Raw genomic sequence first — 285,863 nt, forward strand, 5'->3', positions numbered from 1 at the left:
TCCTCCTAAAAGATAGTTCCCCCAGGGTTATCCCGGACGTCGTCAAGATATTCAAGGAAAGGGGCGACGGTCTGAAGTTCACATTTGAATTACCGCAGTCAGGCTCCATCCAGTTCCCAGACCTGAGGATTGGTTGCCATGCGAGTGGGGTGTGCTGGGAGTATCGCCCTAGGACGGAAAAGCCCCTCCTCGATCAGAGTTCAAGTCATTCGAAATAGGTAAAGTCCGGCCTTGCTAGTTCTTGCCTAAAAGCCTCCTTCTCAAAATCTTGCTGCCACAAGGTTGAAACAAGCTTCCTGGCACAAATACGCCGGCTTAAGGAAGCAAGTTTTCCTGATGAGACTCTGGCTAGAGTCACGGAAAGGATCTTGGCCAGGACTGGTAGGCCCGAGGTCATCGTGAAAGAGGATGCGACGAAAAAATGATTGGTATTAATTACCTATGTCCACGGCATTTCACATCGCGTAAAGAAAGTGGGGGCGAGGTACGGGGTGAACGTTGTTTACACTGCGAAGAATAAGCTTGCTGGTGTGTGCACTGCTGTGCGCAAAAATCTTGAGCATGGTGGTTTCCCCGGGACAGGTAAATGTACGACAGCCCACAGAAAAAGGATCACAGATTGTGACACAGGTGTTGTATATCGCATTCCGCTGTCCTGTGGTAGAAATTACATCGGCCAGACCTGTTGCTGTATCAATGAGCGTTTAGCGGTACACCGGAGATCACTGAAAATTGCTGTCTTCCAACCTCTCCTTGCAGTGCAGGGGTTGCAAAGACTGCTTTCCCCACCTAGATAGGACAAATATCTTGTTCAGACACAGCGATAAGGTTTGCCGGGAGATGATAGAAGCTTACTTTATTAAAAAAGGAGACGCATGTGCCGCATCACCGTCGGTCAGCCTGCAGGAAAAGAAGGTTCTTTTTCTGCGCAGTTTCTTGAGTACGAGCAGAGAGTACGGGGGGTTGGTCTGATGCGATTGCATTTGTTATCATGTTGTTTTCTTATTTCACGCAGGAATGATGTGTCATAGGTTTCCTTTACAAACGTGGTAGTTGTTGTGTTTCGAGTTTGTGTTTTCTAACGGCTTTAAAGCTTCCCTTTCGTGAATAAAAATTTCAGTTGATAGTCTGCGCTTGTGTTGTGTCTCCTCGTTCGCTGTGGTCCTCATTTTTTTGCGCTGCTAAGTATGAAGTTGGGAGATGCAACCGAAGCTGAAGAGATTGTGCCACAAAGAGGAGCTATGGAGGCTTCGAACAAAGCGGACATCTGTGATGCCATGACCCTCGAAATGTACGCAGATATAGATTTCCTACTACACGATCTATGGCACTCGCCATTGCTTTATCCACCGCCGCGTTCCTGACCACAAAACGGAGCTTTGCCAGCTTTGTCTTCCCTCTGCTTTTATTGCGAAAGCAATACTGCTTGCACTTTTCTGCCATCGATGGAGGTTCATCCTTCGCTCCGGCGCAGCTGCGGCGCGCTACCACGTGACCGCATGACGTCACGACATGAGGAGAGCTGGGGGCCCAACTCGTCTCATCGATGGAGGCTCATCCTTCGCTCCGGCGCAGCTGCCTAGTGAGGGCGCTCGCTAGACTGGGATAAAACGGGACTGCGGCTGTGCTCCTCGCAGTGCTGTGCTCTGTCGGAGGATGCGTACAAGGCGAGGCTGGAACGGTGTGCCGCGGCCAAGCGACGCCGCCGTGCCGAGGAAACAGACGAAGAAAGGAAACAACGGTTGGCGAAGCAACGTGCGCATGCTGGAGAATGGCGAGCGCGCCGGCTTGCTGCGAGTGCATCTACAAGTTCAGAGTCAAGTTTAAACGAGGGTAGTTTCATGGACGCTCTTAATGCCGAAGAAGAATCTGAGTAGTGCGCAGCGATATAATCACAAGAGCAGAAAACGCCGTGCGGAAGAAACGCCGGAACAGAAAGAAGAGCGGCTTCCTAAAAGAAGAGTGCTGTATACAGCCAAGAATAAAGAGCAGAGCATTGTGGTGATTCGAGACGGTGACATCGTGGCTCAGCGACGTGAAGAACAAGAGATAAGAGTTTGCGAGTTCCAGTCTGTTCCGCGTGAATTCGAGAAACAAAACTACCAGCACAACCAAGCGCAGCCAGGTGTTATTGCTTTCGCAATCAGCCAGGCTTAACCAAGCTAAGCCTTCAGCCAATTTTTTCTCCTTTGTCGGCGCTGGCCGCTGGGGCATCAAACCCCAGCTGTCTGGCTGGGGCATCAAACCCCAGCTGTCTGACTTACTTTTTTTTCCCGCTTACTGAATATCTCTTCCTCAAAGTGGTGGTGTTTCAAGCGCTCGATAAGCTATGAGTCATAATTTGCGACAGTCCGTATAAGGACTGTGGCGAGCGTCGCTCTTAGATCCGACACATTGGGATCAGTGTAATCTCAGCCTACCGTGCTGCATTCCATCTCGTGGCGATACCGCGGGCCACGGGAGCAGCCCTCTCCTGCCGTCTCATGGTGCAAACGCACTCGGCGGGGAAAAAGATCGCTGCAGCCAAGTTCCCTTTCTACCGGGCTCTCCACTGCAGGACCAGATCAGTACCCTCTCATTCTGGGGTCGGCTGCGTGCGAACGCGAACGTGACCCGCGTCCTCTGGGTCCTCTGCGCGCTCACCGTACAGACAACTTGGGCTACGCAAATGAGAATGTGTACCGTCATATATTAGGAATGTATGCATTACGAGCGTCTCCTCTATTTGTACAATTCCAGCGGCATCGCCCGCTTCGCAACGGGAGCCGTGGGCACGCTTCATGTCAGTTAGTGTCCGCGCTGCGGCGCTATTCAGATAGTACCACTGCTTGCGTCATGCTTGCACATGGGCGCGTGATGGCGGTAGCTCTTTTCTGCTCCTACACTACGCGTCTGTCAAATTCTTCCTTCATACCCCATCTTGTGTAGCCCTCGCTTCATCCGCGACGCGGTTCTTTTTGCAACGGCGATTTGCTGGAACAGCAGTTTTGCTCTCCGTTTGCACAGGTGGACTGAGGCGTTCGCTCTGCTTATCAATTGAGGATCGCGGCTGGCATGCTTGAGGCGCTTCTTGAGGTGTTTGCGCCGCTAATTGCTGTTCCTTGCCAGACGTATAGTGCGTTGTAAGTTCTTACGTTCGTTCGTTTCTTGGCAGCATATGGTTAACGAAAATTGTTTTGCGCGGATAAATGGCATGATCCGCGAAGCTGAGGAGTTGTGCTCGCGGCAGCAGTAAAATGGCGCCGGTTAATTATGCGCAGTACGGCTGCTGCATTCAGTTTTTTATTAAGTCTCGGAGATTTTAAGCTCATTGATGTGAAGCTGAGGAACTTCGCTTCACACACCCTAAGAAAGAAGGGGACGTTTACGTGCATTTATTTAAATGTATTTACACCTATTTATAGGAATAGTACATATACTATACTTTTCATATATCCTCGGCTATATACGCTACAGGGCTGTACTTATAGACATTTAACTTCATAAAAGTTTTGTCTTTTTACTTGCATTCCTACATATGTCTAGAGTCACAAGAAATTTGCATAGCAGCGCCACTTTTGCGCGCGTGAGAAGGACAGAGCATCTCTCGCGCGAGCTCTACACAAGAAGAAACCAAACAAAACACACCTAACGCCCGTGTGGAGACGCCAGTTCGTACGCCCTCATGTGTTTGATCGCCCTCTAATGCGGCGGGGAGAGACAACGCCGGTAGAAGAGACGTTGCCTTGCGGTTCGGCCTTTACGGTGACTGCATGTGGAAACGTGATGAAGCGATCTTGATTCCAGTTTTATCTTGCCTCGTTTTCTTTACGTGCATTTTTACGTTTTCCATCAATTTATTAGCGCCTGGCTGTGCACGGCGCAACAGCTGATGGTGCTGCGCCGTCCATTTGAGAATGTTGTTCACTTTTCGCTTCTTAAAACAATCGTACCTGCAGGCTGCCACCGACAGAGCAAAATCCTTACCTAGTTGTCGTAACAAGGTAGCTTATCCTACTATAAGTAGAGCTACTACTTGAAAGCTATTTTCCTTACTTAGCATAACTGAGCATACTGAGCATAAGCCAAAATATCATAACTTATTACTGACAGTGTTAGCCATCTGATTTCATATTTCCGACAAGTGGTTTCAGTGCCTCTTCCGGAATGTTTCATTCGAACACGCCCCTACAGCTTTTCGTCGCAGCGCCAACGCCGCTGCGCCGCACTCTCTGTGGCTCATTTAAAACCAGCGCCCGCACCGGTTTTACGATGAGCAGCGACACGGTGAGCAGCACCACGAACGCCGCGCCCTATGAAGCGTCCATACCTGTCAGGCAGCCTGATCATCATGAGTAGAGTGACTGTATATCCTACCAAAGGTAGCAGAGTTGGGCGTCTGTTTTCAAAACGCCGCTTGCGACTCCATTGGTAGAGTTCCACCATATGGTGTCCAAGCAACCATGTGGTGCGGAGAAGGCGACGCTCGGCACCATGCTCGGCACACTTTTGGTAATTCCTGACGCCGCCGTTGCAGCAAACTGGATTTACAGCGGGCCAGGAGGAGGAGGAGGATATAGAAGAGGAAAGGCAGGGAGGTTAACCGAAATAATAATCGGTTTGCTACCCTACACGGGGGGAAGGGGGTGAGGGGATAAAAAAAGAAAGAGAAAGGAGAGTAACAGAAAATTGAAGTCACTCTAAAACGTCACTGTTCGTTAAAGTCACAGCCTATCGTGCAGGCCAGAAGTTCTCAAGAAGCGGAGCAGTGCCTTGCAGGCCTTCTCCGCCGACGACCGCCGCGGCCAGGGGCCGAGAATCTTCATTTCCGTGAAAGGGCGTGTATCTAGGCGCTCCAGCGCACGGCTGAGAGACTGCCTTTCGGTGGTGTAGGCAGGGCAGTCACAAAGAATGTGGGTTATGGTCTCGTCTTGCCCGCAGATGGAACATGCAGGACTATCAGCCATACCGATTAAGAATGAGTAGTGATTGGTGAACGCTACACCAAGCCAGAGGTGACACAGCAAAGTTTCTTCTCGTCGTGGTAGGCCTGATGGTAGCCGGAGCTTCAGGTCTGGGTCCAAGGATTGTAAACGGGAATTGCAAAATTGGCCGGAATTCCACGCGGCAAGCGTGATGTCCCGCGCAAGTGCGCGAAGCCTGCTCGCTGCATCCGATCTCGAAATGGGGATCGATACAAAATCGCCGTCGTCGTGCGCAGTTCGCGCGACCTCATCCGCGCGGTGATTACCTGCTATGCCGCTGTGCCCCGGTATCCATTGGTAAATAATGTCATGCCCTTTGTTGATGGCAGAGTGATGTAGCTGTCGAATTTCTACGACCAGTTGTTCATGGGCTCCACGGCGAAGAGCAGCTTGTAAGGCTTGGAGGGCAGCTTTCGAATCGGTGAAAATAGACCACCGCTGAGGGCGCTGCTGACTGATGCATTCAATGGCGACACGAAGAGCGGTGAGTTCTGCACCCGTCGAAGAAGTGCGGTGACCTGTCCTAACTCTAATTTCTGTAGTGCTTGCGGGTATGACGACGGAGCCAGAAGAAGATATAGGGTTCACTGAGCCGTCGGTGTAAACGTGCACCCGGTTTGCATGGTGCTCATGTAAATATTCAAGGGTGACTTGTTGTAGTTCTGTCGGCGATAAGTCTATCTTTTTCCTGATGCCATGTATCGAAAGAAGCACACGGGGATTGTGCAGGCTCCAAAGTGGCGAGGACGGTCTAGAGGCAGGTGTAAACTGGGACGGCAGAATGGCGGGATGTGCGTCAATGACGTCTGTAAACGATGTGCGCGGCCTGGTAATAGGAAGACTGGCAAGATGGTGAGAGGGAACCCGGGAAATGTGCCGGAAATGTGCCCTCAGTGCGTCAACTGTTAAGTAGGTAGGGATTGGATGCTCCTGGGCGATAAGTACAGATGCGGCCGTAGAGGCACATTTTGGCAATCCTAGGCAAGTCCGGAGAGCTTGAGCTTGAGCGCTCTGCAGACTTCGTATGTTTGTTTTTCGAATATTTCCAAGTACAGGGAGGCTGTAGCGAAGAAATCCCATGAATAAGGCGTTGTAGAGCTGCATCATCGACCGCACCGACGCTCCCCACGACTTTCCCCCAAGAAAGGCGAGAACGTGAGAAATCGCTGTCAGTCTCTTTTTCATGTATGAGACATGAGGGGTCCATGATAGATTTCGGTCGATGATTACTCCCAGAAACCGATGGCTCTTTACGTAGGGTATTGCTGTGCCGTTTATGCATACGGTATAAGGAGACATGTTCTTTCGTGTAAAGGCAACCAGTGAGCACTTCTCGGTTGAAATCTGTAGGCCTTGCTGGCGAAGGTAGGCAGCAAGAATACTTGACGCCTTTTGAAGTCTCGCTCGAACTTGTGGGCGCGTAACTCCAGATGCCCAGATACAGATGTCATCCGCATATATTGAGAGTTGCGCCGACTGTGGTAGTATATCGACAAGCCCGACAAGTGTAAGGTTGAACAGCGTTGGGCTGAGCACTCCACCCTGCGGGACTCCACGGGAAGTGAAATGAGAAGATGTTGGGCCTTCCTCTGTCTGCACAAAGAGAGATCTGTTGGATAAATAACTACGTATCCAGCAGAATACGCGGCCACCAAGCTCGGCAGTTTCCAGAGCGTCCAAAATAGCCTGGTGGGTTACATTGTCGTATGCGCCCTTTACATCCAGGAACAACGCCGCGGTCAAGCGCTTCAAATGTTTTTGGCGCTGGACGGATGACACTAGGTCGACCACGCTGTCGATTGAAGAGCGTCCACGTCGAAACCCGGACATTATATCCGGATATATGCGGTAGCGCTCCAGGTACCACTCAATGCGTGTAAGTACCATCCTTTCCAGTACTTTGCCAACACAACTAGCCAGCGCAATTGGACGGTATGATGTCAGGTCAAGAGGCGATTTCCCTGGTTTCAGGAGCGGAACTAGACGACTGGACTTCCAATCGTCTGGGACTGTGCCCTCATTCCAAGATTTGTTGTAATGCTCCAGAAGGACACGCCTAGCTTCTTGTCCAAGGTTTCCAAGTGCAGTGTATGGCACACCGTCGGGTCCCGGCGATGATGATCGTCTGCAACAAGCCAGCGCAGAATCAAGTTCCTCCACGGAGAAGGGAAGGTCCATCCGAGAATCCCGAGAAGCAGGAACATCGCTGCAATGCAGCGTCGCAGATGGGGAAGATGGTCCCGCTACCCTAGCGCAGAAATCCTCAGCTACCTCGACCTCGCCACGTTGTTGGAAGAGTGAAAGAGACTTGAAAGGGTGGAGCTGGTGTGGGGATGTTCGAAGGCCACGAACTACATTCCAGATGCGTGACAACGGTTTCCGTGGATCAAGCGTTTCACAGAATGACCTCCAACGTTGTGCCTGTACTGCTTGAATTCTGCGCTGAATTTTCTTTTGCATGCGCCTCGCATCTCTGAGGTCAAGGCTCGACTTTGTGCGTCGGTACCTACGCTCGGCCCTACGCCGCAGTGATCGTAGGCGCTGCAATTCCATATCGAATTCCGTGTACTTTTTAATTGGGGTGAATATCCGTGTCGCGTTCTCCATGGCCTCCTTAACTTTCCCTTCAAAACTTGCGGATGAACCTTCTCTTGATGCATCTTCCATAAGTGCTTGAAACACTGACCAATCGATGCGTCGCATGCGTGTGGCAGAGGTGCATGTGGAAAGGCCAGTAATGGTCAGATATGTAGGGATATGGTCACTGCCGCGGGTTTCAATATCCGAAAACCACCGTACATCGCTGATAAGGCATCGAGAAACGAACGCCAAGTCAAGGCAGCTGCTGTAGGTTGTCCCTCGAATATAAGTTGGGGAGCCGTCATTTAAACACTGAAGATCATGGTCAGAAGCGAAGGACACAAGTTTCCGTCCCCTAATGTTCATTCTAACGCCTCCCCACATGGTGTGGTGAGCGTTAAAGTCACCCATGACGATCCAAGGGCCGGGTGTAAGCGCGATCAGGTCACTCAGTCGTGCGGCGTCAAATCGACTTGATGGAGACAAATACGCACCCACAAGCGTAAACGTGAGATTACGCCTCTTCACTGTTAGACAAACGTACTGGTTGTCGTTATTAGGGCGAACCAAGTTTACGCTGTTTACGCTCGCTGCTGTTCACGTGCGTAGCTCTCGCGTTTCTTTTTTTGCTGAAAGTTGCATTCAGGTTTCTTTTCCGAAAGCAGGCTGGCTCCGCGCTTTATCGTGTATGCTGTTTAAACGCTAAAAGAGAGTTCTGCGCTGCGTAATTATCCTTGTTGGCATAAAACCCGAATGGAAAACAATTCTTAGGCGAGCGAGAACATGTTTAGGCATCTGGATTTTTTACTTCAGATGCTAAAGTTCATCCAGTTTCGAGTGAACTATATTCTGGATCTTATCTGTCCTTTAGTTCCGGCTCATAAATTTTTGTAGGAGTTTCGGATTCTATAAAGAGGACTCTAAACAGGTTCTTTAACTCAGGTCCGGCGGATAAATGTTGCCCCAAAGATGAACGAATGCTGCATTTGTACGGCGTATTTATAATACTGAGTCTGCTCTTAAGTTATCCGGCAAATAGTTCGGGGAAGGCGACTGTGGGAATCGCCGTCTGTCACAGCTCAAGGCGCGCGCTAGAAAGAACAGCGCTCTTTCTTGACTACATTTTTTTGACTCGGTTACGCAGTCAGCTGTTTCTATGCTCTTTGTTTGCGATCAAGCGAAAAAGTGGTTTACAAACGTCGAAAAGCGCCCACGGTCGATCGGTGAAGCGCTCACCATGACGCCTGCAGAAACAGAGTGCGGCTTCGCCGCATAACTTCGGCTTCTTGACAGGCAAGATGGCGGATCTACGCGCTACTCTGCTACCTTTGGTAGCATATACAGTGACTCTACCTTTGGCAGTGACTCTAATCATGAGAGATGCAGGACGCCGCCTCACGAAGAAAGAGGAAAAGTTTCAAAAATTGTCTTCGTCCGCTTTCCGTCGTCAGGCGCCACTAAGATGGTACTTTCCCGCAGTGAAGTAGAGCTGGCGCGAAGGCTAGCCGATGGGGAGGAGTGGGAGAGGAGGAAAGGAGAGGTTGTTAGATGGTCGGATCGGCCGTACTCTGCAGGCATTGTAAAAATAGAGGAGGCGCTGGCATTGCAAAAGAATTTTAAGTTTTTATTCTTCTGGAGAGGTATCAGTTCTGAATCATGGTTCTGAATGCCTTTTTGACGGGAGCCGCTAAGGAGAGACCACCCTGAGTTGTCATAATACCGGGTGGTTGAGAGAAACCTTGAAAAATTCCTGAAAATATTGGGTTGAGTATAGCAAAAAAATATGTGTTGGACTACAGACTCTCTGCCGGCGGGCACATTATGCTGCAAAGCCCCTCTGATTAGCTAGGTAATTAACAAAAACCCGTTAATTAATTTTTTTAGTGATTGTAGCTGGCTAAATCGTACATTGAATCTTTAGTTGGCCCCTCTTTCCTGCACAGCAAATAAGTCTGGAGTTACTGTATTCAGTAAGCTAACTAAATCTGTTGAAGCGGAAAGAATTGACCGGCACTTCCACTCTAACATCTTCAGAGACGATATTTTGCCGAAAATGCCGCAGTGGCGACCACCTGATCCAAAATACTGCATTAGGGTGTAGACTTAAGGAGATTCTTCTTTGCCTTCCTCAGAAAGCAATTCAACAGGAAAATGGCGCAAAAGACGTGGACAAAAGAGACAAACACGACAGGACCAGCGCGAACTTACAACTGAATTTTATTTCGCACCAAACCCGCCTTTATGTAGGCCAACACGCCCTAACATCCGTGTAATCACGCACAGGCAGTAGAAAAGATCACTGTAAGATATCTAACACATGAAGCGCGATAGCAACCACGTAACATACTATCATGGCTAAAAAAACCCAACAAAAAACCCAACAAAAGTATAGCAAACAACACTAAAACGGTCATGGCCAAGCAACTCTTAAACACCAAAAACGATACACTCTCATGACTGATACGAGATGACCAACAAGAAACGTGGAAAAAAGGTGAAGAATGAAGCGTTAAGACCAAAGCAGTGTCAAAGGTAAAAAAAGATTGAAATGGATGAAGAGTGCAAACCTTAAAATTGGCCTACATAAAGGCGGGTTTGGTGCGAAATAAAATTCAGTTGTAAGTTGGCGCTGGTCCTGTCGTGTTTGTCTCTTTTGTCCACGTCTTTTGCGCCATTTTCCTGTTGAATCATGAACCAACTAGCCCAAACTAGAGTTCTTCTTCAGAGAGCAAGGCGGCCCAGCAACACCTAAGGGAGACCCACTGCACTTTTGAGCTCGCATGTCAGCCACCATGTCAATGCACTCCACAGATGATACTTCTGCCGCACTGTGATTTGGAGATCCGGCTGGAGGAATAGACAAAGGCTCTGACTGAGTCTGACATAGTGGACTGGTAGCCACGAGCACAGAAGTTTGGGGAGATGCAACTAAAGCTGAAGAGATTCTGCCACAAAGAGGAGGTATGGAGGCTTGCAACAGAGTAGACATCTGAGATGCCATGACCCGCGAACTGTACGCAGATAGATTCTCTATTACACGATCTATGGCACTCGCCATTGCGTTACTCACCGCCGCGTTCGTGAGCACAAAAGTTAGCTTTGTCATTGTAAACGAGACGAGCAGCAGGGAAGAAAAGCCGTTTTAGTCCATCACGCAGCTGTATTTAAGGACGCGTGCGATAAGCGGTCTGCGCAGGATACATGCGCAGATGTCAGTTTTACAGGCATGTCATTTTGCTCTGTCACATCTTCTTTTCTTTGGAAAGAAAAGAAAGCAAAAACAAAACGAAAACATGGAAGAAAGAAATGAAAGGAAAACTATGAACTTCTACAAACCAGGCTTGCTTTGCTACGTTTTACGTTCTGGTAGTGGATAACGCTGCGGTTCTCGGCGTATGCGATCACTTCTTCGTAGAGCGCCATGAACTGTGCTCATAGGCGGGCTACTTGAAGAGACATGCTCTGGAGGCTCTGCTAGGGATGCAGGGGCATGCACCACGGCTTCTGTGGTCCTCAGATGCTCTCTCGTGCGGCGTAACTGTTCTCCGCTGTCTGTAGCCCCGACGTAGGATCGCGTCAGTCCTGCTGGACCGATCACTGTGGCAGAAGCCCATGTTCTGCTGTGTGTGTCGTACACAGACACCCGGTTGCCACTGTGAAGGTCTGGTAGATTGCGTGTCGTTTTGTTGTAGTAGCAACGCTCTTTGTGCCTTATTTCTTGTAGTCGCTGTCGAACGCCGTCGGCGGGGATCGTCTTCGGCTCCAGGTGACAGTTGAGAACCGGAAGTCGTGTTCTGGTGTGACGTCCCATTAGCCTTTGAGCTGGGGATTGCAGACGTTCGTCCCTCGGAGTGTTCCTCCATTCCAACAACGCACTGTAAAATTCAAGGGAGGAAAACGGGCATTTGTTGAGCAGTTTTTTAGCTTCTTGAATGGCGCGTTCTGCCAACCCGTTGCCCCGAGGGTAGTATGGGCTAGACGTGATGTGGTTGATGTTGAACCGACTCGTAAAAGATTGGAAGTTTGCACTGCTGAAGGGAGGGCCATTATCACTACACAACTTGGCTGGGATGCAATGCGTCGCGAATATTTCTGCACTTGCATCAATTACAGCAGCAGCGGATGTCCGATTAAGATTGCGAATCTCGAAGAAAAACGAGTAAGCGTCTACAAGTATGAGGTACTCATTGCCTTCGTGCTGGAAAATGTCGGCACCGACAATTTGCCATGGCAAATTTGGTAACTTATGGCTAAGCATGAGCAGTTTTGCATTTCTCTTTTTGCACTTGTCACAAATGGTGCATGACTTCGCTACAACAGCAATGTCCGCGTTCATGTTTGGCCTGTACATTATCTGTCTGGCTCTCGCCTTCATTTTATCTTAGCCACAATGTGCAGTGTGCAGCAGGCCAAGAATTTCTCTGCGCATGGCTGGAGGAATGACAAGCTTGTTGCTTCCGAGAAGCAGCCCATGCTCCCCATGCAGCTCGTCGCGGTAGCTCCAGTAGGCCTTTAAGGCATCCGGCAGTTCTTGCTTGCGTTGTGGCCACTCTGTGCTTGCAGAACGGCATAGCTCGGTCATGAGGGCGTCGTTATTGGTCCCACGCTTGAAGTTCAGGAGCTGTTGATCTGAAATAGGTAGCGTAGAAACAACGTTGACCTGAAATTGCTCCGTTTCGTCCACCAGCTCCGTTTTACACGGAAAGCGCGACAGGGCGTCGGCCAAAGCGAGTTCTTTTCCCTGTGTGTAGATCACCCTGATTGGGAATTTTTGAAGCACCAGCCTCATGCGTTGAAAGCGGAGAGGGCAGCCGCAAAGCGGCTTCTTGAAAATTGATTCAAGTGGCTTATTGTCGGATTCTACTGTTATCACTGGTTACCCGAGTATGTAGTCCCTGAACTTCATACAGCCATGAACAATGGCTAGTGCCTCTTTTTCAATTTGTGCGTACCGCTGCTGCACGTCAGTTAAGGAGCGGGACAAATAGGCTATGGGATGGTTGTCTTGTAATATCACGGCATCAAAACCGTACTGGCTCGCGTCCACAGACAACTTTACAGGCATTGATTGGTCAAAGTGAGCCAGGACTGGCGCTGTGACAAGGCAATCTCTCAACCTTTGGAAACTGCTTTCTTGTACTTCTTTCGACGTCCATGCGACGTCTTTTTTTCAGTAGCTCCCGAAGAGGCGCAAATGTAACAGACAGATTCGGGATGGACCGCGATACGAAGTTAATCATAGCAAGAAATACTTGCAGCTGGTTACGGTTCTCTGGTGCTGGCACTTGCATGATGTCTTGCACTCTGTCAGGGTACAAGGAAAGTCCATCTGCGGTGAGGATGTGTCCCATGTAGCGTACTCTAGCCTGCAAAAATTGGCACTTCTTTTTATTGAGCTTTAGGTTGTGTTGTCAGCAGCTTTCAAGCAAAGCGGCGAGGTTCCTCTCGTGTTCCTTCCTTGAGGTCCCCCAGACTAGTATATCATCCATCACGACAGCTACGCCTACCAACCCTCCAACCACCTCGTGCATTGCGCGTTGGAAAACCTCTGGTGCCGATGTGATGCCGAATGACATCCGCAGAAACCTGTACCTTCCGAAGGGAGTGCTCATGGTGCAAACACGCGAACTTTCTTCATCAAGGGTTTTTTGCCAAAACCCTGACGCCGCATCGAGGGTGGAAAAAGATCTGGCACCTTGCAGCCGCGGTAGTACGTCTTCCAAAGTAGGCATGTGGTAGTGTTCTCTGAGAATCGCCTTGTTTAAATCTGAAGGGTCCAAGCTTATGCGCACCTTTCCATTTTTCTGCACTACAACCATATAACTGGACCAAGAGCACGGCTCTGTCACTTTTGCAATGACGCCGTCGTGTTCCATCTCATCTAGTTTCGCTTTCACAGGCTCTTGCAGGGCAACAGCAATTCTTCTTGCTGGTTTTACGGCTGCTCGTGCTTCGGGCTTCAGCTGCAGGCTTTAGGTGATACCCTTAAGTTGTCCTAGGCCTTGAAAGACGTCTTCAAATTCATTTACGAAGTCCCGAGAGTATTCTGCGTCGACCGCATTTATGCGTTGTATCAGGCCCAATCGCTCAGCAGCATCTGCGTTCAACGTAACTGGAACATTTTGAAGAACAACGAAGAATGTTTCTTCTGTATTTTGCGCCTTATTAGAGACGAGAACATTTATCTTCGCGATAGCCTTTTTTTTGTGGCCTAAAAACGCACGTAATGAAGCCGAGCAATTTTGCGCTGGCGCTGTTGCTACCTTCGGAAAATCTTGAGAAAAAAACACAGCGCAGGGACAGGGACACAAGAAAAGAAAACGACGGGACAGGCGCTGCCTGTCTTTTCTTGTGTCCCTGTTCCTGCGCAGTGTTTTTTTCTCAAATGTACCAACTAGCTCAACTCGCCGTTTTTCCGCAAGATCGTTTCTGGCATGACACACCAGTTGGCTCCGGTGTCTATCCTACATTTCACTGCGACACCGGTAAAATTTACCGTTGGTGACCAGTGCTCGTCGCTGGTTACTGCACGAACTTCCAACGTTTGAAGAAAATATTCTTCGTCCTCGGCGATTTCTACTTGCCGTATACGCCGTCCTTCTGGCGGCGCTTTCGAGCGGGATGTGCGGCACACACTCGCAAAATGATTTCGGCCGCTACATTTGTTGCAAAGCCTTCCTAATGCGGGACACCTTCCGGTTTTGTGGTGTTGTAAGCCACATCTTGAACATAAGGTGGTCTTTGCTTTTACCGCGTCTATGCTTCTTTCTGGCGCTGACGATGGGACGGTTGCTGCTTGGATCTGCGCGAACTGCTCTTTACCCTGTTCCTTAGCACGACAGATTTCTACTGTTTTGTTATAGGAAGGATTTTCCGAGATGAGGCTTTGCTGCAGTTCCTTGTCTCTCATACCGAGGTTTATTCAGCTGCGTAGAAGCCTGTCCTCAAGTTCTCCAAATTCGCATGGCCTCGCGATAGTCCTGAGCTCTGTGAGCCAATCGTTGAATGACTCGCCATCCCGCTGGTTCCTGGAACCAAACCGGAACTCGTTGAACGTGAGGTTTGTGGCCGGTTTTTAATACTCTTCAAACTTCAGGATCAAAAACTTCAAATCCTTTTATGCGAAGCATATTGCTAGAGCTACTACTTACGCCGTCGGACCCCTAGCCGTGACACCACGTGACACCGTGACGTCACACCACGTGACATCGGATGAGAGAGCCGGCCTCCACCTCGCGCCGTCGCCGTGGGACCTCTAGCCGTCACGCCACGTGACACCGTGACGTCACACCACGTGACATCGGATGAGAGAGCCGGCCTCCACCTCGCGCCGTCGCCGTGGGACCCCTAGCCGTCACACCCGCGCATTCCCGCGCATTTCGAACGCGCGTTCACACTCGGTGTAGGTGAAACGCTCGCTCCACCGGGCAGGCAGACGCGGCTTCCGTGGCAATCCAGGCGCTCACCCAACGCGCGTCTCGGGGTTAGTCGGCGTTCCGCTCTAGCCATGCCGTTGTCTTCCCCCACGACGAAGGCTTCTAGTGGTTGTATTAAAATGACCAAGTATTCAACCAAGGAAAGCAATGTATTAACAAGCCTAGCCACTAATATGCTTCGCATTTCAGGCTTAGCCAAGCTGAGCCTCAGCAATTTTTTATGCTCCTCTTTTCAATCTTGAAGGTACGGAATGTACGCCTTGTCTCTTCGCCAATAGCCATAAAAAAAGTAGCCACCTGAACATCTTCGGGCTGTTCGTTCAGCTTCGTCGCGGTTGGAAAAAGTTCGAACTCATATTTCCAGACAGTCCAGTTGTCGAAAACGTCGCCTGTAGCGCCTGCAGCGTCGAGAGGCCTTGGCGGAGGGAGCAGCGTCGAACTCATCGTTGTGGCTGTGTTCTGGAAGACCAGCTGTATCGAACTGGGGCCTCAGGGGCACACGCCGGTCATTAACGTGACGACTTGCTTCACATGCTACAGCTCGCTGCACGGCAGAAACGAACTGCCGGAGCCACATCTGACACCATGTAAACGAGACGAGCAGCAGGGAAGAAAAGTCTTTTCATTCCATCACGCAGCTGTATTTAAGGACGCGTGCGATAAGCGGTCTGCGCAGGATACATGTGCAGTTGTCAGTTTTACAGGCATGACATTTTGCTATGTCACAGTCATCTTCGTCTTCCCTCTGCTTTTCCTCCTTCGTCAGTGCTGGCCGCTGGGGCATCAAACCCCAACTGTCTGTCTTCCACTATTTTTTCCCGCTTGCTAAATATCTGTTCCTCAATGTCGCGGGGTTTCAAGCACTCGATAAGCTATGAAACGTAGCTTGCGGCAGTCCGTAGTGTGACGAGCGTCGCTCTTAGAGAGGACAAACTTAGATGAGTGTAATTTTAGCCTATCGTGCTGCATTCTATCTCGCGGCGATACCGCGGGCTGCAGGAGCGGCCGTCCCTTGCCTCTCGTGGTGCAAGCGCACTCGCCGCGGAAAAAAATTGCGGCAGCCAAGTTCCCTGTCTACCGAGCCCTGCACTGCAGGACCAGATCAGTAGGCCTGTCATTCTGCTGTCGGCTGCGAAAATGTTGGTGACCCGCGTCCTCTGGGTCCTCTGCGCGCTCATCGTACAGACAACTTGGGCCCAGGCAAATGAGTATGTATACCGTCACATATTAGGAGTGTATGCATTCCAAAAGAATTTTAAATTTTTATCCTTGTGCGGAGATATCAGTTATGAGTCATGGTATTGCCTTTTTATCGAGAGCCGCTAAGGAGAGCCCACCCTGAGTAATCATAATACCGGATGTTTCAGAGAAACCTTCAAAAATCCTACAAATATTGTGTTCAATATAGCAAAAAATAAGTGTAGGATTGCACTCTCTGTTTCGGCGGACAGATTGTGCTGCAAAACCCCTCTAATTATCCAGGTAATTAACAAACACCAATTAACTAACGTTTTAGTTATCGGAGATCGGTGGTCAGTCCCAATTTGGAGATTGATGCCATGACCAAGACGATGTCATATTGGTGTTTGAAACGAAGAAAAACTCAATGTATAGAGTCCTGCAGCACGAAGAAATTCGACGTTTTTTAACGCACGCGACAGAAACTGAGCGCACGAGGAGCGCCTGAAGTACGGCGTAAGCCACGCGTCCGCTGGTGACGTGTGGTAAAGAATGCAGCGCCCAATTCGAAACGCGTGTGCTTATTTTCCTCTCTAGAGAACTTCGGCGAGCAGCTTAGACCGCGGGCGGCGTTATCGACTACTTCGTCGCTTGGAGTAAGAAAAATTAGTCATGGACTGCTACGCGGCCGTCGGTTTTGGGAACATTGATGAGCGCACCTGGCGCTCTGTCCTTCTGGTTAAATCTGGAAAGAGTTTTTGTAATCTCTTTTTTTATTTTTGTCCTTAGCTTCATGAAATGCATAAAGGTGCTTTTCTCTGGCAGTGTCCATATTACTGTCTAATGTTAGATAGCGCCGGTATATTAACATGCATTTTTATTTGTGTCAATCGTCTATTTCTTTTATGCCGTATTGGCTTGACTGCTACAATAAATGAGAAGGACTTCGTAGCTGAAAAGATTCTAACTGAAAGCATTGCAGTTTCAGGACTAAGGTGCTCCGTACCGGCTGGCTCAATGCGGTTGCCGTGTGCTGGATCAGACACGTCCGTTGCTGTATGAAGTGCTGGTATTTAATTAGAAAGTCTTGTCCGCAGATGTTTAGCACTTTCTAGTTGTATAACAGTAAGGAATGAATAAAATTTGTAACTTTTATGGATTTAGTTGGCTGCAGCCCCACTCGGACACTCCAGGAAAGAACTAGTTTATGGATGAAAAGAAGCCGTTTTCACATCACGTGTTCTAAATGTTTTCCCTCCATTTCGATGCACAGTAGAATGCAATCTTTGATGGAATTCACAGTAGAAATGAGCATCTCAGGGGGAATATTTTCAAATGATATCTTGATACGCTCCTTCACGTCTTCGGGGTTCGCTGGCTTCGTATTTAAAACTTCGTTCTTAACGTAGCTCCAGATGAAAGTACCCAATGGTGACCAATCAGGCAATCTTGATGGCCACGTTGTTGTTTTCTCCCCGCCCAAGCCATTCATTGGGAAAGGTGCTCTCCAGGAATTGCACCACGGAACGAAAAAAATGTGGCGGGGTTCCGTCATGCTGAAACATTTTTTTCCAACCGGCCTGTGGTAGCTGTGAGACAAATTCAGAGACGGCGCCTTTTAGGACGCAGTCTGTGTACTTTTTCCCAGTGAGGTTTCCGTCGATGAAGTAAGGACCGACAATACGGCCGTCATAAATGCCACACCAAACGTTTTCTGACCATCTTTCTTGGTGCTTGTGCCAGTGTAGCCAATGTGAGCTCTGGTCGCTACAGTAATGCGCGTTGTGGAAATTGAAATTGATGTTCCTGCAAAATTCCTCGTCTTCATCACATTTAATAAGGCACCAGTTGCAAAAATCAAGCCATTTCTGAAAGACATTTGGTGTCAATTCCTGGTGAAGACACTCATGATAGGGCTTGTAGCTGTGTCTTGATAGTGACCTCCAAATTGATACCGGGCTGGCTCCGTACTCGTAGTCGATTTCCCTGACACTTGCTTCTGTCCTGACAGAAACGTACGCGGGGACATCAATAACAAAATCGTCAGCTGCGCTCCCTGGTCTCTCCCTTCTGAGAACATGAACTGATCAAGTAAACTTAAATGGATTAAATATCGATTCGAACGTGGGACGAAACGACACACGATGACCAGGATGTTGGGCAGCATACAGTGTAGACGCCAGCTCCGTGACCATTTTCACGCTTACATGAGCGATCACCTTCTCGGCAGTGTAGTAACGGGGTTGCGCTGGGGCGGTCATTCCCACAATTCACAGAATCCTGTGTGACGTTTTAATCCCAGGCTGCACTTCCAAACATTCGAGTGGTTTGAAACACTGGAACTGCAATGGCCTTGTAACTCGCGCACCTTCAGGGCAAGCACCTGAGATCCGACAGACTGCGCTCTATTAGGAAAATGAAGCTAACACACGCTACCACAACCACAAGAACTGCCCGATAGCACAGCCACTGCCGCACAAGCTCTCGTTGCGACGCTGACAAAGCTTTTCTTTTTCGGACGTGGTTCCTGATGCCCAGCGTTATACGAAGACAGATGATCAACCTAGTTATCAAATTAATTCATGATGGCGCACAAAAAGGAGCCCGTCGGGCAGCCATAGCAGAAGTGGCGTGAACGCACGCGCACACATAAAAAAAAAAACGCTGCAGATGCGTTTTTTGAGAGCGATGAGGGCTCTCAAAATCGACGTTCCCGTAACTGACCGTGACTATAATTTTCCTTACTCCGAGAGACGAAGCAGTCGATAACGCCGGTCGCGGTCTAAACTAAGTGCCGAAGTTCTCTAGCGAGGAAAGTTAGCACACGCGCTTCGAATTGGGTGCTGCATTCATTAGGACACATCACCAGCGGACGCGTCGCTTACGCCATACTTCCGGCGTTCCTCGAGCACTCAGTTTCGTTTGTGTGAGGGAAAAAGCGTCGGATTAATTCGCGCTGCAGGGCTATAGAAACTGTGTTTTCCTTCGTTTCAAAAACTGATATGACGTCGTCTTGTTTACGGCATCAGATCTCCAGTTGGGACTAACCACCCGGCTACGGTAATTAAAAAGTTAATTAGTGAGATTTTGTTAACTACCTGGATAATTAGAGGCGTATAACTGAACCCCTTTGTAGTTGTAGTGGTAGAAACCCACAAGCCAAGGAAAGTCAAGTGCCAAAAGATACGAAAGAAAAAAGTAGAAAGAAGAAAAGAAGCGGGAGAAAAAGGCGGGACTCCGCTATGGGAAAAGAAATGCAAAGAAGAGAAACAAGAGGAGAAAAAAAGCGTAAGGAAAGAATGAACAGAAGAAAAAACGAAGAATTAGAAGAGAGGAAAGAGGGAAAGGGGAAGAAAACAAAAGGCGCAAAAAAATTGCTAGAAAATGGAGTCACACGACGGCTTTGGCCGAATTCTTAACTAAGCCACAGCCCATCTTAGCCCGATTTTTCAGAAACAACTTTCATTCTCACAGTCGCAGTAGTTTTAGAGTCCTGTCCTAGAAGAAAAAGGTAAACGACAGCTACCACAACCGGTACTAGTCGCCCGGCAACAGCGCGTGCCACTGCACTCGACGAGTCTTCACACGCAAGTCTCTGCGGCGGTGTTGAGTACAGTTATAAATGAAGTGGGCGCAAAACTTAGGCAAGTACCGAGAAGAAACACATACGGCATCTGACATGCACTTCATTTATTTCACGCAAAACCATCTTGATCGACAGCACGCTCTTCTGTTCTGTACAGTACTGCCCGATGGCAACGCATTGTGTCCTGCTTCCGAAACGGTAATGCCTGAATATTGATTCACCTTTTGCTCGACCTGTATTGCTGCTGGGAGCATTGCTGAGATTCCTCTCGAGAAGCTTAACACCTTCATCAGTACCCCGGCACTTTGCGTTGGAGGCCAAGCGGCGTCTCTTCACTGCACGAACAAGAAAGCAAGCACAAACCGCCAAGAATGCGTCTTTTCATTTCTTAACGTCTTCGCTTCTCCAAAATGCAGTCTGTTCATTCCTTTACGTGCGCGCTGCCTCGCGCCAGAGGGAGTCAAAAATTGAACCACGAACAGTAGAGGAAACCCCATTTCTTCCTGTATTGGACATATTGCGTAGGAGTAGGCCTTATAGTGCTACAAGATGTTAGCCGAGGAAAAGAGTTACTGAACAGAAGGTACAGGCAAATAGTTATTGTGACTGTGCTCCTCGCCCCGAATTTCGTCCACCCCATTTCCATCATCCGTCCTTCTCAGCGCAGTGCAGCCATACATAACACCTCTCTGGCTAACATCCCTGCCTTCCTTCTACCCTTTTATCTCTCTTTATCATTGATGGTACCTGTACGAATGATTTCGCTCTAAATGCCTTATTCTTCGAGTGATTCAGTGTGTCCACATTTTGTTTCACCATCACCAGCCTCACTACTCCCACTGCATGCCAAAGGCCTTTCGATGTTTCTCCAGTTAGACCTGTTTTTTGCTAGGTGCGGCCACTGTATCCCGCAAACTTTATGATCTCATCCGCCCACCTAACTTTCGGCAGCCCTCTTATACGCTTGCCTTCTATTGGAATACACTCCGTTACCCTTAATGACAAGCGGTTACCTTGCCTTCGCATTATATGCCCTCCCCAAGCCCATTTCTTCCTCTTGATTTCGACCAGGATGTCATTATCCCGCGCTCGTGTCCTCGCCACACTGCCTGCTGCCGGTCCCTACACGTTACACCTACCATTTTTCTTTTCATAGCTCGCTGCGTTGCCCTTAACTTAAGCTGAACACTTTTCGTTAGCCTTCACATTTCCGCCCCTTAGGTGAGTACCCGTAAGATACAGCTGTTGCATGCTTTTCTCTTGAGGGATATTGGTAAACTGCCATTCATGATCTGGGCGAACCTGCCACATGCGGCGCTCCGCCCCATTCTTGTTGTAGTTATTACCCTCCCATGATCCGTATCAGCGGTCACTAGCTGTTGTAATTACATGTAGTCTCTTACCATTTCCAGCCCCTCGCTAGCATGAAATTGTAAACTGCTGCTTCCTTGCGAGATTTTTGAACATTTTCCTTTGGTTTTTGCATGTTAATTTTAAGACTACCGTTCTGCTCAGCCTGTCTAACTCATTGATCATAGTTTGCCGCTGATGTCCTGAGCGACTTAACAAGGCAATGTGATCAACGAATCGCGGATTACTTAGGTGTTCATTAACTCTTATCCCCAACTGTACCTAGTCTAGGCCTCGGAATACCTCCTGTAAACAGGCGGTGAATAGCATTGGTGAGATCATGTCGCCGTGCCCGACACCATATTTTATTAGAATTTTGTTTATTTTAAGCAATTTCTGCTTTCTAACCCATTCGACTGCAAAGAAAAAGCATGAATTTACCGTGCTTGCAACTGGCCCCCGTGTTTGCGCTAGGAATGATCGCTTCCAGATGTGGTAGTGTTGCTGTATTAAGGAACATGATGCTAATAAACACGACATTTTCTGTGCGCCTCAAAGTCGCTAAATGAACGTAAACTATTTGCAACTTGTGTCGTTATGTTCAGTGAGTAAAACACACTCCATTATACGAACAAAACACGCGTGTGTCGACTGCGGAAAAACTGCCTGCTGCCAGTTGTGCTCAATTTCAATACAAAAAACTAAGAAAATTGAAATTTTGAAAGAAAGAAAATTGAAATTTTGAAAAACTGAAATTGGAAAATTGAGAAGATAGCGATATCTGAAAGTTCGAAACGCTGCCAAACTCATGTCACCTTTGTCTGATTAAAAACTATGCGATTTTGAGTAGGACCGATGCCTACAATGGTGGCGTGGGAAATAGCAGGCTAATCTTTTGATCGCTTTCTCTGCACTTCCTCCGGTGTGATGCCTGGCACATACTCGTCAGAAACGAAAAGGGCCGGGGAATTCCGTGTGAAATTTCGTAGGTAATCCCGGTGTACTGGAGGGGACCTAGAGCCAAACTTGCGATGTAGGGCAAAAACGAGCCACGTCTGATCTTTATTGTGTCGATGCTTTTGCCGGCCTTGCATTGCTGCGGTGAAAGCACAGGCCAGCTGCCGACATTCCTCGGCATTATTCACCACTTCCGAAAGAGGCTGGCGCTCGGAATCGTCGAGAGTGTAAGGTAAAATTATGTCTATTGTGAAGGAGGGCTCACGCCCATACAGAAGGAAGAACGGGAAAAAATCTTTTGGTTGACTGAGCCGCGGTGTTGTAGGCGTATGTCACAAAAGGAAGGACAGCGTCCAAGTTTGTCTGATCCGGTTTGACGTCCTATCAGCGTCAAATGAAATGCAAACCGCGGAAAGCTTGCCCAAAGGTCCCACTGACGGATCAGCCTGTCCACAGGAAACACAGGCGCTCCCATCCGGTTTGCGATACTTTTGCTTCGGTTTTCTTTGACGTTCGCCCACGCGGCCCAGAGCCGCTTCCGCCAGCGGAACCGCGCTGCGCAAGTTTCTAAACGTAGAAAGAATGATTGCGGCGCTCGAGTGGCGAAAGGTGAAAAAGAACGTCAAAGAAAACAAGCCGGATGGGCACGCCTTTGTTTCCTGTCGACAGGCTCATGCGTAAGTGGGATCTTTGACCAGGATTTCAGCGGCTCGCATTTCATTTCACACTGATAGTACGTGGTGAGTATGGTTCCGAGAGTGCGATTAAAGCGCTGGGTCAGCCCGTGAGTTGAGAAGTGGTAGGCAGAGGCAGCCCGATGAACGATGCGACGTTCCACAATTAGTGCTTCAAGGACGTAGGAAAGAAATACTCGTCCTCTGTCACTGAGCAGCTCCCGTGGTTCACTGTGGCGAAGAACATAATTTTTGAGGAGCAAGAGCGCAACATCGCGGGTGGTAGCCGCGGGAAGAGTGGTCGTCTCAGCATACCCAAGATTAAAATACCCCCCCCCCCCCCCCCCCCCCAGAACAAGGCAATCGTCGTTGATAGTTTCAAGAAAATTAGATGAAGAAAGCAGCGGCTGCAACGAACGACCAGGAGGCCTATAAAATGACCGAAAAACCATTGTTTTTCCATTCGCCAACCGTATTCTACAAAATATCAATTCAGTTTTATTATCAAACAATTACAGCTGAACGCATGGGATACTGTCGTGAGCATGTGTAATCACCCCTCCGCCATGTGCACAGCGGTCTCTACGAAAACATTGGTATGTGGTGGGAAATACCTCAGTACTGAGGACGGTCGAGTCAAGCCAAGATTGTGTGCCTAGGATAATCGTCGCTTGAACGGTATCAAGACGAAAATGAAAGTCATCCACTTTATTTTTTATACTGCGGCAGTTGATCAACAAAACGCTGACGGGGCAAGTCACGGCATGCGCTATATTTCGTCACATCTCCCGCACAGCTTCGGCTTCACTATCCCATTGAAAGCGCCTGCTGGCTGTGTGAAGCGTATCGTATTTCAGGACCGTTTTCACTCCGCCTTCCTTATTTTGCTTGGAGTAAAGCCATAGTTTCTTTCGCATATCTGGGACAGTACGAGAAAAGTCTTCGGATACTACAACGCTCTATCCCTTCAGCTTGTACATTCATGGACAAAATATTTGCAAGATGCCGGAGCGGCGTTTTGAAGCTGCCTCTGCGCAACTAGGCGGCGCAGTGGCCGCGTCCAGGTTGCGCTGGCCGATGACTAGGCGCATGCGCGTCCTATATTCTTCCGCTTGCCTGTCTGATAGCTCATTTCAAGTGAGCAGCAGCGTTTATTGAGCTTGGCCGCGTATGGTCACTTTTCGCTGCTCACGCTCGTCAGCAGCCTTATGGCCGCCTTACTCGGCGCGCGTCCCGGCGACTGTGGTGACAGTGCGCATTCACGGCGGCCGTCGCATTTATGGCGTGTTTTTTTAGGAGAGAAATGAAGCACTGTGTACTTTTGTTCCTTTCGCTAATCATTCTACAATTCCTAGAAATTCTACAAAGAGATGCTGCGGCGTTTCGCAAGCGTGACTGCTGTTGAAGACGGCTTCTCCGAAAGTGGCTTCCGCGATGGACACCTGGATTGCTTTCTTGTTTTATGTCCACATTTTTCTTTAGTAGCAATAAATTGGTTTCCTAACAGTACTGTCGTTTCTTTACACTTTCATGATAGTCACGAAGTGGTTGCGTTGCGCAGTAAAGCTCGCCGTTGATGGACATGGACAGAATCTCTTCCTCAAGAAGCGTTTTTGATACAGCGGGCTGTTTGCAAAATCCCGGCCTCGTTTGCAGGCAAGTAGTTCGCAGATGCATCGTTTAACGGAAGTCCATGAGGGAGAACTGTCTTGAAAATGATCGTCGGAAATACCTGCGTGAGCAGTAGGAAGCTTGTAAGGTTCACTGCCATCTCACCGGCTCCGCGCTCTTTCAATGTGTTGCGCTAATCTTGCAATGGATTTCACGTTTACAACTACTCTCGACGACGAGGTGGACTACATATTTATTTTTCATTTTTGGTGACAACTGTTTCGTTGTTCTACAGAGAGTGCGCTGATTGTGAGCAGCGCAAATGATGCCTCATTCCAGATGATATGAGGCTTGTTTGCTGTTTACGACTCAAAAGCAAGCAATAACAAGAACGAGACTCAGAAAGGGGCCATCACAAATGCTGACTATCTACGACCCTCAAACGGAGTCAAAACCACGCTTCAATGTTAAATCAGTCATGTCACTTTCGCCAAAGGGTGACACCCATATGTGGGAACTGACAGCTCACAGAAAAGCATAATCAGTGACCGTCAACTAACATAATAAATGCCTATCTGTTCCTTCAAAATCCAGCAGTAATACTGCTCTAAAAAGCAATGTTCTTTCATTATAACTGGGATAGACAACTTGCTTACATACTGGTACAGCTGGCCAAATCTTTAGCTGGCGTGCGCAACGGCCGCTTTTTCTGCGTTCCTGCGCTTTATGACGAAGCAAACTTGCGGAAAGCTCAATAGTACGCACATGCTTACCAAGCCTGTGCTTAGGTTTGATATTTTCGCAAGTTTACTCCGTTATAAGCTGCAGTAGCACGGAAAACGCGGCCGTCGGGTACGCCAGCTAAAGATTTGGCGGGCGGTGCATATAGATTGTCGATGTCCACTTCCTCAACCGCAGCGTCAAACCATTATTTGACAGTGCGTGCATGAAGGAGTAAAACACAATTCCTGCATGATGGTCGTGCTGCTAACCACGTTGTAATTGTGCTCTTAAAATCAGTCGTTATCTCAGCCGCTAGTCTGGCCCTCAAATTCACTACAGCCGCACAAGGGGACTGCGCAGGAAACCTACTGCGAACGGTAAATTGGTTCTTGTTTTCGAGGCAACTATCAGGTCGTTACATGTTGTTTATGAGCAGCCTGTTGACCTTTTTCTATGGTATTAGGAGTTTACGCAAATGGCACTAGTGAGCATATTTCATTGTCAACATCAGCTGGTAAAAGCTCCGTGAGGATACCGCTGAAGAGACACGCCGGGTCACTTTTCTTTTTCATTCCGCGCTGACGTTGTCCGCAGTGAGTGCATGGTCGCCGGTCCCAATGCGCTGCGGCTGGGATCCAAGGAGACTTTGGAGGTCATGGTGAGCGGCCACAAACAGAAAGTGCCCATCTCTCTTGAGAGGCACCGACCGGGAAGCGGCGTCTTCTTCGAGACGACACTTGACGTGGCTCCAGGTGGGTGGAAGCAGCAAGTTGACCTCGTTGTACACAGAGGAAAAAGCGGTTGCTCTTACGCCTCTGATTGAGCAAGACACACTCAAGTGATTCTCAAGTGCTTTAAAATGGAGCAAAAACAGAAATATTGCGCCTTTAAACACTGATTACCGTGGCGATCATAACATTGCACTATCTTATCAATCAATCGATCACTCACTCACTCACTCACTCACTCAATCAATCAATCAATCAATCAATCAATCAATCAATCAATCAATCAATCAATCAATCAATCAATCAATCAATCAATCAATCAATCAATCTATCAATCATTCCACGAGTCAATTAGCCAACCAATCAGCATTTTCCTTCAGGTAAATTATTCAAGATTTGCGAGAGTGCATTCTTAACTCCCATCACCCGAGAAGAAGTTATTGAGACGGTCCAGTCAGTAAAAAATAGTAGCAGCTGTGACGTAGATGGCCTTTAGACTCAGCCAGTGAAGCATGTATTAGACATAATCGCGTCACACTTAGAATACATTATCAATCTAATTTTCTCGTCAGGCATCTTCCCAAAGGGGCTGCAAACCGCTAAAGTGTCTCTAATATTCAAGGGTGGAGACAAAAATAATTTTGGAAATTACAGGCCGATATCTATACTTCCATTCTTTTCGAAATGTATAGAGAAATTAATACATGATCGGATGACTGGTTTTATTAACAAACATGATCTCATAACAGCCTTTCAGTGTGGTTTTAGGAAAGAGAAATCTACTGAATCAGCCCTCCTAGCTCAAAAAGAAATAATTTTGGATTCATTTGACGAACAGTTATATACTGTAGGCGTCTGTATTGACTTTTCAAAAGCCTTCGATCAATTAAGCCACGCTACGCTACTTTCAAAACTTTAATATTACGGATTCCGCGACGTTTTCTCGCAACTACTTCAAACGTATCTTAACCACCGCCAGCAACAGGTAACCATCAATGGCTATACTTCAAACCTAAAACCTGTTTGCGCAGGCGTCCCGCAAGGCAGTATACTGGGACCTTTACTATTTAACCTGTACTCCAATGATATAATTAACATTGACAAAACTGCCACATATATTATTTATGCAGACGACGCGAGCATTTTTTTTACTGGATCCACAGTACCTGAACTACAAGAAAGGGCTAACAAGATGCCTGATGAACGACTCACTTGGAGCACATCTTCTTCTTTGAAAATTAATGCGACAAAAACGAAGGCTATTATATTCCGCTCTAAAAACAAACCTCTTGATTTTAATCCTGTTCCAACACTCGATTCCAACACATTACAAATTGTCTCTTCCATAAAAAATCTGGATGTTATATTTCATAAGAACATGCTCTGGAATAATCATATCAATCATCTCATTGGTAAACTCTCTAGAGTAGTAGGCATCGTCTCCAGGGTTCGCTTCTTATTGCCTCAGTGCTTAAGGTGCTACTATATAATTCATTGTTTTACTCCAATCTAATATACTGGCATTTGGTATGGGGCACGACAACGTTCTCAAACATAATAAAATTGAAAAATCTGCAAAAAAAAAGTTCTTCGCTACTGCCAACGTAGCTTACGATGCCCACACGGCTCCGCTTTTTTCCTCACTAAGAATAACACCTGTCAATCAACTTTACAACACGGTATTAATTTGTGGTTATAAAACACATCGAAAAAACAAGAAACCATTTTTAGACATTCTAGCTCGCTTAACCCCCAAAGACAAACCGTACACTACGCGAGCTAATGATGAAGGTACATGCCTCGCTCCCGTACTAATTATGGTTGCCAAATGCTTCGAGTTCTGGTTCCCCAAATGCTTAATAGCACATATAACTCCTGTGGTGCTTAAATGATCGTCTTAACGGATTTGAATGGAAGCTGTTGCTGTTTTTGTGTTGTTGTTCTGGCCATTAAAAAGCTTGTATAGTGGTCCTATGCAAGTATTAACCTTTGCTGCACGCAGATTCCACACGATGTTTTTTACTGTTTATTTGTAACTCACCCCACTGATGTACCCACCTCTGCCCTGTACAGGGGGGCACATTCCCCGTCAAGCCTCTTTTTGGCTTTTTGTATGTGCCCACCCAAAATCACGATGTTAAAATAAAGCTTGATTTGATTTGACCTAATGGAACAGTGCCGTCCGCTGCCTCCGAGGCGTACTCTACGAAAGGGACTGATAGTAGCTGGCCTGTTTTGACAGACCGCTGTACTCAAGTAACATTGGCATGGTTTTTCACAGTATATAAGAGCAAGTAGTGCAATGCGGATAGAAGAAGCTCAGATGCTGCGCAGGGGAGAGCTATTGGTCTGTAACTCAGTGTTAACGTTTGCGCCGTTTAGCTGAGTAAGCGTACTAAGTGAGCCACAGGTAATTACAGCAGCAATGTTACCAGAACCTTAGCTTCACTTAGTTCTTCAGCCTGTAGATATGCTCAAGAAGACTGCTGTGTATCGCAGGCACTGTGGAGATCGCGGAAGTGTCGGTCGGGTCCGCGGATTTACCCTTGTGGCAACTGTCACAAGAAGACGTGATGGTGAACCTGAAAGTGGCTTGTGGAGGGCTGTGGACGCGTGAGGTGCTACTGCCGGTCAGTGCAGCTTCGGCCGACCTCCACTTCCTGCAGACCGACAAACCAATTTACCACCCGGGCTCAAATGGTAAGTCTAAGCTCAGAGCCCATGGTCGTTTAAGACCCGCCTGTTACAGAAGTGTTCAACTGCAAGTCAGAACACGTTCGACAGAGATTTTCAGAAGCTAAATAATGGTAATTGAAGTTATCGCCCATTTCGCCCTCTCTGGTACAAAGAAACAAATATTATTGTTTTCTTTAAACCAAACAGAGGTAGAGGGAAATTTTTAGACTTAATTCATCTATAAAAGCATTGCTTGATAGATTTGAGTACTTTAGAAGTAACTGAGAGCTTTGCCAAAGGACAGATTTAGTCGTAAACAACTGTAAAATCGCTCATTCCACCTTCTGTATATGCAGGCAGACAAGCCATATGGTATATTTTTTAAACGAATGCATGCCACAGATCACTCTGATTCATTGCTCTCAGATTTGTTTTCCTGTGTAGCGCTTTCACCGTGTTTTGTATTCTTTACAAACAAAAGCGGCGATGATATCATTACATTTTGGCAGGCGAAAGTTATCTACGACGATTCAAAACCCATAGATAACTTATAAATATATTTGAAATAGCCAGGCGTATTTACGACATTTGGCATGCCAAGTACATAAATCACCATGGGCGGAAACTCCACGTGTCAAATGAAAGTGGACGTGGGAAGCTAGAAGAATTTAATTATTAAAGGGAAAATAATGTCCATGCTGGCGTTCCTGGTCTGCCTCTGATGATTGTAATTTGCAAGTGAGTACTGCCAAAATGACACGTAAAACACTCTCCTTTTCTTATATTACTATTTTATCAACCTCTGACAGCGCGTGCCCTGGCAGTAGTATTGATGCTACTTTTCTGCAGCAACGCTCAGCACCTTTTCAAATCGTTTGGAAGCAGCGCAACCACTTCAGAGTCGCGCTACATGTTCACTGGTTGCATAATCGTCTACACCCATGTCAGGACTGCCAGAACGGCTCATCCTTTAGTTCGTTTATGACAATCACTGTTTCGTGTCTGGTCCGATAAGCCTTTGAAGGGCAATGCTAAACGCGACCAGTAGGAATGTGCGCATGGTCTTGTTTCAAGCCCTAGTCCACTTAAAGTGGCGGAAGCGTACTCATCGGTGCGCCTTTAAAAGCTCTGGAGAGGAGTATGAAGGATTCTACATTGCAAGCAGGTTCTTAACGATGCTGTCAGATACCATCTTTCTTGAGCGTATAGTATTACTTCCCACGTGAATTCGGGTGAGCGACTCAGAATGGTCAGCAGTTACGGCCTCACAAAGTGACGCAATCGCAGCTGTAAAGAAGTGAGAAGCCTGACCCGCAGTAGCTGAATCACAAGAAGTACCGGTGTAGCTGTTCACATGGATGCCGATTTGGACTTTTCTATTCTTTTCTCTTCGATGCAGTAAGCATCCGGATGATTGCCCTGAATGCATCCTTGGCACCATCCTCTTCACCGTTCAGGCTTGAAGTAAAGGTGCGTATTATTGTTGCTCTTCCATCCCTTTAATAGTCTAGTCTACTTTTGGGGTGCACAGAGTGTCGGTGAGCACGTGGAAGGTGTTGCGGGAATGCGTGCAGAAAACTAACCTTGCCTGTTGCCACGCTTCCGCCAGAATCTCTATACGTCTTAATGAAGTGCGAGCGACAAGTATACACATGTGCTGGCGATAAAAAACGAAATGTGATGGGCACAGCGCCTACGCGCTCCGCTGTTTGCATTTCTTTTTATCGTGACAGTGCTGCATCACTTTGTGATGTGACAAGTTTAAACAACGGGCAAGTTGTCATTAAATGTAAGCGCATGGTGAACGCTTCCATATTTTCACGATTAATTCTGTAATCAAATTTAACTTTGGAATGACTGCGTTGCAGTTCGTCAGTCCGGTGCTCTACCAACAGAGCTACAGCGATGGTTGTCCAATGGTCTGCTTTCGAGGGCATTTATGTGCAGCGTAAGCTAACCTTGAGAGTGTTCATCAGCGCCACCATCGTCCACAGCGGCGGACATAGTACGTCCTGTATTAATGCGACTGCCACGTAGGAACGTGGTCGAACGGTGAGAGCGGAAGCTGTGCGAGAACCCTCATACGCTTCCTGTGGCGTCAAAGATGCCAGGTTCGATACCCTCGTTAAAGTATTAAGCACACAAGTGCAAGGAAGAGAGGCGCTCGTTATAACATACTTGACGACAGTCTGTAGCCACCGAAACCGAGGAGCATAGGGGTATTTATTTTTTTTTAATTTGTAGTTTTTCATCAATGGGAAATTAATAAAAGCAGAAGGAAAAAGAACCTTATGCCGCCGGTTGGATTCGAACCCTTGGTAGAGCACCGCTACAGCATCAAACGCAAGATTCTGAGATGGTCGGTTTGGAACCCACCGGTGGCATGTGGTTATTTTTTCTTATGCTTTTATTATTCCCCGATTGATGAAAAACTACAAATAAAAAAGACACCCCTTTGCTCTCTGGTTTTGGTGGTTGTTGGCTTCCATCATGTATGCCCTAACGAGCATCTATCTTCCATTGGCTTGTGGGATGCCTGATCGCGAAGTGTCTCGAAAAATTCATCCGAAGAAACTACAAACCCAAAAAACTCTCCGCCTGGACCTACTTTTTGAAGTTTCAAAGAAAGAGCACACTTAGACCCTCCCCAAACAGCAGCACTTAACCGATCTACACGGACCATAACTCCACACCGCAGTACAAGCACCATCTACTGTGTGATATCTGAGCGTGACCTGATCCGGAAAACCGAGTTAAACCTCCTCGAAGTCTTCTTGACCAAGGTGTAATCGCCATTCAACTAATCACAATAAGGTGAAACTGTGAGCGAAGATATAACGACGCCACACATTATCCTCACGTTTAACCGGACACAACTCCCAGAATCGGCAAACGCGGAATTCATTATTGTAAAGTCTGGCCGTATCTTTCGAACACATGCAGATGATGTCTCAAGTGTGAAACGTACGGGCGCGGCTCAACTACCTATCGCTGGTGTTAAGCTAGACGCCTACGGCGCCAGTAGCTTCTTTCCCCCTCTCGCCGATTGCTACCGTGTCCGTCGGATGTCTGGACGGGTCGAGAATGGAGACAGCGCGTAGCACGCTTCGGGCGCTCTCCAAGGCCGCGGGAAACGGGGAGCAGACCGCGAACAGCCTTGTCAGGGCTGCAGAGGGTAGCGACCGTTTCTCATTGAAGAGAGATGAGCTGTCAAGTGGGGGTGGGGGACAATAAGGTCGGCGCCTTCAGAAACCACCCGACTGTCGCGTTAAGCGGTGGAGTCGACTTTGCTGGCGCCTCGGAAGGTGCGAATGTTTCAGGAAAAGTGCGCGGTCCGCCAGTGTCGGGCTCTGGCGAGCACTGGGCTCCGCCCACTTGTATGTACAGTGCCATCGCGGCAGTATTGGTTGAAACTGGGCGAGAGCAGATTTGATAAAGCTCCGCCCAATTATCGAAGGTGTTAAAACCCGCTGCGAACAACGAGCAATGGGAGCGCGCCGAGTCTCAGTCTCGACCGCTTTTCTACAGCCCTTCTTTTAAAAGCCTTTTTTTAAACCACCTTTTTCTCTAAGTTCTTGTATTCGGTCCCATCTTCAATAAACAAGTTTTGCTTCCCAAGAAGTTTTGAGTTGCTGCCCAACCGGCAACTTGTCACTGGACGAGCATACGAAGACGTGAAGTGCTATACTATCATCGGCCAACGGAAGAAATTTAACTGGTGCCTGACTAGGACGACCAGTGTTGCAGGTTAACTAGTGACCCAACAAGGAGGATCAGTGTTTCAACTTAACTGGTGCCATGACCAGGATGATGACCAGTGCTTGAAGTTAACTGCTGGAAACACCTGTGCAAAGTGCGGCACACCCGATCACCCCACCGAAAACTACAGTGCCACATTGACAGAATGCCCCAGCTGTCACAGGCCGCACGCTGACTCCTCAAGAAATTGCTAAATTTTCAAGATTGAGAAGGGAATCATCATCTGAGAGTAACTAAAAAGATCACATTTGCTGAAGCCAGGAAGAAGCTTTCCCTCGTCTCCTCAAGATAACATGTTGACGAAGCGCACTGGGGTGCCGGGCGGCATCTAGTCTCGCTGGGCACGCCACACAGCTTTGCTGATGCATGCCTATTTCAGCCCTTCACCAAGCAGCGACCGACAACACCAATCTTCGGCCTCCATAGGTCAACATCTCACAGACCTCTGTGACAAGAAAGACCAGCGACAGGGAGCCTGTCCTTCGTGACAGACCCCTAATCGACTCTGTGACCTCATCGGAGGCGATGGATGCGACTTCAATCTCCGCAGCATCAGAGATGTTCAAGGAGTTGCCCAAAAAGTGAAGAAGTTTACTGAACTGCCACAAGCAAACATATTCCTCTCAAGCTGCCTGACAAAGGCGGCGATTTCTAATTATCTTCCTTTTCTCTTCCTCATGAACAACCATGACGGCGGAGACCACCATCCAGTGGAACTGCTGAGGGCTACTTAAGAACCGAGATTACTTTCACTACCAATTGCTTACTCAATACCAGCCAAACATATTTTGCCTACAGGAAACATTTTAACACAGCACACACAAATTTACAAAAAAATGATGTTGTTTTGCGGAATTACAGAGAAGGCAATGCTCACTCTTCGGCGGGTATAGCCAGTGTGGCCCAGAAACCAACTCCCTCTCAAAGCGTTCCGCTGGTTATCGATTTAAAGGCAGTGTCAATACAAGTCCTAATTTGGGGGAAAACAGTAACTGTATGCTCTCTTTACACTCTACCCAAACAGCGTCTATTTAGCGAGGGATTTAAGAAACTCATTGCCGAGCTTCCGGAGCCCTTCCTGTTGGTTGGAGATTTTAATGTACATCATCCAAAAAAGTAATGTTGAAGAACTGGTTCCAGCGGCCAGCTAATCGAAAGATTCCTATTGTCGTCTAGATGCTTTATATTTATCAAAAAAGAGCCAACATGCTTCAACAAAGCACACAGCTCATACATGAAAATATACCTTGCTATAGGCTCTCCATTGCTCTAGGCAGCCACAGAGTTGGCTATCATTAATAATCTATATAGGAGTGGCCACTTTCCTATTTTATTGAAACATATAGGAGAAATAAATTAAATGATAAATTACCCCAGGAAGTTCAAACAGGAGACGGCTGACTGGAAGATCTTCAGGGAACTGCCAGATTTGTCCTTCAACAATTTCACACTTAGGCTTTGATGAACTGCAACTCTACATTACACTGCAGGTCATCGGTGTTGCAGAGAAATGTATTCCACAGACATCTGGCCAAAAAGAAAGCAAACGTAGGCCATGGTGGAATTCAAAATGCAAGGAAGCTCGTGAGAACCAAAATAATGCATGGTCGAAATTTCTCAGCTATTCTGCATTCGACAACTTAATTCGACAACTTACATTTGACTACGGCAGGCGCATCAGTCGTGAGTCGAAATGGGAAAGTTGGAAATCCTTTTGTCCTCGGTGACTTATGCAGACTCTCATAAAGTGTTCCACATAATAATAGCCGTTTAAGGCCGTAGTGCACACCCAACACCTCTTGTCAGCAATGCTGGTGACTTACTTGGACATCAATGAGGAGCATCAGGGCATCATTTTCAATATTTATTTACCTCTGCGCGCTGCACAGATTCCTTCATCAAGCACAAAATATCTGGGGAACGAAAACCTATCTTAAAGGCATCAATTTCGATGGAGGCGATAATCGAGAGGTCCCTGTGCTGTGGTATGTCCGTGGTGGTGGTCGAAATTTCTGGAGCTCTTCGCAACGGCGTCCCTCATAGCCTGAATCGCTTTTTGACGTTAAGCCCCATAAACCAAACTAAATCAAAAAGTCATCCGCACGAGGGTACACTACCCTCTTATGCTGCAGGAATGGAAGGCGGCGCTAGAAACATGTGGTAAATAAGCAGCCGCCCCTGACAAAATCACGTATAGCATTATTAAACCCCCGCATGAAGACACGCTTTTCTTCTCTTTATTTTTAACAAGATATGATTCTATGGACGTCTGCCAAAAGGATGAAAATCGGCAATTGTTGTACCGATATTGAAAATGGGAAAGAACGCACTCTTGTGGTAACCTGAAATGTTACCCTAACTTGTTGCTTGCGAAAATTCTGAAAAAAAATGATAAATCTCCGTCTTATGTATTATCTTGAGCTCAATGACCTTCTTGATCAATTGCAAGCCGAATTCATTTCTGGCCTCTCAACTGCTGACCAGCTTCTTGTATTCGGGTCATATGATCGGGATGCTTTTGTCGATAAACAGCGTTGTCTATGTTTTTTGACCTGGAGAAGCATATGGCAGAATATTGCGCTATAGAATCCTGCGTCGTCTGCCTTCTCTTGGAGTTTTTGGGTACATGCTAAATACCACACAAAGCTACCTGCCCGAACGGAGCTGAAGTTTTCGCGTTGGAAACACCTTGTGAAAACAATTCACCCAATAGAATGGTATCCTGCAAGGAGGTGTACTCAATTAGACACTTTTCATTGTTAAAACGATCTAATATGTCCAGATAAGCTTCAAGCCCTGTATTTTAGTAATTTGTGAACGGCACATCCATCTTGCGGGGAAGGAAAACTTTTTAGCTCAGCTGATGCTGATGGGTTTAAATTTAACTGCGAAAAAACTCTCTGCATACTCTTTTCTAAGCAACAACACATTAGGCCTCACCCCAACACACGCTGAATGGTCAGAGCCTTGCAGTTTGAAAATATCACAAATTCCTCGGTGTTGTATTTGATGAAAAGCTTTCCTTCATCGCACATATCAAACAGCTGCCACACCAATGTATGAAAGCAATGAACCTGCTAAAATCCTTCCTCATCAGTCATGGAGTATGGACTGTGACTGCATCTTGGGCCTTCAGTATGGTGTAGTCCTGTCACGCATTGGCTATGGCTCGGTAGTGCACGAGTCAGCATCAAGGGGCCCTAAAGCTTGCCCAGTGAACCACCGTCTCGCCACCGGTGCTTTTGGAACTAGCCTAAATGCTAGCCTTTATGCTTAGGCGGACCGACGACAAGAGTTAAAAGCGCCGCCGCGGTGGCTCAGTGGCTATGGTGCTCGGCTGCTGTCCCGAAAGACGCGGGTTCGATCCCGGCCGCGGCGGCTGGAATTTCTTTGGAGGAGAAATTCTAGAGGCCGTGTACTGTACGATGTCAGTGCACATTAAAGAACCCCAGGTGGTCGAAATTTCCGGAGCCCTCCACTACGGCGTCTCTCATAGCCTTAGTCGCTTTGGGATGTTAAACCCCATAAACCAACCAACCGACAAGAGTTAAAAGACATAAATTACATTACAAGAATATTATCCCATCTGGCGCACCCATTTGACCGAGTTGGCATTGACCTGTATGGACCACTTCCCTACACTGCTGCAGGAAACCGCTGGGTCATCATCGCTGTAGACCACCTGACACGGTACGCCGAAACAGCCGCCCTCCCAGCTGCTACGGCGCGGGATGTTGCAGCCTTCCTTTTGCACCATTTCATACTTCGGCACGGAGCCCCGTGTGAACTGTTGAGCGACCGTGGGCGGGTGTTTCTGTCAGACGTAGTTTCATCTCTTCTGCAGCAATGCAACATGCAACTTCTGCAGCAATGCAACGACTACTGCCTATCATCCCCAGACGAACGGCTTGACAGAACATTTCAATCGAACATTAGGTGAGATGTTGTCAATGTACGTGGGGGCAGACCACTCTAACTGGGACGTCGTCCTCCCCTTCGTCACATATGCCTACAACACCGCTACGCAGAGCACTACTGGTTTCTCACCATTCTTCCTTCTATACGGCCGTGAACCATCCTCGCCGCTCGACACTATTCTTCCGTACCATCCTGACTCGTCGGAATCCACAACCGTATCTGAAGCCTCCAGACACGCTGAAGAGTGCCGCCAGCTCGCCCGGTCAGTCACGTCTGACGACCAAGGGCGCCAGAAATACCGTTTCGGTTGTCGCCATCACGAACCCCTCCCTCCAACCCATTGCCACCCTTCACATAACCCCTACTGCCACTTCGGAGGAGGCCGAAGAGGATGCCATTGCCCTGGCCATCACCCGCACGGAGGCCCGATATATATTGTCAGATTCCAAAACTGCCATACTAAATTTTGCTCGCGGGAGAGTTCACGTCCCTGCATTTCGCATACTGGACTCCCTCGCCGCGCACCCGCCCCGCCATGTGGAGCTGATATGGGTGCCTGCCCACTCCGGGAATCCCGGAAACGAGGCCGCCAACGCTTTAGCCCGAGCTTCTCTCAACCGGGCACCGGCGGCCTCCGACCTGGGGTTCTCGCGTGAGCGCATGCACTCATTCAGTGAAATGACGCAGGCCTACAAAGCCGAGCGTCGGCTCTACCCCCCTCCTCATCCTTCCCTCGACAATTACCATCAGACACTTTGGAGGCGGCTCCAAACACGCACTTTGCCCTCCCCTTATATACGCTCGCGATATCACCCAGTCCACACGAACCCTTCCTGTACCCTCTGCCGCCACCCCAAAGCCACTCTCGACCATATTCTTTTCCTCTGCCCGGCGGATCCTCCCCCGCGGGGCCTGGAGCACCTTACCACTTGGGAGGCTTGGGAGACCCTACTGCGCTCCGAGGACCCGGCCAAGCAAGCCATCGCCACCGGCCGGGCTGCCAGCGTCATGAGCCTCCGGGACATGAACGTTTGAGTGCTGTGGGGCCGTGCGGGGGCCCAAGGACCGACGTGTCCAAAACTCCCTTGTTATACAAATAAAGTTTTCATCATCATCATCACCACTCCCATGGCACAGACACTTTTCAGCCGCAATCCCTTATTTGGCTCCGTGTGCCTTCTGCTGCTCCAGGTCTCTCTACCAAGTTGCTGCCAAACTACCACGGACCCTACCGTGTCCATGAGCGCACTTCTCCCGTCACTTACATCGTTGAGCCCGTGACGCCATCACCCGACCTCCGACGACGTGGGCGCGAGACCGTTCACGTTTCGCGTTTGAAGCCGTATTACGACCCCCGCGTCCTGTTGACACCCTAAATCACCAGCACGGCTCTTTTTCTCCTGGGGGCAAATGTAAAGAGGAAGACGCTTGGCAGACGGAGCAACAGAACCGATGCGCGGCGCGAGGCGAGAAGAAGACGATCGGCAACTGAAGCAGCAGAACCGACGCGCGGCAAAAGCATCAACTGTTCCGGGACCGGACCTGCCCTTGCCCGCTATAACCGGCCTTAACAACCAGTCATCTCTTGCCAATAAAGGCCGGTACAAGCTAAAGATTTTTCTTCACGTAAATAATAAACTGTGGGAGCAAGAAGTGTGGAAAATAGATCATTTTTGAGAATCGTTGAACAATGCCGAGTTGCTGGTAGAAGCAGCAACTGTAATACGAGAAAATTTCTTGCCACAACCGCCGCTCAGCTGCCGCAGCCCGGCCGTTGCGGTCCGGCTTGCCGCCTGGCGTCCGCTATATAGCTCCGCTGCCGAGCGCACCGCAACAATGACCATATTTTTTGTTGTGAGACGACGCTGTTGACATTAAAGCGATGCCAAAAGCAGGCATTTTATTATAACCCAGGCTACTTCCGAAGCGCTGTCCACCGCGGCTTCGATGCGAAACAGGCCTAGCGACGACCAGGGCAGCCAGAGAGCAGTGCAGTTCGTCGCCCGGCGCGCCCGCGTCCAGCGCCGTTGCCCAAAGCGCGCTACGCGGGCAGGCATGCTTTGTCGCCGCCCGAGTATAGCCGGCAGTCTTTCTGATAACATCGCTATTTTGTCTTTTCTGGAGCGAACTTCAGTAGCCAAGCAGCGCGCAGGCGCTCGTCTGCGGTGGCAAAGTGTTACACCGGATGTGGGCCGGGCATGAGTCTAGCGGCGCAAAGATGCTTGCTGCTCCGTGTCCCTGCTTGCAGTAGGCGCCAGTTCGCAAGCGGCGACTGGTGCGGCGCGCCGGCCACGTTTTCGCACATGTGTCAGCTTGACAGCTAGCAGACCCCATTCTGAGCAGACGACGGTGCCACCATTCGAATCATTATGCGTGCTGTAACCTCGGTCAACTATGGCTAAACAGGTCTCGCTAAGCCTCCATGTTGTGTTGAAGACAGAAGCCTCTGATTGGATTCTTAAAATGGCGTTTGCTGTGAGTTGAGGGGGACGCGCGCTGGGAAACCGAAATTTAGTTTTTTTCTCTATTCAATCAACCCAGACGATGTAACGAACCAAGGTATACTGTAGAATGAAGGGTCAGAATTCCAAATACATACGTCGTTCAAAATTTTCGGAAAACATTTCACGACCCCTTTAAGTGTGACGGGTGCCAGGACCCCGTAGCATACCTGGAAATGAGTAAGCTGATGGGATCGTATGGTCAGTACGGAAAATTCGAGATCACTGCGGTAACCCGCTTTGGAGGAGGAGCAGGTAGAAGAGGAAAGGCAGGGATGTTAACCGGAAGAATAATCGGTTTCGCATAGGAGAAATGCAAAAGCAATGAGGCCTCCTCATCTCAAGTTGCGTTTTGTTTTTAATTCGTTCCTAATTACATAATTCATTCAAATTCATTCTTTTTTCTCCACTCAAGTTCAGAATTATTTCACAGTTAATTCACTTGTATTTATCTTTAATTCACCTTACTGTAGCATTTATTAACTTTTAAATCACATTAATTCACCTTAATTCATAATTAAATCCCCTTTATACGCAACTAATGCATCTTAATTCGCCTAGATCGCTCTCGACACTTTCTATAATTATTAATTATTGAGTGGATTTAGTTTAACTGCACGAAGCAAGAGAGATTTGCAATACATTATTGATTCAAATATGCAAGGCGGTAGGTGCATTCACGATACTGAGCATTGCCAATGCTCAGGGCCTGGCGTCTTGAGACGCCTGGCTTGTCTGTGGCTTGTCTGGGCCCACGGGGGCCCGCAATTCAGAGCCCCGTTTGTGCTACTGGGGTATGCATTTGTTATTGCATACAGGTCCACCTCGGGAATGGAATTTTTATTCCTTCGGCAACGTGCGCAGCAGTTATGGTGGCACCCAAAGATTCGCGTTTCTGTAAAGACGCAGCCTTTGGACGACTCCACAACTCCTGGAAAGGGGCGTTACAGGGCAAGCTTGCCATCGGAACCTGAAGTCAGAAGCCTCCTCAGTGGGCAGAAAGCCCACTGCTACAAGCCATTGGCCGTAAGTTGCATGTCACAGTGCTCAATGCATTATGCTGTGTGTCAGTGCGCAATTAAATGATAAGCTGGGGGCATTATGTACTACCAATCATATTTTCTTTTCTGCAGGTGCTTTTGACTACTTCATTGGCCAGCACCCTGTAGAGACCCCAGCGCCGGTAGATCGTCGCAAAGAGTTATATTATTACCTTAATGAGCTGGTTCAAGACATGCGGAAAAAATAAACATCTTTTGGAGTTTTTGATGCATTATAATATTCACCAAGCTACCAATACTTTGGTAAAAGGTGGGAGCAAATAACACAATGGCACATCGACTGCAATGCGAGTTGCTGATAATCGCAGATTACCAGTTTCTGAGGCTCTGTATATTTCAGCATTTGGCATGTACACTTATGGCCCCAGTTTTTGGGCAGATTTAGTCCAAGTGGGATATATTTGAAGCATTTTATTCTGCCTTTGTCCTGTGATACAGGGCCCTCCTGTATAATACGGGCTTAGCCTGTTTAATACAGGACTGTCCTGTATTCCGGTATGAATTTTAAACCGGAACCGCATACCGGGTTATTGTACAGGATTTGCGATACTGGAGTATCCTGTACAAAACAGGAGAGTCCTGTATTATACAGGACTGTCCTGTTTTATACAGGACTGTCCTGTTTTATACAGGATATTCCAGTAATCCGGTATCGCAAATCCTGTACAATAACCCGGTATACGGTTCCGGTTTAAAATTCATACCGGATTTTTCAGTAGGGCTTGACTGGGGTTTAATGAGTTTCAGGAGTTCTGCTGGTCGCCTGAAGGCTACTTTCATTGCTGATAGTCTCAGCATGTTTCCACATAACGCGCCTCATCAGCGGCTAGAAGTGGCCTGTAATGCTTGTCTTGAGTATGGCATAGGGTGCGAGAAAACCCGAGATACCAGACTGGCGACTGGTCGTGTGATGCCTGCAGAATTTTGCGTGCACGACAAAGAGTTAAGCAGGTATTTTTGAGCAAAGTTTTCTTCTCGGGGATGCCATTCTGTACGCAGAACAAGGACAATCGCCTCTCGACCGAGGCTGTGGCCTTCCCTTCGGAGTAGTCGATGTTGCGCTGGAGTTCGGGGTCTGAGCGTTGCTGCTCTGCGGAAGTCCGGGAACTAATAGGTTCAAGAGAGGCTTCGTCATCGTGTGGCGGCGCATCTACAGGGGCTCGTGACAGGCAATCGGCATCAGAGTGCATGCCTCCGGATTGGTAAACGATGGCGCCGTCAAGCTTTTGGTTTCGTAAGTGCCATCGAGAGAGATGGCCAGACGGGGCCTACATGTTGGCGAGCCATCACAGCGCGTGATGATCAGTTTCAAAAATTTGTTTCAAAAATCTTTAGAAAGTTGGGATTTACCTCTTGAGTGGAAAACCGCCAATGCCATTAAAATATATGAAAGCGGTGATAAAAATAAAACACATAACTATCGCCCCATATCTCTGACGAGCGTGTCTTGCGAAACACTCGAGCATTTCGTATATACTCAGTTGATTAGCCATCTGCAAAACAATAACTTTTTCTGTCCGACACAACATGGATTTAGATCCGGTTTCTCGTCTGTAACCCAAATCGTAGAATTCACCCATGACATTTCCGTTTCCTTAAATTTTACTGGTCAGATAGATTGTGTTTTTTAGACTTTCGAAAAGCGTTCAATTTAGTTGCTCAGAACCTATTACTGCAGAAGCTCTCACATTTAAATATTCCTACTGCACTCCTAACCTGGATAAAGGCATATCTTATCGGAAGAAAACAATGCGTAGTTTACGACGGAATCAGTTCTGAAAATGTGGGCATGACTTCAGGTGTTCCACAGGGATCGGTTTTAGGCCCTCTTCTTTTAGTAATATCTGTAAATGATCTCACTACCAACATTTCAAGTTAAATCAGACTTTATGCAGACGATTGCTGTATCTACGGCATTTCTTCGGAAGCAGATGCCGCTACTTTACAAGATGACCTCAACTCCGTGCTCTCATGGTGCGAAAAATGGAATATGGCGCTAAATCTCTCCAAATGTAATCTACGAAGAAGCAAAAAATTTTTTGGAAATTGTTTGGAAATGTACGAAGAAGCAAAAATTTTCCAAACAGACTATTTTCTTGCCAGCTCAGACAAATCTGCTGTTCCAACTTACGGAGACTTTTTCTCGGCTGACCCCTCATGGAACACTCATGTCAATTATATAACGGCTAAAGCCAGCCGCAAAATAAACTTCCTCCGACGGAACTTTAGGGATGCGCCAATTCCTCTCAAGGAGACATTATTCATGTCCAACGTACGCCCTGCTCTTGGATACGCTTGAACTGCTTGGTACACGCATACAAAACAAAATATTGATGAACTGGAGCGCGTCCAAAAACGGGCTACTAGGTTGGTCTCTGGCGATTTTAGTTTCCAAAAAAAAAAAGCTCTTCTGGTTTGCGCGACAAGTTGGGGTGGCCGGCACTTGAAAAAAGGAGAAAATATTTGAGACTCTCTTTCTTTTATAATGTGCTTAATCGCAAAACTGGCATTCCATAAGAGAACTACATACTCGAGCCAAGTTATATTTCTGCCCGCACCGAACACCCACTAAAAGGGCGCGAGTAGAATCCCCGAATTATCACATTCAAATATAATTTCTTCCCAATAACAATACATTTTTGGAACAGTCTGCCTGCCCAAATTGCTGCTTCTCCTACCACATCTTTTTACAACGGTTTGCAAAACCACTTGTTAATATGATTGTATTAAGTTAAAATGACTGTTAGTATCACTGATAATATGAGTGTAGTAATAGCTCTTATCCTGGTGCATTGTGTTCTAGTTTTCTGTTGCTAAAACGGTGCTGTATTTGAATGTCATTTTATACGCGCCTGTCATGGGCTTGTTTTTCTCTCTGCAACGTGCTTTTCATTTTTGCCTTTCCTTCCATAGTCCATGGGTTTTCTCAGTATATTGCATCATTTGCCTCAATTACTGTATTTCATCTGTAGCTTTTCTGATGTTTCCCCCCTACAACAATGCCCCAGTGGGGGCGCTGTAGGTATTTTGTATAAATAAATATAAATAAAATAGATTACCGTCAAGCATCTTTTATATGAAAACGAAATGAAAGTTAAAAGACGGCTGAAGTATATCTGTTTGTAAAGGAGTATTTTGCTCATTTGGCTACTTGTATTGCTTGTGTTCGCCCATGCTCAACCTCTTTGCACCAGAAAAGCCCGACTGGTGTATGATTACCTGAATCACGGTTATTTTGCTGGTCCATATTTGTTCTGTCCAGTGTTACGTTATGCTCATTGGAAGTTTCTCTTCATAGAATTTGTATAAATTTTAACCGTGTTTTAACTACCTTTTCGTTTCCTGTACTCATGTTTCGCTGCTTTATATTGCTACCGATGTAGTCCGATCGGCCCCATCTCAACATTTTGCCGAGGCCGGGAACAGATTTCCCGCCGCGAGCGCCAATGGTCGACCCCTCGCCCGAGTTCCAACGTTTCTGTCCTTGACCTTCTCTTTACGTCTCAGCGTCAATCCAGTTACGCGCGACCGCGGAACGACACCCTGCCTCTGACGGAAACCTAACTCCACCTCCGCAACGCTCTCGCCGCTCGCCTTCTCCCAAACTAGCGCGTGCGGCCGATGGAGGTGTGGTCGCTTGCCGTGTCATCAATATTACCAATTCCTCTGCTAATCATTATGTTAAAGAGCCACCATAACTTTTAGTGGACGGTATTGGCGTCATGGCCCTAGTGGACACTGGTGCTAAAGTGTCGGTGGTTAGTCCAGCTTTCAAGAACCGTCTCGGTCGTAAAATAATGTTCGCTTGAGGTAGTGCTGTGATAATCCGCGGCGTAGGGGGAGAATCATTTTTTTCGACTGGTATTTGTTTTGTAAATGTAGTGATCGCTGGCCACGTCTTCCGAACTGAATTCACGATGCTCCCTTGTTTTACACGCGACATCATCCTAGGTATTGACATTTTACACCAGTGAGGCGCCTCTCTCGACTTCCGCAGCGGCTGCATATTATTAAGTCCTGGCCTTCGGTGAGCTCTCCTCGAAGACCCGCCGCTGGATGCCCAAGCGTTTTCTTTCTCCGCAGACACCGTTGTTCCAGCGATGTCTGCCATATTCGTTCCCGTTGTGTCCACGAGCACGGTTTCTGATGCCTCCACTGCTGTGGTGGAACCTGGTTTCTTTAACTGCTCAAAGAAAAGTGTGCTGGTACCCCGCAGCCTCGTCCGTGTGACCAAGGGCCATGCCACTCTTTGGAGTGTCAATCATTCCAACGAATCTGCCGCATTGACATGTGGTTTAAAACTTGCCGGCTTTGAAGAACGGCTTTCTGTGCCAGCTGCCGCGCTCACTGACGTTTCCCGTTCAACTAGACACCACGACCTCACCGTGTTTTAACTCCTAGCCATGGTCAACAAATCCCTACCCACCAGCGACAGCCAGGTATTCGTGGCCGTTCTTTGGAAGCATGCCGACGTGTTTGATTTCGGTCCCGAGCAATCATCGCCGATTCCAGCTTCCTGTACCGGTCGCATGATTAATACTGGATCTGCACAACCAATTCTACAGAAACAATACCGCTCGCTCTCCGAACGCCAGATAATCGATGAACAAGTGCGTGGCTTATTGCAGAGTCATTATTCAGGAATCTCCAATCATGTGGGCCACTCAAGTGATCCTTGTCAAAAATAGAGATAGCACATGGCGATTTTGTGTCAACTATCGATAGCTTAAACTGTCACAAAGAAGGATGTTTGCCCACTACCATGTGTTGTTGATGCCATCGACTGCCTCTCAGCTTCCTAATTTTCATCCGTTGATTTACGATCCGGATGCTGGCAGATTCCGATGCACCTAAAAGACAAAGAGAAGATGGCGTTCGTGACACCTGACGGGTTGTATGAATTCAATGTAATGCCGTTCGGCCTTTGCAACGCTCCTGCCACTTTTGAACGATTTATTGATACGCTTTTACGTGGCCTGAAGAGGCAAGTTTCCATGTGTTATCTGGACGATGTTATTTTTGAAAGTACCTTCGCCGAACACAGCCGCTTAGCCATTTTCCTGGACTGCACAGAACGGGCCTCGTGCTGAACCTGCCCGGTGACATCGTGTGGTTGTCGACGCCTCTCCGCAGGCGGGATTTATCCCAAAAGCTGCTGTCCCAATACACAGACCCTTTCATCAAGCTAGCTCGCCTCAATGACCTGAACTGTGTGGTCTCTCCCCAATCTACGTAAGGACGCCTTTCTAAGAAAACCCAATACCTGCATGTCGCACGGCTAAAGCGCTTCAACTCTCGGGATTCAGATGGGTTTACGTGCCCAGAGGGCTTCGTCTGCGAACGTGAAAGTGTCACGCGCTACCCGTGGACCCTGAAGGAACAGCGAAGTGCGCACACAGAAAAAGAGGAAGTTCAGTATCTCGCCGCGGACGCAGAAGGCTCGGGCCGGCCAGCCTATACAAATAGCTTTTGTAAGTAGAACCTGTAACAATATTAATGTTAGTTACTGTATATGGTTTTGCTGCCTGCTAGGCACCTGCAGCACAAGCCATCAATGGCTTTGGCAGGCATGAATATACGTACTGTTTTTAGATAGCAACAATGTTTTGTTATTATTATTATTGTTATTGTTATTATTATTTGGTTTGTTTCGAAGAAAGTTGAAGGTAAAAAAACGAAATCATGACCAGTGTTGGTTACAACCAGATGTGTTCGCAGCTATACATGAGAAAGATACTCTATGGCAGTGATGTACACGGTATCCGAAAAAGGTGACATTAAGAATTGCTTTTAGAGTTGTAAGATATACAGCCACGGTACTTTCTCGATTACCACGAAGAAAACAGTAGCAGAAGCAGTTTTACGATTCCAGAAATTACTCAGCTAAATCGTGGCAGCTGGTAAATGAACTGCGTGATTAAAAGCCTCGTGACACGCGAGGGATTGTTGAGCGAAATTTTAGCCGTCTAATCAAGAACCTTGCTGATCGATTTAACCTGCATTTCTCATCATTGCACAGCCTTCAGTCCTCGAGTGTTTCTTCATCGGCGCGCATGCGTAATGTCGCTGTCTCTCAGTCTGCTTTTCTGCCAGAAATGAGCGAAGCTGATATGCGGGAAATTTTGAGGACATTCAAAACAAGAATGTCCGCTGGCGTCGAGGCCATTTGTATGGAGGATAGGGTTAGAAGTTTCTGGGTCCTATAAGATGTGCTTCTTTGTACGATTAGCACCATCACTGCGACGTGCAAAGTCCCCGTCTCTATGAAACGTGCAAGAGTGATCCCTGCGCCGAAAAACGGTGATTCGTCAGAAATTAAAATCTACCGTCTGATATCTTTGTTGTCTTGCATAGCGCAAATTTTAGGAAAAAATCGCGTGTCCAGAGTTATGCATAGTTTCCTGGATATACATGAATCGATTCCAGCCAGTCAGTACAGATTCGTGACAGGAAAGAGCACGCTGAGCCTTCTGAAAGACGTCTCGAACCCTTTGCACTCTACTCTTGAACTTAATCAGGTTGCCTGTGGTCTGTTCTTAGATATGTTCATATCACTTGGTTCGATATAGCATCAATACTACTTCATAAATTACATAATTATGGTTTCCGTGGCCATTTCCATGAATTTTTGAAGAGCTACTTGTTTCATCGTTCCCAACTTGTTTGTATCGGAAAAAAGAAGAGCTCCCCCGTACAACTAAACTGTGGTGTTCCGCAGGGGTCTGTCCTGCCCCCTTTGTTGTTCAATATTTTTGTCATTGACTTGAAAAAATTCATTAGTTTATGTAACGTGTATCAATATGCAGATGACTCACTTGTATTTCTCGCCGTATAGACTATTATGGCTGTGTTGAGCTGCTCCAAAAAGACGCAATTATCACATTAGACTGCTATTATTCAAACCTAATCGGTATAAATAACGCAAAGACCCATCTAGTATGTTTTAGAAGCCCTCTGAAGATTCTCAGCTTAGGTGCTCATCTAAGGCTACATTCCTCTAACAGCTGTTGCTGTCAATGTTCGCTGGTTCCCTATGAAGAAATTGTAAAGTACGGGGGCATTAATCTAGTTCGTGACTTAAGTTGGCACTCTCGCCAATCTTATGTTTGTGAACTACTGAGAACTGTGTCATAACTTTTATACAATGTCAAATTATACATTCCTGCCTCAGCGGGAAGGGTGATACTTCACTCATTAGGCTACTCAGTGTTTAGATTGTATTTGCTGTTTTTTTAACTGTGCGCAATTTTGGAAAACGCACATTAATAATTTGTTAAAGATTGTGTTAAAAGTATAGCGTATAACACAGCTTTTTGTAAAGATTATTTGTTGGGTACCTTTAGGTTCCCTAAATATAGCAATGCGTTTCTTTAGTATGCCATCCTCGGACATATGTGTACTGGCGAATTCAGAGTTCCACGCTGATCTACTCGTTGCCTCCGTACTGCCTCTATCTATGAAGTACCCATTACCATGACTAAATACGGAGAAAGCCAGTGCCGCTTTTATGCCCCCGCATATTTTATAGACTGCCTAATTAGATACCAGTTTTGAAGAATAAGAGGGTAGTAAAGAAAGCCCTCTTAAACTACAATGTCTCCGAAGTTTGATGTTAACCAAAGGGGGGGGGGGGGGGAACGTTACAGATGTTTTCTTCTTGTACTCTTCTTGTGTTCGTTGGGTACAAAGCTTTCATTACCCTCTCTTTTTTAGGTTTTAGTCAGCTATCACAAGCGAACCACTTGCTCGTTTCCTGTTCTCCAATCAGTTTATTGTGTCTCCTTGATACATTGTTTCTTTTGCTTTTACATTTTCAATTTCAAACGATGTTTCTGTACAGGTAAATAAGTGATTTTCCGCGTTCTGTCATGTTTTGTTCAACAAGCAACTGATGGCTTTGGCACGCTCCGAAATAAGCAGTGCTGCCTGACGAAAAATAAATTGCTATTATCATTATTATGCGCAATATGTGCAATAAAAGATATTATTATAATTATTATTATTATTATTCTTTCGAGAGTTGTCCTGCACGCCGGTAATCCCTGGCTTACGTTGGTACGCGTGAAAGCTGTGCGCTGCTAGCTACCTTCCAACGGAAAAGTTGCCTGCTCCGCCCCTGCTCGTCACTTTCGTCACTACTAGCTGGCTTCATTCAGCGGGGCACCTGCAAAAGTTAGCAGCTGTAGCGGTGCTGCGGCGGGACTTTGGTAACGGCAACTGCTTCGCCCGGTGTGCGCACCCACCCCTTCATTCTTTCGAGAGTTGTCGTGCACGCCGGTAATCCTTGGCTTACGTTGGTGCGCGTGAAAGCTGTGCGCTGCTAGCTACCTTCCAACGGAAACGTTGCCTGCTCCGTCCCTGCTGGTCATTTTCGTCACTACTAGCTGGCTTCATTCAGCGGGGCACCTGCACTAGTTGGCAGCTGTAGCGGTGCCGGCGGCGGGACTTCGGTAACGGCAACCTCTTCCGCCCAGTGAGCACCCACCGCCTAACGAACACTGTTCCTCTGCATGTGTTTGTGAGAGATATTGTTTTTCGATTCCTTTGTTAATTTCCTTTTTCGTGCCACCGACTGCTGAGTGTTATTTCTGAACTTAGCTGCGTTGATATGGGTGACAGCGAGGAATGTATCGTCTGTCAGAAGACATTGCCGGATGACGGCTGTTTTATGAGATGCATGGAGTGTAAAGAGCCGTATCATTTGGGACAGAACTGCTCAGGTATCGCTCCGAATACGTTCAATACGATGGGCCCGCAAAAAAGAGACGTTTGGGTGTGCAAAACCTGCCCTACTAGCAAAAAACTCAGTGGCTCGAATTCGCAGCAGCTGACACAAGCAGCGGACAGCTCTGACCTACTTGCGGCACTTATGACAGAGATTAAAGACATTAAACGAAATGTCGAATCCATGCCAGAGCTTCATGTAAAAGTGGATTCTTTGCTTCTGCTAAAAGCAGAATTCACTAAGCTTTGTACGACGGTTCATGAGGTGGAAGAATCGGTAAGCTTCCTTTCTGCCAAGTATGACGCAGTGGCCGAACAACTTAAAGCCGATAAGGAAGAAGCCTCGGCTCGTAATGAAGAAATATGCCAACTGCAGGAAAAGATGCACGCTCAGGAATCTTTGATTCAGCGACTGCAGAATGGGCTTAACGATTCCGAGCAGCATAGCAGGAACGCTAACATGGAAATTCATGGCTTGGAGATGGAAAGAGGTGAAAATTTGATGAAGTTCCTTGACGAGCTGGCTGACAAACTTGAACTGAAAGAACCTTGTAATCGGGAAGTGGTGGCTGTCCACCGTCTTCCAAGCAAGAAATCATCGCCTCCGATCTTGTTGCGATTCTCTTCTGTTGCTGTTAGAGAACGCTGGTTCGCTGCCAGGGGCAAGCTCCAGAGCCTTTCTGATCCGGAATCATCGGACCAGCTTTACTTCAATGAAAATTTGACAGAGGGCAGCAGGAGGTTCTCTTGGCTAGCAAGAACCAAAGGAAAGTAAGAACACTACAAATTTGTTTGGGTTAGAGGCGGCAAAATCTTCGCAAAGATAGACGAAACCGCAGCTCTCATTCAAGTTACTTGTGACTCTGACATCGCTGAGATAAAATGAATCACGGGTCCTTCACAAATCCACTCGAGTTTACAGACTTTGCTGCTTTTAAGGCAAACCTTGGCCGAAATGCAGGTCAGGAATTCACGTTGGTAAACTTCAATATTCGTAGTCTTTGCAAGTATTGGGAAGAATTCAAGATGTTAGCAGAGGAATCGGTAGGTTTTGTTGACATATTTGTTGTCACCGAGGTAAATTCACCTGAATCCTGTTTACATTTGTTCGCCGTGAATTGTTACCGTGCTAGTTTTGCCACACGCGCGGTGCGCCGTGGTGGAGGCATTGCTGTCTTTGTGAACCAAAAATACGAAGTTTCTGTTGTCGACATCTCGTTTGCACATACGGAATGTTTAGCCTTAACGATAGATCTATTGCATGCGTCCTTTACATTATTGGCTCTGTATAGACCACCATGTGCTAGCATAACACGATTTGTCACTGAACTCGAAGAGATACTTCTGAAGCACAAAGCAGATGACTTTTTCTGTGTGGCAGGGGACCTGTACATTGATATTTTATGCCCAAATAAGATTCCTGTTTCCTATTACCTGTTCTCTCTGTCGGCTTTTGGAATAGAAAACATGATCAATGCCCCTACGCGTAAAGATCTCATGAACGGTCGACTGGTGAGGTCTTGCCTTGATCACATTGCTGTTCATGCACTGCATCACACCTTGTCCGCATGTATTATTTCACAGCGGTTAGCAGATCATTATTTCACTGCCTGTCGTTTTTTTCCGAAATATAAGCCGCCTGGAACCGCTGCATCGAACAGCAGGGATGCTAATATGCTTACTGTCACAATTATAGATGAAAGAAAATTGTATATGCTGATAGGGTCCTTTCGCTGGGCACGCTTAACTGAAGGCGAACCGGTGGAGATAGTATACACGAAGTTGTGTAATAAACTTGACCAGCTGAAAGAAACGTGTACTCGGAAACTAGTGCGTAAAAAAAGGCGTAATCGCAACTGGTTAAACCACTAAATTATGCGGGTAATCGCAAATCGTGATTGGCTTTGGAAACGCTATAAACGTGTTCCTAAAAGTAATGACCTTCGTTCTGAATACAGAACCGCCAGGAACAGGGTTGTGGCCCTTATTCGATCCGCACGACGGCTGTACTTTCAGCAGCAGTTCCAAAGATCCTATAAAAATCCTGCAAAAATGTGGTCTCTGATTAAACAACTTCAGGGAAATGATGGGAACCTGTCTTGTTCGGAAGTTTTGGTAGACGAACTTGGGTCGAAAGGTGATTTGAGTAAGTATTTCATGCTAACGGCTGAAATGGCAGCAGCACGGAGAGGCTTGAAATGTACACTAAAAAATTCTTTATCAGCTTCCGCATATCTTCCAAGGCTATCAAAGGACGATCTTGCCAGGCTAGTGTTTAGCTTCCGACGAAACAAGCCCGCCGGAATAGATGGTATATCGGCTGCGCTGGTACAACGGAATTTTCACGCTCTTTCGGACATACTGCTCTTCTTGATTAACGGGTTTCTGGAAAACGCCGTAATACCTGAAGATTTGAAAACAGCTATCGTAAGGCCGCTGTTCAAGCGAGGAGAAAAGAACGCTATCGATAACTACAGACCGATTTATATCCTGCCAATTTTATCGCACATTCTAGAGAAATTCTTATTTGAATGTATGACTTCCTTCTTAGACAAATTCGATGTCATTTCAAGCCGTCAATATGGGTTCATTAAGGGAAGAGGTACTACTTTATTGCTTGAGGAATTTGCTGATGAGTTGTATGCTGCTTTCGATGAAAACACGTTTAGCTGTGCTCTTTTTCTAGACGTTAAGAAAGCGTTTGATACGGTTAATCATGCTTTTTATTAGAAAAACTGCACCTTCTGGGCTTTCGAGGTCCTTTCTATGCTATTCTAAAGAATTTCTTATGCGGACGTGCACAAGTGGTCAGAATTAACAGCCAAATGGAGCACAGTGCAAAGCTCCCTGTAAAAGCGGGTGTACCACAGGGATCCATTCTATCTCCATTGCTCTTTAATATATTTACAAATGATCTGAGCTCAGTAACATGCAAGTGCTTAATTTTTCAGTACGCAGACGACACAGTTCTGCTCACGAAGCATATTAACTACGAGACGGCAGTGAATGTGTTGCAGGAAAACATTAATTATGTAATGAAATGGTTTTCCAAGAATGGAATTTCGGTGAACATAAACAAAACCAAAATGATATGTTTCAGAAATCCTTTAAAGACGCTACTTATAGACAGACAAGTATTCTTGCATGATCATGATTTCCTTCCCTGTTGTTGCAAGCCAATAGAATATGTAAACTCGATCAAATATCTCGGTGTTGTTTTTGACAGCAGCTTATCTTGGCATGACCATTTGGCATATCTGTGTGCTAAGCTACGGAAGGTAACATGGTTAGTCTTCAATATGAAGTCTTTGGCGCCAATGTCAGTGAAAAAAACTATAATTCATGCACTTGCGTACAGTGTTCTCAGATACGGCTTAACTGCATTTGCGCCATGTCCTTCACGCTGGCATTGCTGTATTGATAGTATATTAAAAAACATGTTGAAGAGCATTGTGTACAATTGTCACATGCCATCCGGAACGGACGTCTTTAAGTTCCTAGGTCTTCCGTCATTTTATTCTCTTTTTGTGCAGACAGTTGTTCACCGGCATTTTTGGAATTCAGACTTTTTAATTATTAATACGCTTAAACGGAAGTTGAGGAAAACATTTCGTTATTGTGTACCACAGAGTGTAACTAGATTCGGGAAAGCAAGCCGCTGTGCTTATGTACCTGAAATCTTTAATGAATTACCGGATAAAATTTTTGCTGTAACTTCTATGCGTGACCTAAAGATGCATCTGAAAGCCCTGCGTTGATCTTTGTATTCTTCTGTTAGAGTGAAGTTATGCTTAAAATATTCGTTATTTAATTTTTTTTACGTATACTCTTGGTTTAGAGTTGAATTTCTGAATACTTATGTTGTTAACCTGTGTTTTCCAATATTTTTTTTTGCTTTCGCTTGGGTGTAACGAGAAGCGTTGCTATATCTATTGCCTTTTTTGTACTCCTGGCCGTAACTGCCGGGCCCAGTCACTCAAGCCTCTTGGTAACTTTGACGGGCCTGAACCATATTGTATCATCTACAAAGTGGCAATGAACATTATTATTATTATTATTATTATTATTATTATTATTATTATTATTATTATTATTATTATTATTATTATTATTATTATTATTATTATTATTATTATTATTATTATTATTATTATTATGGCAGCCGGCGGCTATCTTTCGGACTGTGCACTAAGCCTCTGTTCTTTACCGCGGCAGGTGAGCTTCGCACATCCTCTCTTTTCTGCATGTATTTGCCGCCGACTGCACCAAAGCTGATTGTGTTTGATCTGTGTCTTGGGATAGTAGAAAAACTGTAACATGAATAACAACGGCTGTTGTGCTTCGTGCTTAAAACCGCTTCCAAAAGATGGGCGTGTGATGACTTGCATCAGTTGCAGCACCTGTTATCATGTTGGTAAAACTTGCTCAGGAATTGCCGACAGCACCTTTTTGTCAATGGGTCCATCGAAACGCGACAAATGGAAATGTAGGCGTTGCCAGACAAGCAGGGGTATTCGGACAAGAAACACTGACAGCATTCAGAGTGATTCTGGATCTGAAGATCATTTGAGGGCTGTCGATGGCGCAGTCCCCCCTCCCTCTTCTGAAGAAGTGATAGCCACTCTGGCTTCATTAAAACACAGCATAGATTTGCTTCTGCCCCTGCATGAAAAAGTAGACAGGCTTGTAGCGCTCCAGCCTAACATTGAAGAAGTGCTAGCCTTCAAAGAAAAATTTCAAGCATTTCAATGTTCCCTGGAGTTCTTCTCCTCGCAGTACGACGACCTATTGGAGCAACTCAGTGCTACAGAAACAGAATCGAAGAAACTGCGGGTCGATGTTGAGATTCTCGAGACGACAGTGGCAAGTCAGAGCCAGGAAATAAAACAAGTGCGCTCGGAGCTGAATGCTTTAGAGCAGTACAGCCGGGAATCAAATCTGGAAGTCCATGGCCTTCCTGTCGAGGAGAATGAAAATTTGCGAGTAACCTTCGCCTGCCTTTCCAAGAAACTTGAACTGAAGGATTTCCAGCCAAGTGACATATTGCAGTTCTCCGCTTGCCTGTGAAGGGCGACAGAGTTGCCCCAGTATTAATTAAATTTCCGTCCGCATCTATGAGGGACAACTGGCTTTCGGCGCGAGGAAAACTGCGCCCGCTCTTTGAAAAGGGTTATGCACAGTTTCCTGGATTCACATCAAACGATTGCAGACAGTCAGTACGGATTTGTGGCAGGAAAGGGCACACTGAGCCTGCTGGAAGACGTCTCGGACCTGTTGCACTCTACTCTTGAACTGAATCTGGTGGCCTGTGGTCAGTTCTTAGATGTGTCCAAAGCATTCGATTCAATAGCCCATCAAATAGTGCTTCAAAAATTGCATATTTATGGTCTCCGTGGCCATTTCCATGACTTTTTGAAGTGTTGCTTGTGTCATCGTACTCAACTTGTTTGTATAGGAAAAAAGAGGAGCTCCCCCGTAGAACTTAGGTGTGGTGTTCCATAGGGGTCTATTCTATCACCTTTGTTATTCAATATTTTTGTCAATGACTTGAAACAAAGCATTACTTCATCTAACTTGTACCAATATGCAGACGACACACTTCTTATTTCTCGCCACATAGACTATTACGCCTGTGTTGAGCTGCTCCAAAAAGATGCGACTGCCGTATTAGACTGGTATGACTCAAACCTAATCAGTATAAATAACACAAAGACCCAACTAGTATGTTTTAGAAGCCCTCTGATGACTCTCAACTTAGATGCTCCTCTAAGGCTACATACCTCTACCTGCTGTTCCTGTCAATGTTCGCCGGTTCCCTATGATGAAATGGTAAAGTACATGGGTATTTATCTAGACTGTGACTTAAGTTTAAACCATGATGTTTAAACCATGTATGTTTAAACCATGATCCTGTGGAGATAGTGGATTCTGTCAAAATCCTTGGTGTCGTGTTTTCAAAACACTTGACTTGGAATGATCATGTGGATTATATCAGATCCAAAATATCTTCAGCTGTCGGAGTTATGTCGCGCCTGCGCACCATTCTTTCTGTCAAAATTAGGCTGTTGCTGTATAACTCCTTAATTCTATCTCTCTTACAATACTGCATTACCGTTTGGGGTACCACTGGTATCAAGAACATGACCAAGTTACATCTTGTCCAAAAAAGAGCTGTGAGATGCATTGCTGGTGTTCCGTATTGTTTCCCTACGAGTGACCTCTTTTTAAAATATGAAATCCTGCCAGTCTTAGCTTTACACGAACACAGACTTTTAATGAGTTTCAAAAGTGCTTCGCGGAGCAATGAAAATTATGTTGGTAATTTGGCAGAACTTGCAAAAAACACCCATATTCCACAAACCAGAAATAAAGAAATGTGGCTAGTTCCTACACCTAGAGCATATTACTCACAGCAATCTATCTCGTATACGCTGCCAGTGCTATTAAATAACTTAAACAAAGAAATGTTTGACCCTTTCCAGCATTCAAATACCGTTATTAAGAAATTTTTTCTGAACAAGTTTGTGTCATGACGCTGCATGTATTTTTATGTTGGTACTTTTTGCTTTTTTTTTCAAGGTGTGTTATTTTCTTTTGTGATATAATGTATAGCGCAGAATTTATTGCCGCTTGTCTGTTGCAATGCCAGCGTGAAAAAAGGGGGCAGGACCTCTGTCAAGCTTTCGAGCTTTTAGTCCTGTCTCCTTCTCTAATATAGAGAAAATAAAAGGCTGATTGATTGATTAAGTTGGCGCTCACACCTATCTTATGTTTGTAAACAGCTGAGAAGTGTGTCTTGCCTTTTCTACAATGTCAAATTATACACGCCTGTCTCGATTAGAAGGGTGATACTTCACTCATTAGGCTACTAAGTGTTGCGATATGGTATTTGCTGTTTTTTTAACTGTGCGGAATTTTGGAAAACGCGGGTAAATAATTTGTTAAAGAGTGCGTTAAAAAGTGTACCGAACAACACTTCTGTGCCTAAGGAAGATTTGTTTCTTAGATTTAGTTTCCCAAAATTTAACAATGTCTTTCTTCAGTATGCTGCCGTCAGACATATGTGGACTGACGAATTCAAAGTTGCACGGTCATCTGGTCATAACCTTCGTTCTGTCTCCACCTATAAAGTACCCATTACTAGAACTAAATACGGAGAAAGCCAGCGCTGCTTTTATGTCCCCGCAATATTCAATAGTCTGCCTAATGAAATAAAGGCTTTGAAGAATAAGAAGGCAATAAAGAAAGCCCTCATAACCTAAACTTTCTCGGGATAGTGATGCGTACAAAAGGTGGGGATAAAGGAAGAAGCGCTCCAGATGTGTTTTCTTGTGTTCTTAGGGTATAACGCTCTCATTACCTTCTTTTTTTTCTCGGTTTTAGTGGGTAACCCGTAGCAAACCACTTGATCATTTCCTGTTGTTAATGACTTTATTGTGTTTCCTTGAAGTGTTTTTTCTTTTCCTTTTACATTGTCAATTTGAAATGTTTTTCCTGAGCGGGTAAAAAAGAGATTTGCCGCCTGCTGCCGGGTTTTGCCCAACTTCACTTCACTTCACTTTAACACCTTAAAGACCCTCGTTAGAGGGTATTACATAAGGGGTGGGGCACACAGAAATGAAAAACAGAATGACTAACAAATAAGTTGAAAGTTATACAAATATAAGATTATCACTGATGGCTTTGGCTTTGGCCAACAAGCCACTGATGGCTTTGGCATGCCCGGAAATGTATTGTATTGCCTGACGGGAAATAAAATTATTATTATTATTATTATTATCGAGTAATCGGCTCCTCTTTCGACTACACGTGTAACATTACTGCCGTCGATAACCACTTCCAAGCCAAATGTCCTGGATTTCGCGTTGCACGTCGTCCTCGGCCTCGGGTCATGGCTTCATCTCGTATGTGATGGGTAAAGTGTGTCGTCGGGGCTTCTTTGGGTGTCGGCGTCAATCAGAAGACCGATCGCATTGAGATCGAGCTATTGTTTGTGTGCGGTGTCGGCGTTTTGGCTGCTGCGTCTTCCTGCGGCTTGCTCGGTTAAGGATCCTCGTCGTTTCGCTGCTCAGCAACTTCACCTCCAAAAGTTCTTTTTCACTTTCCCCTGCGGGGAATCTGGGACCTTCTGCAAACAGCCGCTGTGTAGCTGCGGCCCGGCGAGACAGAACGTCGTGTGGACGGCGATGGTGAGTTGCACAGACGGCTCTATGACCCGTACTCCTATCGGTGTAGGTGCTCGTCGATCTCCCGAGGTCGTTGGCCGGGGTGGAGTATCGCTAGAGAAGTGACGCAGGCCCATTCTTCTGTAGGGGTAATGCCGAAGAATATGGCCGGGTTCACTGTATGGGAGCAGAGTGGGCAGCGCTGACCGGGGATTCTCTAAAAATCTGCTTTTCTACGCTGAGCTTGCAACATACCTGGGCGGGAGGGAGATTTGGCTCTTTGAGGTGGTGCATAGGGCAGAGAATGGCAGGACTCCTTTGGCAGAGCACCGCGCCGGCTTAAGGCATGGCCTGAGGTACTTCCCGTCAGTGTCGAGGTGCGAAGTGCCTGTTGCACTTCTTCCCGAACCACATCCATGAAAGTGGCCACTCGTGGCGCTGGGGAAGATGTCTGTAGTCGTCGCTATTCATCGCTGAAGATTCGATCAGCGGTTATGGTGCTCGGCTGCTGACCCGAAATACGCGGGTTCGATCCCGGCCGCGGCGGCTGGAATTTCTTTGGAGGAGAAATTTTAGAGGCCCGTGTACTGTGCGATGTCAGTGCACGTTAAAGAACCCCAGGAGGTCGAAATTCCCGGAGCCCTTCACTACGGCGTCTCTCATAGCCTCAGTCGCTTTGGGACGTTAAACCCCATAAACCAAACCAAAACATCATCGCTGAAGATTTCTTGCGTAACCTCCTCCTGGTGGTGACAGTCATCGCCAGTAGTCGCTGGTGGTGACAGTCTTGTCCAGGTGAATTGCAGACTTTTGACAGGCTGTTTAATAGCTGAGTCCTGCCGTCCAAAGATTTCTCGACCACGGATGGTTCTTGAGTAAATTCCTCTATGGTCCTGGGCGGCCGGCGAAGAGTTGACCTTTGGTGCCACGTATTGAAAGTTTCGCTATATTTTCCTCGGTAATGTCGAGGTCCGCACGACGAAGAGGCGCTTCATTTCTTTGATGTTACCAAAGACAGACTGCTTCGGCAGCTGGTTCCTGGGCTCGATGAGTCATTCGGTTCTTTCCTTGTGAATGCCTTCAAAAACTTCTTCTTCAATACCCCCCCCCCCCCCCCCCCCCCATGTCAATAGGAAACGCTCGTGGTTTTCATAGCGCGTACGTGATGAGCCCTCCTGTGAGAAGATATGCCTGATTCTTGTCGTATCATCTGAATCGATGAACGACTGCACGCGCTGAAAGTAGTCCTACCATTCTTCGGCATCTTTGCCTGGGGAGCCGTTTAAACAACGATTAGTAACATTAACGCAATTTTCCTTCTACAGAAAAAAGCTCTTCGTAATATTGGTAATGTATCGTACTACCATCCGACAGAAGAATTGTTTGTGAGGTATAAAATAATAAAAGCAAAACATTATCTAGAATATCGCTTACTGCACACTTTCTTTTATGCAAATAATGCCCTTCAAACGTTTTTAAAGAACACCGCAAGTTTACGTAAACAAAAAAGCGATGGTCGTACTCGCAGTTGTGACAGATGGTTTGTACCACACCGCCGCACCGATTATCTCTGTCAGTCCCTACAGTACCTGCTTCCATTTCTTCTGAACGATTATGAAAAGAAGGATGTATATTTCGAGACCTACAGTAAAAAACAAATGCGACAGTATTTTGTAACCCACTAAACAACCTGTGTAAAATAACCATGCTAACTTTGTATTGTATGTCAATTCCGCTATGTTTTGTGATGTTCAGCAAGAATTGAGGCCGTACGCCGATCACCTGAAATTCTCATTAACAACGATTGTTTTGTTAATAATTGTACTGTATAGTTGTTCTAATGATTGTAGGAAGATGTGTACTTACACTGTAATTTAGTTTGTAACCACTGCTGCTTTGTATGGGCCCCCAGGCACCTTTCAAGCTGTCGTAGAACAGGTTTTACGCCTGGGGGCCTTCAACCTCGAGTTGAAAATAAATGAACTGAACTGAACTGAAGTCGGCGGCATTCCCGGCTGCTGCAGGATGACCGGGGTCGGCGTCTGTGGCAGACTCGTAGTGGACGTTTCAGCATCTTCTCGGTGTTGGGTGCGCTCTGGCAGCGGCCCGGCTGAGGTAACTCCCCTTGCAAACCCCGGTTGTCTCGGTGGACTGGCGAGACGTCCTCTGGTAAGAAACGCAAAGGGCCTGTAGTCACGGCTTGCAGTGCGTGTCCGACACGTGAACTCTAACGAGCACCTCCACCAAATATCACGCAGCTATGAGGGCAGTCCGGCAGTCAGGAAGACAGCGAAAAAATTGCAAATTAAACTCTTTATTGAGCTGATTTTCGCCCATTAAAAACTGCATGACTCGGCGGCAGCGTTGCAACAAGTGAACCTGGAGGTCAGAGACCAGAATGCCTGCCGCTGTCGTCCGTGCTCAATTTAAAGCCGCGTACGAGGCACGGCATGCAAAGTAAGTACAATAGCCTGTAGCAACTTAGAACCGGCTCCTCCTGAGCGTGATCAATCGAGTTAAATCTGGTAACAACTCGCATAACAAACAAACCGATAAAGCCGCGTGCCTGGAGCCTTGAAGAATGAAAAAAACAACCAATAAAATTTTTTACATCAGCATCTATACGAAGGTAAAAAAGGTTATAATTCCGCAGAATACAATTTTTCAAAAGGCAGTGGGGAGGAACTTGTCACGGTAACATGTTGAAGATTCAGCGAGTATACAAACACAGGCCCGAAAGGGACCACCTGTGTCCCGGTCCGTGATCTATTGGTCCTTCTCCATTGTTTTGTCCTTGTGCATTTCTCTCACTGGAAATTCATTCCAGCTGTGTTCTGATTATTTGAATCTATGCGGTAAATTCAACAATACCTGTATGCTTGAGCCGTGGAAAATTGCATGGGCGTTGCTTCTGTGCAGGTGTTCGAGTCTATGCAAGCCAAGCACACAGGTCACGGACGCTATGCCGGCAAAGGGGTGCTAGATACGCTCGCTAACTCGGGGATTGCGATCCTTGCATCTCAAGGCATCTACGTCACGGGAGGCAAGCTGTCAATTCATTGAATATTTATCCGTCGACAAACGAGTCCTGATTGCAGTGAGAAACTGTGCATTTTGTTGCACCATTTTTACAACGTTGTACGTTCTTAGTACACTTATCTAGTTTAAAAAAACTGTGCTTATATACTGTACATATATCCTTCGCAAAACCATACCACAGCCTAAGCCAACGGGGGCGGGAGTGGCTACGGGGCGCACCAGCGGCGCTGATATTTGCGTAACACGCTGACTATTCGTCAGCATGTCCACGGTGACGACAATGATTTATTGCGTGGGTGCTTTTTATCATACCACAGATTTACCCATTGATGCACCTGAGTGGTGTGCTGCCAAGAGGCCTTCATGTAAAACACAAAAATCAGTTTCCGTTTTGCTCACTGGATCAAGAAAATGCTTCGGTCCTGCTCTACCTCTGCTCCGGCAATGATCCATATTATGACCGTTAAAATAACATTTCTCTTGGGCTAGATGCCAAATTTTTATTTGAGAAAGCGTTTCTAGCGCTACCAATACCAACACAAAACGTACATGCGAACGCACTGTACAAGCCTCTCTCTGCAGTAACATTGCAGTAACAGCAGCGTGGACTTGGAATATGGCATTTTTTTTTGCTCTTTTTCACCACCCACTTCGTATATACGACATTCAGAGAAGGAATTTAACTCATACTTGTTGTACATGCATATGCGGTGTTCATGCTAACCGTCTTTTATTGCCTCCGCCTGGACTCTAAGCTCCTGCGTACCCTTTTCCTTTTTCTGTGCCAGACCGGCACGAACGTACCTGCTAAGTGGAGTTTCTTTTGAACGCACTTTGTACATTTTGCATTTGCGCGCACGTAGTGAAGAAGCTCGAAGGCGAGACACTCCGCGACTGCTGCTCTCGGGGCACGTGGAGCGAGCCCCGTCATCAGTTCCTGTACAGTTCCTCGGAGCACGGTAAGGCCCTGCACAGCTCCCCGGATGCCGGTAGCGTCCTCTACTCGGAACAACTTTTCAGAGGTGCGTTACTTCCCGTCAAGCTTGACCACCCTGTCCTTGGCGCTTTCTTATGCCCTATATGTGCTCCGGTGATTTGGTAACTTCACCGCAGCATATGGTGAAGACATACTCGCCTCACAGATTTAGGCCATGTTTTGAAGAGTAATTCAAATGCAGACGCATCATAAGTACGCTCGAGTTACCCTACTTCGGGAACTTTTCACCTTGCAGCCAGAGGATCGACGGACGTGCAATAAGATGGGAAGACGTAAGGTACACGCTTTATATAGCGTTACGAAATTTTTAACGCATAATCATTATATGGCTCATCGGCAACAAAACCCGGCATGCGTTGTCGCCCAGCAGCAATCGTCCCCAAAATCCCAGATCCCACGGGATTTTTGTTCAAAATTCCGTGGTCTGACTTGACGTCATAATAGACGATAAGATAAAGTGGCGTGCAGGAACCCGGTTACGCGGTCAGCCAAAAATAATTCAGTCAAAGGTGCGCAGATTTTAACCAAACACTTTCCGACTGGGATGGTTGCACGTCACCCATAGGCCAAAAAACCGCATTGCTTCTTGGAAAATAAAGTGGACCTTGTTTATGGGTTTCCTCACGACTGTATGGTAATCAGTAGGAATGTAAGTAGAGTATAATCAGTAGGAGTGTAATGCAAGAATATTTGAGGAACTTCGCAAAAGAATTCATGATGAAAAAAGCTTTCGCATTCAAAGCACACAAGTAGTCTTCAGTGCCCTCAGTAATTTTGTTTTTTGTTATTGGGGTCTGCGAAAATAAAGGCAGTGGATGAAAAGAAGAATATGCTGTGTTGTTCAAGCGGGTGCGGTGCTCCTCCCGCTTACTGCCTCTGCGCGTTTTCAGTGTTCATGACCTATAATGAATAGAAATAGCTGAGTTCGCAGTATAGCTCTTGTCATGTTATCCCTGTTGAGAAACTGGCCGGCCGCAAAACAACGAAATGTCAGGTGAGGGTGCGCATGCAGCGTGTGTCCTCGTTCATTGCTTCTTTTATTTTCAGGCTATCAGGCCTCTGCGAGGTGGAGCAATGAATACTCTGATGTGTTAACAGAAAACCCCCCGCTCTTTTGGGAGCCTGAAGAGCGACGGAACTTTCAGGAGTCATGGTTATTCGATGAGCTCATCATTGGGTGAGTAGGAATATTCGTGCCTACAATTCACCCCGCTACAGCATCAATTCAAATTGTCTAGCCGTTACAAACCTTGTTGTCTCGTGAACATCTCGGCTCTGACTTGTCGTGACCCCTGTCTGTTTCGCTGATGTAATAATAATAATAATAATAATATTGTTACAAGCAGGAGTTTATTAAGGCCAGTATGGGAAGCTGGAACCAGCGTGGTCTACATTGAGAGCACGAGAATCATCTACCTCATTCTCTTTATCATCTGCATAGTCGGCGATGCCGGCCACGCAAAGAGGTGCCTCCTCTTCATGGGCGTCACACTTCCTCTGAGACAGCCGAAGCCCGCAAGGCGAGTTAAAAAGCGCCCGCAAATGGTCGGGCTCCCAACGGGCGACGTGAGCCCCCTCAGTTCGCGCAGAACGACGGGCGCTTGCCGAGAGGCGCGCTATGCAGTAATTGTGCTCGCAAAGTTGGAATATAAAGTCCATCGTAATGGCACAGCAGCTTCTGGGACAATCCGCGTCTTTTGATATGACGCCACGACGAGACCAAATCGCCATGGCTGTAAGTGACGTATCTACGCTGGGCGTCTTAGCACGCTTTAGATCGATCTTTGGAGGCGCGAACACGAAGGCGGGCAAGGCGCTGGGCTTCTTCGGCGCGGCAGAGTGTCTCAGCAACAGAAGGGTCTTCATGAGGCTTGCCAGAAAATGCTGTTATGGTGTCTAGGATATAGCGTGGGGGGCGTGCATAGAGCAAAAGGGGTTGAAACCAGTAGTGTGATGGCGTGCGGTATGGAACGCCTAAGTGATGACCGGCAGGACGCTGTCCCCGTTCTTGTGCTTGGAGTCAACATACGCTGGCAGCATGTTAGTGATCGTCGGGTTCTTGGGCGCTGTTAGCCCATTTGTTTGTGGATGGTACGGCGATCAGTCTCGAAAATCAGAAGCGCAGGAACGGAGGAGCTGCTCCATGGCGTCGGCAGTGAACTTCCGACCGGAGTCACTGATGATATCGTGCAGGTCCATGGCGGAGAACAATGAACAATAAAAAAGGCGCTTCATGTCTTCCAAGAATGAGGCCACTGTCTAATTAGGGTGATCGAGGCGTGACTGTAGAAGCAGCTGCGTTCTTTCTTTTCTGACGATGCTTAAGAATGCCTTGAACTCCCGCCCGAGTGATTCCCACCTCGCTAGAAAAGCTTCGTTTTTTTGCAAGCAAATTTTTGCTGGGTCTTCTAAGGCGAACAAAACGTGCCTCACTTTCATGTGGTCATCCATACTATTGAATACGACGACACGCTCAAGCTGATCCAACCGTTCTTCAGAATCCTCGCCCTGCAAACCATTGAACGGGGGCGGAAGTCGGAGCGGGTGCAAAGTTTGGTTTATTGGTTTATTGGGGTTTAACGTTCCGGACCTACTAAGGCTATGAGGGACGCCGTAGTGAAGGGCTCCGAAAATTTCGAGAACCTGGGGTTCTTTAACGTGCACTGATATCGCACAGTAGACGGGCCTCTAGAATTTCGCCTTCATCGAAATTCAGCCGCCGCAGCCGGGATCGAACCTGCGTCTTTCGGGTCAGCAGCCGAGCGCCGTAACCACTGAGCCACCGCGGCGGGTTAGCTGGTGCAAAGTAATAGAGGCTGGTGTCGTAGCCATGGTCGACGTCGGGGCTGAGGAGTCCTTTCTTCGGGTGCGACCCGGTTGTAGTCCGCATTCAAGTGAACGCCTGTGGCGACGACGGCTGTTTTGCTGGTAGTCTTCGGTAGGACTTATTCTGTGGCTATCTTGTGATTTGCTTCTTCGGAACGGTGCGGGATGCTCTGGTGGCTCCAAAGCGGTGACGGCGAAAAGGGGAAAGCCCGCACCTCCATCAGATATTTAGTTTTGGTAACGGCAGTCCGGCGAGCAGGAGGCAGCGAAAACGCTTCCAAACAAAACTGTTTAATGGTCAGACCTACGCCCTCAAAGAACTGAATGACTCGGCAGAGTCGAAGGCAACTAGCAAGCTGGGCGGTCGTCATACATAATGCCTGGTGTTCTTAGCAGCGCTCAATTTAAAGCTTGCGTGGAACCTTCGAGATATGGAACGAAAAGCAACTACAACAATCTGGAAAAATGTGGAAGCAGTTGCGCGTGGCCACGAGCAAGCGAGATAAGTCTGGCTGCATCTCACAAACAAAATAATAACGCCGCCTTCCCGCGGCTTTCAGCTTAAACGAACGAACAGTACACAGATGCGCGGGACTATGATCTAAGCATGACGTCGCCAAACGGCTATTCAAAATTTTTTTTCTAGGGTAGACGGCGGCTGAGATAAAACTCTAAGACGCCAAAACCGATAAAAAATTTAATACAACGGCTTTTGTTAGACTTCGAGCACTGATATTGAAGTCTCGTACACGGCAGACTTGATCCATAATAATACCAATACATTATTACCATCATATTTTATTACAAATCTCAACAGGCCCATCTAAGCCACAAGCGATTTGTAGTAATTGGCCCGGCAAGTTGGCGTGGCAAACACAGGTTTGTATTGTATTTAAAATACACTAAACAAAATCGAAGTAACATAGAAAGCGTTCCCTGTTTCTGACAGGTAAAGTGAAAGAAAAGAGACTCACAACAATTAATGTAAAAGAAAAAAAAACCCGACAATTAAATTCTGTGGAAAAGGTCCTTATGAAACACACCTGTCAATGAAAACCAGGCGTGAAGGTACAAACCAAACGAAGTAGATTTTTAACGTGGCTATAGATGGGGCAGAAACAATTCCATCCTGCAAGTCATTTTAAACTTTCGGCACATACGCGCAACGTCTTGCCTCGCCTTATCTGGTGCTTGATCGTGGAACAGAAAAACGGGAGGCGTAACGCACCATACGCTGCGAAATATGCTCAGCTTCAAAATCATACTGCCAAAAATGTCGTAGTACCACTCTATAGGTGAAAAGTTTATAAAAATGGGGAAATCTAAGCTTTTTCCAAATGTATCTGACGAGACCAATGACGAATTGTACGCTACACTCTTAAGAATAGTTTTCCAAAGCGAATCAACACGGTTACGCCAAAGAAGCGGATAAAAATCAAATGCTGTAATGCCATAACGAAGTATGCCGTAAGCAAGGGCATGCACAACCATTTTCTTCACTGGAAAGGGAGATATACTGCTACAGTGATAAAGCAACCAATAAAGATTCCTAAGTCGAATACAAACATGTCCCAAATGAGTTTCCCAACATATGCTAGGTTAAAAGATCATACTCATGTATTTTATTGAGGGTACGTACTCTACTGGATAGAGGGCAGCAACATGGTGAACAGCGACTCCAATGCATAAAAACTGGACAGTCAATCACCGTACTCTTCAAAGGATTTCTAGAGCAGATAAGTTTAGTCTTTGAGGAGTTCACTTTAAGCAAATTCAGTGTAAACCATTCCATAGCTTTATTTACCTCATTTAGCAACATTGTGATTGCTGTGTTGTAGCATAAATGACTAGAAAGAACAACAGTGTCATCAGCGTATTGGATGACCCTGCAATGGGACACAGTACAAGCAAAATTATTGAGAAATATTTTAAAAAGCAGCGGAGACAAAACCGAACCTTGCAGAACACCAGTGTGTATGGGCACTCTGTTACTGAAACATTCTTTAAGGACACTATTTATGGTAGGTCGTATAGATAGTTTGTTAGCACATCATGAAATGAACCACGAAAACTTAATGTGATTTATATAATAGAATATCATGGTTAGAATATCACGGTAGAATATCATGGCATCAAAGTCACGATACATGTCACGAATGAGACAGGCGTTCGATGCCCCGACTGGGAGCCACAGCCTCCGGTTTTCTGCGTATAATCCGCATCTAATCAGTTGTATGAGACTTCTACTGAAATGTTGGCAGGTCCTCGTACGAGGACGTCGCCAGCGTGTTCGGACATTGGTAGAAACGGGGAATAATACAGCTTTGTTTAGCTTGCACAAACTGCCGACATGCCTGGCGGAGAACAACATTACACGCCTCATCAGCGATTCCTTTGAGGATGTGGCGCGCCTTGTCGGTCTAGGGCATGGCGCTGTCCACTTTCCGGCACAGAGCTATGATGTCATGGATGTACGGGAGGTATGACTATGTGGACAACTGAGCTCGAGAAATTATTTATTTATTTGTGACGCTGAGTGTGCCGCGCGGCATAAAACGTGGTGTTAGTGACGAAAGCTAGAATACGTTACAAAAACGCATGAAGCATGGTTTGCGCGTAAAAAGTCACATAAGCTCCGGGCGTAAATGTTTTTCGTTATCCACACGTGCAAAGTAGAGTCGTTGTTTGCAGACAGGCCTGCCTCTTGAAGAACTCGAGCGCGCACCAATGAAGTTCCTGGACATGTCCAGAAGCAATATTGTTTTTAAGCGCCACTCTTGCATCCAGTAGTCTTGCTAAATTAGCTCCGGAGCTTCTGTTCACGGACATGCCAGGAGGTCAGACTTTCTTGATGCGTCTTGAACTAGACGCGCCACGTATCCGCCAGGTAATAGATTACTGTAGCAAGCGTGAGGGTAGCGCCCCGGCGATGGTGCTTACTGAGGCCCTCGGATATGGCCAGCCAGTCTTCGACGTCGAGTGATCGGTGCCGCAAAAGGTGTTTGGTCGTGAGGTTACACTTTGAAGACGGTCAGAGCAGGTGTGGTCGCTATGGCCAGAGGTGTGTCTGACGGTATAGTGATAGATCACGAGCGCTTCCAAAGTGCTCATGAAACGTTCTTCCTCTAACCTCTATGAAACAAATTAAGGCCGCTGGTTTAAAATTGTGCACGGCCCAATGCAGAGTATGCTCGGTGAACAAACGAAAAGCACACAATGGGACTCGACTGTGGTATTAAATATGCAAATGTGCTTTCGTTTTAGTTTTTTTTTATCGAACGTTGTGCGCGAGGTAGCTATGGGCTGATCAGCAGTTAAAAAGTCCATCAAAACGAAACGGTGACTAGACTCAAGATAGACAAAGTAAGCTAGAGAAGAAGCGTTTCACAGCAGCTGGCATTCTTTTTGGAGGGCTGAAATTTGCTCTTTAACATAGCAATGATTGGATTAACTAGGAGACTGAAAAACATCAAAGATGTCGAACATTCAGTTTATGCGGACGACATCACAGTGTGGACGACAAAAGGATCGACGGGAAACAAGCAAGAAATATTGCAAAGAGCGGCGGATGAGATCGGTCAATTTGCTTTCTTTAGCGGCATGCAGTGCTCCCCAGAAAAATCAGAATTTATTAGACTTCACAAAAATAAAGAGGACAGGGGAACGATAGAATTAGAGATAGATGGACAACCCGTAAGGAGGACAAATAAGCTTCGCATCTTGGGAATGTGGCTGCAGGAGAAAGGCAAACGGGACCATACCATCCAGCTCTTGGAACACTCCACGAAACAGATATGCAGGATGTTAAGCCGGATTACGAACAAGAGGAAAGGGGTGAAGGAGCGAGATGCGTTACGGATCACTTCTGCGCTCATCATACCGAGGATGACGTACGCGCTTCCGTACCTACAACCTAACAAAGGGGAAAAGAACAAAATGGAAACATGCATCAGAAGGGCGTATAAGCAAGCTTTAGGCGTCATGACCTGCGCCTCGACAGAGAAGCTGATGAACATGGGGGTGTATGGCACGTATGAGGAGCACAGCGAAACCATGCTCAGATTTCAAATGGAAAGACTTAAAAGAACAGCCGCTGGCCGTGCACTACTGGTCAAGCTAGGATACCCGGCAGAAGACGAGGGCGAAGACAAGACAGACATTGACAGCCAAATTAGGAGCACTTTCTTGGTTAAACCAGTGCCCAGAAACATGGACCCCAAGAACCACGAAGGAAGACGGGCGGCGAGATCATTGGAGTTGGACAGGTTCCTAAAGAAAAAACAGATGGTTCTGTATGTTGACGCGTCCAAGTACAGAACGAAGGAAAACGCTAGGGCGGTAGCAGTAGTGAACGCCAATGGGAATATAGTTACTGGTGCATCAGTGCGCACAAGGACAACACAAGCAGCGGAAGAGATCGCCATAGCTCTAGCCCTGACTGAAGCCAATCGGCAGGGACTGAGTTACTGGATAGCGACGGATTCTCAGGCTGCAGCAAGGGCATACAGAGATGGAAGGATCGGCCGAAAAGCCGCGAATATCCTCTTCGAACAAAAACAACACAGACATGGATCAAACAACACAAGCATTCAACACACCATCATTTGGGTCCCTGACACTGGGGTTGAGGGAAATCTCATGGCAGACACCGTTGTCCGAGGGTTCACGAACCGGAGGGCGGGTTTGCCGGTCGAACCCTTCAGCACGCCAGAATCTTACGGGGAGGCAATGAAGGCGTTGTTGGGAGCGCGCAAGAAGTACTCGGCTCCGGCGGATATCCTCGACAGAGAGCAGGCCACCACGCTCAGACGACTACAAACAGACACCTACCCAAGCAGAGCCATGTATCACAAAATGTGGCCGAACAGATACGCGAAAGAGTGCGTGTGGTGTGGGGGCTACGCCACAACGTACCACGCCACCTGGGGCTGCGAAAAAAGCCCTTTACTACCAAAGGTAAATAGCCCTAGTCTAGAGCAGTGGGAGGCCCTCCTGGCTGACTCCGACCCGAGCACACAGCTTATGCTGGTGACGAGGGCCAAGGCAGCGGCGGAGGCCAATGGGATCCTGGACTAGGGAATACCGACCACTGAAGCTCCACATCTATCTATCCCCATCCCCCTACTCCCTAACTCTTCCTTTTGAAAAAAAAAAATAAATGTTTTCACTACTACTACTACTCCTCCGTGTGCCGTGACATGACACCACAAACTCTAAAAAGCGCGCCCATTCCTTTCTAAAACTATAGGCTTCGGTTGAAATTAGTTCTTTTCAATGTGGGTTATTTTAACTGAGCAATTCTAAAAATTATAGCACGCAGGAATTGCTTGGAATGAAAGAAGCCATGAAAAGGCAGCTAAGATTTCACACGACGTTAGCCGCTCTGGAAGTATTAATTCATATTTAAATCATGATAACGATTCTGCCCTCATAACTTCTTATGCGAAGACCATTTGACGATTTAAGTATGCAAACGCGTGTCGGAAGTGCATCTGATTTAGGTCAGGCACGTTGCCTTACTTCGGAGTTTGATAGTCGTGTTTTAAATCCGCAGTATTAACATTGGCGCGAAGATGGTGTTTAGGCATTGTGTTTTCTGTAGTGCTCTACATCATGCGTGTCATTGGAATTCCAGTGAAGGAGGAGAGGCGACCTTAAAGGTGGCTTTGCCGGACTCCATCACCACGTGGGAGCTGAGCGCCGTCAGCGTATCGCCATCAGGCGGCATATGCGTGCTCGAACCGCAAGAGGTTAGGGTCTTCAAGGAGCTCTTCATCGAAGTGAACCTTCCTCATTCCGTCATCCGGAATGAACAGGTCGCGGTACCGACCACGATGTACAACTACCACCGTAAGGAGAAAGTGGTACGATTATATTTTGTGGCTTCTGTTTTGTGGTTTTCTGCGCTGCGTGATCACTGCATATTAGTAATATATATCGGAGTGTGGCCAATATTATGATGACTCAAGTAATGGGTGACAAGAGTTTTGTACAAACTATCCAAGCATGTAATAGTTTTTTTCCTTTGTCATTGTAATTTTTACCGCACACTATAGACCATATTTTGATGATGAAGTGGAACATAAGCCAGCAGAGAAATTATAATATTTTCTTGAGTTCCTCGGTTTCATTATGGACGAGCTTCAACAGTCACAGAGTTTTCGTTGAAATTAGCGGTATAATGGTAGGCCTTTCACTAAGGTGACTCTGGGGACTGTTAGGTGACATACCGGAGGGGACCGAGAAACCGTGGCGCAGGCTTTGTGTCGTCGCCTTTATTCATACATATTTACTAGCACGTGATGTAGTCGCACCGAGACATACGCGTGATCACACTTGGCCTTAGCTGCGAATTTGTTCTTCATCATTGCCATCTATGGAGCTTGTGGTAGCGCTTCGCGCTTGCCAACATTGTTGTCACCTTGTCGTTTTCAGGCTCACACATCATATTGAATGAAAGCAGGCCTGCGCCGCTCCACCCATTAGTGACTTACGAGCCCTCTTACACCACACCGCTTATGCAACTCTTGAACTTAGCTACTTTAAATGAGAAGGAGCAGGCACGCTTTCCTTTAGGGCTGCCGGCATTGGCTCTGTAAACAACGGTGAGGGTGCACGCAGGTTAGGGTGGCTATTGTTGGAACGAGGGACTTGTGCTCGGGTGCCAAGAAACGTCGGCCCGCGTCAGTGCGCCAGCTGGTCGTGCCTGTAGGACAAGGCCGCACGGTGGTATTTCCCGTGGTGCCCCTGGCTGCCGAAAAGAGGGAGGTCCACGTGGTCGCCAGCAGCTACGAGTCAGAGAGGGACTCAGTCAAAGTGGAGCTCAGAGTGGAGGTGAGGTGTGGGACAAAGAGAAGTCGATCTAATTCTTGCTTTTATAAATCTGTTCCATTCGCTCTTTGTAGACATGTCGCTGTTTGTATGGCAAGAAAACGCGCAATTTTTAGTGAGCAATTCAAGTTTTAAAATTTTTTCAGCACTTGATTTAAATGTTTCAGGTGAAGATAGATAAATGATTCATGCTGAAAGTTTGAAAGTCAATTACGGCGAAGCATAGACTCAGACATCCGCCGCCAAAGATCTGTATTTCTTGAGCGCAGTTTGATGGAGAAAACTGCATATCGTAACCATACTTGTGTTCAACTTTCTGACTTTCTTTAAGCGTTGACTGATTCATTTTCAGTTAAGTGGTCGCTTTGTCATTAAAATACGATGTTCAATAATATACAGGCAACCTTACTTTTGTCCGCAGTATTTTAAGCATTTACTGAGTTGGTGTAAGGTCTTTCCTAGCAGTAGAGAGTATAATTGTCGTGTTCCGCAAAGTTGCGGAGGGGCTGAGGTTCACGCATGAGCTTCCTGCCAATAACTGCTTGCACTTCCTGGATATATGTATTTCTCATAGTGATTCACAAGTGTGCTGGACGTGTCTACCCCGTTCTAAAAAAAGAAATTTTGCCGTATAATCCGCCTTATTCGAAGTTAGTCAAAAGAAGCATTGTGCCGAACTCCATGCGTGGTGCTGTCTACAAGTCTAGCCCTCACTTAATTCCTGACAGACGCAGCGAGCAAGTGGCACGGTTGAGAAAATCGGGCTGTCATACTGTCCGTAGCAGAATGCCTCGTTCAAGAGGTATATAAGAGGGTTTACCCTGAGGACACTGAAAAGAGCTTGCCGAACAACCGAAGAGTGGCCGCTCCTTACATAGACGGCATGTCTCACCGACTCAAAACAGTATTGGAAAGAAACGGCGTCGCGGTGGTATTGACAGCACCGATTAAGTTGGCCAGGCTATGCAGAGTCGTCAACGACGGCCAGGAGGAGAATGACTGCACCAAGAAGCATCGATGAAACCCTGGAATGTCAGAAGGGCGATGTGCACAACATTCCTTTCTTCTGCGGCAAACGCTACGTAGGACAAGCAGGCCGTTGCCTAAATGAAAGACTGCAAGAGCACCAACTGAAGGTTTCAGCCGCTGCGGTAGATGGCCACTTAGCCGAACATTACAAAGAATGTCGAACATTACAAAACCTGCGCGTACTCCAAAATTGAAAGAAACCGCTGCCATAGAGGAAATGAGCACAAAGGGGGCGGGGGGGGGGGGGGCAGGGAAATACTAGACGCCCTTTACATTAAACAGGATGGGAACGAAAGCGCGAGCAGGCCCTCCGTCACGCTGAGCAATAAAGAAACAAACTTTCTAGAACAGTACGCAGCCCCTCATAGGGTATGAACTTCCACTACTTTTGCTCCCAACCGGTCAGCTGGCGTTTAATATCTTCTTTGTTCCACTTAGCCTTCGTTATGGTTATGGCGGGTAGAAATACCCCGGCCTCCAAGCGCAATATTCTTGTCTGCCTTCGGGCTCCACCTTAGTATTTGCGGCAGCAGTCGTTTCTATGTTTGTATGCCCTTTTCACTTTTGTTGTTTTCACATTCGTTGCACGGGTTGGGTGGCTTGAGTTGGTTTTGGTTACATGTTTCTTGGTTCGATCGATTTTATGTGAAATCTCTGGTTTACCCTGGCCTGCCAATACACAGGTCTTTTTTAGCCTTTATCTTGCTTTTTACACGCTTCGTTCACCATCACACTTGCGTCTTCGTTGTTTTTGTACTCGCCTTTCATTTTTTTCCTTCCAGTTTAGATCGTATGTAATCATCTTTCATGAATTCTTCACCTCTGCATTCCAGTTTATCGCTTTTAGTAACGCCCGTGACTTATTGTAACACGTGGCTTTTTAGGTTTCATTATCACATTCTGACGGGACTGCAACTGCAGGCGGCACCAGCGGCGCAAGTAAAGGAGAATGGAAGATAAAATCCTGTATACATACGTGCTTTCCGAAGTAAAATTTCAGTTGCAAGTCTAGCGTTTGTCCTGTCTGTATTATTTCCGTGTGCGTCTCCCTTGTGCGCTAGCCACTATGTCGAATTATAGCAGCCAACTAGCCCAATTAAGAGCCTTGACTTTCCTAGCCGTCGGTCCCAACCACACTCAGAAATTCAGAGCGTGCTTCAATATGAAGTTGCTTATTAAGGTCATTTTTTTCGTATATTGCTAGATTCCACTATAAAAACCAATATCTCTATATCCACTGTTATCCATTCGGCAGCTTTGCATTTCCACTGCGAAGGCACAAATCTGGTGGTTCTTACCCGAGCAAAATTGTCTAACGTTAGCCTACTTATCTTTGCGAGACCAGCTTGGATCGCCAAATTCGACCTGTGACAGCACCTGCCATGTTACGCCGTGCTGTCGCACTGTATGTGCATGTTGTAAACATTCTCTGAGACTTTTTTGGTACCAACGTTTTGCTATCGTCAAAAACGTTTCCTTTGGTTTTCTATGCCAGCCTTCACTATACTCTGTTCGAGCACGAGACAGCTTTAAAGGGGCCATGACATGGTTGTTTTTCATACCGCAGTATTGTACTTCAGCAAACTAATACAAGAGCATATGATTCAATTTCCAATAATTGGGTGCCCAGGAGCGCTGTATATTGCGAAAAATCCGATGGATATTCAGATCGGTAAACTCCTCCCACCGGCAGGGACAACGGTATTGAATGCTCTGGTGACGTCACAAGGTCACACACGGAGCAATGTCATCTGGTATCGTTGCTGCAGTGCCGGCAGCGACGTCTCTTCTCTACTATACTTTCGCGGGCGAACGAAGTGGCAGTAGTCCCTCGAATATGAGTGACTGGTGCCGCAGAAACGATAGCCATGGCGTAGTTTTTCTTCAGTATAGGTAGGGTCTGGTCACACTAGGCCATTGCGATGCCAATCGAAGGAAGATGGGCTGGTCGGTATGCAGATGCCATCGCTGACGCACCGGTAGGCACGCTAGATCGACGACGACGCTAGCACGACCAACGGCCACGCATCGTAGTAATGTAAACAGGGAGCTTAATTAGATGGTACGACATTCTATAAACTTCAATATTTTAAAGCTTATCGGGCATCATGCTAGACACGGTGGCATAAGCGACGTGTGTGCACCAGCGAAGATGTGCTGTCATTCGGTGCCCGCGCAAAGAAACGAACGGCCAGGCAAGCGACACGGACAAAAAACATCGCACGACGCTGCCGCTCGCCGCCGTTGCCCGGGCTGGCGCAGCCGAGCGAAAGCTTCACGCCCGATGAGGCGGTGGCTTGGAAAGCTGGGCTTGTGTGTACAGCCGGCCATATCTCCAGCTGGCGTGCAAGACGGCCGCTTTTTCTGCGCTCCTGCGCTTTTGCGACAAAGCAAACTTGCGAAAAGCTCAATAATAATCACGGGCTTCGTGAGCCTGTGCTTAGATTTGATATTATCGCAAGTTTGCTCCGTCATAAGCTGCAGGACCAAGGAAAACGCGGTCGTGAAGAACGCCAGCTAAAGGTTTGGCCGGCTGTACCTTATCCGCGTCGAAAAAGCGAAACGAGCTGCTGCATTTCGTATTTTCACGCTTGAATACTAATCGGAGGTGAACTTTTCCCAGATTCTTAAATTTCGGTGGACGGCGCGGACCGCCAGCACCTTTTGTGACGAGCTCTACAAAATCTGCAGGATTCGTACGTGCGATTTCGGCAATTGCGGAGAGGGAATTCGCAAGTTTTAGGGATTGAAAACAGCCATCGAGCGTAGTTTTTGATAGAGTGACCTCAAAGCGACGACTACCTACCTTCCAGGACGCACGTAAAATAATGAAGAAGTGTCGATGCGACCCTGTGTGCACAGCATGTACAGAAGGCAGCCGGCAGCAGTCCTCGGCGTCCACTGCAGAGAAAATGTTGGACGTTTTCTTTAATGCAACTGGTATCGAACGTATTTTTCGGTAGAGTAGTAGGGCGAGTGTTATGTTAGTGCGTAAAAGAGTAAAACTACAATTTGTTAGAAATACTTGATAATATTGTGACGAACTAGAAGACGACGAAGCGGGCAGTGGCGCGGGCAGGAGTTCTCGTGCTAGGCCCGCAGCCATTAAATCATACCATCGCCATCCAACATGTAGTCCTGTCTTCATCGGCTTGCTGCCACGTAACAATATTTAAGATAAGGAGAGCCCAACTTATATTTCATGTCAAGCAAACAAGAAATACTGTTTGTGCACACCTATGTAAACAACTCCAGCGTGGGGCTGCAGGTGTAATCGTCGCATTCCTGAGGGATTTTGCGCACGCACAGCAAATGCTAAGAAATGTACTATTCTCTTGAAGCACTCATGTAGACTGCAGTGACTATTCGTCGGTGCGGGCATTGAAACAATCGAGTCGCTTTAGGTTTTGACGGCAGCTTGATTCTTCAAAAGGGTTCTTAAATTTCGGTGGACGGCGCGGACCGCCAGCCCCTTTTGTGACGAGCTCTACAAAATCTGCAGGATTCGTACGTGCGATTTCGGCAACTTCCCCACATATGCAGTGGGGAAGTTGTCACATTTGACCCTTTTCTCTGCTCCTTTCGTGCCTCAAGCTTACTGTAGTGGCATCTTGTGATAATTTGAGTTTGATTACCGAGCCGACGAATAGCGGGCAAGAAGGTAGTAGCCAGCGACAGAATGTCACGCTCTTTACGGGCCCCAAGGGCGAAGGTATGCACGGCTCGTGCCGCTGTTTACATACGGAAGCACTTGGTTTCTCAAAAGAGGCCACGCTCATAACACACGAATAACGTGTTTTTAAGTGTAAATAATGAAGAAGGTGGGCATCGATTTCTCTTTCTTCAACAGAGGGAAAATGGGTGCCACGAGCAAGTCCGCTTTCCAAAGGGTCACTAATCTCACGTGCTAAGCTGTAGGCTTCCGCACAAATACACCCACAATGCATTTTATTTCGCTAAGATAACAAGAAAAAATCTTTCGAGCGACCGCGGTCCACGGTGTGTATGCAAGCACCTCAACGCAGCCAGCAGCGCGCAGCTGATGACGCGGGGCTGATATTCCCTTGTGACGTCAGCGATCAGGGGTTGCGATACCAGCAAGCAGTTCGCAAAATAAACGATTAAGTTGGGCGAAAGTCATTACAGCGGCAACAACGCCGTCGAATAGAGGAGCACGTCTCATGGGACGATTTTCGTAGAATGCTCGGTACGGTGAACGCTCCAACAGGGTTAGACGAGCTCATTAGTCAGATCAGCGATGCCAAGAAGAAAGCTACAACGAAGCTCTCAGTCAAGTTTGATGCCCCAAAGCCAGATTCCCACCTTTTGAATTTGTGGAATCGTAGGCTTCGGGCTCTCAAGGCGTATCGCCGATCAGGCCGGACCCCCCATCGGAGGCGTGCTCTCACTCGCATCAGTCAAGAAGTTGAGAAGTATACTCTGCAGCTCGCTCTCCAAGACTGGCAGCTGCTGTGCCACTCACTCAATGGAGCAGCTAATTTATCGAAGGCCTGGCACATATTTCGAGCAATCCTTGGACGCAAGAAGCCAATTTCCCCTGCCCAATGCATGGCCTTGAAATTGAATGTCTCCCCGGCGAAGTTAGCTGTACAAGCAGGGAAGGTATTTTTTCCCCAACCTGAAAATGCAGATGTCTTGAGTGCGGACCCCGTATCAGGCACATCAAACGATTACGACGTTCCCTTCACATTAGACGAACTGGAGGCAGCTCTGTATGACTCCAATCACAATAGCGCCCCAGGGCCGGATGATATACGCTACTCAACACTTCTGAACCTTCCCAAGTCACATAAAGTTGCCTCTTGAAAGAGATGAACAAGTACTGGGCGAACGGTGATCTTCCTCTTGCCTGGAAGAAGTCAGTGGTAATACCAATTCCAAAACCTGGCAAGCCAAGTCGAACATTACAAGACCTCAGGCCAATATCGCTGACGTCCAACCTCTGTAAGGTCATGGAACGTATGGCTCTAAGAAGACTTGAATGGTACTTAGACAAGTACAACGTCCTGTCTCCTATGCAAGTAGGTTTTTTCGTCGAGGGCTCTGTGCCCAAGACATTCTCAGAAGGCTTTATAACGACGTTCTCGCATACCCTAGCAGCGCACAGCTCCGAGTGGTTGTTGGGGTAGACGTCAAAAAGGCGTTTGATTCCGTGCCCCACTCGACCATACTTCGCCGGCTACAGGAAGTGGGGATAGGCGGCAACCTCTGCCGCTTCGTGAAAGCCTTTCTTGCACGCGCACTGTAATCCAGCACACTTACAGCATTAACACGGTTCCGATTGCTCCAACAACATCCTACAAGTACCTTGGTTTGCATCTGACATCGACACTATCTTGGGTAACTCACGTCCAAACGATATGTTCCGATGCCTCTCGTGTCCTAGGTTATCTCCGGCGAAACCTGAAATCAGCATCTCCAGACGTTAAAAAACTGGCTTATCAAACATTCGTCCGCCCCAAACTTGAATTCGCATCATCTATCTGGCATCCATCCCAAGCATACCTTTCCGCCGAAATCGAGGCCATCCAAAATCGCGCCGTCAGGTTTATCACCTCTGAATATTCCAAAGAAGTTAGTATCACTGCACTCAAATGCTCTCTTTCCCTCCCATCACTTGAATCACGCCGCATAATTTCACGTCTTTGCCTGCTTCATAACTTCTTCCATCATCCAGCTTCAAGACACCCACTTCTAAAATCCCCGATAAGAACTTCAAGTCGCCTCAGCCATAGCCACCCCATAGCCGGTATCAAGACCCGTACATTAGCAATGAATAGTTCATTTTTTCCCAATGCAATAACACTCTGGAATGCCCTACCTAACGACATAGTTTTATGCAACGATTCAAAATCTTTTCGTACAGAACTGGCCCGTCATCTTCAGAATAAGTGAATTCCTTGTCATTTTTTAACACGTGTTGATCACTGACTTTCATCTGTGCTCGCTACCGCAAGCGAAATTTTTTCTTTTGTATGCTTTCACTGAACATGTAAACCCTTTATCTTTTTTCTTTATTTTTTTTTCTCTTTAGCTTTGAAGTTTGTTGTGTGTGTTCATTGTGCGTGTGTTTTTTATGCTTCTTTTATATGAATTGTAGCCCCCTCCTTATGTAATGCCCTTGGGCCTTTAAGGATGAAATAAATGAAATGAAATGAAATGAAAAGAACTTTCTCAGTAATGGTTGGAGATACTCAGGGTGAATGGCAACATAACCAAACAGGTGTCCCCCAAGGCGCTGTCATATCACCGGCTCTTTTTAACATTGCTATGTCAGGTCTCCCGCCAATGCTGTCGTTGATACCCGGTCTTAATTTTGCCGTGTATGCGGACGATATAACGTTGTGGACTAATTCAGGGTCCCCTGCAGAGCAAGAACTAGCCCTACAAACAGGCCTTAATGCCGTCCATGAATACATCAAGAAGTGTGGAATGGAAACCGCTCCCGAAAAAACCGAGTATGTGGTTGTCTTAAATGGTTCGCGGGTACGAGCCGAGGCCGAACGCAAACTTATCTCTCTTCATTTAGGGCACTCAGTAATCTGCCGGAAACAAACAATCCGTATACTCGGCATGCTTACTGACGAGGATGGAGGAGCCAAAAGCTGGCTTCATAACACGATGCATAGCTGTCATCAGGCTTTACACCTTATGCGCCGCGTCTCTGCGCGTGGATGGGGAATCAAGGAGGTGGGGCTCCGTCAGATTACCCTGGCACTCATAACATCAAAAATCCTGTACGGATATTCGTACATGCGGCTTAACGCAACCCAACGCCTTCAGCTTGAACGAATCAATCGCAAGGCGATGCGCCTGGTTACTGGTCTGCCGCAGTACTGCCCAGTAGTGAACCTACACGCATGCAGCAAAATCAATGCCCTACAGGATCTGGCAGAGCAGCAATCGCTAGCCCAGCGAGTCCGTCTCTCCACAACGGCGGCTGGCCGACAGGTCCTGCGGGCATTAGGCTACAACGTTGACAACTTAGAGCCACTTTCGTCCGCTGCCCCGCCATGGGAATTGATCGACTTAGTAGATGGTATGCCATTACCAAAGAATATGAGTTCGGCTAATCCTCAAAGGCGCAAAGCTGCCGCCAAACGGCACGAGAAGACATCATACAAGTTAGCCCAGGAAGGAGCCATCCAACTACACACAGACGCCGCTCAGTTTCAACATTGCGCCGCTATAGCTTGTCACGATTCCGTGTCAGATACCTCTGTAGTTCAACGGCTTTCCGAGGAACACACCGTCACCAATCTCGAACTCATGGCCATACGACTTGCCATTACTCGAATCGTAGAAAGACAAGATCTGGCTCCTTGCACCTACCATGTTTACACAGATTCACAAGCAGCGTACACCGCCTGCCGCTCAGGGGGAGGTGACTATGCCGTTCTCAACACTATTCGAACAGAAGCCCGTCGCCTGCGAGAGGAGGGCTACACTGTCGTTATCAAATGGATTCCTGCACACGAAGGAATCACTGGAAACGAAAAGGCACACCAGGCAGCGCGCGCAGCAGCTCTTTCCGCACCTTTGCCTGGATCCACATTCGATTCCGCTTCTTGGCCCCCTGATGACGTTGCGCACCCGTCGTCGCCCCATATGGATAGGGCGGAGACATGGCATCGCGCACAACGCTATCGTCGCAGCATACTCCAGCACTTGGCCAACCCTGAGCAACTATATCGCCGTCCACATAGCGCATTAAGGAGAGTGGAGGCAGTGCTCCTTCGCCGAGCCCAGACCGGCCAGCTTCTATCACCAGCGAAATTGCACCTCATAAACCCGCGCTCATACCCGACTCCTCAGTGCCCGACGTGCCCTGCCAGAGGCACGGCCGAACATCTCCTGTGGAGCTGCCCTACCTTTGACGCAGTACGGGAAAGAGCACTCAAGTCCCTGGGCGGGCTTCGACCTGGAACCCTGCAGGAATGGGTCGATCCGCCATCGCACATCGGGCCATCAGACGCACTCCGGCTCTGGCGAACTTTTCTTTCCTACTTCAAGGAAGATGAAGGGCCAGGCCATCACTTCGCGGAGCCGACCTCGGGACGACACTACCTCGAGGAAGAAGCGGACACCGGTCCCCAACCCGCACTCCGACCTTCACCCCCACCCCCATCCTCACCCCCACCCCAACCTCCATGAAGCACCTTTGTTCTGCCGCAAGGTATCGGCCTACTAAATGCAGAAATAAAGACGTTTAAAAAAAGACGATTAAGTTTGTTTTAAATATATCTACCGCACATTATCAACTGAACCTTAAAGAAATGTAATTTAACGTGTTAGGAATTAAATGAAATAAGCAGGGTATGCGCGGAAATGGGCTGTCATACCTTTTAAAAGGAAGATCTTGCTACGCATTAGAAGAATAGACCATCATCCTCAGTATCTCCACGCCAGTACCCTACCATATTCCGCAATTGCCTCAAAACTAAAATTGATGTCCAAGAATCCCGGACCTGGTGATGAAGCTGTTGCACATTAGGCCGCCATATTTACCAGGAGCTTGAGTTAAAAACATAAATTACATGCAGAGTTACCTGAAAAGCTTGACCGCTTTATATAAACCTGTGCCTGCAGGATATCGTTTGCGCTCTAGGCACGGAGAAGGCTTTCGGCCGTGTGGAATTTCATGCTTGTTGTCATGCTTGTTCATAGTGGCCAAGAGCGAAAGGTTTCTGAACTTTTCATCTTTTTTTCTAGCTGCCCGGTCGGCGCAAAAGCGAAACCTTCATCGTCAGCCTTGGCCCTCATAACATGCAGAAGCAGAGAACCAACAATGTGACAACTTCTATGCATGAATTCACAGGTGAGAGATATAATATCATACCCCAAGGTTCTTTGCAGCTCCGGTTGATGGCGAGTTCAAAACAAAGGCAATCATGCGCACAGTTGAAAGAGATGCCCCCTCCCCCCCCAAAAAAAAAAACTAAAGCTAAAAGCAACCGGACATGTCTCATTAATTAAGATGGTATTTTATATAGAAGGAAAGACCCAAAAAGATCTTGACTGACTTCGAACAGCTCTTCTTAATAATACTTTAGTGTTCCGTAGCTACGTTATTGTACTAGCATCTGACATGACTTAGTGGTCAAAGCGACGTTGTAGTGGGATGGTCTGTGGGTTTGTCTTGTAAACTTTCCCAAGCAGCGCAAGTTACCCCTCCGCAATCGGGATGCCTGACCATACGGAATTGTAAATCTGTTTGAGATTTTGTATTCATCTATAAAAGATGGAGATGAAAGCGCACTAAATACTTGAAATTGCCTTCAGGGTACAATCACTGAGCCTTTTACAAGTTTTCGAACGGTATGCGCGATTCAGAAGAGTAGAATGTGCGGTGAAGATCATCTTTATTTTTGTGCCCTTCAACAAATCGTGTTGTCGAGAATGTGAGAATAATTAGACAGTATCAACGAAGATCGCCGATACACAACTGACGAAATTTTAGAAACTACAAGTTCAAGTTGAAACGCATATTAGCGCATTTTCGCCATGGGTTTCAACAGTTTTACACTCATTTGACTGTGTGTCAAGAGTTAAGAAAAAAGACTGAAAGTGCTCCAAACTTTCTTTCTAAGGTTATCGTGGTCACAAAACGTAGTACTTTACATGGGACCCTGCGAGTTATCAAGCGGCCAGCCAAGGAAAGAAAGCCGGATAATTCACCGTAACGATAGCAACAAAAGCACAATTATCCTCTTCCTAACTACGTCCGCTATAGGGCAAAGGCCTCTATCATCATCATCATCACCGCCACCACCATCGCTACCAGCCTCACTACGGTCACTGCAGGGTAAAAGCCTCTCCTATGTCTCTCCAATTAACACTGTCCTTTGCCTGCTGCGGCCACTACATCCCCGCAAACTCCTTTCTGCCGACCCCTGCTACGCTTGCCTCCTCTTGGAATCCACTCTGTCACCCATAAAGACCAGTGGTTATGTTACCTTCGCATTACATGCCCTGCCCAAGCCCATTTCTTCCTCTAAATTTCGAATAAGATATCATTAACCTGCGTTTGTTCTCTCACCCATTCCGTCCGCTTTCGATTTCATAACGTGACACCTATCGTTTCTCTTTCCATAGCTCGCTTTGTTGACCTAATTTAGACCGAACACTTTTCATAAGACTCCATGTTTCAGCCTCACTGGTGGGCACCGAGAAGATATAGCTGTTCTATACTTTTCTCTTTGATGATATTGGTGAGTGCCATTCATGATATGAGAGAACCTGCCATATGCACCCCATTCTTATTCTTCTGCAGTTCATCTCCTGAGTGACTTAGCCAGGCAATGCCATCAGCGAATAAAATTTTACCTGGGCATCGTTCGTTAACTCTTATCCCCAACTGTTCCCCATTCAGACCTCGGAATACCTTCTGTAAACGGCCGGTGAATGGCAGGCATTGAATAACCCCCTCATATAAGTCCTATAAAAACCCTGTCTATTGCCAGCGGTGGCCATTTTAGCCCTGGAAACTTCCCAGTCTTATATGGTCGTCCGACCCTCTGAAGCCCCCTTCTACGCTCACCCCCTCTTGAAATCACCGTTATCGTGATTTCACGTTACGTGCCTTGATACCGTTAATTCGATCTTGATTCCTTTTAAGTTCTGCTCTCTTCCTGTCCCTTAGCGTTACACCAATCATTTTCCTTTCCATGGTTACTGGGCCTTTTCCAGCTCAACCTCAACCCTTTTATTTGCCTCCATCTGCCCCAATGGCTAATCCCGGCAAATTAGAGCTGTTAAACACTTTCCCCTTTACGGGACATTGATTGACTCTTATTCATCTTTGTAGTCTTATTATCGCGCTGGTTATTTCAAGTTCGCGATCCGGATCTGCGCTGGCTCCCTGCCCTGACTTGATATGCTCCCTGATAACTTTCAGTGATTCCCTGCCTATTTTAAACTATTGTGGCTCTCCGAGACTAATGCGCATATCTCTAGATTTCATGCTATCACAGACAAGAAGACCACGAAGCGGGCTGTGATGCTGGCAGGAGTGTTCGCGCTAGGCCGGCAACCATTAAATACATCATCGTCATCTGTCATCACGTCTAGTTTATCATCTTGCCGTCTTGTATCAATATTAATTTTAGACAGCGTTCTGCTTTGCCCACGAGGGTCTTCGGTCATGCCTTGAAGGTGAGTTACTTAAGAAAGGAATTTCGGATCGAGTCAGAGATAATTACGCTATTATCCATTACCATTTTTCCCCAACGCATCCCTGTCCCGTTCTCTGACTACCTCTGAAAGCAAACCATGCAAGATCAGTTGTGAGAGCGGCGCTCATATATAGTTTTCTTTTGTGCTTGGGGAATCCTTAAGCGAGAATTCGTTCCTCGTTAACATATAGTGCATCAAGAACATTACTAGGAGGTTTTGAGGCGACTGAGAGAGAACGTGCGAAGAGAATGGCCAAATTGTGGAAATCGGATGTTAGGCTTCTCTACCGCACTCAGACAGCTCTGTGTAACTCGGTATTTGGCTTCTTTGCGAAAAAATGTCTTCCTCCTCCGTCTTTTCAGCGGAAGTCTCTCCGTGCGATAAGGGCAAGAACTGTGCCTAGTTTTGAGTTTTATTTCTTTGCAAAACAGAAAGAGGAAGACGGCACAAAAGGCCAGTAGGCGTGACGAGGACCCGGCACCCATAATAGGGGCAGCTGTGTACAACATATGCATGAATTTCAAAAATGGTGATGAGATTATGTACACAAAAATAGGAAGCAAGCACACCAATAAAAATATTCAGAGGAGAACACAATACACGAAAAACTATAATGAAGTGATGGCAACATTTATATCAAACTTATGAGGAACGACTGCGCAGGAAACACGAAGCAAATACTGGATAATCAGCTGACATCCAGAGCTGTAACTGAACAGATAAAAAAGAAGGTAAAATGGAGATAATGAATAATGGCAATTGTACGCCGACAAAAAAACGTTACTGAGTGGTAAGGTTAGATAAAGGTTACTATCAATCAAATGAGCTTGTTTTTTTTCCCTTCAAAACAATTAAAAGAGGTTATACTCAGTTTCACAGCTTAATATATTAAGAGTGACTTGTATCTGATACTTCAAACTCTGTTTACCATAGTTTGTACGGATTCTTGGAATAGGTTTTTTTCGTTATGCGGAAGGGGCATATCATCGCAGCGGTATGATTTAGGGTGTCATATAATCGATTCTTGTGTATATACTGCACTAAGCAAAAGTTGTAAATCAGCTTAGGTCATAGCAAACTATTTTTTTAAAGCGCAAGGGTTGGAAAATTTTTCGGCATCCCATAATATCCTTCAACTGCCCGCAGTGCTCCTTTTTGAAGCAAGTGAAGTTTTTAACGTAGCCACTTGTTGTGGTTCCTCAGTCTAAAATGTAGAATGAACGCCTTAATATAAAAGAGCATACTATATAGTAATATTAAGTCATGCAGATATTAAAGGTGCAGTCTAAATGAGTCCTCCCACAGTTTTACTTATATCTGTAGTTAGTTTAGAGATGTGAACGTTACATGAAAGCATTTTGTTGAACGAGACGCCAGGAGTTTTTTAGCACTAACGAGACTTATTTTTATATTCCCATATTCTTATATTGACAGACTGAGACATAGATGCATTTATGCCTTTGAAGATAATATAGTTCTTGTCAGTTTTAAACTTCAGTTACTATCCTGTAGGCACATATGAAATTTCCTTATATAAGAGATTAGACTTGTTTCTAACTACGTATGGAGCAGGCAGTAACTAAAATGTTTGTGTCATCCGAGTGCATAATTAAACTTGGAGATCCATGTATTTTACAGACATCATTAACATATGGGATGAACAATTGTGACCCTAATATTTACCCGTGAGGTACTCCTTGTCTGCGAATACTGGGAGTGGAGGGCACGTTATTCACTGCACACATTGAGTTCTACTGCTTAAATAATTACGTATCAAATTCAAAAGAATACCATGGATGCCATAGGTTTCTGCTTTTTGCAACAAAACTTAACGTTGAACACAGTAGAAGGCTTTACGAAAGTCTAGAAGGAGTCCAAGCTTATATCTTCGCTGTTTTAAATTTTTAATGACTTTCTCCTTTACCGTTAATAAAACTTGCTCTGCAGACTTGGTTTTCATGAGCTTCGCGCATGATAGCCTTAGCCGCTTATGCATCATTAAACCCAATACAACACATCACTTGTCTTTCATAAAGTTGTATTGGGAACTATCAATAATGTTATATTTTTCTGAGAAGCCTACTAGTCTACTCTTAATGATGGCATGAAAAACAAGTTTAGGAAAAATTCATAAAACAGTTATATCTCGATAATTAGACATTTAATTTCTGTCGCCCCCTTCGCCTACCATAGTGGCTCAGCTATTTTTACTTATCAGGAATGCATCTGTAGCCGCTTAGGTTTATTATGCAGTATGCATGCAATGCGCTAAGCGCTATACACTTTACTGACAACTGACATGACACACAACGCGCGAACAGGAGACTGTTTTTTTAGGGATGGTTTACCATTTTTGTACTGGAACGACATGCGTCGCGCAGTTCAAACCATTTTCATGTACTGCAAAAACGCTGAAAATGCTATCAAGAGAAAGGAGGGAACGGTTTCTTTTGGTCGTGTATTATTTTATCGTCTTTCATTCGTTTATCTTTGTCCTGTGCGATTTGTTACAGTTCAGAACTATGACATTAACAGTGTTGCACGTGTCCTGACTATATAGAGGTGGGAAGCCTTCATCACCAAAAAGCACTTGTCAATTTTGACATAGGTGTCGTGTCATTTGTTTAGTGGTCGTCAGTAAAGCATGTAGCGCTCTGCATGTAATGCCATTCCGTGAGATTTCCCTTTATTCGTAGTAGTGAAGCAAACATTACTAAAAACAGTTTAACCTCCCTGCAAGCGGCACCTGAGACAATGCTTGCGCTGTTTCAAAGATACTCCAAACAGTGGGAAAAGATTAAGAAATGTGTTGTGTATAGTGGCGCGTCTTCTTTATGTGATACAGTGTTTTTTTGAGCGCAATCCAAATTACTCTGCAGTTTTAGGTTTGGTTTGGTTTGTGGGGTTTAACGTCCCAAAGCGACTAAGGCTATGAGAGACGCCGTAGTGGAGGGCTCCGGAAATTTCGACCACCTGGGGTTCTTTAACGTGCACTGACATCGCACAGTACACGGGCCTCTAGAATTTCTCCTCCAAAGAAATTCTAGCCGCCGCGGCCGGGATCGAACCCGCGTCTTTTGGGTCAGCAGCCGAGCACCATAGCCACTGAGCCACCGCGGCGGCTCTGCAGTTTTAAGTAGAACTGTCTTCGTCCCCGGAAGTTCTGAAGTTCAAGAATGAATGTTGGGTGAAGAAACGAGCGTTCGATTAGAAATGTTAGCAGCGTTATTTCAGAAATATTGTTACTTCTAGCTGCTACTCAATCAGTTAGGGCTGCTTGCAGAGCACAAAATAAGCCTTTTAAAATACAAGACAATAAAATTACCTAAGGTTGGCACACTCATGAGTGAAACTGGTACAGCAATATGACTCTGTGTTCGTTGGAACCGGAAAATTTCCTGACAAAGGCAGGAAACTTTAGGGGATTGTGACCGCCGGCTGTTAAGGGAGCAGTTACTTACAAATTATAGGGACAGAGATTAGGATGAGTTACGAATGTGATGAATTCAACTTTCGGGGGCTTTTAGTCACTGGTATGACTGTAATAAAACAGTCTTTGAAGCAAGTAAATCATCTACAGTGCGAACTCGTATCTTTTTTTCCGCGCTTGCTATCAAGGTGGCTAAAAGTACAAAGAAAGTAATGTGTTTGTTAAACGTGACCGAGTGAAATCTGCCAATCTGTGGTACAAATTAGGGGCATGCCGCGAAACTGAGACACTCCTTTGACTCTGCCCTTGTAAAAAAAAATATTGTTTGCAGAAACCTTTTCACCTGCCGGCAGGCACCTGATAAACATCCGGCGGCCTCGTAAATCCTTCCCGGAAGTGGTGCCAGGCTCCGAAAGCTGCGAGATCGACATTGCCGGTGAGGCTTCATCGCATCATTGGCTCGACAGCTCAGGCTGCGTTGCATCCTAATGACGGAGATTTACAAACAAGGTTTCAGTCAGCGCCAGTAAAAAGCCCGACATAGCAGACCGCCTAACTTCCTTAATGACTTTAGGGTTTTATAAGAAATCTCGTTGCCCTGCAATCGGCGCTGTCAATATGATGATGATTATGACAGTATGCCGTCGGTGCATGCTGTGTTGACTCTTTATTTCACAGCGTGCGTGCACTCCTATTCCCGCGTGGTCCCGATGCGGCTCTGACGGGCTGGATTGGTGTTTTTTGTTGCTGCTTCTAATTTTTGTTCGGCGCTTATCGTTCCGGTAAAAGCTTCATGCCTTTTCCCATGGTGGTAGATTTGACTATGCTTTGTATTTTTTTTTTTAAATAGGGGACTCTACACCTTCATTGACATAAAGGGGCTTGAGGACTTGAGAAACTCCTGGGACGTGGTTCGCACTATAGGAGAAGCATAGGCTCCCTAGACTGGGCGCATTGCCCATTGCGAGTAAACCTTGTTCTTTCCACTTAGCACAGTGATCTTCATACGTCTCGCTAGGTACTCACGTGGCAAATTCGTTATCGGACCTGGAAAACTACCAAGGACAGTCTGTAATAGCAGTGCATCGCATGATGCCATCGTTAGAATCTCTTATGGGGAGACAAAATACATATCCATTCACATTTTTCATCATGTTCATCCTCATCAGCCTCACTACACCAACTGCAAGAGAATGGCTTCTCCCACATCTCTCCAGCCACGACCACGTTTATCTCGCAAACTTTATCGCACATGCGCACCTAACTTTATGCCACCCTCTGCAAGGACCGCCTACTCTCGGACGAAGTCTACTCCGTTACCCTTAACGACCGTCATTTATCTTGCAATCTCATTGCAAACCCCGTAGAAGCCAATTTCTTCTTCAATTCGATTACGGCGACATTAACCTGCGCTTGTTCCCTGCTCCCACTTCTGCTCTCTTCCTGTCTCTTAACGTTACGCCAATCATTTTCCTATCCATAGCTCGCTTCCTAGTCCTCAATTTAAGTTCAACCCTATTCGTTAGCCTCCACATTTCTGCCCAGAGTACCGGTAAGATACAATATATATTTTTTAATTCCCTCAAAAAACATTGTTAGTATATACAGTATTGGCCATTCTCTACTGTACATTCATAGATTGCTGGGACTCCTTATACCACTCCTAGCGCAGTGGTGCAGCGATTAAGCGATACAGCTCGGAGATTTCAGGTGCTGCCTTGGATGGGGCTTGTGCGACCCAGGCTGCTGCTCCCGATCAACCTCTCGCTACCAACGATTGCTTTAACCGTGGTATATCAGTGGTGCGGGCAAAGTCCAAATTTTCTTGTTCTTTTATAATGTCTCAAACTACATTATATGCGGCCTGTCGCGGTGGACAGTTTGCTCGAAATCCGGTGGGCAGATTGTGATTACGTCGTAAGGTAACGTAACTTATGCCCCACCTAGGTTTCCGCAGCGGCCGGTTGCTCCGGTTGCGAGGCTTGAAGCGGTCGCCAATGCCAACTCCGGCAACGCCAACGTTGCCAGTGCCGACGCCGGACAGTACCCCAACATGGGGGTACTATCGCTTTCACGTTAAAAAATGATCTGAGTAAAAAAAAGCACTGTATCTTACCTCTACCTCTATCTAACCGCTACTTACCTAAGAGGAGATGCTACTCCAAAGAAAAAAAAACTGACAGCCTTGCACTTGCGAGAATAAGCCTCGGCCTATCTTCGCCAAGCGGTCGCTATTGCGTGCGGAGAAGCTGGCATGCATGGTAGGTGCGAAAAGATGGGCAACTTGATTGGCAACTTTCGGTTTCTCCGTCGACCACGATTCATTCAAACGTATTATTTACTAACTGCTTTCGCGAATATCGCTTTCAGTTTTCTATACAAGGCAGGCGAATGTAAAAAAAATCCGGAATAATATAAAACAGAAAACAGGAAATAAAAAAAACGCGGTTTTTCGACCCACATCTCCCCGTTTACGCTATTCCGTCGTACCCTTGAAGCGGAGTGTCCCCTCGAGTTGTTTTTACTCCTACCGCGCTCTTCCGAAGCAGCAGTTTAGTTCCAAGTTCGAACATTTGTCCACAGTGCTTTCAGCAAGCATGCCCTAATTTGCGAAAGTACACATGTTGCGACATCATGAGAATGTTTTTTTTTTCGCCAGTGCCTCCGAATAGCGTGCAAATCAGCACTAATTAGCAGTGCATAAAAGTCTAATTCTGCTAAGGTTTTCAACTGTAAAATTTCTGGAACCGGAGCTGGCTGTGGTCAGTTCAGCTTTTACAAGACGCCAATAGTTCGCACTTTAAGGCCGATGACAGTGGCAGAATAGGAAGGTCACTAATTCGGTTGGTGGTAGCAATATGGTATTACAGTGCATGTGGGAATACCAAAGTCATTTTTAGGCAATTGCTGCGTCAATGTACTCTTCATATTTGTGTCCAGCCAAAGGCATAACCAATAATAAATGGGTTGAGTTCTCTTTATTTCACCATCGAGATTCAGTGGCTGCCAAGAGAACCGAGAAAGTTGGTTCTCCTTATCCCCAAATTTTGGCACAAACCAACCACTAACTATAGCCTTCAAATGCCAGAATTTCCTTAAATCGAAGCAGACCAGAATTGTTTTTACTTAATGAGAAGATTCGTTCTTTGGCTTGAGTGAAGAATTAAAATTTACATTGTTCCCGCAAGCATCGTGACTGTTGGGCAATAGGAGTTCAGCGCACCTTGGACGCTCTTGAGCACAGAATCACATAGACAGGAGCGTTGATTCAAGCCTGCCACAATGCACGCAACAAAAGCCGACGATGCCCGGAGGCCCCACGTGCTCAGCGTTTTCCTCTGCCCAAGCCTTCACTTCTTTCCCTGGACAGAGCTTATTTGTGCATGCTCCCCTCTTTTACTACAGCCCTCGCAGACACGATAATGTCCATGCGCCACCTGTGGCCATTACTGCTAAACGAGACGCAGCGACTGGAAGCAGGAGAGGCGGATGTTCACTAATAGAGCCTCTTATTATGGAGCCACTGCATCTAACCGCGGACTACAAATCTCTACCACGATGAATCAATAGTGGTGTGCGCGGTCTTCTGCCTTTTATTTCTTCGTGCTTTTCAGACACGTGGTGCACTCGGTGCCTTGGAAAAGCTGAGCTCTATAATTTCGTTTGTGTCCGTGTTGGTGCGCCGTAGGCGTCGACGTGGACGATTCTTTGGAAGCATCGGTGAAAGACCCACAAAATCTACTGCGGATGCCAGCGGGCAGCGGTGAAGAGACCATGAGCGTCCTGGCTACAACGCTGTGTGCCTACGAATATCTAAAGGCCGCGGGCCGGGTAACCCCCGTCGAAGAGGACAAGGCTGTGGGATTCATCCGAATCGGTATGTGTAATTACACGCGTACCGAGACATGCTGTCTGAAGTGGAGCTACGTACGGGTGCTGCGTGCAGAAAAGAGCACACGGTCACTGGCCTCCTGGCATGGTAGTAGCTGTACCAGCTCTCATTATTGGTTTTCGAGGCGGGCTTGGCACGTAATTGTAATGGCGGTGATATGCGAGTACCTGAAGTAGAATTCCCGCCGTTTGCGATTTCCAGCTGAACCTGTGGAGCCGTCGCAAGAGAGACGCTCTCCCTACGGCTTAAAAATAAGTTGGGACGGGGCGCGTACCAAACGGGCTGACTTAAGAATAGCGGAAAGGAGCTGATCGCAGGGATTAACACCTCATTTGTAATGGCGGAGACAGCGATGGCGTGAAATTATACTATGCATTGCTTAATCTTACTATATGTGAGGCAGGCTTTGGTTGCTATGATCACCCGCCGTAGCTCAGTTGGTAGAGCACCGGACGCGTAATTCGGAGGTCGAGGATTCGGTTCCCACCGGCGGCATGTGGTGGGAACCACATGCCGCATGTGTGGCATGTGTGGCATGTGTGGGAACCACAGTTTCTTCTGCCTTTCTAATCAATCAGCTTTAAGCGATAACATATTCAGTAATGTTCTAAATTGACAACACCACGAAATAAATATAAATAAATTAAAAATCCCCTGTGTCCCTTAGTTTCTGTGGCTGTTGCCTTCTCTCATATTTATACCGAGCCCCTCATTCCCGTTCCCTTGTTTGCTTAATTGCTTAGCGAGGGCCTCGATTATGGCAGCCTTGACGCCATAGGAAGCATAAGAGGGTTCTCACACAGCTTCCACCCTCGTTGTTCGATGACGTTCCACGTATCACCAGCGGTAACTCAGGACGTACTACGTCCGCCTCTTATGAACGTGGGTGGCGCTGACGAACACTCTCAAGGTCAGGTCGCTTGTAAACATAAATACCCCCGAAAGCAGATTTGACATCCGCCGCCTTAGCTCGGTTGGTAGAGCACCGGGCCCGTAATTCTGAGGTCGTGGGTTCGGTCCCCACCGGCGGCATGTGGTTGTTTTTTCTTGTGCTTTTCCAATCAATTAGCTTTAAGCGATAACCTATTCAGTAATATCCAAAGTTGATCAACACCACGAAATAAATATAAATCAATTAAAAATCCCCTCTGTCCCTTGGTTTCTGTGGCTGTTGGCTTCTCTCATATATATATATGTATACAGGGTGTCCCAGCTAACTTGGACCAAGATTTGAAAAAAGACTAAGCGTGCTTCAGAACTGAAATCGTGTAGATATTAGGGTTTATCTAAAGTTACAGTACCATTTTTTTGCTCCTCTAAATTTGAATAATTAGTCGAGATAAATAAATTAACTTTTTAAATATGGCTTGAAACGTTCAGGCGTCAATAGGAAAGTTGTGGAGCTCCACAAATATTGCGCAACCCAGGCGCTTCCAACGAGATAGACTTAGCGTGGCTATTTTATTCGGTAAAAACGAAAGGCCGTGGAGCTTAAAAAATACCACGTGACAGCGCACTCCATGCGCTCGAATGCGCCGCGATTACAGCGCTCTCATCCGTGCTTTGTAAAAAACATGGCTCGCTTCGCGCCTTTCGGGCTGCCCAAGAGAGAGCTTCTCGTTGTGCTTGGTTCCAAGGTAAGCGCCAGTGGGTACGGGCGGCAGTTGATAGAAAGCCCAGCTCCCGTTTCTGCAGCGATAGTTGCACTCTCACGTTAGCAGAATGCATGCGCAGGAACGATGACATTCTCATGAGTTTGAAAACAAGATCCCAACAAGCAATGACGCATATAACAAGCCTGATAACGTCGTGTGAATTACGCTGAAAAACAGGAGCCGCGCTTTCTTTCAATTGCCGCCCGAACCTACTGGCGCTGATCTTGGATCCAAGCACAACGTGAAGACCTGTCTTGGGCAGCACGAAAGGTACGAAGCGAGTGATGTTTTTTTACAAAGCACGGATGAGAGCGCTGTAATCGCGGCGCATCCAGGGCTTCCGTTTTTCCAAATAAAAACGGCCACGCTATGTCTGTCTCGTTGGAAGCGCGTGGACTGTACAATATTTGTGGCGCTCCACAACTTTCCTGTTGACGCCTAAACGTTTCAATCTATATTTAAGAAGTTATTTTCTATCTTGACTATTCGAATTGGAGGGCAGAATAAATAGTACTGTAACTTCAGGTAAACCATAACAACATCCACGCAAATTCAGTTCGGAAGAACGCTTAGTTTTTTATAAATCTTGGTCCGAGTGTGTGTGTGTGTGTGTGTGTGTGTGTGTGTGTGTGTCTGTGTCTGTGTCTGTGTGTGTGTGTGTGTGTGTGTTTGCGCGCGCTTGTGTGCGTGCGTGCGTGTGTGTGTGTGTGTGTGTCTGTGTCTGTGTCTGTGTGTGTGTGTGTTTGCGCGCGCTTGTATGCGTGCGTGCGTGTGTGTGTGTGTGTGTGTGTGTGTGTGTGTGTCTGTGTCTGTGTGTGACATCGGCAGCAGGTCAGCGCGAAACAATGGTAAACAATGGCCATAGAGTAATAGCACACCTAATTTGGGTTTGGAGAAACTACGCAAATTCACCATCACTTTATCTTTTCACTCTTTATTATTTTCACCGGACTTCTGGCCTCCAATAGCAGTAGACACTCATTTTGTAGCAGTTACGCAATGCCCAAGGTGAAAGAAAATTTTAGACTTTCTACGGAAAGGCTGTAAAAATTGTCAATTTTAAACTGTGTTTCATTTTCTTGGGTCGGCGTTCTGTTAACGTGCCAAAAGGTTTGTTTACGGAAGGCCTTTACCTGAGGGGCATGCCATTTCAATTCTTTTTTGACGTTAAAAAAATATTACTATCCTCTTACAGAGCATGTGACCTAAATTCTCTGATTTTGTGCGTGACAAAAAATCCTTCCGCACTAGGTTATTGGCGCATCTTATCCTGGTGGAGAGACGACGGCTCGTTCGCAGTTGAGCCAACCAAGCCCCCTAGCCTCTGGTGAGTCTACTCAGATCCTATTTTTCTACGTTTATGAGACCTCAGCTGGACTAGCGAGGACGGAGGTGAACGAAGAAAGCCAGCGGGGCTTGAATCGCATCGCAGCGCCTTCTAGCCACGCAGTACATGAAGGCAAAAGCGACGCGCAGCTGCGCCGGTGGGGAACAAGGAATTTAAAGACAATTTCTGGAGTGAAGGGAGCACCCGTGAAGTGAAGTCTGTGCGACGCCATCTTGTTGGGGGCAGAAAGCAAACCAGTTGCAGCAGCGCGCGCCCAGTGCATGCACGAAGAAATGGTCGTCACACTCGCGCGTGGTATGTAATCCGACCAGAACAAGCGTAGTGGGGTCGTCCGTGGCTTCATCATCATCATCATCATCATCAGCCTGACTACACCCACTGCAGGGCAAAGGCCTCTCCCATGTCTCTCCAATTAACCCTGTCCTTTGTCAGTTGCCGCCACTGTATCGCCGCAAACTTCTTAACCTCATCCGCCCACCTACGGTTGTACAAACAGTGTCAACAAACCGTTTCAAGACGACGCCAGAAGTCACATTCACAACTAAGTTCCGCATGTTAAGGGGCTTTCCGAGCTAGCCGAACATTGCGGCACGTACAGTCTTTGTCAAAAGTAACCAGGCTACATGGTTTGCTACTAGCTTGTATAGTGGAGCCCTTGTGGCTCTCCTAAAAATCAAAAGGTTTTGGAAGGTAAGAAGACCCCCAGTCCTCACCTTTAACGACTATTTCAGCTTCAGGGAAGCTGTAAGGGCTTCACTGTACGAGCTAGAAGCAAACCCTGCAGCCTAGTTACTTTTGACAAAGACTGTACGTGCACATCTGTAACAGTTAATGTCGTATTGCTAGGTTTCCGAGGGATCCTGAGGCGCGAAGACTCTGGGAGCGAGCTGTTTGTCAAGATGGTTGTCAAGCAAAAGACGAAGACCGCTCGTGTTCGATCCATTTTACTCCAGGATGCTTCAACCGGATAGAAACTACAACGCGGCTGCGCCGAGGCGCAGTACCACCTGTGTTTCGTGCATTCTCGTATCGACTACAGGCGCCAGTAAGCATGATAAATGCTCAAGACCGTTTCTCCTTGCGTTAAAACATAAAGGGCTGACGGGGCCGAGCGCAGTTATTATCCTAATGGGACTCAAACTTGTCTGGGTGATGCATATTCAACATCAGTAAACTTCTCTCTCGACTCTTTCTGTTTCGTTTGCAAATCCTGATAGCAATTCAGTGTCGTTAGCCTATATGTTCAGGGTCATCGCATATTTTCTCCACGGTGCTGTGCTGAGGCCAAAGGGCCTTAGAGCGCTGGTGTTTCCGAGAAGTTGACACGCAAGCAGTACAGTCCTAGACATAAGTTAGGGGATTGGTAGGGAAAAGAATTATTTCTGCATTCGCTCGCTAGTCAGTCAGCTGATAATTTTCCTTTCTATCGAGCACGCATGTCCCCTCGTGCAACAGTGTTTTTCATTGCCCTGCTTTGCCTAATTGAAGTGAATATTTTTTTATTGCGCGAACCCGCATCCCGATAGATAGGATAGGATAGGATAACTTTATTTGGCTCTAGCACAAGTGTTTTTTTTTATGTGGTCAGATGAGTCCATCCGCAACGGTCGGTTGCCCCTATTCCAGGGCTCCGCTGGATGCTGCCGTCAGCTGAGCTCGCCGTATCAAACCGATCTGGTCATCGCGGCAGTCGCTGGAAAACTTTTTCGCCTGACTGTAGGAAAGATTTCTTCAGAGGCACATATTGCATTGTATTATGTTACTGACCGATTTCCAAACATACTTCAGAAGCAGTGTATGGACTACAAGGAGACTGTAGGTTTCAAAATGTGTTTTCTGGTGGCATAATAGTAATTTTGTTTATGTAGTCATCGCCATTGCCAACAAGATACTTCTCAACGACACCCTGTTACCCCTGTCCTTATCATTAAATCAGCTTGGTCACAGATTTGCATTGCCTTGCACTAGAATAAAAGTAAATTTCATGATGCAGACTATACAGAAAAGGCCACGAGTGAAGTCCCGAGACTTTCCATGCAATGAGGACGTTGGAGCACCGGCAACACCTCATCATGATGAGGCTGCCTTACCTCCGCCTAGAAAGGAATTGTATGAGAATAGGCGACACGCCTCTGAAGAAGAAATGGCAAAGCTAAAGAAAACGATCGAGGTTTTGCAACAAAGCAAATGAAGGTTGCAAAAAAGAAATGAGACAGCCCAGGAAATTATAAGCACAATCAAGGGAAGAAAACGTCTGTCTGATGAGGGCCCTGAAGTACTTAGTTCAGCATTCTCGAGTGACATGTAACAACTGCTGTACCGGGAGGAGGGGAATAGAAAGGGAAATTCAATATTTTCTGATAGACTCTCCAACAGGCTTTGAAAAAGCTGAACTCACAAAGCAGTGCATTGAGGAATTGGCTTTTGTATGGGTTGAGGTGATCTCTCTGACATTTGATGGTGCATCAAGCAATTTTAGCATGGCTGCAAATTTGTCTGCGGAGCTTCGCCTTGGTGGTGAGCACTTTTCCATATGCTTCGAAAGCCCAAATGATTCTTCCAAAAAAGCGTATATCATGTTGGACGATTGCCATACGAGCAAGCTTATCAGAAATTCTTCAGCAACTGTGAGCCATCTTGTCGATGGTGACAGCGAGTTCGTGATGCGGCAGTTTGTGAAGCGTTTGTGAACGGGCAGCTTGTGAAGTGCGTGATGCCATGCAGCGTGATGGAGGCCTCAGGTTGTCCAATAAGCTTACAAATATACACGTCGAGTGTGCGAAACAAAAAATGAAGGTCCGGCTAGCCCTCCAAGCATTGAGTGCTTCGGTAGCTTACGCTCTGGACGTTTACGAGCATGCAGGTATTAAAGCTTCCACAGTTCAGAGGTGCCGCTGTACTGGCCAGAATTTTGAGGTTGTTAGACCATTTGTTGGATATCCTGAATTCTAGGAACCCCTTGGGGAAATCTTACAAGGAACCTTTGCGAACCCAAAATGAAGATTGCTGAAAGACATTTTTTCCGATGCTGGAGCGACATAAGCGCTCTCAATGAGCCAGCAGGACGGCCTGTTGTAGAAGGTGTTATGGAAGCAGGATTTGTGGGCTTTCTAAATTCATGCAAAGCACCGTGAACATTTTTGATGAGCTTGTTCATAGAGACCCTTTCAAGTATTTACTGACTCATAAGATGAGCCAAGATCATGCCGAGACATTTTTTGGCTGTATCAGAGGTCAGGCGGCTTCAATAATAATCCGACAGCAGCTCAATTTATGGCTTCCTACAAGCGTCTTGTGGGGACGGTGCTGAAATCCTCTGAATCTGGAAACTGTTCACAAGACGTTGTATCTGTCTTTGGAGCATCTGCTATTGCATCTAAAGAGGGTGCAACTACAGCTGTCGCCGTGATGCGAAGGCGCCCCTTACTGCATGCTGAGGACCATGATTACACGCATCGAGTTGACTACCCAGAAAGCCTATCTCCATTTGTTAGTTTTGTGGCACATTACATTTCAGTGTTCGTCGTTGGAAAGATTCGTGCAAAAAGCACCTGTGGTTAATGTGTTACAGCTGTTTAAGCTTAACAACAGCCAGCGCTGGTGAAACAAAAAAAAAGCCGAGGTGGGCTTGCATTACCCTCAGCGGATGTGATCTCATTTTGTGAAATGGCAGAGAATGGGCTGAGTCTGTTGCAAGCAGAATCTGAAAGTATTGAAGCGAAAGCCTTAATGCCGCATCGTTGTCGACAGGAGGTTGTCAGCAGAGAAGTCGCGCTTTTTCTAGTCAGAAAAGAAAAAAAAATCTTTGTGCATGATGCGATTCCATCCAGCATCCTTTCGTTCCGCAGCCGAGCGTGCTAATGGCTGCGCTACTTGCTTTTTATTTTCATGCTATTTATTTACATGGTTTTCTACAGAAAGGATATATATACATATGTCTGTGTATACACCCCCCAAAAAAAGGCTATTTACATAGAACCTAGGTAGGCGCTACATGGCACAAACATGATAGTAAACATATTAGAACTAAAAGGCCAGTGAGGATATACACTGTATCAGGAGAGGAAACCAATCCGGTAAAAAGTCAAATTCTTTGTAAATGTCCGTTACCTGCAGCAACTTTCGGCTAAAATGAATTCTGGGAGAAACGACAGGTTCAACGTTGCGGTCTTGCATGCGCGTTTTCCAAAGGCTATGAAGTCCAATGAGCAGAATCATATCATGAGGTTTCGAGTCAGGTTGGGAAACAACAAGGTAGCGCACACTGTAAGAATTTAGGAGGAAATCTTTCTGTAGCGTCCTCTGCAACGCACCCCAAAACAAAATCGCGTCTTTGCAGTCTATATTGTTTCAGGAAGTTGCACAAGCGACAGTTGCGCTACTTGCTGCCACCACATATGTTGTTCTCCTTGCCTAAGACGCTAGAGAGTGTTTGCAGAAAAGCGTCGTATCAGACGGATGCTTCCCAAACGCCCTGCAGTGACTCCAGCATTTAAGATTTACAAACAATTGTGTACGTAATTAATTTATCAACCACACATCAGTAACACGAGCCCCAACACCGCGCTAAACCTTTCGCCTCACCGCGCTTTAGGTCAACAAAGTGCCCTCCTGAGATAATTCATTTGAAAACAAAGCACCTAGTAGTGGAAGTGTAGAGCAGATCTCGCCAGAAAAAAATTGGTTTTCTCATTTGAATTAGCATGTCGTGGACTGCGATCCATTGGGCAATGACGTCTGCAAGCTTTGCAAAGATGTGGAGGAGCTCTATATTAGAATCAGAATTCATCACTAAAAAGAGGAATAGGCGTATTACGAAGGACCAAGTGTGGTTATTCGTTTCAAGGCTAATCGTATCTAAGCACCAGTGAAAATTTTGGTGCGCAGCATCACAGTCGTGACCTTCACAGCGACAAGCGCCACTGTTTTTAGTTGCAAAGAATGTGTGTGTAACGAAGACGTGTCATTCTGGTGTGTAGCTTCATGCAAGCCATGCGTAAATATTGGTAAATAATGCATTTTGAACCCGCAAATCTCTACTCTTTGCTCTCCAACACAGTACTTCGTGAAGTCAGCCACTTTCGGGCCGCCGCGGTGGCTCAGTGGTTATGGCGGTATGCTGCTGACCCCAAACACGTGGGTATGATCCCGGCCGCGGCGGTCGAATTTCGATGTAGGCGAAATTCTAGAGGCCCGTGTACTGTGCGATGTCAGTGAACGTTAAAAAACTCTAGGTGGTCAAAATTTCCGGAGCCTTTCACTGCACCGTCTCTCATAGTCTGAGTCGCTTTGGGTCGTTAAACTCCATAAACCAAACTAAGTCAGCCACTTTCTTTAAGTTGCGAATTGCGAGTGTATTGTATCAGTTTGCCACCTTCACTCACAGGTGTGTCTCCTTTCAGCCAACAAACGCTATAAATGTGCCAAAATAAAAGCGATTTATTCTTAGTATTCATGTTGCTAACAGTGTTGTGTAACCACACCAGAATTAAAGTTGGTCCTTGGAGCCTTTTCTGTTCGAACTCTATGAACTGAAGAACATCTGTTTCTTTTGAGCTTAACAAAGTTTCCTGTACCAGTGCGTCAGACAGGTGTATTGTTTGCTACAGCATGTTTTTTTTTTATCCTCTTGAAGCTGTGGTTCTCATTTTGCCGTTCCAAAATACTGCATTAACTGGTGAGGTTTTTTGCATGCATTACTATTTATCTTGCACCCGCCACAGTGGCTGAGTGGTTACGGCGCTCGGCTGCCGACCCGAAAGACGCGGGTTCGACCCCGGCCGCGGCGGCCGAATTTCTATGAAAGCGAGACTCTAGAGGCTCGTGTGCTGTGCGATGTCAGTGCACGTTAAAGAACCCCAGGTGGTCGAAATTTCCGGAGCCCTTCACTACGGCGTCCCTCATAGCCTGAGTTGCTTCGGGACGTTAAACCTTAATAAACCAAACCTAACTATTTATCTTGCTTCGATTTTTTCTTCGTCGGACAACTTGAATGACTGTTCAATTTCTACATTTTAACACAGTGCATTAAAGGAGATGAATAAACGCGAATTACTGGGCCAACTATTTTCGACTTTAAACCAACATAAGTGGGCCTTGACTCAGGGATTCAGCTGCTGACCTCCAGGTCATGGACTCTTTTCCGCTAGCGGCAGCTGCAAACTGGTGCCGCTAAAATAAAAGTACGCGCCAGTACACTGGAATCTTTGAAAATTGAAGAAACCTAGGTGATGAAAATCAATCCGAAGACCTCCAATATGGCTCGTCTGATAGCCCACAGTGTGGCTTAAAAACTTGAAAAATCCGTTAAATATTTAGAAAACACTCCCAAGGTCGCCGAACAGAGCTGCTAAGCGCTGGGGAGGCCGCTACTTTCCCCTCGCTAGATGGCCGTCGCCGGCTTCACCCGAGCCCATTGGCCGGCATAGGTGAATTCCACTCCAGCAGTTTTCTTATACCACCTTAATGAGGACCAGCCCTCCGAGTTCGGAGAACGTCGTCACAGCGAACAGGAACGCGCTGGCGGAGTCTTTTGCAAGAGCACTCCACTGCTCGGGTTTTTAGGTCGCGCCAAGCTGCCGTTTTGCTTCCCCAGAAACGCTTTTCTCGCGCAGCAGTTTCGTTCATATCAATGCGGAAGCATCTCCAGGCGAAGTCGGCGGTGTCGTTCCACCAAAAATTATGCGCAAAACGTGTGCTTATTACGTTTCGGCAGCAGTTGTGACGTTCACAGAAGAGGTAGCGTCAAATGAGGGGTCGTAATCGAAAGAGGATGATGTGAGAATGCTGCGAACAAATTATGTCGATAGGATGATTAGTTAATTAAATGGAGCCAGAAATGTCGACAAAAAGACGAAATAGCGCGGGCGTCGATATATTGAGTGGACATGAAAACAGGCGTGGACGGCAAAATAGTGCAAAAATAGGCAAAGTAGTATAAAAATTTGAAATGACTTTAAGTAGGATTGATAAGTGATAATTAATCAAACAAAAATTTATTGACATAGAATAATTAGTTAATTAGTGATCAGCAAAAAACGGACAGTTGAATAAGCTGGACGGCGATATACTAAGCGGACGGAGGAGCAACCAGCGCGCCAAATTGGAAAAACCAAAATGGTTGATTGAGATAAAAGAAGGTATAATGTATCAGGCTTGTGTGATAGCCTGATGACTGTGCACGTGCCATGCGCAGTGGGTCCGCCGCGCTATGGAAACCTATAAATACGATGGCCATCAATAAACATGCGTTCTTCTTGTTCTGGCCGTCATGCTGTCGAGTGCCTACCATACGATCTGATCCAAAAAATTACGAGGAACTTTAGCGGCTAAAGTGCTGAAAGGCGAAAGCCTGAGTGCTGCATTCTGCTACACGATTGTTCACTTCACATTTTGTTGGTGTATTAATTAACTGCTAATTAATTACGCTTAAGCTTCGCCTTTAGGAGTGGAACGCGACAGCGTGTTGTAGCGCTGCCACGGAGTCCACTGAACGCCACCACCCGTTCGGCGCGATGCCTTGCCCTTTGAACGCAACGCTTTTTAAGGAAAGTAAATGGCGCAGTAATTCTCTGTCGTCTCGGTGGTCACCTGAGCCGCACTGTACAGGAAGGGAGGAAGTGGAGGGAAAGAAGAAAGAGGGGCCGTAATGAAGGAAATAGAAATTGTATTTGAGGAACGGAAATTACGCATTAACTGTCTCGCATATATGAGTAGCGCTAGTCGAAAATGGTATTTGACGAAAGAAAGTTGCGCAGTAACTGTCTCACATATTTCGGTGGACACCCGTCAAAATTCGCGCGTGGTGACATCACGACAATTTGGACCAATCTGAAACGCGGACAAATACGCCTTGCTCGTCAATAAATTGTTTTTTGAGGAAAGGAAACGTATCTGTCTCGCATATCTCGGTGCACACCTGAACCTCGCCGTAACGGTAAGGGAGGAAGATGGGAGTGAACGAAGACATCGCATTCACTAGGCGCACCTTTGTTCATTCCAAACCATCGAGCTGGCATAGCTGAGTGGTAGTGTGCTCGACTCGCACTCCGGAGACCGGGGTTCGATTCCCAAGCTCGGCCAATTTCTTAATCGGTTTTATTCATTTATCTGGCCTGACTAGAAAGGTTAATTGGACTAATTGGTTAAGTAAGCAATTAAGTAAACTCAAACTTACTTGGAGCATCACTATACGATCCCTTTAATTGGTTGCATGCTTAGTAGCCAAAGTACAATTGGCCCCGTTTGAAATTCGTGCACTGTGACGTTACGACCGTTTCGACCAACTGAAAAGCGTGATATTTCTTGTCGACAGCTCCTGCTTACAACGATGAGGCATTAAAGGCTTCCGCCTTAATAACCAGCGTAAATGAATCTATCTTTAATTAAAGTATAAGGTAATTGGCCTAATTCAGTAGTTCAATGAACAAAGAAAATGATAGAGGCGACGAGTGCCGAGGAAGCGTCAATGCTTTCGTATTCTCCCAGTGCGGGTCGCCGCTGTGATCTCTAATTTTTAGGATGTGCGAAACGCCTGTACTGCGGCCTAGCGCAAGCTGTCATGGGCCTTTTTTATTTTTCAATGACTTTTTACCTTTGTTTTCTCAGTAGCATAAGCAGTGGGCTTGCGTGCGCAGCGACTCCGAAGGTAGGCAGTTTAAGCTTAGCGTTTTTAAGGCCAGCGGGGCAGAGCGGGTGAGCAAGTACACCAGCGGGGAGACGCGCGAGAAAAGAGTATCAGCCGGGCGGATCGCCCGTCTTCTGGAGCGGAATCGAGTCGCTTGCTCTGCTGCTCCGACCTATCGGTCACAATTCGAGTTAGAGTAAAAAGAATTTCAATAAATAAATAAATGTGTTATTTTGTACATCGTACATGTGCTACCATGTTAGCCTTATTTTTCTGCGTATATGCATGTATGCACCTGTAAGTATTGCGCTGTGTAGGTACGATTTAGTTTTCTGTTAGTTCTTGTGAATTATGTTCTGTTTTGATACTTATATACCCAGTGTTTGCCTCTTGTTGCTGAAATCCTTTTTGATACTGTAACCCCCCTCAGGCAATGCCCGTTCGGGCCTGTGAGGTTCAATAAATAAATAAATAAATAAATAAATAAATAAATAAATAAATAAATAAATTAAGCCTTCTAATAATGCGCTCAAACTGTTTAGTGAAGATATATTCTGTGTTTTTAGTTAATTATTTGGCGAGTGTTGCGCTTTAGATATACAAAAGAGGCTGTCATCTTGAATACCCAAACACGCCCGCGCGCTGCGTATCGCTGGAGAGGGCTTCAAAGCGGGCGTAAGTAAAGTCACTGGAACTGTGAAAGTACCGCAGCTGTTTTCTCTTTGCCGCCGCGCCGCCTATTGGCCAGTGGCGATCAGGTGATTAGGCGCCGCCATAGATGGTCCACTCGCTCTAGGAGCCGACGGGGCACAGTGCTTCCGAGGTGGTTGGACGGCGTGTTTTACGAAGTAGCATGGTCAGTATCGCGTCTGTGTGCGTTCGGTATAATTATGTGCGTTCAGCATGTTCAATATCACGTCTGTGTTCTTCGCCTAGCAGACGACGCGCTCGCAGCGCTGGACCACCTCTGGCAACAACACCCCAATGTTGCCCGCGCGCCGCCCGCTGGCTGCGGTACTTTCAGAGTTCCAGTGACTTTAGGCGTAAGCTTCGCTTCGTAAAAACGCTGGCCGGCCCAGGGACTTGCGCATGCGCAGTGGCGTGTGAGCTCGCCCGCTCCTCTCCGCTGGCCATAAAAAACGCTCAGCTAAAACCAGGGTGTCGAACCGGAATTTTTTCGGGTTCGGTTCAGGTTCGGGTTCACGCTTTTCGGGTTCAATTGCGGGTTGGGCTCCAGATCGACATTTCGTTCCGGTTCGAACCGGTTCGCATCTTACCGAACCGGTTCAAACGGGTTCAAACGGGTTCAGGACAAAAAAAATAGAACGTGGATGGTTTGTAGTCAACATTGTTATGCTGTTTGTTTCCTTTTTCTTGCACATCGATATATAAAATAAAAAAATGCAAAAAATTCATTAAATCGACCTTTTCTCACTTTACACACTATATTTATTGTCCGCGGTGGAGGCGAATATGCATGAGCCGCAAAATGAAATGAACTCGAAATTAATGAAAATCGGCTATGTGCAAGCATATTCTGTCTGATGAGGTATAAGGCGAAAAGCCGGTGGATTTTTTATCTACAATACCCTCCAGCTTGGGCACTTCGGAGACCCCGTCGCGCGAGAACTTGATCTTCCTAAAGCTCGAGTCAGTCGGGAATTTCTCGCACGCAATGCACTTATGCGGACGCCGACGTGACCGCCACACGCGGCCTCTAACTTTCTGCGAACCATTGGTAAACGAAGCTGTCATGTATAGGCACCTATATACAGAGAGACACCTTACCGCCGCCCCGAAACCGACTTGCCAGTCACCCCCCCCCCCCCCCCCCCCTACTACATTGTTCGAGAATATGAGAGAACCCCTTCACCGCCCATTCCCCATTCAACCAAAGCCTTGTGGGAGCACTAGCTGTCCTTAAAATCCACATATTACCAAACACATTTTGTTTGAATGATCTCATCGATATCGCCTTTGTGACTCGCGTTATACATATCTCGAGCTCCTATAGCTCAGCATCTTCAAAAGCACAGCTAATCGTGGTTTCCCGCCAGTGCAGTGAGAAATTACGGCTTTGGCTTCTTAAAATGACGTCGACCTCTTCTGATAAAAACAGTATGATAAAAGAAGTGCACTCCGATGGGTTGAGGACGCTTCGTTTCTGCATGGACGCAAGTTGTCAACACCTTCGTTGCGATGTTGCGTTGCAACATTCTTGCAAGTGCCGCATTCTGCGAGAAAGAAGGTACACTTGTACCGCACAGAATTTTTGTAACTTTTCTGGGGTTCTGTCAAAAGGACCTGCTCCTCTACAGATTTTTTTGCGCCCGTGGTGAATCTGTCGCGCATCATTTGCCCAACAACTTGTTTCAGGCCGTTTGTTTTCAGAACTACTAACAACCCCTTTCTGGCAGCTGTGCTTAGCAGAAGACTCAGTGCCCATCTGTGTTTTCTGGAACGTGGTCGTGTGAGAACTTTGTGCTGAACTATTCGGTTTTCTCAGTCTTCGATATTTTAGCATACCTGTACGACCTCTCCACTAGGCACATGACAAAGGTTGTGATCGTTAATTACTTCCTCTACCCATATATCTGCTACTTTACCTAGCATTTCTTGTCACCAGTGTATTAAAGCGAATTCAGCGCATGTAGTCGAGCCCACTTATAACGACCGCAGAAAAACGGACGCTCGCTTATTACGAAAGGATGCGGTGCTACCGTCAAAATAGGCAAAAGGGCAATGGAAATTCATCGCAGATACATTGAACAACTTTGGCCGCAACAATCGGTTACAGCGAAGAAAGAGGTGCTGTAAACTACCCCCGACGTTGAAGCGCTAGTGCTTCTAATAAGCGCAGAAATTAAAGAGCGCCTCTGAACCTTCACGACACTGCCCTGGCATTTCACCAGATTTCAACCATATTTCAGCGATATTTAAACGACATATCACATTTCAACCAAAAAATACAAAACAGGCGGCACTGCCGTGCGCAGCGCTAACCGGAAAGTCCGGTGTCCGGTAATACCGTAAATGGTAACGTAAACAAGGTACGATATGCTATAACTCTGTGCTGAGGCAGTAATTAAGTGCCTGCCAGGCCCGCGTCGATGGCCTACGAGGGAAATCACTGCCTACGAGTTCGTCGGCTGGGCAAAGCATCCCGAGTGGAAGAAGGCATCGTCGAAAACGAAGCTACTGATAATGGTCGCGGATCAACTAACAGCAGAGATTGGAGAATTTTGAAAACCTTGCTGGTCATGCTGGTCACGTGGTATGCACAGCCCGCCCTGTCGGCTGCATTTTTTCCCCTCCTACCACGCGCAGTCAACGTCATACAGCGGACAGTGCAACTGATGCACTCAGTGCCACGAGCGCTGCGCTACTTTCGTCGCTGCATGACCCCACGAATGACAGAAGCAGCTCGAACGCACACGTGACCAGACGCATGTAGATTTGTGGCAAGGCTTCGTTCACCCATGGCTGGCCAGATGTTTCCTCGGATAACTACGTTCCTGCGGACTGCAATACCGCAGAAGCACGTGCTCTGACGAAGACGTTGAACCCTAGGTGTATTAGCACTCCCAAACCGCCAGGAATCTTGTGCGGCCGACCTGCCACCAGCTGTCGTAGACACTTTTACCACGATTAGTTATAAACCGTCCCTTAGTTTGACAGTTGGCAGCAAGGGTGCCGACGAGGAATAAATGACCGCCCTAGATAGCCTGGACGGAGCCGCGGCAGGCTCTTATTTCCACAAGTAGGCCCGCATAACACAGATTTATCAGAAATAAACGCCACTTTTAATGGCCTTAGTATTTTTAGCTGTTATAGAGAGAGTCCGCTTACTACAAACATCGGATATAACGAACGGAGTCCGCCTGACCCTCAAGATTGTTATAATGGCTCGACTGTAGTTTAAATCGGCGTCGAAAACCTTTTTCCATGCTTCAAACATGGGCGTTACGCGTTAGGCAGTACCTTCGTGGCATGGAGGCGTTTGTGCCATGGTAAGGGAATTGCTACCTGTGCGAGCAACCAGAAATAAGTGAACAATTATTTTTTTTTCGTGATGCTGTGTTTTTTTGGGACATACTTCAGCTCTCTTAAAAAGACACTGAGATCATGCACTTCACTACAACATTTCTGTCTGCGATGAAAGACTGAGGAATTCCGTGCGAACTCTTCGTGTTCATAGGTCTACTTAGCGTGTGGAAAACCTGCATAATGCCACCGCGTTCAACGATGTCACTGTTCAATGAACAGTGCTCTTTAACGCAGTAGGAATATGTTGCGAAAGTTAAACCTCCTGACTGGTTCGGGAATTTTTGTGTGCGGGCAGAGTAAGAGAGTCATGGTGGCGTGATGCCTTATGCCTAGATCGCTGCATTCGATGAGAATAAACAAGGCACGAGGAGGGTCAGAAAGGTTCCAATATTCCATGCAGCAACGATAAAAAGAAGCATTAGAGATGGTGAAGTAGTCTAACCCATCTCTAAACAGAGCTTTTCTGTTGCGCCGCCAGTGGTACGAATCCAACTGTGAGTATCCGTACTCGTTTAGTTTTAGTTCTTTTTACTGCGTTAGCAGTATAGCCTCCTTACCCAAAAATAACCGCGCTCTGTGTGCGTGCCTGCAGCCTCCACCCTCGGTGCACACTGAGGTGGGCGCACATCCGGGCACTCACTGATAAAAATGCATCTCAACAACTTTCTTTCGGGCCCCCCATCACCCACCTGCCCGATGTAACCGGGGTGGATTGTTGTGAATGCTCAACATATGCCGTCGCCCAAGCGTTCTACAAAAAACCACAAACAAGCGTAAACCCCCCGTCTCAGACACCAAGAACCTGAAGTATGACACGAAAAGTAGATAAAAGCCGCCAAACAGAGAATTCAAGATCCAGCAGTCCGAGAACAGTGTGATGAACCCACCCGCTAGCGACTGGCAACAATTTTTTTTATAAGCATAACACTTTAGCCAATCGGCGTAGCGAAATCATTTCAGCGCAGTTACATTTCTTTGCAGTAAGTAGCACCTTTCTCGGCGTATCACTATCACGTGCCAGCGAACGCGTGTATTTCGCCATTGCCCCTTTGTACAATCGGTATTAAATTTTGTCCTTATATCTCTACCACTGCCAAGATCCCGAGCTTTCCTTGCTTTCTTTTCGTCGTGTGCAAAAAAGACTATTCGGATTCTAAAAAAAAGAAGTTGCACCAATTCAGACATCCTTTATTTGGTACTATTTATTTATTTATTTATTTCGGATACTTTCCAGGCCCGAAGGCATTACAGAAAGTAGTGGTAAGATACATAAAATGAACAGTGCATGTTAAACAATATTATTTACAAAACGGCAGAAAATACAGTTGTCTTGAAATTGCAGATGTCAGAAATGGCAGCGATGGAGGGAGGAAGGTCGTTCCAGTCTGCGCTCGTTTTGGGAATGAATGAATTATGACACATTTTTGTTCTGGAAAATGGAACAGCAACTTTAAACATGTGGTCAGAACGGGACGATATGTATGATGGTCGAGCAAAAAGATGATCCTTTAATACAGGGTTGTGATGATACATTCTATGGAAAAGACAGAGTCGAAAACATTTGCGGCGTGAGGAAAGGTCTGGCAGGGTAAGGGTGTTTTTCATGGAAGTAATGCTTGCGTGACGAGAATAGTTAGATAAGATGAAACGTGCTGCACGATTTTGAATGGATTCAAGTGTGTTGATTAATGTGATTTGACTGGGATCCCATACTGCGCAAGCATATTCTAGCTTCGGCCGCACTAATGTTTTGTAAAGTGTTAGTTTTATTGGTAGAAGCGCTGCAGAGAAATTTCGACCTAAATATCCAAGAACCCGGTTAGCGTTATTAGTGATATGCTCAACGTGCATATGCCATGATAGGTTACGTGAAATATGAACACCTAGGTATCTGTATGACTTGACGGATTCAAGGGAAGTGCCACGAAGAAAGTAAGTGCGCGTGTTGTCAGTGATGTTAGTGCGACGCGATACATGCATTGTTTTACATTTGCTAGCATTTAGTTGCATGAGCCATTTATCGCACCAGTTAGATATGCTTGTAAGGTCTTCTTGAAGCTTAATAGAGTCAGTGTGGTCAGTTATTGTGCGATAAATGAACGCAATCATCTGCGAAAACCCTGATAGATGAATGGGAAATGCATTTAGGTAGGTCGTTAATGTAGATAACGAAGAGAAGAGGTCCCAGTACCGATCCCTGCGGTGTGCCCGATGTTACAGAAATGTGAGAAGATGAGCAGTCGTTAGCAGAAACGTACTGAGTTCGATTAGAAAGAAAGCTTTTAATCCAGTTCAGTACATGCGGATCAATGTTAAGCATGCTAAGTTTAAAAATTAGGAGATCGTGTGAAACAGTGTCGAAAGCTTTCGCAAAGTCCAAAAACACACAGTCTACATCGAAGCTCATGTCACCATAGGTAAATAGGTCATTAGTAAAACATATAAGTTGTGTTTCACATGAGAACGTCTTTCTAAAACCGTGTTGTTCAGCCGCAAAGAAGGAACTAGACTCAAGGAAAGTGATGAGATGCGAATATATAACGTGCTCCAAAAGTTTACATGGGATACTTGTGAGTGATATGGGACGGTAGTTATTCGGGGAATGGGTGTTACCTGATTTAGGGACCGGAACAACCTTGCCAACCCTCCAATCGCTTGGGAGTACTGAGGAACCTAGAGACTGTGAAAAAAGCATCGAAAGCATAATGGACGAATACGGTTGAGTAATTTTGAGCATTTTACAATTGATTGAATCTTCGCCCGATGAAGAAGATATTTTCATGTTATCAATCAACTTTGCTATGCCCACAAAGTCTATAGTAATGGAATTCATTGGCAAGTAAGAGCAATTAGGTAGAGACGGAAGAGTAATAGGAGCACTTTTGAGGAAAACAGAACAAAATACATCATTCAAAACGGAACAGCAGTGGTTCGGAGGGATCGGGACATTGTCAGAACGGGCTTGTTGGATTACTTTGCTTTCTTTGCCTCCAACAATACTCCAGAATTTGCGTGGATTAGATTGTAGAAGCGATAGGAGGGTGTTGTCAAAAAAATTCTTTTTTGTATTTTTGATTGCGATAGCGTATTCTGCGTGAATGTGATGGTACGCAGCCCAGCGTTCAGGAAGGTTAGTTGCTTTGGCGCGACGAAAAATACGCTTCTATTTGTTACGCAGGCGGCGTAGGGTTGCAGTAAACCATGGTGAGGCAGAATGCGAAAGAACCTTTCTTTTAGGCACATGACGATCTATTAGTGGAAGCATTCTGTGTTTGTACAATAACCAGTTCTCTTCAACGGTACGTTTAGAAAAGTTTAGTGTGTACTCAGTAATGAATGACTCTAGTTCAGCTTTGATGGATGTGGTATCGGCGGCATTGTAGTCACATATAGTTTTAACGACTTTCGTGGCACGAACTTTTTTCTTAATTGCGAAGTGGAGAAGCGAGTGATCACTGACTCCTTTAATATACGTTGGAATTGAGACCAAATCAGGTGCTGTGGTAAAAAAGTGGTCTACAGTGTTAGAGGAACTGCTGGTAGTGCGTGTGGGTTCATGAATCAGCTGTGTTAGATTGAAAACAGCGCAGATGTCTAAAAAATGGATGCATTCGGAGGATGGCTGCTTGAGAGAACACCAGTTTTCCACACTATATTTGGGAAATTGAAATCATCTAATAAGAACAAATGCGATTTTTGGTATCGGACAATTAATTTGTTAAGGACATCATGAAGATCAGCGCAGAAAGTAGCTGGTGAAGATGGGGACTTATAACATGCACAAAAGATAAGATCGCCTGTTGGAAAAGCTACATGAGTGCAAACTATTTCTAACGGTGAATCAATGGGGATAGCGAAGGAATTGATAACAGCATTCACGGCGATGAGTACGCCTCCACCTGCACGGATATCGCGATCGAATCTGTAAAAGTTATATGTTTTTTCACAGTCTAATATTTCACTATTTTTTATTTTTGCTGAGAGCCACGTTTCGGTAAGAAGAACTATATCAGCTGAGCATGCGTCGATATGAGATGACAGCGATGTGCGTTTGTTGGTTATACTTCGAACATTCGTGAAAATAAGAGATATGCAGTTTTTTTCGCTTTGGACAAGATATAGTTATGCTGAATTTGAATTTAATGAGGGTGAAACCGGTGGTGTGTTGCCTGTTTTGGGTCGAGTCGCGCTCCTTGCTGGTCCGATCTCGCATACTTCGTCTGTGGTTGTGCTATACACGTAGCACTTATTACCTACGATTAGTTTGTTATGTCGTAAAGAATATAACTGACCGCTAGCCTTTCCAAAGTCATTTAATGCTTTCCTCGATCGACGGGTAGCTTAGCAAAAATCTTCGCCGATTGACACACCCTCTCCTTTAAACTTCGATTTTTGGGAAAGTATGCAGTCTCTCATTTTGAAAGACGCAAACTTGGCAATAACAGGCCGTGTCTTGCCGACATTAAATGTGCCTTATCTATGGGCTCTATGAATTGCGACTTCCGACGAATTCATGTTGAGGCACTTAGAAAGAAAGTGGTGTATCTGGGCTTCTGATTGTACCCACGTTTCTGACAAGTTGTCCGAGATTCCATAAAAAATCAAGTTATCGCGTCTTGATTGATCCTCGAGATCGTCTAGTCTTGACGCGAGCACAGCATTTTCATTTGAAATTGCTTCTTGAACTACGCAAGCAATATCTGTTCCTGAAGGCGTATTTTCAAGACACTCAACCGCGGCTTCCACGGCAGCCACTCTATTGGAGAGGTGGGAAACAGTCTCAGTAAGGGCTTCATGGTTGACCTTAAGTTCCGCTATGGCATTCATCATTTCAGTATGACGCGCGTCAAATTTGGACGACGAAGCAGCTATGGCGGCCATAACTTCACTGTGCTGACGGTCAGCGTCTCCAGGACCTGGGTTTAACTCCACGTCACCGGAAAGTAATAGCAACACAGCAGCAGATACACAATCGTTCAGAGTGGCAACCAGCACTTGTGGGCAAGGGAATAGCAGCAAACAGACATTGTTTGTACGTTTGCAAAGCAGAGATTCAGACTGACTAACCTGCACAAGAAAGCAGAACGGAGTTCTTAGCAGCAACCGCATGGTAGCTGCTCTCCCGTGCCCACTGGAAGCGCCTTGGAAAGACCAGTTGCTTAAATCTGGCCGCTGCAGTGCTGCCGCTGGTGGCAGTGTCGATGTCCCACTAGGTACGGGCGTGAAGGTGACGTTTTCGGTGATCAGATATCGAAGGCGGTTGTTGGCTTCGGGGGGTGGTAGATGCAGCAGGGAATCCGATGCAGATGTGGACGCAACACACGTGTCAGACGGTGAAAGCCATGAGCCGAGAACAGCAAACTGCACAAGAAAGCAGAACGGAGTTCTTAGCAGCAACCGCATGGTAGCTGCTCTCCCGTGCCCACTGGAAGCGCCTTGGAAATACCAGTTGCTTAAATCTGGCCGCTGCAGTGCTGCCGCTGGTGGCAGTGTCGATGTCCCACTAGGTACGGGCGTGAAGGTGACGTTTTCGGTGATCAGATATCGAAGGCTGTTGTTGGCTTCGGGGGGTGGTAGATGCAGCAGGGAATCCGATGCAGATGTGGACGCAACACACGTGTCAGACGGTGAAAGCCATGAGCCGAGAACAGCAAACTGCACAAGAAAGCAGAACGGAGTTCTTAGCAGCAACCGCATGGTAGCTGCTCTCCCGTGCCCACTCTTAGTAGTAACACCTACACCTAGTAACAGTAATAGTAGTAACCACTCGTGTTTAACGTGTCGGGTACACACGGGGGCTTTATAATGGACGCTGTAGTGGAAGTCTCAAGATTAAGATAGACTAGCTGGGGTTTCGGAGCGAGAGCTCCACTACACAATGTTTCGCCAAGGTCATCGGGTGTTGCACTTCAACCTCCAGCAGGAGGAGCGCCGGAGGTGTGGCTATTAGTGGCTATGGCGTAAAAGCACGTGACTCGCAGCAGCTGCAGACGCCATGCCGCTGCTCGGACCATGGTCCCGCGGTGTGCCGATCGCCTCTTCGCCAGGTATGGTCATGTGATTAGGCGCGTAACTTGGCGTTCGCGTAAGGAGGCGACGCCGCTCTCGCATGCAGTTTCGCCATGGATAAGAGTGTGGCTGATAGCGTGCCTGAAACGCCTGCGAGGCGTTGCACGCGTTTAACAAAGCGTAGCCAAGTGTACTGGAGCTTTCGCTCTGTCTGACTAGATTTAGAAGAGTTAAACCACTGGATTTTTTTTTTTTGAACTGGCGAAAGCGCACGCGCATTTTTGCATTTCGCCTCCATCGAAATGCGGCCCTTGAGGCCAGGATCGAACTCGCAAACTTGGAATCAGCAGCCGAGTTCCACAGCCACTGAGGCATTCTTTTTTTCTTTATTGCACCACTGACCCTTCGTGGGGGGTTTTATTTAGTACCTGTTATCTGAGACAACGAACGCTTTCAGATGTAAGTTTTTCACTGCACACTGCGGTTGCTCAGTGTTTAGGGCGCTCGGCTGCTTATTCGGTGTACCCGGGTACGAACTCGGGTGCGTTTCGTTGCAGGCGAAACGCAAGAGGCGCCCGTGGGCTGGTGTAAAGGAGGCTATGGCTGTGCGGTGTCAGTGCACGTTAAAGATCTCTAGTTGGTCGAAATTATTCCCGAGCCCTCCACTGCGGCATCGGTGTCTCTCTTTCTACTTTCACTCCCACCTTCCTCCCTTCCCTATTGGCGCGGTTGAGGGGTCCATCGAGAAGTGAGACTGTTACTGAGACATTTACTTTCTTCAAAAATCACCCCGACAACATTGTTGGGTCGTTTGTTTCATATATTTGTGGTAAATGACAAAAAGAAAGGGAAGGTATCCTCAATCGGTGCCTAAAGGACTGTGCACAACAAATTTTATTGCGGGTTTTCTCCTTTCAAATGGTGCCCTAGATATCTGAAAACATGGATCACCGTGTGGTGTTCGCCTATAGCCGCCGAATAATTTAGAAAGGAACTTGTTCTCCCATGATGTTTCGGTTTCATCAGCCGAACGATGGCTGTGACGTGTAGTTGAACTTTATGTCACGTGAGGCGTGGAAAAACTGATACAAACACTGATACGTTGTTTTTTCTCACTACTGCACAGAAACCAGCCTGCTTCAAAGGCTAGAATTACAATAAACGACGCATTAGCAGTTATATTGCTGATTTTTTCGTGCCTCACGTAGTCTAAATTCAAGTACACGTCACAGGTATCGTTCTGTTGATGGAACCAAAACAGCGTCAAGAAGAAATTAACATATAAAATATTTATTTGTCGCAGGCGAATACCACGGGGTGCTCCATGTATACCAATGTCCAAAGCATCGTTTCAAAGAAGGAAACATCCAAGCAAAAATTTGGTGTTTATGAGGCCTGTTAGAAAAGTATCTGTCCTTTGGCCGAAGAAATAAAACTGGCGTAACTGGAGCGTTAATAACTTAATCGCCCTCAAAGTAGTCTCCTTGGGAGTCCGCACATTTCTCCCAGCGGTGCTGCTATTGCTGGAAGTATTCCGAAAAGTCCCCTTTCGGAAAGGAGTTTAGCTCAGGTGTCGCTGCAGCCATAATGTCCTCTCTTGTCTGAAATCGAGCTCGTTTTAATGGCCTCTTGTTTTTGGGAAACAGCAAGAAGTCGCAGGGGGCCATATCAGGAGAGTAAAGCGTCTGTTGAACTACAGGAGTCTGATTTTTCGCACGAAAAGACTGAATCAAGTGCGAGGATTGTGCAGGAGCCTTCTCAGGATGGATGCACCAATTTCCTGTTGACCTCAACTTCGGTCTCCTGCGCCGCACAGCACCACTTAGGCGACGGAGGACATCCCTGTAGTACTCTTTGGGCATTGTTTGACCCTGAGGTGTGCATACACGTGGTGTGCCACACAGAGGGAGTCAAAGAAAGCAGTCAGCATGAGTTTGACATTGCGGCGCACTTGGCGGGCCTTCTATGGTCTTGGTGACGTGGAATGCTTCCACTGTGACGACTGGGATTTGGTTTCCAGGTCCTACCCGTACACTCAAGACTCGTCACCAGTGATTATGGTGTTGAATGGTACGGCAAAACAGCGCTGACGGACGGGACGGAAGAAGATGAGACAAACACATCTTCTTCCGTCCCGTCCGTCAGCGTGTTTTGCCGTACCATTCAACATGAACCAGCCAGCCCGACTCAGCCCTCTCCTTGATTATGGTGTCGATGAAGTCGGGGTCACTGTTTGTGGAATCCAGTATGCCCTGTGAGACTTCAACACGAAGCTGCTATTGCTCTACCGTGAGCAGCTTCGCCACGAATTTTGCTGCAACTCTCTCCAAGGCTAAATCTTCGGTGATAATGGAATGTGCAGAAAAATTGCTGATGTCCACCTCTTCCGCAATTTCTCGGATAGTCACACGATGTCCCGCATCACCACAGCGTTCACTTCGGCAATGACCTGGTCATTTCGGCATGTTGATGGCCGACCGGAGCGTGGCTCTCTCTCCATCGATTTGCGGCCGTCTTTAAACCGATTGTACCACTGCTTAATCTGTGTGCTGCTCATAGCATCGTCACCGAAAGCCGTCTGCGTATTTTGAATGGTTTCCACTTGGCTGCCGCCTAGTTTCTGGCAAAATTTGAGGGAGTTGCCGCTCCTGTCGCTCCGCCATTTTCCTTGCAATAAAAAAACCGACGAGAGCATTGCGCACTGCCTCACTCAGACGATGCGTCCCAGCGACTGACGTTATGGGCAGGCGGGAAAAAATTCGTGCATGCTCACGAAGCTTCAAGGTCGGCTGATGCAAGCGCGCTAGTTCATATACATCGTGTTCGCAAAAAAAAATAAAGTCGGATACTTTTCTAACAGACCACGTATAGTGCTTTATCGAGTTAAAGCAGTGCTAACAATTTGATTAAAACCATACGCATACATTTAATGAGAGCAGCAGTAACTCAAGATTTTACATAAACATACCGTACGAAGCTTCATAATTGGCGCTAGTACATTACAAAAGCATCAATTAGGTTTCTTCTCAGACACCAGACAGTACGAGGAAGTCGCAATAGCTCTCGCTGCCGCCGATCCAAAATCGAGAACGGTTATCACAGACTCTCGCCGGGCCTGTGAACATTATCCTGCAGGCGAAATATCACCTCTTGCCTCCCAAATTCTAAGACGCGCTCCCGCCGATCCAACTCGCACAAAAGTGATCTCGGCTCCTGGCCACTGGTCTACGAGGCAATGAGGCCGCTGATGCGGCCGCCCGAGCGCTCACACACCGGGCTCCTCATCCTAGCTCTCCTGGCTCAGAAGCTCATAAACCCCTTCTGCGGTTCCGCGAAATCCTAATTCATTATTACGACAGCCACCGTCTCTACCCGGCACCTGCCAAGGGGCTGAGTAATGCGGAGGAGCGAACTCTGCGGCGCCTGGAGACAGGAACTCTTCTCTGTCCTGCCATAGCAAAACACTTCGATCCGAACACAGATGGGCGCTGCCCGCTCTGTGGAGAGATCTGCGATATCTTTCACATGGTGTGGGCATGTACTCAGAATCCTTACCTTCCCCCACCCCCACCCGAGAGGCATGGGAGACTGCCCTCCTCAACTGCTCCACACTGGAGTCCCAAAGGACTCTAGTAAAGCGGGCGCGAGACGGGGCCTCATCGTGCGGTGTCCCGGACTAAGGATACCGACCATGCAGCAGGGTTTTTTGACCCTCAAACTTTTATTGAATATTAAAGTTTTTCACCACCACCACCAGACTTTATTCAGTTTTGTTGTCGCTCATTCGTGGGGCCATTTTCGCACTTTCCAACGCTGACAGCTTCGGATGGGTAAACCTACGTGCTAGACCATCTCATTTTGTCTGAAAAAAGAGGTATGCAGGGTTTGCAAAAAGTTGTGCGGAACCGAGTCCCGAACCGGTTCGGAACGGTTCCTTTGAATCGTTCCGGTTCGGGTTCAGTTCCAAGATGGCGAAAAATATGTGGGTTCGGTTCGGCTCCTGTTCTGGGTGAAAATGCGGGTTCGGTTCCGGTTTCGGGTTCGGTTCCGGTTCGACACCCTGGCTAAATCTGACTGGCGACGAATGCGCTGCGCAGAACGTTACGCTACAAACCATAGCGTTCGTGCGTTACGGGCACGTTACGGGATGCGTTGATAACACAGCGGTGCCCTGCTCGACCGCTACGGATAAAGCGTGAAAGCGCTGCGTTCTCGAGCTGACACGGTTCGCTTTTTTTATGAAGGAATGCATTTAACGGCTAGACTTTCAACTGATGTTGCGCATCACGGTTCAGTCCACCGAGGCTAAACGGGACATCCATGGAGACCTTGTGGGTCTCAGAGGAGTTTCGAAAATTCTCGTGGGCTGTTGTTGTGTTAGTTCAAATATGGTCAAATGAAGCAGTACTATCTGCGAACGGTTTGTTTTTTTTAAGCATGAAATGCTTTTAGCTCCCGTTGTCGGCAGTGGGGTGACGTCACGCCGAGATCGAGAGCCAACATCCGGGCACTGAATTCCACTCATCCGGGCACTGAATTCCACTTATCCGGGCACTGAATTCCACTCATCCGGGCACTGAAACGAGAACATCCGGGCACTGTACGAGATTTAATGAGATTTAACGAGACACTCTAAGCCCTCCTATAGGACCGGCATACAAGCGCCGGTAGCTTCGCGCCGAACGGGTGGTGGCGTTCCTCCCTTCCTTTACGGTGCGGTTCGGGTGTCCACCGAGATGGCAGAAAATTACTGCGCCATTTCCTTTCCTCAAAAAGCGTCGCGTTCGATGGAGATCGCGCCGAACGGGTGGTGGCGTTTCGTGGACTGCCTGGCAGCGCTACAACACGCTGTCGCGTTCCACTCCTAAAGGCGAAGCTTAAGCGTCATTAATTAACAGTTAATTATTATTTTGCCATTAATCAGAAATTACTCACCAATTAGTAATTTGTCATTACTTCGTCATCAATTATGTGTGACGTAATCCAGTGGTGACGTCACCAGTGTCACATAGGCAAAGTGGTGCGGAAAACGCTTTCGCCTCTACGCACTTTAGACAGTTTCGAACGCGCTGCATATACATTCTTGTCAGGCCTGCGTCTCGTCATGTCCGCGTACGCTTCTGCATCGTTCTGCATTTCATGCTTACCCTACTCTGGGTTACGGGGGAGGCACAGATTTTTTTCATCTACTGCGTACAATAACAGCACAGCGAAGGCGCAAGATTGTTCGTCTGGGAGAGTTTTCTAGCATGTGCGCCCTGGCGCCAAATATTGCCGCCGCCGCATGACGAAGATCACTTGGAGATTGTACTCCGCAAAATTTTCAAGAGAGCCCTCGACCTCCCGATGTCCACTTCCAACGCGCGACTCCTCGCGTTGGGGGTGGTGAACACCTATCGAGAACTCCGCGAGGCGCATCTCGTTAACCAATACACGCGTCTCGCCCAGACCGTGTCCGCTCGCCGCCTCTTGGACCGGTTACTTATCAGACATGATCACCATACCATGGAACGGGTTCGAGTGCCAGAACTGTGGAGAAGCGCCCTCTACGTTCGACCCCTTCCGACTAAGATGAACAAGGAAGACCATAATGGCCGGCGCCAGGCGCGGGCGAATGCCCTGCACCGCCACTATGGCTCAAAGAAACACGTCTTCTACGTCGACATTGCAGGCCCCTACCGCTCCAGGGGGGAATGGTACTCGGCTGCAGTCATACACGAGGGAAAACAGGTGGACGGCCTCTCGTTCAGAGCGCCCAACTCAACGCATGCGGAGGAGGTGGTGATCGCCCTCGCAGCCTCCCATTCCGACTCTAAATTCATCCTCACAGACTCTCGCGGAGCCTGTCTTAACTTTGAGTTCGGTTGGATCACTCCACTCGCTCAACAAATTTTACACCGCAGTGCTCGCGACGGCGATCCAACTCATCGCTCAATCATATGGGTCCCCGGCCACCAAGGCATGCCAGGTAACGAAGCCGCCCATGAGGCAGCCCGCGCACTCACTCACCGGGCACCAGGCGTCCCTTGGGAGGAGCTTAACCCAGATCACAGCCCTCTCCTTTCTTTTAAAGAAATTACTGAGCACTATCGTGCCGAACACCGGCGATACCTAATTCCTATGAATGGACTACGTAAAGCTGGCGAACGAATTCTCCTCAGGCTCTTTACAAACACCCTGCTGTGCCCGGCGGTTCTCAAGCACTTTAATCCTTCTTTTGACGGCCGCTGCTCATTCTGTGGGGATGTGGCCGACACCTTCCACATGGTTTGGGCATGCAGAAAAAATCCTTCTCTCCCCCCAATCCCCCCTTCCCCTACCCGAGAGGACTGGGAGGCGGCCCTGCTCAGCTGCCAGGAACTATCGGCCCAACAGGCCCTGGTTTGGCGGACTTGTGTAGCGGTCTCGACCAACGGGATCCCGGAATGAGGGACTCCGCCTAGTATTGTAAGGGGTGAGACCTATTAGGGGCCTCTCCCCGAGCACCTCTCTGTAAATAACTAAATAAATGCTCTTCACCACCACCACCACCACCGCCGCCACGCGGTACACAGCCGTTCACAAAAGAATCGCTGGGGTCGCGCCAGATAGCACTGGTCCGGGCACCCTCTCTTTTCTGAGAGGACCAATAAAAGGGTAAAAGGGTATATCCTTTCCCTTACGGCCCAGTTCAGGTGCCCACCGAGATGTCAGGCAGATACTTCGCCATTTCCTTTCCTCAAAAACCAATTTCGATTTCATTATACGAATGAGCGCGTGTGCACTGGGTGGCGCATGTTGAAAAGTAAGTCGCCTCAAAAACTGTACTTCGTTTACGGCAACTGATCATGGGTCAGGACGCATGCATTCCTGCAGTGGAATAATCTAGGCGTAGCACGGATTAGAGAGCTAATTTTTTCGCACACTATCGCTCACGCGGAGAGGTATATGTGACAACTACGCCCCTTGCTCTGAAAATTTGGCGATTTTCAAGCGCTGAGGCCTAACTAACGGTGTGTTTTCCTCGTAACAAGGACACCTGGTTATGCAGTTCTAAAGCTTTTTGTCAGTTGTTGCATTTTCTTCTGTTTGCAATTTTATTTTTTTGTTGTTGGAAGAAAGAAAGGCTCGCATGGCACACACCCTTGTTATCAATAATAAGCGTAAGGACACTGGAGAGCGTTGCGGGGAAGGCTGTCGCCTCATCTCACTTTAGATCACCAAAGTGTTCCCTTGAAATTTTTTCAATGCGAGCGCTTATTTTTTCCACCTCGTAGGGCGCAACCAGACCAAAGTTAACGCCAATAATCATATCAGATGCCGCAGCTTGAGCACGCCAAGGGCGTAGAACTGGTTCAACTAAACGTGTGCCTTTGTTCAGTCTTATGGTCTGCATTCTCCAGGTAGTCTATATATAGATGTACTGTCCCCAAGTTATGTCGCAGCTAGAGACCCTAGCGCATACACTCCGTATTGCAAAACACAGTGCCGCTGGGCTCCAGCGTCCCTGCGCCACACCTGATTATGGGCACAGTATGGCGCTGCAGACTGAGGCGCGACACTGGTTGCCCTGGTTTAAAAACACCTGCCTGGATTAAAAAATTCAGAAACATAAAGCTTTTGGCACCTACTAAAAAAGCATTTACAGAATAAAAATTACGAAGAAAAAAGTGATACTCGCAGGATTCGAAGCGAGTACCTTCCCACTGTCAGCCACGACGCGCTACCCTCGACGCCACATCTATTTTTCTTTCTCTATTGCCATACTACGACAAAACACTACAAAAACTGCAGGGACATTCGCCAATTCTTCAGCAACCTGCCAGATCTTCGTGGCAGGCATTGTCAGGTTTAAATTTCTCTCACAGTCTAAAATTTTTAGCCTGCGTAGCCAATCGGGTACACATGATTGTGATTTCAACACTACCCAACATCTATATACATTTTTTTGAAAATACATGCGGGTTGGTCGCACGTCCGGATCGCAATAATAAGCCACCAGTCTGGAGCGTTATATGCTTTTGAGGCCCTAGAGCATTATTTCGTCGAACGGGGAGCCACTTCATTTTTAATGGACAAATATCTGACGCCCCCCGGATGAAGCGGAAACGTTTTGTTAATGGTTCATCGCAAAACATTCCAAAAATACTTCCGCTGCCAACAGTGAATAAACATGGAGTGAATAAACATAGTCGATTGCTTCGGGCAACTTGCAGATTAGGCAATACGAACCCGACGGTAACAATAAACCCCTCCCTTCTAAAAACTTTTTACCTGGTAATAACTTGTAGAAGAAAGTTTTGGTTCCTGGCTCCACTTGCACTCTTTTTTCTCTATTCAAAACGTCACCATCGCCGCCTACCTCGTACAAGGTCTGTAAATTGGTATCTGATACAACAAGAAAACACAGATCTACATGTAGCTTTGTCCTGCTTCACTTCACTTGAATATTCTTTCGAGAAAAGCGCTACATGAAATTTAACTTCGTCAACAACTTCTCTCAATTAGCGTAAAGTTTTCTCCGGAATACTCTTTTTTTCCCACAACAAAATCAGGCAAACCGTGGCTCTACCTTATTTGGCACAAAGTTCTCAAAAGAGAATCACGAATATCTCGCAAGAAGAAAAATGTGTTGACAAGCGGGCGTAGCTAGAATTATATGTACCAGCCCGAGAACACCATTTTAACACTTTTGAACAAGTTCGTCCGTCTGTATCGTTCCCAGTCGTTGAGCAAACAAAAACAGCTAAACTGCGATATACTGTAGATTTGGCAGGGAAGAGTGCAGCAGTTGCATGACGTACCAGAGCTTGGTGACAAAGAACAAGTTGCCCCCCATCCATATAGCAAAAGAACAAATGTGCCCCCCTTCCATATAGCTGCTTTTTCTTGTACTTCGTTCACTTGTTCTTTCCTGTATGCATCATTGTCACGGTGACAATTTAGTGGAACTCTTAATTGCGGTGGCTGTTCCCCAGGACGCCTTTGTAGAACTTTCGGAGGTCGACGGCCAACCCCAATGTCAAATTCCCTGGCACTTTGCCCTGTTCACTTCACAACTGACGAAAGCACATTTTTTTTTTATGCCAGGTCTTGATGTATATTTCAGTGCCGCCTGCACAAGTCATGAAGTAAAGTTGCACCGCCTCTGAATAGTTACCGCTGTAGTGCAGTTAGCCGGCTCTCGGCATTTGCCGCTGACGTTCTGAAATGCTGCATGCACAGTGGTATGCATGCAAATATTCTACAATGACAATTTTCACAGCGCTGGTTGTTTCGTCGTGCTCCTGTACCGCGCACGGAACTGTCGTTACACGCGGCGCTCCGGCACACACCTTGCTGGAATATTACGCGACGTAGCTTCACAACCTGCCTGACGAGCAGGGAAGATCCAACACATCAGGAAGCATTGGGCGACTGATGGCTCGGCGGTTGATACCTAGCGCTAGAAAAAGTGCAAAACTGAAGAAGCACGCAGGAAATCAGACACTCGCGCTGTGTGCTTTTTTTTTCTTTTTAAACACATATTCATCGCTTGGCAGCCGATTTTTTTGTTGTTTCATTTTTTTCCTTTCGCTGGTGGGGAAAGAGAGCAGGAGTATGCTTGCTATTTCTTAGTCCTCGTTTGGTTTGGTTTGGTTTATGGGGTTTAACGTCCCAAAGCGACTGAGGCTATGAGAGACGCCGTAGTGGAGGGCTCCGGAAATTTCGACCACCTGGGGTTCTTTAACGTGCACTGACATCGCACAGTACACAGGCCTCGAATTTCTCCTCCAAAGAAATTCAACCGCCGCGGCCGGGATCGAACCCGCGTCTTTCGGGCCAGCAGCTGAGCACCATAGCCACTGAGCCACCGCGGCGGCTAGTCCTCGTTTAAAGCCTAGGATGAAGAGAGCTGTGCATAATTTGGTGGTCCCCACAATATTACAGTGTCTTAAAGCATGTATGTCTGAAGTTTACGACGATGCCCTACAGTTCCCGTTTAAGCTTTGCCTTGCCGCTGTGGCGCAATGGTTACGGCGCTCGGCTGCTGACCTGAAAGACGCTGGTTCGATCCCGGCCGCGGCGGATGTATTTCGATAGAGGCGAAATTCTAGAGGCCCGTGTACTGTGCGGTGTCAGTGCACGTTAAAAAACCCCAGGTGGTCTAAATTTCCGGAGCCGTTCACTACGGCGCCCCTCATAGCCTGAGTCGGTTTGGGACGTTAGACCCCAATAAACCAATAAACCAAACCCATCCGTTTCAGCTTTCCGTGGCAAGTTGTTCCTCAACGACTGATTTGAGGGTCATCGCTGCGTCGATTGCCGTCTTTATGTCGAAAGTTTAATGAAAAAACTTTCCTAGTTGAAAACAGCAGTAAGCTTAAAAGTATGTTTTTTCACCTTCTTGAAATTTTCAGCATATGGACAAAGAACTATTTGTCGAACAGCTGTCAATCTGTAGTAGTTAATACGCGACGACTACGCTGTCTTCCGATTGGCTGCGGGTTCCCCCAAAGAAGTGTGTTGTCACTACGGTTGCTTTTACAATATACCAATTATGTTGTGACTATAATTGAACCCATCGACCTAACCAGGCTGTTTATGGATGATTCTGCACTTTTTCAGGCAACAACTTCAAGTAGCAATCAATATCATCTTAATTACTTTCACTCACATTCTTCAATGGTGCGAAACGTGGGGAATGAACCCCAGTAATGATAAGGCAGTCTTTATTCCCGGTCCAAAAAGCTCCACTTTCGCTTGCGTACAGGCTAGGTTCGTAACAACTGCAGACGTAGACTAAATATAAGTACAGTCGCTATAAATGTTTGATGAAATCTGTATATAGATAACATCTGCCGTTCTGCGCTGCGTAAACTACACTTTATTAAAGACAAACCGCCGTGGTGGCTCAGTGGTTATGGCGCTCGGCTCCTGACCCGAAAGGAGCAGGCTCGAACAAGGCCGCGGCAGTCAAATTTCTAGGAAGGAGAAATTCTAGAGGCCCGTGTACTATGCGATGTCAGTGAGCGTTGAAGATCACTACGGCGTCCCTCAGAGCCTGCGTCCCTTCGCGACGTTAAGCGTTAAACCCCATAAAGCAACCATAAACTTTTATTGAAGACATCAGCTTAAAAATCCTCCCCTCCCCCCACCTCTCTGTGCAAAATTAACTGCTTACAATTCACCAATTTGACCGAAGTACGATATGCATGCGTTGTTTGTGATCCCTTTTCTAAACTCTGTATTACCCGTCTTGATAAGCTACGTGGGTTTACTCAAAATTTTCTCGTTACGGTTCACAATCTCCGATAATGCAAGCTAATAGCATTCAGCGCTTAGAACAGCGGAGGGAAAATGGATAAAAGTCTAGCAATTAACCCCTCACGCAATCTCCTGCTTTCAACTTCGACGCACACTCGCCCCCATCGTCATAATTTGGTGAAACCGTAATTTCAACGAACAAAGTTATTCAAGTTTTAATTTTTTTCCTCACACCGCAACCGATTGAAATAAATCATTGTTGCGTTTCGTCAAACATCGTTGTTTTTTGAACTCTTTTTAAATATGTTTTTTTTTTACATTTTCACTCCCTGCCCACTCTGCTTGGACATGTGCAAATGTTGCATTTCTTAATGAAAACAAAAAAAAATGTCTATACAAGTCAACCGTAGATTCTTGGCACGAACGCTTCATGACGAATATTGAGAGCTCGGCTTTCATGCTCTAATCAGGCGTGTTCAATACAACGGTTGCAACACACATCAGGAGGTGCTCTGAATTCGTGAAACTTTTCTGGCTTTTGGCTTTATTTTTGCAAGGAAAGTGGCAGCAGTAGTTTTGTGGCTGCAGTTTTTTTTACGGCGATTACCGCCATTGGCGAGGAAACACAGCGGGCACGGGTTTTTTTCGCCTGACAATATCACGTACTTGGGAAGGGAAGTTGGTAACGGCGCCAGTTTCTTCGTGCATTAGTTATTTGCGCCGGAGAGCGTTGTCCTGGCCAATTTGATGTAAGTACGGGGTATCTGGCCTTTAAGTGCCTCACGAAATGCACGCTGTCTTGGTGCACACAAAAATAAGCCTACAGGTCCCGCTTATGGAAGATGTACAGAGGGCAAAACGCATGTCTAGAACACGTTCTGAGCGTGTTTCTGGCTCAACAAGCGATAGCTCAACAAGCGGTAAGATTTCGTTAAAAATGGTCTGGATATAAACATGTGCAGTTAAACCTACAGAATTTCATCGTCATTTTTTGCCTTGGTTGCAGCATCTTTGGGAGCTGCGGAACACACAGTTTGGTTGTTCTAGGCATGTGTTTTGCCCTCTGTACGTTGGATAAATGTTTTGCTGTCCGGCTTGATATAAGAATCGAGATTTTTTTTTTTTTCAGGTATGGTGGATAGCCCTTTTCGCATTAAGACATCAGGGCTGTCGCGTGTATTCACATGGCACATTTCAGAGGCTTTACACGTACTCAGATGACGAAGGCAAGTCGTCTTGCTGAAACGTTTTCAAGCAACCTGAGGCTTTCCCCCCTCTTGTTCACTCTGTAATCATCAAGAGCCCACCTTCTCTCTGCAATAGATGGCTAGGGTTGGTCACCTTTGGTATAATAAAAGCTGCAGGGCAGCAGTACGCGCATTTTGGTACTACGATGCGCCGTATGCGCCTCATAATATTTCTGACGCAGGCTGACAGCATTCGTGGTGCGGACCCTGTGCGAAACGCAAAACACTCTTCACATCGAGAAGATCATCATCAACAGCGGCCTTCACTACATGATGAGACAGCAGCAGCAGGACGGCAGCTTCCTGGATAACTACAAGCTGCACGACCGTGACCTCTTGGTTAGTGCAGCTGAATTTAGCTTCTTGAGCCGCGCTCAGTAATTGTTTTTAATCCATGGTCTTAGTTATAGAAATTTCCTATACGAAATTCGGTTAAAACGTAAGCGATGTGGGCCTGTCCACATGGCGTAATCGCCTCCAACGTATGCCCGGAAAGAGCAGACTAGTCTATGCGCTAGCTTGAGTGGCAAACACACCGTTTATTATTTCCAACATTCAACTCGCTTAAAGAGAACACCTCAGTGCCAACGCCACTACACAAGGCGGAATGGCAATTTCGACAGTCCGCCTTGTCGCATTTTCATCACACCGGGGGCGCCTTATGTATTCTGTGCGAATGCGTCGAGTTTAATATTGCAGTGCTCAAAACGGCATAATAAGCTTTGGAAACTGAAGGTACGATATATTATGGCATAGTATAGGGGGTTTAACATCCCCAGCAGAGGAAACAATTTGTTCATATGCGTCTGGGCTTGACAAGCAAGTCGCTCGTAATTCTCCCTGCTTTAGTTGGAAGGGATACCGGTATGCTCTTTTGTTTTACGTACTTCGCTTGCTTCCATCGTGGAGCTTTCTTGAAGGGCGACAACATGCTTCATGCTAAACGTGTCTTGAACGTGTCTTCGTGCTAAAAGAGCTGAATATATCTAACTCAATCCCATTTTGAGCTGCACCTGACACAGATAACGGTAGCTGTCACCATGGTTGGAGTAAATGCTCTGCTCAGCACAATGTAGATAAGAGCAGCCGTCGCGGTGACTCGGTGGTAATGGCGCTCGGCTGCTGACCCAAACGATGCAGGAGAAATTCTAGAGGCCCGTGTACTGTGCACATTAAAGAACCACTGGTGGTGGAAATTTCCACAGCCCCTCACTACGGCATCCTACATAGCCTGAGTCGCTTTGGGACGTTAAACCAGACAAACCATAAACCAAACATACAGGAACACTAACTATATAGGAATAGCATCGTGTCCTCATGGGAAATATCAAGCGTGCTTTTACTTTTTTCTGTCTCACCACATTCACGCAATAGCTACTGCGCTGTTCGAAATTTCATGAACGTTTATTACGCACAAGCATGCTGGTTATAAGCACTGATTAAAGTTCTAGTTTAAACTTCACTTAGCTATATTGAGATGTAATAGTAACGGCAGTACAGCAGTGAGGAAGGCAGCGAAAGGGGCTTCCAAACGAAACTCCCCATAAAGCTAGCATGCGCCCACAAAAAACTGATTGACCCAGCAGCGGCGTAGCGACAGGCGAGCTCGGCGGTCATCGAAATTAATGCCCGCCGCTTTCGACCGTGCTCAATTTAAAGCTGATAGCGAACTTTCGAGATAAGGCGTGAAAAGTTACATTAGTCTGAAACAACATAGAATGTGCTCCACCTGGATGCGATCAATCGAGATAAACCTCAACGCCTCTTGCATCACAAAAAAGCGATAAAGCCCCGAGCCAGAAGTTTTGAAGAATACACACAGAAACAGAACAAAGATTAGCGGCATTATTCCTCTCCCGAAGAAGCATTGACCAGATGTTTTAAAGCAGATAAGATGACATGAACAAAATTAAACGGCGTGTGCACAATAAACACCGAGAGCGGACGAACAGCATCCTTTAGCGCCCATGATACGGCTTAGGACGGACGACATAGACAACTTCAGGTAGCACGCGGCGCCGCTGGGATGTAATCATTTCCTCCCGGACGACTTCATAGTCCAGTTCACCTAGCCGACGAAGAACCTTGTACATACGGGCCGAAATAGCGGCGCAAAAGTTTCTTCCTAAATCCTAGGCGGCGACTGGGACTCCAAACCCAGACTTGGTCTCCTGGCTTGCATTCCGCGTTGCGTATTCGTCGATTGTAGCGACTGGCGTCGATCTGCTGCTGGTCTTCGTTCCGTAATCGGGCAAATCTTCGCGTTTTGGTAGGCGGCGATGTCGACGTTATCTTCTTCGGTAAAGTTGGGCAGCATGGCGTCTAGCGTTGTGGTGGCCTCACTGCCACGGACGAGCCTAAAAGACGTCATCTGGGCAGTCTCCTGCAATGCGGTATTGTAGGCGAAGATGATCGAAAGCAGGATGAAGTCCCAGGTCTTGTGTTAGGCATCGATATTAGATGGAGAGCATGACAGCGATGGTTTTGTTCGCGCACTCGTTCAGTCCGTTGGTCTGCGGATATGCAGTTGTTCTCGGGTGGCTTGCTTGGCTGTAGCGCAGGATGGCTTGCGTCAGTTCCGCCGTGAACGCTGTTCCTCTGTCCGTGATGAGCACATCGGAGGTGCCACGTCGCGTAAGATTCCACTCCACGAAAGGTTTGGTGACTTCTGCTTCTGTAACGTTCGGTAGGGCTTTAGCCTCGGCACAGCGGGTCAGGTAGTCGCTCGCTCTGGTGATCCGCTTATTTCCAGACGCTCACATCTAAAAAGGGCCAAGAAGGTCCATGCCGATCTGCTTGAAGCGCCTTGATGGTGGTGCAACAGGGTTCAGAATTCTTGCTGGTCGGGTGGGAGGGGCCTTTTTCATTGCTGCCAATCTCGGCAGGTTTTCAAATACTGGGCGACATCGGCACAGCGTCGGGGCCAGTAATACTTGATTTGAATGCGGCGGACGATACGAGAAAACCACAGATTCGGAGCTGTCGGCTAGTAGTGTGAAGCCTGTAAACTTCTTCACGGAGTCTCGCAGGTACAAAAAAAAAGATAGGCTGTTTTGTTCGCTGCGAAGTTCTTCACAGGGACATCATTCTGTGCACAGAAGGAAGGCAATCCTCGCTTAAACTAGGCGGGGGGTGTAGGAACCTTGCCTTTCAAGTGCTCGATAAGATGTTTTCGGTCGGTGTCCTAGCGTTGCTATAGTGGAAAATAGCTTCAGCTGATGGGTCCCAGGCAGGCGTCCTCATCGTCGTCCGGCGGCGGTGCATCTAAAGGGGCTCGTGGCAGCTAAGCAGTCGACGACATAGCGCTTGCGTTCGGACATGTAAAGAAATTTGACGTCAAACTCCTGGAGGGGCAGGCTCCATCGAGTGAGGCGGCAGGAGGGGTCCTTCAAACTGTCAAGCCAGCACAGTGCGTGGGGATCGCTGACCATCTTGGACAGCGATCCGTATAAGTAGGGGTAGAATTTCGATGTAGCGTAGATGATGGCAAGGCACTTGTTTTCTGCTGTCGAATAGTGAGCCTCTGTCTTGGACAGGAAACATCTAGCGTATTCGATTAGTTGCTCCAGTCAGCAGGTTTTCTGAATGAGGATGGCGCCTAGAACCACGCTGCTTCAGTCAGTACGAATTTAAGACTGGGCATTTTGATCGAAGTACGCGAGGATAGGTGGGGACTGTTAACCATCCTGAAGATTCTTGAAGGCTTCTACTTGCGGCGCTTCCCATTTAAATGGCACGTTTACCTTTGTAAGTTGGGTCAGTAGCTCAGTGATGCGCGTAATGGTCGTGACAAACCGTCGGTAATGCGCGCACAGCCCGAGGATTCTGCGCACAGCTTTCTTATCGGCCGGCGATGGAAACAGTGTGATTGCAGTTGTTTTCTGCGGGTCTGGGAATAATCCCCTCTTGCTGGCAATGTGGCCTAGAAACAGGAGTTCTTCATAGGCAAAGCCGCACTTATCTGCTTTTTTAGGCTATACAGTAGGACATGATTGCCTCTTTTACTATTCGAAGCCTTTCTAGGTGCTCTTCAAAGTTCGAGGCGAGGAGAGCGACGCCATCTTAGTATACCAGACAAATGTGCCACTTCAGGCCTCCCAGAGCTATATCAGCTACTCGCTGAAACGTCGCTGGTGTGGAACAGAGGCCAAATGGCATCTCCTTAGCGAACGTTGGATAGTTCGTCAAGGAAAACGATCTTCTGTTCATTGTTAACGTGTCGGCATCCTTCGCTGAAGTTCGTAAGCTGCACTTCAGGTTGACCATGTAGAAATGTGCAGTGCCTTTTGCGATGACGATGCCTTGCTCTAGAAGCAGCTCCGCGTTCCCCTCGATGAGAGCTTCCATGTTCTTGGCATCAGTGGCATATACGGTGACTATGACCCTTGATCTGGGTGGGACGCTCACTTGTTCATCCAGGTCACTCAGGCAACCATGCTTCTCTATGGCTGTCATGGAAGGGGTGGCTTCGTCAGCCGAAATCGTGATTGGAATAGATGCACGGTAGCGATGATCGCATGACTAATATAACTGCAGCGCAAAAAAGCCACACGTGGAATAAAACACTCGAGATGTACCGTCTTTGTCAAAAGTAACCAGGCTGCATGGTTTGTTTCTAGCTTGTATAGTGGAGCCCTTGTGGCTTTCCTAAAGATCGAAAGGAGTTGGAAGGTAAGAAGACCCCCGGTTCTTACCTTTAACGACCATTTCAACTTCAGGGAAGCTGTAAGGGCTCCACTGTACGAGCTAGAATCAAGCCATGCAGCCTGGTTACTTTTGACAAAGACTGTACGTATTGACGCTGCACACACAACTGATTCATTTCACCAATACATGGGAAATATAAATGCTCTGTGCGCATGTGCACAGAACACAGAAGAAAAAAATAAGGAAAAAGACGTGCCTAAGGCAACTCGGAACATTATACATCGTGTGATGCGTATGGACTTTTTTTCAGAGACAGGGTCGTATTCCGATCTTTCCAAGTTAATTGAAGCATCGCTTACGCAATTATCGCCCCTTTTCGTAAGGTATGCTTCCAGTAGTTAACGCGAAGTTGGATCTTAGCTTTTGCCTAGAATTCTTGCGCTGTCAAAATGCGGCCAAAATTCATAGCAAGAGCTCAAAATGATCAACCAAGCTCACATCTTCGTTATTCTCAAAATCTTGTTCGTGCTTCCTTAACCTCTCGTTGACGCATCTGACAATTTGGCCGACATAGGCTTTTCCGCACGACAGCGGACAGTAGAATGACTCTGCACGGTCAACAATAATTAAAAGAGGCATAGCGAACTTGTGCTTCGAATCAGCACTTCAGAAATCGTGCGAACATGAAATGCAGGCCAGCTTTTATAGCCAATTGCTAAGAATTTTGGATTCAGGCTACCTTCGGTCGATCATGATGGCTGTTGCCGAGACCTTATTGACGAAGGTAAAATAGAGCTCTGCAACCCTGAAGACGAGGAAAGCTGAGCTGACCTTCCGACCAGAAGTTGCCCTAACCTGCGGAACGTTTTGCATAACTTGATGAAAGTAGTGAACAGGTTTGGGGTGCCGCTTGTTTTTTCGGCTCAGGTGAAGCTTAGCCAACTATGCATTCATATCTCCGGCAAGGAGACCACCAAAACTCGATGCGGAAAAAAGCATGCCAAGCCGTATTAACGTATTAACTGTGCCAATCAGGAGTGGTGTACGAGGTTCCACTTTGGTCCGGAAAAGCCTATGTCGGCCAAACTGGCAGATGCGTTTTTTAGAATAACGAAGATGAGCGCTCGGTTGAGCACTGCTGGTCCTGGGATGAATGTTCGCTGAATTTTGATAGTGCAAGTTTTCAAGGCAAAAGCCAAGATCAAACTGCACGTGAACTACTAGAAGCATACCTTATAAAAAAAATGGACGGTAACTGCTCAAGCGATGCATGAATTCCCTTGTACAGATCGGAATACGACATGTTATCTCTAAAAATATACGATGTATCACACAATGTAAAACGTTCTAAGTTGCCGTTGGCACGTGTCTTTCCATTTTATTTCCTCTTTGCTCTGTTTAAGGGAGGCGTAGTGCGAAAAAAGACAGGGACGAGAGAGACACAAGACACGGGTCCAGCGCTAAATTACAACTGAAAAATATGAAGCGAATTCCCGAGCTCAAGGCACAGCAACAACTGCACAATGCACAGCAACAACTGATTAGATGAAGCGGAGAGATAAACCTTACCTAGCACGACTCGAACACAACTTACTCACCATGACGAGAGCTGGACAGCCCCGTGCCAAACCTTCGAATGGTAACGCGGAAGCGACTACTTAAAATTTAGAAAGATGGATTCCTTTTGAAGCAGAACTACCGACCTGCCACTGATGCACTTATCTCTTCCCAGCTTATGAATGAATGAAGCCTCAGGAACCTCCATTGCTAGCTGTTCTTTAGAGCGACCAAGAACTTTAGTTTTCCCGAAAAGCGGATGACAACCGCAACTTGAGCAATGCTTAGGCGGATTCTTACTTTTTTCTGATCTGAGGGACCTAGCATGTTCTCTTAGGCGATCATTGAGGCAACGACCGCTTTGCCCTATATAAACAGGGCCACAGCTTAAAGGGATCTCGTACACAACACCTACTTTGCACTCAACAAACTTGGTTACATGATTAACACTGCAAGCCGGTTTCTTCTGGCTTCGGCTTGAAAGTGCACAAAGGTTCGACAATTTGCGAGGATCCCTGAAGACGACGTCCGCACCAAACTTTCCCGCTATCCTTTTCAAGTTATGAGATACGCGGTGAATGTAGGCTACCACCTCGTATTTCTTTCCCTTTTTCTTATGTTCTGTTCCATTGCTGGAATCAGGTTCTTTTTTTTTTTGGTTTCGCAACTTCTTAAGCAAACCCTCAACAGCAGCAGTGAGCAACGACGCAGGGTAGCCTGCATTCTTGAGGCGTGTAGCCTGCAGATCAAGTCAGCTCCACTTTGTGGGGAAACGACTTGGAAAGCGCGGATCTAAAAGACAGAGAAGCAATGCCACAGTTGACAAGTTTTGAATGTGCGGAATGAAAAGGTAACGGTGCTTTTTTCGAGCGTGGCATATAGGCCCAACAAATGTGGCTTGTCATGTTAAAATGCAACCTTGGATCTAAAAACTGTAAAGAGTCATTATGTGGTAATTCAAAAGTTAAATTCATGGTCTTGGATACGGCACGAAACCGCTCCAAGACCGAGTCAACAATAAGTGCAAGGTTGTCTTCCCTTAGTTGTAAAAGGACCAGGAAGTCGTCGACATATCTAAACACGTGAACCACGCTTTCATTCCTCACAATCTGATTAAGCTCAACGTCAAGTTTTGCCAAAAAGATTTTGCATAAAACAGGCGCAACACTAGAACCAATACAGATGCCTAGTTTCTGGACAAAAAACTTATCCTGAAAGCTAACAATCGTGGAGGACAAGTAAAACGTGAGCAGTTCCAAAAAAGCCTCCACCGTTAAACCGCAACTGTTGCGGAAAGCCACACTTCCAGACAAGTGAATACTTTCAACAACTGCAGTAAGAAGTTCATCACGTGGCACTGAATAGAACAGTTCTTCAATGTCTATGGAGAAGCCACTGTTCGCACCCCGCAAGTCATGACGAAGCGCATCAACTACTTGGTGCCCGCCGCTCACTCTGAAGGGGTCTTCGAATTGTAGTTTTCTCAGGTGAACTTCTAAAAACCTGCTCGCTTCTGCATGCCACGAGCCCCGCTCCGTAACAATCGTCCTGAAAGGGCACTGTGGCTTGTGTGGTTTTACACTGAAGAAGACATTCAAAACGTGGCCCTCGCTCTTCTCGACACCTTTCTTAAGCCTTTCCAAGTTCATCTCTTTCAAGGAGCGCAACAGCCTGGGTCTTCACTGTTCTGGGTTTTAAGGTGGTTTCTTAAGACAGCGGTCTCTTAAGACAGCGGCCGACAAGCACGTGTGGTTGGCTTCGGTCCGCAGGATCGCAGCAAAGGTAGACAGCGACGACAAAGCTTGGTGCCATGCTGAAGGCTTCGACATGCTTCTAAGGAGCCTCGGTGTACAGAAGGACAGCCTGCCGGTATTGCGTGATATTGCAAATCACATCCGTGAGTCCGACCTTTCCCTTTTGCTTGCGGATAAAGAAGGCGGGTTCGTTGTTTTGCCCCAAGTCCTTTTGACGAAAAGGCCCAGTTTGCCATTCAGAACAGCTTTAAAGAAACCGCCTTAAAACCCAGAACAGTCAAGACCCAGGCTGTTGCGCTCCCGAAAGAGCTGAACTTGGAAAGGCTGAGGAAGAGTGTCGAGAAGAGCGAGGGCCACGTTTTGAATGTCTTCTGGAGTGTAAAAACACACAAGCCACAGTGCCCTTTCAGGACGATTGATACGGAGCGGGGCTGGTGGCAAGCAGAAGCGAGCAAGTTTTTACAAGTTCACCTCAGCAAACTACAATTTGAAGACCTCTTCAGAGTGAGCAGCGCGGACCAAGTAGTTGATGTGCTTCGTCATGACTTGCGGGGTGCGAAGAGTGGCTTCTCCACAGACATTGAAGAACTGTTCTATTATGTGCCACATGATGAACTTCTTACTGCAGTTCGTGAAAGCATTCACTTGTCTGGAAGTGGGGCTTTCCGCAACAGTTGCGGTTTAACGGTGGAGACTTTTTTGGAACTGCTCAAGTTTTACTTGTCCTCCGCGATTGTCAGCTTTCAGTAGAAGTTTTTTGTCCAGATACGAGGCATCTGTATTGGGTCTAGTGTTGCGCCTGTTTTATGCGAAATCTTTTTGGCAAAACTTGACCTTGAGCTTAATCAGATTGTGAGGAATGAAAGCGTAGTTCACGTTTTTAGGTATGTCGACGACTTCCTGGTCCTTTTACAACAAAGAGAAGACAACCTTGCGCGTATTGTTGACTCAGTCTTGTAGCGGTTTCATGCCTTATCCAAGACCATGAATTTTACTTTTCAATTACCACATAATGACTGTACAGTTTTTGCTGCCGCGGTAGCTCAGCGCTTATGGTCCTCGGCTGCTGACCCAAAAGACGCGGGTTCGATCTCGGCCGCGGCGGCTAGAATTTCTTTGGAGGAGAAATTCTAGAGGCCCGTGTACTGTGCGATGTCAGTGCACGTTAAAGAACCCCAGGTGGTCGACATTTCCGGAGCCCTCCACTACGGCGTCTCTCATAGCCTTAGTCGTTTTGGGACGTTAAACCCCACAAACCAAACCAATCCATCTTTACAGTTTTTAAATATAAGGTTGCATTTTAACATGACAAGCCACATTTGTTGGGCCTGTATGCCACGCTCGAAAAAAGCACCGTTACCTTTTCATTCCGCACATTCAAAAGTTGTCAACTGTGGCATTGCTTCTCTGTCTTTTAGATCCGCGCTTTCCAAGTCGTGTCCCCACAAAGTGGAGCTGACTTTTGATCTGCAGGCTACACGCCTCAAGAATGCAGGCTACCCTGCGTCGTTGCTCACTGCTGCTGTTGAGGGTTTGCTTAAGAAGTTGCGAAACCAAAAAAAAAAGAAACCTGATTCCAGCAATGGAATAGACCCCAAGAAAAAGGAAAAGAAATACGAGGTGGTACCCTACATTCACCGCGTATCTCATAACTTGAAAAGGATAGCGGGAAAGTTTGGTGTGGACGTCGTCTTCAGGGATCCTCGCAAATTGTCGAGTATTTGTGCACTTTCAAGTCGAAGCCAGAAGAAACCGGCTTGCTGTGTTAATCATGTAACCAAGTTTGTTGATTGCAAAGTAGGTGTTGTGTACGAGATTCCTTTAAGCTGTGGCCATGTTTATATAGGGAAAATCGGTCGTTGCCTCAATGATCGCCTAAGAGAACATTCTAGGTCCCTCAGATCAGAAAAAAAAGCAAGAATCTGCCTAAGCATTGCTCAAGTTGCGGTTGTGATCCGCTTTTCGCGAAAACCAAAGTTCTTAGTCGCTCTAAAGAACAGCTAGCAAGGGAGGTTTTGAGGCTTCATTCATTCATAAGCTGGGAAGAGATAAGTGCATCAGTGAAACGTCGGTAGTTCTGCTTCGAAAGGAATCCATCTTTCTAAATTTTAAGTACTCGCTTCCGTGTTACCATTCGAAGGTTTGGCACGGCGCTGTCCAGCTCTCGTCATGGTGATTAGGTCGTATTCGAGTCGTGCTAGGTTACGTTTATCTTTCCGCTTCATCTAATCAGTTGTTGCTGGGCATGCGCGTTTCGTTCCTCGAGCTCGGGAATTCGCTTCATATTTTTCAGTTCTAAGTTAGCGCTGGTCCTGTGTCTTGTGTCTCTCTCGTCCCTGTCTTCTTTCGCGCTACGCCTCCCTTAAACATGCTTTACCAACTGGCTCAGAACACCACTCTGCTCTTTGTTCTGTGCGCTTGCGCAGCGGAGCATTTACATTTTCCATGCATTGCTGAAATAAATGAGGTGTGAATGCAGCGTTTGTCCTTGCATTGAGTGTTTGCTTCCCTACGTGGTTTTCTTCTTTTCGCGCTGCAGTTATGTATAAGCTAAGCGAGCAACTTGTCCAAAAGCTTGTTTTACTAAAGATCGCCTGATGTTCATTTACAAAATCCATGCCCAATATGACTTCGCGGGCACACTGCTGTAACACTACGAAGATCGCAGCATAGGTATGTCCCTCGCCAGCTACTCGAACTGCGCATCGTCAAATCACGTAATTAGGTGGCCTCCTGCGGTGCGAATTTTTCGGCCGTCCCAAACGACAGTGACTTTTCTCAGCTGCACGGCGAATGTTCTGTTCATCACCAAACAACCGGCTCCAGTGGTGACTAGAGCTGTAACTTTCCGGCCTTTGATAGCCCCTTCTAAGTCAGATGTCCTGGCTATTGCGTTGCACGTCGTCGTCGGCGTCGGGCAACGGCTTCGTCGAGGAATTGAACAGTGGGTAGGGTTTGTCGTAAGGGCTTTTCTGGGTGACAGCGCCCAGCATCCTCTATAGGTTTTTTTGTTTAGTTTTCACTGCGGGGGATGGGAGACCTTCCGCGAAGAGCCGCTGTGTGTGTAGCTGTGTCCCGGGGACCCAAAACGTGCTTTGGACAGTGTTGGTGAGCGGGCCGGACAGCTCAAAGACAAGTGATTCTCTAATCGCAGGTTCTGGTTGACCTCCCGTGGTCGTTTACCTGGGAACGGTCGCGGGGCATCGTTGTTCTGTAGGGGCAGTGCGGAAAGAATGTGGCCGGGCTCGCCGCAAGGAAGCAGAGCGGGCGGCGCTGATTCGGGGTTCTCCATAGGTCTATTTTTCTTGGCTGACCTTGCAGCGCACGCGGGTGGGCGGGCGACTGGCGTCTGTGGGGCGGGGGTCTGTGCTCCTGGCGTAGAGTGGCACGACGCCTATGGCTGGTCACCGCGGTGGCGTGGGTCACGGCATGGAGATCTGTGGCCTTGGAGTTGGGGTGCCTAGGGGCTGTTGCACTTCTTCCCGCACCACGTCCAGGAGAGTCGGTGCTGGCGGCTGTGTGAAGAATGCCAGCATTTGTCATAGCTCCTCGCGGACGATGTCTTATAGGCTGTCATGTGATACTCGAGGTGTCCCATAGCTCATGGAGGCGGATGGTGATGTATGATCTTGCTGCCGGGCCCCGATGTCGAGGGTCTTCTCGATTGTAGACGCTTCGCTTGTGAACTCGGCAACTATCTTGGGTTTGTTTCGGACCACTCTGGCGAAGAATTCTTCTCCGATACCCCGCATCCAGAAGCGCCCCTTCTCTGTCATGTTAGGGCAAGTGCATCAGAACAGACGGCACATCGCTTCGGCGCAAGCAAGGACGGTCTCATTTGGCAGTTGGATGCACGTCTCAAGCAGTACTTAGTCTTTTTCTTTGCTGACAATGCTTGTGAATGTTTTCTGAGTTCTTTCCTTAATTCCTTCCACTCGCAAGGAAGCCGTATGAAGCTTGTACAAGCTGGGCCATTCAGGAAGAAAAAGTACCGTAGTTTTGCTTGGCCGTCCCATCGGTTGAATGCCACCACGCGATCATAGTGGTCCAACCTTTCCTCAGTGTCTTTCTGCGGTAGACAACTGAATACAGGAGGATCACGGCTGTTGAAGAACAGGCGTTGATGATGCAGTGTTGCCCTCCATCTTCAGGAGTTTTGCAGGTCCACCGCATCTAGCACCTCTACCAGACGTCACGTAACAGTGGCGGCAGTCTGGCAGTGAGGAAGACAGCGAAAAGGGCTTCCAAATGAAACACTTTATCAGGCTTACTTGAGCGCACATAGAACCGAAAGACTCGGCGGTGGCATAGCAAGAAGCGTGCTCGGTGGTCGTCGAACAGAATGCCCGGCTGTCTCGGCCGTGTTCAATTTACAGCTGATAGCGAGCGAACTTTCTATATGCGGCATGCACAGTTACCGCACCAGTCTTAAACATGGAAGAGTCAGCTTCGCCTGGATGCGATCAATGGAGATAAATCTGATCGCGTCTTGCATCACAAAAATTGCGATAAAGTCACTTGCCGGCAGCTTTGAAGAATGAACAACCACAAAGGTCAAAGATTCGTGGCAATATTTCGTGGAACTCAGCTCAGCCAGCCGACTGCTTTCTCTTGTATTGAAAAGTGCGGCAGTGAGAAGCACTCTACTTTATTCCTCTTTTGCCTTTTTTTTTTCAGGGAGGCGTGGATGGAGCACTACCTCTGACAGCGTACACAGTCCTCACGCTAGAAGAATGTCACCAAAGGGGTGTTGAGGTGATGGCGATTTTCAGTTTTGCACATATTGCTGTGCCTATATTTTCTAATTAACTGCATCAAGCTCATTGTGTTACCAACAGCCTTCAACCAGGTACTCGCACAAAGTCGCTTGTAGCAAACGCACCACGAGTTAGCTGAGCTTATGTTCGTAGATTTTAGAAATTAAAGTACAATGATAACCAATATTGACCAATATTGCAACCGCTTATAGTTTTCACTTCAAAGCCACCCACCCTTAATAAAGTCGAAGAACGCATTTACAATCAGGGCTGTAGTTGTATTCGAAGTTTTCTTTCTCTATTCTCACCATAGCAGGCCTGCAAAAAGGCTCTCATCTTCTGTTTCTTGCGCTGAAATTGTTTAACGCATATGCCCTTCGTGGCGACTCAGTGGCTTTGGCAACTAGCTGCGAGTACGGACGTCGCAGGTTCGCTCCAGGCGGCGGCGCCGGCGGTAGTATTTCATTACAGGCGTAATGCTAAAACCACAGTGTGCTGTGCGATGTAAGCTTATGTTAAGCAGTCCCAAGTGGCCTCAATTAATTAGAGCCCTCCACTGCAGTAGCAATCATACTTACTGCGTTACTTTGGAACGTTTAGCTGAACGATTTGCGTTTGTTTCACGCGTGTACATGGTGTCCCAGCTAACTTGGACCAAGATTTCAAAAAAACTTCAGCGTTCTTCAGAACTTAAATCACGTGGATGATGTTAGTGTTTATCTAAAGTTACAGTACCTACAGTACCATTTTTCTCGCTCGTCCCATTTGAATAATTCGCCGAGATAAATAAATTACCTTTTTTTAAATATGGCATGAAACGTTCAGGCGCCAATTGGAAAGTTGTGGAGCTCCACAAATATTGACCAACCCAGGCACTTCTAACAAGATAGACTTAGCGCGGCCGTTTTTATTCCGGAAAAACGAAAGCCTGCAAAGTTTAAAAATACCACGTGGCAGCGCGCTCCATGCGGCCGAATGCGCCGCGATTACAGCGCTCTCATCAGTGCTTTGTACAAAACATCACTATCTTCGCGCCTTTCGTGCAGCCCAAGACAGAGCTTCGCGTTGTGCTTGGTTTCAAGACAAGCGTCAGTGGTTACGGGCGGCAGTTGAAAGGAAGGGCGGCTGTCGTTTCTGCGGCGATAATTGCGCCCTCACGTTAGCAGAATGCAAGCGGAGGAACGATGACAATCTCATGAGTTCGATATTGGGAGCAAGGTCCCAAAAAGAAAAAAAAAACGCATATAACAAGCTTTTCGACGCCGGGTGAATTACGTCGGGTGAATAGTACTGGTTCAGGGTTTCTTCTTTCTCTTCATCGACGTTATAAAAAAAGCGGCTTACCACCGCTCGGCGTGGCATATCGTGCAGAAGAACTCTTTACGTGGGCACTGGAGGTCCTTAAGTGTTAAAAAATGTGACCAAAAGGCCAAAGCATCTACCAAAGCATCTATGCGGACGATGTGACTGCCGGGATCTGCGAAGGAAACGACTGCTACATCACATCCAGGCTTCAAGGGGCAGCAGGTATAAACAGCAAACACGCAGAGGACGTAGGTCTATGCTGTTCGCCAGAAAAATCGTAGCTCCTAGTAATGACCAGCACTAGCGGGAAGATAACTCCAGATATCAAATTTAAAGTCAACGGGAACTAAGTCCCGAAAATAGATTAAATTAGAATATTAGGTATGATTATCAACCGCAGGGTAGTAACAAAAGCCTGATTAAGAAATTAAAAGGCCAGGCGGAGCTCGTAGACAGAGCATTTAAGAAGACATCCAACAGAAGGAGTAGCCTCACGTAGGCTAGTAGACTCAGACTCGTACAAGCTCTGGTCACGAGCAGAATCTGCTACGCGATTCCATTCCTAAATATTAACTAGACCGAAGAACGGGAAATAAACACCATAATTAAGAGATGCCCGAATTGCGCCCCAGGACTCCCCATAACTATTTCTAACGACATTCTAGAGAAAATGGGGTTGCATAACGAGTGGAAAGAGCTAGCTGCGGCAGTCAGGATATCCCAGAGAGAGCGACTCGCAGGAACGGCGACGGGTAGACAAATATTCGACTGGGTAAGCCTACTAGCGCCCGGAGAAGGCGAAAGTGTCAGAGAAAGCATATATCGAGAAATCTCTCACCCATACTGAAGAACATGCACCCCGTACACGACGACAGGAGGAGGAAAAGCAGAGCTGAGCACCTCGCTAACAGATTGGACAAACTTCTGCCGGGATCGGTCGCCTACACCGATGCAGCGATCGGGAAAGAAGGCGACATAACCTCGGTCGCCCTATTAGACACCGGGATCGCCATAGGAATCGAAAGAAACCGAGATCTACCGCCGGTAGAGGCGGAGGAGCTGCAATAGCCATTGCCATTGCACAACCAGGCGTGAAACACGTCGTCAGCGATATCAAAGCGGCGGTTAGGAATTTCAGCAAGAGCAGAGTCAGCAATCGTGGTGCCAAAATTCTGAACGAGTCGTCTCTCGCCGAAAGCGTGACCATAATCTGGACCCCAGCACACGCCGGTCTCGCCGGCAACGAGGCTGTCCACATGCTCGCCCGCTCCTCGCTACCTCTGGGGGCTGCGGACGCCTCCACAACAACATCTAAAAGCAAAGAAAGGATTGGTACGTTTAGGGACGTAACCGACGATCTGAAGAAAGACCGGAGGATATATCCGCCACCGGATAGATCCCTGAGTAAAAAGGAATCGTACTACTGGAGAAGACTCCAAGCCCGAAATTTCTTCTCACCTCTGTGGAGGAGTCGGACAGGTGCCAGAGGGCGGAAGAGGGACGGTGCAGAAACCGAAATTTTAAGATTTGCGGCCACGTGGCAACATTAGATCACATAATATGGAGATGCGTTCCTGCCCCAGGGTCCAACGCGATTGAAACTAGCGATGAATGGGAGACCAGGCTAAGAAGCTCCGACGAAAAAACTCAGCGCTTCCCCGTCCGCCTGGCGGCCGACGCTGAAGACTTCTTGTCCTAGACGGGATCGGATGTCCTCCAGCCGCGGTGCGACAGACTGTCTCTTCGGACGCCTGCGTGCAAAGCCGGAGGTGGCTGTCGCGCCATATTCGGCGGAAATAAATGTTCTCCCTCCCCCTCCTTAACAAGAGAGGTTTGAAGTCCTAGAATATTTTAGTACGCTGAAATAGAGTAGTCATGTAAGGAAGCGCCTAAAGGAAGCCTTAATAGGCAATCGATTACTGCTGTTCATTCTGCGGTTATGCGAGGATAGCGTTGTCCTTGGGCAGATTTCGAATGGAGCCAGAACTCAAGCTAAAAGTAGCCGAAAGTAGCCATGCAAATAAATCATTGCGCCAGATTTGCAGTTAAATAGAACAGAAGCGATATAATGAACACCATTTTATTGATGAAATTAAACAACAGAATTTTGAATCAACACAAGAAATAGAATAAACCGCACAATTTCGCCCTTTGTCTTGGCTTACAAGCCACAAAAAGATTGCACATGTATAAATTACGAAAAGTTCAGAGCAAGTGCACATAGCCTATTTGAGGTAGATAATGCTGGTCCATTGTTTAAGGAAATTCCCCGAGGGTAAGTAGTATATGATTTATATGGGTTGAACGTCCCAAAACAACTCACGCTATGAAGAACGCCGTAGTGAACGGCTGCGGAAATTTCGACCACCTGGGGTTCTTTAACGTGCACTGACATCGCACAGTACAGGGGCATCTAGAATCTTGCCTCCATCAATTTTCGACCGCCGCGGCCAGTGTCGAACCCGCTTCTCTCGGGTCAGCAGTCGAGCGCCGTAACCAGTGAGCCACCGCGGCTGCCCAAGGTGAAGGAGATTTGAAGTAAGGGAGTAACTACTGATTGGCATCCACCCAAGCGCTGTCATATGGCTGCAACAAAAAGTCACAGATTTCGCAAACACTTCGTAGTGGGAAAAAAGTTTGTTTTGGTCTGGGGATTGAACCTGGAACCACCTCTTGTCCGGGCCAGTTGCTCTACCAAGAGGGCTAACCAGCACGGCTAGCAAATCGTAAAGCGAGAGCTAACTGACCGAAGCGGAAGCAGTGTTGGTCCAATTATTAGGGGATCTCCAAGGTGGAGTAGATTTGTTATAAAGAAGTAATTACTCATTAGCAACCAACAAAGAACAGCCAACGGCTACATTAGCATCCACTCAAGTTTTTTGTCCTTTCTTCATTTTGTAGCGAAAGCTACATTGGCCACGAACTTGCTATTTCGCTGTGGCGGGGCTCCGAGGAGGCACAGAGACCGACCTTGAGCCGTTGCCAAGCAACCGCCGCAGCTGGCGGACGCGGCGCCTTCTGGCATGACGTCACACCGCGCTTCTCGCCGCGGACCCGCCGCCGCCGTTTCGTATGCTTTCGCTACGTATATCCTAGCATATCCGAGCTAATACAGCGACATTTTTTTCTTGGAACGCTCGTTTTTCACATGGGGGCTTTCCCATGGCAGACGCCGGTAGGTGCCGCAGGCGCCTCGACACGCAGGATTCGCGCCCGCGGGTAGGACGCGCGCGCGCATCGGCCACCATAACAAAAAAGCTCACAAATAATGGTTCGTCTATATAATTGCTTGATATTATCTATGCAATTACAAAAAAATGGTTGCGAAATGCGTCGAAATAAAAGTTAAAAGCAGCCAGGTAGCCAACCTGAAAATTTCATCGCCAGACGGGGTCATAAAGTAGCCAGTCTGTCTCAATGTAGCCACCAACGACAACCCTGTGCGAGGAGTACGTGGTAGAGCCGACGAACCAATAGCGGATATCCTCTGTTCGGGCGGTCTTTGGTGCTAATTGCTGAAGAGGGAACATACTGGGACGGTGCAGGGTATCAGACCATTAGCATTCATGGCGCCAGGTGTCCATTGTTCACCTCCTTTTAGTAGAGTGGGTGTAAAGAGGCTTTAAGTGCTCCGTAGTTCTTTTTTATGCACCATAAGCTCTACACGCAATGTCACTGTACAGTGTTGCTTGCACAGCGAGCCCTTATCCATCCAGGCTTTTTTTTTCAGGAGCGGAGGCTTTAATAGTTGTTTGTTATTGAGTGTGCAGAGATCGCTTGAAAGTTAGTGGTCTCAATACTACCAATTGAACTATTTTGGGTCAAGCTTCTTTATTGCTGAGCCGAACGCAGTGTTTTCGGAGATTTGAACCAAGTAGCATCCTCTGTGTTCGCGGGGAGATCTTTTATGAAAAGGAAGGTCTCATTTAAAAGACAGATCTCGTCTCTTTGCATGTTTCTAGCCGCCAACTCTCGGAATAAATAAATCCGCCAGAGAAAGTTTCAATAAAGGCGTGTTAAAAATCGGCACAGCTTATTCGTACCAGACGCACCTAGATTGACGTAAATTTTGTGTAGCTAACAGGTGAGACAGTTCTGAAGTCTAATCTTCATATCTTAGAAGGTTTCGCGCTGCGGTGAAGCGGCAAGTAATCGTGTAGGCTCTGCATTTTGAAGCGAAAAGGTTCACTAGGCTAGTCAACCCCGCGCTTTGCGCGAGCCGGAGGCCAGATTTGCCACTTCTGCGCATGCGCGAACCGAGCGACGTGACGCACGGCGCAAGTGGCCGCCGCCGCTGACTCCGTCGCCTCACCTTTCGCCTCCGCCGCGTGCTACTGCGCATGTGCGCCGCAGCTTCTCCTCCTCGCCACCATTTGACCTTTGCCCGCAGCCATGCTCAGTGCGCATTTTAAAGGAGGGGCATATGAGGCGCTCTCGCCCATAGAACAGGCTTAGACACTCACCATGGATGGAGAAGGAGAAGGAGCAGTCGGACGGCGCAGAGACACCGATCCAAAAGTGGTAGCTTGGGAGTTGGCTGAAAAGCAGCGAGAGCTTTTCGCCTCGAGATATCCAGGCTTAACCTCGGCTAAGCCCCATCCATTTTTTTTTGTTATGTCCACTGTACTAAGCAGACAGTATCATGCAGGTGCCTAGCCTGCCAGAGTCCATCGCGAGGGCGACAAGATTCATCGAAAGGGAGCTGAAGCATAACAGTTCGCCCTACGTGCTCTCACTGGCTGCGTACGCGTTGTCATTTGGAGACGGACCCGTGAAGGACGACATTCTCCAGAGACTACGCGGCATCGTCGAGACAGGAACTGGTAAGGACTCAAAAGCTCTTTTGTACACTTCCGAAAGAGAGTATTCAGTAGGATTTCTCACTTGTGTCTCGACAGAGACGACTGACATAAACGTCACCAATTGAATCGTAACATTATTGTCCCCAGTCAGTAGCCGTAGTATTAGGCAGACACTACCGTTTGGAGTTTTGTTGCAATCTGCTTCTTTTTGACATTCGTATTCGACTGGACAGACAAAACCACTAAATTAAAAAAAAAAACATTATTGGCTTGAGGTGTGAGCGATGAAATGCATGCGAATGACAAAGCTAGTTATAATTGGTTTTCGCTGGGTTATGACAGAAAAAGGAGTGATTCCTGCTAGCCGAGCCTGAAACTTGCACCGTTTTCATTACCTGATCATGCAGACGGTGGTTTGTTCGTGCCCGCCGGAACCGGACCGCTATCAATTCAAGCGACGTCGTACGCACTGATGGCATTTCTCAACACCAGAGAGACCACGAAGGCCATCATGCCCTTTGTGCATTGGCTAAATCTGCGTATGAACCCTAGCGGGTCGTTGAGTTCCAGCATGGTACACACACTGAATTTTCCTCTTGTATTCCAGCTTGCGATTGTAATATCACGCTCACCTGCACATCTGCCAGAACGACGAACCTGTTCGTGTGCGAAAACATGACTTCGTTCTCGCGTTGGCTTCTCAAGGCGGAGAAAGATATGGCCTATAATTCGTGCTACGGTGCATGCAGCATGCAAAATGGAAGGTGCTCGTTCGAAAAAAAAAAACGAGTGATCCAGCTATTGACATTCGTAGGAATTTGAACACACCTGGCTAAAATAATTTATTACGCGCATTGATTTACCGCATAAAAGGAAAAATTGATACCATGAATTGTTTCATGGGGTCGACCTGGTGAACAACAGGCCATGTTCGCTGTCTCTTAATTTGAAGACTATAATTTAAAAAATTTATTTTAGGCTCCAGCCAGATTTAAAGCATGATTCAGATTTTATAATTTTAGTGATGCACCCAGTAAAATCGAAGATACAGCCTCTACTATAGGCCAGAACTTTTTTTTGCGCTCACCTATAAAATATTTCCTATAACCGATGCATATCCACTCATTGCAATTACATTTGTGGACATAAAAACCGCAACACTACTAACGAGAAAACCTTTCCGCGGCTTACATTACTGTAACTGCATGACCGCTACACGATGTCTGTGCGATATGCTATTCGCAGGAGACCGCGGTCGCTCTACAAGCCCTGTCCAAATACACCATCTATGCGCGCAATTCCGGCATCAACTTGACCTGCGCAGTGGCGCTGAGCGGTAAACGGAGCTTCAGCCGCACCGTCCGCATCAACAGAGACAACGTCCAAGTGCGGTACAGAGTAGAGGTATGAACAGAGTCAAAGGCCGAGGCTCACTCACAGGTGCAGCACCTCCTTAACTGTGCGTGTAGAGATTTTCGTGTGGGCATGTTCAACAACTTTGATCTCTGGCTGTCTAATTTATTGATTTCATATAAGCAGCGCCGCAAGGGGTAAACTACCATATTTACTCGCATATAGGTTGACCCCGATTAGAGGTCGACCCCTATAGATTGGGCTCGCCGAGAAATAAAAAAAAAATTATCCGAATATAAGTCGACCCATATATTTTGAAAAACATGCACATACGACGTAGGACAAGCGCACACTTAATCTGACTTTAATGTCTGAAGAGCGAGCAAATATACAGAAACCAAGCGTGGCAGAAAGGAACCTGATGTTCAATCAACAGAACCGTACAAGATATGAAATCTCATTTTTGAAAAGGTTCACAGATCTACGGCTCACACAACTTTTTCCTCCTTTTCTTATGTGGTACGCCTCCAAAACCTCCCGTGCTTTACTATCACCGCTCCTGCCCAAAACGCCAGAATATGCTGCTTCCTAAGCTGTCTACCACGATAAGATCCCAGAAATGAGCGAAAGAGCAATGCGGGTACACACAGCAATTCACTGTTTTGCACCCGCATGATGATGATGAAGACCTGCATCACGAATGTAGGTCGAGGTTCTTTGGTCTCGAATGTAGGTCGATAACAAATTAGGGCAACATTTCTAAAAAAAAAGGTCGACCTATATGCGAGTAAATACGGTAGGAGGACATTACTGCGGACATGACTTTATCATGTGGACGTGGGCTGTTGACCGAATTTCAGTTTCATCTTAAGCGACCTTTTTTCTGTTGCTGTTTCACTGATATGTGCTGATACAGGCTGCCAGCTTTCATTTAAGTAAAAGTAGAAAATGATGACCACATATGTATTACTCGGAATCTACAGCAATAGCTACCGCAGCATGTCAAATTTGGTAAATAGGTCTCTTCTAGGTGTCTGGCGCGGCGTTCATCGACTTTTATTCAACCAATGCATAAGTCTGCAGCTCCAGAGGTCTCGAGTGCTTTTCTGCTTCAGCGTGAAACCCATACGGCACTCAATATACTGACCTGGTTCGTGTATTGAAACAGCGGTTAGACACGGCACTGGTGCAGTTCTTTGAGGTGCAAGTCAAACAATTCATGTTACTGCACCGTCACGAGCTCTAATGCCTCTAGGAGTGCGCCGATTTTGCTGGTGTAACGATCCGAGGGACATGATACTCGAAATTATTGATATTGCGCCATTTCCATTAGGGTATAACCCGTGGATAACGAAGCTGATTATTTCAAAATGCAAATAATGCGCGTTTCACGTATTTCTGCTAGTCGTATATCCTGCTCTCTCCGCAACACGACCCTGGAATTCGTTTCTTCCTATCGTATTCCTTGACGTTCATATCACTTCTTCCCTTACTGCGTCAAGACACACTATAAACTAGTTAGCAGAGCAAACCGTACGCTTAGATACTTGCTTCGTAACTTTCTGACGGACCCTGTGTGCCTAAAGCTTTTACTGCAAAATTAACTAATCCGCCATAAGCTTGAATATGCCGCATACGTTTGTCAACCCAATAGTGACAACTTGATTTACACACACTTAATAACTACTCCTTTTCATTCTTCGTAAATATAGTCGCATCACACGCGTTTTACCAATGAAAAGCTTATTGAAGCTAACTTTTCTCACCATTCGTCTTTAATTACCGTGGCCTTGTTTCATTCACTAAATATATTGCAACCCTCTTTCGCATAATGACATTATTATTCTGCCTTCGGGCACCTAACCTTGCATTAACCACAAAGAGAAAGTAAGATTTACGTTTTTTAGCACGAAAACTTTGCTGCAGTTTTTCATTTCACATACTTCGCAAGACTGGAAACGCCGTCTCTTATCGGTCAACTCCATTGTTCACCACTCGTCTTCGCAGTGCATAGTTAGCATTGTTTAACTAGGAACGTAGCATACTTTGGAAATGGTTTTAGTTTCTTCAGCTACCACTGTGGTTATAATGCCGTTGGCTCAGAGGGTAATTCTAATAAATTAATATTAATCGACGCTGTGGCCCATGTCCCTTGGAAGAGCATGGCCTCATCGAACAGCATGGGCGATTGCCGCTCATTTGCGTCGACAGTGCAAATGAGCGTTCCGGCAATACGAGCGTTCTTTTGGTCGCCATTCGTACTTCCGATCTTTGTACCTTGCCAGCTGTGACAGTTTGCAGTAAATGTTCGACCCGCTTGCCCAAGAATGTTTATGAGCGTTCTTTCTACTCTATTTCGCGCAGTGATCACTGTGCGGCGGCTCGGTTTTGCGTTGAGACGGACGACACGCTTGGCTTGTAGTGAAACCCATACGACTAATTTATGCAGGCAAGCTTTAGTACGCTAATTTTTCGACTTATCGATGCTTCCCATAGTGAAAATGAACGTTCTCTCTGCATTTACGCTTGCTTTACTGTACAACCAAAAATCTGCCGTTCTCAATCATTGTAACACGAGTTGTAAATAGCATGCTATCGATAAACTAGTGCCCTATCATAGGAATGTGCGCAAATTGCTTGTTGCGTCGTATTTCCCGGAACATCTCAGTAAAGCTTGTACTAGGCATACTAATGAAAAAGCAAATTAGCCGTGATCCCTCCCATTAGCGCAAAAGATGACGTCCGCAGTCTACGGAACAAAATTCGGGGATATCAGATCATGTTTTGGCGTGGCACCTAATTACATTTCGTTGCCGCGTCATCGCAGTCAGCAGATCTGCGCACGGCCACCATGCATTGATTAGAAATGTGGATCAAGGCTTTCGCCCTCCAGCGTCCGAACCTTGGCGGTGCCTGCTTCATCGTTCTACGTCAACATGCGCTGATTACTGGGCACCGCGGACTCCAGGCGGCAACAGAATGCAATCAAACGATAAATGGGCCTCGCGCTTGCCTCCGTAGTCAGTGGGCACGGCAGCATCAGAAGCATACGGGGCACTAATCTATCCATCTACTTTTTTGGTTCTAGATATACTAGTTTAGCATTTTCACACGTAAGCATCCTTAAGTGTCTCTGCTGAAATTGTAAAACAATACATGTGTGTGGCAGTACGTAAGGTTAATAACTGAACTCTTTTACTAGTGCACCTACATGTGCAGACGGCTGTCACCTCAGTATTAAAACCGCTACGAGCCGTAAGTGTTCATTGCGACACACAGAAAGCTACTGCTCATCGTAAATAACGCTTCTTGAACGTGCTTCGGTTGCCCTAGATTTATAGTTTCGGCCGGTGTCAGGCGTTTTCAATGCGATAACACTTAGGCCGTTGTCGCACAGAAAAATTGCCCTCTCTCACGAAATTATCTAATTAGTCGAGAGGATCACGATGACATAACAGGACGTCACCACCAGTGGAAGAGTCTTAAGGCACAGCCAAATTTTAAAATCTAAGCACCCCCAAAATTTTGAAGTTGGCCCATCACCAAAATTCCAAACTACCCCCAAATTTTAGAAATAGGTCTACCCGAGAGATGAGAATAACACAGTTTAGTTCGTATTAATGAGTGGACTATTGCGGATTTCAGGGTCGGATTAGTATCACCCTACGTGATAACCCAATGGAAGATATGCGAACATTCCAGAAGATGATGACTCATACGTACCATACAAGGCGTAATGGAACCGGTTACAACATCATTTTTGGCAATAAAATGGCGAGAATAGTGGACATTCACTCTATGAAACAAATAAGGCAACGTAAATACTATCGCATTTTTTTTAAGAATGTGGTGCAAAAGACACCAAAGTTCCGAAGTATTTTGATCATGATAATCATCATCATCATCATCAGCCTGACTACACCCACTGCAGGGCAAAGGCCTCTCCCATGTCTCTCCAATTAACCCTGTCCTTTGCCAGTTGCGGCCAGTCTATCCCTGCAAACTTCTTAATCCCATCCGCCCACCTAACTTTCTGCCGTCCCCTGCTACGTTTGCCTTCTCTTGGAATCCACTCCGTTACCCTTAAGGACCAGCGGTTATCTTGCCTTTGAAGGCAAGATAATTGATTGCAAGATGATAATTGAAGGCAAGATTGATTACGATTGAAGAACGCAATTGCGCTAATGTTTGCTCATTTTTCTGCACATTCCAGAATTTCACGAAACGATTTTCGTCGACTGTAGAGGGACGGGAACAGCATCCATGCACGTTGTGACAAGCTACAACGCCCCGGTTGATGCGGAGTCTTCGTGCAAAGTAAGGCATTGGTGCATTCCCGCTAACACTTGGATATAGTTCGCGTTCGGAACAAAACCGGATGGAAAAGCCACACATACAGAGTGGGGTTTACTTACGTTGAAATTGAAGCTTTATCGGTGGGTTTCCTAACAAGGTGAAGTGAGTATTAGTGCCACAATTGATGAGGACAATGAAAACATTCATATTCCACAGTTGGAAGTATCCCCTGGCGCAGCTAATAACACTAACGGCTTGAAAAAAATGGTTTAGCTGGTGAACTTTGTTTTCAATCAGTCAATCAATCAATAAAATAATATTTATTTGCTCATTCAAGGAAACTTTGTACAAACTATTTGGACTGATAGTCTACATAGCTAGTATCAGGTTTAATACAAAACAGCATATTTGGGAAACCTCAATGGAAATATGCGAATAATTTTTAAACGCAAAACACTGAATAACAATAAGGCAATTGTCCGGTCTTATATCAAATAAAAAAACAAAGCATTTCGACAAACGCGTGAGAAAAATGCCAATTGATATTTCAACGAAATACACACAAAGCATTCAACAAAATACAAACATTCAATTAAAGTAGCCAAATTACATCATTACTTCAATGTGCAAGGAAAAACAACTTCCTAGAAAGTTTAAAATTTCTGGCAAGCTTTAGTTCTATCGGCTGTGTATTCCAGAACTTCGTCCCAACAGATTCGAATAATCTCTGACTGTATGTAATCTTTAAAGCTATCCTTAAAGCTACCGTTAGCCGCATGTCTTGTATTGCGTACTGGAAAAGTGAACAAGTCAGAGGAAGTGGAGAGTTAGTTTTTACGATACTATGTACTAGAACGGAGATTTTATACGCAAGAAGAGCTGAAAATTTTAGTACGCGATGTTCTTCAAACAGGATGTTGCTCGGATGGTTTAGTGCAAAAAAAAGATATTATCCTTAGCGCTCGATCGCTTTTGTAAACATTGTAGTGGCATGAGGTAAGTCGAATACGTATGCCTCCATGATTCACGGCAATAGCTCAGGTGACAATGAATAAATGAAAAATAGAAACTACGCAGTACGTTTGGAGGGAAGTACTGTCTAGCCTTAATAAGGGCGTAGCAGCCAAACGCAGCTTCACTGCAAACGTTTGTACCTTGACCTTTCCAGTTAAGTTGTTGTCGAAAATAACCCCAAGATATTTAAATGAAGCCGCAGATTCAATTACGTTGTTGTTTAAAGAAACTAAAATTTGATTACCATCTACACTTTCTCTTCTGGAATGAAAGACAACATATTTATTTTTCACAGCATTTAACGTTAACTGATTGTTAGAGAACCAGTTAAGAAGTCCTCGCAGGGGGGCGTCTGCAGCATGCAGACGTTGGTGAGTGGCGACACCACGGGGTATCCCGAGCATCCGCAGGGACATCCCCGCAGGGGGATGATGGTGAGCAATGCGTCACCACGGACCCGAGCATCCGCGCTTAGCCGTGCGTGGCATCGCCGTGTCCGGGGAAAAGGGGATCCTATGGTTGAGCCGATGCCTAGAGTTTCGACACTTAAGGCCCCTCGGCGGAGGCAACACACCACTTTGTCCCCAGCTTCCTGTAGACGGCACCTCCGGCCTGACCCGACCGGGGGAAATCGGCAGTCGCTTTTTCCTATCCTCCCCTCTATCTTTCACTTTACTATCTCTTTCTTACAACTCTCCTGTCTTCTCCTCTTTTCTTCGTTTTTTTTCACTTTTCATAGGCGGCTAGGGTTATATTTAAAACTACGCGAACAAAAACAAGGACCGAGCAAGAACACAGTAACACACACAAGCACAAGCGCTTGTGTGTGTTACTAGCCCGCCAGAAGATACTTTTGAACTATTTAGGCTAGGGTTAACCTTGTGTGGCCAACTACCCTGAGTTGCGTCATATTTCGTTATAGTTGAGGTGTACAGCTGATGTGGGCAGGACTTGCGTGCAAGTTCCTGTCCCGTTCCCTTGTTGGGCTCCATGGTGGGTGGCTGGCACCATGACCGAAAAACGACATTTTTTATGGCTCCTCCCCCTTCACAAAATGATCGCCCTCAAAAAAGAGTGCGGACCGAAGTGACTACCCAGTACTTTCAAAAATCGAAAGAAACCTTCCCAAAGTTTCATGTTGTTCACATTGAAGCAACAGATGAGACCGCCCGAACAATATCCCTATTCATAGTAACAAGAACCCTAACCAGTGCCTTAGGCACAGGTTACAAGCTAAAAAAAATGCCTAGCGGTGACCTTCTACTCGAACTGAAAGACAACGACCAATATTCTAAACTGTCCAATCTAGTGTCCATTGGGGATATACCTGTCTCAATTACTGCACATCGATCTTTGAACACCGTCCGGGAGTGATCTCCGAAATCGATTTCCTTGAATTGACAGAAGAAATGATCGAAGGTCTGAAGGACCAGAATGTCATCAATGCTCACCACATTAAGATCACAAAGTAGAACAAAGAAATAGCAACAAAACATCTTGTCCTCACGTTCAGCTCAAGCATACTACCTGAATCAATAGAAGTTGGTTACCTCAAGATAAATGTCCAACACTATATCCCAAACCCGCGACGGTGTTTCAACTGCCAGCGATACGGCCATGTCTCACAGAGCTGCCGTGGCCGAAAAACATGTGCAAAATGCGCCTCAAACGAACACGTTTCTGAAAACTGTGAAGCAGCCGTACTTCGGTGCGCAAACTGTGATGGTGATCACCCCTCCTATTTCAGGTCATGCCCCTCATGGAAGAATGAAAAAGAAATAATAACAGTGAAGACAAAGCAAAATATAACTTTCAAAGAAGCACGACAACTCTTTCATGCTAAGAACACGATCAACTTCACAGAAAGAACAAACTTCGCTGATGGGGTGCGCGGGGGCGCTGCACCGCACCGCGTTCTGGCCAATTCCCAGGCAAAGGCTCAGGCAGGGCCATCTGCGCCCCCGGCAGGGTCAGCAAACGCTGCCTTGCCACTCCCCAAAAAGTTCTCGCCGTCTCCTGAGTCAGCGGACGATCAGACCACCCCCCCTAGGAGGAAGTCTGATGTTCGTACACGCGCGGCATCCCCGCGGGCCTCCAGCGCCTCCGCCGAGGCGATGGATGTATCACCCGGCACGCCCGTCCCGCACAGACGGCACAGCTCACTTGACTGCCAAAATAAAGGAAGGACCCTAATCACGGGTCCCCCTAAACTAGAAACCTAGGTTCCCACTTCTCCTAAAAAAAAAATCCACAGAAAATGGCGTTCCTTATACAGTGAAACTGCCGTGGACTTTTCCATAACTGCAGTGACATAAAAGATCTTTTAGACACTTTTTCCCCTGTGGCTTTATGCCTAGAGGAAACGAGCCTAGGTCCTAAACAGAAGAATTTTTTGAGGAAATACAAAGTCTTTTGTTCTGACAGAGAGCAAACTAGCAGGCTCTCTGGAGGTGTTGCTATTCTCATCCAAGGTGGTGTTCCAACTTGCGAAATCAAACTTCAAACTAACTATGAAGCTGTTGCAGTCACCGTCCTACATTTCAAAATAATTACAATATGCTCTATACATCTCGGGCCACACCAAACAGTTACCCTTAATGACTTGGAAATACTTTTAGATCAGCTGTCAGAGCCATATCTGTTAGTTGGGGTTTTAATGCCCACTCTGTTTTTTGGGGAAGTGAACAAACTGACACTAGAGGTCGTGTTTTGGAAGATTTTATTTTGTGCAACGACGTTTGCCTGCTAAATACAGGTAAACCTACGTATTGCTACCCAGCCTCAGGAAAAATGAGTTGCATAGACTTGTCTTTTAGTTCACCCTCCGTTTTTACTGATTTTAATTGCGATGTTCTTGAAAATTCGTGCGGAAATGATCACCTTCCTATAGTAATTAGCTTGTCATCACCACCATCAATCATTCCTAGCAAACCACGTCGTTCGAAGCTCCACGTAGCTGACTGGGTACTCTTTCAGGAAAAGGCCGCACTGGATAAAATTTTTTCAGATAATCTTAGTGTAGACGATCTCAACGAAAAATTTACAACTTGTATTATAACTGCTACGCGCCTAGCCATTCCTCAGTCTTCGGAAGTGGTACGCCAAAACCACAAGGTTTGGTATAACCAAGACTGCAGAGACGCAAAAAAAAAAAAACAGAATCATCCATGAACAGTTCCGTCACATCCAAAAAAATGTGAGAGAAAGTTCGCAAACTGAATGGCAACTTCTCCCCTTTCACAATTCCCTTTCTTAAAGCCCCTGATGCAAAATAAGTATGCAGGAACAAGCAAACATCTTAGGTGTACATTTCTCTAACGTTCCCAGCTCTTCACACTACACAGAACAATTTCTACAATACAAAAACACATCTGAGAAACAAAGACTCCCAAAGCGCCTGCACAAATGAAGCATACAATAGTTTCATCACAATTCATGAAATAAACAGTTTTATCGGCTGGCAAACGGACCGCGCCCGGCCCTGGTCAAATTCATTATCAAATGCTGGCACATCTTTTTCAGCCATCTCCAGAAGTACTTTTGAGTTTTTTCAACAAAATATGGATGTGAGGAAAAATTCCTGAAGCATGGAAAAAGGCCATTATAGTACCATTCTTGAAACCCGGAAAACCAACAAACTCCCCCAACAGTTACAGGGCCATAGCCCTTACAAGCTGTCTCGCAAAATCGTTCGAAAGCGCTGTTAACATTAGGCTGATGTTTTTTCAAAAAATCTTGTTGAACAACTGACCATCTCCTCCGCCTGGAAAATACAGTCAGAGAAGCATTCATACATAAACAACACTGCCTAGCAATATTTTTTGATATGAAGAAGGCTTATGACACCACCTGGAGGTTTGGCATACTCCGTGACCTAGCAGACCTAGGTATCCGTGGAAAGATGTTGAACTGCTTAAAAGACATCCTTTCTGACCGTTCCTTTCATGTACGCCTAGGTTCCACCCTTTCCAAAAAATTGTTTTGGAGAATGGGGTTCCGCAAGGGTGTATTTTAAGTACTACCCTCTTTCTCGATAGCCAAGATATTTCCAAAGTCCATTATGCATTCTTTATATGTCGATGACCTTCAAATAGCATGTACATCGTCCAGCCTACCAACTTGTGAACGACAGATACAACTGACATTAAACCGACTTTCGGTTTGGGCAGACAAAAATGGGCTTAAGTTCTCCCAAAAAAAATAGCTGCTGTCCTTTTCTCGCTCAAAAGAGGTTTGCAGACTGATCCCACCTTGCACCTAAATGAAACTGTACTTCGAGTAAAACATGAACATAAATTTTTGGGCGTAACATTTGACAAGAAACTCTCATTTCTGCCACGCATTAGTATCATCAAAAAGAAAGCCTCCCAATCCTTGAATATACTCAAAATGCTGTCACGAAAGCGGGAGGGGTCTGATAGAAAATGTCTTTTGCAAATCAACCGGTCTGTAGTACGCTCCACCCTAAACTATCGATGCGTTGTGTATGGCTCTGCGAGGCCATCATATCTGAAGAGACTGAACCCAGTACATAACCTTGGTTTACGTCTCTCAACTGGTGCATATAGAACATCCCCCATAAGTAGTCTCTATGTCGAAACCAATGAACCCTCCCTTACAGACAGAAGAACAATGCTCACTTGGGCATACGTCCTGAAAATCCGTTCCCTACCGAAACACCTCTGTTATTCCATAGTTACAAAGTGCACCTCCAGACCACTGTTCAACAACAGACCCCTGTCAATCAGACCTCTACTACTACGCTTCGAGGATAGTTGCCAGTGTTTAGGATTACTGGATACCCTTCCTGACGTCACCTCAGTGCACGACCCACTGCCCCCATGGTGCAACCTGCCCACTGTATGTGACCTTACATTAACGCATTTTCAGAAAAAACAAACGCCGCGCGAACACATACTGCAGGAATACTTGACATTGCAAGAAACAATGTCACACAGAATTTTACACTGACGGCTCAAAAACAGCTGATTATGTCGGAAGCGCGGTAGTACAAGGAGACTGGAAAAAATATAGTAAGACTGCCAAACAGCACGTCCATTTTTACCTCCAAATGTTATGCTGTTTCTGTAGCTGTTCGTAGAATATTAATTAACAGTATCGAAAACAGCATCATCTACACGGATTCACTCAGCCTGCTTACCGCTTTACATCCGCAAAATGCAGCTGAACCGTTAATAGGAAGCCTAATACACAACATAGAAAAAATCACAACACAGGGGCATACAATCAAATTCTGCTGGGTGCCGAGCCATATTGGAATAGTTGGAAATGAAAGAGCCTACTTGTACGCTGCAGAAGCTCACAGTCACGAAATAAAAAATCAGTACACAGTATAGAGACTGCATGAAATTAATACATTCTAACTTGAAATCTAAATGGCAGACAACTTGGGACAATGAAATAAACAACGAGCTGCATTATGTAAAACTTGTCTTAAGGGAATGGAAGACCTGTACGCACCAGGAGCGTTTTAAGGAGGTAATTTTATGTCGGCTCCGCATAGGACAAACACACCTGACACATAACTTCCTAATGACGAAACAAGACAAACCTCTTTGCAAAACATGTGGAGACGAGCTCACACTAATCCATATTTTAATATCATGTTCAAAACTCGAAACATTAAGAAATAAGCACTTCATTCAATTTTATAATGAACACATTTCTCTCCATACAATGCTACTCTTGGGCTGCAATGCATTTGTAGATGTAAGTTTCGTTTTTAGCTTTTTAAGAGAAGCTGGTTTTCTCGATAAACTATAAATTTTAACTTACTACCTAACTTGTTTTTGAAACACCCCAGCCACTTTCTCACTCCTGAGAAGACGGCTGAGGTCCCTATTCCATCGGTTCGGGACCTCGAGATCCTTGCTCAGCCAAGGATGGCTGCTGAGGTTACCGAACCCCCTTAAAGGTTTTACCATAAGTAACTTTTAAAATTTTGTCTTATATTTTTACTAGGTTGCACGAATTAACTTTTTAGACCCTTTACACCGCCGTTCATGTAGACTTTTGTATGACATACTACAGAAAACAATTTTCTATACCCTGAGCTTCGCGCTGACAGCCTTAGTCGCTTATGCGCTATTAAACCCAACACAGCACAACACAGTTAAGAAGTGACTGTAAGTCTTCCTTTATATTATGTTGCACTGCCGAAAATGAATTACCTTAAATTCCTCTGATTTGATTTTCTGCAACAAAGGGCGTTAAGAAGTAGTCGCTGCCGAAACTAGCAGATTTTATTCCTAGTGGAAATGTAGAAGACGCCCTGGTTATGTGTTGTCATGGTGCTTGCGCACATGCGGCAATGGAAGTAGGAGAACGGGGGGATTGCGAAGGAAGCAACTCATTGGTCTCCAGCAGTTTTGAAGGTCTGAGAGCAAAGTGCGCCTATATTTTCTGTACAATAAGCGGGTGGCAACAATAATGTTACTTAAGAGAACTTGTTGCTGGGCTAGATGGTTTTGGTTCATTCTGAATTATTGAGGACGCAAAGACAGGACACAGGTAGAAAAACACAGGACGAGGCGCCACTTACAAATGATTTATTATATGCAAGAAGCGTACATATCTATGTTTTTGTCACTCGTGCTCAGACAAGGCACGAAATATCAAGATGGGTATGATAAAGCCCGCTCCAAGAACTTCTTTACAGCGGTATACAGCACGATCAAAGTGTCGCTTATGCAGAGGCTGCCTTTCTTTTCGATAAAAAACGCTTCGATCAATGCCCTGGCTGTCGCGTCCATACTTTTGCCTGGAATGCCCACGTCAGTGTAGCATGGCTCACAATTCTTAGGCTCGCATTTCGCGATGTGCTTCGGTAAATGCGAGCCTTCCATCTTCTGTTGTACATTGCTGTCGTGTTCCCTTGTTCGCTCATTCACACATCGACCGGTTTGTCCTTTGTAGGAGTGGCCACACGACAGGGGGGTTTCATAGACCACCCCTTGAGCGCATTTCACCCCTTTCGCGCTTATGCTCTCCTATGCTTCGTACCACAGCCACGTTACTCGTTTTAATTTTTGCTTTCGGTACGGTCTCAAAGGCCAGCGAGGTTTCTCGGCGCCGAAAAAATCAGTGGTACGGTATGGCAGCTCATGGCCTTTTTGAAGTTGTGGGCCACTCCGTGTACATATGGGATTATTACCAGGGCTCAACTCTTCTCGAGGGACTTCTGGCCTGTTTCTCCGAGCACCTCGCTTTAATTTTGTAGGGCGACTTTCAGCCACCGCTGTCACAAGCGAACGAGGGAATCCGGCTGCCGTCAGCCTCGTCAATTCCTCATTAAAGTTATACCGCATTCTGTGGGGGCATGACTACCTGATAGCCGATTCCAGGGAAAGTAAGGCAAAGCCTCTTTTAACAATCTTAGCATGTGAGGAGTCAAACGGGAGAAGGCGCTTCTTTGCACGAGGAGCATGCGACCAACAAACTGGAACTCCACAAAACTCATGTTTCAGATCTAGAAACTGCAGCACATTATGGTCAGGAAGTTCAAATATAAACTTCAGGCTTCTTCCGTGCTGTATAATTGATGTTAAAACACATTCCACTGTCTCCTCAATCTGGGCACTTCCTTGCTTGGTTGAAACAATCATAAAATCGTCCACATATCTAAAAAATTTAAGAACTTTCTTAGTGGGTAAAACCTGCTGCGTGGCTTGGTCAATCTGGGATAAGAAAAATGTTACATAGCGCAGGCGCCATACAAGATCCAATGCAAATGCCTGCTTTCTGTAGAAAAAAACTGTCGGTCAAGTGAGATAAGAGTGGACTTCAAGTGATACTCTAATGAAGTTATAAAATCACCAATGGAAATTGCAGGTGAGTTTTGAGTCGAACCATAATGTGTTGCAGGTTTTACATCTGAAATTTGAGTTCTGTGCAGATCGAAATTGTTGGTTGTGCGCCCTCCGTGCAAAGAAGCAGCATCTGCCATTTGACTCCTCACATTCTAAGATCGTCAAGAGAGGGATTGCCTTATTTTGCCTGGAATTGGCTATTAGGAAGTCATGCCCTCACAGAATGCGGTATAACTTTATTGAGCAATTGGTGAGGCTGACGGCAGCCGGATTCCTTCGTTCGCTCGTGACAGCGGTGGCTGAAAGTCGCCCAACAAAATTAAAGCGAGGTGCTCGGAGAAACAGGCCAGAAGTCCCTCGAGAAGAGTTGAGCCCTGGTAATGATCCCATGTGTACACCGAGTGGCCCAGAACTTCAATAAGGCCATGAGCTGCCGTACCGTACCACTGGTTTTTTCGGCGCCGAGAAACCTCGCTGGCCTTTGAGACGGTACCGAAAGCAAAAAGTAAAACGAGGAACGTGGCCGTGGTGCGAAGCATAGGAGACCGTATGTGAAAGGCGCTCAAGGGGTGGTCTATGAAACCCCCCTGTCGTGTGGCCACTCCTACACATAGGACAAACCGGCCGATGGGTCAATGAGCGAACGAGGGAACATGAGCGCAATGTACAACAAAAGAAGGAACACCTGCAATTGCCGAAGCACATTGCGAAATGCGAGTCAAATAAATGTGAGCCATGCTATACTGGCGTGCGCATTCTAGGCAAAAGTAAGGACGCGACAGCCAAGGAACTGATCGAAGCGTTTTTTATGCGAAGCATATTACCAGAGGTACACTACAGCCCTTCGCCGTGGTTACGCGCCGTGCACACCACGTGGTACAGTGACGTCACACCACGTGACATACCACGTGACACATGACGTCACGACAGAGGAAGACGGGGGTCCACCTCGCGCCGTCGCTGTGGTTGCACGCCGTGCACACCACGTGGTACAGTGACGTCACACCACGTGACATACCACGTGCCACATGACGTCACGACAGAGGAAGACGGGGGTCCACCTCGCGCCGTCGCTGTGGTTGCACGCCGTGAAGACCACGTGGTATGGTGACGTCACACCACGTGACACAATGACGTCACGACAGATCGCCCTCACGCGCTGGGAGAGGGAGAACGATGCCATCGCCCAGACACCGGAATGTCCTCGAGCGGCATTCCCGCGCATTTCGAACGCGCGTTCACACTCGGTGTAGGTGAAACGCTCGCTCCACCGGGCAGGCGGACGCGGCTTCCGTGGCAATCCAGGCGCTCACCCAAAGCGCGTCTCGGGGTTAGTCGGCGTTCCGCTGTAGCCATGCCGTTGTCTTCCCCCACGACGAAGGCTTCTAGTGGTTGTATTAAAGTGACCAAGTATTCAACCAAGGAAAGCCATGTATTACCAAGTCTTGCCATCAATATGCTTCGCATGTGACTAGGCTTTACCTTAGCTAAGCCTCATCCATTTTTTTTATCAAAAAGAAAGCCAGCCTATGCATAAGCGACACTTCGATAGTGCGGCATACCGGTGAAAAGAAGTTCTTGCAGCGCACTTTATCATCGCCGTCTTGATTTTTCGTGCCTTGTCTGCGCATGAGCGACAAAACGCTTTATATCTACGTTTCTTGCACGTAATAAATCAGATTGAAGTGGCGCCTCCTCTTGTGTTTTTCTACCTTCGTCCTGTCTTGAGGCCTTAAATAATTCAGAATAATGTTACAATGGACATTGTAAGTCAGGCCTGCACTAACATCTGCGCAACAAAGGGAGTCGTGTGAAAAGAAACGAAGCAACTGGGTTTACTTCTGAACCGTACAGTGTATCCACTGCAGCGCACCTAAAATCTGATGTTTCCAAAGGTCAGGACAAGGCTTCTCCTTAACAGGCGCAGCAACGGCTGCCATGCGTGCTCAGCCACACGGCTAAAAAACAAACCCGCTGTTACCATTGGCAAAAACAGTACTTCTGGCCACATGAGCCCTGCGCATTGCAAAGGACGGTGCTCCTGCTTTGTGGCATTTTCTTGTTTCTTCGCTTAAACGCCGCGTTGCGTTACAATTTCAGTTCGACTTGGACGTCTCTTTCTGGCAACAGAGTGTCGCCGTGGAGAGTACATTGAGAGGTACTGTTTTTCTCTGCTTTTTAATAACCACTGAGCTTTTGGATAGCGCGCGCTCAAGCTTTCAAAGGCTAGGAGCAGTTCTTCACCGTTTGATTGTCTCCCTTTGAAATATCTTCGTCATCGCGTCGTCAGCCGTGTAGGGCCTACTGAAGAAGAAAAGGCTTTTCCAATAGTCTGCCTAGCGTCGGCTACGACTGGCAGTGGACCAAATCTCTACGCCCAGCATGTCCGGAAAATTCATTAATATCATCTCAATGTCTACCTGCGGCCCTGTGTATGTACTGTGGAAAGGGTGATTTTACATTTTCGTTGGTTTTTCTGGCTTCGCTTTGCAATTGACAACCTTTTGTAAATTTAAAGTGAGCCCGTTTTTGTGCGTGTGTGGATTATGATCTCCCTTGCTTTCAGAGAAAAAATGGCATTGCTATGTGTTTCGAGAGAGTGGACGTGTTAAATCGTTTCAAGCCAGCTAGCTCATGATGTGTTCTCGAGGTTCATTTCTACGCGTTTATTAGTATAACTCATCTTAGCCTAACGCGTTTATATGTATAGTACAATCTTAGTATAACACGTTTGTAAGTTGCAACCTGCACTGAATTTCTTTCAGTAAGCACAGTGTTTTTTTTTTTTAAAGAAGTTAGTTCCTAAACTGTTTAATCGGGCTGCTGTTACATCCGACGAAGTCCTAAGCTGCGGAGGGGTGAGGATGAGAGCTTGTAGTACCTTTTAGGAGATTTGTAATGCTGCGGATGCATGCCAAGTGACCCAGTAAAACCCACGAGGAAGCTTCCTAGGATCTATACCTTACTTCAAATAACACATGCCGAGAATGTGTTTAATGTCATGCTAATAATTTCGAAATTTTCGCTGCATACAGGTCCCAAGAGTCGGAGAAAGAGGTACTCAATGAAAGTCTGTGCAAGGTAAGTGTTGAAAGTCGGCAGTTCTGCGAGAAATTTGGGAATAATGCTCAGAAAAGAAAACAGAATGCATAACAGGCAATTTATTTTTAAAAATATGATGCGGAAAAATTCAATTCTCAACAATGATAGCATTGGTGGTTTGTTTCTGTTTGAAAGGCGAAATTGTCATCTTTAAATTGTTTACATAAAACATTTTTGGCATTAATGGCTCTCAAGCACGTAGCCACGAAAGTTCTAAGTTTAGAGCTGTTCGTACTAGGCAACAAATAAAGAAAACTGCTTGACATTACTGTGCTGCGGTGCCTACTGCAGTGGCTCGGCTCCTTTTTCCTAAGAGATACATTAGCCTAAAAGGTCTAAAAATGTACAGAGCTTTCAAAATATTTCACGTCAGACGTTCCTGGTATACACGGCATGTATGGAATTGTCACATCATCAAGGTGCAATGCTTATAATGGCGGCATTTTTCTGTCCTTACGTCTCGCTCCCGCGTTGCTTGTGTCCCAGTGCCGCCACTGTCTTTGTCATATCCCCTGCGCAGATCTCTATTCGAGGATATGAATGGAATGGCCATATTGAATGTCGGTTTACCGTCCGGCTTGACGCCCACGCTGACAGACATGGACAAGGTTCGCATCAATTTTCTCTGCGTTGCTTTCAGGAAGAAGTCTTAGAAATCATGGACATGTACACGTTATCACCCTCTACTGCCCTGCCCTGTGTAGCTCGTCGCCACTGAAGAGATAGCAGCGATTCATTTTAGAAAAACTTCAGAATTTCACAATCTGAGATACCATTTCTTTCTTGTTCAAGAGGAGGAATAACCGCGAACTTGGACGAGACTTAAGAACGAGAAGAAGACAGGACGAGCGACAGGCACCACTCGTCCTGTCTTCTTCTCGTTCTTAAGTCTCGTCCAAGTTGGCAGTTATTCCTCCTCTTCAACATGTCAGCCAAACTGGCCCAAAGCTTCCCCTTGTTCAACCTCGTTTCTTTCTTGTGTCGCCTCGTATTTCTTCCCTACTTGCCATGATCTGATTGCAGACAGCAGCATACATAGCTCCTTGCCTCATCCGAGTGGGTGGTGTGCACAGCTGTTAGAATTCTTGATGTAGCAATTCCTTGTTCCCCTTGAGCAACGTACGCACGACATTCATTGGTTTAACCTGGCTGTCAACGTGGTTATAGGCATATGCACTGCGACGAAATAGACATTTGATTTTCTGTATGAGCAACGTCAATTAGCTTCCTTTAAAACATCACAATGGCCTATATCTGTTCGGGGGCACTTCACTATAAAAATTCAAATTGGTTTTCAAGAAAAAAAAGAAAAGGGGGGCAGTGACTGTCTCACATCTCGGTGCACTGTCTTACACCACTAAATTCATGTGACAAATGCAGCAAGACGCGTAAACAGCCTATTCCCAAAGCGGGAGGAAGAGGGAGGGCTGTGATAAACAGGCAAGACTACAGAGAAAACTGGTGGCGTACTTTCTGTATATTTATAAGTAGAAGGTTACGACCGACGCGACTATTCCTTTTTAAGGTTTATTTCGCAAAAATGGTAATCCCTTCTTGAGGCTAAGATACAATGATTGAGTTCAGTCAATACTCGAGGCAGAACGAGAGAGGAAGCATTATCCAAGCCCTCGCAAAAAAAAACTTCATACTGATGGAAGGGACTGCTTAGTCGACCATATAGCAGCTGTCACAGCGGTCGCTGCTGAAAAAGACTTGCACAGAAACAAGGCGCATGGAAATGGTAAAAGTACAGAGAAATAAATGAATGCGAAGAGGGATAAAAAAAGAAGCAAAGGAGCGTTAAGCGAGGCTCTCTGAGCACCCGAAGACCGCTCCCCCGTAAGACGCCGTCGGGTCCCAGGGGTATTTGAAGACACACCTAGGAGAAGTCCGCTTGAGCGACGATCGACGAACACTCATTAGGTGCCACAACGGCCACTTGTGACGGTGCCACCTGAGTGTTTTTGTTTGATTTCTTCGTTTGGCTACTGGCGTTTCATCCCGAGTGCGCGTGTTCCGGTAAAGCGGCGGCCGTCGGGAAAAGAGGCCCAACTAAGCCGGATTGCTCAATTAGAAGATGAAAATAAATTTGGGAAGAAGGAAATTAAACAAAAGAATGGAAAGTAACATGGAAACATTGTGCGCAACAAATATACAGGGTGTTTCACGTAATTTCAACCAAGCATATAAAAAAACTGCGGTAAACCGCAGCCCGCTGAAACCAACTATACATTGTTTGCCATCATGTGGCGTTCCTAAGAATATTTTTTTAATTGCGCTTAAATAGTTAATTAACTAAGATGAATTATCCAAATTTTCAAAGATTCATTCTAGTGCCAAGACCGTTAAGTTAGGTTGTAGAGCAGGTTTATAAACAACCGATCCAGTTTATTGTAGGATCATATCTCCAGCGGGGTCCTTTTTTCCGGCATCTAAAGAAAGCCCGCGAAATATGAAAAAATACCACGTGACTACGCTCGTGCGCTGCTCTCAACGACGTTTCCAGCAAACGGAGCGTGCCGCTGTCCGTGGCGAAGTGAACGGCCGCCGCTCTTAGCAACGGCTTTACACTGCGTCAGCACTTTCCGCAGTGGCGCGGTGGCCGTTCACTTCGCCATGGTAAGCGGGCGCGCTCCGTTTGCTCGAAGCGCCGTTGAGAGCGCTGCAATTTGGTAGCGCACGAGCGTAGTCACGTGGTAATTTTTTCATATTTCACGGGCTTTCTTTAGATGCCGGAAAAAAGGATCCCCTTGTAGATACGATGCTGCAATAAACTGTATCGGTTGTTTGCAAACCTGCTCTACAACCTAACTTAACGGTCTTGGCACTAATTGAATATTTGAAAATTTCGATAATACATCCTAGTTAATTAACTACTTAAGCGCATTGAAAAAAAATTCTGAGGAGCGTCACATGATGGCAAACAATGCATCGTTGGTTTCAGAGGGCTGCGGTTTACTGCTTTTTTTTAAATCTTTGGTTCAAGTAACGTGAAATACCTTCTAGAAGGGTCGCAATGTTTACAAGAGTCTTTGTGCAGTACATGAAGTATAGAGGCCTGAATGCACGCGCAGGCTAAATTTCTCTGGAGTACCAAGTTTTACCAATGCTAGTGAAAGAGTTAAATAACAAATGACAGCGGTCATATAGGAAAATGAAAAATGTGTGACAGAAAATATCGGCGCAAAATGGACAAAGTTCTGCGCGGAGAATGCGAAGGGTGCGCAGTCCTCAGAACTCCCTTGTGGTCCCATTTGGTTACATGATAGAGAGATTAGGGTCTCTTGTTGGGATAGAAGGTGGATGCTGACTGTGCGTCGGACAAAGGAAGTTGCTCTTATTCTTTTAAGCCTTTATTCTTTTAAGCAGCAAATTCTCCCGGGAGCTGCGTTCAAGCTATGAGCGAACACGCCAAATTTTGAATGAACTATGATTCCCTTTGTTCCCTTTGATAGGTAACTGTGGAGTGGCAGGCGCAGGTATTCTAAAAGGGGAAACCTGGGTAAGGATAACACATGGGCTTTGCGGTTAAAGCGGAAGCGAAATGATGTCTTGGCCTAACTGATATAATATTGCCCACGAACCTCGCAATGAAGTTTGTAAATCACATTGCTTGAGTCGCAGTCGACATGCTTCATTGTGCGAAGATCGGTGGGGACTGTAAACGACGCTGATGTTGCTTGAAAGCTTCCACTTGCGGCGCTTCCCATTTAAATAGCGTGTCTGCCTTTGTCAGGTGGGTCAGTGGCTCGGCGATGCGCGAAAAGTTCTTCACAAATCGTCGGTAGTACGCGCACAGTCCGAGGAATCTGCGCACAGCTTTCTTATCGGCCGGTGATGGAAACATTGCGATAGCGTGGCTTTCTGCGGGTCTGGCCGTACTCCCTCCTTGCTAACGATGTGGCCTAGAAACAGCAGCTCTTCATAGGCAAAGTGGCACTTCTCTGCTGTCAAAGTTAGGCCGGACGACTTGATTGCATCTAGTACTGTTCGAAGCCTTTTTAGGTGTTCCTCAAAGTTCGAGGCGAAGACAACGACCTCATCTAAATATACCAGACAAATCTGCCACTTCAAGTCTGCCAGCACTGTATCCATTACTCGCTGAAATGTGGCTGGTGCGGAACAGAGGCCAAATGACATCACCTTGAACTTGAAGAGGCCATCTGGAGTGATGAATGCGGTCTTCTCGCGATCTCGTTCATCGACCTTAATTTGCCAGTAGCCGCTCGTGAGGTCCATCGATGAGAAATATCCGGCGTTGCAGAGCTGGCCCAGTGTGTCGTCGATGCGAGGGAGGGGGTAAACGTCCTTCTTTGTGATGTTGTTCAAGCGCCGGTAATCAACGCAGAATCGAGGTGCACCGTCTTTCTTTCTCACTAGAACAACAGGTGCCGCCCAGGGGCTCTTTAAAGGCTGAATAACGTCGTCGCACAGTATTTCTTCCACTTGGTCTCGGGTGGCTTGCCGTTATCGCGGCGACACTCGGTAGGGGCTCTGGCGGAGAGGTCGGGCGTTCTCGTCGGTTATAATGCGATGCTTGGCAATCGGCGTTGGTCGTACCTTCGGCGATGATGAGAAGCACTTCCTGTAGCCTCGAAGGATATTGAGGATCTGATCTTGTCTGTTCCGGGGCAGGGCTGGGTTTATGTCGAAAGTGGGCGAGTTCTCTTGGTCAGCCGAATCTTGTACGGATGGGTCGGAGAGCGCGAAGAAGTCTCGTACGTCGGATATTTCGTCGAGGAATGCAATCGTCGTTCCTGTGTTAATGTGCCGGTATTCTTCGCTGAAGTTAGTCAGCAGTACTTCGGCCTGTCCTATTCGGAAATGTGCGATGCCTCTTGCGATGCCGATTCCTCGGTCGAGAAGCAACTGCATGTTCCCCTCGATAATGGCTTCAGTGTTAGTCGCTTTCGTGGCGCCTATGGTGATGAGGACGCTTGAGCGGGGTGGGACGCTCGTATGTTCCTCCAAGACACTAAGCGCAACGTGATGTTCCGGAGTTCTCATGGATGGGATGACCTCGTCCGTAGAAAGTGTGATCATCTTGAATCGCAGGTCGATGATCGCCTGATGCTCATTAAAGAAATCCATGCCCAAGATCACTTCGCGGGAACATTGCCGTATTACTACGAAGGTCGCCGGGTAGGTATGTCCCTTGAGAGTCACTCGCGCTGTGCATCGTTATGATGGCGTAATGAGGTGGCCTCCTGGGGTGCGAATTTGTGGGCCGTCCCATGCGGTCGTTACTTTCCTCAGCTGCGCAGCGAATGGTCCGCTCATCACCGAATAATCGGCTCCTGTGTCGACTAGAGCGGGGACTTTCCAGCCGTCGATAACCACTTCTGAGTCAGATGTCGTGGCTCTGGAGTTGAACGTCGTCCTCGGCGTCGGGTCACGGCTTCGTCGGGTGTGTGAATAGTGGGTGGGGCGTGTGGTCGAAGCTTTTCTTGGTGGTGGCGTCGCTTTGAAGGTGGTTCGCGTCGTGGTCGAGGTTGTTTTTGTATGCGGCGTCGGCGTAGTGCGTGCGGTGTCTTGATACAGCGTGGTCGCGGGAGGATCTTGTGGGAATCCTGGCTTTCCGCCGTCGCCTTTGCGCGGCTAGCCGGCCTCCCGCGTTGTTTCTCCTCTTTCCCTTGCTCCCGCCTCAGGCGGTGGAGAGGCGGCTGGGTGACTAATCACTGTCATTTAGCCACAGCTCCGCCCCGGCTCCCCAAGGGCCTTTGCCATTGGCGCCTTTTGGCGGGAATCCGGGACCCGCTCTGGGCGGCCGCGCACAGCGCGACCGTCCGAGCGGGGCCCAGAGAGAGAGATCCCTCCGAGACAGCGTAAGGTGCGTACGCTACTGTTTTGTCCGTGCCGGCCTTTGCCGTTCGGACCAGTGCTTACTCGAGCTCGCCCGCACGTGTCCTCTGACCTGCAGCGGCTCGAGCCTGTCCAGCGGGGTCCAGCGACCTCTGACAGGCGTACCTGCGTTGATTGCCCACTCTCTCTCGCAACCGGCCCAACGGTCGACACGAGAGAGAGATCACAGCACTGCCGCGGGGACATTCTCCTGCAGCGGCGTGCTAGCGGCGCATATTGCTCGAGTCGCTTCGTGCGCGCAGCGGAGCCTTGCTCCTCGCGCGCCCCCGGGACGGGGTGACGATTGAGTGTGTGTGTACTGCTGAAGGACGACGTGAATAAACGTCTCCTTTGTGAACTTGGAGGCCTATTTCTTTGCGGCGAATCGCTCTCCTCCCAGCGGAGGTTGAGTGCATCGCATCGGTGTCCCAGTGTGTGTGGTGACGGCTGATCGGGGCCCTTGGCTCGCGCGAAGCTCGAACCCGCGGTGGGTGGTGGCCTGTGTCCACTTAGAAACCCACAATCTTCATCGTTTCCTCGGCAAGCAACCTGACCTCCACAGGTTGCTTCGTTGAGTTTCCCCTACGGGGGCTAGGGGACCTTCCTCGGACAGCCGCGACTTAGCTCCGGCCCGGTGATGCAAATCGTGCGGTGGACGGCGACGGCGAGCGGGAGGGACGGCTTCACGACGCGTACTCCCCTCTGTGCAGGTAGTCGTCGAATTCCCGTGGTCGCTGGCCGGGGAGTGGTCGTGGGGCGTCGATTGCGAAACCACGCAGGCCGATGCGTCTGTACGGGCAGTGGCGAAGTACATGACCTGCTTCGCCGCAATGGAAGCACAACGGGCGGTTGTTGGAAGTCCTCCAGGCGTCGCACTTCCTGGGGCTTCGGCGTCGTTCGTAGGCAGGGCGGGCGGGGCAGGGGGACGGCGTTCGGAAACAGCTGGTTCACGTCGAAGAGGCGGACTTCGGCTCTCGCGTTTGGGCTGAGGACTGCGTAGTGCAGCGGCGTAGGTTAAGGCTGGAGCTTCAGCTGGAGGCGAAGATGACGGGGTGCCAAGCGCATGCTGCACTTCTTCGCGTACGATTTCCTCAAGGGTCGCTACTTGAGGCTGGTTGGAAGATGGTAGCAGGCGACGCAGCTCTTCCCGTACAATTTCTGGGATAACATCCCGCAGGTTGCGTCCGAATGCTGTGCCATCCGAGAGGTCACTTGGGGCTGTCGAGGAAAATGACGCGCTCGTGCTCCCAAGGTTCTCTCTATGGCGGCTGCTTCACTGGTGAATTCCGCGACCGTCTTCGGTGGGTTGCGGGTGAGGCCACCTAAAAGTGCCTCTTTAGTACCACGCATAAAGAGCTCCACTTTCTTCTCCTCCGCCATGTCAGGATCGACTCGTCAAAAAAGGCGCTTCATATCTTCTACATACGCGGTCACTGACTCGTTCGGGTGTTGGATGCGGGACTGTAGAAGCAGCTGAGCTCTTTCTTTCCTGATTATGTTCGTGAAGCCCTTCAGGAACTCCTGTTTGAATAATTCCCAAGTCGCTAGAGAAGCTTCGTTGTTTTCGAACCAAATTATCGCTGGTCCTTCCAAGGCAAAGAAAACATGGCTCATTTATTGTGGTCGTCCCAACGGTTGAACACGGCGACACGTTCAAATTGTTCTAGCCATTCCTCGGGATTCTCGCCCGGTGAAGCGTTGAACGTGGGAGGCAGTCGGGGCTGGTGTAAAATAATGAGGGCTGGTGTCGTAGCCATGGCTGAAGTCGATATCGAGGGGTTCTTCTTCGCTCGCGTGCGGTCCGGTAGCAGTCCGAATATGGTGGACACCGCTGGAGACAACGGCTGCTTCGCCCTTCGCCTGCGGGGGCGACGGCTTCTGCGGCTTTCGCGTGATCTTCGAGGCGGCTCGGGCTGCTCTGACGGCTCACAGGGGGTGAGGGCGACAGGGACATCCGTTAGCACCTCCACCAGATGTCATGTAGTGGTGGCTGCAGTCCGGCGAACACGAAAACAAAGAGGATGTCTTCGAAACGGAACTCTTTATTTGGGCTGACTTGCGCCCGCAAAGAACTGAATCGCTCGGCGGCGGCGTTGCAACAAGCGTGCTCGGCGGTTGTCGAACAGAATGACCGCCGCTGTCGGCCGTGCTCTTTTTAAAGCTGATAGCGAACGTTCGAGATAAAGCTTTAGAAGTTACTAGAAAATTCTGCCGCAAACTAGAATCGGCTCCGTCCGGATGCCATCAATCGAGATAAATCTAGGCGCGTCTTGCGTCACAAACGAAGCGATAAAGCGGCGCGTCGGCAGCCTTGAAGCATGACGAAATAAACTCTACAAACGAACGCTACAAAGATTCGCGGCAATATTTATGGGAAGAAGGGCGCCGGCCTGTCTGGCTGAGGAGCCAAGCGAAGAAATCAAACAAAAACACGCAGGTGGCGAGGTCGCAAGTGGCCGTTGCGGCGCCAAAGCGTGCGTGTATTGTCGTTAGAACGCATTTCCCGCATGCGCCTCAGGATACTTGATGCGCATACCGTCCGATCGGACCCGCCGACATCTTGCGGGGGAAGCGTGCTTCGGGTGAGCCGAGTCAGGCTGAAAGGGAATGGAATTTGTTGGAATTGGTTTTTGAGGGAAGAAAATTGCGCATGTCTCACATCTCTGTGAACACCTGAACCGTGCGCCGTAAGGGAATAGATGAAGGAGGGAGTGAGAGAAGGAAAAAATATGAACGCCCATTTCCTCTTTTAGTTCGGAAGCACTCATACGATGCTGAAGGCCTAGTGAGCGGGTGAGTGAGTGAGTGAGTGAGTGGGGGAGGGAGTGAGTGGGTGAGTGAGTGAATGAATGAATGAGTGGGTGAGTGGATGAGTGAGTGAGGGGATGAGTGAGTGAGCGAATTATGGAATGAGTGAGTGAGTGGGGGAGGGAGTGAGTGAGTGAATGAATGAATGAATGAATGAATGAATGAATGAATGAATGAATGAATGAATGAATGAGTGGGTGAGTGGATGAGTGAGTGACTATGAGTGAGTGAGCGAATTATGGAATGAGTGAGTGAGTGGGGGAGGGAGTGAGTGAGTGAATGAATGAATGAATGAATGATGGTTTGGTTTGGTTTATGGGGTTTAACGTCCCAAAGCGACTAAGGCTATGAGAGACGCCGTAGTGGAGGGCTCCGGAAATTTCGACCACCTGGGGTTCTTTAACGTGCACTGACATCGCACAGTACACGGGCCTCGAATTTCTCCTCCAAAGAAATTCAGCCGCCGCGGCCGGAATGAATGAATGAATGAATGAATGAATGAATGAATGAGTGGGTGAGTGGATGAGTGAGTGAGTATGAGTGAGTGAGCGAATTATGGAATGAGTGAGTGAGTGAATGAGTGGGTGAGTCAGTGGGTGAATGAGTGGGTGAGTGAGTGAGGGGATGAGTGAGTGAGTGGGTGAGTGAATGAGTGAGTGATTGAATGAGTCAGTGAGTGAATGAGGGATTGAGTGAATCAGTGAGTGTGCGAATGAATGGGTGGGTGAGTGAGTGAGTGAGTGAGTGAGTGAGTGAGTGAGTGGGTGGGTGAATGGGTAGGTGGGTGAGTGGGTGGGTGGGTGGGTGGGTGAGTTAGTGATTGAGTGAGACTATCGTCCAACAGAAAAAGACAACCTCATTCTACCCTCCGTATCTCCCTCGTAGTCGAGAGATGAGGGCCAGGAGCATGACATGTTTACGCAAAAAGCATACTGGCGCTAAAAGACGGAGACAGCACACACAAGACAGGACTGGCGCCGAATTCCAACTAAGCTTATTCTCAGAAAAACCACTTTATAACCACACGAGCAGGCAAAAAGGTAGAACCAAAACAGAAAAAGCAACAGATACAAGGGGTGATTTAAAAGAGGCACACGTGCCAAAATCACCAAAGCAATGATTATAACGCTGGCAAAGACCCACTAAGAAAACTAATCTCTTCATCTGACAGCGACACAGATTTATTTATTTTATTTATTTATTTATTTATTGTACCCTCACGGCCAAAGGCATTACAGAGGGGAGTGGGTTAATTAGGATAAAGAACAATGAATATAATACAGTGAAAACAGGTAGTACAAAATAAATTTTCTCCAGATTAAAACAAACAACATTCACAAAGCATAAATAACATAAAATCAATGTACATAACACAGTGGAAACAGACATAACACATGATCAACTTCTTTCAGAATAAACAATGTTAGCTATTGCGTCGTGAAAGGTTTTGTTATCTGCAATGGCTGCAATATCGGGGGGAAGGCGGTTCCATTCCACAGATGTGCGAGGAAGATATGACTGAAAAGAAGATTTGGTGTGGCATGTTAGGATGCGAACCTTGTGGCGGTGATCGATGCGACGTGAAATGTATTCTGGGGGTGATATGAAATAGTCGTGAAGCGTAACGTGATGATATAGCTTGTGAAATAGTGTTAGGCGACCAATTTTACGGCGAGATTGTAACGGTGGGAGTGACACGTTAGATTTCATGGCTGTCATGCTTGCCGTACGGTTGTAATTTGAAAGAATGAAGCCAACGAAATTATTTTGGACTAGTTACAAGGAATATACAAGGTTATCATGTGTAGGGTCCCATATTGATGCTGCGTATTCTAGTTTAGGACGTATAAGTGTTTTATAGAGTATAAGCTTAAGAGATGAGGGAACGGCTGAGAAATAGCGATGCAAGTACCCTAACATGCGGTTAGCGTTATTAATAACGTAGTCAATATGAATAGACCATGTTAAATTTTGAGTTATATGAATACCTAGGTACTTGTATGTTTTTACCCAATCAAGAGGAGTGCTATTACGATAATATATAGGAAGAGCGTCAGGTGCACGGGAAACACGCAAAGCTTTACATTTATTAATGTTTAATTCCATATTCCATGTAGTGCACCAGTCTGACACGAAATTGAGGTCTGACTGGAGAGTGTCAGTATCGGTAACGTTATTTATTTCCCGAAATATTACACAATCGTCAGATAAAAGGTGAATGTTGGAAGATATGGCAGAAGGAAGGTCATGAATATAGATTAAGAATAGGAGTGGTCCAAGGACCGATCCCTGTGGAACACCAGATAGCACGTTAACAATCGGTGAATTAGTGTTATTAGCACGCAAAAATTGCCAACGGTTAAGAAGGAAAGTTTAATCCAGTCTAAGACGTTAGGATTGAGATTAAGATGGCTCAATTTATGTAGTAGCAATTTGTGCAATACTTTATCAAAGGATTTGGAAAAATCCAAGAAAATGCAGTCAGCACAAGATGAGGTGTCAAGTATGCGGTATAGCTTATCAGTAAAGGCAAGCAATTGAGTTTCACACGAGTATGTTCGACGAAAACCATGTTGCGCAGGTGTGAAAAATGAATTCTCATCGAGAAAAGTAACGACATGCTTGAAAATGATATGTTCTAGTAATTTGCAGCATGTGCTAGTGAGCGAAATGGGACGAAAGTTTTGAGGGGAGTGCTTACCACCGGACTTGTGAAGTGGAACCACCTTCCCAATTTTCCAGTCGTTAGGAAGGCTTGCTGTGTCGAGTGACTGTTGAAAAAGTTTGGTTAGTATAACTGAACTATAAGCACAAGTATTTTTTAGAGATTTAGCGCTAATCGCATCAGAACCAGGTGAAGAATCATTTTTCAAAGATTCAATTAATTTGGCTATGCCAGGTGGATCGATAGTTATAGGTGAGATTGTCGGGAACCTGTGGTGCTGTATGTGAGGCAGATTAACGCTTGAAATGGAGGAAGAGCTTTCAACGTATGTGTTATTCAGCACGGAAGCACAAAGATCACTGGGGATAAGGTTACCGGAGGCATCTTGTAGTCTAATTAATTGGTTGTTCTCAGGGTGTATAACGCGCCAGAATTTCCTAACACTCGTTTTCAAAATAGTTGGTAATGTGGCAGACAAAAAGGTATTCTTTGTTCGTTTAATCGCGTTGACGTAAGCGTCGGAAGCAGACTTGTACTTCGCCCATCGCGCGTTAGATGGTGAAAGCTTCGCGCGGCGGTGTAAACGTTTCTTTTTGTTCGATAATCGCTTGATGTGAGAGTTGTGCCAAGGTGCTTGTGGATTAGAGGTGACGATGCGCTTAGGGATATATTTATCAGTTAGTTCGTGAACCTTCGTTTCGAATGATATCCAGTTTTTTTCGACAGAGTAGTAGTCAGAGTTAGCAATAAAGTAATCAACAAATATGCCCAGTTCATTGTTAATAGCGGCAAAGTTGGCGCGTTTGTAATCTAGAATGATTTTTTTTATTTTGCTCGGTTTTGGACGTGGTATATTAATGCAAAAATTGAGCACAACGTGATCACTGATGCCTGGAAGATACGTTATATCAGCAGCTAACTCTCGATTAGTTGCTAGAATTAGATCAAGAGTGTTTGAAGCGTTATTTACTGTCCTTGTGGCTTTTGTTACTAACTGAGTTAGCGAAAACATGGTGCATAGTTCTAAGAATTCTTTAGCTTGATACTAAGGGGACGATGAAGAAGGCGGCTGAGCAGTCCATGAAATAGTTGAAAAATTGAAGTCTCCAAGAAGAAAAAGTGGTGATGAAGGAAATCGTGCGCGAACAAGATTTATAGCATCGTGAAGTTCGTTAGTGAATGTAGACGAATAAGAAGGAGAACGGTAACAGACACCAATAATCAGTTTAAGATGACCTATCACTATTGACGCAAATATTAGTTCTAATTCGCTGAAGACTTGGATACATGATGATGGAATGTCTTTAGGAATAGCAAGTAAAGCACCGCCGCCACGTTTGGCTATTCTATCGCAACGATATACCGAGTAGCGATGAGCGTTTTAGAAGATTTCGGAATCCGATACATGCGTTGGGAGCCAGGTTGCGGTTAGCGCTATAATGTCAGCTGAGCATGTGTCTATGGCAGAAGATAAAGAAGTATGCTTGTTAAGTAGGCTTCTGACGTTAGTATAAAGAACAGATATCGACGATGGCAACTGTCCACTACCCCTCGCGATTCCCTACGGTGAAGCGGTAGATCCAGCCACAGAATCCAATCTAGACGATTCGCCACGTGCCACGATTTCTTCAACAGTGTCCTTGGTAGGGTTATACATAAAGCATTTTTATTGATATGCAGCTTGTTATAGCGTATCTTAAAAGAGTGAGGGCCAGCGTGATTATTTCCGAATTCAAAATGTTTTTTCCGAGCCTGGCGCGTAGCCGGTGAGAAATCTTCACTGATTGTGATGTTATCCGTTTTAAATTGGTTACGAAGGGTCAATATCTTGTTTTGCTTATGCAGATAAGGTTTGCTTATGCAGATATGCCCCCTCTGCTTGGTGTAATATGCTTCTATTATTTCACGCTCTAATCTGTCTTTAGACCTTGCAATGAATTTAGCGTTTTCACTAATAATAATAATTCTTTATTGCGCCAAATATTTAAAAAAATGTACAGAAATCCGGCCTGCCAAAGCCTCATAGGGCTTGAGCGGCAGAGCCCGACAGGCAGCGGAACCGCACAGACATACACACAGGCAAAAAAAAAACACATTCAAAATAACGGACATAAAATTAGTATGACGGTGAGAACAAAATAGACACAAGACTCATGTTACATGAAGGAAAAAAAAATCCTCATCAGATTAAATCGCAAGGAAGAAAAACCAAAGTGGCATAACAATACCTCAGATCAGTGCAATAAATACAGCAGTAACCAATGACATCACAAGATTTACTTGACAGGTGGTAAAGCACATGCATGATGTCGTAAACCCTCTAATTAATGTATCGCAGCATCTTTTTTATTTTGTATTTAGTTTTTGCCCGGCGAACGCTTGGAGGTAACCTGTTAAAGTGAAAGGGAACGTAATAATCTCTTAAACGCCTTCAATATCTTGTAGACCGTCGGGGAATACAAAAAGGTTCCTTCGGTCGAAGAGACCGTGTGGGAACATACGGAATCTTATAGTCACTAAGCCAAAAATGCTTCAGGACAATCGTTTCCATGAAAAGGCGATCAAAATCAGGTAGAGAAAATACCTTAAAGAGATCAGAATTGGAGGGAAGGCCTAAATCATAGCCGATATTTTTTAATAAAGATCGTAGGAGAGAATTAATCCTGCACTTCCAGCGAACTGCACAGTGACCATAAATCGTTATGCCATAGCGCAGTATGCTATAACCAAGGGCGTTTACGATAACTTTGCGTATTGAAAGCGGCATGTAGTACCTGATGTTGTACAGCACACAGGAGACGGTTCGGAGCTTTTTACAAACGTGGGACAAGTGATCATTCCATGAAAGAGCACTGTCAAAGTATAATCCTAGGTATTTCACTGTATTTGTATAGCTCAAGGGTATACATTGACATTGGGAACAATCAAATCCGTGCAAGAAAAGGTGATGGTTTAAATCTACCTTCTTGATCGGGCTGTGAAAGCATATAAGCTGAGTCTTAGAGTTGTTAACTTTAATTAGGTTGTTTGAGAACCAGTCCATAGAAATTATTGCTGCAGCTTGAAGAGAAGAAATTGAGTCAGAGTAGTTCGGTGACTGGATTACAAGTACAGTATCGTCAGCGTACTGGTACAGGCCTACAGGAACAAAGTTTGAAAGGTCATTCACGTAGACGTTAAATAACAGGGGACTAATTATAGAACCTTGCGGGACGCCAGCTTTAATTAACAAAGAAGCGCTCTTTGCCCGGCCAGTGGAGATATATTGCGTTCTCTGCAGTAAAAAATTTTCTAAAAGCGAAAGAAACGCTCCACGGAAGCCTAACTTGGACAGTTTACACAATAACACACTGTGACACACGCTGTCAAAAGCCTTGCTGACATCCAGAAACAGTGCACACACCACTTGGTTACGTTCAAAAGATCGATTTAACATGTCAGAAAAATCCTCCAAAAGCATTTCCGTCCCTTTACCTTGTACAAAACCATATTGACACGGTGACAGGATTTTGTGCTTATCTAAAAAACTTGTCATTGTAAACAGCAGATGTTTTTCTAATATTTGAGTCAAACAGGGCAAGACTGAAATAGGACGATAATTCTCATACCTATTACGTGCACCACCGTTGTGAATTGGGGTAACTATAGCCGCTTTCATGTTCACCGGGATCATGCCGCTTGAGATAATGCTGTTGAACAGCGACAGCAACACGCCTTTAAGTACGTCGAACAAGGTTCGCAAATCATCAACTGAAATGCCATCTATTCCCACAGATCTATTGCGTTTAAGACCAAAAATAATTGAACAGATGTCATCCTCACTTAGCAAAGGTAGGTGTGCAGATTCAACTGTGCTGTTCTTCAGAGTACAAAATAAGGGATTCTGCTGCGCACTGCCCGAAACTTGCGAGAAGAACCTGTTGAATTCATTAGCTATTTTTTCTTCATCAGTGCCGAAATACGACACAAAATCTTTGCCATCATTGCCACGCCTTTTGACACCTCGTAGATTGTTAATCAAAGACCACGTTTTTCTAGTATCAGGGCCTGCATTCTTGAACTTGTTACGAAAATGTACTCTTTTAGCCTGACGAATCATTGCGTTTACTTTATTTCTTGCAACCTTAAACTTGGACCGTAGCAGGATAGATGCAGGTGCCCTTTTCGACTGGGCCCAGAGCAAATCTTTTTCTTTTATAGCTGATAGTATATTTAAGGTCATCCATGAGTTTTCTTTATTGAGCTGCCTGATTTCAACCACGCGAGTAGCCGCTTTCTTAAACTCTTGTAATAGCTCAACAAGCTTATCATAAATGTCTTTCGGGGGCACGTTTTCCAAGAACACTTCCCAATCGTATTCCGATGCCAGTCGGTAAAAGATTTTGGGATCGCAGATGGAAATTTCTTTTTTACCGCTATCTGCTCTTGGAGGGTTCGATTTCCGGGCTAAAGAACAACAGACAAAGTAGTGGTCTGACAGCTTTGCTTCGACGATAGCAGATTGTAGGGCACAATTCGGAGCTCTTATATTTATGTGGTCGATGCAAGAGATGACAAGTTGCCCTGACAGAAATTCTTCTCGCGTAGCTTTCTGGATAGTTGGTTGCAGTCCCCATTTTGATAACAGATCAAGATAATCTGAGACCAGAGCCCTAGAAGGGCGAAAGGTATCTATGTTAACATCGCCTATAACACAGATATAATCTTCATGCGAGTGGGCTGAGAGGACGTTGTCAAGTTCGGCCAAAAAGAGCCTGCCATTCAAGCAGGGGGGTCGGTATACTGAAAAGAGTATCAGAGAGAGAGCTGGCATGCTCAAACGCAATGCTACTACTTCTGCTTGCTGGAAGTCAGAATTTAGCTCTGTGACAGTCCAACTGTCTCTCACAAAAACTGCGACGCCACCCCCTTTTCTAGCAGGTCGGGTACAGGAAATTGCTTGGTAACTAAATACAACGAACCAGCTCAAATCACCAACTACAACCAACTAGCTCAGATCAAAGTATTGCAGGGCCAGGAGGTACTGGGATGGACAGGGGCGCCGCGTCAAATGCTGGCCTTGGTTTCTTGAATCTCGGCGGCCTCTTCAGCCAGGGCTGGGCTTCAGGGTTCAGGGCTCTTCAGGGTCCGGGCTACGCAACAGGGTCTCTCAGGCGTCTCTACTATCTACCTTATTCGTCCTCCCTCGAGATTGTGTGCACTCCTAAATAATATAGTCGGGGGTCCCTCTCACTCCACATTTCTCACATTTCTTTTCCTCAGTGTCCGGGATAATATGTTTAAATAATATTGTGTGCGCGTAGTCGCCTGTTTGAAGATGTCTCCACGCTACCGCTTGCTGATTATTAAGCTTCACACTGGGCGGGGGAAGTTGCCTGCGATGCTGCCTCTAGTGCTGAGTTACTGCTTGATATGCTATTAGTCGCACTTCTTTTCCGCGGCTCTCGAGGTGGGCCCTTCTTGAGCTGCTTGGTGGTAGAGATCTCGAGCCCGCGCATGAGCAGCCTCGTTGCCACGGACAGATTCGTGGGCGACGTCCAGATTATGTTAATTGGCCGGTCCAATTTTCTTTGTCTTAATCCTGGCTCTGAGAGGAGAGACCCTCCCTCTACCAAAATTTTGGAGAGCAGTTTTACAGGCACTTATAACACAGTGGTCATTTAAATCCGACGCAAACCAACACGATCGCAACTTCCTCTGCTGTTTCTACTATATTTGTCCCCCTAATGGTGGCAGTTGCGATTGGGTTGCCCCGGACGTCCACCACAACGGCTTTCGTGTATTTTTTGTTTATGTCTCCTGCCGCATCTACGTAGGCGAGCTTTTCTTATGGATTTTCGCTGTATATGCGTTCCAGCGCCTCGCCTCTCTTTGGTCTCTTTTCTTTGCCTAGTTCTGGGTGCATGTTTTTTGGGAAAGGGGCGACACTAATGCGGCTCCTGCTGCCCTTATTACTTATTACTTCCTTCCCTTTCTTCAATACCCCTGTCTGCTTTGAGTCCGATTTTGGCTAGAGTGGCTATGCCTGCATGTGTTATGCTTAGCTTCTATGGTTATGATATCTTTACTCCCTTTCCTAGTTCTGCCAAAATATTTTGCAACCCGAGGGATAGCGGCTTCTTCGAAGATGCGCATAGGTAGCCCTAATGCTTTCTTGATGAATTTCGTTATGAGACTGTAAATCTTGTTTATCTCTGCTGGTTTTAAATGTAAGCGCGACGTCGCGTAGCTGTTCCTGATGATTATGAAGGCCTGTATTAGCCTGAACGGGGTTTTCTCTTTCAGGCCCCCTTTCCTACTTGTCAAAGCCGAAGAAAAATCTTGCTTATGCACCTTGCATCTTGCATGTGGATCGCTCGTTGCCATAGCAACTGTGACGCCAACCGGCAAGAATATGTCCCGGGACACCCCTTCAAGGGTTGCCTGCAGGGGTTGCCGTCCTGCAGGGGTTGCCGTCCGGAGTTCAAGAAAACTATTTTTTTGAGGAGTGGGAAGGACAGATTTGAGAGAGAGGTGGTCGAAGCCTTTTACATCAGGAAAGAAGGGAGCAGATGCGTCAGCAAGCCATCTATTACGCTTAGCAACGAGGAGTACACTTTTCTAGAAAGTTTTTTGTAGCGTCTTCGTTTTGTTTTGTTGTGCACGCTCTTTCCTTTGGCATTGGTTGCAATTTTTGACGATTTTTTGACGATGTGCGGTTGTTTGCGCGGTTTTTGTTCTCGTTTTTTTTTTCGTTTTTTTACACCTTTGACGCTGACCTTCATCTGAGCTCCGCGTTCATCCTTTGTCATGTTTCATGTTGGTCATCGGTTATCATTCATGTGGCTGCTGGTTGTTCGTTTCCAATTTTTTTCTCATTTTGATACCTTTGACGCTGACTTTGGTCTCAGCCTCGCGTCCATCTTTTTTCATGTTTCTGGTTGGTCATCGGTTATCATTCATGTGACTGCTGGTTGTTCGTTTCCAATTTTAAGGTTTGCACTCTTCATCCATTTCAAACTTTTTTTTTTACCTTTGACACTGCTTTGGTCTTAACGCTTCATTCTTCACATTTTTTTCCACGTTTCTTGTTGGTCATCTCGTATCACTCATGAGTGTGTATCGTTTTTAGAGTTTAAGAGTTGCTTGGCCATGACCGTGTTAGTGTTGTTTGCTATAGATTTGTTGGGTTTTTTGTTGGGTTTTTTTAGCCACGATAGTATGTTACGTGGTTGCTATCGCGCTTCATGTGTTAGATATCTTACAGTGATCTTTTCTACTGCCTGTGCGTGATTACATGGATGTTAGGGCGTGTTGGCCTACAAAAAGGCGGGTTTGGTGCGAAATAAAATTCAGTTGCAAGTTGGCGCTGGTCCGGTCGTGTTTGTCTCTTTTGTCCACGTCTTTTGCGCTGTTTTCCTGTTGAATCATGAACCAACTAGCCCAAACTAGAGTTCTTCTTCTTGAACACCCCGAAATTTGACCTTGACCGATTTAAACAAAAAATCGATGTCCAACCATAATTGCGCGTGCCCGACACGGTGACGTACAAATTTCGCCCGAGACCCCAGAAATTTCACCTTGAACGATTTCCACCAAGATGGACGTCCAATCATAACTGAGCGTGCCTGACGCGATAATGACCTCCAAAATTGTTCTGGGTAGTTTGAAAAGTCTGGCCTCAGCCACCCTCGAAACTTAACCCTGGCGAATTTGGACAAATTTAGGTCCCGACATAACTATGGCCGACACGATGGAAACCTCCAAATTTCGCCTGTGTCATTTCCAAAAATTTCATCTGGTAAACTGAAAAATTGGTTTTTGAGGAAAGGAAAAGGCGCAGAATCTGTGTCACATAATTTGATGGACACCTGAACCGCGCCGTAAGGGAAGGAAGGAAGGTGGGAGTGAAAGAAGAAAGAGAGAAAGGGGTGCCGTAGTGGAGGTCTTCGCAATGATTTAGGCCACCTGGGGATCTTTCACCTGCACTGAAATCGCACAGCGCACGGACTCCTTTTCGTTTCGCCTCCATCGAAACGCGCCCGCAGCGGTCGGGTTCGAACCCGGGTACTCCGGCTTGGTAGACGAGCGCCTTAACCACTGAGGCATCGCAGCGAGTTAATTTGTTCTGCATAACACCAGAAAAAAAGTAGTTCACACCTTTGAGATTTGCCCCATTTCGTTGCTATGGTGTCGCTTGTGGCGTCACCATTTACGTCACTGCCCTTTCGCACGCCACACATCGGTTTAAGCGGAGTTAAACCACGGCTAATTTTTTCCATTGCACTTCACACCCGTCTTTTTGTCTGCACTTTACCGGTTTCCAAGTCGCTGCAGCGACTTGGAAACCACTGTCAGAGCTGTTGTGCGGTCTGCTATTCGGTCCTATGCCCGCACTCTGAATTTTTTTTGCGATGGAGGGGATCATACATCCTTGCTCTTTCTGTCTTCGGTATTTAGTGAACTCATTGTATATCTGCCCTGACGAAGCGAATCCCATCGACGACACTGTTGGCGAAATGAACCTTAAAATCAAACAGTCTGGTCTGCCGGAACGTGTTTCAGCGAACACAACCGTATCGAGCCAGTCGGTACGGAGCACCTTAGTGCTAAATATGCAATCTTTTCAGTTAGAATATTTTCCTATACAGTCATTACCATTTATTGTAGCATCAAGACAATGCCACATAAAATGAATAGGCGCTTGACAGAACTAACACAATGCATGTCGATATACCCGAACTGTTCAAAGATACAGTAATCTGCACACTGTCAGAGAAGAGTACTTTTATCCCTTTCACGAAGCTAATGACAACAATAAAAATGATTAAAAAACTTTCCAATTAACAAGACAGGCGTAGCGCCAGGAATGCTTATCAGTGTCCCCAAAAGCGACGGCCGCGTAGCAGACGATGACTAGAATTTTTCTTAGTCCGAGCGACGAAGCAGTCGATAGCGCTGGCCGTGGTCTAAGCTGAGCGCCGAGGTTCCCTAGCACACGCTAGCAAAGTTAGCACACGCGTTTCAAATTGGGCTCCGCATTCATTACGGCACGTCACCAGCGCACACTGCGCTTGCGCCATACTTCCCTCCTCGTGCGCTCAGTTTGGGTCACATGCGGGAAAAAGCGTAGGATTTCTTCGCGCTGTAGGGCTGTAGAAGTTGAGTTTTTCTTCATTTCAAAAACTGATAGGACATCATATTGTTCATGCCATCAAACTCTAGATACGATAATTAGAGGTAGTGGTTTTTTTGTTAATTACCTGGATAATTGAAGGGGTTTTACAGCATATTTTGTTCGTCGAGGCAGAGAGTGCAATCCTATACCTATTTTATAGCTGTATTGAACAAAATATTTTAAGGAATATATATATATATATATACCGTGTTCTGCAACTTTATCGGCACAGGTTTGAAAAATTCTCCCGCCACAACCGTTGGCTCGTTTTTGGTGAAACCGCGCACAAAGCTTCCTTATTGTTGTCCGTTTTAAGGCACAGTAAGTATAAAAGTGGTACTTACCAGGTTTGGTCACGCGAGATGCGAAACCAGAAGCACCCGTGTTGAGATCGAGCCGTCGCCATCGAATTTCTGCCGAAATGTACTGGTGACGCCAGCTGGCATACCTGAAGGAAAGCGCCGCGAAAGCAGACGGCAGAAATACGACGAGACAATGGACAAGATATCTTTTATTGGTAAATCACCGTCAAGTCATTTGATTTGTTTACGATAGTTTTCAAAATGCGTTGGCCGAAAAATATTTCACGCGCTTAAGCAGACGACATGGCCCGAACGACGCATTCAAATCAAGCAGCCACGCTCGCTGCAGCGCTCGCCTCGGCGCTTTCCTTCAGCGATGCCAGATGGCGCCACGAGTACATTTCGGCAGAAATTCGATGACGACGGCTCGATCTCAACACGGGTGCTTCTGGTTTCGCATCTCGCGTGACCAAACCTGGTAAGTACCACTTTTATACTTACTATGCCTTAAAACGGACAACAATAAGGAAGCTTTGTGCGCGGTTTCACCACAAACGAGCCAACGGTTGTGGCGGGAGAATTTTTCAAACCTGTGCCGATAAAGTTGCAGAACACGGTATATATATATATATATATATATATATATATATATATATATATATATATATATATATATATATATATATATATATATATATATATATATATATAGTATACCAACGTTTGAACTGATTTACTGGCGTTTCGACTATGGAATGGCTTCGCCACACACTGACGAAGGCCGGTCCGTGGTCGAAACGTCAAAGAATTGTTCCAAACGTTGGTCTACGTATGTATATATATATATATATATATATATATATATATATATATATATATATATATATATATATATATATATATAAGAAGGGGGTGAAGATTGGATGGATCCGGTAGAACATAAACGCAATTCGGTTGACACACGGTAGAAAAACAACAACTTTATTCTAACGTTTCGACCGGGGTCTGGCCTTCGTCAGAGTGATCACTCTGAAGAAGGCCAGACCCCGGTCGAAACGTTAGAATAAAGTTGTTGTTTTTCTACCGTGTGTCAACCGAATTACGTTTATATATATATATATATATATATATATATATATATATATATAGGGTTAGTTTATCGGAGTTTTACGTCCCAAACCGACTCAGGCTAAGAGGGCCGCCGTATTGAAGGGCTCCGGAAATTTCCACCACCTGGGGATCTTTAACGTGCATTGACATCGCACAGCGCACGGGCCTCTAGAATTTCACCTCCATCGAAATTCGGTCGCCGTGGCCGGGATGGAACCCGCGTCTTTCGGGCCAGCAGCCGAGCGGCGTAACCACTAAGCCACCACGGCGGGGCGCATATATATATATGGGTTGCGAATGCATGAAGTACCTAACTGCTTACAAGAGTATATAGCGAAGTATACACTTCCTTAAAGGAAACATATTTATTCGAGTCGACGTTTCGATCGGAAGACCGATCTTTATCCGATCGAAACGTGGTCGAGTCGAATAAATATGCTTCCGTTAACGAAGCGTATACTTCGCTATATATATATATATATATATATAGTGAAGTATAAATTTCGTTCAATGAAACATATCAATTTAACTCGACGTTTCCTTCGGCAGACCAATCTTCTTCAAAGGTCGTTTGTCTTTGGTGATGTTTCGAGCGAGAAACACAAGTAGAAGAAAAATATGCATATAAAACAAAAAAGTAAGCATGAACAGATAAAAGGGGGTCTGGGGCCCACAAGAAAGCGCGTAGAACAGGTAAGCAGTAGAAAAACATAATGTGCAGATGCGGCCTCTGCTTTGTTAAGCATCGCACGCTTGCTTTTTTGACAGGCGTGTCCAGCTCTGAGATAGTCGGCAGGGTGCGTGGCCGTACAGCAACTTTCCTGGAAAAATGAGAGAAGTTGTCCCTCCTCCAGACCGCGAGGGCAGAAAAAAAAAGAGAGCGAAATATCTTGCCCCTCAACAAAGAAAGCAGGGAAAGAACGAAAGAAAAAGAGTGAAAAACAGAGAGAACGGAAAGAACCTAAACAAAACTATAAGGCAGCGCTTTTTCTCCGCACTCCGCAATGATGCACCCTACGCGGTTTAGCTGTTGCCTCTGGATTATGAGAGAAAAGGGGGGGAGGGGCGAAGGAGGGGAATTATTTGAAGGAATGTTAAAAATGTAAGTTTAGAGAGTAGTGAAGTAAAAAAGTAAAAAGAAAAATTATGTGGCACTGCGGGACCACAGGGTGAGCCAAACCGGGGGGTGGAAGGAACCACACAAATGTGCCATGCAGAAAGGGGCATAACCTCAGACGACAGAGTCAGTGGTGCTTTGTGTATTTTCGCAGGCCTCTGACCTCGGAAGAAAGGTCAGGGTGCCCACTTTAATGATTTTCATTAATGCCACTTTGCAATTGTTAAATTAAAATATTGTTACATTAAGCGGTGCATGCACTGATATGCGCATAAGGAAGGAAGAAGGAGCTCTTGAGTTTGTGAAGAAGACGATGGTCGAGCAGTGTCGGCTGGTGCCTGAAGTAAACGCCTGTGGTTTGAAAGCCCTGTCTTCCGTGTCCACTCTCTGCAATCTCTCTGCAGTCTCTGCAACAATATAAAATATGATGCCCGTTGCTAGCACTCACGAGTGTTTTTGAAGCTACTCTGCAGTACCGTTACATTAAGTTTGTCAAACTCATTGCCTTTCACGCAGAGGTGTTTCGAAAAAGGGAGGCTGGGGAGTGATTGATTATGTGAGCCGTTGTTATTAAACCTGAATCGGAACGAATTGTATGTTTGGCCTATGTATTGCATTCGACAGTCGCCACACTCGAGAATTTAAACCACGTTGCTGGGATTTATGTCTTCCCGGATAGAATGTTTGAAATTTGAATGGGTGCTTTTAGCCAGTGCCCTGGTTTGCATATGTTTACAGACTTGGCATCGGCTTTTTCTGCATGGTGTGCAACCTGCAGCTCTCGGTTTAGTGACTGTCGAATGGACAGCATGTTTTTGTAGATTTTTTGGTCTTCTATATATTACCTAGGAGACCGTTGTGAAATTTTTTTTTTCAAAGCTGGTCACTGTGCTCTATGATATTAAAGTGTTTTTTTTTAGGATTTTATTAATGTTCGGAAGGTTGCTTGTGAAGGTTACTATGAGATAACAGCGCTGAGATGTTGGCTGAGATTCATTAATGACGTGAATAATATTAGTTGCTTCCGCCTTTTTAATCGCACCGTTGATTTTGAGAGGACGGATAATACTGTTTGTTTAGCGTGACCCGCATGCAATTAGCATTTTCGTCAAAATCTTCCGATTGTGAGCAAATTCGTTTGAATCTGTTCGCCTGTGACTATGAGATTGAAGTTTTCCAGTGGCGTGGGTGGAAGCTGTTGAAATGAAGATATATATAGTATTGTCTCTCTGTGGGTTTTTATATACACTAGTGATTAATGTGCTTCCTTCAAGTAGAACCAAAACATCCAGCAAGTTAATTTTATTGATTGCGTAGGTATGTATAAAAGAGATATTAGGATGAATTTTGTTGAATGAGGTGATAAACTTGATGAGTTCGTCCTCTGTTTCTGTCCAAACTAGTCATTCAGAAAACGTTTGGAAAAAGCTGGTTTGGTTGGATACGAGGAGAGAAAGTCTAATTCAATTTTGTTCATAAATATGTTGGCGTAATTTGACGCCACTTTTGTGCCTATAGCTGTACCGCAGTTCAAAGGTGTTACGTTCAAGGAACAAATTGGTAAGTGTCTCGACGGCACTTGGACTAGGGGTGCTTAGAATTTTGTATTCTTTATATGCTCTGACCGTTGCCTGAATTCCGTCGTCATGTGGGATGTTAGCGTAAAGTGATACCACTTCTAGCGCAACCAGGAAAGCGCCTTCTCACCTTCCGTCAAGGCGCTGTCCTAGTTAAAACCTAGACGTGGTATATATATACCAACGGCTACATGTAGAGCGCTAGCTGCAGCTATTTCTTGAAGGATATAAAAAGTAAGGCTGCAACTTTTAGTGTGCCTTTTCGTATGCTCTCATATCTTCTACATACCATATGCATTTTGAATTGCGTCTTTGATAGGAGCTCATGTACTGCCTCTCACATGGAGAGATGATGAAAGGAAAATTTCACAGGGCATACTTGATATTTCTTGCAACCATTTATACTAGCGTCATTAAAGCAAACAGGATAAAGCAGCAGACACACGAAAAAATAAATGTCTGAGCCTGCACCCCTCAGTACCTCTTGCCAACATCAATCGTGTTGCTGAGTGCGTCATGTAACAAGTGTCGTGAAGTTATCGCAAGCCTGTCGCCAATCACGAAGGCTACTATTTTGTTCCGCGTGCAATGAGAGCAGTGGGTCGTCAAGGCGTTTTGAAACTGTTATTAATGGTGAACTGTCGACAAGCTACTATCTAGAGACTGTCCTAACTCCGATGAATGCTTTACAATTTTTTTGGCTATCACAGTTGGTGGCTGATAAACTTGTCAACTGGTTCCAATTAAGTCGACGGGGAGTGGTCTTCTACCTGCCGCCCATTCCTTCGGACCCGAATGTCTGCATCGAGTTTGGCCTTCTGCAGGAGTTCCCCGTAGGCAAGCTACAGTCGGGCTCAGTAAAGGCGTACGCCTACTACAACCCAGGTGAGCAGCGTGCGTTACCGCGCGTGTGAGATGGTGCTTCAAAAATCATCTAAATCCTGCGCAAAAATTGGTGTCATCAAAAGCCGAAAACGTATACTGCTTAACTAAGGCCTTTCTTCCCCCTCACCTCCAAGGGCCAGTCGCAGCTACTGTATGCCGGCAAACTTCCTAATTTCTTCTACCACCAGACACTGTGCGTCCTCCTGCCGGGTTTGGCTTCGGGGCCTACTGCATTACCTCAAGCCGCCGTCGCTGATCGGCTCACCGCATCACATGCCCTGCCAATTTGCATTTGCTTCCTTTATGTGTATTAAGGTGACAGGGCGGTGTGAGGAAGGCACGTTTTCTTAATTATTTTATGGCGACCCTCCCGAATGCCTTCTGCAGTTACCTATTCCGTTTCCCTTTCCCAAGCTCGCTACGGCGTCCTAAATTTAATTTCAAGGCTTTAAGTCAGATTCTTGAAGCCAATAAACAAAGACCTCCAACCAGTGGCAGTTCAAATGAGCTATATAATAACTTAGTTACGCTAGAGGAAACTCATAAAACACTGTCGGTAGGTAAACAGAAAGCACACGGCCCTGAAGAAATGCATTACGAGATGCTAGCACACCTTTCCGAAGCTTCAGAAGAAGCACTTTTGCAATTCTTCAACAAAATATGCAAATTGGGAAAAATACCAGAGGCTTCGAAAAAAGCTGTTATTGTGTCATTCCTGAAACCTGGAAAGCCTCCAACCTACGCTCTTATTTCCAGACACATCGTACTTACAATTTGCTCGGGAAACCTTTCGAAAGTGTTTTAAATATTGGTTTAATGTTTGTCCTCGAATACCACGAACTTGTAGACATCCACCAATGTGGATTTAAAAAAGGACATTCAACAAGGGACCATCTCGTCCGCTTTGAAAACACAAATCGAGAAGCATTCATACATAGACAACGCTGTCTGGCAGTCTTTGACATGGAAAAGGCTTACGAGAATATCTCACGGTTTAGGACTCTCCGCGGCCTAGCAGACCTAGGTATCCCTGTAAGGATGCTGAACTGCTTGAAAGATTTCCTGCCTCACCGTTCATTTCTGGTACTCCCGGGTTCAACACTTACTAAAAAATTCGTTCACGACAACTGGGTACCGCAGGGGTGTATTTTAAGTACCACGCTTTTTGTCACAAAAATTAATTATATTTCCAAAATTTCAGAAAAGACCATCATGTGTTCAGTATATGTCCACTATCTTCAAATTGCATTCCCATCATCCAGCTTATCAACCTGTGACAGAAAGATACCTTTCATATTAACCAGTATAACGACATGGGCAGAGGAAAATGGGTTTAAGTTATCCCCACTAAAAAGAGCAGCAATTTTTTTCTCGCTAAAAAGAGGCTTGTAGAACGACCCGACCCTACACCTAAATAAACTCATGCTATCAATAAAACGAACATAATTTTTTAGGCATAACCTTCAATAAAAAACTCACATTCCTGCCCACATTAAACGATTCTGCACATATATCGCTCTTTGGTACGTTCCTCCTTAAATTAGGGGCACTGTGTATGGTTCACCAAAACCATCATATCTAAAAAAATTGGATCCATTGAGCAACTCAAGCCTACGCCAGTCGTGTGGCGCATACAGGACATCTCCCATAGTCAGCTGCTTTGCATAAACAAATGAACCCTCACTTGAAATCGGAGGAACCGATTTAACTTGTGCGTATGTCTTTAAATTAGGATCTCTAACAAAACACCTCTGCTATCCAGTATTAAAGAATTGTCCCCCTGGGAGAATTGCACCAAAACATCTCTAGCAACCAGGGCACAGCTCATGTGATTCAGAGATATGCGATAATCTCAATATACAGGACACATTACCTGACATTGCTCAAAGACGATATCCACTGCCTCCATAGCACAATTTTTCAGCAATCTGTGATTTCATTTTTAGACAGTTCCATAATAAACAAACTCCACGACATTATATAAGAATGGAATTTCTCGCACTCGAGGAAAAGTACAGTAGTTTCTCACCCTTCTACTCAGATAGTTGAAAAACTGATGTATACGTAGGAAGCGCAGTGGTGCGAAAGAATTCGGAGAAAACAGTACGATTTCCACTGTTCGCATCCATCTTCACTGCGGAATGTTACGCAGACTTTGTGGGCATAGAAATAATAGTGAACGAGGACATGTCAAACAGTACCATTTACACATGTTAATAAGTGCACTTACAGCTCTTCACTCTAGAAATGCAAGCACTACGCTGCTCGGTGACATCATATACAACATAGTAACCACAGCTCGAGGACAAAATATAAAACTGTGCTGGGTCCCAAGTCATGTCAGAATAAAAGGCAACGAGAGAGCAGATTTGTGCGCTGATCAAGCTCATGGCAAGGAAACTAAAAAGTAATATGCCCTTTAAGAACTGCATGAATCTAGTACATTGAAATTAAGGAAACAATGGAAGTCAGCTTGCAACAATGTATTAAATATTAAACTACACTTGGTGAAGCCGATTTTAGGAGAATGAAAGTCATATGTGAACCAGGAACGTTTCAAGGAAGTGATTTCCTGCCGTCTCCGAATAGGCCACACGCACCTTACACACAACTCCCTGCTATCAAAACAAGACAAACCTGCTTGTGAAGAATGTGGAGGTGAACTTACAATTAACCACATCTTATTCTATTGTGCGAAACTTGTAAAACTAAGGAAAACGTATTTTATTCAATTTTATAATGAATACATTTGTTCTCATCCCGCACTGCTTCAAAGAGATAATGCAGTTGTTGACGTATCTCCTGTTTTTAACTTTTTAAGGGGAACAGGATTTTTAGAGAAAGTCTAAATTCTTACCAACTGCTTAATTAATTTTGTGGTAGACCTCAGCCTCTTCCTCATTCCTGAGAAGAAGGCTGATGGCTTTATTTGGATCGCTGACAGCCTCGAGATCCTTGCCCAGCCGAGGATAACTGCTGAGCTTAGCCAGCCCTCTTTAAAGCTTCTACTAATTGCCATCTCTAATATTTATTCTCTATGTGATCACTAGGAAGTAATGACGTTTTAAGTCCTCTTAATCTCCGATGGTTTTTCAGAGCCCTAAATATTTCAGCACAGAACTTTTCATGTGTACCTTGTGCATGGCGCATGATTTCCTTAGCTGTGTATGCACCATAAACTACAACAGAACACTCATTTTGTGACGTAATATTGGGTGGGCCTTAAAGCAGTGTTACTGAAAGTTTCGTTTTTTTTAACTACGCTGGCGACTTTCCCACCCATATTTATAGTTTCCTGCTACTTTTCGCTGACTAATGCATCATTTACCGCTCGGTTATTTCCATAGATGATCACATTGCTACTCAAGGTGACCTTAAGATAATTTTCAGTTGCTGAAGCAAACTGAAAACGACGCTTAACTCGACAAAATGTATGTTATCTGTTCCAGCCGCTATCGTGGCAGTCCCAACTTCACTTGACTGATATTTAGACCGGCACTGTGTCAGGCACGATCATGGAATTAAGTTCTCACCTGACGCATAATCTTTCATGAATCATGCATATTAATGCCCCCTGAGCCAAAGCTTCCAGGTCACTAGGGTGTACCTACGCCGGGACTTCCCGAACACTTTACAATGTGAGATAGCTGCCTCACCTTACAACTGCGCGCCCGCAGCTAGAATCTGCATCATCTGCGCTGTTACTACATGAAACCACAAATCCGCACCAAATAGAACCGCTCGTTTCACTGCACGTAACCGCAGTACCGATTAAAGCGTAACGAATACAAAACGACATTTTTGGAGCCCTTATGTATTTGTTGGTTCATCGTTCGTTTATATCATTTCATAAATATCGCATCTACATCAGGCGACTCTTCTCACCTTACAAAGCGTTTCCACGCAATTCACGCCGCTTACATAATCAGCATAGGATCTAGCGCAAGCAAGCATACAGGAAAAAACCCAAGTTTTCCAGTTAATCCGCGTTTCCAAGTGCAATTGTTCTTTTCAATCACTTTTTTTTATTATCGCATTAGTATTCAGCCTTCAACAATTCCAAGCTGAGCTGCGCAAGTTTTTTTCAACTAACATCTGCACTTGTAAATATTTGTTGGTTGTGCTATGTTCTTTCTTTTCTTTTTTCTAGGGTGTGGTTTGCATGGTTTCCTGCGTTTTAGAATCCTTCACTTAATCGTTCTCACAAACATATTTTTTATTATTTTTACATTTTTGTTGCTCTCAGTCGACTACTTCTGTTTCGTTTGTGGGGTTTTAACTTCCCAAAGCCACTTTGCCTTTGAAGGACGCTGTAGTTAAGGACTGCAAAAATTTCGACCACCTGGAGTTCCTTAACCTGCACTGCCTTTGCACGGTACACGGGCCTCTAAAATTTCGCTCTCATCGAATTTCGACCGCTCGGTCCGGGATCAAACGGGCGTCTTTAGGGCCAGCAGCCGACCGCCATAACCACCTATCCATCGATGTGGCTACTGCACGTGTTATATTACTATATACCTTGCACCTATATTATGTTTCTGCCTTTCAGTTTCGCATTGTGAAATTTTCTCGCTTTTCCTTCTTACCTTGTATTTCGCGTTTTATTCTGCCATTCGTTTTTCTTGAACTTCAGCCGTTTTTATCCCCTTACTTATTGCCCTTTTCACCACAGTCAGCTATTTTAAAAAAGCAGATAATTTCACACGACTCATAATCTCAGTTCTGAGGTTCCTCGTTTATAGAACATGTAGTGTAAATCTACGCGCTAAAAATATTTTCGATTCTGATTGGTGAGAAGCACTTTTTTAATTGGCAGCGTGCTCCAAAGGAGGGCGAAACCAACGTCTTCTTGCAAATAATGTATGTACTAAATTTGGAAAAACTCCAGGTGGCGTCGGCCTCAAGTATCGTGAAGCCTAATCTGACAAGACTCTAAGCACTGTTCTTATCAGCGCGTCCAAATTACGTTCACTCAATCGCTCTCCAAAATTTGAAGTCTAAATCTTCCCATCCGGCAAATGAACTAACTCCCTCCAGTACTACACCTCCCCGTACGCTCAGGATCCAATCAGAAACAGAAGAGTGACTCTCAATTTGCTAATGCCAGACTTCGTTTCGCATTAAGATGTATTTCAAATTTCTGAAACTCATTCTTAATCTTCTGTTAATTTCTGGTTTGGGACTTCGAAATACCGTGATTAGTAGTTTAGTCCTGATGTGCTCGTTCGACAATTGAAATACGTTGTTTCTTATCGTAGACCTACTCCTTGTCCACACTGTTGAACATTATCTTGCTTCATTGCTATTCATTTTTAATCGTAACTTATGCTGTAAGTGTTTATACCCTGTCCTAATCGCTTTATTTCAATTTTTGAGGTAAACTGTTTGAAACAAAAAGGTCTAGCAGGTTCATTTTGGGCTTAAACCCGTGTTGCAACTTTAATTCACTTTTTTTAAGACTTGATGCAGTGCTGCAAGCCGCAATTAATCAGGGAGCCACTCACACCCTTCCGAAGTATTACTTGCTCGAAAAGGTGGCTCATAAAAAATAGGTACCTGTGGCAACGTGTGAATTTTGCTGACGAAAAGGCGATTCAACTCTTTCTTCATATAATTAACAACCTGTGAACATATTATTTGAGAATGCGACTAGAGTCACAGTTTACAGTGTCACAGCCGCAATTTATTTTGCCTGTGGTTTGTCTTTCCAGACGTATCGTGCACAAGATGGTACTCGGCAGACAGTCACAGTCCTTATCTGAAGATTGACTGTGACACTTCTAACACGGATGATTCCGGCACGTGCGAATGCTTGGAAGGTGAGGCATACATGCATCTCCGGCAGTAGTTCTGCCACCGTGGGTCAGGCACTGCATTTTTTATATGCCAACAAATTGTGGATTAGCCGGAACGACTCGTGTACTATGAGTGACGCCGCAGATATCAAGGGCTCCAGTTTAATTCAGGCCGCCTGGAGTTATTTAACGTCAGCTGACATTGCAAAGCACACGCTTGATGTGCGATGCCACTGCAGCCGGGATAAGACCCATGATTTTAGTGGAGGCAGCGAACGCCAATGCCAATGAGCCACCTGCGCGGGTTTATGTATGAAAACCAACTCGCAGAAATACGGAAGAGCACGCGCCAGCAAGTCCCACCAGCGTTGACACAATGGGGGCAGTTAAATGTGCAGAGTAGGAAGATAAGTCACAGGGGAAGAAAAAAAAAGGAGAAGGAAGGTTTTACGCGGCTGCACTCGAGTCCGGCAATACGCACAGAATAGGCCCACAGCGCCCGCACGAGAAAGGTGTAAAAGGTAAAAAAAAAGAATTGATGTTTAAAAAGGTATAGTGCAGATGGAAAGGACGCGAAATAAGGCGAAGGCATTTTTGCAAAGTTAACTAAACACCACAGGATCGGCCGTGACTTTTAGGGACAGAGTATTATAAAACAAATGCAGACACGCGAACAAAACGCTGGCCGCAACTTCTGCACAAACACATTCCGATCGATAGCCTTATTGCCTATTTATCTGTCCAGATACCATTTTTGTATGTTTCTTAATGTTCTTTCGAGCTCATGTGCATAACAAATATACGATATCTTCCTACCAACGTGACCACGTAAGCGGTGTACCCTTTTTAAATATAGGCTCTGTTTTTCACAATTCAGGTGAGCTCAGAAGTATGGTGTCAAAGTAGGAAAGGATTCGGGACTGCAGCCCTAGAACAGATTTCGGCATTAAAACTGTAACTTGGTAGGAAGGCGCAGAATACAAAACATAGTAACAAAGCATATAGACCATAGTAAAAGGGTTATTCACAGGAAGTTAGTAATACAAAAAAAAATGGCAACGTTTGTGTCCTAATCGGCGCTCCAAAGCTGACCCTTCGAGAAAGGACATAAGAAGAGATGTAACCTTGTCGTGCTAAGACAGAAGAGAACGTTCTCAGGGGAGGCACAAGGCAGCCCTAATTGTCTATACTCTTCAGAAAGTTCCCACATTGCGCATTAAAAGCGTGCGATTCCAAAACTGAAGGAGATGGTGGCTGCACAAAGGTTACAGCACAGTACTCGGGAAAATATTGTAGCGTGCAACGCCAAAAAGAACACCCGCGCAGAGACGAAAAACCTGCGGCGGACCCCTAGTGGTTCGAGCGCGCGCGAGAGAGCCAACTAACTTCTTCCTCTTCTAGCGCATGCGCTACTTCTGTCTCTTCTTCGAATGCATGTATCACTGCCCCCCTCTTCTGCAGCATCGACACGATGCGGCTGGGAGTGAAAAGTCAGCGACAGGGTAGAACACAGCTGCAGTGGACCGCAGTTCAGTCAGGTAGCCGGTCGTGGTAAGGCTTCATGCGAACAACGTGTACGACTTCAGTTCGGTGCGACCGGCGCGATGAACAAGCTGTCGGGGCGGGAGCAACTGCATAAGTCACATCACTGATGCGGCGCACTACTTCGTAAGGGCCGAAGTATCGGCGCAGCAGCTTTTCAGAGAGCCCGCGGCGACGAACAGGTATCCAAATCCACAAAAGGTCGCCGGGAGCATAACTGACGAAACGGCGTCCACAGTTTTACTTAGTGGCGTCAGCCTCCTGTTGACGGTGGATGCGCAGGCGGGCCAGTTGACGCGCTTCCTCAGCACGCTGAACGAAGGTATCTACGTCGATGTCAGCGTCAGAGTCGCAGGAAGGGTCGACGGGCAACATAGCATCCAACGGAGTGGTCACCTGGCGACCGAAGACAAGCTGAAAGGGGGTCAGTCGGGTTGTTTCCTGCAGGGCGGTGTTGTACGCAAACGTTACGTACGGCAGAATGGCGTCCCAAGTTCGATGCTCGACGCCAACGTACATTGATAGCATGCCGGCTAGTGTGCGGTTGAGTCGCTCTACCAACCCGTTTGTCTGCGGGTGATACGCCGTAGCACGTCGGTGGCTCGTGTGCGTCAGAGTCATCACGCTACTTCTGTCTCTTCTTCGAATGCATGTATCAATATATAGAGTGTGTCACGTAACATGAACCGTAGATAAAAAAAAAGTGGCCCACCAGAGTTGGTTGAAAGCAAATGCATATTGTTTACCGTCATGTGGCGGTCCTCAGAGTATTTTTTAAAATTCCGCTTACTTAGTTATCTTAGATTAATTATGCAAAATTATTATTAACTTTAGGGTCAATTGCATTTCGTTGTGTTAAGAGGGGGTTATGAAACAACCGAACCAGTTCTTTATAGCAAAATATTTTCTACGTGGTCTTTTTTTTCCCAGAATTTAAAGGAAGCTGGCAAAATATGAAAGATCCACAGGATGGCACTCTTTCGCTGCCCTATTGTAGCACTCCCAAGCGCGGCCTAAGAGCACGAAACGTGCGTACTCACCGTCTCGAAGTGAGCGGCCGACGCCGCTCTCAGCTTTGTTTTGAAAGTCCGTCAGCACCTGGACATGGAAAACGCTCGCCGTGGTCTGCGATAAGTGATAAGAAGGCCATCGACAGCCAACTCAGACGGAGCTCCTACTAAACCATCGCATAAGCAAAACAAAGAAAGATAGGCGAAGGAGGGGAGTCGCGTCTTTCAAGGTAGCTTCCATTTTTTTTTATCATTTTGCAGCCCGTCGAACTGAGCGGTGGTCGCTCACTTGGGCACGGTCAGCGAGCACGTTTTGTTCATTCAAAAAATGGTTGGGAACGCTGGAATATGGTAGCGCATGAGCGATGTCAGGTGGTTTTTTCATATTTCGCGGGCTTTCCTTAAACGCCGCAAAAGAATTTAGAGGACGCTCGAGCTTCGCCCGCCCGACAGCGTGTCGCAGCCATCTTGGAGTCCGCCGAACGCCATCGCCCGCTCGGCGCGACGCCTTGCGCGTTGGACAAATCGCTCGGAGTTTATAGGAGGCCTCTCAACAAACCCATGCCACGAACGCCAGCATAGCTTTCGAGCAGAAAGAACGGGCAGCAAGCCGCAAGCTTCGTGGTGAACACGCCTCGGATGTGCGCTGCGTTGTTCACCGTTCACCGCGTGATTCCTGTGTCCCTGCACGGCCCCACTGCGCCCGAACGAGACGAGCGGGAGGGAGGCGCTGCCGTCGCGCGCTATCTCTTGGGGCAGTGGCGTACATTGCGAGGAGGAGGTTTTAGCGGGCGCCGTCTGATGGCGCTACGTGCGCGCCAAGCGAAGAGGAAAAGTAGCGGGCTTCTGGGATTTTTCACTCACGGCCAACGCCACCGACGACGACACCGGCTTTTCTACTAAAAACTGGATCAGCTCTCTCTTAACCCCCTCTACAACTTTAGGGAACGCAAATGACCCGAAGGAGAATAATAGCAAGTTTGCATGATTAATCTTAGCTAATTGATTTATTAAGCGAAATTGAAAAAATACTCTCAGGAGCACCACACGGCGGAAAAATTATCTGGTTTCTTTCGCCTAGCACCGGTGAGGCACTTTTTTAATCATTGGTTCGAGTTACGGGAAACACCCTGTATGTTCCAGTACCTGGAGACTTCATATACGAATTCCAGCAGTGCTGAAGGTCACACTGCTATCGCTCTGCTCAGAAAGAGTCGACGCGTTGAAGCCAGTATGGTGCCTCTGTAACAGTATTAGCTGAGACTGCACATGCTTTTATGTTTTGCTTGGGAATTTTTTCGGTACTGCTGCAGTCTTCATCGAAAAGAAAGTGTTTTCTTTTTTTTCTGTGACCACGCAGGCGGATGCCCTCCCGCAGACGTCGCAGACATGTTCATCAAGGAAGACGGGGAACTTGTGACGGAACCGGTGTGCCGACAGAAGCTCAGAGAACACGCCTGTGATGCCGCAGATTTTGGTGTGCATACCGCCATTAATCCGTTTAAATATTTGTTTTGAGTTGCAAACATGCTGTTCGATAGAAAGATATCCAAATTTCAAAATCACGAAATGAGTAACGACTTCCTGTTATAATATCTGTTATAATATAGACAGGTGTCAGCGCTGCCCATGTGGCCACACCGCGTCCATTGTACGGCCAAGTTTTCTGACGGGGCTGTGCGTTCCGAACATCAAGGCACTCCGTTCAGTGAACTTCCAAGGCCGTGAAAGTAGTGAGCATGACAAGAAAGGTCAAGCCAAACAGCAGAGCAGATGGAGTAACTGATTTAGCAAACTTTCAATGCAGTCAGAAGAACGACTGCTTGATAACGTTCAGCAGAGTACTACTCTCGCCTGAGCATGGTTCGTCAGCCGCAGTTCAATTACGGTTTTCTTGTTGCTAAATAGCTAAAGCACCCCAAATTCTGGCGCCTTGCTTGCGCCATCATTTGCTGCTTTTTTTTCTTGCAAAGCAGAAAAGTTACGCTTCATCTCACACTAAGGAATATTATTTGCGCTAAAGAAAACAGTAGGTAAATGTAAGTTGTCTTTTGCAGTGTGGCTTGGTACTGCTGTTCGCAGAGCCTACAGAGATGGATTTATCACCGTTATACTCTTGATTAACAAAGTGCTGAAACCAGGTAAGCGCACAAGTTCATTAAAAAGCATGGTTTGTTTTCTGAGGACCTTTTAGAAGGCTTTTTGTAAATAAAAGCCGTGAACACACAGCTTTAACCTGCTGTTGTCATAAGTTCTCAAATTTTGCAGCATTGTCATTTTTATACTCTCTGACTTCATTTTTTGATTCAGCAAACACTTTTAATACAGTTGATCCTCAAGTTCAGTATGTGCATGTTAGTGCTGTAGGGCATCATATCTCTTGTCGTATTTTTTTTTTCTTTGCAGACGTTGTCGGTATGCCTTGTATGCCTATCTGGTTCTCTTTTTTTGTACTCGGAGCTATTTGCTGTTAATTTGTTTTAATCTTTTGATACAGCCTCTATTTTCTGTGACTTTCAGTTATATTCACATTTATATTTTACTTGAGTAATGAAATAAATAAATAATTCTTAGGAATAACTCAGAGAAAAATTCCGACTAAAATTCTCTCCAAGAGCTAATTATGAATGGTATCTTCCTCTTCATGAAATTTTTTAACAGTTTTTTTTCTTTTCTGTTATTTCCAATCCTCCTCGAGAACAGGTTTTTGTCAGAATGCTCACGTTCCAAGTTCTTGATATCGCAGTTGCCATTTAATAACACATTTCTGCAGTCGTGCATACATGGCGCAGCCAGGCTGTAGAAGTTCTATGTGCTAATACTGGAAGATATTTATAACGACTGCACGCTACCATAGTCCTCCATAAAGTCAGCAATAAAATTCCAATAAGGAGCGGTGTCAGGAAGGGAGACACGATCTCGCCAACGCTGTTCACCACTTGTTTACAGTAGGTATTCCAAGGTCTGAACTGGGAACAACTGGGGATAAGAGTTAATGGAGAATGCCTAAAGAATGTGCGATTCGCTGATGGCGTTGCCTTGTTAAGTCACTCAGGACATGAACTGCAAAGCATGATCAATGACTTAGGCAGGCAGAGCAGAATGGTGGGTCTGAAAATTAACATCCAGAAAACCAAAGTAATGTTGAACAGTCTAAGAAGCGAACAACAGTTCGCAATTGATAGCGAGGTGCTGGTAGTAGTAGTGACCGCTGATCCGGATTATGAGAGGGAAATAACTAGAATGAGAATGCGGTGGAACGCATATGGCAGGTTCTCTCAGCTCATGAATGGCAGTTTGCCAATATTCCTCAAAAGAAAAGGCGACAACAGCTGTATCTTACCTATACTCACCCATGTGTCCGAAACGTGGAGAGGGTTTGCCTTAAGTTAAGGACAACGCAGCGAGCTATGTAGGGAAAAATGATAGGCGCAACGTTAAGACATCGGAAGAAGGTGGAGTGGGTGAGGGAACAAACGCGGGTTAATGGCATCCTAGTCGAAATCAGGAGGAATAAATTAGCTTGGGCAGGAAATGTAATGCGAAGGCAAAAATGACCGCTGGTCCTTAAGGCTAACGCTTTGCTTGCGGACGCTAATTTCCGAGATTATATTACGTGACTATTCAGCGAACAAGCATTTATAGCACTGCAAACACCGCATGAACGTTACGACGTAGAGTGGGACCGTGCGGTGGTCCAGGGACCCAAGGGGGGTCTAAACACACTTGCCATGATAAAGTTTTTCTCTCTCTCTCTGCCAGCATGGGGACGCCTTTTGAAGAGAGAATCTCTCACTTGCCGCCGCAGTGGCTCAGTGGTTATGGCGCTCGGCTGCTGACCCAAAAGACGCGGGTTTGATTCCGGCCGCGGTGGTCACATTTCTATGGAGGCGAAATGCTAAAGGCTCGTGTATAATGTTATGTCAGTGCACCTGAAAGTTTACCAGTTGCTAGAAATCATCCGGAGCCCTCTACTGCAGCGTCACTAACAGCCCGAGTTGCGTTGGGATGTTAAAACGCATGAACCAAAGCCAATCTAAATGACGACTCCTGCTTTCGCTTCGTGTGAACCCGGCTCCAACAACTCAAATGAGACATAAATTTGCTCCATTTTTTTATTCCGTTTGGCGATTCGGTCGCCTCTGTTATCACACACAATTTACTGCGGCACTGCAGCTGGTGTGCCCTAGCCCTCAGCTTCCATGTCGATGTATTGGCTTGCGAGCGCGTGAGAACAGCTTTACTGCGATAGCGATGGCCTAGCGTTGTCCTTTATGCCACTGAGTCGGTTCGTCTTGCAGAAATGACTTAAGTTGTAACTTGTACACAACCGATGGTGCCACTGTTGCTTGCTTTACCCTTGCGTCCGGTTTCGGACAGTTGGAAACGAAAGAGCTGACATCACATGCAGCCTAACGCCCCCAAAATGCCTCCGTTCAACTTCATTATGAGTCAGTAGAGTACATAGAGCGTTTGGATGCGTTGCATAAACCTGACATACTCGCATGTTCTTGGAGCCATCTGCCTCTGATTCTGCTGAATTCTCCCTTAATCCGGTGACACTTCCGCTAATAAGTGCCTGAGTAGCAACTAAAGTAGAGGAGCGAGATTTCTGCGGCCACAGAGACAAAGGACACACGCGGACGCATACGTTTCGCTGGCACTAACGCTCCATCAGAGCCACCTTGATACCCCTGTCGCCGTTGACTAGAGCGACTGGGATGATCCTGCGCCGTACTGGTCAATCTCTGGCACTCACTGTTGCAGCCATGGTGGCTGAAGTGCATTAGGGTGCGCTGCTAGACAGGAAGCGAAGTGTCGTCTCGTGCGCGACATACCGGGCTTGTGCTTTGATCCAATACAGATCATGTTTGTGGAAACCGTCGTCAAGCACGTCTCCATCGTTGCGTTCCTATTCGGCGTTACACCTTAGACTTTGCGGCAGTGTTCGGTGTTTAAAAAGCCCATGCCATTGAACTTTGTCCTGATACGGTGAACGCAGGCATGGAGGCTGAAAAGGACCTTCTCAACAGCCACCGTATTATCAAGGCTCGCGAGAACTGCGAATCCTTCGCCCTGAAAGAAAACAGTCAGTACGTCGTGATGGGCACGGACCCCAAGTACTACACGAAGGACGCCTTCGGTGGTGAACAGTAAGTGAAGTGAAAAAAAGAAATAGATGTATGTCGCTCACGGACAAGGCTCATGGATGAGCGCCGACATTTTATTTTGCTGTGCTTTTGTCATAATGTTTCATCGTAGGGGTGAACACGTCGGACGAGGATAAACGGTCTCTGTTATGCCGTAAAACATCGATGGCATGGTGGTGCTCTTGCTGCAGCATCAATTTTTTTGAAAGACAAAGTGCCCACGCTCATCCCAGAGCAACCTGTACTATCAGCAACGAATGAAACGCGAACAAGAAAACTGAGGTGGCAACACAAAAACAGCAATGCTCCTGTATTGAAAATACAAGCGCGGTTGAATAACACTTCTAAAGGAGAGTCTTCGTGCCTTCAAAATGAATATAGCAGGAGCTAGTATTCAGCTTCCCCTGGCTAAGAGCTGCTTATTTTGCTGTGTGTGGTTCAGTTGTCTTGTTTTGTCCTTTTTGCGTTTCATTTCTTGCTGATAGTACGAATGGTAGCCTGTTAATTCAATGCGATTTGCTTTTCCTTTAATCCATCCTCCGTTTTCCTTTAATCGAGGGCCGTTTGATTTGAAACTCAAGTTGCCTTTTTTTAAGAGCGTGAGCTTTACTTTAAGCTTGAATAAAAAGTATGAAGACGCCGATGTTACTTTCAAGAAAAGCAATAAAATAGGCAGCTCTCAACATGGTCAACAACTTTCGTTTGACAATTTTGCGCTAAGCTATCTGTTAGAAATGTAAATGTTTTGTGTGGTTAATTTTCAAAGAGGGAGTATTTAAAACGTACGCTTACCTGGCCAAGACGGCTCTTACCTACGCAAGACGGCTTCCTTTAACCTTGCGCCAGGCAAACTATTCGATAGCGCATTGTCGTTTTTTCAAGCTGAGCTTAAGATAGTTGGAACACCCTGTACACAACTGTTCCCGTAAAATGCTGACTCCTCAGAATAAATTTGCCAGATATTTCAGAGAAGCCCTCCATTACGTTTTGAAAATTTTTCTTATGAGGTAAAGAGAATCTTTTTGCGGAAAAGCAATACCAGTGCTGGCCGGTAGTCTAAAAACATCGGAATCGTGTTACTAGTTAGGTTATTAGCTAAATTCTGAAAGCTAGTTTTTAGACCTTTAAAGATAGGCACCTGCGATTGGAGATTTGTAACCGGCAATATGCAGTAGCCGTCTATTTTTAGATTTTTTTTTCGCCGCCGCGGTGGCTCAGTGGTTATGGTATCGGCTGCTGACCCAAAAGACGCGGGTTCGATCCCGGCCGCGGCGGCAGGAATTTCTTTGGAGCAGAAATTCTAGAGGCCCGTGTACTGTGCGATGTCAGTGCACGTTAAAGAACCCCAGGTGGTCGAAATTTTCGGAGCCCTCCACTACGGCGTCTCTCATAGCCTTAGACGCTTTGAGACGTAAAACCCCCATAAACCAAACCTATTTTTAGATTTTTGAAATCACGAGTACTTTCGCCGCTGTGGTTCAACAAATTTAGGTATGTTCTCGCGCAAATCGAAAGACGCGCACCTGTGACAGCGCGAAGTGAAGCGCATAAAACGCGCAACTGCGTGCCGCACGTGCAAGGTGCCAGGAGCGGTGAGCATCACAGTGCGGGCGGCGCAGGGAATGACACATGGCACGCGCGCCGTGTAGTGACGCCTTCTGACGGACGCCGCTGTGCGCTCTCTGCAGGCGCGCTGTTTTCGAATTGCCCGAGAAACGGCTGAAATTTGTTGATCCACAGCGGCGAGCGTAATGCTGTTTACGCAATTTTAGCAGCAGATAAGGCTATTACGAAAAGCTTGCTACAAATCTCGAATTTCAGTCAGGCGCCTATCTGTTATGCTCAAAAAGTTTATTTATTTATTTATACACCCTTAGGGCTCGAAGGCATTACAGACGGGAGAGGGAGGACACACAATGGATAACATACACTGCAGAAAGAACAGTAACTGGTGTAGGGCGGAAAAGATGAAAAGAAAAAAGCAAGAGCAGTAACGATAAACAAAGTGAAAAAACTTTTGAAGCGGAAAAAATGGACATACGGTAGTCTTACAATTATTGGAGTGTTTAATGCCGGCTACGTAAGTGCGACATTACTAACTTTAATACTTATCAAACTAGTTACCTAGTAAACTTTTAATTTAGTGACCTTTTAAGATTAGTTCACTAAGTGAGCTACTGAAATTCAGTTTGTCACATTCCTTAACATGGTTCGCTTGTTTTCTGATGTTAGCCAATACAAACAACACCGCTGGAAAGCGGTGTTGCGTGTGTCTCTGCTCCGTCTTGTCCTGGGTACGTTTTCACTGGTTCCACCTTATGTGCGTTAAAGCATATATTCTTTGCCATGTTTTATCGGAAGACGACTCTTCTCTCTTTTTTTTGGCCTCGTGTGAAATAAGCAGAAACCTCCTAACGGGCTCGCAAGATAGCCAAAGGCAAGTGTAAATGCGATGTCTCCACTGCCATGAAGACATCGTGAGAGTGATTGTTTTTGCGAAGCCGTCCCAGCTGCTTCTTTTTCCTGGCTTTGTTCCCACTTGGTTATGATGCTTAAATGTGATAGAGTCTCGTTGCTCACATAGCATGCATTGGCTTCGGCATTCGATGAGTATTTTACAGATATGCGACGTAATGCAAAGGCAATCAGGTAAAGGGTAGAAACAGGCCGGCCAAGTCCAAGCAGCAGCGTTGCTATTTCCACAGGCTTGTGGACTTATTTGGCAGACTTCTCTGACGACTCAAGATATCGCTGGTCCTGAGAACAAGGTCCTTGATACATTTGTTGCCCGGAGCACCTGGACGATTCCAGCGCGTCTCCACCTCTCCCTCTCCCGCAAGAGCACGAACCGCAACATGGGTCTCGTGCAATAAACAGTCGGAAGTTGGGGCCTGTCCGTTGTGTCCTCGTCTCTTCCATGTATATGAATTTATTTGCGCGGAGGTGTTTTTTTGCCGCCAAACCAACTAGCTCGGCAGCATGCCTTACGTAACATGGGTCCTTCAATTGAATATTTTTCCTCTCTATATGACTGCCAGTTCCACCTAGATTCGTCGTGCTGCAACACTCCCTCCCATTGCGCTACCCTGAAAAACTGCCTTTTCCTTCGTCCTGCCGCCTTTCAGTCCCCGCCTATTATCATCACCTTTTCCTGTCTCTTGACCAGCCTGGCTGGCGTCCGGATGCGAATGAGCACCTCAGAAAGCCAAGTGGACAATTTTCGTGTAATGTGACAGGTAGCTTGGGATGACGGCAGGATGGAAAGGCCCGTAAATCCCAGGGTACTGCAGTCGAGCTCTGCTATATTAGTGACAGTTATTTCGCATTATTGGATATATCGAGCCCACAGACTATTTCCTTGAAAATATTGTGTACAAGTATATGAAAGGTGAGCTGCACATAGAACTCCGATTTCTTCAGTCACCCCATATAACGAACAGCGCGCCGCATCAGTGGAAGTGCTGCTTCGCCTCACAGTACTCTTCGACAGCTTTTCACGCTTTAACACAGCTTAGCTGGAGCAGCCTTGGGCACCTGCTATCAGCGCTAACGCCTTGAAAGAGCGAGGCGAGTTAATCGTGGAGTGTGCTTAAGGATGGCTCTCCGTCTGTCGTACTCATTTCTCACGCCACATCGTTCTCATAGGGAGGACCCCACTGCTCTTTCGGCGGCTCTCGTGTGGCGTGCTTCGCTGCCGAAGGCGTTCTGGAAACTAACTGCACCTTAATATAAATGAGCGATTATTAAATTCATAGTGCACTGGTAACCGGATTACCCATCTTATGATAGGCAGAGGTTAGCTCCAAAGCGTCATTCATGGTGGCTTCGTGCAAAGCAGATAAAGACTTTATGCATAGTAAGTAGTGCGCTGCCATCTCGATGGCGGGTTGTGTGTTCCTGCAAGAAGCGCGTCACTGGCCAGTGTGCGCTGTATTCTTTCTGCTATGTTGCAGATAAGCCTATATCTATTGCCAATTTTTGTATATCAAATATTCATATATCGAACTATTTCGCAAACCCCTTCAAGCACGATATGAATCAATTCACTGTATCCCTGCCCATAGTTGTTCTTACCTTCGGTCATTCCAGTTTAGGTACCAAGTAATGAGGATGCTAGATTCGGCCAAACTTATTTTTGCAACGTGGTAAAGGAAATTTCTAAACAAAAAGATCTGTAGTACAAAGGTAGTGTAATTGTGCAGCCATATTTAACATTTTTAATGCGTTTTCAGGCACACAACAGTTTCTTGTGGCTGTGAGCTAATTGATAAGGGTCCTATATTTCGATTTTTCTTTTTGAAAAATTTGGCAGACATTTGTTAGTTGATTTAATAACGCAAATTTATGTTTTTTGTTCGGCGAATAATATCTTCGACCAATTATTTACTAACTTCCACTCCTTTAAGGAGTCAATCCTGTGCGGTGAAAATTCATGTAGAGTCTGTTTCGGCAATTTTGTGGGCATGAGAAGGTTATTTATTACTAATCAACGCACATAGGGTTGTACCTGGATGTGTGCTGACAGAAGGAATTACTTTCGTTTTTAGAAACTTACCGCGTTACACGAGAAAGCCGGCAGACAAGAATTCTAACGGAAGTTTACTTCTAAGAACTAGGTTGAGAAGTTTTTATTGGGTTGTCGCATTTGGTTGAGTGACAGAGTGGGGCATCACGTTGTAGGTGTGCTGATGCAAGCGAGGGATCTTAGGCTTAATCGTCGCGGTGGCGAGAAAATGGCTCTTTCTTGCGACAGCCATGCATGGTTTCGAGTGATGTCCTACATGCACTTGATTAATGTGCTGATCTGACTGCTCAAAGCGTGTGATAATATCGAACTAAGAGAACAAACATTGCTTACCTCGCAGGAGGCCAGGAAGTGGTGCATCCCGGTTTGTAGAGGCATGTAAGCAATGTGAACAACACTTTAAAACGCACAACAGCACTGCTTGTCCGCCGATACCACCTTCTCAGCACGCCTCTGGCTTCTGTATTTTGTTAATTTTTACTATTCTCTGAGTGTAATGCGTACTCAACGGAAAGCTGTCTCTACCTTTCAGGCAGGGGATACTGACATTTTCGGTTAAAATTGAATTTCAAATACTTTATTCCGCGCAATTTTTCGGCTTCAACCGAAAAGTCCAAACCATACTATACAGGGAAAATACAACAGTAGAGGTAGCGGGCTCTTAGTGCTACAAGCAAACGAAAGGCTGGTGCTTTCTCTCTGCGTCCGTGTTTTTTGCGCTGTTTAAGGAACATGAACCACCAACTAGCCCGCACGTCTAGCTTTGTAAATGAAATGAACCTCTTTAATTTACTTTGTTTTCAGTTATAACTGAATTGCATACAACCACGATGGCGAAAGAGAAGCTGGAAACAGTCCGCAGTGACGACGACGATGTAACACGCTCTGTGTGTGATTCAGTGCTGAACATTGGCTTGGAGCAGTTAATGCATCTAGCCTCTGGTTGTGTGCTTATAATCGCAGAAAGCTCGGTGCTTTTTATTCGCCAGAGCACTTGTACTTGTGACATCCCGGACTGTTACAAAAGCGTGCACACAGCGGTCGACGCCTCAGGTTTTCTTCCATGCGATAGTCGCGAAAACTAGGTGGTTTTGCATAGGCTTAATTTCTGGCAAAGACAAACCAACTTCGTCGTAAGAGACTGAGGTTTTTTTTTTTTTCAAATTTCCATTTGTCTATTTACAGATACGAGTACGTGATAGACAGCGACTCCGTTGTCATCCCAGTGGAATCGACCAAAGCAAGGGGATTGCCCAGAATGAGGCCCCGGAGAAAGTATCGAGGCGGGCTGTGCTACTTCGACCCGCTCGTCAGATGGTTCATCTCTGAGTTTTCCGACGAGTCAAACCGTTGCTTCACATAAGCGCACTAGCCACGGGTACTCCTATAATGCTAAAATCTCTTGCAGGCAATAAATCATTAAGGATAGCTACAACACTCATACGTCAGTCTTGTGCACATTGATTTTTCACGCTCTCAGTCTCCTTACAGATGTCATCTGGTTATTTCGAGCTCAGAGCTGATGTGTTCACATCTCATGTACCTGGTGCCTTTTTGAAAGTGATGACCGGAGCGGACAATAAGCTTTGGTTCGAATCTCCTACAGAAACCGGCTTATGGCGTCATGTAGCTTTACATTTCTATGTTGCTGCCTCCAGTGCACTGACACTCGAAAAGCAAGGCATGGATTACGATAGGACGAGCGATGCAAAGCGCTTTGAAGACAAGTGCCCGGGTATTGTCACAGGCTTTCAGTTCTGAGCATTTCATCCTGTCGGCACTCCTGAGGCAAGCGTGCACATTCTTCCGGACTTCCTCCTGCTCCATTAGAACGCGCCCATGGTGTAAGAATATTTTAGGTGCTGACCAGGGAGACAGGAGCGTCGACTGTGACGCGTCGCAATGATTTCGTCAAGCGCGATTTTGCTCCACCAACGCCCAACGCGCCTCTGGCACTCGGCGTTTTCAAGTTTTTTCTGGTAAGGAAAAAAACCTTTTTCAAATAAGCATGCATTGCATCTGCTGTATTAGGCGAATAACTGCTCTTATGCACATCAAGAGTCCGGCGAAACGGGGCGGGTCTGGCTCCAGACGACAGGAGGGAACAAGACGAGGCAGAGCGGAGCGGTGGCGAGGCGCCCTCCTTGACGTGTTGCGTCGGATGCCCGAGTCGCTACCCGCCGCACACCTCACTGCTTGTTTAACACTGCACCGGTACAGCGTTGCTGCCTACGATTAAGCTGTGGCATCACTAATGCCTGCACGTGAGAGTACATAGCAGGCTAGGATTTAGAAGACCAGCGCCGCCGTGTTGTGTGAAGCAGTGGCATTACGGGAGCACAATCGCCGAAGATCATGGCATTCAAATTCAAATCATTTCTCACCTAATGCAAACTTTGCTCCAGCTAAAATCGCTGAGCAAATTAGCTATGCAGTGAGCCTCGTCTAGCACTTTTTTGCAAATATTTTTTTTATTTTAATCTCTTCTACATGAATGAGTTCAAACATTTTTATACAATATACACATGCCAAGACAGCTGACATGACGTTTTATGTTGCTCGCAAATTTTGGATGCTTTTTCTGAACAAAACTGTAGAAATGGAACTTTTTCGGCTAAAATAAACAGCTAAAATGTATATCAGACTCGGTGGCAGTAGTTTATTCTTAGCTGACACTGAAGCATAATGCTTTTGTGGCATTCACAAAAACTTTCCAAGGTGAAAAAATGGAAATTAATGTTTTGATTTGCTTATTAAGACCTAGTTTTGCGCTAATCTGTAAAAATCTAAGGGATGAACATGACCCGAACTTTTTTCCCCAATATATTGAAGAAGATTACTTTCGACAGAGCCAAAAAGAGCCGTGGCGTTTCAGGAACAAATTGGGTAGGGCAGATTGCAAAAGCCTGGTGCGTTTGGCATGAAATGACCCACCTCCTTGGACACAAATGATTCAGAAGAGCGTGGTTCCGGGCTAGTTGGTTATGCATTTAAAAGAATAAACCGCGAATAAGCACGGACACGCGAAGAAACGACGCACACACGAGCGTTGGCATTGCACTCGTGTGTGTGTCGTTTCCTCGTGTGTCCGTGTTTCTTAGCGCTGTTCTTTCTTTAAAAACAAATGATTCATTTGCAAGGCTGCAGGATCAAGGAAAACACGATTTGCAGAAGAGAAATAACGCGGTTTAAATCTTCTGGAAGAGGGTACGATGCGAGATGTTTTATTATCCCTATGACCTTGAGCCTAACTCTTACTTCATTAATGAATCTTCTTCTTCGCCATCCCCCAACCATGGCCAAAAGCCTTCCTGCCTGTATAAAACTTTGTTCGTTCATTAAACATGAATGAGAGAAAAATACTTTACAAACATAACGCGCAATCCAAATTGTGCGAAAGGCACTTTAACTTTTAATAGTTTAAAATTAGCGCCTTCTTTTTTATGCCGGCGAACTTATGATGATGGAGTTGCACTAAATTACTTTTTGTGCTGCTGAAATAAAAGAAAGTCTGTACTCTGGGTGAAATCTTTTGCGGCCAACAAAAACGGCCCGATCAGGCTGTTGTTAGTATCATCAGCTCGTTCGGTACCTCCAACAGCGTAAATGGCTAGGTACGGCTGTGACTGCAATGGAAAGGTTGATTAGTATCAGTTTCATATCGTCGACAGCGCAAGCAGGCCGATGCGCCTGTGTTCGACAAGTTTTGTCGCAAACACGCACATTGCATTGATAAAAAGTTCCGGCACTGCACCGTTAATGATCTGACGCAATTGCGTTAATGGATAAAATAAGCGGCTCCTCTTGCCTAGGCAGACGCCGGCACTTTCTATATGATTGCATACTACACACTCAAAACTGCACTGTATCCAAACCATACGTGCCTGCATGACCTAAGGGTCGTGTGTCTGGCTTGCAACGAAAGAAAGGGTCCGGGATTCGATTCTCTACCAATTACCCCAATATTATTTTAAGCTCAATTAATTTACTTTGTACACCGACATGTCCTAAGAAGTTCGGGTCTTGTTGCGACTTCCTAACCGCCAGTTTTCAAACGTTGCGCTTACATTTTATTCCACAAATCCGCATGCGACGTCTTGACGTTGCTGACATATCCACTTTGCTCGCACCTACCGGCGACGACGCGAACTACTCCGCGCTCTCCACTGCATGGGACACTTAACAAGTCGCGTTAAAAGCCCGCATACCTCACACCAGCGCACGCTATAACACAGAAAGCATAGCACGGTAACTGCAGTGAACGAGGCAAGGACAATAGTTACCGCGCTATGCTTTCTGTGTAACGATGAACCAACACGCCCAAAACTTTCCCACCGCGCTGTAATTTTCGTCGATGATAGAAGCTTATTGACGAGGGCGAGGTCGTGCACGGGCTTTAAGTTTGTATGTGGCATTGCTGGAAATTTCTTTTTATTAACGGTGCCTGCCCTTCACAGGAGTATTCCGGAGCTGTTTGTTAGCGATGGGGCTGCGGTCCACCGCTTTCCATCTGAAGGAGAAAGGGGCCTGGTAACATATACCACTTTAGACAAGAAAGCGTAAGGGTAATATGGTGGTGAGACAGGAGAAACGCTTTTGGATCATGCAAATAAGCGCAACATCTTGAGAACCGTAAAAAAATAACAAGGACACGGTTGAAAGAGATGAACTATTGGGCGACAGCAAACGGCTGCAAAAACGTGCGCCACAGCAGTTGCAAGATTTTCATGAGGGAGGATGAAGGTGCTTTAGCGACGGTTTTTACAGATGCAAGGGATCTGGACAACGTTGACTTAGGCTTACAGTAGTAATTTTTGTGTGTGTGCTCTAAGGAGCAACATGGCGAACATCCCGACTATATTTTCGTACGTATTACCGAACAAATATTTAACTGAACTTGATACAGCATACACAAAATCTTTTTGGTACCTCCATTTAAACGCACTGGCTGTTGGAAACAACCCATTGAATTTAACATTACTTTTACAGGAATTTATGATACGATTTGAAGTTGTTATAATTACGGAAGCCTGCTCGACGAAACAGTCGCATGTGACGCAGTATATGGCGTGTAGGGACCAGTTTTCATAGCTTTCACAGCAAGCACCTTCTTTAAACCACAGCATCAGACGCGGCGGCGGTGTGCGTATGTAGAGCTGGGAGCAGCTTTGTGGTCAGCGCGCCTCCAGTGCGCTGCTGTACAGTTGCCGCAGATGTTCTCAGTGTTTTGCGTTTCTCTTCCCAACGCTGCTCTCGTCCCTATTGGCCACCGGCGATCACATGGTTAAAGAAGTATCCATGCATTAAAAAGGAGCAAACTCCTCCCCATCGTTTAGCTCTGATAGCCTGCTGGTACAGCTACGTTTCCCGTGCTTACAGATTGCTTTTTGTTCGAGAACACATGTTGATTAAAATTTTTTTTAATCCAAAACACGCATTTTTATGAAAAATGTTCGCCATTTTTAGGAAAGAAAATGCTACTGGTGTTTACAGCAGATGGTGCCAACCATTCACATGGCCAATATTTTGTTCTTAGCTCTTTTAACTGGGTCTTGGTGCATCCCTCGGATTACTAGGAAGATTTTCCATTCCCTGCAATAGCACATTCGCTGTAATAAAGAAGATCTGCAGTCAAAAAAAAGACAGATCGACACTGCACTCCCTGCCTCCGGCATTCAAAAGTTGTGGCTTTCCCTCATAGTTCCAATGCTTGGGACAGTCGCATGGAGGACCTACACGGAGGTGCGTGATCGCTGCTCGCGTGACCGGTCCTCACTTTGTGCTCGTGTTTTCGCCGGCAGGGCCACGCAAGCTTCTTTTGTCACGGCAGCCTGCGTCTTTCGCCCGTGAAACGAAGCGGCCGTGCAAACGCTCGGGATTGATGACGCGTGACCACGTGCTCTGGTGCACCCAGCGCACTTTGCGGCGACATTGTCTGTTCGCGTGTCAGCGTTGCCCTTTCAGATGCGCATTTCGCGTTCAGACAGACGTGAAATTGGCTGCCTCTTCCAGTTAGGGGAGAGAAGCACGGGGGCTTCCCGTGTAGCTGTGGGAATTGTAGAATTAATAGCTGCTGCGAGGTCGGCCAAGTCGTGTCACTGAACCTGGGAGGTGGCGGCGGTGACAACATTTATTATGCAATCATATATACGAATAGGTGTTGGGCATCGTGACCTGAGGGGTGACGCCCTTACAACCACTAGGTGGCATGCCTAGTCAGGCACCCTCTAGGAGGTTGCCACAGCCCGGTCGCGCTAATTAACGGCCCCTTGGGCCTGGAGGGTGCAGCAGCCGGATAAGGTCGCCTCAAAGTCCTCTCAGGTGGGGCTGGGGATAGGTGGTAGGGATGGGTGGTGGTGATTTCTTTTATTCTCCCAAAACAGGGGACCAGTCCAAGGACCGGTTGCCCTGGCTTAGAGGAGGTCGGCGGGGATCCCTTGGGATGTCGCGGCCTCCACCGCGCGCTGGATAAGCCGGCGTTGGTCTGCCGGCTCGGAAGTACGCAGGAGAGACTCCCACGTCTCTGGGGTGTTTGGGTTGTTTGTGTTGTGATGTGTACAAGTCCACACCATGTGTATGAGAGTGGCTGGAGTTGAGCAGCGTTTGCACATGGGGTCTATCTGTTGCGGAAAGATCTTGCTGTATAAGAGGGGGTATGGAAAACTGCCAGTTTGTAGTTTGCGCCATTGGACGGCCTCGCGTCTTGTTAGATCACGGTGTCCGGAAGGATAGAGACATCTTTCGAGCCGGTAGTGCTGTAGTATGTCCGTGTAAGTGGTGAGTAGAGAAGCGCGTGAGATATTAGTGTCAGAGGAAGCAGGGAGGCCGATCACACACTCTGCTCGGCAGCTGAGATCTCGGGCGAGTGTGTGCGCCTGTGCGTTTCCGCTGAGCGACTCGTGGGCTGGGGCCCAAAGAAGTAAGCGAGAGTTGGAAGAGGGTGCAGTAGAAAGGAGAATGTGTGACGCCTGGCAAGAGATACGGCCAGCATCGTAGTTGCGGATAGCCTGTTGAGAATCACTGATGACGACTTTGGTATTAGGGTCAGCTAGCGCTAGCGCAATGGCAACCTCCTCCGCTGCGGTCACTGTTTCTGCATTGCGAATGCTGCAGGCTGTGTATCAGCTGCGGTGAGGGGCGAGAGCTACCGCCACCGTCGCTGGCTTCGAGGGATGGTAAGAGGCGTCCGTATACGTGACGTCCGGACGTCCGCTGAAGCGTTTCTCGAATTGACGTGCACGGTCGGCCCGTCTCTCGGCATGGTGTTCCGGGTGCATCCGTTTGGGAATGGGAGGGATGCGGAGATTTTGGCGATATTCCGGGGTAAGTTCAGCATAACTTGGGGCCGCTCTCGGCGGGGAGATCCCAACTTGCTGCAGTACCGCTCGGCCAGCGTGTGTGAGTGAGAGCCGCTCGTATTGGGCAGTGAGGGTTGCTTCAATATGTTCGCTCACGGTATTGGAGATTCCGAGAGCCATGAGCTTATGCGTAGCTGTGGACATGGGAAGGCCCAAGGCTGTCTTGTACGCTTTTCGGAGTGACACCTCTAGCCGTTCGCTTTCGGCACGAGTGAGACGTAGGTAGGGTGCAGAGTAGGTGACGCGGGAGCAGATGAAGGCTTGAACGAGGCGCAGGAGGTTGGACTCTTGCATACCATGATGCTTATTGGAAACTCGCTTAAGGAGGCGTCCGATCTGTACCACCGACTGGTCGATGCGTTGGAGCGTGGTGTTGTTGCTACCGTTGGCCTGTAGGTGTAAGCCCAAGATCCTGATGTGATCTGTACGAGGGATCGGGTTACCTTGCACCTGGAGGTTGATCTCAGGATGTATGTTTGGAGGGCGTCGTCCTGGGGACGGGATGATTATATACTCTGACTTTGTCGCCGAGCAGGTGAGGCCAATTGTAATGAGGTAATCTCCGATCCGTTTGATTGCGGTCTGGAGAGTCTCCTCTATCTGGCCGTCACTGCCGTGCGTGATCCAAAGTGTGAGGTCGTCAGCATAAATGCTGTGGTGCAGGTGAGGGATGTCGGCGAGTAGCTTGGGAAGGCCTATTAGTGCAATGTTAAAAAGCATCGGCGAAAGCACGGAGCCCTGGGGCGTGCCGCGGTTTCCCGGAGAGATGATGGAAGGATCTGCGGTGCCGGTGTTTAGTTGTACTGTGCGGTCGGAGAGGAAATCTCGGACGTACGCATACGTGCGATGTCCGACACCGAGAGCCTGAAGTTGTTGAAGGATCGCTTCATGAAGGACGTTGTCGAATGCCTTGGCAACATCGAGGCCGACGATGACTTTCGTGTCTAGTGTACGTTTCATGACCAGCTGATGATGGAGAAGAAGCATAATGTCCGTGGCCGCTAAATGAGGGCGGAAGCCGAACATTGTGTCTGGTAGTAGATGGTTGTCCTCGAGGTATCTCAAGAGTCTGGTGTGGATAACGTGTTCCATCAGCTTCCCAACGCAGGACGTGAGAGAGATGGGGTGGAGGTTGGCCAAGGTTGGTGGTTTTCCCGGCTTGGGGATGAGGACTAGATTCGCGCATTTCCGCTCCTGAGGGATGGTACCGCTGGCCCAACATTCTTGAAGATAGTCGGTAAGAGCATGAATGGATGCGTCGTCCAGGTTCCTAAGCATTTTATTTGAAATGTGGTCGGGACCGGCCGCTGAAGTCGTCTTGAGGCGATTTAGTTCTGCTCGGACCTCCGCAAGAGTGATTGGAGCGTCTAGGCCGGGATTGTCAGCGCCCTGATAGAAGGGGAGGTTGGTTGCTGGTTCGGGGCGGATGTAAGTATTTATAAGCTCTTGTTTGAGCTCGTCTGGCGTGCCAGGATACTGGTGGAAGATTCGCTCGAGCTGTTGGCGTGTTTGGAGTTTGCCTCCAGCTGGGTCGAGTAAATGTCGAAGGAGGTTCCACGTGTTACGAGTGTTTGGAGTCTTGTTCATCTGGTCACAAATGTTGTGCCAGCTCTGTCGAGTGAGTTCGATTGCATAGTTCTCGATATTCGTGTGTGCGCGCGCCAGTCTACGTCGGATATCGCGGTCCCATTTCCGAGTGGCAAGTAGACCTTCGAGCGACTTCTTGCGCTCCCATAGATGGGCGTAGTAGCGGTCGCAGTGGGGAACTGTGTCCTCTAACTCGACGGTTTTTGTGGCGTCGGCCACTTGTTCGACAATTTCGGTTGTCCACGCCTTGATGTTAGTAATAGTGGGATGTTTGTCATGCTGTTCCCTGTGCATCCGGAGAGTCCCAGTTAATCACCTGAGCCTTCCGCGTACATTGCCTGGTGGGCTCATGTATGACAATCTCGAGCCCAAAGTGATCACTCCCGAAATTTTCGTGAGTGTGGCACCAAGTAGCTTTTACTGCGGAGGTCGTAAAGGCAAGATCCGGAGTTGTATCTCGGTGTAGGCCCGTACCTTGTCTAGTGGGGTAGGAGACGTCCGTGATGAGGGTCAGCTGATGCGTATGCCAGTCATTCCAAAGGCGTCGGCCTTTAGCCGAGTCGTAGTGGTAGCCCCAAACATGGTGATGCGCGTTGAAGTCACCGAGGATGAGGAGGGGTTGTCCCTGCGCTAGCTGCTGGGCTTTGAGGAAAAGAGGACCGAAAATATCCCTACGGGCTCGGGGAGGACTATAGACATTAATTACAAACAGACTGGTGCGACGCTTGCGCGAGGGCCGAGGTAATATTTCTAAGAAGACATGTTCGGGGAAAGTTGGATTTAAATTGTGTTGGAGGACAGTGAGATTACGTTTGACGAGAGTGGCTAATCGAGGCTTTACTCGTTCCGATAGGTATGTAGTGTAACCGGCAAGTTGCGTGTTCTTGTCGCATTCCTGTAGGACTATTAGTTCGGGGCGATCACTCGCGGTGAGGAACTGCTCGAGGACCGGACGCTTACGCGCGAACCCGCGACAGTTCCACTGCCAGATGATGGTGTTACCCGAGCTGTTCGTCATGATTAGGCTGGGAAAGCTGTGGGGTTGGAGCGGGTGTTGGAGCGGGTGTTGGCGCAGGGGCCACGGGTACCACAGCAGCGAGAAGTTTGCCCTGTGCTTCTATAGTTTTGCTCAGAATCTCAAATTGTCGTGTGACTTGTGAGCCGATTGTGTGGAGTGAGCCGATAGGTACTGGTGTCGGGCGTTGCTTTGCGTTTTTGTGCGGATCGGTTGGGGGCAGCGATATCCATAGGTACTGTTTCAGGTGATCCCTGCGGATACGGGGGAGTGATTGTGGCCGTTGGCTTTTCGAGAGCCTCTACTCTGAGTATTAGTTGTTGGATGACTGCTGTCAGTTCCATAATTGCTTTGTGTGTGTCCGGAGTAGTGTGAGTCCCTCCCTGCGTACTCACCGGTTCATGACGTTGTCGTAGATCGGGTAGTGATGGTGGTAGCCCAGGTGGCTGTTGCAGAGGCTGAGAAGAGGCCCGTGTCTGCTGGACGACTGCAGGTGGCCGGGGCCTGGTTCGGGAGGTATCCTGAGACCCCATCCGTGGAGCGGGAGACATGAGTGGCGGAAAAGAACTCGAGCGGTCTCGGGGCTGCCGTTGCTGGCTATCTGAGCGTTGCCGGTCCCATCGGCTGATGTGCTGGAGCGTGACCCGCTTGGCGGTCTCTTGGGACTTGAGTTTATCTGCCTCAGCTTTTTGGATTTTCTCCCACTTCCTGCGCTTGACTTCGTAAGGAGTCCTGAAGATTTCCCTGCAGCGACTATCACCCGTGAGATGTTCCTTGCCACACAGGCGGCAGATTGGTTTGCACGTGTGGTCTTTGGTAGGATTGGATAGTCCGCAACCTCTACATTTAGTAGTTGGGCTTGCGCAAACGTCGGCTCGATGACCGAGCTCACCACAGCGATAGCACACCTCGTATTTCTTCTTGAATAAGTTGCACCTATAGCACCTATTGCAGAAGTAGACCCAGGTAGGCACTTGGGGCTCAGCGAACGTGATGAGTACAGCGGTGGTGTTCCCGAGCCGCCGAAAATCCACAATGGGTGGGTTACGGTTGTCTTGTAACTCTGTTTGAATTGTATTTCGATCCAGTCGGAGATCGTCGCCACGAATCACACCGCGGCTCGAACTATCATCTGGAGCGCAGTAGACGGATATCTCATACGCCTTGTTGTCGACGGTGATCTCTTTGAGTTGCATGACCCGTTCAGCTCTTTCGACGACTGGGGTGCAGTACGCGAAAGTATTCTGAATCAGGTTAGCTTGTATTAGGTCTTCGTGACGAACAGCGTCCCTGGTGAAGTGAGCAGCCGTGCAGATCGCTTCCAGTAGTTGGTAGGTTGTAATCTTGGAGAGTAGCAGTCCGCCGCGTGGGCGCACAATCAGCTTGAGAGCGTTGCTGGGTAAGCGAGGCTGGTTCGAAGCTACAGATTTCTTGGCTAGTAGGCGTCCTCGCTGCCGAGGCGTGAGTTCAGCTGTCATCTTGTTCACACGCAGCCCATTGGTGATTTGGGACGCTTGGCTCGGTCCCGCTTTGTCTCCAGGGAAATCGGGCACGGATGGCCTTGATGTTGTTCGCGCTTCCCGGAGCTTGTTAACTTTAGTCAACCAATCACTGGCTGCTAATTCTTGTTGAGAAATTGGGATGCCTTCTACGGTGACCTTCATGACGAACTACGGCGCGCGGGCACGGTCCACGGCGCGGCCCAGCTGGCGAACGCTGCTGCGACGCGGAGCTCCGTGTTCTTCGGCGCTGCGCGGTAGGCCTAGTGAGGCATCTGGCTTGGTCGCAGGGAAAAGATGACCTAAAATGGTAAAAATTCGTCGTACGTACTTCTGGTTGGTGTCCCTGGATTCCTCTCCTCTTCAGGAAACCGGTGATATCGATGAAATCATACCAGGATCTCACTGTCTAGGGTGAAGACACGAAATCAGCGGAGCTCATCTGGAGTGCGTCCGTTGTCACTCGCGCTCCCTGTGATCTCCGTAGGGATGGGCTCCTCTGCTGGCAGGCCCACACAATGTGGTAGGTGTCAGACACCTTCCCAGAGTGCGAGCACCGCCCGTGGAATTGGGGAGCGAAATGGTTTATGGGTGCCGCGTAGACAACACCGTATTAGTGAGCAGGCGCAGGAGTACCTGCTCGTTCGCCTTCTACAGTCTTTGCAGGGGGTGGGGAGAGTTGTGCGTGGGTCTGTAATATTCGAATAGTTATTTAAATGTGTAAGCCGGATCGAAATCGGAGTCTTGGTCTGGATGGGGTCACGTGGGAAATGCCCGCACAGAGAGCGCACGGGCAGCCGCGTCGGCTGCTTCATTTCAGTGGAGGTTTTGGTGACCTGGGACCCAAACGAAGGATCGGTACGCGGGATCCGAGTATCGGCTACAATTTTGGTAAATACGATAAGCTAGGGGAGTAGCCCACCCTTGCTCGACGTTTCGATAAGCCGTTCGCGAGTCGGTGACTTTGTATTTGGAGAAGTCGAAGGCTGAGAGAGCAATGGCAACCAATTCTGCGTAAGTGGCTTACTGGGCCTTGAAAGCGAGGCTGTCTACTGTTTTGCCCTCGTGAACGACCGCGGCCTGGTTTTCTTCCATAATAGCGTTCCAAGGATTCCGCCCGCGCCAGGCGCCGTCCATTATGGTCTTGTTTGGACATGTTGTGGGGGAACGCCGCACATGGAGGGCGCGTCTCCAGTGTGCGGGAAAGCGGCATCTGTCCTCTATGATTTGGGTGTGTTGGCTGTGAAGTGAGCGTGTAACGCGCGAAGCTGACATGTGTTGTCTGAGACAGTGAAAAATTATCTGCGGTTTGATGAAAAACGCGTTTATTTAAACAATACAAACACGCGTGGGATTACCCGCGACCAAAAATTATCATGCTTCTGGACTGGTTAGTCAGCATTCACGACTTAAATGTAATGGATAACTTAAAAGGCACCACGAAAGAAGTCAGTCGCCATGTGAGAAGAGCTGTGGGAAGCTATTGAAATTCAGCGGAATCGCCTTCGCCTCGTGCAAACTTTTTCGACTCATTGTACGACTCCTTACTGAGGAGAATATAGCTTACGTGAAAGCTACCGAGGGTGGTTCAATCAAATGTTAAGGGAAACGTCGATAAATTTAAATATTACTCTCGCAGAGCTCTAGTAACTTCTGAAGGAAGTTACTGGAACTATACCTGTTCATGCACACTAAACAGGAATCTGCCAATATAGGAATTTCAATATGACACGTGCTAATTGAACTCCCATGCTGAGATTATGAATCCCCTTGCCTAAGAATATATCTGCCCCATGGTGTGATCCATTTTTTTGCCATATATGAAGAAGTGCAGAAACTAGATGGCCTGGTTTCATTCCCTTTTCAAACCCGAATAAACTTTGACGAACTCCACATGGAAGTATATTCAATGGCCGCTTGTTAGGCTTACCTACTGAAAGTTGGTTACATTCTTCTTTCGCGTAAGTGTGAAAGGACAGGGAGCTCACTTAACAAACAAACGACTGTTATGCCTACACTTAATCTAACAAATTAGAGCGCCTCTCATTTTCTTCCCAGCATCGCTCAGTGTGTTTGCGCCTGCCGTTGCATAACTGCACTGTTTCACCTGTACGCAAAATCGCTTGATGATCTGGCGAACCACCTGCTACGAGCTGACTGCCACCCATTTCCAGTAGCTGGAACCCTACCTAATACGCAGGTCGCTTCGTTTTCTCAGTGCGAACCGCCTACTAATTGTTATTCCAGTAAAATTGTGGTTCGTAAAACTAGTCACAATGTTTGTTTATAGTTCCCATGTGACGGTTTGACACGAAACTTGTCTTGACCTGAATTGCACTGGTGTTATCTTAAAAGCGCTTAAGCAAAATACAAACCTCAAACATTCTGTGCAAGGGAATTTTTGGAACCGTGGCCACAAAATGAGAAAAAAAGCGTGCAGCACGGCGCTGCGGCCGCGGCTTGCTCCGCATCGGCTCGGGAAGGTGGAATGTGTATGGCGGAATGGCTTTTCGCGCCGGGCGGCGCAGCCATTTTTTGACAGGTTTCGACTGCGCTTTTTGCCACGGCGATATGAAATGTGATGTGTTTAGATTATAATTAAACCGGTGGAGCCGCCTACGTTTGTGAAGCGCAGAATATGACGTGAAGAGAACAGTTTTCATAGGTTTCATAGCAACCAGTGTGCGCACATTCCTTACGAGCAGAGGGCAACGTGGCTGTTCGGAATTCGTTAACCACGCCGTTTGCCTAAAAGGTAAGAAAGCCTGTGCGTGATTAGCTGGGAGTTGTGCGCCGTCAGAACGCACATTTGCAAGAATGCTGCCGCAAAGAAGTCTCGTTTAAACAGTCGTGGTGTGCACACCACGACTGATAGGTGTAACGTTAAGAGATCGGAAAAGGGCGGAGTGGGTGAGGGAACAAACGCGGGTTAATGACATCTTAGTTGAAATCAAGAGGAAGAAATGGGCTTGGGCAGGGCATGTAATGCGATGGAAAGATAACCGCTGGTCTTTAAGGATAACAGAGTGGATTCCAAGAGAAAGCAAACGTAGCAGGGGACTGCAGAAAGTTAGGTGGGCGGTTGAGATTTATACCCCTGTCAAGCGCGCAAAATAAAGTGCACTTACGAAGAGTGTTACTTTCTAAAAGTGCACTCTAGCACAGCTAAACGGCGCAACATAAGTGCACTCGCCAAAGTGCGCACTCATGTCGGAGTGCGTTCACAGAACGCACTTTGAGGGCTTAGTGCGTAGCCTCGCCAGCAGCGACTTCAAAGGGACAATATGTGTAGTGCATAAAAAGTACTTACAACTTTATTTTACATGCTATAACACTGTTTTATTAAAAAATTAGTTCGTTATAGTTACAACCGAAGCAACAAAACAAAGGAACGAGATCAGATGCAACATCACCGTTCGCCGCCATCTTGTTTGTTGCCGCAATTATGGATAGTCTTGGCTAGTCTTGGCTATTCTGCTATTTATATTTTTTTCCATCGTTATAAACTGTTGAACCTCGTTTTATTTGCGCTGTCACGTTAAGCAGTCAGTTATTGAGTCCTTTTTCTTTTCCGTTGATCTCTTCAGGAATTCCGCTCATTTTATGACGCCATTTTTTTTAAACGAGGGCACTTTGCTTTCCCGTTTAGCACCGCGTAGCCCAAAGTGTCACTCGGGATGCCGAAGCCCACTCCCCGTAAGTGCACTTAACTTATGCGCTTGACAGGGGTATAAGAAGTTTGCGGGGGTACAGTGGCGGCAACTGACAAAGGGCAGGGTTAACTGGAGAGACATGGGAGAGGCCTTTGCCCTGCATTGGGTGTAGTCAGGCTGATGATGATGATGATGGTGTGCACACCGTGGCGGTCAGGATTTCTCTCAACGAACCCGTCTTCCTGCGGGCTGGCGGACAAGGCGTTGGCATCTGCCATCTTTGCCTCCTCGCCTCCTTCCCTGCTCGCGCCACCCATGAAGCATGCTCTCGTGCGACTAAACGTTTCCAGCGCAGCTTCAGCTCCGCTGAGCCGTCTTTGCGGGCAACTGTCCTTGGGCACACATCAGCGCGGCCTTGTTCGCAGCGGGTCCTTCAGCGGCCCCGTTTCCTTGCCACCGCGCGCCTACCAAACTCTGCGGCGGCCGCGATGAGCGCCTCGCGCTTGGCTTCCATCGCCCGCTTCTGTGCCCGCTACGCTGCAGCCTGCATTCGTCTTACCGTGGCAGTCGGTTCGGCGAAGGACCGTTTGGTGTGCACGCCCCGCTCCGTTTCACACGCACCTCTGCACGCTTGTTTTTATGGATTAACGGACTCCCTTAAAGAGCTTCTGTGACCATTCGGACGGCAGCTCCGCGCGCCGCGGCCGTGCTGCGCGGCGGCGACGACGGCAATCTGTGCTTCTGGCGGTCGGTGAAGTTCAAGTATAGCCACAGTCTTTAGCCGCACAGTGGCAAGTGACTGCGGTGTGTGCCGAGACAGCCGTGTGCTCAGAGGCGTCCACCGGTCTGGCGCCGCGGATTCCCCAAGCTGCTGTAGCTGCTCCTGTGTAGTAATGGATAATAGATACTTTTAGTACATCGTTAGCGTGATTGCGGACCTAAAGGAAATTACGTTAGCGCGCCGCAAGCAACTAAATCCCCAAAGACAGTTTTAGTATAGCTTTCTGGGAACGTCAAACGCGGTCTGCTTTACATGGAGGCGAAAGATCCTCCTAAAATGGTTGCCACTGCCGCTAACGTGCCCAAAATAATATTTCAGAGCCCTTTAAGCCAAATATTAAAGCAGCGCTCATTTTGATCACCATAATGACCCAAGAATTGAAATAAAGTGAAATAAAAACGTACAACAGTGACGCCATCTAGTCAAGCCAATGCTAACTACAAACCATTCGAGCAAGAATATTTTCCATCACATGGCGTCTAATGTTCAGAAAACTTTTCTAAACTTAAATAAATAAATGTGTTACATCATTTAAGTACATAAAACACCGGACATGCCTCGAAATATATTTGTGTTTCGTTCTGGACGTTTGTTTACGTTCCGGGCAGTTGGAGACGGTAGCAGCGCAGCTCGAGGTCCCACTAAGCTTGAACGCGCCAGAATCGCAAGCGTATCTCAAGAACTGGGCTGAATTGCAGCTTAAACTTTGTCGTCGAAGCAAGGCAAGTCATCGCGAAAAGCAAAAACACCAGTATTGCCGGTAAACATGCCGACTGGAATCGCAAGGACTGCTGAATCGGCTGAAGCGGTCGGCGCTCGCTTGGTAGGACGCCGCCGTTTCCACGCTGAGGGCGCAAAAGGCACAACTGCCGCAACGCTAAATTCTGAAAATTGCGTGCGTACGCTAACGCTATTTCCGCGTTAGCGTTCTGCGCATGAGCACTCTGGACCCGTTATTTCGCTATGCACGCAGTTACGCAAAGCCCGCAATACTAAAACTCCCTAATACTTGCGCCCCGGCTAATCGTCGCCCGGTAGCTTTGGCCATAGCTTGCAGTGTCCCCGTCCTTTGCAGACTTACCTTCCTGGATTATGCCGCCTGATGCCTCAGTTCACATCTCTACCCGGGTTTACTTCGTTCTACATCCGCATGAGCGTGGGAAATCTGGAGCGGTATTACGAGTTTTTGTCTCAATTTTGAGACTCTGACGTCAAAATGACGACACCGCGAGATGCCAACCGCGGAATCAACCAATCAGCGGTGGCCAGTGAAGTCCCTAGCTAGGGCTTTAGCGGCTAGTAGCCGGGTTCCACCCAGGAAGCATTTAGTTGTGCAATAAGGGACGGTATGATAACGTTTTGCTGTAAGCAAGCCGTTAATAAAATGAACAATGTTTTATTTTCCTAACAAACTATGTTTCAAACCTAACAACAGTAGGCAAAACAGGAAGCGTCCTCACTTTTGCAATTAAGTTTGCTCTTCAGTCACTTTTCCTGACGCGAGGGCGCACTGACGCTGGAAAAGCGTCGGCTAGGTGGCGTGAGATGCCGCCTGATTCAAAGTATTCAGCCTTATCCCTCCACCCGCATATTCCAAGGTCTATTGAAATAGGTCACGAAGCCGGAGCCCGAATGCGGTCCAGAACCAAGTGCTAGCGGCATCAAATTAGGGGTGGAATTAAAGCGCCAAAATGAAATGAGTGGACAAACACGACTAGAAGAGGAAAATAATTGGGACATATTTTGTGTTTCAAAAGCATTCGAAAACAATTGCAGTGATTACTTTTTAAAATGTTTTAGTTTTGTGCATTTTGTTAGAAAGTATAGCGCTTGCTTTGTAAAAATTTTTGATGACAGCGTTCGCTCAGAGCAGCGGCAATGGCAGCGGGACGATGCCAAGGTTGACGGTGCTCTGATGTCATACTCTTGTCATATCTTTTGACCATTCTGCTAGCCCTACTTTTTCCTCGTTGCTTGTTGCTCGAGTTCTTGGTGTGCATCGTTCGTGTACAGTTTACGCTTTTCCCTTTTGCCAGCGCTTCTGTGTAGTTTCGTTAGGTTGGGTGCGGTTCTGTCGCTTTTGCCCCAAAAGGGCATCGTCTGTGGCCATGGGGCCCCCGTACGCAAAAAAGAGGTGTGCGGTTACACGATGTGCGAGCGATAACCTGTCTGGCGGCGTCACATTTCATCGCTTCAGCGCTACACCTGCGACATTCAGCGCGACACATGAGGCGAGGACGAAGGAAAAACGCACAACGAGAACTGACTACCTAAAAATAGCGTTGGTGGTCGGCACTCGTCGTGTCTTCTTTCTTCGTTCTCGTGTCGGGTGTCGCGCTGAAGCGTCGCGGCGTTCAGCAGTTTATTTTTCCCGCCAAGCAGCACGTGACACTGACGTCACAAATATGACGTCACTAAAACACGTGACTTTAACGTCGCGTTTTTGTTTTAATTATGACGTCACTTTTTAGTTGTCCAAGCATTTCGAAGACGGCGCTGGCTGCGCACCATGAGCCGCCATGTTTTGAACGTATGGGCTTCTATGCAGCCTACGCTACCATAGTACATCTACCTTGCATATTCATCCATCGTAAACATGGCAGCCAGAAAAAAATCAGCTGATTCGACGGCTGCCCTTTTTTTTACAAATTACGTGGAATCAATGTACGGTGTAGACGTGTTAAGTGTGCGGACAAATCTATTTAAAGACAGTTATTGCTACGAGTCTGCCGAGATCAATTTGCAAGGAGCGCTTGGCTCGAAAACCGGCGACGGCAGCTTTAAGGCATGTTCACACTGGCAAGTTGCAAACGCCGCGCTAGTATTCTGGGCGACCGATTTCGGTCAATTAGTTACGGTGTCCGAAGCACATGTAAAGCGGGGAGGGAGTGTAAAGGCGGGGACACATGTGCGAAAAGTGCGTGCGATACGCTGCGGCGCGTCGTTGCGACCGTCGTCGCAGCGACCGAACGCAGCTCGTCGCATGCGTCCAACCTGCTGGATGTCAACGACGAGCCGCGCGCGGCAAACGCAACGACGGGAAGGGGGAGGCAATGGAAGCGCGGAGAGCGGCAGCGTCATGATGACGTAGGCGCGAGGCTCAGGGCGCTCGGGGCCGAGCCCCGGCGGGCCGGTCTGCCAGCTTTGATGCCGGCCGCCGGCGACTGAAAAACGCGCTAGTATTGTTTGTTGACGTTCTAGCAAGCCAAGAGATAGATTAATGTCAAAATTGCATCATTTGTGACGATCGTTGGCCAATACCGAGTTGCTCGTAAAAGTGATGACGGCGATACATGCAAATTTCATCCCACAGCCGCTTCGGTGCTGCTGCTACTTGGTGCGGCTCGCCTGCCGTCTGCTAGCTCCGTTTCTGAACGCGTCGTGGAAATCGAACATATCTTTTATTATGGGACCAGTTCGCAGTAAAGCGATGTGAATTCTAGGCCTTTTATTATAGCACAGGCGACTTCCGAAGCGCCCTCAGCTGCGGCTTCGACGCGAAACCAGCTAGGCCTAGCGACGACTAGGGCGGCCGGGACCAGCGCGCAGTTCGTCGCCCGGCGTGGCCGCAGGCGGTGTCGTTGCCGAAAGATCCTCTTTTGCAGAGGTATATTGTCGTTGCTCGAATCTAGGAAGCATCCTCTCTTGTACGTGGCTGTTTTGTATTTTCGTGTGCCAACGTGAAGTACGCCGAGCATGCCGGGCGGCCAACCAGCCTGGAGCCCGTCTGCCGGCGCCATAAAAACGAGCTAAAATGTGTTCTTGACTGAAATAATAAACCCTGCCTGGAGCCCGTCTGCCGGCGTCATAAAAACGAGCTAAAGTGTGTTCTTGACTGAAATAATAAACACTGGGGTGAGAAATGTGAAAAATATGTCATTTATGAGGATCGCTGACCAATACTGAGCTGCTGGTAAAGGTAACGGCTGTGATACGAGCAAACTTCTTGCCACAACCGGCTCGCATCTGCCGCTGGCCCGACGTTCGGGTTCGGCTCGCCTGGCACCCGCTACAGCGGCGTAGCGGAAATTGTCCATAGTATTACTTTATTGTGATATGGTGCTGTTGACAGTAGAGCTATGTGTAGAGTAGGCCTTTTATTACAGCTCAGGCGACTTCCGATGCGCCGGCCGCTCCAGGCAGCAGCACAGCTCTTCGACCGGAGCGCCCGCGAGCGGTGCCGTTGACGAAAGCTCGCAACATAAGCAGGCAAGCTTTGGCGCTACTCGAGCAGACTTTCTGATAACAAGGGAATCTTTTCTTTTCTTGTGATATTTGTACACCATCCCAAGCAGCGCTCACGCACCGCTGCACGGCGGCGAAGTGTGACACCGGTTGTGTCCCGTCCACAGACTCATACCACAACGTTTGCTGCATCATTCTTTCCTCGCTCAGCCAAGGACTGGAACGGCCTTTCACACGACGTCGCTGCAACCACCTGTCCATCCTAATTTTTGAATTCTATGACGGCCATATTTAACGAATAACATCTTTGTACATAAAGCTTGATTCAATCCGTACCCACCCCTTATGTAATACCCCCCAACAGGGGGTCTTTAAGGTAATAAAGCGAAGTGAAGTGAAGTGGACGGAGCTTGGGTAGAGCGGCGCAGCGATGCTCACCGCTCCGTGTGTCCCTGCTTGCAGTGAGGCGCCAGTTGGCACGCGACGAACGGTGCGGCGCGTCGGCCAAGTTTTCGCACATGTGTCCCCTGCTTAACAAATCGATTTAAGCCGGTCGCGCGACCTCCGCGACCGGCCAGTGTGAACTCACCTAGCCTGATATCGATGGCAAATGTGCTCTAAGGGCCATGCGTGGTTCTATTTATTTTTGTTCAGAAAATACCAGGCGACCATGAATAATCACACTGCAGCAACTGCCGACATACGAGAGCAGACCGGTGCAGCTGTTGGGAGCTTGCAATCTCACTGCGGGAATTATGAGCCGGCACGCCCGGTCACTGGGGCAACAATCACTCTTGCGCCTCGTAACCAACTCATGACGCCCGCTTCGGGTTAAGCACTTGATATTCGCATTGGTGTTATTGCCGTTCCGTTCGGATGATGCACGAATGACGCCGTCGGGGATACTGGGGTGGCGAAAGTTCATGCGAAGGAAGTCCTCCTTCGCCGCCGCCTTGTCTTGGGGGTCTCGCCGGAAAGCGCGCCCCTTCTGCGACTGAACTTTGACAGTGGTCTCCGCAACTCACCGCAAACACTTGCTCACAGTCGGTTGGGCTACGCTGACGTTTACTTCATTTCTTACGGTGTCTTGAAACCCACCGGCGGCGAAGGCGCGCACACCACTTGCCAATCCACTGACCGCGCACTCACCCGCACACCTCCAAGTTCAACGGCGAGTTCGTCGCACAGCCATTGTGCTCCTTCCTATGTCAAAACGTCGAAACAACTCGTCCGGCACGTCAAAACCGTCTTCATTTACACCGTTGCTCGCGCGGCCACCGGCGATGTAAATAATCGCCATTTTCTGTCTCAAGCGGTTCGAGACCACTCGTTCCCATCCCGAAATATCGCTCAATCGGCTAGCGTAATTAGGTAGGCAACGCCAACACTTCTGCACGTTTATGACGTCAGCCGGTGAAGCAAAATATCAATATGGCCGCTGGTCATGGCCGACCAATAGGAACGGGGCAAATGAGACACTTTGCGATTGAGACGATTTTGAGCGACTCGTAATCGCGCCCCTGGTAACGTAATTCACATTTAACTATATGTAGTATCGTGTGCACTGCAGTAGAATGTTTTCATGGTATCACTTTTTTTTTTTCACAAGGTCTCCCAGACTGCAGCAGGTTAAACAGCAGGTTCAAGAAAAGCTAGAACAAGAGCAGAGGACCCAAAAATATGCGTTCCCAGACAAGTAAAAAAAAATTGATAATTTCGTCTAAAATACATAAATAGTTGTAAAATAATTACTTTATTTGAAATACCTTACAGGCCCATTGGGCATTCTCTACGGGGTCGCAAAAATACTATACAGTGCATTATTAGGCAGAGGAAACAAAAGGGAAACATACGATCATGTTAAAAATAAATCAACAATACGGGGCATTAATAACCAAAGGAAACAAAAGAGAAACATACAGTCATGATAAACAATATATCAACAAATTAGAGAAATAGAAACGACGCGGAAATAACAACAGGACAAAAACGAATACGCGATACAAATGAAAGCACAACAATAAAGGATAATGTGCTTGCGGAACGTTGTAACAATGATTAACATAATGTGATTAAGGCGACCACGGAAACATAAGAGGCAAACAAATGTAAGAAAACATCAAAACGATCCGCCGGTAGCAGCAATGTAAAGAGCAAAAAATAAGAAATAAAGAATAATTTGCATGGAGGTGTGGTAATCGACGGTTACAATGAAATGTGTGATGAGTAGAGTATGGAAAGAGTCTAGATTAGACGTGGAAGCGATGTTGTCTGGTTGGTTATTCCATAATCTGATGGCTCGTGGTAGTGCAGATGAACTGAAAGCGTATGTATCACCAAATGTCCTTGCGAAACTGAGCAGATTATATAATCTTTTCGACGTGCGGGGAGGGACATCAAGGTGAAATGAATTCACCAAGTTACTGAGGGAGGCAGTCGAACACAGCAATGGGACAACCTGCCAGTAACGAAGGAGGAAGTAAAGAAAGCCTTAGGAGCAATGAAAAGAGGGAAAGCAGCTGGCGAGGATCAGCTAACAGCAGATTTGTTGAAGGACGGAGGAGAGATTGTGCTACAAAAGCTAGCCACCCTGTATACGCAATGCCTTGTGACCTCGAGTGTACCAGAAGCTTGGAAGAACGCTAACGTTATCTTAATTCATAAGAAAGGAGACGTCAAGGACTTGAAGAATTACAGACCAATAAGCTTATTGTCCGTTGCCTACAAGGTATTTACTAAGGTAATTGCTAACAGAGTCAGGACAACCTTGTACTTTAGTCAACCAAATGATCAGGCAGGCTTTCGTAAAGGATATTTGACAATAGACCACATCCACACTATCAATCAGGTGATTGATAGTGTGATAGAGGTGATTGATCAGGTGATAGAGAAATGCGCAGAATATACCCAACCCCTATATATAGCGTTCATTGATTACTAGAAAGCATTTGACTCAGTGGAAACCTCAGCTGTCATGCAGGCATTGCGGAATCAGGGTGTAAAAGGTGTTATGTGAAAATATTGGAAGATCTCTATAACGATGGTACAGCTACTATAGTTCTCCATAAAGTCAGCAATAAAATTCCAATACGGAAGGGTGTCAGGCAGGGAGAGACGATCTCGCCAATGCTCTTCACTGCCTGCTTACAGGAGGTATTCCGGGGATTGGAATCGGAACAGTTGGGGATAAGAGTTAATAGAGAATAGATGAGTAATCTGCGATTCGCTGATGACATTGCCTTGCTAAGCCACTCAGGACAAGAACTGCAAAGCATGATCAATCAGTTAGACAGGCAGAGCAGAACGGTGGGGCTAAGAATTAACATGCAGAAAACCAAAGTAATGTTCAACAGCCTAGTAAGGGAACAGCAGTTCGCAATTGGTAGCGAGGTGCTTGAAGTAGTAAGAAAATATGTCTACTTGGGGCAGGTAGTGACCGCAGATCCGGATCATGAGAGGGAAATAACTAGAAGAATAAGAATGGGGTTGAGCGCATATGGCAGGCTCTCTCAGATCATGAATGGTAGCTTACCAATATCCCTGAAGAGAAGAGTATACAACAGCTGTATCCTACCGGTACTCACCTATGGGGCAGAAACGTGGAGGCTAACAAAGAGGGTTCAGCTTAAGTTAAGAACAACGTAGCGAGCTATGGAAAGGAAAATGATGGGTGTAACGTTAAGAGATCGGAAGAGGGCGGAGTGGGCGAGGGAACAAACGCGGGTTAATGACATCTTAGTTTAAATCGAGAGGAATAAATGGGCTTGGGCAGGGCATGTAATGCGAAGGCAAGATAACCGCTGGTCCTTAAGGGTAACGGAGTGGATTCTAAGAGAAAGCAAACGCAGCAGGGGACGGCAGAAAGTTAGGTGGGCGGATGAGATTAAGAAGTTTGCGGGGATACAGTGGCGGCAACTGACAAAGGACAGGGTTAATTGGAGTGACATGGGAGAGGCCTTTGCCCTGCAGTGGGTGTAGTCAGGCTGATGATGATGATCATGATGATGATTGGTTAAATAGTGTTAGGAGAGCGATGTCGCGGCGTTTGGTTAATTATTGTAGAGAAAGATCGGTTTTAACCAGAGTGGCGCTTGAACAATACTTAAAGGAGTTGACACGTGTTATATTCCGCCCATCTATTTCATAATCAAATGAAAAAAATATTTTTGGTTTTGTTTCTCAGAAAAATACACATTGTTTTTGTATAATTAATTTTCATTCTGGAAGCTGTACACCATTGATTAATGGAGTTCAGCTTCTAGAATGAAAATTAATTATACAAAAACATCATATATTACACTGACAAACAAAACCAAAAATATTTTTTCATTTGATTATGAAATAGATGGGCGGAATATAACACGTGTCAGTATTTAGGTGTCGCTATATCATCTAATCTAAGTTGGAATTTACATATTGACAACATATGTTCAAAAGCCGAAACTAAATTGTGGTACATTAGAAGAAAACTGAAACTTGCATCCACAAAAGCAAAACTAACTGCCTATCTCGCGCTGGTACGTCCGACACTGGAATATGCAAGCGTCATATGGGATCCGTATCAGTCAAATCAAACGGATAAGATTGGAAAAGTTCAAAGAAGGGCCGCCAGGTTCATTCTGTCAAAATATAGATATACTGATTCCGTGACTGACATGCTACATGAATTACAACTTCCTTCACTGTCGAAACGAAGGAAGATCGCCAGGCTAAAATTTCTTAATCTTTTGCGCAATAATCACTTCAACTTGAACACAAGCCTCTATTTGCAACAGCGTTCGTGTCGCCCTGTAAGAAGCTCCCACAGTTACCAGGTTACACCCATGATGGCCCGTATTAACTGCTTTAAATACTCCTTTTTCCCCCAGAACAATAACAGAATGGAATTCCCTGCCTCAGGCCTTTCTGCAAATAGACAATCTCCCCAAATTTGAAAATTGCTTGTACCGTCACTTACCTGAATAGGCATCCCTGTAATTTTGTTTTTCTTTTCATACGTTTTGTTTCCCTACTGCTATTTTATCGTTGTAAGCAAAAATATTTACCCACTAGCGTTTGTACTTTAGGCCTGTATCTGCAGTGCAGGACAGCTGTGTTGCGACGATTGTCGTTTTCAATTTGACTGTTTTGAATTGTGCACTGTTCATACTTGTGGCTGTGTGACTTAAGTTACATATGTATCTGTTTCCACCCTGTAACGGCCTACGGCTGACAGTATCAATAAATAAATAAATAAATAAATAAATAAATAAATAAATAAATAAATAAATAAATAAATAAATAAATAAATAAATAAACGGTAGTTATAGTTTCGTGAAATGAATCGAGCTGCCCTGTTTTGGATAGATTCTAACGCGGTGATCATGTTCTTATGATAGGGAGACCAAATGGAAGAAGCAAATTCAAGTTGTGGACGAACAAAAGTGAGGTATGCTAGCTTTCGAATATGACATGGTGATTTTGGCAGATTACGGCGTAGGTATCCTAATGTCTTTGAGACGACGGCGCATATGGATGAGATATGGAACGACCACGAAAGATCTCAAGAAAGGTTAACGCCAAGGGATTTGTAATGTGATACGTGAGAGAGTAGACCAATTTGAATACGATACGTATGGCTAGACTTTTTACTTTTACGGGTAAAAGAGATGACTTTGCACTTTGACACATTTAGAGTCATCAACTATGAGTTGCACCAGTCGTTAATAATAAGAAGGCCTGATTGTAGCGCCATGTGGTCATTAGCAGACTTAATAGGGCGATAAATAATGCAATCATCCGCGAAAATTTGCATACTGGAAGTTATATCATTAGGTAAATCGTTGAGTGAAAGAATAAGGGACCAAACACACTGCCCTGCGGCACACCGGAGTTAACCGCGGAAGGGTTAGAGGACAGATTATTTACAAATACAAACTGTTGGCGATGCGAGAGGAAGTTAGCGAGTCCAGACGCAGTGATGGTAATTTCGAAATCATGCTGCGGTGAGCTACGCGGCTGAAAGCTTCGGCAAAGTCAAGGAATATACAATAAGTTTGAATGTTTTCGTTTATATTAAAATGCAGATCCGTAGTTCGTTCCAATAATTGAGTTTCGCAGGAGTGACCCATACTGAAGCCGTGTTGATTAGCGTAAAAAAAAAGTTATTTTGGTGAAGATGACGGAAACATGCGATGAAATTGTATGTTCCAGCATTTTGCAGCAAATGCGCCTGAGAGATGTAGGACGGCAATTTTCAGCTGAGTTTTTGTTTCCAGGTCTAAAAATTAGTGCTATTTAAGCTATCTTCAAGACTAAGGGCAGTATTCCTGTAGTTAAAGATTGCTGAAAATATGAAATAAAATTTTACTTGCCGCTGGAACTGTGTTTTTTTTATTAAATTTTAGAATTAATGCGATCAACACGAGCTGAAGTAGATACCTTAAGAGAATTTATGAGACACGTGATGCCTTCATCAGTTATTTGGATAAGTGTCATGTAGCCGTAATGAAGATCGGGAACTTCAAGTAGAGTAGAATGAACTTAAGAAGAGAATACAGAAGAAAATGAGGTGTTATATATTGCGGGGCACTCTTTGTCTGGGATGGGGGTGTTGTTACTTTGGAAAGTAGTAGTAGTAGTAGGTTTATTTGGCCATATTATATACAATATGCCCTCGAGGTGAGGCTAAAGGAGGTAGACCAAGCATGCCTCCTGACAAGGCCTACGCCCCGATCACACATCATGGAAACGGGGGCCGAATGGACAAAAGATAAAAAAACAATGAGCAAACATGATCACAATAGAAAATAGTTAATGATAGATAATAATAAATATCAATTAACAATAAACAAAACATTTCATAATATGCACTTTCAAAAAAAAAGCAGAACACAAACAACACTAAAAAAAAACAACTGAGTATACAGAATTAGCTGAAATTTAACCGGGGGGGGGGAAAGAATCGTCAGTTTTTTCTAAATGTATCTTTCATCCCGTTCAGGCATATTTGTTTCCAGAACTTTTGGGGGCTACTTATCAAAAGGGCTCTGAAAAATACTTGTCTTTTGCAGCAGATAAGGCAGAGCAATAAAGTTTTATTGTGTCACTGTACATATAATAGGACTTAGCGGCAGTCAGGATTAGGTAGTCCGCGGAAGTCCCTTGCAGCGCTCTGAATGTCACTCTGTTTGTTGGCAGCATTCATCGGATAACCGCCCCCTCGTCTTGAAGTGACGGACAGAGCTGCAACCGTATTCAAGCTATCGCCGTCATCAACATTGTGCTGTCATCGGGCCGTCGTCGGTGTCCACCACTTCACACCAGGAGAACTCAAGAGCAAAGGACGAGGAAATTGCCACCGGAAGGCGCTACTGGAACAGCTATAGAAGGCTACGCGACCCGCTTCAACCCTACAGTCAGCCGCAGTCTGTTGCAGCGCTCTGAATGTCACTCTTTTTATTGGCAGGTGAGCAGCATATATATACATTCATATCTTCTTTTTTTTATCCTGCCGCTGACTGCAAAGTGTTTCTTCGTGGAGTTGTTTGATCTGGTACTATGACCGATAGCAGTGCAAAGTGTGGTTTGTACAATGTGGTATTTGAAAAGGATGAGTGTAGCATTACTTGCGCAGAATGCAGCTTGTGTTATAATTTTGGGCAGCAATGATCTGATATTGCTGAGTCGACATACACGTCAATGGGTCCTTCGAAACGAGATAAATGGCGTTGTCGTGAATGTCGCGGAGACCCAAGAGCTACTGTCGCTTCTGAAAAGCTACCGCAGGACAACTCGTCAGGCATATTAGCAAGGTTAGCCTCCCTCGAAAACAAGTTGACAGCTATCCAGGGTCTGAAAGACGTCATTGACAGTCTTGCACTGATACCACTGCACGTTGATAAGTTGACACTCACTTTTCAGACCCTGCAGACTACGACTGTTGAATTTAAAGCATCAGTCACGTTCATGTCATCCCAATACGACAAGCTTCGGGAACAGTGTAACCCCAACTCGCAAGCAACGATGAAACTTGATGTGAAGGTGGCTTGCCTAGAGGAAACTGTATTGGAGCAAGCAAAACAGATTAGTGACTTACAATCGCAGCTAAATGACACTGAACAGTATACTCGCCGAGCTAACCTGGAAATAAGCGGATTATCGGTCAAGGCAGATGAGGTCTTGCAGGCAGTCTTGACGGACCTAGCTGTAAAGCTTAATTCGAATGACCACACGACGGAACAAGTAAGTTCTGTTCACCGCTTATCAGCAGGCCAAGGGAAAGATACCGGTGGTATTGGCAAGATTCACGTCACCAGGTTTGCGGGACACATGGCTGCAGGCAAGGGGTAGACTCAGCGCGTTGGCTGGAAACAAAACTAATCCTGACATTTTCTTCAGTGAGAATCTGACTCGTGCGAGCAGTGAACTTTTTTGGAGGACAAGGGTTCAAGGCAAAGCAAAGGGATATAAGTTTGTCTGTGTGCGAAACGGGAAAATATTTGCGAGGAAGACAGAGGGTACTACTGCTCTAAAAATCACATCAATAAGTGACGTTCATAAGATGGTTTAAGGCTTGTACTTCCTTGAAAAGAGTATGTCGTTTCCAGATTTCGACTCCTTTGTTACGACCTTTCAGCCAGCGTTGGGTTGTTCTTGCACCATTCTTCACATTAATATCCGGAGCATCAGATAATACTGGGATCATTTGGCGGTTACGGCCTGTGCTTTCAGTGACTTTGTTGGCGTGTTTTCATTAAAAATTAACATTACCGGCACTCTAACCGATGTCTTTAGGCTTCGCGGTTACCATGCCTACTTCCTCACACGCGACAACAGTAGGGGTGGTGGCACTGCGGTATTCTTCAAGGAATCACTGGTGGTCTCGGAGGTTAGTGTTTCCTTCGGCACAGATACTTCCTTTGAAGTATCCACTCATGCTTTTTCATTTTAATTTCTTGTTATGTATCGACCTCCTAGTCTAAATGCGTCGGCATTTATTGAAGAATTACAAACAACATTCAAAACCAATTTTGTTGGGAAAAATGTGTGCATGATAGGGGATATTAATATCGATTTGATGAAGGGCGATCGCTATGGCCCTGAAAATTACTTAACCATGCTCGCGGAATTTGGCATTGAACCACAGGTCGCCGATCCTACCAGAGAAGTATTTCTTAACAACCGCATCACAACTACTTGCATTGACCATGCTAACGTCCGTGCGTCGGACATCTCAGTATCCGGAGCTGTGATCAGACAGAAACTTGCAGATCACTATTACATTGCGTGTCGCCTTACGAAAACAATCTCTACGCTGCACATTGACTCTACCAGATGTGTCCTGACTATTTTAGACCAAAAAAAAGTTCCATAATCATGTTACTAGATATGATTGGGATTCATTTATTCATCATAACACTACTGATACCGCGTACGACAATTTCGTTAAGGTATTAGACGAAATAAACGAAGTGTGTAAAAAAACTTTGGCTGTAAAGAAACGTAAAATTGGCTGTCAGTGGCTGACTGCTGAAATTCTGGCTACTATCAAAGAAAAAGAAGCTATCTCGTCGCGATACCGCAGGGCACCAAAAAATGACAAACTTCGAGCAGTACATCGTTGCATCAGAAACAAGGTAACAACACTTATTCGCTTATCAAAGAGAAAGTTCTTTGCACAGCAGTTTCGCAGCACTCGTCGCGATGTCAGGAACACCTGGTCTCTGATTAACCAGTTACGTGGTAATCAACGCTTTTCCATTCAAGAATCAGTGGAGCACAGTTTTTTTTTATTTATTCATACTGTTAACCCTCTGCATGAGGGTCATTACAGGGAGGGAAACATATACAGATACAAGTGCAATTCTCTTCGCTAAAAAAAGAAACACTCAAATGCACAGAATTACAGATTTGCACAGCAATCTTCCAGGAACGCGTTCACACCTATCACAAATTTGTCTACATCTGTTTGGTCCACAACGTCACTTGGTAGTTGATTCCAAATTTCTACAGCATCGGGAAAAAAGGAGTAGCGATAGACATCAGTACGTGTAATAATAGGCTGTAATACCTTACTGTGATTTTTCCGAGGGCAACGCTTCAGGGGAGGTGCAACATAGTGATGTTTATTAACTTTGACTTTATCATTCATTATCAGAAAAAAAAGTTTCAATTTCTGCTTTAGTCTTCTTACTTCTAGTGATTCTAGCTGACACTCTTTTAGCATTGCTGTGACTGAATCAGTGCGGCGGTATTTAGAAACATATAAAACGTGCTGACATCCTTTGCAATCTTTCCAGTTTCCGTTTTAAACCCTTTTGATGAGGACTCCACACTGCACTTGCGTACTCAATTATTGGCCGCACGAACGTCTTGTACGCAATCAATTTAATTTCTCTAGTCGCATTCGGCAACTTCCTCCTCAGGAAACAGACCTTCTGGTAGGCTTTTAAATAGACATTTTCAATATGGGTGCGCCAGTCAAGATTATTTGTTAATGTCACTCCCAAGTACTTGAGACACTTTACTTGATCTAAGGAATTTTCACCGATATTGTATCGAAACATCATAACATTCTGCTTCCTTGTTACTTGCATGTAATTAGATTTTTGGTAGTTTATTTCCATACCCCATTTCAGGCACCACGAGTTTAACGACTGAAGACATCTATTTATGTTCATCTGATCTGCCGGGGAAGCCACAGGAGAGTAAATTAAACAATCATCGGCAAAAAGTTTCATTCTGACAGGCGATTCGACGATAGCAGAAATATCATTTATATACAATAAAAACAAAAGCGGACCTAAAACGGAGCCCTGTGGCACCCCCGACAGAACTTCACGCCTATTCGATACTGCACTATCTATTTTGACGACTTGACAGCGGTTACTTAGATAGGCCTGAATCCATAGTACTATATTTTCAGCGATTCCTAATCTGCGTAGTTTAAAAAGAAGCTTATGATGCGGAACTTTATCGAAAGCCTTCGAGAAGTCTACACAGACCACATCGACCTGCTGACGTTCATCTATAGCCTTGCAAAAGTCGTTCACTGTTTCAATTAACTGCGTCACTGTGAAAGGCCGGTCCGAAAACCATGCTGAAATGGACACAATAGGTCCTTTATTTCTAAAAAATGAAGGATGTGTTTAGCTATTATGTGTTCAGAAACCTTGCAACATACGGAAGTGAGTGAAACTGGCCTGTAGTTTTTTACAAGAAGTCGATTACCGCCTTTAAATACCGGAACTACTATTGCGCTGCGCCAGTCACGAGGTAAAGAATGATCCCGCAATGACTTTTCAAATAAAATTTGCAAATTATATGATAACCACTCAGCATACCGTGTAAGGAATTCCGTCGGTATTTCATCGGGACCACTCGATTTCTTCGGGTCCAGAGACAGCAGCTGCTGACAGATGCCCTCCCTATTGATGCGAATCTCGTGCATTGAGTATGGCAACGTGTAAATTGTTGTATGATCACTCTCAATGTCATTATCATCCCTACTGAAGACCGACTGGAAGAAATCATTAAACAGATTTGCAATATCGGTTTTATCAGTCACCTCATCGTTCCCATCCATTACCTGTGTGATTGCGTTCTTTTTCGCTGAAAAATATCGCCAGAACTTTTGTGGTGAGCTTGTGAAAAAATTAGTCAGTGTTGTATTGAAGAAAGTTTTTTTCGAATCCAATAACACTGTTTTGAGCTTCTTTTTGATGTTTAAAAGTTCTGTCGCTATATTTTTTTGCTTTCGTAGCCTTTTTACCTTGCGCTTTAACTGAATGATCTCTCTAGTGATCCAAGGATTGAGCTGCTTCGATTTCTTTGAGCGAGTGGGAACAAACTTATCAATGCAATATTTTAGTGTGCCCTTAAAACGTTGCCGCAATTCCTCGACACTTTCATGGTGTGATGATGTTGCAAACTGATTCAAGTTTTCTTCTAAGACGTCTAAGATAGAGGTATCGTCTGCCCGGGTGTAGTCTTTGACCCGTATTAAAACATGCGATTTTTTGCGGACTTGTGTGTTCAACCGCACATTCAAACAGATCATCTTGTGGTCAGATAAACCCGGCTTGACAGATATAGTGTGGTCTGCCACTTTAGGGGATAAGAAAACCAAGTCCAACAATGACTGGGACCTTGATGTAACCCTTGTAAAATCCTTTACTATTTGCTTAAGGTTATGAGTAAACATAATTTCCATTACTTTATTCGCACTGCTTATTTCTACATTACCTGTTGACAAAGTTTCCCAATTAATATGTGGCAAATTGAAGTCGCCAGCCATTATCAGTCTGGTGTTCTTATTTACATGAGAGTTAAGGAACAAAAGCAATTCATCCAAAAATTCAGGAGATGTAGAAGGCGGCCTGTACACAACACCTACTAAATGTACAAGGTTCACACAAGAAACCTTGCACCACACCATTTCAGAAAGGCTGCAGTTAAGACCGACTGCAGATACTGTGCTTTTCATAACAATAGCCACCCCCCCCCCCTCCTTTAGAATTTCTATCCCATCTAAAAACATGGTAGCCTGGTGGGAAAATGCTATCGTTACTAATTCCCTCATGTAACCAGGTCTCGGTTATTAACAATAAGTCAGGGTTCTCGAAAATTAGCACATGTTCTAAATCAGTTGTTTTGTTTGCTACACTGCGGGCGTTTAACAGAATAATTCTGAGCTATATTTGCGAGCAATCGCTATGATCATCAGAATCTGCAGTTGATTTGGCCGGGGATAGCGAACTATGACCAGCAGACTCATCGTTAACTTTGGGTCCTCCTATCTTATCTTGGTGGGTTCGGTACAGACAACGCTCTTGTCGTTCATGATCCCATGCGTAAATGGTGTTGTTAATCTTAAGCTTATCATGTATCAGTTTGACCTTTGTTCCGTTATCTCTTTCGGCTTTACTACTTTGCCACAGTTTTTTTCTTACTGCTACTGTTTCCTTCGCATAGTCTGGGCTTACACTTATCGGGCCGCCTTTCAACTTCCCGCAATTCTTAAATACCAACTCTCTTTCTCTAGAGTCGAAAAAGTGCATAATGACAGGTCTATGGCTACCAGTTTTTTTCTTGCCTATACGATGAATTCTGTCTATAGTTTTCGCCTGAACGCCCAATTTTTCATTAAATATCTTCTGAACCACAGCTTCCCTCGGATCGGAATCTGATTCGTCTTTTGCTTCTTTGACACCAAAAACCAAAAGATTATTACTTCTGCTCCTGTTCTCGTATTCAGTCAACTTATCTGCCTGCTGACGAACAAGGGTCTCTAAAGTTTGCATTCGTTTGTTCATTTCTTCGATAATATCAAGAAATCCAGTCATCCTATCGCATTTTGCATTAAGTTCGGTCATTTCTGTTCTCAGTTTATCTATTTTAGCATCCGACGTGGCCTGGTTTTCTAGAATTAACTGCAACATTTCAGCAGTCTTTGGCCCCGGGTTTTCCTCAATATCACCAGAAACCAACAAAGACAATAACATAGACCAAGTGTCACTCAAAACAGTCAAAGCAGTCAACAATCTTCCAGGGCACGGCAGAACTAACAGAAAGCGGTTGTCACTCCTAACACTTCCAATATTAGTCAAATAACGAACCTGTAACAGCAGGATCGGTGGCTTAGACATGTTGCCGGTTGTCCAGGTGCCGTGCCCTCTGAATGCTCCGGCGTCGCGCAGTTCCTTTTGTAGGCTAGCCACTGGTGACGTCACTGTCATCGACGAAAGATGCCCCTTGAACAGGTTATCGCCGATATCGCTGTCGTGATGGGTCGCGTAGAAAAATGGTGTTTCATCCGTTCCACAGGTGGAAATGCTTGCGGCAACAATCCACGGCAGGACCTGTAACAGCAGGATCGGTGGCTTAGACATGTTGCCGGTTGTCCAGGTGCCGTGCCCTCTGAATGCTCCGGCGTCGCGCAGTTCCTTTTGTAGGCTAGCCACTGGTGACGTCACTGTCATCGACGAAAGACGCCCCTTGAACAGGTTATCGCCGATATCGCTGTCGTGATGGGTCTCGTAGAAAAATGGTGTTTCATCCGTTCCACAGGTGGAAATGCTTGCGGCAACAATCCACGGCAGGACCTGTAACAGCAGGATCGGTGGCTTAGACATGTTGCCGGTTGTCCAGGTGCCGTGCCCTCTCTTTCGGTTTCGGTTTTGTGTCGCATATTTTGGCGAATGAGTTCATTAATGTTTTTTCCGCTGAGCAACGGGTCGCACTCCAAACTGTGAGCTCGACGAAAATGACAAAAAGCGTATCGCCATCAGCTTTCCTTCCTCTTATGAGAGAATCTGATCTTTTCAACATTTTGTCTACTTTGAAACGTAACAAATCTGCCGGACTTGACAACATTTTCATAGGTGATCTGATAAAAAACATTACAGTTCTGAAAAATGTTTTCCTGCTTATCTTAAACGGCACAATTAAGAGTGGTACGTGGCCAAAAGCACTGAAGAGCGCTCACGTTGTTCCTCTGTACAAAAGTGGGAAAAAGAATGATATTGCAAACTCTCGCCCTATATCTACTCTTTCCTGCGTATCCCAGATATTGGAAAAACAAGTACTTTTTGTGATGAATGCCTTTATTACTAAACATGACCTAATGAGTGGGAATCAGTACGGTTTTGTCAGTGGGTCAAGAACACAGGTGCTATTGGAAAATCTCTCCGATTTGCTGCATCAAAGCCTGGAGTACAATAAGGTGGCATTTGCACTTTTTTAGACGTAAAAAACCTTTCAACACAGTAAATCATCAAATTTTGTTCTCTAAACTGTACTCGTATGGATTTAGGGGCCCTTTTTTGTCATTAATTGAAAACTATCTTCACAGTCGTTCTCAAGCAGTCATGGTTGGGCGTATCTGCAGTTACGCTGTAAATCTTCATGATATTGTTCAGAGCGCAACAGAAACGGGAAAAACGAAAGACGAAAGAGTAACACACACAAGCGCTGACTATCAACTAGTTTTTATTGAAGAAAAGAAGGGGTATATATAGAAACACTTATCAAGCACACAGACGTTTTCTGGAAGGCACGTGGGAGTTCAGATACCTCAACTCCCTCTCGGATAAGGCAATCGAAGGGCTGCTGATACATAGACTGCCTTTCTGATGAATATAAAAGGCCTCCATGATCTCTCGTGTTACCTTATCGCCGTGTCGGAACAGGATACGCGTGTTCTTATAATCCGGTGCGCATTTGCATTCCTTGCACAGAAACGTAGACTGTGCAAGGGGGTCACCTCTTGCCTTCCTTTCAGCATGATCTGTCATATGCTCGCATTGGCAGTTCCTGCAATGGGCGCCTGTGTGGGAAAGGGGTTCATTTTTTCTAGTATTTTCATGCTCCAACAGGCGCTTATTCACACACCTGCCGGTTTGGCGATTGTGCATAGCCCCGCATGAAAAGAGAACCTGGTACACAACCCCTACTTCGCAGGGTACTGCCGGGGACAAATGCCGCACCTGGCAGGCACCCCTCTTGCCTTCTAGCCTCTGGCTGATCTGTTTGCACATCGTGCTTAGCTTCCTGGGCGCAGAGAGGTATCTGAACTCCCACGTGCCTTCCAGAAAACGTCTGTGTGCTTGATAAGTGTTTCTATATATACCCCTTCTTTTCTTCAATAAAAACTAGTTGATAGTCAGCGCTTGTGTGTGTTACTCTTTCGTCTTTCGTTTTTCCCGTTTCTGTTGCGCTGTGAACAATATCATGAATACTTACCAACTCGCCCAAATTTCTGCTTTGCTGAACGCTGTAAATCTGTTGTGTGGTGTCCCGCAAGGGTCCATTTTATATCCTTTGTTGTTTAACTTATATGTGAATGATATATGTGACCATGTGAAATCATCCACCGTATTCCTTTACGCCGAAGACTACTAATTTCAAGCAACCCTGACTTTTCATATGCCCTGGCTAACCTTTAGGAGGACGCTATTAAAGTTAGTGATTGGTTTACCTCAAATTTAATACAAATAAATATCACCAAATCCAGAGCTTCCCGGTATCCTGTCGAACCATACTACCGCCTACATCTAAGGCGCACTCTGTAATGATATCTGTTAATTGAAGGGTAGGGCCTAAGGTCGCTTGGAACAATGCGACTGGGAGAAGCCGCTGACGTCAATGCAGCTTCATTGACTGTGGGCATGACGTCATCTGTGAGGATGTTTGGAGCGGCCTTAGTGTCTGTCTCCATTTCACATATGGCGGTGGTTGCCTGTGGTGAGACCTCTCCGCTTGGGGAAGCTTCGGATCTGTCAGTGACTGACGACATCATGTAGTCGTCCACAGTGAGGGGCTCGCTTTTGAAAGTCCAAATACACGTTTTGTGGAACCCCGAGATTATGTTCTTTTGTGTTGGCGTCGATACGTTGGCAGATCCCACTAGTTGAGCAACGTTGTAGATGGAGATGGCCTTCCCTGGTTATTTATGAGCCACTCATTGCAAGCAGCATTGTAGCAAGATTTGAATGGTCCATATACGGATACATCGAGTGGCTGCAAGCGATGGCTACGGTGGGGAGTAAATGTCAGCAAAATGACGCCACTTTCTTTGGCCTTGTTGGTAGTGCTGATGTTTACATGGCTTTCATGATTGTCAAGAGTTAAAAGAATTCGCTCTTCCTTCGAGCACTTCGTATGTCTCACACTGTGCTGTAATGCCAATAAAAACAGTTCGCTGGACATCCATCCCAACCTTCTTGCCAATCCAAGACTTCCTGCTGGGGCACCCTTCAGGAAAAATTCTTGAAATATCACCCGTGGAAAAGTGAACACTGGCGGTAGAGCGTTTCCTATGGCATTGACAGTGCACAAGACGGTCGCCTATTCGCCGCGTTGTGCTGATGTGACCTGGCCAATATGCTTCTCTCCACGTGCTGCGACAATCTTTGGCGGATTGTGGGCCGTCATGATGCCTTTTTCGTCACAGGTTTAGATGCGGTGTGGAGTTGGCTTGTGCCGGTCGTAGACGCCTCTCAGACCGGAAAGGAAAGCATCGACGCTGTGCTTTTTGAAGCTCGTTGCGCGGCCGAGACTGGTCGCTGCCCGAGATCGAAGCGATAGCTCAAGATCATGGTCCATAAAGCCCAGAAACCAGTCTCTTCCAGCTAACTTGTTCACTACCCATGACGATAAACACAAATTTTCGAATGAACACAATGTAGGAACTGTGGCCCGGCTTTCGACAAGATTTCCATAGTAGCGAAAGGAAGAAAACAGAGATGAAGTAGACAGTAGAAGCGTTTCACTGTAAGCTGCAAGGAAGTGACATCTGTGTCAATGCATGGTGTTTGTCGCTGACAAATAATTTATTCTACTGAGAGAGGTTGTGTGCGTCTAAGAACGAAAGAAACAGAGGTTTTTTCTGTGCATGGCATGAAGGATGAGTTAGCTTTAGGTTACGTTCCACGTGGGTTGTTTGGGCATCTGGCACACATGCGTTGTTTGGTTGCCTGGCAAGGTGATCGTTTAGTGAAGTATCAGTTGTTAGCTCAGAGCTGAAATATTGCTTCCTCTTATTGTGTTCTAATTCTTGCTCTGGTTACATTACATTTGATGCGCACCAACTAGCTTGTTTCGTCACCCTGCTAAAGTACTTATTGTCACTAAGTAATAAAAGTAGAAGGAAAACACACGAGGGCTTTATATCGTGCATCCTTCAGTTATGTTAGTTTATACTTAAGCACTGAATTACTGCTGTTGTGCACAGCAAGACTCGCACATCATTTCGATAACAGCGGTTTTATACAGCAGGCTTACAGTGGCCACTAATTAAAAAAATATGCGCGAAAAGCCTAAACGCAGACTCTCATGAAGCATTTAGACTTAGACACAGTGTTTCTTGATTTATCAATCATTCGTTAATAGGCGAGGCAGATGATTTAATTAGTCCGGCTTTTGAGACATGATGGCTGAAAACTTCGAGGTACAAAGAGCGGTTCTTTTGCACTGACCGCTGGATTGCTACCGCGACACGGAGAAGAGCACGCGCAAGCTCCCATCAACGGACGAACACAGCTATTCGCAAGCATGGAACCGATATAATTTCAATTCATTAGTAATCTGTCTCTAACTAAAGCTGACCACGCATGGTGCTGGTACGAAATTGCGTTGGTAGGACCCGACCGCTGGTTACTTGCAGCGGCGCTTCATGTCCCTCCGCAACGATAAAAGATAAAATTATGCCATATATAAATAAGATCAGGATTTTTTCAAATAAGCTAATGGCAAAAGCTGAAACAGAGGTTTTTGGTAATTAGAAGTCTGCCGAGAGGGTATGATTCAAACCGTAGGTGGCCAAAATGTGCGAATTAAAAGATACCATGCCTTTAAAGAAAGAGACCTTGAGAAAACAATCAGCCATGTACACACGAAGCCTGTCCCGTCCAGTGTAAGCATAAATATTAAAAGTGATACTGACTGCCAATCTTTGTGAACTGACGTGGATTCAATTAACACTTAGTGTTCATCGTGGCTGGTGACCCTATACCACTCTAATTCAAAGCTCGTCTCTTTTACAAGGAATTCTTGACGCATCCCAACCATATACACTATAAATGACGTAAAAGTTTTAGACAGCTTCCAAGTATTCAGCAGTTCACTTTCAGACTGACGGAAGTTGGAGCTACTAGATTTACTTTATTCTAGGAGCCGCTAACCGGTCTCTTGGCCTCCTAAAACGCAACCATCGACATGCTCCTGCGCAATTGCAGAAACTTAGCTATACTACCTTAATTCGACCTAAAATCGAGTACGCTTCACCCATGTGGCACCGGGGCCATGTCTACCTCATAAATAACATCGAATCCCTACAAAACCGTGCTGCTTGTTTCATTTTTCTTTTTTCAGATTACTCAAGGCTCACTAATGTCATGCCGCTACGAGCTAGTGCTGGATTTGATAACCTTTCCCATCGTCGAAAACTTGCTCGCTTAACATTTTTTCGAAAAATTTACCATCATCCGTTGCTTCAAGACGATTTGTTTCACTCAACCTCTCCAGTATTCCTATGCCATGACCATCCTTTCGTAATCAAACGCATCACATGCTGTGCTTCGACTTTTGCTAAACCTTTCATTCCCAAAACTACTGCCTGAAGCCGTCTGCCTGCTACTATCGCACCTGAAATCAATCCGACAATATCTCATGCACTGTTAAAAATGAAAGCCGCGTGCAATTTCTCTAGCTCTGCTCTCTTCACCCTATGTGTTTGATTTTCATCTTTTGCACTCTTTATTTGTTGCTATCATGTTCATTTTTGCGTGTAAGCATCTGCGGTGGCTCAGTGATTGCAATAAAGAACAAGAAAGCGGTGGCTGAGTGGTTATGGTGCTCGGCTGCTGACCGAAAGACGTGGGCTCGAACCCGGCGGCGGTGGTCCAATTTCGATGAAGGCTAAATTCTGGAGAACCGTGTACTGTGCGATATCAGTGCACGTAAAGAACCTCAGGTGGTCGGAATTCCGGAGCCCTTCACTGTGGCGTCCCTCACAGCGAGAGTCGCTTTGGGACGTGAAACCCCACAAACCAAACCCTTTTGCATGTGTTTTCCTCCGTATTTTGAAACTTGCTGCGTGTTGAATAATTCCTCGTTTATAGTTTTGTTGACTTTTCAGTTTATGATTATAGATGTTCCCTGTTATCTTTTTATTTTTTCCGCCCCTATGTAATGTCATCCTAGTGAGGGCCTTTAGAGTTCTACGGAAATAAATAATAAAAACCGAGGGAGTCATTTCAAAGTTTACCGGCTGACAACGTGTTTTCATGAACCACGCGCTGCGCTCAACCTCAGATGTGTAGACTGGGTTCTGAGCGGATTATTTTTTGAAGCGAAATCTTCACTACGGGACTTCGGGCTTGAATCGCGGACCGTGCATATTTCCCCTTCAAATGACCTTGAGTTACGAAAACAAAGGAAGGCGCAGAACTGGCCCCCTCTGGGACAGTGGACACCTTAGCCGCGCTTTAAGCTGCGAAACCAATGGAGCGGCAGGTTGGAAAGCGAAGGAAAGACGCATAACTGCTCTCTTGGAACAGTGGATAACTCAATTGTGCTTTAAGCTACGTGGCGGTAGGAACAGACGTGGGCTGCATGAGTTGGCATTGACAACATTGTGCCAGAAACGCGGCGCTGAAGCCATAGCCTGTCGGCGTTCATTGGGTTCATTGGCGTTGGAGTTGAAAACGTTTTACACTGCGATGATATTACGGAAAGGAAGTGCACATAGCGGGCTCACTGGGCCAGTGGACGCCTGAATCGTGCTAACAGGTACGTGGGGTGGTGAGAGAGAGAGATGTGAGCTGCATTCGTTTGCTCCGACAACGTTGTGGAAGTCACGCGGCGATACTGCAATATGCCGCAGCGTTAAATGAGTGACCGAACTATCTCGCGATCAACCATTAACTGCAACCTTCCAGTGTGGCAGGGTGGATGCGCTGCCTATTCAGAGTGCGGAATGCACTCAACGTTGCAGGCGCCAAGCCGCTTGTATTTGCCCGATACGCCATAGCTTTCGCTCTGTAACCGGGTAACTTGTAGTGGTAAATGAATTCCGGATACTGTTTTCGCGCACGATCACAGACCAGGCGCGTAGGTGCCATTTTTGTAAAGCTTCTTTTTTTTTTAGCGTGTGTGTGGGTTCAACTCAGGCGCATTGGAGCAGCTCTTTTCCAATCCCTAATAATGCCCGTCTAGGATCATATACCACTCTGAAGAACACTGGTCCCCTGTCGATACGTCCCCAAACCCCTACGTTTTTAAGCCTGTGGTAGTGTAACCTATAAGTATATAGGTAGTGGTTCCTAGTTCCTTCCCACGCCGAACACGCCAGTAAATAGGTGAAACTACTTTGCGATAGCCGGTCTTCCTTTGACAGCATTGCTCTATTTGGCTCAGCGTCAATGAGAGCTAAAAGAACTGTGATCTCGTAGAGCAACACATCAGATGAGCGAAAGGCAGTTGTATCTTAGGTTGGCCTCGTTCCTGAAAGCGCATAAACTGTCTCAGCTCGCTGTCTTCTTTTTTCTTGTTTCTGGGCACGCACTCGTTGTGGTTTTCATTTTTTTTTGTCACACAGGCTCCCAGTTATGTCGGAAGTCAATGGTCGCAATGGTCGGAAATCTTCGAAGCCTACTGCATAAAAAAAAGAAAATGACCGTTGCATCAGCTCCACTTAAGTATCTTTATCTAAGAAGGAGTTAAACTATCTAGATGCGAACTTGTGCCACGCGCGCCCTCGTGCCTGTGTTATTTGAAGGTTTCGGCTGTTTATCAGGTGTGATTACGGTTCCTCTATGAATGTGGTTTTCACGTAGTAAACTTTAGTTTATGTTCCGCGTCTTGTCCTGTGCTTTTCTCTCTTCGTCCTGCGTCGTTTTGCGCGGTGGCAGTATGCACTCCATTGTCAACCACCAACTAGCCCGCCTTCACTTGTTACTTGTTACATGTCCCAGTTATGGCTGAGCTGTCAAACGAAAGTTCCACTCAACCTGTATGTCATGTCTTCTTGTTTATTATTACATCACTTCATTTCATTATTGTCTTAAATCTATTGCCTGCAAAATGACCAATCCCTAAGGAAACCTACATTACAGCAAGTCCGCCCGCACTCAATGCTTAAGAAGAAGAAGCAGAGGCGGGTAGAGGAGGCAGCTAGCGTCCTGAGTGATCGCGGCACGGTAGCCGGCAGGCAGGAAGGGGCCCACTGCCGAGGTTTTGAGGCGGCGGATAGTGGAGGTGAAGGGGGACAACTGCAATAACGCGCAATGGTCGGTGCTGGAGCGTGTCTCTACGCGCGAGTGGCACTGAAGAGGAACGGAGTGATCGAAGGGTGGGAAAAACAGGTAGGAAAATAGAAAGGCAGACAAAAATCGGCTGATGATCACAAGGCGCGATGCGTGTCATCATCGCGCTAAAGTTTCCCTTTAAACGAAAGCACCAGGTTCTGTGCAGAGAAAAGAGGATTCTTTTCTCGCTACTTTTTCCGCCTGAGGTTTTTGTTATATTCATGTTCGCATTGGAAGGGGAAAGCCTCGTATGCATGGGCGCTAACTATTGCAAAATATGGCGGAATAAAAGCCAGAACGTTGGCTTGTTGTTTTGTGTTCTCGCCAAGGACACAGGCAGGGAGAGCGCGCGCATATATAACGTACGAATGCTCAAGGATATTCAGTCGAACTCGCTCTTGCAGTGCTTATCTCTTTCTGGTTACTCTCTCGTAGAGTTCAAGCCCATTGAAAATGAAAGTGTTGTTGATCTGTGCACTCGTCATGGCTGGAGCCCTCGTCGCCAGGGGTGCCCATGAAGTGTGCGGTAAGCTAACTTGAATAATTCTCCCCGTGCTATATATTTCAGCATTTGTCTTTGAATCTGGTTTGAGATTTTATTGCTTGTTAAAATTTTCAACCAGACATGGGTCTCGATGCAGCCGGCGTAAATTTAAGAGCCACGCTTCTTGAACACGCTGAAGAATAAGTTCAACCTTTGTGTCCTTCCGGTCCGTCTCACTGTTCTTGTGCCTCTTGGTATCTCTGTTTTTAAATATCCCATCTAATGGCTTATTTCTTTTCCTTCCGACATTTGCGATACCAAGCATAGAGTTTAATTCACCAAATTGAAAGTAAGTCTCTTTATTAAACGCGCCTGCCTATGTTTGTTATTCAATGTAGACAAAGTGAATGCGAAGCGGAGCAGTAACAGTGTATTTGCCAGGGGTCACACGTAGTGCGGAAAACTTCAACGAAAGCTAAATTATTTGATACCTAGGGATAAAATTTCGCAGTCATACTAAGCGTTATCCACTACCCAAAAAGCTGCTGTAGCTTATGTGGCAGCAAATGAAACGAACAGGACTTGTTGGCAGTTATACTATCTCATAGCAGTTTCCTGTTACCCACAAATAATACCATGCTTAAAGAGCAGGTTAAACAGATAATCGACATGATAGACCGGTCTGTTCCTGCTCCATGCAGTCCAGCTAGCCAATCTTTGGGATTTATAGTCAATTGCAGAGTCAATGAAGACACATGTAGAAGCGTAAGGTAGTTTGATACGCAGGTTTGAAATATATTTTACATTTGCCTGCACTTATTGCACTCAGTCTTGATATTCATTCGCTTTAGAAGAGAGCCACCATCCGACTCCTTTATAACACTCTTCTTTTATGATGATTAGCTTGACCAATTTTGTTGTAACAAGGCTCGCCGAGAAATGCCCTTTACCCCCAAAACGAGAGAGCGCTTTGAGGCTAAAACGCAACAACGGAAACAGAAGCATCTCAGAACAGAGCTGCTCTGATGCGCCCTGACCTTCGTAGTTGGACGAATGCTCACGCATCTTTCAATGCCTTCGTATTATTCTAAGTTGTATCATCACAAAAGACAGTATTCCTTTCAGTGATCTGATGAACGCATTGTAATGCTTCCTAAGTTGCATAATTGCTCATGACCTAACGGAAATCAATACCTTTAAATTTATTCCTGCTCATACGGTATGCACCCGCACGAAGAATATTTCATACCTTATACAAAAGAGGCTGAGCACAGCGTACTTGTCCGTCCAATGTCTTCGTGCGGCCGCATAATCTGACACCATAGAACACCTTCAGCACCATAAGACGGCAGCCAGGGCTTTTTTAATGTCCTGCATTTTGTTTTTATATGATTCAAAAATAATCTATAGGCGGTTGAAATAATTGCTCCTCACTTGTCAACACAGGCTACATCACAACTGCGCTAAGGTGGTAAACAAGTTAATAATTTGTAAAACAAAAAACACATATGGTCCGTGCATTCACAATACGCTCAAAGTGGAGCCGCTGATAACCTTTCGAGTGGTAAAGAAAACGACCTGATGCTCTTTCTTTGCTGCCTTATTTCAAGGATGAGCATGTCTTGGGAAACACACTTTATTTATTGGCCAGTTTTTAACCACTATTCGCAGGAGACATGCATTCTGCTTCTGGGGCTGTGAATTTCTGGGGATAGTATCTCCGGTGGACTGTATTTAACGTGTCGATCAGCCTTGATGCTGCGCCTTTTCATCGGGCTTTCCAAAGAACAGGCGACAACGAAGTGAATCTTTGTGAACGCTTTCTATCAGTCTCCAGCTTTTTTCAATGCTTTTGCGTGTGGATTTGGAGAATGGCGTCCACCGTCATATGGCTATGGTACAGAATTCTCCCCTGCATCCGACAAATCAGGAGGCTTCCGCTTCTACCTTGTCGAGGAAGCAGTCTAGCGTTCTGAGCGATGGCACCATCCATTACTTTAGCGAGGCCAGCTGTGGAGATGGGTTTGAAACCTATCGGAGCCGGAAGACCAATAGAAGACTGTTCAGAGCCGGATCTTCAAGTGAGTGCACTGCAAAAGCAAACGAATGGCAACTCACCGGCACACACCATCCTCGACCTTCCTTTGTAGCCAACCGACAACATGAGGCGGCTCGACCAGCAAGTAGTCTCCGTGGAGATTTAGGCACTCTTACCTAACCAAATTAAAGATGTTCAGGTGAATACATGGAATAACATCGTTGCAGCCTTCCAGGCGTAAGCTCCCATCGTAGAGCTCAACAGTTGTCACGGACAACCTCCCAGAGAAACATCGCCTAGCCCTCGTGATGCTCAGAAAGGTGGTCACTGTCTTTCGCCCTCTGCTGCAAGCGCTGCAATCCTCAACCGGTCTCTAAACCACAACGGCTGGCCAGCTTCCTACGTTTCGTGAAGAAGTCAAATGGGCTGCGCTCTTACATTGGGGCACAAGAGGCTTGAAGTGACGAATGTCAAGTTTCGAGCAATACGTTTTTGACAACCACTTCCTGATACTCGTAATCTGAGTGCCTAACTCATCCCAAGCGATCAGGCTTTCCGAGTGCAGGGAGCGCAGCAAATTTGTTGTCTGCATCCGTACCGACTTGAAGTACGTTTTCCACCCCGTTCAACTCCAAAATGACAATCAGTACGCGTGTTTTATTGTCAAAAATGAACCATAGAGTTCACAATGATTGCAGCTTGTCTCCCCTTTTTCGAAATTGTACTGCTAGAACCTGAAGTCCATCATGGAGACAAGTCGGGCTCCTTAGATTGTTACCGCCGATTGGAACGCTTACGATCCACTATGGGGAAGTCCTAGAATCAATGCTAGAGGAAGAAATTTGGCTTTTTTTGCCTCAGAGAATGAACTTTACGTAATGAATGATGGCAGCCCGACGTACCTGCGAGGCACATCCTACAGCAGTTGCCTGGCCCCGAAGTGTTCTCTCTGCACCCATAGCAGTGACCCGAGAACCGTGGCAGTGACCGCACACCCACTTTCCTAAAGAATCTAGGCCTTGGGGCGTCCGGCCAAGCCAAACACGTGCATACCGACAGACACGGCATTAAAGACACGCACGGAACAGGCGTGCAAAGCTGCGCTCACTTTTAGATTGGAGGAAACCATAGCAACTGCAGAAGGCTGCTAGAGGCTACCTCACGGCAACTAAAATACGCATTGAACTTGATATAGAAGTAGAGCACATACGTGCTATTACGCACCCTGCAGAAAGACGCTACAGTCAAACCAAATACTTGCAGGATCTCAGGGAGGTGCCACTTTTGTAGAATAAAAGTGATGAATGGAAAGGTTGCCGAACAAGCGCTATGTGTCCTAATGTCAGTCTCTGGATCCTAGAAAGCCTATGTGCCTCATTTGGCGGACGGTGCAGGGGACTTCGAACGCTTTGAAAGTGAACTTTTCCGTGCGTTAGCTGTATACCAAAACCGTCACCAGATTGAAGGAGCAACTGGCTTCTGCAGGACAATTATGGGCTCAATGACTACCTTGAGTTCCCAGCATGTTCCTCCTGCATCACGAGAGTCAGCAATGAATATCATCTTCTATCGCGAGGAACGATGTGGCCCTTGCGCAAAGGGCATTCTCCTTCACCAAGACCAGACGACATCACATATGCTGCTCTTTGCCACCTTGGCCACGACGCATGAAGAGCGCTACTCAACATAATAAACCATACAATGCAAGATTATGTAGCTCCTCTCCAGTGAAAATACGGTCGGCTGATATCATTACTTAATCCAGGGAAATCGCCGCTCGAGCTCACAACGTACAGGCCAATTGCTTTGGGACATATCATGCGAGGGGAAAATCATAGAAGGAATGATTCTGGCAAGATTTGAGTGCTACACTGAGCGCTATAAAGTGTACGCTAATGACAATGCGGGATTTCAGCAGGGTTGGTTCTCTATAGATAACGTCCTTAATTTTTTTCCGATGGTCAGCATCATAAACTCTAGAAGCGCATGGCGTGGCACTTTTTCTTCATGTGAAAGGTGCTTACGATAACGTAGCACATGAAGCCATCCTTCATAGCCTAGAGCCTGTTGGAATCGGTGGTCGGATGTTCCGGTTGATAAAAAGCTATCTGACCAACAGGTCATTTTTTATCATTTGTGAAGATGGCCCGACACCTGCGCATTACACCTACCAAGGCCTGCCCCAGGGTGGTGTTCTCAACCGTACATTGTTTAATCTGAGGCTTACCAGACAGCCTACCTATTACCGCGCAAATCTCATGTATGCCGACTTAGTCTGCAATTCTGCCGCCTCTGTGACACGCCTCCAGGTGCGAGAGGAAATGACTTCCTCCTGTCTCCGAGAGCAAGGTGTGAGTGTTTGAGCCGAGAAGTGTGCGTTATTGGCATTTACATGCAAATTTATGACTCCCCTTCTGCAACTATCGACGGTCATACCATTTATTATTGTACCTCTCATCGTTTTTTTTTAGGAATTGCCATATAACTGGCATTAGCATGGAAGCTAGCATTGCAGTTTTTAAAGGAAAAGCTAATCTCCATCGCTCACCAACTGAGATTTCTGGGTGGAAAATTAAAGGGCTTGTCGGTTCAGTCAATGCTTCAGCTGAAGGAAGCACCTTTTTTGTTATTTTTGCGATGAAGTACACCCGTTCTTTCCAACGCATGCAAGGCAAATCTGCGTGCCCTCTAGGCTGTAGAAGGTGAGGGTCTTCGCACATGCCTGAGTCTCCCTCGCAGCACATCAGCAGTTGCCACCATTGCTGTCGCCAAGGACTACCAACTTTCAACGTATATAGTCCTTGACACACTGCGGATTCAAATACGTCATCTATCAAGGACCCCCAGCATGACCTTGTGTCAGTAATGGTACGGAGACCGCACGCTGCGTTCTCAAAGATAATAGCAGCTCACTAGTCGTCAATCTCACCGCAGTTCACACTGGCAGTGTGGTTTCCCGCATCCCTATGGCGCATACGTGGGCTAGGCTGCAGCGGCACCGGCGTAATGTTAAATCACTGCTTGCTCTTCATGTAGGTATGTTACTATTCTGGCGCTGAGTGCGTCCGGCCTGATGATCGATTCTTGCTGCTGTACCATTGCCCACAAACTCTTGTGTCCTGCTGCGTGCACGCGTTTTATTGCGCATGTCATCTCCTCCTGAGTAGTGACGTGGAACTCAATCCAGGCCCCCCATCAAAGTCAGCGAACTCCAGTAAAAGCAGTACTTCTGCAACCAGACCTTTAACCCGGTCTGTGAGTGGTTCCAGTCTCACTCTCGGGGAGGCTGACGATGCGAGTTCTTCCGCTGTAAATCTTGACAGTGAAATCTCTTCGAATCCTTCGGTGTCTGACATGTTTTCTAGAATACTAGCTGGGCAGAATCAGTTGGCCCGTGACATCGCGGACATTAAGCAGTCTTTTCCTTGCCACTTTGATGCTTTGGAGTCACGTGTGGCTGCATTAGAGTCTTTACCCACGCCCGAAAATTCCAATCTAATTTCTGATTTACACGCTGAAATTAACTCTAAATTCCAGAGTAACACAGCTGATGCAAAAGAATGATGACCTTGAAAACCGCTCTCGAAGAAATAACATTATAATACACGGCGTTTCAGAAGACCCGAACGAAACCGCTGACACATTGTTGGCTAGCATCTCATCTGTATTTACTGATAAATTGAAGATTAGCTGTCCCAGTATTGAGCGCTTCCACAGGCTCGGTGCAGCTCGCAGAGGTTATACTCGTCCAGTTATCCTAAATCTTTCTAGCTTCAACGACAGAAGTGTGGTTTTTAAAAACGTCTCTAAACTCAAGGGCTCTGCCTTCTTCATTACAGAAGATTTTTCTGCAAGGGTTAGGTCCATTCGTAAAAAAAATATGGGACGCATCAGTGTCTTTTCGTGACAACGGTTCTGTCGTGAGGTTAAGTTTCGATCATGTCTTCATTGACAAGGTTCGTTACAATTGGGATGAAAGTTCTAACTCGTTGGTAAAAGCATACAATGATCCTGCTTGTTCTGCGCCTGTGTCCTTGACTGCCGCATCATCGACTCCCTGACTTAGCTCTGGCCGTCCTGATAAGCTAGTTGTTCTAAATATTAACGATCGCAGCATTGCTAAAAAATTTCCAGATTTACTGTCCCTTATTTCTGTTCACTCCCCCCATATTATTGGCATAACGGAGACTTGGCTGCATAGTGGAATTTACGACTCCGAATTCACTCCACCAGGTGTTGTTGCCGTGCGCTTAGACAGAAGTTGCAGTACTGGTGGCGGTGTGGCATTGCTTATCAGATCGGATTTACGATTCTCAGTTTAGCCTTCACCCCCTGATACAGAATCCTTCTGGTGCAAAGTTTATCTAAACAATTATAGTATTCTAATCAGTGTTATTTATCGTCCACCTGGTTCTTCCTTTGATGTCCTTCACGCTGTCGCAAATTTCATGACCAAGATCAACATTACTTCATCAAGATTTATCTGTTTGGGAGACTTCAACACTCCTGGCATCCACTGGCCATCGTTGTCTGCATTTGGTCGTGACATTACAATTTGTAAAGAACTAATAAACATTTCCTTATTGTTTGGACTAACTCAGGTTGTTTCTAGTGCTACTAGGCTGAATTCCATCCTCGACTTAGTTTTTCTAAGCTCTACTTTGGCCCAAAATCACTTCTCTTGTGAAGTAATTGATGGGCTCTCAGACCATAAAGGCGTGTTAGTTTCACTCTCTTGTCCAGTTTCCAAATCTCCCTATTTGTTTACTATTTTTCCTGACTTCACTCGTGCTGACGACAATTTCATTATTGAGGTTTTAGCTGATCGTTTCGATACATTCTCTGCTTTCTCAGCAAGCCACGACGTAAATTTTCTTACTGATTACTTTGAATGTCTTGTCAAGGATTGTGTCCAACGCTTTGTTTCTATTAAAACTAAGAAAAGAAATACTAATGTTCCTTGGATGACTCGAGACGCTTTGCATTTATCTCGTCGCTTTCGTAGACTAAGGCGATCTAGAAGAAGCAACGATCCCATAACCTCAGACAGATTTCACAAGGCAAAAAAAGAACTTAATCTTAAGTTGCGCATGGCCAAGGATTTCTTTTTTCGTGTCCACCTGCGCGATCTGTTAAAAACTAACCCCCGAAAATTTTGGTCATCCATCTTACCTCGTGATACTGCATCCTCTTCGTTCAGATTAGATAATGACGTCATCAGTGAGCCGGCTGTAATATCGGATGCTTTCAACAAATATTTTAACTCGGTGTTCGTTCCGGATAACAACGTCATTCCGCCACTCACTAATATAATTTCTTCTCCAGCAATCAGTGATGTTGTCGTAAACACTGATGACATCCTAAATCTTGTATTAAACCTCGACGTTAAGAAATGTACCGGACCAGATGGAATACACAATGCGTTCCTGGTTCGTTACTCCATGTGGTCTTCGAAATATCTGACCATCATATTCAACAAGTCCTTAGCATCTGCTACCGTTCCTTCTTCTTGGAAATTAGCCAAAGTGCTCCCTCTTTTTAAATCTGGTGATAGACAGCGCTTGTCGAACTGCAGACCGATTTCATTGACATCACAGTCATGCAAAATGTTGGAACACGTCATTCATAAACACATCATGCTTTTTCTTGAATCCAATAATTTGCTGTCTAACTTTCAGCATGGGTTTAGGCGCGGATTTAGTACGGTAACACAATTAACAGAATTCGCTCATGATATATTACATAACCTCGATGTCGGTAACCAAGTTGATGCCATTTTTATAGACTTCTCGAAAGCATTCGATACTGTTCTACATTCCAAGCTTCTTGCTAAACTAAATGCTATATTAAACAATGCTCACTTGGTTGACTGGATTTCTAGCTTTCTCTCATCTCGTTCCCAGTTCGTATCCTATAATTCTTCTCATTCTGCTGCTGTTGATGTAACGTCAGGAGTGCCTCAAGGCTCCGTCCTTGGACCACTACTCTTTTTAATATATATAAATGACTTGCCACATAACATTCCTTCTAACATTCGTCTTTACGCTGATGACTGCGTTTTATACGAAGTAATTAATGGCCCTAATGATCATCGTCACCTCCAAGAGTGATTTGCTATGTTTTGTAGTTGGTGTAGTACCTGGCAAATGAGAATTAATTTCGACAAAACCGTCCTCATGTATTTTTGTAACAAATCTTCCGTTTCCCATTTTAGTTACTCTTTAAATGGCCGTGTGGTGGATGGGGTCTCTCAGTACAAATATCTTGGTGTCATATTCACGCATAACATGTCTTGGTCTAAACACATTGATTACGTATGTAATAAAGCACTAAAAAAACTAGGTTATCTACGACGCACGCTACCCAATTCACCAAAAGACACAAAGCTACTGTTGTATAAATCTCTAATCCGCCCTGTTCTTGATTACGCAGCTGTAGTGTGGAACCCGTACAAGCAATTCGAAATTAACATGTTAGAAGCAGTCCAAACGAAAGCTGTGCGTTTTATATGTCATCGTTATGATCGCGATTTCTCACCCTCTTCTACACTTCTCTCATTGAATTTAACCACGCTATCTGCCCGTCGCCACTCTGAATCATTAAAATTCTTACATTGTGTCGTCAATTCCTCATTAAGGCTCTCAGCTAACCACTACATTAACTTTGCACCATTATCATCTACAAGAAGTCATCACGAGCTTAATTTGATACCGTATTTTGCGCATGCTAATTTTTTCAAATTTTGTTTTTTTCCCCGTTCAATAAAAGCCTGGAATTCTTTACCTGGGTCCATTCGTTCTTGTCCATTTCAAATTTTGTAACTGCCGTTGAAGACGCATAATAGCTGTGTATTCTTACCCTGTTGTTAACGGTTCCTTTCATGTTAGATATTTCATTTGTGATTTTAACTTTTTGTATTTCTCACTTTGTACATTTTGCTGCATTTTGTTTTCTTGCATTTTGTGTTTTTCCCACTACTGCCACAGCGCATATAAATTGCGCTGCAGTATGTATAAATAAATAAATAAATAAATAAGTGTGCGCCTTAGAGTTCCGTGGATATTGAAAAACTCAGCCATATCGACACCTACCCTTAGACAGTTGACCCTCACCGACTCCACGCTGAGTATAGTGACCGCACTCATGTACATACAGATGGCTTGGTCTCATCAGCTAGTTCAGCTTGCGTCGTGGACATTCCTGTGAGAAAAACCAGTGTCAACTAAAAAAAAATTTCGCAATGGGCAACTTTCACCGGGTCAGAATTGGCCGCTCTTCGTGCGGCTGTGCATACATCGGACACAAGCACACCAAGGTTTCTGTATATGTGGTCGTTTTTCAGAGAATAAAGTCAGATGAAGTGTGCGCTTGTCCTACGTCGTTCTTCAGCTGTGTGTGCGTTTTTCGGCGCTACTGTTTCCTTTCTGAAGCACAACATAAAGGGGTTTGTTCTGGATTCAAAACCTGCCCTAAAATTTCTGAAATCTACTTTACTCCATGGCGACCACGAGCAACTCGTTGCGGACATATGGCGCCTACTACACCAGGGAGTTAGAGAGGAACATGACACCATCGTCCAGTTGCTACCAGGGCACTGTTGCATTGTTGTAAACATAGCAGCTGATGCTCCAGCTTGATCGGCCGACGGCATTTCCAACATGGTACGAACCACTGACAAGAGCAGACGCCGCAAGAAATCTGCCAGTGCTTGGCCGAAATACGACTCTGGCGTCATGGTCTTCCCTTGGAAACTCGGCATGCCATTTACACCGCCTCGACTCTTTACTTCAACTTAATCCACCGGCTACATGTCGCATGTGGCCGGGAGTGGCGTTTACAAATGCCTCCTCCCACTTAATCGCTATGGGACTCTCTCCTGCGTGTGATAACGGCGGATGCGAAGAGCCAATTAAGCACTTTGTGATTGCCCTCGGTTTGAGCGTCATCGTGTCTTCCTAGCTGCAACAATCCGCCGCTTGGATCCTCGCCCCTTACACAGGGCAAGATTCTGGGTCCTTGGGCTAAATCTTCATCGCGGAGGACGGCTGTGAAGACGCTTTGAAAATTCTTGAAAGACTGGGCCTTGAGTTCAAGGCTGTAAACTTCCAGAGTGTGCCCAGTGTACCGTGGTAGCTACGGACTATGTTCACGTGAAAAAGTCATCAACGTACCTCGCTCCCTTTGCTATCTCTCCCTCTGTTTCCCTTCCCGCGTGCATGGTAACATACTGGGCCGCGCCTAGGTAACCTCCCTCCCTGCTCCTCCCTCCCCGTTGATCGTTCTCTCTCTCTCGCAAAGAACAAAACTGAAATTGTACCTTTAACTCTGGCTTTTTTTTTCTCCACGGGCACTGGTTGCTTTCTACTAGACCATTAAATGATGTAATTAATTTTGCAGTTTAAACGCATTTACGCCAGACTACTTTGTGGCCTTTATGTCAGCATTACACGCAAACAAACAATCGGGATACTGTGAGTGGCAGCAACGTAGAAACCGCTGTTGCCGATAGCTTGGCTTCAGCGCAGGCGTTTCTCACAAAACGCGATTTAACCACATAGTATACGTAACTTGGAACTTTCTTTCTGCTTCTCAGGGCTGAACGACGACCAGATCAAAGAAATGGTGAAGTGCATGGGAGAACGCTTCGACTCCGAGGTACTACTGCTCAAGCCATTATTCTGCGTTTTCTGCATTCAGGCAGCAAGAAGCACACCCTGGATGCAGATTGCTTAAATGTTTTTTTTTTTTTATGTGTGTGTGAGCACTGTCACCGGCTTTGTATTTGTAATGCAGTATTTTCCTCACAGCTGAAAGGAAAGGCAAAGGAAATTATCGAGAGCCAGGGTGACAACCTGGCTGGGCTTCTTAAGAAGCAGTGCGATGCTGACGTGGACTTTGTGAGTGGACACTTTTGATACTCTTCGGAAATATTTCCCCTTGAGTAATTACGTTACGGAATTCTTCGCGGAAACGTTATTCTTACAGCTGAAAAAATCTAAACACTGAGGACCTGTTCATTTTATTCGGAGTCTCCTAAGGGCTTTTTGCCGTAGGTTTTCCAAATTACGATTTCTGAAGACCGTAGTGTACAAATATGCGCCTCGCATGGTAGCAATATTATATTGTGGGGAAGAGCCCTGTTTGACGTGTACGTACTTGTTTGCACCAAAACTAAATTTAAGAAAGCACTTTTCGAAGGACTGCGAAATTTCGACTTTAATACTTAGGCGCTCTACTCAGCAAAATCTGTCAACAGCCTTGCGCGCAAGAAATGTTAAGGTGAATTAGCTTTCGTCACAAAAAGCTAGCTTTTTTTAAGCTTTAAAATGATAGCTTTACGGGACCCGTCTCGCAGGAAAGTCGGAGTCGCCGTTGTTGGCCGTGAGGAAAATTTACGATGGGTTAATGAATTAATAAAAATCAGATACAAGGCAGAAGTTTTAGAATTAAGTGCAAGTTTATGAAGGAAGTTGGTGCAACCAAAATAACGTAACTGAGGTGAGAAGAAAACTCCTTTCATTTGGGTGGGAATCGCACTCAGGACTTTCTAATTACGATATGGGCACGCCGCTCGTTGCCCACGAAGGATTTCTTTGTTTTCGTGACGCTCCCTACCACACCAGTACTTTAGGGAGGGCGAGTTGGTCCTTCATAAGTTTATGCGTGATTGCAAAGTAGCTCAGTCTAATTATTTTCATTCCCTACGAGCGTGCGGGGAGGCCTCGATGGATCGTTAGCTCAAGTTGAATAAAGGCAGATCGAATGAATGCATTGTGGTCTTTCACTTTGTGGAGTGTCTTACAGACAAGTACGATGCGTACCTCAGTAACTATGAGTAAGCTAATTAGTAATGAGGCAATTATGCGAAATTAACGCTATCGCGCTGCACTCTTAAGAGCGAAACTTAATGGTCCTCAAAATTTTTATTGCACTTTCACACCTAGAAAACAAGTAACGTCTTTTAGTCTAAGTCCACATATTTTGACATCTTAATAATTCAGCATAAACACTGCTGGCCGGGTACCAAGCTGCGAATAGGTTACAGAATAACACGTGCTCTGTGCGTCATAGTTACACAAGTTGGGGGATACAGATCGACCTAATCAGGCACTGAATAAATTTTTCATTCAACCACAGGCGTAGGCAGTAATATTTTACTGCGAAGTACAGGACAGCAATATCTTATTCAAGCTGACAACTGTCATTATTACAAAAAATAAGCGTAAAATTATTTTGAAAGTGATGGTTATGGCCAGTTGACGACAACCTCAGCGCTAATGTTTCGAGTGAGTGTGGCTGCCTGTTTCGTGTCAGCAGCAGTGAGAATGAAACGGGAAAGGAAGCGAGCAAAGAAAGCGAACACCGTGCATTGATGTTCATTTCCCTGTAAAGGGTGAGAAAAATGAGCGATAAACTAGGTATATCTCAGATCCTACAGTTATGTCCAAACACGCCTCCTTCGCGGTGCGACTGAGAACGCGGCTAGAGATTTCTGTTTTTAAAAAATGCGTGATTGCAAAAAAAAAAAAATATTAGCCAAGTTTCTGCACAAGGAATACAAAAACACCACAGTTTGTGGCCTGTTCGAGCCATTATAACTTGAACGCTCTTTTCAGCCCGCTGCTTTCCTTCTCCCGCGTAAAGAATGCCTGGGCCGGCATGCCATTAGCACTTGGCGCTCTCCACTGCTCCCGACAGACAACATTTTGTGAAACGTCATGAAATAGCGATAATGCGAGAAATTTTTATTCACTGTTTTATATATTTTGCTTGCAGTGTCGCAGAAAGTATTTAGGAGCAGGTATGCAGTTTTAAGAGTGGACATGGCTTGTAAGAACGATTCATAAAACGTCAGCGTAAATCTTGGTGATGAAACTGTGCTCCTTAAACCGTTATCTTTGAAATATGAATAGATTAGATTTCTCCGCTGTTACACTGTGAAGAAAAGAACTTGCAGTAACATTAATCGGCACGTTCACCAAGAATTAAATTTTATTTTTTTCTTTAGGGGGAGGTGCTCAAGAAAGTTTTCTCCGTGAGTACATCTTTAATTCCTTTCACTGTTGAAGCGTACTTCGTTCTGTTTTTAAGTAGAGCTTACAGCGCACTTGTCAATTTTCTCTTTGGTGCATAAACATTTTCAGTGATATGTGGAGCATGGGATTTTTTGTTCTGCTCCATCTCTACAGAAGTAAGCAAAAAATGGTGCCCCAAGTTCACGTCCTAACTGTGTTGTTCTGATAACAAATCGTAACAAAGCATTGTTGAAGCTACCCAAAAAGCGTTACCTTATCGACGCTTCTATGGAAAAGGCTGGCCGGTTTAGAACCGAACAGCGTAGAAGCTCCTGATTATAATAGTGAAGTTGGAGTATTTCGTTCAGTAATGGTCGTCACGTTCCTGTAATGACCTGGCGTATTTAAAAGCTTTCACACAGCGAAATTGTTTTTCTTACCTTTCACAGTTTGTAGTCCAACCTAATGTCATAAGCGATACCACTATACCATAATATCAATTTAGGTGTTTAATAATAAGAGCTGGTATTTAATGCTGCGCTGACGTAATTTTCACGCACTGAAATTTCACAATGCGGTATCTTGCCCGCAGTTCTCCCTCCTGAGCTGTACTGCAGCTGCTCTTCGAACTGCAGAAAAAAAACTGTTTTTCACTCTCTCAGTAGTGAGAAAAATAGGTGCAATTTCAAGTGCTTCATGAAACAGCAGGTAGCGGTGCTAAAAAGTTGCACCCCCAAGAACTCTGTGCGCTCGCTCATAACCGAAAAGAATACTTGAACAGGAGTAGAGTACGGACGCATTTATCTCTGCCTAAACAGGGTTAGGCAGCTTGAGTTAATCGGTCAAGCGCGATCCTTAGAAACGCGTTGTGAAAAACAGGGCTCATAGGGCGGTCAGCCCTAAAATACAGCGAAGACAACGGCTCTCGCAATGTCTAAGCCTTTGACCTTTTGCACAGATCCATTTTTTCTAGTGAATAAACGAACACTGAATGAGAGCCATGAACTTTATGCTTATTTCGCAAAAAAGAAAACTGCATCAGAATTGCAAGTATAAGCGCAAATTCCACTTCATACCCCTCAATTCCTCTTAATTTTATTTATTTATTTTATTTATACAGAATACCCCTAAAGGCCCTCGAGAGGGTATTACATAGGGGGGGGGGGGGCACAGGCAATTGAACAGAATAAAAAAAAAACCACAAATATAAAACAAACAACAAAAGCACAAATAACACACACTGGATGAAATAAGTAAGCAAAAGAATCAATCAAAAGCACAAATAAGACACTTTGCATGACATATAAGTAAGCAAAAGAATCAAAAGAATGGCAGCGCGGCAAAGAACGAAGATTACTGCATTATTAAAATTATACAAACAGAACACTAATACAATGAATCTTTTTAGTAACAAACCCTGCAAAAAAGGAAGCCATGAACAAATAAAATAACAATGTATGCGAAGAGTTAAGCAGTAGTTATTGAAGATATAAGTTTAAAATATTTATCAGGATCAGTGGTGGTTGCGATATGTGAAGGCAGAGTGTTCCAGTCAGATATTGTGCGTGGTAAGAATGAATGCGCATAGATAAATGTCCTGCACGTGAAACGTCTAACTTTAAAGGGATGATCGCGGCGGTCAAAAATCGAAGTAGGCAAAGAAAAAAAGTCGTTATGAAGTGATGGATGATGATAAAGTTTATGAAAAAGTGACAGTCGTGCAATTTTACGGCGGAGACATAAATCCTGGAGACCTGCGCGTTTCTTTAAGGCTGTGACGCTGGTGTTACGTGAATAATCGGAGTAAATAAAACGAACGGCGCGGTTCTGCAATGATTCAATGTTATTTATTAGGTAAGATTGGTAAGGGTCCCAAATAGCCGAGGCACATTCAATTTTAGGTCGAATTAGAGTGGTATAGGCATGAGCACGGAGGTGAGGAGGAGCATGCTTTAGGTTATGTTTTAAGAGACCTAATGACCGATTAGCAGATGCAAGCATAAGGTTAATATGGTGGTTCCATGCTAAGTCTGAATGAAGGTGAAGTCCTAAGTACTTATACGTGGTGACTAGCTCGAGTGAGCTATTATTTAAGGAGTATGCTGTTTGAATTCGAGACATTCGGTTAGTAAAAGACATCAATTTAGTTTTTGAATGATTAAGTTGCATAAGCCAGGTTGAGCACCATGCTGTTACTGAATCCAGGTCAGATTGAAGGGATTGGCAATCGGTGTTAGAATAAATTTTGCGATAAATTACACAATCATCAGCAAAAAGTCTGATATGGGAAGAAATGGAATCCGGTAAATCGTTGATAAATATTAGGAAAAGTAAGGGGCCAAGCACACTTCCTTGTGGGACGCCAGAGTGTACTTGGCTGAAAGACGAATTGTGGTTATTGACAGTTGTAAATTGAGACCTGGAAAACAGAAAATCTTTAACCCATGCAATGACAAGAGGGTGAATATTAAGCAGTGCTAGTTTCATTAATAACCGGTTGTGAGGTACTCTGTCGAAAGCTTTAGAAAAATCAAGAAATATGGAGTCTACTTGAATGCCAGCATCAATCGATGAATGTATGTCTTGAATGAATCCGGCAAGTTGCGTTTCGCAAGAGTAGCCTTTACGGAACCCATGTTGATATTTAAAGATAATGTTATGTTCTTCAAGATAGTTAATTACCTGCGAGTGAATTACGTGTTCAAGAAGTTTGCAAACAGTGCTAGTTAATGAAATGGGTCGGTAATTTAGTAGTGAGGAACGATCGCCAGACTTGAAAATTGGCACAACTTTAGCTAGGCGCCAGTCCAGCGGAATCACGCCTGATGATAGAGATTGTGAAAAAATAGCGGACAAGATGCGATGAATACCATCAGATGAATTTTTGAGTATTTTGTTATTAAAGCCAAGGTGATCTGATGCTGATGTTGTTTTAAGCTTCCCTAGTAAGGATAAGATACCGGTCTCACTGATAAATATTTCGGACACTGATGTATTAGAAGTGCTGACAGAAACAGGAGGTAGAGGGAGATCTTCACGGGTAAAAACGGATGTGAATGCGTTATTGAAAAGTTCGGCGCATTCGGCCACTGGAACACTGCTGCCTTCCGCGTTAGTAAGAGTAATATCAGGATGATTAGCGGGGTTTATTATCTGCCAGAACTTCCGTGGATTGTTTGTTAGCATTGCCGGTAGATCGTGTGTGAAGAAGTGCCTACGTGCAGATATCAACTCAGACTGATATTCCTTATCACATAATTTGTACCGTTGCCAAGATTCGGAGTGTCTGTTCTTGTCGGCTTGTCTGTAAAGGGGCTTTTTCTTGTTATTAAGGCGACGTAGATGCCTATTAAACCAAGGCGCTGTGTTAGTGCAGGGGATACTGATGACGGGTATGAATCTGTCAATGAGAGTAGCAAGTTTCACGCTGAACAGGTTCCAGTTCGTTTCCACGGAGCGTGACGAAAAATCGTGAAGAAAATGATCAGCAAAGACTGACAACTGAGCGTTTATTTCGCCGAAGTTTGCTCGGTTGTAGCACCTTATTTGTTTAGTACGAGTTATCTTTTTATGGGGCACAAAATTCAGGTTACCCGTGATTATGGAATGGTCGGAAAGGCCTTCTAAGAGCGCAATGTTGGAGCAAAAGTAAGGATCACTTGTCAAGATAAGATCGAGAATATTGGCTGTAGTGGCGGAACGACGCGTAGGTTCAGAAATAAGTTGTTGCAAAGAGAAATCGAGACAGGACTGGAGGAAAGCCTGAGCTTCGGGATCATTGGCAGGAGCTGTTAAAGACGACCAGTTAATAGCCAGAAAGTTAGTCACCAAGTAAAAGTAAGCTTGAATTCGGAAAACGACAAGTAAGATCGCTTAGTAAATTAGAAAACTGACTTGCGAATGAAGAATTCATGTCCGGAGGGCGGTAAATGACGCCAATGATGGCGACCGTGGGACCACAATTCAACCGAACCCATACCGATTCTATGTACGACGTGACCTCGATAGGCACAGCAGTGAGCACTTTACTGACAGCCAGAAGGACACCGCCACCTCTACGGCCCGTGCGGTCACAACGAAATATGTTGAATTCGGAGTCACAGGCGAAAATGACATCATCAGGAACCATGTCATTTAACCAAGTCTCGGTAAGCGCGATGACCGAGGAGCAGCATGAATCAATTAAAGAAGAAAGAGCTACGTTTTTAGAAAGAACACTCCTTATGTTAGTGTACAGAAAACTGACATCGTAATTGGAGCAACGCTGCGCGTTTGGCCGCCCGGGCGGTTTGCCAGCCACTTTACGAGAACTGGAAGGGATGCGTCAGGCAAGGGACACGCGCACTGCGCTACTGGTTTGATCATCCCAGAAATACGAGACACCATTGATAAGCAGTTTATCAAAAGACAAACGGACCTTGTCACCTTCTTTTTTTACTGATTTGGCATACTTCCACAGTTGGCTGCGTTTCTCACGAACCGTTTTCGAGTAATCTCGCGAAATGCTGAAATCGGTATTTTTGAGTTTATAGCCCTTACTCATAAGCGTTTCGACTTCTTTTTCGTTGAACAGCTTTGCAATAATGGGTCTCTTTTTTTCTTGAGAAAAACGGCCTATGCGGTGAGCACGGGCTAAGGAAGACAACGTGATACCAAGTTTGCTAGAACAGAATTCGTTCACAAGACGCTCAGAGTCTTCCCAAGTTTCAGACTCATCAGTGTCCTGAACACCATAAAAAAGAATGGTAGACCATTCACTTTGTAATTAATTTCACTTTTCGTTTGAACTCCACTGCATCGTCCGAGTGAAAGCGCATCTCTACTCAAAAGAGGTAAGGTTGTACACACGAAGGAACGAGGTTATTCTGTTCCAGCCTTTGTAAAAGCTTGCGTGGCGTTTCGGCCAACACCGGTTGAGTGGGGCGTCCAATAAGCATATAATTGGCTGCTACTTGGGGCAGTTTCATAAAAATGCAGCCAATTTTAACCATCGGATGCTGAGAGCTACGGGATGATTAAAGAAAAAGCTGCCGCACTCGCGAGGAAAGCGCTTTGCGAGCTCGCCGAAGTATTTGAAGGCGCGCGTTGTCTCGCGGGTATCCGTACTGAAAGAGTGGCATGGAAGCAACAGCAAACAAGGCAAAACGCTGCAGAAAAGCATCGACATAGCCACTAAACGCGCGAATGATTGTTGTTATCACTGCCGTGCTGTTTCGAGTGAACGCACACGCGCATTATGGGAGCCTAAATATGAAGGGTGCGAAAGAAGGCGGAAAGTTCACTGCGGCGTGGACCGAACAACTCGGAAGGAAATCAGCGGAACCTATAGCCTGGGCAAGGCTTCCTCAAGACGGAATGCGAGCCAGTTGGACAGACAGGCCTCAATGCGATATGTTGCGTATTGTACGAGTTGTATTAAAAACGCATGTTCGTTTCTTGCATTGAATCATAAAATCATGGGTTATTCAAAAGGGCAAGATGCTCTTTGACGAGCCCACCTCGGGGAGTTGCTTTGCAGACGCAAGGAAAACTTAAAAAAGAATTTTGCTATCTGGCGCATCCGCACTTTCGATAATGACTGGGGATAAAATACATTTCCAAATATACATATTACTTAACAGTTGCCAAGTTCAGAGACATTCCTGCCCATTTTCGGCAACTTGCGACGGTCTATCACTAGTTTTCACCAGAGGACTCTGAGAAACTAAAGTTGTTTTTTGCGCAGTTACTGAAACCCTGTTTTTCAGTTGGCAACAGTAGGTTACGAAAGTGGTGAGACATGCAGCAGTGCACGCGCTTAGCTGCTGCAGATTCGAGAGGAACGTTCATGACACACATGAAAGCTCGGGTATTGAAGCTATATGAACTAGCCGTATCTACTCCTAATGACACCTGTATGAAAGGACTCACGTTAATTGCACACAGTCTTTAAGAAGGCCACTGACAAGAAGCCAGAGGCAGCCTTTTACTGCGGTTGAGTTCTAACGCCTCCCCGTTTTTTCTTGCTTTCAGGCCGAGGAGGCGGAAGCTATCAAGAAGGCGTACACTGAGTGCAAGCCTGGCGCAAGTTGAAGTGGCTGCAGGTGTGGACGACTTGTGCAACGCACTGTTCGTAAAGCAACCCCCTTGTTTTTGGAGGGCGTGATGAAATAAAGCGTTCGTTTTGCCGATGCCATCGCTAGGAATTATTTACGGTTCATAGACTTGCCATTTACGGCGCAGGTTTGGCCGCCAGGCATGCAGGCAACAGAGCCTGTCGGTTGCTCCCTGCTTGTGGTTTTGTTTCTCGGAGGCTACCAAGCACTGCGGGTTGGAGCGTCACGAGAGCCCAAAGCCACAATCAGACGTCACCTGCAGCAGACTGGGGTACCGCTACGGCGCACTCAAACTCACACTGGGAGGAGAGCGCCACGGCACAAAAAAAAAAATCTACAAGTTCACAAAGATGTTTTTTTGACGCCGTCATCCAGCGATGCACACACCAAGAGGCGCTTCTTCTGTGGAACTCCTTCTACAAAAGCACTTCAGCCAGCGGGAAATCTGTTGCGTTAAGAAACTGCGGCCCATATATCATCGTCAACATAGGCCACTCGCTGAAAAATGAATTCCAGACTTATTTCAACATGTTAACTACGAAGGCGAGGGTCCGAAAGTTAACTGACCGCGCTGTGACCCTAGATACATTAGGAAAAAATATAATTCATCATCATCATCACCACCAGCCTGACTACGTCCACTGCAGGCCAAAGTCCTCTCCCATGCCTCTCCAATTAACCCTGTCCTTTGCCAGTTGCGGCCACCGTATTCCCGCATATTTCTTAATCTCATCCGCCCACCTAACTTTCTGCCGCCCCCTGCTACTTTTGCCTTCTCTTGGGATCCACTCCGTTACCCTTAAGGACCAGCGGTTATCTTGCCTTCGCATTACATGCCCTGCCCAAGCCCATTGCACCCTCCTAATTTCGACTTGTATGGCATTAATTGTGCATTTCTTTTCTACCTACTCTGCCCCGCTTTTGGTGTCGTAACGTTACACCTATCATTTTTCTTTTCTTAGCTCGCTCCTTAACTTAAGCTGAACCATATTGGCTAGCCTCCACGTTTCTCCCCGTAGGTGAGTAGCGGTGAGATAGAGCTGTTTTATAGTTTCCTCTTGAGGGATAATCGTAAACTGTCATCCATGATCTGAGAGAACCTCCCGTATGCGCTCCATCCCATTCTAATTCTTCTAGTTGTTTCCCTCTCATGATCCGGCCGCCGCAGTGGCTCAGTTATGGCGCTCGGCTGCTGACCCTGAAAGAAAGACATGGCTTCGATCCAGCTCACGGCGGTCGAATTTCGATGGAGGGAAAATTCTAGAGGCCTGTGTACTGTGCGATGTCACCATCATCATCATCATCATCAGCAGCAGCAGCAGCAGCAGCAGCAGCAGATGCAGCATGACTACGCCCACTGCTGGGCAACGTCGTCTCCCATGTCTCTCCAATTAACCCTATCCTACGCCAGCCGCAGCCACAATATTCCCGCAAATTTCTTAATATCATCCACACCCACCGAATTTTCTGCCGCCCCCTGCTACGTTCGCCTTCTCTTGGAATCCACTCCGTTACCCTTAAGGACCAGCGGTTATCTTGCCTTCGCATTACATGCCCTGCCCAAGCCCACTTCTTCCTCTTCATTTCAACTAGAATATCATTAACCCGCGTTTGTTCTCTCACCCACTCCGCCCGCTTGCGATCGCTTAACGTTACACCTATCATTTTTCTTTCCATAGCTCGCTGCGTTGTCCTTAACTTAAACTTAACCCTCTTTGTTAGCCTCCACGTTTCTGCCCCATAGGTGAGTACCGGTAAGGTACACCTGTTGTATACTTTTCTCTTGAGGGATATCGGTAAACTGCCATTCATGACCTGAGATAACCTGCCATATGCGCTCCACCCCATTCTTATTCTTCTAGTTATTTCCCTCTCATGATCTGGATCAGCTGTCACTACCTGCCCTAAATACACATATTCTTCTACTACTTCCAGCACCTGGCTACCAACTGCGAAATGCTGTTCCCTTGCTAGGCTGTTGAACATTACTTTGGTTTTCTGCATGTTAATTCTTAGCCCCACCGTTCTGCTCTGCCTGTCTAACTGATTGATCATGCTTTGCAGTTCTTGTCCAGAGTGGCTTAGCAAGGCAATGTCATCAGCGAATCAGAAATAACTTACGTATTCTCCATTAACTCTTATCCCAAACTGTTCCCATTTCAGGCCCCGGAATACCTCCTGCAAACAAGCAGTGAATAGCATAGGCGAGATCGTGTCTCCCTGCCTGACACCTTTCCTTATTAGAATTTTATTGCTGACTTTATGGAGAACTATGGTAGCTGTACAATCGTTATAAATATCTTCCAATATTTTCACATAACACTCTTCTACACCCTGATTCCGCAATGCCTGCATGACTGCTGAGGTTTCTACTGAGTTGAATGCTTCCTCGTAATCAATGAACGCTATATATAGGGGCTGGTTATATTCTGCGCATTTCTCTATCACCTAAATGATTACGTGAATATGGTCCATTTTCGAGTATCCTTGACGAAAGTCTGCGTGGTCATTTCGTTGATTGAAGTCTAAGGTTATCCTGACCCTATTAGCGATTACCTTATGAAATACCTTGTAGGCAACAGACAGTAAGCTGATCGGTCTGTAGTTCTTCAAGTCCTTGGTGTCTCCTTTCTTAAGAATTAAGATAATATTAGCGTTTCTCTAAGCTCTAGGTATGCTCGAGGACACAAGACATTGCGTACACAGGGTGGCTTGTTTTTCGAGCGCAATCTCTCCTCCATCCTTCAACAAATCTGCTGTTATCTGATCCTCACCAGCTGCTTTCCCCCTCTGCATTGCTCCCAAGACTTTCTTTACTTCCTCCTTCGTTACTGGCGGGATGTCCCATTGCTGTGTTCCACTGCCTCTCTCAGTAACATTCTGATTGCGATCGCTACTGTAGAGATCTAAGTAAAATTCTTCGGCTACTTTAACTATCTTATCTATATTGCTAATGACATTGCCCTCTTTGTCTCTTATTGCATGCATGCATGTCGGGGCACGTTAAAGAACCCCGGGCAATCGAAATTTCCAGAGCCCTTCCCTACGGCGTCCCCCATAACCTCAGTCGCTTTGGGACGTTGAACCCCATAAACCATAAACCTTTCATGATCTGTGTTCAGCGGTCATTACCTTTCCCAAGAAGTATTCTCTTACCTCTTCCGGCACCTTGATACCAATAGTGTGCTGTTGTTTCTTTGCTAGACTTTTGAGCATTACTATGGTTTTCCGCATGTTAATTTTTAGGCCCACTGTTCTGCTCTGCCTGCCTGACGCATGGATCATGTTTTGCAGTTCATCCGTGGTCACTTAGCAAGGCGATGTCATCAGCGAATTTCAGATTACTAAGGTACTCTTCATTTATTTTTGTTCAAAACTGGGGTCATATTACTCAATGATCAAATCACAAACCTTCCCCCTTGTACAACTTGACGCGCTTTCCTTTCCTTGCTCCATACGACATTCAGTACAGAAGTTAGATCATCATTTGACTTGTAAAGTGTCAATCTCGTAGTATCATAATTTATTAAATGAAGCGTACTGGACTAATTCATTCATATATATCGGTAATATGCACAACGGAGAAAAAAAGGCTCAATATCCAGCTCTGAGATACGCTTTGATAATCAATATTAGTTTGCGAGACAGTTATTTCCACTGTTATTGATTATTTATTTGCGATCATACAATAGCATTCCAGAACTCCTGATGCTGGGCCTGTAGTACACCAAGGCTCGATCTTTATATTGTAAATGTAATAATATTAGCACCAAAGGATTGGTTAAAATCAGAGTACAGCACTCACAAAACCACCATCATTACTGATACCGTGCTAATACCGTGATACCGTGATAATCATTCAAGCATTTTATTTAATACTGCAGAGTCGATCGACTAGAAGCAGGCATGAGCACGGGCATGAGCACAGGTACAAATAAAAAAACAAGATATGCACGAACTTCATGCAAGAGCAAACAATGATGCGAAAAAAGAAACAAAAAAGACAAGGGTCTCACATACAAAAGCCTCTCAAATTATCAACAAATGTTTCTACATTTGGGCTGTTCACTACACACTTCGGCAATTCATTCCACTCTGCAATTTATTTGAAAAAAAAAATGAGTGCTTAACTGTGTTAGAGCATGCCCGAAATTGTTGCAGCATTTTTCCATGGTTATAAGGCGTGCTTTCTCTTGAAACAGGAGTAATATAATCATTTAAGTGCCAAGTTAGTCGAACTACCGGATCAAAGCCGTAGTGACAGGGATTAATATATCTTTTTTTATTTTTATTTAGTTTGTGTGAAAGATGCACTACCAATTTCTCCATAAATTGACTGAAGGATGCAACAATTCGGATGGGTAGGTAATTTCAAATTAAAGCTTGTCTCCCTTCTTGGAGACCAGAATAACTTTCGCTGTTTTAAAGCAGGCAGGAAAAACACAAATGGAAAAACAAAGAGGGCGACAAACCAGGCGGTGACAGGATATGTAATCAAATACAGGACTATGGTGTTTAAAACTACTGATTTAGAGTTGTAATTATTGTGGCATAAAAAGAGGCGAGAGAATTTCGCGTTTCGCAATAATTTCTGAAATGAGTGGAGGACTTTCATGAGAAGCATAAATGGAGGTACAAAATATTCGCGATAGAAAGCTCTGCATAAAGCGTACTAAAGTGCAACGTATTTCGGTAGAATGTCTAATTGCGGAGTACAAGCTGGGGAAATCACAAAGCAGTTTTATTGTTTTCGTTATTACCATTTTATTCAGTTCTTTCTTATATTTAATACTTTTTTCATATTGAGGATGACATTTAGGAAAGTAGGATGCAATATTGTAGCGCGAAGATAAAGCAGCATTAAAAGGTTGTCTCTTGGTTTCTTTATTCATTTTCTCTTGCATTCTGTTTTTAAGCCAAGGCTTGTGGGAAACTTTGTGACTGCTTTTGAATTTTAGTAATGTACTTTCCGACACGAAAGTACAAAAAGGGCCGAAAAACAATCGATTGTTTTTCCGGATAATTAAACGACAAGCACGGAGATCAACCTGTATTACTGATAGCCCTAATAAACACCTCTTTTTAAAATGTATACCCATAAAAAAATCAAAATTATGGAAGCGGAGCTTCACTGTGCGTGATGAAAATAGGAATATGATCTGTAACGTCCAATTTGATGACAGCTTATATAGGCATCGAAAAGATATTGGTTGAATCTGCAGCTAGTTGATGTATTAATGACAGATTCGTAGCATAATCAACCTCAGCTATCAGTACAGGAAATATTGGTAGCGCTACCTAAATGCAGTAGGTTAATGGCAACGTCACCAATGACTGAAACGTTCCTATTTTCGAAAGTGTATCATGGTAACGAAAGCTTGAAGAACCTCCATGATTTACGGCAATGGGAGCGGTACACCAATCAGAGAGCAAGCTTTCAACAGCCAAGGGGGAAGAAAGAGTGATGAGTTTGAATCCATAGGGATTATCAGTAGATTACATTTATGGAGATAAAATCTGCGCTGTTCTAATACTTCAGGGCAGATAAAAATTGATGAACGATGAAAAACCAAGAAAGTAGCCGCCAGATTTGGAAGCAAGCTCTTATAAATGCAGATGAAGGGAAACGAGTGTTTAAGTGAAAAAATTATCAATACATGTGTGGTTGTGTGGGTTTTCTCAGGCTACATCCATTGAAATGGATAAGAGAATGGTTACTGTCTGCAAGGATATGATTAAGCTTACCGGGAGACAAAAGGCACATAATGGAACGGCCTCATCTGAGAAAGAAACAACAGATGAGCCGCGAGAAGTTAAAAACTGAATGCCTGATTCAGAGCTTACGCGGAAAACCGTGCTGTCGTTGGCCTAACGCACTTTTCTTACCTTGCTCGAAAATGCAGTATTCTGTTGCTGGATGTAAAAAGAAAGTAACAATAAATATATAGTCTCTCTCGTGGGCGTTAATCACTAATTACGTATTTAGTCGCCGCTCTGCTCTATATATCCTGTGATATTATAATAACAATAAAAATTGGCTACGAGGGTATGAAAGGCGATTTTAGTGTTTCACTCTCGGTGTACACCTGAACCAAGACTAATGGAGAGGGTGGAGAAAGAAGTGAAACAAGAGAAGAGAGAAGAGGCATCGTATTGGTGGGCCCTGGATTAATGTCGACCGGCTGGGGTTGATTAATGCGCACTGACATCGCACAGCACATGGGCGTCTTCTGCATCTCACCTTACTAAAAACGGCGCGCCCGTGATACGTGACCCGCGGCAGGCATCGCAATTAAAAGCCGATACCTTTAAACACAGTTGCAACACCCCAAGACTGAGACTTTGCGTGTTGAACTAACATCCGACAGACACACCTTGCTCGCACTTTCATGAGGCTTCAACTACAGCCGCAGTACACCGCGAATATTGTGCTGTCACCGATCTGGAAGAGCAATCTTGACTATGCGTAAGAAATGCATGTATTAAACATACGGATGTACGTTTACGTACTACTCTCCGTCATGTTCCATAGCGCAGCAAGAACTCAGAGGGCAAACGCAAGCCTGAATTTAAACAATGCGAGGTGATGGTAGAAATGCGGATAGATTAACTAGAGATATAATCGAGGCCGCCGCAATCGAAAAAGCTGGACCTGAAAGCTGCGTCAGCAATCCGTCATTGTCGCTGACAAGGAAAGATATGGCATTTTTAGACTGAGGACAGTATGCCAACCGGTGAAACATGTAGCATTTGCTTTTTAAGGTTGTTGTTCACAAATTATCTTGTCTAATCATACACGTATCGTTTTTCTTCATGTATAAATTCGGTGTGCACCAAATAAAGCCTTAGCGGATGTTAGCGCTTGTGTTTGTCCCCTACGTTCTTGCTGCGCTATGGAACATAACGCGCACCCACTAGCCCGAACCATCACCTTGTTAAGTTATACGTACTCTACGTCGGCGGAGACCACGTGGGCTGTGATCAAGGAGCCGCCTAACAGCACCACTTCCTTCATTTCATGGGCATGCCCCGCTTCAAGGAAAAGCGTGCTTCCGTTGAACTATGCTCTCCAAAGGCAAGAACTGAAAATTCAGAATGTTAACACCATGCAAAATTGTCGAAACAATTGTGAGCGCGATTCATCTCGCCATGCTATCTGTCTGAAATCCTGCAATAACCTAATCACCACTCACAAGGTGGGGCCGGTTGCTAAGCAGTCGCTAAAACCCACTTGCAAAGAACGTATTTGGGTATCAAGAATAACTGCCTGTAGCAGGACATGACGAGGAGCTGTTTATTTTGGACAAAGGGCAAATGAAGGCAAGAAAACAAGGATTTATGTAAGTGTCTCAAAGGCTAATGAAACAGTCCGCGGGCGATGCGCATAATATTCTTTTGGGTGATATGAACGGCACATCGAGGATCTCGATGAATACACAAATTGTAAAAGGTAACTAATTCTAGACATCTGTGAGCAGCTCAACCTAGTCATCGGAAATACAGAAACTCCATGTGAGGTGCAAAATACGTGTGACTTCCGGAGCAGGCCGATGACCGTTGACTACTACCTAATGTCACAGGGAATCCATTGCAAGCTCACTGGACTGGAAATGGACGAAGGGGCAGAACACACTGGGAAATGACCATAAACGTATTAGTCTGCAGATGGGAGCCCTAATGAATAGAAATGTACAGAAAACACAAAAAGGAAAGGAATTTTAAACGACGAACCAACGCTAATAGCACCAGGAGTTGAGGAAGCAATACACAAACACCGCATGAAAAAGTTGGATGATAATGATTTTCAACTACTATTACTACTTAGTAAGAAATTGAAACAAACAAAAGTGGCAGATCGTTGGACAGCAAAAAGGAAGGCACAAAGCAGGTGGAATACGGTAGTTAAGGAGACCATTGAACAAAGATGGCGGCTTGGAGAGGACACACAGGCAAAGAAGATGCAGCTTTTTCAAGAAGAAATAGACCAAAAACGGGAACATTGCGTTTAAAAGAAAGTGCAAGTGCAGGTCTTTGTTCAAGCTAAATAAAGGAATACATTGATCACTGAATCTCTGAACTTCGCTTAAGGTCGTGGCGTAACTGAAGCTGGTCCAAAAAAATTCTGGGGCTATGTAAGCTGTTTGAGTGAAAAGAATCAAAGAAAGCAATAACAGATTTAATATGCCGAGGGGAAATGATTAGAGGGAGACGACGCTGTGAACCACCCTAGATTAGATATAACTGAGTCAGTTACAAGTGACGATAGGGCAATTTCTTCGAATGAAGGAGAAACACATGACAGCATAGTAGGGAGGAGCGTGGAATTTACCACTTTCAACAGGAAAAGGGCCCACGCAAATATTCCTTAATGCACATATGCAGGGACATACGAAATTGAGTCAAGTTGACTAATGATCTTGGTCCAAGAAGCAATGCAACGTCTAAGAATTTCTAACTGTCATGACTAATCACTGAATATTCAAGAGCTGTCGAAGAACTGTCATTTATAAAGAGAAGCAAGATGAGAAAACTACCGAAATAAGATAACTCAAACGCTACATTTTAAGGAAGCCTTGCGTGAGATATGGGGCCTTAGAGTGTACGGTACTGGCATGGACAGATCTGATGTCACGCTTTACAGAAAAATTAGTGCGGACTCATTAAAATTCTGGGCTCCTGAGTCTGACAACGCCAGGCAGCTGTTTTATTGGTAGAGGTCATCACTTCACTCGTATCCTGCAGACTGTTGATGCTACAAGTGCTTGTAGAAAAGTTATTTTGATAATATCTAATGGGTGAGTCATAATGCGCTGAAAACTCGCGCTGCAGAGGTGCTTCTTCCTATTTTGCTGAGTTTGAGAAAACCGCCGAAAGAAGATAACTCAAAAGCTACATTTTGAGGAGGCCGCGCGTGAGATATGGGGCGTTTGGAGTGTACGGGCATCGAGAGATCTGATATCACGCTTTACAGAAAAATGACTACGTACTGATACAAATTCTGCGCAGCTGAGTCTGACAACGCCAGGCAGCTAACTATTTTATTGGTTGAGATCTCCACTTGAGTCCTATCCTAAAGATTGTTGCTGCTACAAGTGCTTTTCGAAAATTGATTTCGATAATATCTACGGGGTAAGCCAAAATGCGCTCAAAACTCGCTGCAGTGGGGCTGCTTCCTATTTTGGTGAGGTCGAGAAAACCGCCGAAAGAAGATAACTCAAAGGCTACATTTTGAGCAGGCCGCGCGTGAGATATGGGGCGTTTTGAGTGTACGGTACGGGCATCGAGAGATCTGATGTCATGCTTTACAGAACGAAGAGTGCGGGCTCAATCAGATTCTTCGCAGCTTAGTCTTGGCAACGCCAGGCAGCTAATTATTGTATTGGTTGAGATCATCACTTCATTATTTTCTTAAAGACTGTTGATGCTACAAGTGCTTGTCGAAATGTAATTTTGATGATATCTACGGGGTGGGTCAAAATGCGCTGAAAACTCGATGCAGTGGTGCTGCTTCCTATTTCACCGAGGTTGAGAAAACCACCGAAAGATATAACTCAACATTCAATCCAGGAGGAAGCGACTGCTGATGGTTGCAGGCACTTCCACATTTCTGTGGTTTCTGAATGAGAACCTTCTGAGGGAACAGAAGTTCGCAACTGGTAGCGAGGTGCTGGAAGTAGGAGGAGAATATGGCTACTTAGGGCAGGCAGCGACCGCTGATCCGGATCATGAGAGGGAAATTACTAGAATAATAAGAATGGGGCGGAGCGCATATGGCAGGTTCTCTCAGATCGTGAATGGCAGTTTACGAATATCCCTTAAGACAAAAGTATACAACAGCTGTTTCTTACTGGGTTCTCACCTAAGGGGCAGAAACGTGGAGGATAACGAAGAGGGTTTAGTTTAGTTAAGGACAACGCAGCGAGTTATTGAAAGAAAAATGCTAGGTGTAACGTTAAGAGATCGGAAGCTGGCGGAGTCGGTGAGGGAAGGAACACGGGTTAATGACATCATAGTTGAAATCAAGAGGAAGGAATGGGCTTAGGCAGGGCATGTAAATGCGAAGGCAAGATAACCGCTGGTCCTTAAGGGTAACGGAGTGGTGTCCAAGAGAAGGCAAACGTAGCGGGGAGCGGCAGAAAGCTAGGTAGGCGGACGAGATTAAGAAGTTTGCGGGGATACGGTAGCCGCAACTAGCGAAGGGCAGGGTTAGTTGGAGAGACATAGGAGAGGCATTTGCCCTGCAGTGGGCGTAGTCAGGCTGATGATGATGATGACCTGAAGAACTGCGAACGAGTCGCTACTGTGTTTGGTGTTACGGCGGATAAGTGACTAAGGTTATCGTGCACCAAACACATGGTTGATTATGCTCAGTTTTGTATTAAAGGGATAAATATTTCGAAAAAAAAAACTAATTTGTTTGCTTATTTAAGAATGTCACTGAAAAGTCGAGACATATATTTCAAGCCTTAATTATTCCATGATGGAAATAGACGTTCTCGTCATAAAACCGTGAAAAATGTTTCGAAGTGTGCACTTCCAAATGTCCTCTGCTTATGTTAGGCGTCACCTGATATTTTCGCTTCGCTTACTCACTGTGTGATGTGCATTCACAACGGCTCTATACTTTGAACCTGGCATTTTTGTGCATTGTTAATGATAGACTGTATACTCCAGCCATTGTGCTCCACAAGACGTGCTGTCTGTAAATACTGCATAATTGATTGTGTTAAAAGCGGGGGTCAATCTTTCTGATAGTTCAATGAATTGTTCAACTTGCCGTCACTGTTTCGGCATTTCGACGCAGGCTGAAATTCTGATATTTTAAGATGTTGCCGTGGCTGCTAAGATTTAAATATGTCTGAACGAGATCGTAGAACTGTATGCGCAAACCTTTAAATTTTATTTGCAGGCAATAAAGCAATTCTTACGTTTTTTAGTGAACCGCACCTCTTGCGGCTATGTCGTGCTGCTCTAGTCTATCTCTTGCTGCTCAGCTGCATCATGGTGAACATGGAAGTAATGTTCGTGCATAACGAATGAGCAGAACGTTTTCCATTGCTTGCAGCATTCTTGCCTGCTGATAACAAATATTCCGGACGCCAATTCTGATAACGCCCTCCTCTGCCACGGTACATGAGGTTTACCATAGGCAGCCTGAAGAATAGCAAAATATTTAACTGTTTTGCAAGAGGTCCACCTGCTGCAGCTTGATGTTCCTCAGAATAAAAATGCGGCACTTAGTTTAGCTGGCTTAATTGTTCCTTATTAGAAAATTGCGAATATATTTGCACATGACCCTTGTCCTGAAGATGTCTGATGTTTCGAAGTACAGAACTTCATTTGATAGTAAAGAGTTTGTAGTGTATGTAATGTTAACACGCCTGATAGCACACTGCTGATTCTGAGATATACCAATCACGCAACTCTGGGAGTCCACCAGTGCGTACAGCCAAGGCTAGCAATGTTTTATCGTTACAATACCATGTGCATGCTAAGCATACATCTGATTGTAGTGTTCGGAGATCCTGATTTAATATGAAAGATAGACGTTTACTTAGGAAAGATTATGCATTTCAATTTTCTCTCATTAGTAAATCCTAGTTTGTTATCTGATCAGTTGCTAGAGAAATAAGGAGTTTACAAAGTAGAAAAATTGCTGTGTAATCTCAATATAAAGTCGGTTGCGGACCTAATGTTGAAGCAAAATCCCTGACACTTTTGATTCTGACATATATATGACATCCAACTAAAGGCGTGCCTCACTGCATACGTCAACAGCTAGCAAAATTTTATAAAACACTTTATGCAAGGTACGCGCAAGTGAGAACCCGATGCTTCGAAGCTGTGTGACCTAATATGGAAGGAAAATGAATTCTTTGGTGAGACCGTGCATCAAAATGCTACTACATTCGACAGTTCCTAATGTGTTTCCACATTAAATACGTCACAATGCTGTTGAGTTTTCAAAGCAGGAAATTTCCGTTGAAATATGAGATGCAAGTCTTCTGCAAATATAAAATGAAAACACTTCGTTTAGGTTCTTTTTACTAGCTGATGAGTCATAAAAGCATGTACAATGAAATTTAAGCCATTTTTTTTTTATAAGGGCCCAAGCCATAAGCCACGGTATGCCAGTCGATTGCTAGAAAATTGATATCTGTGGCAAGAAATAAATTCCGGTTCTTTTAAAGTAGTAAAGGGTCAAAGACAATAGATACAAAACGAACCACTTCATCAGGTGCAGGATACCCAGCAAAAAGTTCAAACAATGAGATCACGCGCTGCAACGTGCAAAAACAAGCATTCAAGCTGATAAATTTTTAATGAGTGCTATGTTTGCTTCTTTTTTCCGAAACACTGGAATGCATCTACGATACGAACTATGATCACGCCTGTATGTGACGAATTTTGGTGGAAACATTTTCCAATGAAACATGCAACTGTGCAACTATGCCTCAATAATCCCCAGCAGGCGGCAACGGCAAGACTTTATTCAATGCCTCAAATGTATCACTCGAGCTGCCACTTTTCTACCCTCGTCAAGCCGTCAAGAGGACTTCAAACGTTGATCTTATCCGAAAAAGGATTGTTTCTTTTCAATCTCAGTATTCTAATGGCTGAAACAAGATCGCAGTGATTCTGAACTGGTGGGTTGTGAAGCAGTGTAATAATAATTGCATATATTTGCCTACTTACACTTTTCGCTACGTTCGTCTGAGAGTTATGACCGGTATCATGTGAAACCGGATCGAACACCTTGCACTCTTTTTATTATTATTGTTCCATGTGTACACCTATGCTTGATAACTATATTGTGATATTTAAGGCGCACTTTATACTCCTGGCTTCCTATTATATCTACAGTAGTCAGAGGAGTTGTCTATTTTTCGAACCTAGGCGACACGTTCCTGAAATAAACGTTTCAGGGGTCTTCAGCTTTGAAGCCTGCCTAAAAACTGGCATCTTTTCAGCGGAATTAAAAAAAAACATGGCAATAAAGGCAAGCATTTCATTTTGGCTTTGCCTAAGTGGTGTATCCTCTGCATACTGCGTACTTTTTTTTTAGTTCTTCGTCAAACAGTTCCGTCAGAAGATGTTCCTTAAGTCTTCTTGTCGTTTCTGTTTCAAACTACACAATGCTAGAAAAGAGCAAATTGTTTTGTCTAGAATATGAGGGAAGCGTAAAACAGCGAGCGTTCCTAGCAGACATGAGTCGCGTGTCCATCTGCAGCTTGTCTGCTTACGATGGTGGGGCTATTGTTGGATTTTTATCGCAATTTTTACAGTCTCATTTCAACACTTTTTGTGTACAGCGCACTTGTAGCCGACCAGCTTTGTCTACCACAAAACGCAATAGGTGTTCACTTGCTCTAGAATTCATTAGGTTATGCGGTCAATTCGTGGCGTTCCTTGCTCGAGGCAGTGGCCAGAAGTCTTCCACCATCGAGGTCATAGCTCACGCGGTGAGTAGCTTTTGTATAAAGCTGCACGTCACAGCATAAGCAGCATTGCCACATATAAAAGAAACTGATCGATGGGTATGAACGGCAAAGCTACACCACATTAGACGATATTCACACCATCAATAAGGTAATAAATTGATGCGCAAAATATAACCTCCGTAAATTGTGAGAACATATCTGACTCAGACATAACATCAGTAGAGATGTAGGCATTTCAGATTAGAGAAGAGTTCTATGTAATAGTACTGGAAGATATCTAAAACGACTGCACAGCCAACATAGCCCCGAATAAGAGAGCAATGAAATGCCTATTAGGAATGGCGTCTGGAAGGGAGACACGATCTTTCCAGTACTATTCGCCGCCTGTTACGAGGAGGTATTCCGAGGCCTGGATTGGGAACAGTTGGGAATAAGAGTTAGTGGAGAGTACCCTAAATATCGGCGATTTGGTGATGACATAGTTTTGCTCATTCAACCAGAGAATAAACTGCAAAACCATGATCAACGACTAAGGCAGGCACAAAAGAAAGATTAATCGAAAAATATAATACGCAGAAAGCTAAAGATATGCTCAACACTTTCGGAAGAAAACAAAAGCGTAGGGTTGATAGCGCGCTGCTAGAAGTAGTAGGTAAACACATCCACTTAGGGTCAGTAGTGAATGCAGATCAGGATCACGGGAGTGAAATAACTAGAACAACTGCAAGGGACATTTAAGCTCCACCTTCTGGGTATGGCGTGACAGGTTAATAAAAAATATGTGTGGAATTCGTCATTCTCTGCTTAACATCCGTAGATCCGTGGGAGTACTCATACCACTCCTGAAGCAGTAGTACAGCAGGTAACCAATGTTTCATTTCCCTGCGATGAGAGCTACTGAAACCGGTGAGTCTTGTGCTGCTCTTCCCGAGTGAACTCTCTCCACCAATCACTAATTTACTTGCTTACATGCTACGGTGAGCTGTTTGCTCCCAATCCGATGAGAAAGTTGTGATCGCGTCAGAATGTCGCTTGACCTACGTGGACCACCGTCAACCTAGGCTGCTTCTCTGGGATTATCAGTAGAAATTTCTTTCACTCCCAAACACGCAGGCCCCGGCGCCGGCTTTTATGCGACACTGTACCTTTAAAGCTGCCGCGTCAATAAGATCGAGGTGGTGGTGGTGGCGAATTTTTTGGCCCCAGGCCAACCATGGCCAAAAAGCTTCATGGCTCACGGTATTTTTCTTTTTTTCAATGTGTGGTGAAACACCCATTTTTCAAGTATTTGAACCTAAAGAAGCTAAGCACATAGCTAGGGAAATCTTGTGCCCATTGTATCATCGGTCGGTACACGGCGGCACTGGGGAATCGAACCCCGCACCTCGACGTGTACCGCATTTGGCAAGTACTCTGGAATTATGAATGGCAGTTTACCAATATCGCTGAAGAGAAAAGTGTATAACAGATGTATGGTTTATGGTGTTTAACGTCCCAAAGCGACTAAGGCTATGAGAGATGCCGTAGTGGAGGGCTCTGGAAATTTCGACCACCTGAGGTTCTTTAACGTCCGCTGACATCGCACAGCGCACGGGCATCCAGAATTTCTCCTATATAACAGATGTATGTTAGTAGTGTTAGTCTAAGGGGCAAAAACATGGAGGCCAACGAATAGGGTTGTAATTGAATGGACTACAACGCATCGATCTATGGAAAGGAAAGTTTTAGGTGTAAAGTTAAAAAGACAGATGGAGAGCAGAGGGGGCCAGAGAAGAAGAAGAAAAATTATGCGGAAGAAGTCGGTTTGGGCAGGGCGTATAATGCGAAGGCAAGATAAACGATGGTCCTTAAGGGTAACGGACTGAATTCCAAGCAAAGGCAAGTGTGGCTGGTGCTGCAGAAAATTACGCAGAATGACGTCAGGTCCCCTACGAATCGACGCTCGCGGCTCTAACAAAAGCAGCGCTCAGTTTTCATTTCAGCTTTTATTTACATGCGGGTGTATGCGCATTTTGAACAGGTAACAACATGCGGTAACAGGAGATCAGTGCAAATTTATTTTTCAACAGCACATGCATAAAAACTGTCAGTTAAACATTTTATAATGGCAAAACATTCACCGATCATAACAGAAGTGCCCCCGAATTCAGTATTTTCTTTTCGGATCTATTACAAAAAAAATTGGCTGGGGCTTAGCTAAGGTTAACAGGATAGCTAAGCGGGCGAGTTGGTGATACATTACGCAAAAAACAGCGCGAACAAACGGGGACGAAAGGAAGAATACACAGGAACAAGCGCTAAGGTTAAGCCTGGATATCTCGAAGCGAAAAGGTGCGGCGATGCTTATGGTTTAGCTTATGGTTATGCTTTATGATTTCGATTTAGCCTATGGATATGCTTTATGATTTAGCCCATGGCTATGCTTATGGCTTAACTTATGGTTATGCTTTATGATTTATCCTATGGATATGCTTTATGATTTAGCCTATTGCTATGATTACGGTTTATCTTATGGTTATGTAGCGGCCTCCGCGATAAACACGCGTTTGCGGCGAGCGTCAAACGATGACGCATAGCGCGCGGGAGCATGCGCCTGTTCTATGGGAAATCGCGTCTTATATACCCCTCCGTTCAAATGCGCACTGCGCACGGCTGCGGCAAAAGGTGAAACGGTGGCGACGAGGAGAAGTGGCGGCGCACATGCGCAGTAGCCTGCGCCGTGCGTGACGTCATTCAAGCTCCGACATACGACGGCTCACGCGAAGCGAGGTGTGGACTAGTGTAGTAAAGCTTTTCGCTTCATAACAGCGTCGACACGTGCTCACAGTATTGCGACGGATAACAAAATTGGGGGAATCAAAAGACACAAAATTATTTTTTAATATTTACTGTTGTTCGCTTCATAAAAATGGCAAAAATAATAAAAAGTAGGGAAATGACCTTAGAACGATTATCAAATTCACCCAATGTAGCAGCACACTTTGCGAACAAGATTTGGGAAACAATAGACACAAAATTATTTTTAAAAATTTACTTTTGTTCGCATCATAAAAATGGCAAAAATAATAAAAAGTAGGGAAAAGACCTTAGAACGATTATCAAGTTCACCCAATGTAGCACACTTAGCGAATGTTACCAGTTGCAGTAAACACAATATATTATGTAACTAAAAAGAGAAAACGGAAACGAGAGCACAATACATACAAGCGGTGACAATACAAGAAGACCTCAGTGCGGCGTATGATTCCAGATATCCACTAAAGAAGAGCAAAAAGTTAATGGTTAAGTAATAGCCCCAAACAGAGCAGGTAAGGCATTTGATTCCCTAATAGACAGACTTGTGCGGAATTTTTATATTTGTTCGTGCAGGCAAACATTGGCACAACTTTATGCGCATGGTTAGTACGAGACAATAATTTGATGTGCTGCTGTGATACTCTTGGACACGAAGGATGAGTAGATTCAGTAAATGAAGTGGGAAAAATACCCGCACGAATTCCATCTGACATTTAAGGTAAAGAGATTCAGAGATTGTGTGCAGACATACCCTGGTTTGGAAAGTAAAAGTCTAAATTAAAGCGAACTGCCTTATTTTGTACGGATTCTAAGTAACTGTGCAGGTTCCCTTGATGGGGATGCCATACTGCGGAACAATGTTGCAGTAATGTCCGCACTAGTGAAGTATATGCCTGTAATTTGGTATCAGCGTTTGCAAGACACACACGACGGTTAAGGAGCCCTAACGCATAGCTTACTTTTGAGCACCCTGAATAAGAACCCATAGAATGATGCAACAGCTTGCCCAGTAAAGTGGCTTCGGATCAAAGATTGCGACTCCCTAAACTGTCGCAACAAGAGAGTTGAAGAGGGCACCCAGCAAATGCAAGGGGTGTTATGGGGACGGCCGACCACGTATCGCAAGCTCGTGAGTGGTGGGAAAGCAGGGCCATAGCATTGTCCAATGAAATCAGCGATTAAATGCCCCCCCCCCCCCAAAAAAAAAAAAAACATTGTACGAAAGCACTGCCTAACGGGGTGAAGCCTAAGCAGGAATCTTTTGTGAAGCCTCGGAGTAACTCGAGTAAGCCTGGCTTAGTTTGGAGGATCAGTGTGCCAGCTGTAGCCCATAAGAGCAGTGCGTCGCGCCACCGGGCACCGAATGGAGAGAGGGTGTAAAGATGAAGAGCGTGCACATGCAGATGCCAGAAAGAAGAAGCGAAGAATGAACACATTCTTTCTCACTTATACTCGGTTAACTACGTTAAAACCCTCGCATTTTTTTTACTGGTTTACTGGACCGCATGATGCTCCTTTTTAGTGCTTTTGGCTTTCGCCAACTGCACCTGCGAGGAATTGTTTTCTTCCAGGCATACAAGGCTTTTTCTTAAATTAATTGGTCGCTCATAAGTTTGAGGAAACCGTAAGCGCACAAGAAGACGGGAACATGAGAGAAGCACAGTTCACAACCCTCAGGATATCTTATTTGTAAGATAGAAACTGAACTAAACCGCCCTATTCTCGATACCTTGATCGATACCTGGTTTGGACAGCAAAAAATGCTCAAGAGAAATTCTATGTGCGAATAACTTCCGCTCATTACCGTTTATGCAAAAATAGTAAACGCCATGCGTGTTAAGTATGCTCATCGGAAGTTGTTCTAAGAACCTTGATTAGTTGCATACATAGCGGGAAACCTTGCACTAAACGGAAAAAAAATGTACATTACTTTTGAAAGGAAACCATTTACATTTAAGCCTGAGTAGTTAAATGATACAGTTGTTTTTTGTTGCAGAAAGTGGACAATAGCGATCTCTAAAGGAGACAAGCGAAACGAAGATCAAACACGATGAAAAGCCCTTGAGAAATGAATTTGAAGCAGTGCAGCTTCCTCCACAAAGAGAGAGCTCTTTAATTAAAAACATAGATTTTAGCCGGCGTGAATATCCGCTGACATGCTACTCCGCGTAGGGCAGTGAAAAGGAGAGTAGAGATGGACGAAAAGACTGCGGTCTTTGAAGACGGTTGTAACGCAACAGTTCACTGCATTACGGCTTCTTTGGATGAGACCGAAGTCAAGTTCGGTGCATGTACACCTAGTTGATCAAGCAGAAAAACGGCTAAATTGCTTATGCAACACATGGGATCGATGTCACCCAGACTTCGCGCTCTTTTAGTGGGAAACTCCCAGACACCCTTAGAGCATGTGGGGGTAGCGGTCTCGGACTAACAAGGAGATGCCCTCGACTCAGCGTGGCAAGCTCAGCGGAGACCAGCCACCAAGTGACAAGAGGTTTTTGGGCCTTCGGTGCCCAGCTTTCGCTGGTCGCAAGCCAGAGAATGGGTCGGAGCCAAAGGTTCACAAAAGAAAACAAAGTTTATACAGCAATTGAGACGATACAGAGGGTTTCACAAACACTAGTACAAAGACAAAGTGACTAGCAACACAATGCAACTCGTGCAAAGTTAAACTCGAGAGAGAATACAATTCAAAGGAAATATTACACCTTGTTGAAGGTTTGCGGGGTCGCAGTGGAGCGCAAGAGAGAGACGACCAGCGTGGCAGGCTTCTAGTCCCGAACTGCCCGTGCCGGGCGTGCGCCACGAGCACGCGCTGTCCGTCTTTATTTTCCTCTAGCGCGCGCTGTAACGCCGATCTCAGCGCCGGCGCTTTATAGCGTCGCCGGGCGCCACAGGGCCCCCCGCCTAGACGGAACGGCGAAATGTACGCGCCGACGGGGTACAGATGGAGGTCACGCGATGGAAGGAGGGTCCGGTAAGTTCATGTCAGGGTCCGGGAAGAGCCGTCGGGTGGAGGGCGCGGATTCAGGTGGACGAGCCTGGCTGCTGCGCAATGGGCGAATGATGCAGGGTGCCGAGCTGACAAAGCATATTAGGGCAATGGAGGCCATGGTGGGGCCGTCACCGACTGTAGTGCTGCCCGCTGGCACAAGTGTCATTGGTGCTGGACCGTTGCAGCTGATGTCGGCGGGAAGCTGGTCGCGGCGGAAAGCTGGATGTCGGCGGGAAACGGCTCCGTGGACAGATGTGGTCTTTAGCGTGGTGTCGTGTCGCTGCTGTAGCGCCAGCTTCAAGTCGTCCAAATAGGTGGAAATGGCTGGCTTACATGGCTCAGGTGCCCCTGATGTAGGGCGCGAGCAGTGCGGTCCGGCCACTAGGGTTGGCACCGGTGTGACCGACGAGACAACGGTGACAGCTGTGGTGATGACGGGGGAAGTTGCTGGGTTCAATTCCAGGTGCTGGGGTAAAGCAGGAGTGGCCATCCGGAGCGACTGGCCAGTGCTGATGCGCGTGTGGGCATGGTCGGGCTTGAGAGCAAGCGCTGACACTGGGTCAGGAACTGTTTCAGGCAAAGTGGGGCTGGAGGCGATCGCCGTGCTTGTTACTGCTGTCAACGGGGTAGCTTTCTCATCCTGCTCCTGATGACGCGTAGTGCTCTGCGGACCTTCTGAGGGGCTGGCAGTGTGACAAGCAGGCTTGGTCGTTGTCGAGGGCTCTTTAGCATCAGCGGGCGACGGCTTCAACCTCACAGAAGAGGCCTACAGAGCTGTTGGCGGTAGTGACGAGGTAGATGGAGATGCCGGAAGCCTCGGCACGGCTGCTGCCGCAGAGTCGTCTTTGGCTGCAGGAGGCTCTGGCGACAACGCCACTGAAGCGCAAAGAGGCAGAGCCAGAGACGCGGGTCGGATAGTAGTGGGAGCAGGACGCGAGGCGGAGCTCGTGCGGATCCCACCTGGTGTGGCGTCGAGAGAGACAGCCGGGCTGGAGACGCTGGACGGGAGTGGCGGCGAGGCGGCGAGGGGCTGCTGAGGCGGGCCGGGTTCTGATGAAGGGTGCGTGGGCGCGAGCGAGGCCGGTGCAGGGCCAGAGGCTGGCGGCGGCGAAAACGGGTCCGCTGCGTCGTAGAGCGGCGGCGGAACGTAGTAGGCGCCGAAGTACGCCAAGACGGCTGCACGCAGCTCATCGTATGGCCGGCCGCCGAAAGCAGAGTAGGTGAGCCGACGCAGGAGGTCGG

The 285,863-nt window shown here is 46.2% G+C and overlaps 2 protein-coding genes and 1 pseudogene across 2 annotated transcripts; 2 read left to right on the forward strand and 1 right to left on the reverse strand.

The window, feature by feature from the left end:
* Positions 1-16,098: 16,098 nt before the first annotated feature.
* On the forward strand, positions 16,099-205,253 carry LOC149345005 (complement C3-like). The gene is made up of 29 exons (XM_089547344.1): positions 16,099-16,188; positions 25,655-25,812; positions 28,288-28,488; positions 29,864-29,934; positions 53,204-53,294; positions 53,637-53,738; positions 60,495-60,653; positions 61,676-61,805; positions 69,090-69,318; positions 70,076-70,288; positions 80,048-80,153; positions 86,272-86,376; positions 89,629-89,817; positions 92,739-92,814; positions 124,173-124,329; positions 136,626-136,703; positions 142,659-142,833; positions 143,220-143,386; positions 144,058-144,216; positions 148,372-148,482; positions 159,405-159,462; positions 160,340-160,385; positions 160,927-161,014; positions 185,694-185,868; positions 191,580-191,687; positions 195,576-195,692; positions 196,273-196,356; positions 199,218-199,368; positions 205,076-205,253. The coding sequence occupies exons 1-29, from the start codon at positions 16,118-16,120 to the stop codon at positions 205,251-205,253; spliced, it is 3,753 nt and encodes a 1,250-aa protein (XP_089403470.1). The 5' UTR covers positions 16,099-16,117.
* Positions 205,254-239,989: 34,736 nt separating this feature from the next.
* On the reverse strand, positions 239,990-240,657 carry LOC149345006 (uncharacterized; annotated as a pseudogene).
* Positions 240,658-246,138: 5,481 nt separating this feature from the next.
* Positions 246,139-265,463, forward strand: LOC149345007 (uncharacterized). The gene is made up of 5 exons (XM_089542715.1): positions 246,139-246,282; positions 256,872-256,933; positions 257,086-257,175; positions 259,287-259,313; positions 265,306-265,463. The coding sequence occupies exons 1-5, from the start codon at positions 246,210-246,212 to the stop codon at positions 265,363-265,365; spliced, it is 312 nt and encodes a 103-aa protein (XP_089398841.1). The 5' UTR covers positions 246,139-246,209; the 3' UTR covers positions 265,366-265,463.
* The last annotated feature ends 20,400 nt before the right edge of the window (positions 265,464-285,863 follow it).

Source organism: Amblyomma mixtum, chromosome 5 (genome assembly GCF_055824585.1).
Source record: "Amblyomma mixtum isolate Tamu chromosome 5, ASM5582458v1, whole genome shotgun sequence".
NCBI lineage: Eukaryota > Metazoa > Arthropoda > Arachnida > Ixodida > Ixodidae > Amblyomma > Amblyomma mixtum.

What these genes read in the sequence shown, in the direction of transcription:
- LOC149345005 (XM_089547344.1), top strand. Translation starts at nt 16,118, where the DNA reads ATGTTGGTGACCCGCGTCCTCTGGGTCCTCTGCGCGCTCATCGTACAG. An exon ending in GACACTTGACGTGGCTCCAG is followed by an intron (nt 25,813 to 28,287) that starts GTGGGTGGAAGC and finishes TGTGTATCGCAG; the next exon opens with GCACTGTGGAGATCGCGGAA. An exon ending in TGCACGACCGTGACCTCTTG is followed by an intron (nt 124,330 to 136,625) that starts GTTAGTGCAGCT and finishes TTTTTTTTTCAG; the next exon opens with GGAGGCGTGGATGGAGCACT.
- LOC149345007 (XM_089542715.1), top strand. Translation starts at nt 246,210, where the DNA reads ATGAAAGTGTTGTTGATCTGTGCACTCGTCATGGCTGGAGCCCTCGTC. An exon ending in GCGATGCTGACGTGGACTTT is followed by an intron (nt 257,176 to 259,286) that starts GTGAGTGGACAC and finishes TTTTTTCTTTAG; the next exon opens with GGGGAGGTGCTCAAGAAAGT. An exon ending in TGCTCAAGAAAGTTTTCTCC is followed by an intron (nt 259,314 to 265,305) that starts GTGAGTACATCT and finishes TCTTGCTTTCAG; the next exon opens with GCCGAGGAGGCGGAAGCTAT.